The sequence below is a fragment of the Anabrus simplex genome, chromosome 6 (assembly GCF_040414725.1).
Source record: "Anabrus simplex isolate iqAnaSimp1 chromosome 6, ASM4041472v1, whole genome shotgun sequence".
Lineage (NCBI taxonomy): Eukaryota > Metazoa > Arthropoda > Insecta > Orthoptera > Tettigoniidae > Anabrus > Anabrus simplex.
In genome coordinates this window covers 245,029,756-245,273,046 of record NC_090270.1, presented here as the reverse complement: position 1 = coordinate 245,273,046, position 243,291 = coordinate 245,029,756, and the positions used below count along the sequence as shown (strand labels likewise).

The 243,291-nt window shown below is 41.1% G+C and overlaps 1 protein-coding gene across 5 annotated transcripts; it reads left to right on the top strand.

Moving 5' to 3' along the window:
* Positions 1 to 19,557: 19,557 nt before the first annotated feature.
* LOC136875691 (leukocyte elastase inhibitor) lies at positions 19,558 to 242,480 on the top strand. 5 transcript variants are annotated; one of them, XM_067149248.2, is made up of 8 exons: positions 19,558 to 19,623; positions 127,972 to 128,090; positions 132,821 to 133,000; positions 141,512 to 141,725; positions 152,947 to 153,161; positions 169,274 to 169,459; positions 169,726 to 169,861; positions 242,178 to 242,480. In XM_067149248.2, the coding sequence occupies exons 2-8, from the start codon at positions 127,989 to 127,991 to the stop codon at positions 242,315 to 242,317; spliced, it is 1,173 nt and encodes a 390-aa protein (XP_067005349.2). In that variant the 5' UTR covers positions 19,558 to 19,623; positions 127,972 to 127,988; the 3' UTR covers positions 242,318 to 242,480. The 5 variants fall into 5 exon arrangements, with proteins under 5 accessions (XP_067005349.2, XP_068084204.1, XP_068084206.1 ...); XM_068228103.1 differs by lacking the exon at positions 19,558 to 19,623 and adding an exon at positions 110,538 to 110,645; XM_068228105.1 differs by lacking the exons at positions 19,558 to 19,623; positions 242,178 to 242,480 and adding exons at positions 110,538 to 110,645; positions 235,274 to 235,427.
* Positions 242,481 to 243,291: the final 811 nt, after the last annotated feature.

Genomic DNA, 243,291 nt, shown 5'->3' with positions numbered 1-243,291 from the left:
TTTCGAACCCCACTCTCAGCAGTCCCGAAGATGGCTTTCCATGTTTTACATTATGGCCGCGGTAGCTTCCTTCCCCGTCATAGTTCTGCCCTTCCCAATCGTTGCCATAGGACCCGCCTCTGTTGGTGCGACATAAAACTCATAACAAATATCATCATCATCATCATCATCATCATCTGTTTACCCTCCAGGTTCGGCTTTTCCCTCGGACTCAGCGAGGGGTCCCACCTCTACCGCCTCAAGGGCAGTGTCCTGGAGCTTCAGACTCTTGGTCGGGGGATACAACTGGGGAGAATGACCAGTACCTCGCCCAGGCGGCCTCACCTGCTATGCTTGAACAGGGGCCTTGTGGAGGGATGGGAAGATTGGAAGGGATAGATAAGGAAGAGGGAAGGAAGCGGCCGTGGCCTTAAGTTAGGTACCATCCCGTCATTCGCCTGGAGGAGAAGTGGGAAACCACGGAAAACCGCTTCGAGGATGGCTGAGGTGGGAATCGAACCCACCTCTACTCAGTTGACCTCCCGAGGCTGAGTGGACCCCGTTCCAGCCCTCATACCACTTTTCAAATTTTCGTGGCAGAGCCGGGAATCGAACCCGGACCTCCGGGGGTGGCAGCTAATCACGCTAACCACTACACCACAGAGGCGGACATAACAAATATATATATATATATATATATAACTGTTTGCCACGAGAGAGTACTTTAAACACAGAGTCATTTCGCTCCGTGCGACCACGAATGTGGAAGTTGATGATCTTGTCCTCTTCCCCAAAGGAAAATGTACTGATCTAACAATCCTATGTATGGAAGTGATGTTATAAAGGAAAGGATGACACCGATTTGACACTGCTGGAATGCTTGCATTTCCATAATAACAAGGAACCACCCATAGTTGAATCACGCCTAGCAAAAGTCAAAACCTCTGTGTTCTTACACTATGAAACTCAATATGTATTGGAACTTAATAAATAAACCTTATTATAACTACACGGAATTTTGTAATCCTACAACCGGGCGAGTTGAGCGTGCGGTTAGGGGCCCGCAGCTGTGAGCTTGCGTCTGGGAGGAAGTGAGTTCGATCCCAACTTTCGGCACCCCTGAAGATGGTTTCCGTGGTTTCCCATTTTCTTCTTCTTTATCTGTTTACCCTCCAGGGTTGATTTTTCCCTCGGACTCAGCGGGGGATCCCACCTCTACCGCCTCAAGGGCAGTGTCCTAGAGCTTCAGACTCTGGGTCGGGGAATACAACTGGGGAGGATGACCAGTACCTCGTCCAGGCGGCTTCACCTGCTATGCTGAACAGGTGCCTTGCGGGGGGATGGGAAGATTGGAAGGGATAAACAAGGAAGAGGGAAGGAAATGGCCTTGGCCTTAAGTTAGGTACTATCCCATCATTTGCCTGGAGGCGAAGTGGGAAACCACGGAAAACCACTTCCAGGATGGCTGATGTGGAAATCGAACCCACCTCTACTCAGCTGACCTCCCGAGGCTGAGTGGACACCCATTCCAGCCATCGTACCACGTTTCAAATTTCGTGGCAGAGTCGGGAATCAAACCCGGGCCTACGGGGATGGCAGTTAATCACACTAACCACTACACCATAGAGGCGGATGGATTCTCATTTTCACACCAGGCAAATGCTGGGGCTGTACCTTAATTAAGGCCACGGCACGGCCACTTCCTTCCCACTCCTTGGTCTTCCCCACCCCATCGACACCATAAGACCTGTCGGTGTCGGTGTGATGTAAAACAATTGTTAAAAATGTGATCGTACAACTTGTTTAAATAAATAAAGAACTATGTTTTAGAAATTGTAGGAGGTTATTGTGTGACAGTTATTTACAAGCTTTTTGTGCACCAAGTTTTGATTTGTCATGTACCACCGGTGGTACACATTGGAAACAATCCTAATAAAGCCTACTCTATTATTTGCACAAAACGGCGACTGTAATATAAAGCAACAAGTATCTCGAACCACATTCTGTGCCACCGGTGACGCACGTCGGGTTTTATAAATGGATAGCGTTTCCCACTGGTCGGAATTTTTGGAACTTAATGGTTGTTCACCGACGAGCTGAACGTGTTAAACAATGTGTCATTTCGCTCCGAGCGACCACGGGTGTGGAAGATGATGATCTTCCCATGCATCCGAACGCTTATTATCGAGGTTTTTCATACACCATTTGTTCGCTCAGATATTGCCATTTTTATTGACAGGCATTAAGCGACTTTAGCGTTATCTTCACTTTCGCACAGAGCATAGTTAATAGGTCTACTTAACATTTTTGACTAGATCAGGAAGACTCTGGGTGGCCCTCCTCACCCCTTCAGGGTGAGAAATGAAGGCATTAAAATAAAAAAGCTAGGAAGTTCTACTACAAGGACATTTAAAATGTGGAAGATACAGGTGCACCGCGGAGTCACAAGAGCAGAAGAATTGTAAATACGATATATTGAAAAACAAAGGTCGCTTATGTGCGGCCAGTATCCATCGGGAGATAGTAGGTTCGAACCCCACCGACGGCAGCCCTGAAAATGTTTTTCCGTGGTTTCCCATTTTCACACCAGGCAAATGCTGGGGCTGTATCTTAATTAAGGTCACGGCTGCTTCCTTCCCAGTCCTAGCCCTTTCCTGTCCCATCGTTGCCATAAGACATATCTGTATCGGTGCGACGTAAAGCCAATAGCAAGCAGAAGAGAAACAAACGAAACTGAAATGTTATTTATTTGCGGCGGTGCAGTATGTGAGTCGGCCCTGCGGTGTAGGGGTAGCATGCCTGCCTCTTGCTCGGGGGCCCATGGTTCGATTCCCAGCCGGATCATGGGTGTTTACCTCGATCTGAGGACTGGTTCAAGATCCACTCAGCCTATGTAATTACAACTGAATAGCTATCTGGCGGTGAGATAGCAACCCTGGCCTAGAAAGCCAAGAATAACTGCGGACAGGATTCGCCGACCTGACCACATGACACCTCGTAATCTGTAGGTCTTCAGAATGAGTAGCAGTCGCTTGATAGGCCATGGCCCATCGGAGCTGTTACGTCATGGGGTTTGTTTTGGTAAAGTATGTGTTTAAAATATATACCATCACGTAGCGCACATTGTTCATAACACTTCTGAAGATTAAATAAAATATTGATAAACAAAGGACACAATAAATGACGTTACCTTCTCGCTTAATTCGGGAATATTTGTACGTGGGTCATCTGTCTTGAAAACTGATTCTTTCAACATGTCCATATGTAGGTATAATTCTTGCAAATTCCTCGTTAACGACAGGCACGCTTTTGAAGCCTACCTGGTTGGCTGCGGGGTACCAGGATTTCCCCAACTCGAGACCCAGCCATCTTAACTCTCTGTTTCTTCTATTTAGCCTCCAGCGAGACTGGACAGAACTGCGTGCAGTTGTGCAACACTGGAGAGCTGACAAGCGAGCCGGCTTCAGGACCGGCACTTTTTTGAAGTACTCTGTGGACTGTCACTGACAAAGCAAGCATGTTATTGGTCAAGAGCCATCTGCTATTGCTCAACAGAGGCAACTGTAGACAGTCATAACTTTGGTTACTGTCGGGGCGGGGGAGTTACTGCTTAACGTTTGAGTCGCCAGTTGTTAACGAGGAACTTGGGAGAACTATATATGGGACCGTGAGATAATGAGAGAAGAAATGATACGGAAATGGAGTTCTATGAGAAATTACTACATCCACTGTCGTTGGAAGGCAAGGTTTCTGGCGCGACAAGAACGGCACAAATTCCACATCAATGGATTAATAATGTGGTCTCAGTAGACTAGCTTTAAAATCCGCTTAACAGACCTATCGCTCAAACCCAGTTTCGGCGATATTCATCGCAGACAACGTATTGTGGGACTGTAATAACTGTTGGAGAAATCGTCCATGATTTTCGCTCTTGGGCACACTTTATCTCCTTTCGTTAACATATGGCTGATCCTGTATCGATCAAGTTGTCAACGAGAGCTAACATTGTTATTTTATGCCTCCTTACCAAATCGCTCCCCGCACTGTTCTTTAACGCGAAGAAATCACGGTCCTTTCTGACGTCCTTATCCACATGATCGGAAATAATGTTCCAAGATAAACAACTTCTTCTCTGTTGTGAGAAGCATTATTGCCAAATTTAACAGGAAGCTTAATTCAAAATACGTAGTAGAATCATTAAGTTCGTGAATTGGACATTTAGCGTCGCTGTGGTGCACTATAGCCGAGAGTTTGCATCACAGGATGGTGCCGTGATGGTTCTTCGCTGGTCCCAGGAAGAGGGAGTTGTGTGCATACAGTATAATCAGAACTACGGTCTATTTCGTGAAGGGTAGTTGAATATCAGCGGAACTTGACAATCTCGTAGTTTGAGCAATGGACAAATTTCAAGTTCTGCCAAAAATGAGGTAAATCCGCTAGTGAAACCTTTGAGATGATGAGGTCGAAATCGCCCGGATCATCATAACGGGAAATAGACGCGGAAAGGCGGGTCAAATGACGGTGTGGCCTTGAACTGTCAGCGTCAGTCCACGAACATATTAACTGTAGTATGTACACAGGTGTACACTGTGTTGCCTACACTTTAAGGCGCTACTCCACGAACATATTGACTGTAGTGTGTACACAGGGGTACACTGTGTTGCCTGTACTTTAAGGCGCCAGTCCACGAATTTTTGACTGTAGTATGTCAGACTAATCCATACAATTAATTAAATGTCCGTCTGGTGGCTGATGGTTAAACCGTCAAGTCTATATGATCTGACAACAAGTTTGAATTCCTTTGGTGGATAAAACAAGTCACAATTAGAATGTTAGCCAGCAAGGGAGGTCATTTCCAATTCCTAATCACTAGATTGCGTGCCGAATGCCGGTATTAATTCGTAAACTCACCGCAGTGTTCATACGGAGTGAGGGCGTATGACGCGGTTGATGGCGATTCGTCCCTCGAATAGAGACGTTAAGCACTGAACAGACTCCCTGGTGTTATTCGACAGAAGTAGGCTATGCGCCGTCACCGGATTTCACACTCTTCCCCCCTAGATTTACTGGCAAGTGAATTAACTTAAGTGGGATAAAACTCCGGCACCTAGGCGTCTCCGAAAATCATAAAATATAACGTGGTTAGTAGCCGTGCAATGAATAACATTATTATTAAACATAATATCTCATAACATTGTCCCTAATGGTCAGAGAGCGACAGTTGTGGTGTCATCATGTCGGGCTCAGAGCCAGCTTTCTAATGGTAATCCACATTGGGAAGTTTGGAATTGTTATTTCGACGGTCAAATTACAGTTTTGCACTGAAAAGAAAAGGTTCATTTTAGTTATAAAGCCACTATGCATGTTTGTTGGTTTTTTGTGTTAGTTGTGCATTTTACCGAGTGAGCTGGCCGTGCGGTTAGGAGCGCGCAGTTATGCGCTTGCATTCGCGAGGTAGTGGTTTCGTGCCCCACTATCTGCAGCACTAAATATTGTTTTCGGTGGTTTCCCATTTTCACACCAGGCTGTACCTTATTAAGGTCACCGTCGCTTCCTTGCCACTCCCAGCCTTAACCTATCGCATCGTCGCCCTAAGATCTACCTGTGTCTGTGCATCGTTAATCAAATTGACAAAATAATAAATGTAGATACTTTTCTATTTCTGCCTATAGGCTTTCCCCATGATCCTCGCTACCTGATTCCATCGCTATGATATCACATCACCTCATCTGGCCTGGTAGCATGCAGAGCATGTGGACAGACAGACACTTCCTTCAGTATCATTTCTTCCCAATCCCCCCTGCTGCATATTTCTCTTCTTAGAAATAATAGAATGTCGGAGGTAATGTAGCTGGTGTTGATCGCCACGCAGGGGGTGCGTGTCGGGGGTCCCCGAAAAAAGAAAACCCTGCGCAGTGATAAAAAAAAAAGCACCGAGGTAGATCATTTAGGTTCCAGCTTAACGGAAACATCTCCTGTGAGAGCTAGGTGAGCACTGACCTGCGGTCACTAATAGGCAATAGCTGGCAACTTCACTTCTATTAGCTCGTGAATGGACTGGACACTCCACTTTTAAATTCTTGTAATTTCCTCGTTCAACTACCAGCACGCTTTGAAGTCTAGTTCGCCGGATGTGTTTACATTCCTTGTCTGCCACGATTTTCCCATCTCGGTTAACAGCCTTATCAAGTCTCCACCGAACACTGCACGTGCTTCATTATCATGGTCAGGTGACGGAATTCTACTGACCCTATAGCCTTCCCAAGATCTCCACATCGCTAACAATGACACAGACCAACAGAACTCAAATGAAATGAACTGTGGAGGGTACTCACGCAAAGCCAAGTGTTTTGAACTATATAGCCAGTGAGAGTGACCAGAGAGAGTGGACAGAACTGCGTGCAGCTGCGCAACACTGGAGACATCACAAGCGAGCCGGCTCCAGGACCGGCACACTTTTCAAATACTCATCGTGGACTGTCACTGCCAAAGAATCATGCTATTGATCAAGGGCAATTTGCTTTTGGTCACAACAAAGATGACTGTAGACAGTCACAAATTTGGTTACTGTTGGAGGATATTACAGACTGACTTTTGAGCCGCCGGCCGTTAACGAGAAAATCGAATGAACTATTCAGATTAGAAGGCTATTGGTCTTGCATGACTATGGACGGAGCGGCAAGAGTAAGTTATTAGAAGTTCGCATTTCCTGCTGGGTTTCACTTGGAGTTGCCGAGTTCTAATACTAATTTTGCGTGATTATTGCTTGCCCATTCATATTTCTCATTCTTCATAAGACCTTTGCCTCCTTCGTTATAGGAGGCTATCTTTGCTCTTTCACGTCCACTCCGTCAACAACCTGAACTCTGCTGTGACGACCTTACCTATGAAGCCAAGGCGTGATTCCGAGAATTCTGTTTACGAGTCTTTCACTTCTTCTGATAAAGTGCTGGATTTTCCCCGTCTCTTCCTTAACAAATATGTATCCTAAGAATTTATTTTGATTAGATTTCAGTGAAACTCAAATAACCACGTGTCATCATCAGTTACCGCCGTCTGCACTTTGCAGAGATGAAAAGAAGTCTATCTACGCAGTCTGCACAAAATATACGCGAAGACCTCTTCCTTCAAACCACTAATATTTGAGGAATTTCACACGTGAATTTCTCATTCAGTAACAAATATACAATTTCAAATGGCGAACACACAATATTTTCCGTACCATACTTTGTTTATCTATATTTATTTGTTTATTTATTTATTTATTTATTTATTTATTTATTTATTTATTTATTTATTTGTTTATTTATTTTTTATTTATTTATTTACATTTGGTGAATAGCATCTCAGTAATAGTATACATACACAATGCCAATAAACTTTATCAGCTTCATATCACCATACAACGACCAAATATACAATAATAATAATAATAATAATAATAATAATAATAATAATAATAATAATAATAATAATAATAATACACCCACCTCGCGCATTTAAATTAAGTGACTTCTATAAGGCTATCTGTAACGTAAACCTTGAAACTACTAGTACAAGAAGTTCGAACATTTTTCGACAGATGTCTCTACTATCAAATTATGTTGTGCCCTCTGGAGTGAAGATGAACTATTAATTTTCAAATTAATTTTGCATGTGAATGATTCTTAAACTGAATTGTTTATTGATTTAGTGTTCAAAAGTTATCAACACTTCTATCTCATCCCGCAGCTTTATTTTTCAACCAATAGGATATTTTGTATATTTATTTATTCACCAATGACAACATTTTGATATTTATTTGATTATCCAATGAAAATTGCGGGTGTGTCAGGGCCGTGGACCAGAGTTTTCTGGAACCTTCCTCTCCGCTATAAAAGCTGGCACATTTTGGGCCATGTTGCCTTTGTGATCGCTCCTGTCTAGACTGTTTTCGTAACGGAGGCAGGGGCTACCTCGTACATCTTAGGGAGGTCCACCAGCTCAAGGTAATGGCAATTTCGGCTTAACTATGTGATAGACTTATAAAGCTATCTTGAGGGGAAGGTTCCAAATTTTAGAAATGCAATTTTATTTTCACTAAATGTTAATTTCAAACTTTAAATGCAAATTTCAAGCAAGTCTAAATAAATTAGCCGAAATCAGGGAATTAAGAGTGAGGAACCCTCTTGTATTCCCTCTCAAATTGATATTGAGGTGACTATAGTTTTGTAACCCTTAAATCTATTTCTTAATTTTGTAAATTTTCTCTTCATCTAGTGACCTCCGTAGTATAGGCTTAGCCTCTGTAACGTCGGGCCATAAGCCCAAATAGGGGTTTAGGTATTTCATGTAAATTTCAAGGAGTGCAAGGAATAAATTTCTCTGTTCGGCCAGTAATTTTAACCTTTTGTTTTTGCCAAAGCCCACGTACAATGGGTACTTGTTGCCCGTCTTTAAGTCAACTTTATTCATTTCACTGTAAGGCAAATCAGACTGTTGAGCAGTGAATACTGTTTAATTTTGTTAAATGTAGTTTGTGCCTCGATAGGCCTGGAACTTTTAAATTTCGAGAATAGTTTCCTAAAATGTATATTTGTAGAGCAAAGAAGCTCTTCCACTGATGTAAAATTTGGGAAATCCGTCTTCTTGACTGTTGATTGAAAGTAGCAGTAGTGCTCAGGTAACATTTGTAATTCGGGAGCTTCAATCTCATATTGTTAAACTGTTGTTATGTGATTATTCTAGACCTCTGTAAAAGTGTTATTCAAGCTTACGAGCTAAATTTTTGTACCTGATTTTTATTGGCTTGGCAAAGTATAAAGATTTAAAAAGAAGGGTTATGAAACGATATAAAACTACCAATTTTAAAGTTTTAAATTAATCTCACTGAGCTCGATAGCTGCAGTCGCTTAATTGCTGTCAGTATCCAGTATTCGGGAGATAGTAGGTTCAAACCCCACTGTCGGCAACCCTAAAGATGGATTTCCGTAGTTTCCCATTCTCCCACCAGGGAAATGCTGGGCCTGTACGTTAATTAAGGCCACGGCCGCTTCCTTCCCAGCCCTAGCCTTTTCCTGTTCCATCGTCGCCATAAAACCTATCTGTGTCGGTGCGACGTAAAGCCAACAGCAAAAAATAATAATCTTTCGACTTTTCTCTACCCTCCCATTCATGTCCACACCCTCTTTCACCTCTGCAAACCACGGTATCCTCGTAACAATAATAAGTAATAATTATCTTCTATATCTATGTATACAATTGTTCCACATCTCCCCCTAAACCGCTGTAACAATTTCAACCAAACTTCATACACACATGACTTACTATCTGGAGAAACACACTGTGGGGTTAAAATACCCCTAGGGGTTGAGGAGGGATGACATAAAATAACCGGATCGCTGAAATGACACTCCGGATGCCGTTTCAGCCTGAATCGGTTTGGGAGTCAGAAGGGGAGATAATGAATGTCCAAAATGACCGACATTATGGATGAATGTGTGTAACTTCCAGCATATCTCTCAACCAAACTTGGTATGCGTATGACTTACTACCCGTAAAATAATACTGTGGGGGTAAGACAACTCTAGCACCCCTAGACGTAGGAGTGGAAATAACGTGAAATGTACATAATAACCTATATTAGGGCCAAAGGCATAGCTTTTAGGGTCGCTGAGGTGAGCTATGGCATTTTGGATGCCGTTTATGTTCAGGCTTCGTCGGCACGCGGGTTGACAGGCAAATGTTGGAAATGTACCTAACTTACGGAAACGGTTGCTTTATTCTGTCTTCCTTGTCTATCCCATCCAATCTTCTCATCTTCCTGTTAAGCATAGTAGGTGAGGCAGTCTGGGCGAGGTACTGGTCCTTCTTCCCAGTTTTGCCCCCCCCCCACCCAACCCAAAGTGTCATGCAGCAAGACACAGCTCGTGACACGGGAGAGGTGGGATTCCTCGCTGAGTCCGAGGGAAAACCAACCCTGGAGGGTAAACAAATTAAGAAAGAAGGAAAGAAAGTTCTTATAGTGAATCATAAGTATGGTAAATATTGGTAAAATCGTGATATCAGTAATATCATAATTGTTTGAGAGTGTATCACGATATTATTGAGGAAGAGAAGAGCCCAGTTTGTGCAACGATATATTGAGGAAGAATTAGCCATGCACTGAGAAAGATGGCTCTTACTGCGAGTAACAAGTGCGATGCCCAGGGTTAAAAAAAATTGTAACTGTTAAAAATAAGAGGTAAGTGTGTGTCGCAGGCATTATATCAGTTATTTTTATCTCTAGTGGTCATCGGCCAGACGTGCTGCACCAAAGATACTCAACCCAAATATACACTTGTTAATGCTCGACCATCGAGTGGAACACGTTCACGATCTCTCTTTGCCGCGAACATTTCAAAGAATGATTAGTTTTTCTGTGCTCGCATTCCCATATCGCATAGTGTGTCCTAAGAATTGTAAAACCAGAACCCGAGCCCCTTGGGGTGACAGCTAATCACAGTAATTAGAACACTACAGAGGCTTACATAAATACATAAACAATTATGCATACACAATACTTGGTTTTACGATTTTGAAGAAAATTCATATCAAGTAATGAGATGTTGTTTGATTTACCTCTCTAATGTCTAAAAATGTTAGGCACTCTCTTATCGTTAAATTAGAATCAATGGGTTCAGAAGAGATCTAAAATAACAACAAGATTTTTAAAATTAAAATGACTTGATATTGCGTGGATATATCAAGTGGACTTTAAAATTATATAAATAGCAAAATATTATTTAGTCCACCTCTGTGGTGTAGTGGTTAGTCTGATTAGCTGCCACCCCCGGAGGCCCGGGTTCAATTCCCGCTATGCCACGAAATTTGAAAAGTGGTACGAGGACTGAACTCGGTCCACTCACCATAGGGAGGTCAACTGAGTAGAGGAGGGTTCGATTCCCTCCTCAGCCCTCCTAGAAGTGGTTTTTCGTTGTTTCCCACTTCTCGAGTCAAATGCTGGGATGGAACCTAACTTAAGGCCACGGCCGCTTCCTTCCCTCTTCCTTGTATATTCATTCCGATCCTCCTATCCCCTCATCCCACAAGGCCCCTCTTCAGCATATCAGATGAGGCCGCCTGGGCGAGATACTGGCCTTCCTCCCCAGTTGTATCCCCGACCTAACGTCTCACGCCCTAGAACACTACCCTTGAGGCGGCAGAGGTGGGATCGCTCGCTGACTCCGAAGGAAGAACCACCCTGGATGGTAAACGGATTAAGAAATAAAGAAAAGCGTTTATGAAACCTGAGACTTGAACATTTTCCTTCTTGATTTCAGAACGGTCCGCCGTTGTGGTGTAGTGGCTAGTTCGATTAGTTGCCACAAGCTGAGGTCCGGATTCGATTCCGGGCTCTGCCACGAAATTAGAAAAGTGGCAGGACTGGAACTGGGTTCACTAAGCCTCGAGAGGTCAAGTGAATAGATGGGGTTCGATTCCCACCTCAGCCATCCTCGAAGTGGTTTTCCGTGGATTCACACTTCTCCTCCAGGTGAATGCCGGGATGGTACCCAACTTAAGGCCACGGACGCTTCCTTCCCTCTTCCTTGTCTATCCCTTCCGATCCTCCCATCCAACCCCCTACCCCACGAGACACCTGTTCAGCATAGCAGGTGAGGCTGCCTGGGCGAGGTACTGGTCTTCCTCTCCAGTTGTATCCCCGACCCAAGGTCTCACGCCCCCAGGACACTACCCTTGAGGCGGTAGAGGTGGGATCCCTCGCCGAGTCCGAGGGAAAACCAACCCTGGAGATTAAAATGATTAAGAAAGAAAGAAAGAAAGAAAGAAAGAAAGAAAGAAAGAAAGAAAGAAAGATTTCATATCGGCAAAGATACCAACAACTTTACCAACGTTAATCTGTCTTGCCATTTCATTTTCTATTGGTAACAGAGCCAAACCACTAAGGTAGTTTTTGAACAGTTTTAAAATAGAAAATGGTCTTCCATCTTCTGTCGCTGTAACGGTGACAGTTATGTACAGTACTTACAGCAGGTAGTACATACTTGAGGATATCTAGAAGTCAAAGGTCATGGCCGCTTCCTTCCCACTCCTAGCCCTGTCCTATCCCATCGTCGCCAGAAGAACTGTCAGTGTCGATGCGACGTAAAAAAGCAATAGTTCTTGTAACATCAAATTACCTCTGAGGCCGATTCTCTACGACTGATTCTCAAAGTAGTTTAAAGCTACCAGTGAAAATGCTAACATCTCACGATAAACTGCTACTATGAAGTTCGAATTTATTTTAATGTTCGTCTTCGTAGCGTATCGGATAGCGCTGTTAGCGCTCATCCTCAGAGGCTCGGATTCGATCTCCACCACTGCCAGGCATTTAAGAATGGCAAGTGGGCGCTGGTATATAGTTAAAGTGGTACAAGCAGGTCGCGTCCATTGTTCATGTAAATAGCAGCACCCCATCGGGACGGTTGTTTACTTTTTCCAGGCTCCATGGCCAAATGCGCTGACCTTTGGCCCAAGGGGATTCCGGGTTCGATTCCCGGCTGTGTCGGGGATTTTAACCTTAATTGTTTGATTCCGATCGAACCCAGGAACCTCTGATCTCAAGGCTGCTACGCTTACTATTTAGCAAGTAGTTCTTCATCACCATCGGTTTCGGTCATAAGGGTCATATGAGACGAAGGGAGGAAGGTAAGAAGAGCACAGAGGAAGAAAGGCCACGATTTTAAAGCTTTACTTTGAATGAAACAATTTTCGGAGCAACAGTTTTGGACAGGGCCACTGTGTTAGTGTAGAAAGCGCTAATTTTCATATCATACTCACTACAGAAAACATCTTCTTAAGCTGTAAGGTAGCAAACTCCCTTGTGTTATTCGCCTGAAGAAGGTATAAGCCGACACCGAATTTCACACTCTCACCGCCTAGATTTAATGGCAAGTAAATGAACTCTTGCGGAATTAATTTTCGGCACATAGGCGTCTCCGAAAATCATAAAATGTAACGTACTTAGTGAGCGTAGAATCAGTAACCTTATTATTAAACTTAATCTCTTATAACATTGTACCTAATGGTCATAGAGCAACAGTTGTGGTACCATCATGTTGGGCTCAGAGACAGCTTTATTATGGCAACCCACATTGGGAGGTTCGGAATTGATATTTCGACGGTCAAATTACAGATTTGGCCTGCTAAGAAAAGGTTCGTTTTAGTTATAAAGCCACTACAGTGTGTATGTTATTTACGTTTGTTGGTTTTTGTGTTATTTGTGCAATTTACCGAGCAATTTGGCCGTGCGGTTAGGAGCGCACAGCTATGCGCTTGCATTCCCGAGGTAGTGGCTTCAAAGCCCACTCTCTGCAGCCTTGAATATTGTTTTCCGTGGTTTCCCCTTTTCACACCAGGCAAATGATGGGGTTGTACCTTAATTAAGCTCACGTCCGCTTCCTGGCCCTATCCTATCCCATCGTCGCCATACGATCTACATCAGTCTGTGCGTCTTAAAACAAATTGAAAAAGAAGAAAAGTAGGCACCTTTCTGTTTTTGTCTATGTGGTTTACCCCTGACACTCACTACCTGATTCCATCGCTATGATACCACATCACCTCATCTGGCCTGGTAATATGCAGAGCCTGTGAACAGGCAGATAATTCCTTCAGTATCATTTCTTCCCAATCCGCTCGGCTGTATATTTCTCTTCTTATAAATAATAGCATCTCGGAGGTGATGTAGCTGGTGTTGACCGCCACGCAGGAGATTCGTGTCGGGGGTCCCCGAAAAAGAAAACTCTGCGCAGTGGTAGACAAAGCACCGAGGTAGAACATTTCAGTTCCAGCTTAACGGAAACATCTCCTGTGAGAATTGGGTGAGCAATGGCCTGCGGTCACTAATAGGCAATAGCTGGCAACTTCACTTCTATTAGCACGTGAATGGACTGGACACTCCACTTTTAAATTCTTGCGATTTCCTTGTTCAATGACCAGCACGCTTTTGAAACCTAGTTCGCCGGGTGTGTTTACATTCCTTGTCTGCCACGATTTCTCCATCTCGATAAACAGCTTTATCAAGTCTTCACCGAACACTGCACGTGCTTCATTATCGCGGTCAGGTGACGGTATTCAACTGACTCTATAGCATTTCCCAAAGTCTCCACATCGCTAACAACGACACAGACCAACAGAACTCAAATGAAATGATCTGAGGAGGGTAATCACGCAAATCCAAGCGTTTTAAACTATATAGCCAGTGAGAGTGACCAGAGAGAGTGGACAGAACTGCGTGCAGCTGCGCAACACTGGAGACGTCACAAGCGAGCCGGCTCCAGGACCGGCACACTTTTGAAATTCTCCTCGTGGAGCTGCTAAATATGTAAGGCGATTCTGGCATGGAGGAGGTGAACGAAAGGGAACTGTCGGAATGGTGAACACCTCAACCAGGAGTCGAACATAACGTAACATTTGAGTACCCATTTATTGTAAAATATCTTTCTAATCTATGTAATAACGAGATGATCTTTCTTCCCTAGATTGTAGTTCTGTTAGTATTGCTGTAGTTAGATTTATTTCCATTTTCCATTGTTAACGGTGGCGAGGTAGACGAGTTACCTGTGTGATGGAAATTTGCGAACTCTATTAGAGTAGTTTGCTGTAGTTATTCTTCTGAATGGATTCTCAATTGCAGGTTTTATATATGTAAAATAATTGACCTCGCGTTAAACTTTACCTAATTTACATGTGATATTTAAAATATTGTGAGATGGAATCGTACTGACTTTTGAGGAGTAGATTCGAATTGAATGTCATCCATGCCTTACCTAAAATTCTTTAGGATCGTGTCATCAATTTTTATGACAATTTCGAGAGAATTGATAGATTTAATAATCATTGATAATAATAATAATAATTTTGAAGTATGAGACCGGGTTAAAGAGTAATGTAAAGTTCGTGTGCCATAAACAGTGTTAGATTATTCTCGAATAAGATATCTGATGTGCTATGTTAGTAAATGCGCCTGGAATATTGGTGATCCTGAGGAATATATTTAGAATAATTTGTAGCTTGTGTCTTAGGAACACAGTGAGTTAGAATAAATTTTGAGCACGTGTTGAATGCATATCATATGCATAGAGATTAATAATAAATTGATTGAAGCTCACGGAATTTTTATTTTCAACTTGATAACCCACTTGATGGTGATGATTATTTATTTCTAGTTGAACCCTCGAATAATATTCTGAAATCAGGATGGATCGTCGTCGTTGTTAAATGATTGGCTCAATGAAAGTGATAACGCCAATTCTATCACCGGTCACTAAGTCGAGTATGTTAACAGACTTAGGTTCATCTACTTGACCTTACTGACCCGACCATGTGTAAAAATAGTGGACTAACAAAACTAAGTCAGAATTCGATTGTAAGTAACGTATATAAAATTCGTGTTCCCCTTGTGTGAATTAGATGAGTGAATGAAGTAGTTAGAAGTATTTTCAAGTATTCACTTTCACATTGTGCTTTAATCTGGTCATGCTTTCACCGCGATGATTTACATTATTCCAGCGTTGTTTTGCCAAAGCGTTGATTTAGGTCATTCGGTTTACCGTAAACCTACCCATACTAATAGATACCTTCATGGGTCCTCTCATCACCATCCTTGCCAAAAGCGTGCTACGCTTAACACCCTTATCAGCCGAGCAAGGGAGGTTTGTGAGGAGGATAAATTAAACAGTGAACTTGAGTTCCTGACCAGAACATTTCTGAGCAATGGATATTCAAGGAAACAGATTGACGAAGTGCTACATCTAAGCCAAAAGACAGATTGTCACGTGATTCTCGTCCTTTTAATCTGGCCTTCTTGCCATACGTACAATCTGTCACGGATAGGATTGGCAATATTCTCAGAAAGCACAATATCAATACCATGTTTAAGCCTAATATCATCATAGGCAATTGTTTTCGATCTGTCAAAGATCCTATTGGTTTAAAATGCACTGGAATATATATGATTCCTTGCTCCTGTGGATCGGTTTATGTTGGCCAAACATATAGGAAGGTAGTAACAGGGGTTAAAGAACATCGTAGGCACTTACGTCGTTGTCAACCAGAGAAGTCTGCTGTGGCAGAACATGCCATACATAATGACCAACAAATAATTTTTTATGCAACATCTGTCATTTGTTAAGAGAAACATTTTATTCCTAGAATAATTCGTGAGGCGATTGAAATTGCTAAACGCCCGAATAATTTCAACAAAGGTGACGGCTATATACTGAGTAGATCATGGCTACCCTTCATAGTCAACTCGTCAACTTCTTTCTCCGTGACTCTGGAGGCCCTGGAATGAACTATATTTCTAACAGGGTCTCTCTATCTTGAGTCTGGTTGCTATGGAGTGACAGTTGCCATTTTGCATTATTATTGCTCCGCGACCAGGATCGAAACGCGTCAGCTGGTATTTAATATTACACTACCTAATATCCCCGAATAATTATCATTATGTCATTAGTGGTCGTGAAAGTCTACGTATTAAAGATTTAAAAAAAATATTGAGATTAGGACATAGTGAGACTAGAGTTGAGTCTATTTTTCTATGAAAATTGATTTAGTCGAAAGATCACTTAGTTAAAAATCAGCAGACGCAATTGATTTTAATAGGTTTCCAATAGATTTCTAATTGATTTTCAAAAGATTTCAAATGCTGTGCAGATAGAAATTAAATGTCAACAGATGGCATACTTAACTTGTAAACCGAGGAGGTAACAAATAATAATTAAATTAATTTATCAAATGAGTCATGATTAAATTGAGAATTTAACTAATGGAATACGTCGATTTTGTGAACACGATCGTGTGATTATCAGGGGTAAATGTAACAAAATAATTCTGTGGCAATTAACAGTAATAATAATAATTAATTGTGACTTTAAAAATAGACTCATGTTCGATAGTAGGATTTCAACAGATTTCATAAGCTAGCGTTACCTACCTTGAAATAGTGTAAATTATTATTAGTTAAAAATTCCAATTATAGATTTACCACGTGGACGAGTGGGATTTTAAGTTCAACTTTGCTCTTGTAATAATAAAATAAGATAAATGCCAGCTGATTTGTAAATATTATTGTGAGTTAATGGCTCAGTCACATTTATATTTTGATTTTAATTTTCAAAGACGATGAAGGCCTAATTCACGTTTATTATTTTTCCAGAGCCTAACCGTTGCCTGCATCGACGAAGATTATTTTAATTATGTAAATTCACTGCTGGAAGAAACCCGACACAATTAAATTGTAACTGAAATTATATTGCAACAAGAATATTTTTGTTTCCTAAATATGCTTATGTGAATAAATGTCAGAAATGTGGTTTTAAATTTATTCTCTGTGCTTGGTCGTCAATCCTTTTCCTTTAAATGCCTCTAGAAATTCGGACAGCCATGAACGAACGTTCCCCCTTTGGATCTCCCGCTCAGTGGCTGAGTTAGCCAGGTAATAAAAGGGCAATGGAGGACGCCGTTACATGTGGTCACTCGAATTAAAGTTGCAGACAGTCAGAAACACCCACATCCAGAGCCAAGGGAATTAACCGTTTACGATTAACTCTCAACTGGACAAGGAAGTGAACCCGGAACACCGAGAACCGAAGACTAAAACGCTGCATTGACGATCATAATTCCCATTTTCACTGCAATGTCGTACAAATATCCAACTTTTGACCCATCCTCATATTCCCACTTCAACCTGAGGATCACGGAGAGTTAAATTTCTTTCATTGCCCATTCATATTTCTCATTCTCCAGATCTTTTCCTCCTTCCTTGCAGGAGGCTTATCTTTGCTCTTTCACCTACACTCCGTCAACAACTTGGACTCTGTTCTGACGTCCTGACCTATGAAGCTCGGGCGTGATTCCGAGAACTCTGCTTACGAGTCCTTCACTTCTTCTGATTAGCTGCTGGGTTTTCTCCGTCTCTTCCATAACAAATATGTATCCTAAGAATTTCTCTTAATTAGAATTCAGTGAAACTCTAAGAACGACGCGTCATCATTAGTTACCACTGTCCACGCTCTAAGGGCTACAAGTCAAATTGCGATTAGAGACCAAATAGGTCGGGAATCCCAAACAAAACCACAGCAGTCGCTCCGCGAGGCTCAGGCTCAAAACTAATTCTAAGGGTATAGAATAGATTACTCCCATCCCCTAGTTCCGGATCGCTGAAACTGGGAGGAGAGTTATCATTTATTGTAACCCAAATTGATTTTTGATACATACATGATTTTCTTTGTTACAATTAGTTTATCTATTAGTGCATTCAATAAAATGGCATTTGCTTTACGTCCCACTAACTACGTTTACTGTTTTCGGAGACGCCGAGGTTCCGGAATTTAGTCCCGCAGGAGTTCTTTCACGTGCCAGTAAATCTACCGACACGAGGATGACGTATTTCAGCACCTTCAAATACGTCCGGATTGAGCTAGGACCGAACCTACCGAGTTGGGGTCAGAAGGCCAGCGCCTCAACCGTCTGAGCCACTCAGCCCGGCAATAAACATTCTCTTCAAGTAACGGATAACCAAAAACTGGAGCATACATTATGAATGAGTTGTTGATTGAATGAATGAATTAATTGAATGAATGAATTAATTACTTGAGTGATGAATGAATGAATGCTCTCAGTCTTCAGCTACGGAACACCGGGAGCTAAAGATCGAAAATTTCACTATTGATAGATGAATGAATGAAGTCCGCCTCTGTGGTGTAGTGGTTAGTGTGATTAGCTGCCATCCCCGGAGGCCCAGGTTCGATTCCCGGCTCTGCCACGAAATTTTAAAAGTGGTACGAGGACTGGAACGGGGTCCACTCAGTCTCGGGAGGTCAACTGAGTAGAGGGGGTTCGATTCCCCCCTCAGCCATCTTCGAAGTGCTTTTCCGTGGTTTTAAACTTCTCCTCCAGGCAAATGCCGGGATGGTACCTAACTTAAGGCCAAGGCCGTTTCCTTCCCTCTTCCTTGTCTGTCCTTTCCAATCTTCCCATCCCCCTACAAGTACAAGGCCCCTATTCAGCATAGCAGGTGAGGCCGCCTGGGCGAGGTACTGGTCCTCCTCCCCAGATGTATCTCCGACCGAAAGTCTTACGTTCCAGGACACTGCTCGTGAGGTGGTAGAGGTGGAATCCCTACCTGAGTCCGAGGTAAATCCAACACCCTGGAGGGTAAACAGATTAATAAATAAATAAATAAATAAATAAATAAATAAATAAATAAATAAATAAAGAAGAGGAATGAATGAATGAATGAATTCATGCATGCATGGAAAAAAGAACTTCTGTCTCCCAGTCACGGATAACTTCCAACTGGAGAGTGAGCTTTCATTATTGAATGAATGTGGACAGAATGAAGAACATATTTACGCTCTTTTACTGGCTAAGTGGAGATAAATTTCCATGTATTAATCAGCCAAACAATGTATTCAATGTGCCTCTTTCCACGTGCTGAACACGATCAATTTATTTTTCGTGAAGTTCACTCACACCCTCGTCGATTAGAAAAAGCACATTACAGCATGAAGTGCTATTCTTAGTCGCCAGATGGCAGAGAATGTCGGTGTGTGAAAAAGCACATTTATCTCTAGCTGGTTGGGCGTGCCTCTAAACACTGTGTCAGGACGTCGCTGGAACAAGGTATGTACATCTCTCACCTTTGTACAGAGTATTGACAGCAGTTGGTGCCCAGTAACGTGCTCAATCATTTTCACCTGAGAGCGTACAGTTAGTAATTTATATGATCTGCGAGTCATTTAGTCCAAATAACCTCAATTATTCATGTCGCTATTCTAAAAATTTCTTCAACCATTCATAGTGAATCTAATACAGACTTCGGATGTTATTCATATAAGGAATAGCTGTTGAGTAAATGCCGCAGAAAGGTTAATGTTTGTGTGCAATAGTTGTATTCTACCTCTAGCGTAGATGACAAGCAGCAGAAGAGATAAAAGTACAGCTCGTCACTCAGTGTAAAGTTCTGTACTCGACAGCCAAACCAACGTAAGTCACATTTTATGATAAGTCCACTGTCATTTTAATTTTATGACAATGAAATAATAATTAACCATATTAAGTGTAAACTGTATTAGTGAATCTGTTCAGTGACGAAAATTACTGAAGATATATCAAGAACAATGTACATTTATTGCCTAAGTCGTAATGCAGCAAACATGCTCTTCAAATTAGCTTTTTCCTGTAAAATGATTAAATTGTGACACGTCAGTTCGGCTCTCAGCTACAGATCTGTACATGTATATTTAATAATAATAATAATAATAATAATAATAATAATAATAATAATAATAATAATAATAGTCCGCCACTGTGGTGAAGTGGTTAATGTGATTAGGTGCCATTTCTCCCGGGTTCGATTCCTGGCTCTGTCACGAAATATGAAAAGTGGTACGAGGGCTAGAACGGGGTTCACTCAGCCTCAGGAATTCAACTGAGTAGAGGGGGTTCGATTCCCTCCTCAGCCATCCTCGAAGTGGTTTTCCGTGGTTTCCCTTCTTCTCCTCTAGGCGAATGCCGGGATGGTACTTACCTTAAGGTCACGGCCGCTTCCTTCCCTCTTCCTTGTCTATCACTTCCATTCTTCCCATCTCCTCACAAAGTCCCTGTTCAGTATATCAGGCGAGGCTGCCTGGACGAAGTACTGGTCCTCCTCCCCAGTTATATCCCCCGACCCAAAGTGTCACGCTCCTGGATACTGTCCTTGAGGCGGTAGAGGTGGGACCCCTCCCCGAGTCGGAGGAAGAAAACAAATCTTGCAGTGTAAGCGGATTAAGAAAGAAAGAAAGAAAGAAAGAAATAATAATAATAATAATAATAATAATAATAATAATAATAATAATAATAATAATAATAATAATAATAATAATAATAATAATAATAATGTTTAGGTCACGTAGCTGTCAGTTTACATTCGGGAGATAGTGGGTTCAAACGCCACTGTCGGAAACTCTGTACATTGTGTACCTGAGAGTAAAACCAACGTAAGTCACATTTTAGTCATTTTACAGCAGAGAGGATAAACATCAGTTGTAGGGCATTTCTGCTGCATTGTGACTTAGGCAATAAATGTTCATCATTATTCTTGATATGTTTTATGTAATTTTGATCACTGATCACATGCATTAATATGATTACCGAGCTCGATAGCTGCAGTCGCTTAAGTGCGGCCAGTATCCAGTATTCGGGAGATAGTAGGTTCGAACTCCACTGTCGGCAGCCCTGAAAATGGTTTTCCGTGGTTTCCCATTTTCACACCAGGCAAATGCTGGGGCTGTACCTTAATTAAGGCCACGGCCGCTTCCTTCCCACTCCTAGCCCTTTCCTTCCCCATCGTCGCCGTAAGACCTATCTGTGTCGGTGCGACGTAAAACAACCAGCATTAATATGATTAACACTTTAAATGATTAATTATTATTTTAATGCCACAAAAAGGAAATGACAGTGGACTTACGTTGGTTTAGCTCCCAGGTACATACACAGTTATTAACATGGATATGTGTTTGGGCTGGATGTCTATGAAACATTAGTGTGGACAGTTTCACGTGAACAATTTGCCGACATTGCGATAACCATGGCAACCACTGTTCGTCGTCTATGCATACTAGCCCTGTGTAGGACTGTGCCATCTATCTCGAGAGACAGATGGTTTGTGAAGTACCGATACAGGTGTGCTCCTCGCGCTCATCTGTCGTTCTGTATACAATTAAGTTCGTTTGTGGTTTTAATTTAGTTTGCGAGAGTTTTATTAATGGAATGGTGTTTACAGTATGAGGTGTGATTATTTTATGTGTTTTAATGTTAATGTGGTGTGGGGACTTTCTCACACATGATGTAGATTTGTGAAATACCGGTACGGTACGTGGTAGTACGTCAGCGGATGCAGAGTGGGTCTCCGCCATCTGGGATGGCTGGCCCGTGGTCCGAAGGCTCTGAATCCGACTGGCCAACCAAGCAGAGGACGGGAGGCCGCGGTTCTGCTGTGATTCTACGCATCTGCATTCGGGAGATTGAGAAGAGTTCGTCCCCACCGCCGGCTGTCCTCATAATGGTATTTCATGGGTTTCCATTCTCTTGCACTAAGGCGAATACTGGGAGATTTCCTAGTATAGGTCACGGCCTTCAACCCTCTCACCTTTTCCGAACATCTCCCTGGCCTGAGAGACGGCGTCACCGTCTAGGAGGACCGCCGTCCCATTCAGGGGCGGAATGAAAACGTTCTAGTAGTTGTTGTGGTAGTATTTGTTTGGTCTCCATTCCAAGCACTGACATTGCCCAATGTTGCTTTCGGGTTTGCAACTGCCCCGGCCGTATATATTGCAGTTGACCTATAGTTATATGAGTTTGTAGCAGTTGTAAAGATTTCGAATTAAGCAGCGTAAATTTATCGGCATTTAGCAGTGCACCGCGACTCGGCTTTCTGGGAACCAGTGTTTCATCTGGTGTGTTTGATGGATTTTAAAAAATTATCTCTTGAGAAGGCAGTCGGTTAAGATTTAGGGACAGGGCGAGTTGGTTTTAGCTCGCATCCGGGAGATAGTGGGATCGAACCCCACCATCGGCAGCCCTGAAGATGATTTTCCCTGGTTTCCCATCTTCACACCAGACAAATGCTGGGGCTGTACCTGAATTAAGGCCACGGCCGCTTCCTTCCCATTCCTAGGCCTTTCCTCTCCCATCGTCGCCATAAGACATACCTGTGTCGGTGCGGCGTAAAGCCAATAGCAAAAAAAAAAAGAAAAAAATCTTTCGACATTTGTATATCCACCCATTCATGTCCGCACCCTCTTTCACGTCTGCAAACCACAGTATCCCCGTACGGGCAGCCAGGAAAAGAGGCAGCGTGACGACCATAGCAGTTCACGCATCTCGTCACCTGTTGTAGCGGATGTTATTTTTACAGTTAGCTGCGTGCTGATCCAGTTTGAGGCAATTGTAGCGAAGGGTGGGGAAGTCGTGGATGTGAATTTTTTTTCTGTGGGGGGTGGGGCAGGAAAAAATCCATGTTTCTATGCTTCTCCAAGTAGCGGTGGATCGTGAACTTTCATTCTTTTTATGATGTTTATGGGCTTGGAATATTGTAGGCCAACACATATTAACATGGATATGTTTTTGGGCTGGGGGACTACCTGCAATTAGCGTCATTAGTTTCCCGACACCGTTATAACCGTGCAACCAGTGTTCGTGTAGATATACGAGGTCAGTAGTGTCATCTTCACACTGTACGCTTTCTTCCTGTAACTAAGAGTTTGAGAAAATCTGTTATCATTTGAACCTCCGTCTACACTTCAGTCAAAAATGAATATCCTCCAACTCGCCGGAAAACGAACCCAGGGCCTTTGAGTAAGAGACAGGCACATACGCTAGTCATATCGACAAAGATAATGATAATTCACAGACATAGCACTCCCATTCGTCAGTGCAAGCCCTGGACCTCAAGAAAGAAATAAAAGACGGCACGAGCAGCGGAATATAACATAAAGGAGTCCTTTCTACGGTCCGTAAGTACGAATACGTATTTCTCTACATATTTCTCTAGTAACGACGGTATTTCTTAATTTACCGCGGATTTTTCACTTTATTGGTGTAAAAGCAATTATTATGTTCATTTGGGACAAATATTACACCACAGGGCTGGCTAATTATTATTATTATTATTATTATTATTATTATTATTATTATTATTATTATTACGGACTTTTCCGTAGTAGGTAGAGGTGAAAGAAGGTGCGGGTGTGAATGGGTTTCAAGCTACGAAATTATAGTGCAATGTAAAATTAATTTAAAAGTTAACAAGGTTATATTTTCTTTTCGAAAACAAAGAAATAACAAGCATGGCAGGTACAAAGTAGCAATTCAAAAGGGGTTAGTTACAATATTTACAGAATTTGGGCTTCGCGCCCTGACTTCACAATGCTTGGGCAATCAGCTCAGTTTTACCTCAAACACAAGTTTTAACAGAGGGGGAGAAAACCCCATTCATACCTAGGAGCCCTTGCTCCAAATTACACTGGAAAACCTCCATGAGGCATACAACCCAGAATTTTCAAAAGAGCCACTCGCTCTCAAAATTTAAGCCTCTCCCAGGCCACACCAAACTCCACCTTCAAGTTGTCCTCAACGGACATAAACACAGGTGTAAAATACCCAATCTACTGAGGTCTATTAAAAGAAAAGCAGGTTAATTAAATGACCTCTAAAATAACAATTTGAGAGGAGGCGAACTTGCACTCCTAATACACTTTGATTAAGACCTACTTGGCACTAGGCCGTTAATACAAGGGCTAATCCCATGCTAAAGAGGTGACTTAAGAAAAGAACAATTTGTTTTACATTAACGAAAAATAGGTCGAGAAAATAAGTTCACCTCAAGACAATGTGAGTGGGAGCTCGAGAGGGTTAGCACTCTCTATCCCAATATGTCGTTTTTAAAAGAGAATATATGAAAGGAGTAGTTACATTTTAGGAAAAGGTTACATGGCTGAACGCTTAGAACCCGCCCCGAAAGTTAAACTGCTGAGCTAGCAAAGAAAGAAGTTATTAATCGGCCATTACCTTGTGTTGAACGGCTGGAGAAGAAAGAGGCGCTTCCCGCCCCCTGCTATGTACTTAACACACTGAAAGATGGAACAGAAGTGGCCTAGAGACCCAAAAATCAGCAGTTTAAATACTCTCGCGGAAGTTTCTAGGCGTTAGGGGAAAGAAAACACCCTCCCACAAACTCTTTATTGGATAGGACCCCGCAACAGATTAAAGTTGGGGGAAGATACATCTGATTGGATAGAAATTAATTTAAGAAATTCGGGATTGGTTAGGTTCAACACAAGGGGAAGAAAGGGGTAAATATTGCCAACTTAAACAATGATAGAAAGAAATTTAACAAAGAACAAACTCTTGAAATTAAATTTTCTCCAAAAAAATAGTTCTTTGACTCCGCACTAGGTTGCACTATTGTAGATCTTCAGTAGTGTCCTCTAGAAGAGAAAGTTCACACTTCTTACTTCAAGCGAAACAAAAACACATCAAAAATGACACAGTTCAAAAACTCAAAATTTTCCACGTGGTGACATCTTCTGAGAAGGTAAAGAATTAACAGCGTAGATAAAGTTCAGACTTCCTCCAGCAGAGGAGTTTCAACAGGCGCACATTTTAAATTAGCGGAGTGGAGGTGTACCGCCCGGTACAGACCTCCCCCCCCCCAAAAGTTCCTCCAGGGAAGACACATGAAATCAGTTTGAAACAAGGTCCAAGTTATGCTGTGGGTATGAAGATTGATTGCCAAAAAATTTATAAGATTTTCTTAATTTGGGGTTGATTTGGTTTCAAAATTTGTTGTTGCAGATGAAGTAAAGTCTTTATATTTGTAGAAGTTGAATTTCTGAAGATAACTTTTTATACTTGAAAGTGAAGGAAAAAAAAATTTCAAAGTCCACCAAATATTGCAGTTGAATTCCCAAGTGTAGTCATTACTTATGGTATCTGTTCATGTAGTAGATGGTGATGAAGTGAGATTGCCAGACCGGCCGTTGCGGCTTGCGTCCAAAGGAGGCCGCTCGGACCCCTCAAGTACCCTGAGATACCGCTCGCCCGCACTATGAGGGGAGCAGAGGTGTTGAAGCACGCCGCGCCCGCGGTGAACATATACAGGCTGCGGGCAAGTAGCAGGTCGTGCGCCGCACATCAGCCTTGGCCGGGAGGAGAGCTCCGGCTCGCCGTGCACACGTCTTCCTCGCTGGGGCCGAGGGGGCCCGTCCTCAGCTGGACCATAATCTTTTTTGAGGGTACAGGCTTGTGGAGAGGTTGAGGGGCCAGCGGCGTGCAAATATCCATGGCATAAGTCAAGCCACTGTGTGTATTGACGCAGGAGACGGGAGCGTGGTAATGGCCGAGGTAAGGACAGGAAGGCAGTTTAACAATCGGGGAGGTTTACAAGAAATGCTTACATATAAAATAAAATAGAAGGAGCAGAATGCCTTAAGAGTGGAACTCAAAAAATATATAACCTTCATATTCCTATCAAATTATATGAAGCAAGTTGACACAAAATTTACACTGGTTTCACCTGTGACAGGTGAACCCTAAATATCCTCTCGGTGGCTGGATTGCTTACTAACAACATAACCGGGGTGAGGAAATCGAGAATTATACAAGGCCCATGAAATCTGGGGGCAAGCTTGACCGCGGGAACAAAATTTTTGACCATAACCTGGTCACCTACCTTCAAAGGGGTGGGTCTCCGTCCACGATCATACCTTTCCCTAACCTTTTCATGAGACACTTTAAGATTGGCTTTAGCCTTCTTCCAAAGATCTTTAATGTTATCCGGATCTATTGTCTCGGGTAGAATGTCATTCAGAGACCAGAGGTTAGAGAGCGGCGAGTTGGGAACAAACTTGAACATCAAAGAAGCTGGAGTAAACTTGTGAGATTCATGAACCGCCGAATTCAAAGCAAAAGCTATCCAATGCAGGGACGTGTCCCACCTGGAATGATCTTCATGATGATAGGCAATAAGTGCGGACCTGAGATTACGGTTAACCCGTTCAGCCAGAGATGGTTGAGGGTAATAAGCAGAAGTAGTTACATGAGAGATTGATAAGTCAAAACAGAATTTACGAAATAAATTAGATGTAAAAGCCTTAGCATTATCAGATACAATATATTGACACGGACCAAAAGAAGCAAAAATAGAATTTAAGCAGGTAATGGTAGACTGAACGGTAGCCAGCTTAGTCGGAAATAACCAAGAAAATCTGGTAAAACCATCTACGCACACAAAGATGAACTTGTTAGCATTACCCTTTGACTGGGGGAAGGGTCCTACATAATCGATATACAGACGTTCCATGGGGCGCGACGCTTGATGCGAAGACAAAAGGCCTACCTTGGTGGACATGGTGGGTTTACTGAGCAAACAAGATTTACAAGCTTTTACAAGTTCACGGATTTCACCGTCCATACCTTTCCAGATGAACATTTCACGAATCTTCTCACGAGTTTTAAAGATTCCAAGATGCCCTCCTAATGGGGTCTCATGATAATACTTGAAGATCATAGGTACAAGAACAGCTGGAACGACAACTTTCATCATCCTATCATGCCTCGATGGGCAACATAGAACACCATTCCTCAGAACATAAGGGACAACATGTTCCCCAGAAGAAAGGGTTTCCATTATCGGAGCCAGCGTCGGATCTTCACGTTGGTATTTCTCAATATCCCTAAAAAGCATGGGAGCATCTGTTAAGATGGCATTAACACCAGATAGTATGGACTCGGGAGGTGATGAACTGTCAACCGGTTCGTGGGTCTCGACGTCGTTATGAAACATACGGCTGAGTCCATCAGCAACAACATTTTCGGTACCTCTGATATGTCTAACATCAAACTGGAAGGCGGAAATACGAATAGCCCAGCGGGCTATACGACCAGTACGACGCGGCCTACCTAAGACCCAGCTTAATGCTTGATTATCTGTCTCCAGGTCGAATTTAACGTGTTCCAGATAGAGACGGAACTTTTCTAAGGCGAATAAGACTGCCAAACCTTCGAGCTCATAGATGGAATACTTGGCTTCTTGAGCCGACAAGGTCCTAGAGGCATAGGCGATAGGTCGCCTCCCTAGTTCAGTCTCTTGAAGAAGGACTGCAGCTACTGCTGACGACGACGCGTCGGTTTGGACGATGAATTTCTTCGAGAAATCAGGCATAGCAAGTACAGGGGCATTACAAAGTGCTAATTTAAGATCTTCAAAAGCGGCTTGTTGAGAAGGTCCCCACTCGAATTTGATGCCTTTCCTACGAAGAAGGTTTAAGGGCGCCGCTCTATTAGCAAAGTTAGGAATGAACTTCCTGAAGAAATTCACCATACCAATGAACCTGGCGATACCTTTAATGTCCTTGGGAGGTTTAAAATCACGGATGGCCTGTGTTCTAGAATGATCGACTGCTACACCATCGGGTGACACAATATGCCCTAGGAATGACATAGAGGGCTTAGCAAAGGCTACCTTGGATAACTTAACAGTTAACCCAGCCTTACGAAGGCGATCGAGAACTTCTCGCAAATGATCTAGATGTTCTTCAAAAGTCTCTGAAAATACGACGACATCATCTAAATAGTGATATAAGTACTCGAATTTGATGTCGGAGAAGACCCTATTTAGTAGCCTAGTGAGCACAGCTGCCCCCGTGGGGAGCCCGAAAGGCACGCGGTTGTATACGTATAAATTCCAGTCCGTGGCAAACGCTGTAAGGTGTTTAGACTCTTCGGCAAGGGGAATTTGATTATAGGCCTGATTCAAGTCCAAGATAGTGAAGAACTTGGCCTTACGAAACCATGAAAAGCAAGAATGAAGGTCAGGAAGGGGCACAGATTGCAACACCACCTTCCGATTGAGAGCCCTGTAATCAATGACAGGCCTGAAGCCTCCTTGGGGTTTCGGGACTAGAAAAATAGGCGATGAATACGCCGACTTAGAGGGCCTAATAATACCATCCTTCAACATCTGATCGATAATTTCTTTCAGAGCCTTCATTTTAGGTGGAGATAGCCTATAAGGTGGAAAACGGACAGGAATCGAATCCGTGACCTCAATTTTGTATTCAATAAGGTCAGTAACACCAAGAGTATCAGAGAACACCTCGGGAAACGACTGACACAGTTTGCGAATACTATCAGCCTGCTCCTCAGGTAGATGTCTAAGGTCTAACAACATCTCATCCTGGGTAAGCGAAATAGAAGAACATGACACAGAATTACACTTTAATAGTGGTATTTTACAACTAGAAGCAAATTTGAATGTGCACGACCTAGACTGGAGATCGAGCACAAGACCAGTGTGAGAAATAAAGTCAGCTCCCAATATAATGGGGCAAGACAGGTGCTTAGCCACGAACAATTTAATTTTCCAAGTAAACTTAAAAATACGAATTTTGACCAGTACGGAACCTAGAATTTCTAATGGAGATGAATTAGCCGAAACATATTGAATAGAAGATGAGACATAGTCAGGAAGTTTACAAACCGATTTCAATTTAGAATACCATTCAGCCGAAATAATCGAACAAACACTGCCTGAATCTAAGAGAGCTGTTATAGGCTCGTTATTTAACTCAATCTTAAGAAAAGGAACAGGTGCGGGGGTATCCGCCGCAATCCTAAGACACTCTTTGGGGCATTCAAAAGATGTATTCGAAGACTTATCGTTCCCTGAATTCTCGACCTTTTTGCCAGGGGCTGAGCCTTGGGAAGCAGAATTAGTTGACTCAGCCGCAGCCACTAGTCACTTTTGATTGTTGTTGGACGTTACACCAGAAGTTGAGCAGGAGGGGGTTCTATTCGAATTGGGACAATTCTTTGCGATATGTGAGAAAGCCCCACATTTAAAACAGCCTTGTGATGAACCAGCTCCATTATTTGCCCTACTAGTTTTGATCAGAGGACACTTATTGCGCAGATGGTCAGGCGACCCGCAAGCATAACATTTACGGGGGGTGACTGATCGGCGAGGTGGAGGCCGAGTATTACTAATGGAAGGCGGGGGTTCTTTCGCGACACGCAAAGAATCGGCGTATCTAACTCCTTCCGCTGAGACGGCCAATGCTTCAAGTTCCGAGAAAGTTTGCGGGCACGCCGCGAAACACAAATATGACCTATAGGGAGGTGAAATTCCCTCTACAATAGCCTGTACAATCTGATCTTCAGGAAAATGAAGGGCAAACACCCTAGTATAAAACTTAATGTCCTGTATGAAATCAGCCAAGTTTTCATCCAAGCGCTGTACACGATAATAGTACTTCTGAATAAGGGAGGACCTGGCCCTAGCAGGGATGAAGTTAGCTAGCAAATGGGCATGGAAATCCTCAATAGATGATTGCTCGGCAATGGCTCTTACGATTTTATCAGAGAGAATACCAATAGCATACGGATAGATAATTTGCAAGATTTGACATGGAGAAAGAGAAAAAACAAGGGCATGATCCTGAAATTCCACTAGAAATCTTAAAAATGAAATTACGTCACTGGTGGTATTAACGGAAAACTTAGATATACTTCTGAGCAACATTGCCAATGGATGAGGCAAGCTACTAAACCCGGGTGACATAGTAGGTAAAGGTTTCAATGGCAAGGAAGTTAATTCAGAACGGATGTTACTCAGCGATGCACGACGTTCAGACTCGTTGTCCAATGGGGCAGGGATAGTTTGAGCAGCAACGGTTATTCTATTAACTTCTCCCTTGGGAGGCGCTTCCTCACTACCTGCATTTACTATGATGGGTTGATCAGATTTGGGAGGAACTTCCCCAGTTAACAATTGAGTGACCTTACTAGATAATTCGGAAATATTTTCCAGGAGCGTACTAGCTTCCTTCCTCTGAACATCATTCAGTTTTAGAGACAACAGATCGTTAACCCTATTCGAAAAATGATATAGCCTGCCTTGCACACGCTTAATTTGATTAGGAGACGGATCATTTTCATCAAAAAAACTAACTACAGAAGCTAGCCCAGTAATATTCTCCGTGATCGTGGAAAGAGAGTCGTCAATTTCTTTCTCTCCCAAATTGGGGATGGAAATGGGCAAATCAAGGGACTCTCTAAGCTTGTTAGTGTCTATTGCAACCGTGCCTCCAGATTGCACATTTCTGATAGTTAATTCATAGATCAACTCCTCCTTGCGCAAATAGTTAAGAAGGAGAACATCGCGAGGGCCGGGCATGATGACAGACCAATTTTGAAAAACTCAAAAAATTCCAGCAACAGAGAAAATGGTTAGAGTTCGGATCAAAACAATGTGTAGCCGTCAAAAGGGGCTAAATTGAGACCCATTCAACCACGCTCTGCTACCACTTGTTACGGACTTTTCCGTGGTAGGTAGAGGTGAAAGAAGGTGCGGGTGTGAATGGGTTTCAAGCTACGAAATTATAGTGCAATGTAAAATTAATTTAAAAGTTAACAAGGTTATATTTTCTTTTCGAAAACAAAGAAATAACAAGCATGGCAGGTACAAAGTAGCAATTCAAAAGGGGTTAGTTACAATATTTACAGAATTTGGGCTTCGCGCCCTGACTTCACAATGCTTGGGCAATCAGCTCAGTTTTACCTCAAACACAAGTTTTAACAGAGGGGGAGAAAACCCCATTCATACCTAGGAGCCCTTGCTCCAAATTACACTGGAAAACCTCCATGAGGCATACAACCCAGAATTTTCAAAAGAGCCACTCGCTCTCAAAATTTAAGCCTCTCGCAGGCCACACCAAACTCCACCTTCAAGTTGTCCTCAACGGACATAAACACAGGGGTAAAATACCCAATCTACTGAGGTCTATTAAAAGAAAAGCAGGTTAATTAAATGACCTCTAAAATAACAATTTGAGAGGAGGCGAACTTGCACTCCTAATACACTTTGATTAAGACCTACTTGGCACTAGGCCGTTAATACAAGGGCTAATCCCATGCTAAAGAGGTGACTTAAGAAAAGAACAATTTGTTTTACATTAACGAAAAATAGGTCGAGAAAATAAGTTCACCTCAAGACAATGTGAGTGGGAGCTCGAGAGGGTTAGCACTCTCTATCCCAATATGTCGTTTTTAAAAGAGAATATATGAAAGGAGTAGTTACATTTTAGGAAAAGGTTACATGGCTGAACGCTTAGAACCCGCCCCGAAAGTTAAACTGCTGAGCTAGCAAAGAAAGAAGTTATTAATCGGCCATTACCTTGTGTTGAACGGCTGGAGAAGAAAGAGGCGCTTCCCGCCCCCTGCTATGTACTTAACACACTGAAAGATGGAACAGAAGTGGCCTAGAGACCCAAAAATCAGCAGTTTAAATACTCTCGCGGAAGTTTCTAGGCGTTAGGGGAAAGAAAACACCCTCCCACAAACTCTTTATTGGATAGGACCCCGCAACAGATTAAAGTTGGGGGAAGATACATCTGATTGGATAGAAATTAATTTAAGAAATTCGGGATTGGTTAGGTTCAACACAAGGGGAAGAAAGGGGTAAATATTGCCAACTTAAACAATGATAGAAAGAAATTTAACAAAGAACAAACTCTTGAAATTAAATTTTCTCCAAAAAAATAGTTCTTTGACTCCGCACTAGGTTGCACTATTGTAGATCTTCAGTAGTGTCCTCTAGAAGAGAAAGTTCACACTTCTTACTTCAAGCGAAACAAAAACACATCAAAAATGACACAGTTCAAAAACTCAAAATTTTCCACGTGGTGACATCTTCTGAGAAGGTAAAGAATTAACAGCGTAGATAAAGTTCAGACTTCCTCCAGCAGAGGAGTTTCAACAGGCGCACATTTTAAATTAGCGGAGTGGAGGTGTACCGCCCGGTACAATTATTATTATTATTATTATTATTATTATTATTATAATCATCCTCAGTTTGTTTCCAGTCATTCGACCGGGTCAGGAATGGAATGAATGAAGCCCTCATCCAGCGGCGAGGATAGGAATTGTGCCGGCTGCCGAAGCCTGTCGCACTCCTCTGGGACAATGATTAATGACTGACAGATGAAATGGAATGATATTGGAGAGTGCTGCTAAAATAAATTTGGGCGGGGAAAGCCAGAGTGATTATGTAGACGAAAGGTATCCACGAAATGTCTCTGTAATATTTGTCCGAAATGGAATATAATAATTCAGTTTACTCAAATAAGCTGCAAAATCTGCGGTAAATTAAGAAATAGTACGAAATATTTTACTTGCAGGGAATAATATGGATACATACTTTACTACCTTACAACTATTTTTTTCTGCTACGTCGCAGTCCTTCCGTATGTTTAGTTTTGTTTGAATTAATTAGGGGTCGTTTTCTTCCTGCTGCTCATTCGTTTTGTGCCCTAACTCATTCATTAAATGATATATTTATTGGTCCAGGGATCTTGCTATTTTCCTTTCAACAAATAAGTACCGGTAGTATATTTGTTTGTCCAGGGATCATGCTACTTTGCTGTTTGAACTGACAGCGCTACCCATATCGACAAAAATAATGACAATTCACAGACATAGCACTCCCATTCGTCAGTGCAAGCCCTGGACCTCAAGAAAGAAATAAAAGACGGCACGAGCAGCGGAATATAACATAAAAGAGTCCTGTCTACGGCCCGTAAGTACGTATACATATTTCTCTAGATATTTCTCTAGTAACGACGGTATTTCTTAATTTACCGCGGATTTTTCACTTTATTGGTGTAAAAGCAATTATTATGTTCATTTGGAAAAATATTACAGTGACATTTCGGGGATACCTTTGGTCTACATAACCAGCCAGAGTACCTGAAGAAAATCCTGTCCCGCCTCCGCTTCGTCCAGCTCAAATCTCAAATGAAATGATCGGTATTTGAACCATGGAACCCATTGGTGAGAGGCCGGCGCACTGCCGCCTGAGCCAGGAGGGTCTAATAATAATAATAATAATAATAATAATAATAATAATGGGGGAAATCTCAGACCCTTTTCCGATCAAAACAGGAGTAAGACAGGGAGATGGGCTCTCTCCACTACTCTTCAACTGCGTCCTTGAAAAGGTAATACAGGAATGGCGCAAACAGAAGTCTGCCCTCAATATTGACCAACCAATCACTCTTGGTAGGGGCAAATTAGCAATAGACTGCCTGGCATTTGCGGACGATCTGGCAATCTTAACTCGTGACGTTTCAACAGCCATAAACCAGATCGAACTCCTGAAAGAAACAGCGGAAAAAGTCGGTCTCCAAATATCGTTTGAAAAAACTGAATACATGACCTGCAGCAAAGAAGCCCCTAAATTCATGGAGACAAAATATGGCAAAATAAAACGGGTCCAGCAATTCAAATATCTCGGTGAAATAATTCAGGAGAATGGAATGGAAACAAAAGCCAATGAAGTTAGATGCCAAAAAATGGAAACTGCGTATAGACTCACCCAAAATATCTATAACAAAAAGTGTCTCTCCAAGCATGCTAAACTAAGACACTCTAATACAGTTATTAAACCAGAATGCCTCTATGGATCAGAGACACTAATTTTGAACAGGAAAACTGATCTAGAAAATATTCAGAAAAAGGAACGCAAGATCATTAGAAAAATTTTAGGCCCAAAACTCGTAGATGAACAGTACCGCCTTAGAGGGAAACAAGAAATCAAACAATTTTCTAACATTCACAGCGACATCAGAAAACGCAGATTAAGATTCTTTGGACATATAAAAAGGATGAATCCAGATAGACTTACCAAGCAAATAGTTGAATTTTATGAAAACCGAAGTAAAGCTAAAACGGACACAATAAAATGGATTGGCGAAATTAAAACAGATCTCAAACTGGCAGGAATTACACCTGAAGACATCCAAAGCCGGGTTATCTTCAGAACCAAAGTTCATAAGTGGCAAGTTGACCAAGAGGAAAAACCAAAGAAGAAGACCGGAACAAGATGGTCTCAAGAGAGAAAAGAAGCACACAGCAAACGAATGAAGGAAGTGTGGGCACAAAGAAAGGCAAATGCCTGTCTCTAAGTACTTTGCGTAGTCCTAATGGGCTCATTCGCAATATAATAATAATAATAATAATAATAATAATAATAATAATAATAATAATAATAATAATAATAATAATAATAATAATAATAATAATAATAATAATGTATGTCTCTCCACGTTTAAACATTACAATACTGTAATTAAACCTGAGGCTTTATAGGCAGGAGAAACTGTAACGCTTCATAAAAAGGGCGAGCTGGAAAAAATCCTGAAAGAAGAGCGAAAAATTATGAGGAAAATTTTAGGACCAAGACACACTGAAGAAGGGTACCGCCTCCAAACCCCGTAATCGACAGAAAAAGTTATCTAATATTGCGGCAGACCTCAGGAAAAGAAGGCTAAAAATTTATGTACATGTTAAGGTAACCCATGAGTGAATTTTCGTGAAAATTGATGAAAAAATTGAAATTTTGATTTTGACGTTATAAGATACCCCAGGCCTTTTTCTATCGAAATATTGCATCGCCGAACCGCAACCGCCATTTTTAATGTCCCTGCAGCGATTTAAATGTCTCGCGGAGCCCACTTCTTCAGTCCATGCATCACTTAGTTTTCATTTACATTTTCGTTGCATTGTGTTTGAATGCAAGAAGCGAGGATCTACCAGTGGAAAGGACCAGAGAAAGAAGAAGAAGATTGTTAAAGCATCAGGAGAGCAGGAGATAAAGAAATTTGAGGGCCCCACATATGTACCAGGAGGATTTTAGGGTGAGTAGTGCATGCAGATCTTTAATTGCTGTTTTCTCATACTTCAAATTTTCAGTACCTTCCTGCATATAAAATGTCCCTTGCGTTACAGTTTTTGAGATAGGCAGTTCAAACTTGTTACATTAGTTCACAGATGTACGATGAATTAAAATTGCGAACAGTTTTATTCTGGAAAAAAATACTATTATTCTTTTTCAAATTACTATTTTTTTGCTAATATTTAAGGAAAAATTTATGAATGCTAAATTAAAAAAAATTCTAGTGGATTATTTATCATTAGCACATTAAAACCAAAAGCAATTTTAAAGAGTGCAGGTTTGATGAACATGTTGACAAAATATGGAGTTGGAAAAATCAAATTTGCAATACGAGGAACTTTTTCTATGGAATCCCATAAAAATGAAGTAATTTGACCATATCTTCTGAACCATTAAAGCTACAGAACTAAAAACTTATAAACAGTCCTCTGATATCATATTACATCTTTGGTATAAATTTGAAAAATATAGCTTTGATAGTTTAGGACTTTTGAATTTCACTCATGGGTTACCTTAAGAGGCTTCCAGAACCAGACTAACCAACCAAGTTCGTGAAAGAGTTGATAAACTGAAGAATTTCCCTTCGATACAACAAACAAAAGCGGACATGAAGAACGCACAAATTCAACCTGAAGACATTTTGAATCGAAATACACTGACTGACAGAGCAAATGCAACACCAAGGAGGAGTGGTTCGAAAGGGATGAAAGTTGGGGAAAAAACAGAGACGGCACGGACGAATAATTGATGTTTATTTCAAACCGATATGCAGGTTACACAATGCGCACGGCATCGACTCAGTAGGATGTAGGACCACCGCGAGCGGCGATGCACGCAGAAACACGTCGAGGTACAGAGTCAATAAGAGTGCGGATGGTGTCCTGAGGGATGGTTCTCCATTCTCTGTCAACCATTTGCCACAGTTGGTCGTCCGTACGAGGCTGGGGCAGAGTTTGCAAACGGCGTCCAATGAGATCCCACACATGTTCGATTGGTGAGAGATCCGGAGAGTACGCTGGCCACGGAAGCATCTGTACACCTCGTAGAGCCTATTGGGAGATGCGAGCAGTGTGTGGGTGGGCATTATCCTGTTGAAACGGAGCATTGGGCAGCCCCTGAAGGTACGGGAGTGCCACCGGCCGCAGCACATGCAGCACGTAGCGGTGGGCATTTAACGTGCCTTGAATACGCACTAGAGGTGACGTGGAATCATACGCAATAGCGCCCCAAACCATGATGCCGCGTTGTCTAGCGGTAGGGCGCTCCACAGTTACTGCCGGATTTGACCTTTCTCCACGCCGACGCCACACTCGTCTGCGGTGACTATCACTGACAGAACAGAAGCGTGACTCATCGGAGAACACGACGTTCCGCCATTCCCTCATCCAAGTCGCTCTAGCCCGGCACCATGCCAGGCGTGCACGTCTATGCTGTGGAGTCAATGGTAGTCGTCTGAGCGGACGCCGGGAGTGCAGGCCTCCTTCAACCAATCGACGGGAAATTGTTCTGGTCGATATTGGAACAGCCAGGGTGTCTTGCACATGCTGAAGAATGGCGGTTGACGTGGCGTGCGGGGCTGCCACCGCTTGGCGGCGGATGCGCCGATCCTCGCGTGCTGACGTCACTCGGGCTGCGCCTGGACCCCTCGCACGTGCCACATGTCCCTGTGCCAACCATCTTCGCCACAGGCGCTGCACCGTGGACACATCCCTATGGGTATCGGCTGCGATTTGACGAAGCGACCAACCTGCCCTTCTCAGCCCGATCACCATACCCCTCGTAAAGTCGTCTGTCTGCTGGAAATGCCTCCGTTGACGGCGGCCTGGCATTCTTAGCTATACACGTGTCCTGTGGCACACGACAACACGTTCTACAATGACTGTCGGCTGAGAAATCACGGTACGAAGTGGGCCATTCGCCAACGCCGTGTCCCATTTATCGCTCGCTACGTGCGCAGCACAGCGGCGCATTTCACATCATGAGCATACCTCAGTGACGTCAGTCTACCCTGCAATTGGCATTAAGTTCTGACCAGTCCTTCTTGGTGTTGCATTTGCTCTGTCAGTCAGTGTATATACAGAAAGAAAATAGACAAGTGGGAACTTGCTCCAGAGAAGTGAAGTATCAAAAAGAGCAGGTACCAAGTGGACGGAAGAAATGAAGAGAAACTTTAGTCAACAAATGAAAGCATCTTGGATCCTCCGCAAACGAAATCATAAATAAAGCTTCGTGTGTTCCGAAAGGGATCATTCACGCATAATAATAATAATAATAATAATAATAATAATAATAATAATAATAATAATAATAATGAAAAAATGAAATGTTGTATGGCTTTTAGTGCCGGGATATCCCAGGAAGGGTTGCTCGCCAGGTGCAGGTCTTTCTATTTGACAACCGTAGGCGACCTGCGCGTCGTGATGAGGATGAAATGATGATGAAGACAACACATACACCCAGCCCCCGTGCCATTGGAATTAACCAATTAAGGTTAAAATCCCCGACCCGGCCGGGAATCGAACCCTCTGAACCGAAGGCCAGTACGCTGACCGTTCAGCCAACGAGTCGGAGATAATAATAATAATAATAATAATAATAATAATAATAATAATAATAATAATAATAATAATAATAATAATAATAATAATTTTTTAATTTTTTTTAATTTCGTGTGGCTATTTCTAGCCGAGTGCAGCCCTTCCAAGGCAGACCCTCTGATGAGGGTGGGCGGCAGCTGCCATGTGTAGGTAACTGCGTGTTATTGTGGTGGAGGATAGTGTTATGTGTGGTGTGTGAGTTGCAGGGATGTTGGGGACAGCACAAACACCCAGCCCCCGGGCCATTGGAATTAACCAATGAAAGGTTAAAATCCCCGACCCGGCCGGGAATCGAACCCGGGACCCTCTGAACCGAAGACTAGTACGCTGACCATTCAGCCAACGAGTCGGACAATAATAATAATAATAATAATAATAATAATAATAAATTAGAGTGATACCTTTATGCTAATGGCTTTAAGTCACACCGACAGAGGAAGGTCTTATGGCGACGATGGGATAGGAAAGGGATAGGAGTTGGAAGGAAGCGGCCATGGCCTTAATTAAGAAACAACCCCATCATTTGCCTGGTGTGAAAATGGGAAACCACGGAAAAGCATCTTCGGGGCTGCTGACAGTGGGATTCGAACCCACTATCTCCCTAACTGCACGGCCAACTCACTCTGTAAAGTGATATTTAGAAGGTCTACATTGTCTTTGATTTTCTCATAATTTTCCAGTCTTACCATTGTTTTAGTCGCTTAAGTGCGGCCAGTGTCCAGTATTCGGGAGATAGTGGGTTCGAACGCCACTGTCGGCAGCTCTGAAAATGTTTTTTCCTGGTTTCCCATTTTCACACCAGGCAAATGCTAGAGCTGTAGCCTAATTAAGGCCACGGCCGCTTCCTTCCTATTCCTAGCCCGTCCCTCTCCCATCGTCGCGATGAGACCTATCTGTGTCGGTGCGACGTAAAGCAACTTGCAAAAAACATACTTCTTTGAATAAACTCTATTGTTACTTTATCTCCCCTGTGGATGGAATGAAAGGATTCTTTTCTGAACTCCTGGATATCGTAAGAGACTTCTAGGAGGGGAACATCCAAAGAATCTGTACTCGCGCTTTAGTCTTTTAAGCCCAAATACATTTCCATGTAGCGGAAAACTTGGTTGTTATTTAAAATAGGCTAACATATAGATCATCGGACCTAGCGGAGAACCGTACGAATGCAAAGTTTCTATTGTTTTCTTCCGTGTCGATGATGTTTGGGCATTCGAGACCTTTAACCACGCCTTCTTTTATGGTTTCTGATTTGTTATCACACTTCCAGTGATTGTTTCGTCACGTTTTTATAGTCAGCTTCATTACCTTACTCATAAGTAGATCACCCTGTGAGTGGGGGCAGTACAGAATAACCCGATATCCCCTGCCTGTCATAAAAAGAGACTAAAAGTGGCCCCAGGGGCTCTTAATTTGGGACTGCGGGTTGGCTACCACGGATCCCTTAGCTGAATCCTGTCATTGCTTCCACGTACTTGTGTCAGACTTCTCACTTTCATCTATCCTATCCGACGTCACTTGGTCAACTCTTGTTCTTTTCCGACCGCAACGGTATTACGTTTGGAGAACTACGAAGCCCTTAATTTTCACGCCCTTCTTAGTCCTTGACTTTCTTTGACAAATACCTTCATTTTTAGAAGTGTCAGACATGTTCTATGGTGGTAAAACAATTCAGGAAAATGGAATCAAAACAAAGGCCAACGAAGTTAGATGACAAAAGACGGAAACTGCATATCGACTAACCCAAAATATATACAACAGAAAATGTTCCATGCATACAAAACTAAGACATTATAATGCGGTAATTAAACGAACATATATTTATGAATCAGAAATGTTAAGTTTCAACAGAAAAGCAGACACTGAAAATGAGAAAAAGGAACGCCAAGTCATAAGAAACATTGTAGGCCAAAAATGCGTGGACGGACAATACCTACTCAGAGAGAAATCAAACAATGCACAAAAATTCACAGTGACATTGGAAATCACTGGTTAAAATTCTATGGACATATTAAAAGAATGGACTGAGGCAGACTTACAAAACAAATACGATTACTCGAATTCTATGAAAATAAGAGAAAAGACAAAACAAACACAATGAAAAGGATTGGCGAAATCAAAACCTATCTGCAAGAGGCGAGAATTACACCGACAGATATTCACAACCAAGTAATCTTCAGACCCAAAGTTCACAAATGGGAAGTTGGACAAGAGGAAAGACCAAAGAAGAAGACTGGAGGAACCTGGTCTGAAGACAGAAAGGAAGCCCGCAAGAAAAGAATGAAATAAATATGGGCAAAAAGTAAAGTAAGTGCATGCCTCTACGTAGTTTGCGTAGTCCAAATGAGCTTATTTGCAAATATATATCATTTTGTGATTTAACTAGCAAATGTGCCCGTGCTTCGCTACGGTATTCTACATTGTATACGGATATCGAAGTAAATACTGTACGTGCAGTAAATAAGATTGTTTTAAAATTGCATGTCTCGTAGCGTTATCTGAGAAATAGCATGGGGAGATCCCCATACGGTGTTTGCAATGTAAAATGTGGGTTGCGGTGTTGTTATGATAAGGGAAGGCCCACTTGCCTACTGCCATTCACAATCGAGTTGGGATGTTTATATTATAATTGCAGGCCTCATTGCCTACTGCGTAGTCACAATCGATTTGGAGAGTTTTCGTTACAATGGCAGGCCCCCTTTCCTACTTCCAATTAGATTAGCGTTGATGAGTTTTCTTATAATGGCAGGCAACTTCCCTACTACCAGTCAAGATTGAGTTGTGCAGTTATCATTATAATGACAGGCACATTTTCCTTCTGCCAGCCCGCATACTGCCAGTCACACAGTTGGTGAGTTTCCATTATAATAGCAGGCCATTATGCCTAATGCTAGTCACATTTGGATGGTACATTTGTTTTTAATAGCGTAGGGGAATTTTGAACAAAATTGCATGCTCCCTTGCCTTCTGAAAGTCAAATCGAAAAGTGAATTATTCATTACAATTGTAGGCCCTCCTTACTAATGTCAGTTACACAGGAGTTGGAGAAGGACCCCATTCCTACTGCCAGTCAAAGTCGGAGTGGGGAGTACTGATTACAATAGCAGACACACCCTTTCTCGATCGCTACAAATCGACATGAATGAATATATATAGGTCGACATACGAAAGTATATGCATGTTTACAATATTGCAGACCTTCATTTACAGATTAACTGCTGCTAAACGGTACGTCATACTGACAAAGGATTGTACCAAAAGACGTAGTATTTAGTTGCCTAAATGGCTGGCTCTATGATATTTTCTAGCATCTCATCTATTCGTGGGTCAGATTGAGTTAGAAACGTTGAATAGGTTGAAATCTGTGTAAGATTATCTTACATTGCATTACTTTTCGGATAATTATGTGATATAGCATTTGGTTCACATATGGGTACTGGGTGGGCCAATGTTCATGTTGAGTTTGATGATTCTATATTTTCTGTAAATGATTGAAAGTATGAATTATGCATGTAAAAAGTCCAAATTTACTTAAAATCGAGGAAAAGAGACGAATCTAACGTATAAGGGGTAGAGATACGACAAAATGTCATCAGACCAAGGTTGAAAATCACTCTAAATTGAACGGAGATTGTGCCATCCGTTATGTGATAGGCCTTCCCGTTTATCCCTCGAAATAGTTCGAAACGAAGGTCTGCACCACCATTAAAATTGCCTCCCTATTTAGATATTCTTCGGGATAAAAGTGAAAAATTTAAAGATCTTGGAAGTTTTTCGTCCGTTACAGGCTAAAACGTATATTTTTTTCCAAATTTCAATTTTCTTCTTCGTCTGGCTGATTATGACGCAATCTGGATTTTGGGTAAGGGGGTAAAAATTAGAACTTTCAGGAAACTACGCCAAAAAATATGCAGATGGTCATTATTACCCCTTAAACGCGTAGCTGTACCAAAATTTCTGCAAAATAGTCAATGTACAGACATACACAGTCGTTACGATTTTATTTATATACAGTAGATATATAACGAATCTGCTACACGTACAACACCTTTTGGGCTATGTCCGATGGCCTTAACCTGCGAAACCGACCTTCATGATATCTCACTTCTTCTTCTTCTTCTTCTTCTTCTTCTTCTTCGTTTAGGCCTACGAAGGACCACGTTGTTCTTAACTCTGGTGAGCTCTTTTCTTCCTCTTAGCCCAGTATTCCTTCTTATTAATCCTCCTGTCGAAAAAATGACAAGAGAAAAAACTTTAAATGGATTTCCAAAGGAATGTAGGTTTCCATTAATTTCGGATGTGCATATTTTGAGGGAGTGCAAAATCATGGTTTCGGTTTCGGATAAACCCCCAATAAATTTAGGTATTCAGAAATATTATCGGCCCTAAAACCTCCTCAAGGACAGGTGGATTCTAAATATCAATTTTGGTAGAAATATACTGAGTAGTTTTCAACTTGTAAGAAGTCATACAATCGAACATACAAACAGACAGACACCAAAAATTAAGAAATATGCAGATGGTCATTATTACACCTGAAACGGATAACTGTACGGAAATTCCGCTAAAATAGTCAATGTACAGACACACGGTCGTTATATTATATTTATATAGATAACAGATAAGCATGGGTACGTTTGCAAGTGCAAACCTTCATTTGGAGATTTACTGCTCCTAAACGGTAGAACATATCAACAAACGGTTTGCACCCTAAGATGATGAAATTTGGTTCACATACAGCCATTTGTCTTGTCAATGTGCGTGCCAAATTCAATGAGTCCATCTTTCCTATAAGTATGTCAAACTATGTAAAATACTTGTAAAAAGCACAAAATTTACGAACAGTCGAAATATACAGCCAAATCTACCCTATAAGGGAGGGAGAGGTTAGATCACTCTAAATTGAACGGAGATTGTGCCATCCGTTATGTGATAGCCGCGAAATGCCTCAAAACAAAGGTCTGCACCGTCATTAAATTGCCTCCATATTTCGATTTTCTTCGGCATAAAAAATGAAAATTTTAAAGATCTTGGAAGTTTTCCATTGGTTACCGGCTAAAACGTATAATTTTGCTTAATTTCAATTTTTAGCTCGTGTGGCAGATTGTGAGGCAATCTTAAATTTGGGCGAGGGGGGGGGTAAAATTTAGGAATTTCAGGAAACTATAGATAAAAAATATGCAGATGGTCATTATTACCCCTTAAACGGAAAGCTGTACGAAAATTTCGCCAGAACAGTCAATGCACAGACACATGGTCGTTACGATTTGATTTATATAGATAGACTAGCTAATCTACCCGTGCTTTGCTACGGTATACTTAAATGTATACGGATAAGGAAGTAAATTGCTGTACATGAAGTGAATAAAAATGTTTAATTGCATTTCTCTTGGCGTTATCCGAGAAAAAGCATAAGGAGGTCCTCAGACGTTGTTTCCAAAGTGAAGTGCGAGTTGCAGAGTTGTGATGATAACGACAGGTCCACTTATCTGCCGCAATTCTTTATGCGTAACGTCAGTCACATTTTGATGGGTAAATTTGTTTATAATCGGGGGCACCTATATCTAATGATAAAGAGAATCAGGTAAAAGAGTTTTAAAAATGCACGCTCAAGAAGGGAATTATGCATTACAACGGTACACAGGCAATGGAGAACTACCCCATTCCTATTGCTAGTTAAAGTCGATGTGGGGAGTACTGATTACAACAGCAGACGCCCTCCTGCTGAGAGTCACTATTGATTTATAAAGTATTAATTACAGTGTAAGACACACCCGTTTCTAGATCGCTACAAATCGACTAAAATTAATAAATGTAGATCGACGTACGGAAGTATATGCATGTTCACCTTCATTTACAGAATAACTGCTGCTAAACGGTGCATTCATATTGAAAAACGGATTGTATAAAAAGACGACTCTGGCCTCATTTAGCTATCTAAATGGCTCGCATTATGATATTTCCTCGTATCTAATCTATTTAAAGGCAAGATTATTTTAGAAACGTTGAATAGGGTGAAATTTGTGTAATGTTTTCACACAGTGAATTACTTTTCAGATACTTATGCGACATCTTCAAACATAGAATTTGGCTGGGTGGGCCAATATTCGTGCAGAATTTGATGATCCCATCTTTCCTATAAGTGACTCAAACCATCAATTATACGTGTACAAAGTGCAAAATTTAGGTAAATCCATAAATGGAGCCAAATTTATCATAAGGGATAGAGATACGACAAAAAGTCATAGGACCAAAGTTGTAGATCACTCCAAATTGAACTGAGATTGTGCCATCCGTTTTGTGATACGACTTACCGTTTAGCTACCAAATACCTCGAAAGGAAGGTCTGCACCGTCATTAAAATTGCCTCCATATTTCGATATTTTCCGGGAGTAAATAATAAAGTGTTTAAACATCTCGTAAATTTTCCATCGGTTACAGGCAAAAAGCTATAATTTTGCCAATTTCTATTTTCTAACTCGTATGGGAGATTGTGCTGCCATCTTGATATGGGTGAGGGGGGTTAAAAATTAGGACTTTCAGGAAACTTTTAAGCCCATGAAACCTATAGATTATCGTTCTGGATAAATATCACCGACTGTGTTCTGATGCAGATTTGAAACTCCCAACGTGTCCCTCTCAGAGAATTTTGAGAATTTTAGATTTTTCTAGGGATCCTGAAGTCATCAGGTTGTCTGGTACCAAGTTTTAAGTTTCTAGGATGCCTAGAATGGTCTCATTAATTCACGTCTGTTTTCATTTTTATGCCTTAATTTATATATGTATAGTAGAGTATATATAGATCGCGCCAAAATGACTTCTATTTATTAATATGGATTATATATTTCACCCGCTTCCGAAGTGGTTGTAGGGGCGTCTTACTCCTACAGTATGTTTTCCAGGTAGTAAGTCATACTTGAAAGTCATACTGGAACATACACACGTCTATTACCTTGGGCATTCTTGACAATTTATTTTTTCACCCTTTCCCACCCCCTTTGACAAAGGGGGCTGAAGCTGGACTTTAAAAATCCGGAATGTTACTATTGATCTCAGCGACCCGGAAAACTCTGGATTAGGCAGTATTCTCGATTATTATTATTATATCTCAGCCCCTCGCCCAACCCCCGCCCCCCGTCCCTGAGTGTTCCTGGGGTGTCCTACCCCCACGTGGTTTGTCCCTGATACTAAAATTTCGAAGTGTACAATTCACCTCGGCGAAATCGAAAACTACGTATTGGACATTATTTTCGATTACATTTATATATCACTTCCCCCTCCCCCCCCCCGATTCCAAAGGGGGATGAACTTCGACTTATAAAGTAACCGGAGTCTCACTATTCATCTCAGCGACGACGACAACTATGGATTCGACACTACATTCGATGATTTTCATATCTCAGTACCTCGCCCCCCCCGCCACTAATGTTTCCTGGGGTGTATTAACCCCACGTGGTTTGTCTTCTGATACTAAAATTCCGGAGTGTCACTATTCATCTCAGCGACCCCGAAGACTACGTATTCGACAGTATTTTCTATTATTTCTATGTATCACTCCCCCCCCCCCAACGAAGAGGGCTGAACTTGGACATTAAAAAATTCCGGGGTGTTCAGCGAGCCCGAAAAGTATTGATTCGACTCTACTTTCGATGCTATATATGTCTCAACCCCTCGCCCCCTTCCCCCGTAGGCGTTCCTGGGGTGTCCTACCCTCACGTGGTTTGTCTCCTGATACTAAAAATCCGAAGCGTACAATTCACCTCGGCGACCCCGAAAACTATGTATTCGACACTATTTTCGATTAATTTTATATATCACTCCCCCCTCGCCACCCACCCCAAAGGGGAATGAACTTATAAAATATCCGGAGTCTCACTATCCATCTCAGCGACCCCGACAACTATGGATTCAACACTCTTTTCTATTATTTTCATATATAACTCTCCCATCGCCCCCTACCACGAAGGGGGCTGAACTTGGACTTTAAAAAATTCTGGAGTGTGACTATTCATCTCAGCGACCACGAAAAGTACGGATTCAACACTACTTTTGATGATTTTGTATCAGAGACCCCTTGCCCCCCAGCCCCTAAGGTTTCTTGGGGTGTATTACCCCCACGTAGTTTGTCTCCTGATGCTAAAAATCCCGAGTGTCACAATTCATTCCAGAGACAACGAAAAGTATGGATTCGACACTATTTTCTTTAATTTGTATATCTGACCTCCTGACACCCTGCCCCTAAGGTTTCCTATGCTGTCTTACCCCCACGTGGTTTATTTCCTGATACTAAAAATCCAAAGTGTACAGTTCACCTCAGCGACCCCAAAAACTATGTATTCGACACTATTTTCGTTTATTTTTATATATCACTCCCCCTCACCCCCCAAAGGGGGCTGAACTTGGACTTTAAAAAACCCGGAGTGTCACTATTCATCTCAGCGACCCCGAAAAGTATGGATTCGACACTAATTTCGTTAATTTGTATATCTGACCCTCTTGCCCCAGCCCCCGCCCGTAAGGTTTCCTGGGCTGTCTTATCCCCACGTGGTTTGGCTCCTGATACTAAAAATCCGGAGGGTACAATTCATTTCGACGACCCCGAAAACTATGTATTCGACACTATTTTCTTTTAATTTTATATATCAGTCCCCCTCGCCCCCCACCCAAATGGGAGCAGAAATTAGACTTTTAAAAAATCCGGAGTGTCACTATTCACCTCAGCGACCCCAAAATATGGATCGACACTATTTTTGATAATTTTTTACCTGACACCCCTAACCCCCACCCCTAAGGTGGCCAGAGGTAGCTTACTCCCACAGTGCTCGTCTCCAGATAGCAAAGAATAAGTTTCAAATTTTGATTGAAATTGCTCCAGTGGTTTAGGAGGAGATGTGTCATTTACACACATGCATCCATCTTCAGTACCCCCTCGCCCCCTACCGAAATGGGAGCAGAAATTTGACTTTTAAAAAATTGGGAGTGCCACTATACACCTCAGCGTCCCCAAAAACTATGGATTCGACACTATTTTCTATTATGTTTTAAAATGAAACCCCTAAGGGGGCTAGTGGTGGCATACCCCCACAGTGCTCGTCTTCAGATAGCATATAATATGTGTTCAAAATTTAATTGAAATTGCTCCAGTGGTTTAGGAGGAGATGTGTCATTTACACACATACATCCATCATAAGTCCCCCCTCGCCCCAACCCAAATGTGAGAAGAAATTTGACTTAAAAAAATTGGGAGTGTCACTATTCACCTCAGCGACCCCAAAAACTACGGATTCGACACTATTTTCGATTATTTTTACCTGACCCCCTAACCCCCACTCCTAAGGGGCTACAGGTGGCTTACCCCCACAGTTCTCGTCTCCGGACAGCAAATAATAAGTGTTCAAAATTTGATTGAAATTGCTCCAGTGGTTTAGGAGGAGATGTGTCATTTACACACATACATACATACATACATACATACATACATACATACATACATACATACATACATACATACATTTTCGTTTATTTTTATATATATCACTCCTCCCTCACCCCCCAAAAGGGGCTGAACTTGGACTTTAAAAAACCCTGAGTGTCACTATTCATCTCAGCGACCCCGAAAAGTATGGATTCGACACTAATTTCGTTAATTTGTATATCTGACCCCCTTGCCCCCCCCACCCCTAAGGTTTTCTGGGCTGTCTTATCCCCACGTGATTTGTCTCCTGATACTAAAAATCCGGAGTGTACAATTCACCTCGACGACCCCGAAAACTATGTATTCGGCACTATTTTCCTTTACTTTTATATATCAGCCCCCCTCGCCCCCCACCCAAATGGGAGCAGAAATTTGATTCTTAAAAATCGGGAGTGTAACTATTCACCACAGCGACCCCAAGAACTATGAATTCGTCACTAGTTTCGATAATTTTTTACCTGACCCCCCTAACGTCCCACCCCTAAGGGGGCTAGAGGTGGCTTACCCCCACAGTGCTCGTCTCCAGATAGCAAAGAATAAGTTTCAAAATTTGATTGAAATTGCTCCAGTGGTTTAGGAGGAGATGTGTCGTTTACACACATACATCCATCATCAGTCCCCCCTCGCCCCCACCCAAATGGGAGCAGAAATTTGACTTTTAAAAAGTCGGGAGTGTCACTATTCACCTCAGCGACCCCAAAACTACGGATTCGACACTATTTTCGATTATTTTTACCTGACCCCCTAACCCCCCACTCCTAAGGGGCTACAGGTGGCTTACCCCCACAGTGCTCGTCTCCGGATAGCAATAATACGTGTTCAAAATTTGATTGAAATTGCTCCAGTGGTTTAGGAGGAGATGTGTCATTTACATACATACATACATACATACATACATACATACATACATACATACATACATACATACATACATACATACATACATACATACATACATACATACATTTTCGTTTATTTTTATATATCACTCATCCCTCACCCCCCAAAGGGGGCTGAACTTGGACTTTAAAAAACCCGGAGTGTCACTATTCATCTCAGCGACCCCGAAAAGTATGGATTCGACACTAATTCCGTTAATTTGTATATCTGTCCCCCCTTGCCCCCCGCCCCTAAGGTTTCCTGGGCTGTCTTATCCCCACGTGATTTGTCTCCTGATACTAAAAATCCGGAGTGTACAATTCACCTCGACGACCCCGAAAACTATGTATTCTACACTATTTCCCTTTAATTTTATATATCAGCCCCCCTCGCCCCCCACCCAAATGGGAGCATAAATTTGATTCTTAAAAATCGGGAGTGTCACTATTCACCTCAGCGACCCCCAAAACTATGAATTCGTCACTATTTTCGATAATTATTTTACCTGACCCCCCTAATGCCCCACCCCTAAGGGGGCTAGAGGTGGCTTACCCCCACAGTGCTCGTCTCCAGATAGCAAAGAATAAGTTTCAAAATTTGATTGAAATTGCTCCAGTGGTTTAGGAGGAGTTGTGTCATTTACACACCTACATCCATCATCAGTCCCCCCTCGCTCCCCACCCAAACGGGAGCAGAAATTTGACTTTTAAGAAATCTGGAGTGTCACTATTCACCTCAGCGACCCCAAAAACTACGGATTCGACGAAGAGGATTGGGCCGATAAGGAACCCTTGGGCTACACCCGCTCTAATCCTACGCGTACTCGACAGTGTGTTGTGTACGTTTTCTTTGAACTCTCGGATGTCCATGGAGCAGATCTACCACGGCGAAAATAGTGGCGAAAAGTGGAACGAGTAACCATAGAAACTAGAGGACATCATCTGAAGCAAATTGGTGAGCCGACGTTAGATAATGCAAGCGACGATAAATTCCATTGACTTCAAATTAAATTTTTTCAGGCTGAAAAGGAGCTTTTCCAATTCATCCCAATTTTTTGGTTTTAATAAACTCAGTTAAAATTGAGATTGCATTAGTCTCCTTTTAATAGCGATACTTAACGGTTAATATTGAAGGGAGTGTTACACAACTACACATCTTAGAGGTTGCCTCATGATGTTGTCTGGAGCAGATACAACAAATCTATATCTCAAAACGGAAAATTACAACACTAAAACACAGTTGTGAAACCAGAAGCCCTTCATTCAGCAGAAAATCTGATAATTGGTGCAGATCACAAATTAAAAGTCCGGAAAAAAAGAGAAGATAATTCTCAGAAAAATTCTAGGACCTAAATGCGAAAACGGTACTTGGATGAAAAGGAAATCACAGTTAATCTATCAATTAACGGAAAAAATACAGACACCATTAGAAAAATAAGATTAAAATTATATGTTAACCTGTGATTTTCAATCTGAGTCTCTATGTTATTAAAAATAAATGTTAAATTCCTGTTCCTTTTAAACTGCAAAGCTGGCGCCCAATTATTACATAGAGAAGTGGGAAACCATAGTAGAGTGGTAATTAAGATTACACCGTATATTGTGGCTTTTTGCGAGTGAGCCACAGTTATTTATCTTCTTTATTATATGCTATATGCACAGTCACATAAATGCCACTCAACGAGGAGCTGTTGAAGGGAGTGTTACACAACTACACACCTTAGAGGTTGCCTCATGATGTTGTCTGGAGCAGATACAACAAATCTATATCTCAAAACGGAAAATTACGACACTAAAACACAGTTGTGAAACCAGAAGCCCTTCATTCAGCAGAAAATCTGATAATTGGTGCAGATCACAAATTAAAAGTCCGGAAAAAAAGAGAAGATAATTCTCAGAAAAATTCTAGGACCTAAATGCGAAAACGGTACTTGGATGAAAAGGAAATCACAGTTAATCTATCAGTTAACGGAAAAAATACAGACACCATTAGAAAAATAAGATTAAAATTATATGTTCACCTGATCAGGATGGGTAACAATAGGTTAAACAAGAAAATACTAAATCTCGCAGTATTTCTTAAAATCACAACTGGCTTACAAAAATAAACGAAGACATTCAGGAAATTGGTATAAATGAAGAAATCTTGCAAGGCAAATAATATTCAGAAATATCATAAACAAACAGAAATTTGCTGATCAACCTAAAAGGCAAGCTACAGGATGAACGGAAGAACGCAAAAAGAAGCACGGGGAAAGGATGAAGAGATTTTGGGAAGACAATACAAAACGTTGTGCTGAATAAGTTCACACGCGCAACTTAGTTGGACATAATGAATCTAATAATAATAATAATAATAATAATAATAATAATAATAATAATAATAATAATAATAAATTTGTCGTAGCTGTTAGCTTGCATTTGTGATATGGTGGGTCGGAATCCCACTGTAGGCAGGCCTGAAGGCGGTCTTCCGTGGTTTCAAATTTTCACTGGGGCTATACATTAATTAAGGCCACGGCCGCTACCTTCCCAATCCTCGCCCTTTTCCATCCTTGCGTAGCCGTATACCTTCGATACGATTGTGCGACGTCAAAATACTAGTAAAATCAACATCTGTTTACTGTTCCTGCAATGGTTACAGATTTTAAGTTATGTCCTGCGAAAGGGTTTTAATGTGCCAGAAGTCAAAGGTACAGAGTTGTCACATTTGAACAGTCACCTACCTTAGCCGGGATCGAATCTAATACCTTGATGATAGAAGAACAATGATATTTTAATTTGCATATTGAGAAAATTTTGATGAGTCCTATAGACTACTGGGTTTGTTATTAGAAATAGCAAAGATCTAAATGATACTTACTCTATATCAACACTATTTAATTCCTTACTACGGAGTCGACTGGAATATGTTTCGGTAGTCTGCATACCGTTGTAAAATATATAACATATATTAGAAAGCCTATAGAACATATTTTTAAGATGGTTATTTTTCAATAAGTACAATCGCTCATCATATAAAGATGAATAGCATGCAGAAACCTGTTAATGGAATTTAATTAAGTTATGTGTCTTTAAAGGACTGTAGGGATGAATCTAAACAAATGTATCTATATAAACCTGTCAGTGGCTTAATAGATGACAGCATTTTTAGAAACAATTAGACTTCAGTCTCAAAGTGTCTAATTTACGAATACGGCAAACTTTCTATTGTATGCGACGTAAATTATTATATATCAAGAATTCACCGCTAGTGATAATGTGTGAAACACTTCATTTAATAATTTGAAATTACAGGGAATACGCATTGAATTTGAGAATTATTCTAAAAGTTCGTGTTTTATGAAATAGATATTTAATAAGTGATTTATAATTGCATATCTAAATTATGATGTTAAAAAGAACTCTCTAATGTATCATTATTTTATCTCTGTATCTCATTATTATCGTCGTCATTGAAACGACTACTCCCTACAATGTGAAACGAAATTTAGGTTATAATTCTTTATTTGTGATTGTTATTGTAGTGTTAATATGCTGTACATCCTGCATTTAACGCACTTTATCTTCTTGTTTTGGTTAAAATGCATTTGTTACTTTCACTGATCTGTCTCGGTCTCATCCTTGGCTTTGACAACATGAAAGTGACAGGTATGAACGATGCTAGTAATACCATTGCTTATGCAGCCAGCTACTGTTATGAATGATGCGAAAATGTCGCTCATAAGGTTGGTTGATATGTGCATTTCAGTGAGCTTGTCAGACTGATATGTAATAGAAACTTCTCGCTCAGTGAGGAAAGCAACAGGAAACTAACTCACTCTCCTCATTTCCCTAGTATACCTCTTCAGTTTTGCCTAGGCCATTGATGACAGCTGACAGCGGAGCTGTTCAGGGTAAAATCAGCCTTCTGGCTGAGTACTGAACACACATTCAAAAGAAACCGCAATCATATAGGCCTAAGTTATACCACGAACTGCAATTGAAGTTGGTAAACGGAAAAAATGAAGTTGTCTGTGGTTATCATTCGCGGAAAAATAAGGTACTAGTTAATTAACTAAGAATCTTGCCACCTTAGTTGATTTAGCGCAGCTGACATTTACAGTACTTATAAATTTGCGTATAAAGAAATAAAGCAATAAACCTATAAAGGCCCTGGGAGGAGTGGAAGCTAAAGGCTTCCACTATCCGTAACCTCGGCACTTGGTGGGATAGAGTAGTTAGCTTTACACTCTTTGTCACAGGAATTCACCTCGTACTTATTTTTTGGTGTAGGCTGAGTCAACCTCAGGGCAATATGCACCTCCGGAAGTGGAAATACCGCTCCTTAAAATTTTCGACTTCCTAACTGGAAATCGAATCCACGTCCCTCTGTGTGAATCAAACACGCCTTTATCGTCTCGGCTAGGCAGCCCCTTCGCGTGTAAATCATACACATCTGAGGAACAAATGAACGTTCGGCGATAACATTATGAACAATAATTATTTACGCCATATTCACCCATGATATGTACGACTTCTTGAATAAATGGCCACCGTTGAGGCTTTCGGTTCAGAGGGTCGCGGGTTCGATTCCTGGCTGGGTCGGAGATTTAATCGCATGTGATTAATTCTGCTGCCTCTGGGACTGATTGTTTGTGTTTATTCCAAATACACCCGTCTTCGTATTTAGACTTGATACTACACTACCAACCACCACAGAAACACGCAATACTGATTACATCCCTTCACATTGGGTTGGCGTCAGAAAGAGCATCCGGTCTTAAAACAGGGCCAAATTTCTGTCCCGGTGTCCCTTAAGGTAAAATTTAGCACAAGGCAGCCACTGGAGGAGACGCACTTCTACCGGCAATTTACGCCAGCCCTTTAGGAGGAGGTAACATGGGCAATGGGCACACATACCAAAATAGAAAAGTTAAACATAATCGGTCCTCGGACAGACAGGTTTTGAGCGATATATCCCCTAATATGGAAATAGAACTATTTAACAGGTGCCAGTCTCTTGACTCAGCATCTTATTCGAAGGTCATTAACAATGAAGCGAAGACACAGACAACAACAAAGACGAAGTTACTGTTTTAACTCTTCTAGACCTTAGTAAGGCCTTTGACTGCGTTGACACGGACATACTGATAGCAAAATTACGTGCTCTTAATTTCTCACAAAGCACACTATCCTGGATGTATTCCTATCTCTCTGATCGCCGGCAGTGTGTATCTACAGGTGAAAATTTCTCTTCATGTCAATCTGTAGAGACTGGAATACAACAGGGGTCAGTGCTAGCGCCACTCCTATTTTCGATCTTCATTTCAGGACTAACACAAGTAATTAAACATTGTCAATATCATGTGTACGCAGACGACATACAGATATATACACATGCACATCCTCGTGACTTACCGACTGCAATAAATAATATGAATGACGACCTAGGAAGAATATGTAGCTGGACCGATGACCATGCACTAAAAATCAATGCCCAAAAATCGCAGTGTATTCTTTTAGCTACCCAAAAAACCCACGCACGACTTACAGACATCCATACCCACTCAGTAACATTAAGAGGCACTCAGTTACAATTCAAAGACACAGTTAAAAACTTAGGGATGATAATGGATAAAAACCTTAGTTGGAACGATCATGTAACAGGTATATGTCAGTGAGTGTTTTATTCCTTACATTCCCTTAAAAAACTCAGAGATTTACTCCCCCAAAATGTAAGAAAACTGCTTATCCAAAGTATGGTAATGCCAATATTCGACTACTGTGACGTAGTATACAGTAATCTGAATGCCTCACTTTCCATCAAGCTCCAAAAGGCACATAACACATGCGTTCGATTTATTTCACATATACCAAGGATTAGCCATATTTCTCCCGCATTTGCTAGGCTTTCATGGCTACGCTTAAGAGAGCGACGAAATTTACACACTCTTTCCCTGTTACATCGTATACTAAACCTTAACACACCTGAATACCTTGCCACACAATTCCATTACCTAGCATCACCTTCTAGTATTCCTACCAGATCATCGTCCACCGCACTACTAAGCATTCCCATTCACCGCTCAACTGGCTACAGTAGATCATTTATAGTCGCCGCCAGCCGAATTTGGAATTCCCTACCTGCTGAAATTAGGAGCGTGTCAAACCACCTCCGCTTTAAGAAACTCTGTCAAATCTGGTTAATAATGATTTCTTATAACATAGTAGGATTAAATCATAGCTAAGTATTAGATTAATTGAAACATTTAATTGCTACCTTAAGATATTAAACTGTAGATAATTTAGTGTATATTTAACTCTTCATGTAGGTGTATGTATGGTCGGACAGAATAGCAGGCTTCATAGCCTGAGTCCCGTCATATAAAACAAGACAATAAATAAATAAATAAATAAATAAAAAATAAATACCACTCTTCTCTATGCCGTGGTATCATTCCCACGGGCCAGTCTCTTGCCTCAGCATCTTATACGAAGGTCATTAACAATGAAGCGAAGACGAAGGCGGCAACAACGAGTACCTATCGATTTTGTCAGTGTTGAGTTCTTTTTGCACGCAACGGAAGTGGATTTACTTGTGCCCCCTCGCGATGTATCTGTTCAGGTCGTGCGGTACGCCTGAGCATTACTTTCCGAAAACACAGTTCTTTTTCCAGTCTTGGTGCAAGTCTTTCGAGTTGATGCCCTATAGGCGATCTATGTGTTGTGCGGACGGGACCATATCTAAGGTTAATTCTAAAGATGAAGAGGGCACAAACGTCCACCCCTGGCCGGAGGAATAAACTGATTAAAGATAAAATCCCCGGCCCGGTCGCGAATCGAACATGCGACCCTTTGGACCAAAGGCCAGCTTGCTAAACATTTAGCCATGGAGCTGGACAAGATAGGTTAGATCAGATTTGAAACAGATATTAATGAGATGTACCCATTAACAACATAAAGTGCATTAACAATTGACATCAGGGGAATATTTCACAAATCTCTAGCGAAATACTCTATTAGCTTACTGTTTAATAGTGTTCACATCTACTTCATATCCCTTACGGTTCATTGTAGTGTTCCATAAACATATTTCTAATATAAGATTGCTAGGTAATTTTCTAGGAGGCATTGTGGGATGGGTTCGCACGGAAGTTCTAGATTACCAAATAGATAGAGTAGAAGCCGGCCTCTGTGACATCTCTTAGGGGCCCCGCGACAGTGGAACAAGATACCATTGACTGACCTTGAAAGAAAATTATAATGACGCTTTCTTAAATAGTTCACAAAAGATAGGGGGGGGGGGGGAAAGAAACAACTCAATGAAACAAAATATTACATTAATTAATGGCATATCGCCTCCGGAGAGGCCGGTGCAGGTCTTTTTGTTGTAGACGGCTTATAGATGACCCAAAACCCATAGCACTACAGACTTGAAAGGCCTTGGCCTTCCAAGCGACCGCTGCTCAGCCCGAAGGCCTGCAGATTACGAGATGTTGTGTGGTCAGCACGACGAATCCTCTCGGCCGTTATTCTTGGCTTTCTAGACCGGGGCCGCCATCTCACCGTCAGATAGCTCCTCAATTCTAATCACGTAGGCAGAGTGGACCCCGAACCAGCCCTCATGTCTAGGTAAAAATCCCTAACCTGGCCGGGAATCGAACCCGGGGCCACCGGGAAAGAGGTAGGCACGCTACCCCTACACCACGGTTGTAGATAACCTGCATGTCTGCAAGTATGGGACGGGCTGTGTGGCTCAGACGGTTGAGGCACTGGCCTTCTGACCCCAACTGGGCAAGTTCGATCCTGGCTCAGTCCAGTTGTATTTGAAGATGCTCAAGTACGTCAGTCCCGTGTCGGTAGATTTACTGGCACGTAAGAGGACTCCTGCGGGACTAAATTCCGGCACCTCGATGCCTCCAAAAACCGTCAAAAGTAGTTAGTGGAACATAAAAATAAGGATGGGGACATACATCAGATGAATTCTAATGCTGAAGATGGCACAAACACCCTCTCCACCCAAGCCATGAAATTAACTGATGAAATAATCCCCAACCCGGCCGTGCATCGAACTCGGGACCTTCTGGACCAGAGACCAGAACGTTAACCATTTAGTCATGGATTCGCACAACTTTACATTAAAGAGTTTATATAGAAAATATTGCATTAATGAGATGTACCCATTAACAACTTACAGTACATTAACAATAGACATCAGGAGACTGTTTCACAAATCGCTATTAAAACATTATATTAGCTCACTATACTATGGTGTTCACATCTAATTCATTTCGCTTAGAGTTAATTGTAGTGTTCCATAAATATATTTCTACCTTATTTTTTAAAATCCTATTTGATCGGGGCGTCGACCCATGTGGATCTTATGCACCTACTGGCACCATATTGTATAAACCTGCGTTTAAGTGGAATGGCAGTAGTGTGGAATGTTGTGTGTGAGGAAAGAAATATTAAGGACGTCACAAACACCCAGTCCCCAGGCCAGGGATATTAATCGTTATAATTAAAAGCCGCTGACCCGGCCGGGAATCGAACGTGGAGCCGCCGGGTGACAGGCGGACGCGTTGCCCCCTACACAGTGGGGCCGGACATACTTCTAGCTTAGTAAAAATGTTTACTAGATTAGCATATATGATTGCAAGCTTATTTTCTAAGAGGCCATATTCGCATGAACTTAAGAAATGGCTGCCAAGATCTGTAACGTGGTGCCAGTCATTAAGGATTTACGTAGATAGTTCTCTTCCCTGTCCTTTTTATACTGTTATTTCGTTTCGGTGTTCTCCAAATTCGTACGTTCGTCATCACCAGATGGTCCATCTCTAGCTGTGTGTTAAGTGTCATACTTCCATAACTATTATAATACTTTATTATTATTATTATTATTATTATTATTATTATTATTATTATTATTATTATTATTATTATTATTATTATTATTATTATTATTATTATTATTTCTCTCAAGATCACAGTACACAAATACCCAATCGATCCGTTGAATGAGAAAAATATCATCGTTCATCTTAAGCCACACACACACACAAACTACTACTAACTTTAAAACCAAACAGACATAGTTAATATACCTAAAAGAAATAAAAGGACACCACAGTTTACAAACCAAAAAAGAAAACAAAAAGGAAAGAACACCCCATAATAACCTACCGTCCGGCCAAGTCATCACCCCTGGTGAGAAGAAGGCCACCCTCCCAGTGATGACTCGACCGGCCCTTTCCGTGGAGACCTCCTGAAGGCCCCAAGATCTAACCAAATGACAATTTTTCCTTCTCACCATTCCACTCCTAATCGTACTCCTTGGACATGCCGTGAAGTCCTTCGGATACTCCGGATATGTGACCCTCTCAGATAGGGCCACCCAGTAGCCATCCTCAGTGTCTTCATGTCATGTCCAGCATAGGTATATTGGTCTTGGGCCCTTCCCACCCTGACTTCTTACGGGTGAGTCCATCTCACCCTTTCCCCACTTTACTTGCCATTTACACCATCATTTCTCCATACTTCTCCCTCACCACCTTTCAACATACATAATAAAGACATAAATACTTAAAAATAAACATATATTACCACCTATGCAATTCCGGAGCAAGACTACACCATGCATCCACCTGTCCTTGTTGACACATCACATTCCATCACCGCCATTGCTTTTCTGTTTGACCTACTCCGGATTGCTGAGTCCAGACAACCTTGCCTCACCAGCCATGTCTGTGTTTACATTATTCCTCTCCTGTTGCAATTTCATCCTTGCTTCATCCTTGCTTAACCATGCTTGATCTATTTCAATACTAAGCCATACTCTACATTAGATTTGCCCTATCGTCCACAAAACCACAATTTGTCAACTCTCACAATTACATACAGTTAAAAGATATACCTCTACCATCATTTCTCCATCTCCACATTATAGCAATAGCATCCCTCCATCTCCACAATTCCGCCACAAATAGATTTACATATTACAGCAATACATACACCCTCACTTCACCCTACTTTTCTCACACCTCATTTCATCTTACCACACATCTACCATCACCTCTCCGTCAATACTTTACCTTCACTCTTTAATCATTTATTACAACAATAAATACACCACCATTTTTCTATACTTCTCCAGCACCACATTTCAACATATCCCAAACCTAAATATACCAAATGACACCACTTCTCCACACTACATTCCGATATAAATAATCCATCTAGATACTAAGCCATCTTCTCTTTAAAATACCAAACACTCATATACCATCTCTTCAGCAACACCATATTTTAACCTCCACCATCATAACTCTGCTCCCTATCAACACCACTTATTTTAGCATTAAATAAACATCATACCAAACACAAAAGCTATTACAAACTACCATTCAATACATATAACGCTCCACCAGTGTTTTCATTATACTTCCAATTACAATATCACTTCTCCATCACCACATTTCAACCTCCACACACCTAACTCTACTCCCTCACAACACTTACATATTTCATCAATACGTAACACTCCACCAACTACACATTGTACATCCCTTTTCAACTTCTGTCATCACTCTAACTCACCCTCCTTCAATCTGCTCTCACATAACTTTTTTACCCTCTTTCCCACTGCTGAATAATCCATCTCAGAATAGATTGCTCATCCCCCCTTCCCAGTAGTTTCTTCTGCTCAGCACTCAGTAATTTTTGTCTTATCTTACTCGTTTCTTCACAATCACCTAATAAGTGAAAATCATCATTTACTGCCCCGCAGAGTATACACACAGTCTTGTCCCTCCCTTGCAGCCACCCCTTATTCCTATGCAATCCTAAAATCCACCAAATCATCCCATACCTTTTTGACCTATCATGGAATCTAATATTCATCCCTACTATCTCCTCTATTTTCGTCAAAACATTCAACGAATTTCTCAGTCTACTTTCTCCTATTAATTTCTGCCTATTTATATCTCTGATCCTCCTTACAAGGATCTTCACCCCTCTAACTTCTGTCTTCGTCCATACCTCCTCGCACAGGTGCCCTAATCCTATCATCTCCAAATATCCCTTAATTTTATCTAGCCATCCCCCCTTATACAAGTCTTGCTTTGTTGTTCATACGCTGCCTGCAATACCCTCCCACCTTCCTGTCTTTTTAAATTCATCCAGTATCTAACTATTCTTTTCACACCCTCCGATTCTAAATCCTCTCCACACATCAATTCCGCCCCTATATTAGCTGTGCACCTTGGTAAACCCATTATTATCTTTCCAAAACTACTGATAATACATCTTAATTCCCCTCTTCTCTCATCTAACCCCCATACTTCTACGCCATACACTACCCTCCCATAAATAACCGATCTTAACACTAACCTCAAAGTATTATAACTAATGCTCGGGTATTTGGCTATCAAGTTTCTTACTGAGGCTAGGGCTGCCAAACCTCTGTTTTTCATCCTTCTAATCTGGTCTTTCCACGTTCCTTTACTGTTAAAAATAACACCTAAGTATTCCAACTTTTTAACTTGTTCCAATCTTTCTCCCTGTAGTATCCATTTCCCTTCTATCTTTCTTCCTTTGTTTCCCTGAACTACAAATATTTTAGATTTATTGCCATTAATTTTCAAGCCCCATTTCCTCGCAAACAATGACACTGCATTTAGAGCCCTATTCATCCCCCCTGAAGTTAGAGTCATCAATAACACGTCATCAGCAAATATCAGGCCCGGTACCTCCAGGCCATTAATTACCGGCACAGCCCAGTTGTTTGCCCCATGTCCCTCCAAAATATCGTTAACAAATAAAATAAATAATATAGGCGATAACTTGCAACCTTGCTTTAAACCCACCCTGGACTCTAAGGGGCTACTCAGCCTCTCATCTCCCAATTTTACACAAAACCTGACAACCCCATATATACCCTCTATTGCCTTCAACATCTTGTCTGAAATCCCCAACCTGCCTAATTTTTGTATTAGGGCCTCTCTATTCACCTTATCAAACGCTTTCTCAAAATCTATTGCTGCCACATAAACCGTACTTCTAGCTATATTCTTGTACTTTTCTAAGACAGTCATCACTATCATTATATTATCCACTGTTCTCTTCTTTTTCCTAAATCCCCCTTGAAAATCTGTCAATAATTCATTTTCTTCATTTTCTTCATTATCCACTGTTCTCTTCTTTTTCCTAAATCCCCCTTAGAAATCTGTCAATAATTCATTTTCTTCCGCTCACCCGCTTAATCTGTTCGCTAACACCCCAGTGTATATTTTACTTAAGGAGTCTAACAGAGATATTCCTCTATAATTATTCACACTGTTCCTACTACCCTTGCCTTTATATATCGGGCATGCAATTCCTATTTCCCATTCCTTCTGGTACTTACCTCCCTCATAGATCTTGTAAAATAGTTTAACTATACCCTCTATCATAGTCTCATTTTTGCTAATTTCTTTCCAGAACTTGTTATTTATCCCATTACATCCTCCGGCCGATTTTCCTCTAACTCTACTTATTACTCCCAGGATTTCCTCTCTTGTAATTTCCTTGTCCAGTTCATATATTGCCACTCTCCTATATCTCCAGATTACTTCTTCCCCTGCCCTTCTCCATCTTCCTTTCCCCTTCTCCCCAAGTAATTCCTCAAAGTGCCTCACCCATTGAACTTCCTCAATACTCACTCTCTCTATATTCCTTCCACCCTTAATTATTCTATTAATCTTATCCCATACTCTCTCAAGGTTGTTAGACTTACACTCCTTATTTAAGGTTTCATTTTGTTCCTTCAACCACGCCTTTTTTACCTCACAAATTTTCTTTTTATACTCCTTCCTCAAATAGCAGAAAGTCTCCCTTTCCTGGTCCCCACCTTTATTTCCGTATTCTCCTAACGCTCCCATCACCTTTCTCCTCATTTCTTCACACTCTCTATTAAACCATGCTTCTCCTTCTTTCTTCTTTCTCTTTCCACCTAGCACCTTCTGCGCTATCATCATTATCGGATGTAGTAGCAATTCTAAGGTTTTTTCAATCTTATTCTCCTCTAACGCACCTTCCCACACATATTTCAGAAGTGGTACTTCCTCCTTTACTACCCTATCCCAATCCCGTCCAACTTCCTCAGTCCATTTGTACTTATTATATCTACTCCCGTGATTATCCTTCGTCCCAGCTTTCTTCCTTGTACCCTTCTCTTCCCCTCTTTTCAACATAACCCACACTGGGAAATGGTCTGACTCAATCCAGTCTCCTACTTCCATTCTCACAATATCCTCAATCACTCCTTCCGAACTTAAGATCATGTCTATCACACTACCACCCTTATCAGTAACATATGTCAATTTCCCCCCCACTGTCACACTCCATCCATCCATTCAGAATAAACAAATTCCCCACAGCGCACATCTCCAGGACCTTTTCCCCATAACTATTTATAATTTTATCCTCACTCCTTCTACTCTTCCACATACACAATCCATCCTCCCTACTATACACAGGGCTCTGCTCCCCTATTCTCGTATTCCAATCGCCGAATAACAACATATCCTCTTCTCCTGGGAACTTTCCTCTTATTCTACTAATGTCCACCAATAACTCTTCAAAAAAGCCTTTATTTGTATATGCTGAACTACTAGGATGGCAGTAAACGAAAGCTAGATTTATATTCTTTCTTTCTCCCTCAACCCCTCCCATATTCAATCTCAGCCATATAGTTTCTTTCATATCCGTCTCTATATCCTCTACCAAATGACTAATTTCTTCCTTTATTAAAACTATCATCCCTCCTGGGGCGCGGCCCTTATTCTTCTCTATTTATATTTTATCACAAACCCCTTCCATGAAATCTTCCTCCCTGAATCCAGCCACGTCTCCAAGAGTGCCACAATATCGAAACTTTCTATTACTTCCCATACCTTTTTATTCCCTAATTTATTCATTACCCCCTCAATATTCACACATCCTATTTTCCAATATAGTTATAACTTTCCCTCTCTCTCTTCTAAGTCACTCCCTCTGTTCTTGCTCCTTGTATTTATTCCCCAGAAGTCATTTAAGTTCTTATTTCTTCCTCCACTCATGATTGTTTTACCTTCCTTCTGATCAATCTTCTCGGCACCTTTGTTGCTCGCTACGCCACTACACTCAGCTCTCCCAGCTTCTTGTTGCTCACTCTCCTTGGCCCCATCACCCGTTTGTTCTTCAGCCTCTCCACTGCACTGTCCGTCCACTGTTCTTTCCTTGTCGTTGTTCATACACTCACTTCCACTTAGCACCTCTCTCTGACTCTCTTGACACTTTTCAGTAATACTTCCGATAATTACACTTCTACCCTCGTTATCTTTCACTTGCCTATTATATTTCACTCGTTTGTCTTCCCCATTATTCTCTACACTTCTCTTTGCCTCCTCATCTTGTTTCATACTCCGTTCTAGATCTATCAGTCTATTCACCGACCATATTCTCCTCCAGTTGTTGGCTGACACCACTAATTCCTGTCCTCTGATGATTGCATTCAACTCCTGCTGCCTGGCTCGTATCATGTGTTTATTAAGAATTCTTTCATTCCTCCACGCTTCAGTTCCCATGTCCTTCCTTATCCATATTTTTTCCCTCTGCACGTTACCTGCATTACGCACCACTGTATCAGCCATCAATGTAGAAAATAATTGCACTTTGATAGGCCTATTACCTCTAAATCTTCCCATTCTTGTCACATCATCAATGTCCACTTCACTTAAATTTATTTTCATTTTACCCTGAATTATGTCCACTACTTTATAAATTATACTCGTCTTATCTTCCTTCTTCCCCTCTTGCACTCCATATATAAATAGGTATTTATTTCTGCGATTTCGAGTGTTAGCAACTACTTCGGCTTTCAGTTTCGACATCTCCTCTTCCAATCTCCCTATCTCCTCTCTTAATGCTGAAACTTCTGCGCCATTTATTCTCGCCTGTGAAGCTGTGTCTTCTGCCTTTTCTTGAAACCACCCCTTCATTTTCTCAAACTCCCTCGTTTGTTCCTTGATTTTTTTTTGCTATGGGCTTTACGTCGCACCGACACAGATAGGTCTTATGGCGACGATGGGATAGGAAAGGCCTAGGAGTTGGAAGGAAGCGGCCGTGGCCTTTATTAAGGTACAGCCCCAGCATTTGCCTGGTATGAAAATGGGAAACCACGGAAAACCATTTTCAGGGCTGCCGATAGTGGGATTCGAACCTACTATCTCCCGAATGCAAGCTTCACAGCCGCGCGCCTCCACGCGCACGGCCAACTCGCCCGGTGTTTGTTCCTTGATCATGTTTTTGATTTGTTCGAAGGGACATGCCTCCGCGACCACCTCTTTTACGATTTTTGTTATTGTTTCCATGTCCTCCCAGCTCATATTTCCCCTGGAAGTCGGACCTGGATTCAGTTCTACTCCACCGATCCAAAGCAATATCAAAATCACCGCTGCAGAAAGCATTAATTCTCCTATTTTATCCAGTTCTAGTTTACATCCTCTTGTCTTCACTTCTTATTTCTTCTTTCTTCCCTCCTAACCTCCTATGCTCGCCCTGTACTGTTCTACACCAATCATTGCCTGTAAGCACCTCGCTGCCTTCCAACACTCCGCACTTACACTACCTTCTCCCACTCCAGGGACCCTCCACTCCGTACGTCTGCACTCGCCGGTGGCTCAAGGTGAACTGATACTTCCGTAACGTATGTACACCGGTTATGCCTCTCCTCCCTCTTCCACACCGTCTCACATCATTATCATCCTCTGGTTCCTCCCCACCCCCCACCCTACACACACACACACTTTCCCTTCTTTCCATTCTTCAGCTCTGTTCTATTTAACCTGGTGTCTTTCATTGCATTTTATTTTATTAGTTTCTATTTATTTCTCCTACCACATTCCTCCAGTATTCGTCTGATGTCATCTCTGTTACATCTCACGCACACACGGCGTGATGAAACCACCGTCGTCTCAATCCTATTTCGGGTGGTCCATCAGCCCCTTGCAATACAGTTTTATGCATCCCTTCACACTTACTACAATTCTGAAAGACATCGGTCCCTCTCCCTAAACCGGGGTAATATAACGAGATGTGTGTTTACGGGCTAGAAGACAGCAGGAATCGTGAGTGCCATTATTAATTTATTATGGGTATCTCGAATGAACTCGTAAAACGAGTACAGATACGCAGAACACGTAGTTTAAAACAGGAGGTGGACGCACAGACCGGGAGCACGGTACTGTATAGTTTGGGAAGTGAGCGCCGTAGGACAAGTGTCGCAGTAGCTCACATGGCAAGTGGGTGGGGAGATACGTGATATTGGACAATGCTCGATGTAGGAAGTTCGATTCACACATAAGAACTTTTTTAACAGCCAGTTGCCTGGATGTGGTAAGGTAGCATACTTGATAACTTCCAAGGACTGATTTGTTTATTTGACTCTGTAAAAGACCGTATGTATCGTTGCATTGGGTATGGTGGTGGGTTGGACGAGGATGTGGAGATGATAGTCTGTGGCCAGTATAGGCTGGGAAGTGAGTGCCGTAGGTCATATGTCGCAGTATCTCACATGGCTAGCGCGCGCTAGGATGTGTGATAGTTGACAGTGCTCGAAGGTTGGGAAGTGCAATCACTTTTGTAAGCCGGACAAGTTTCATCCTATCCTGCTTCCAGTAGCCACATATCTAATTAAAAAAGGTTTGGCAGCATGTGTCAATTGCATTTTTCTAATTACGTGAAAGCATTATGTGTCTTTAATAATCATTTCTTATGGATTTAAGTTACTATCGCAGCGCGTTCATATTGGTGGCCTGCTGCTACCTCATTTCTTCCCTCGCACGCTATCTTATGATTCGCTAGTTTGAACGTTCTTCCGACTTAATTTAATATCTCTGTCGCATGTTGATTTCACGTTTCTCCCTCTAGAGTGGAAGATTCCATCGCTAGAGGCCTGCGCGGATATATAAAATAATATCCGCATCCGTAAATGGTTATCACCATCCGCAAATGGTTATCCGCTGATATTATACATATTTAACTACAGTATATTATCATCATCATCATCTGTTTACCCCCTCCAGGGTCGGTTTTTCCCTCGGACACAGTGAGGGTTCCCACCTCTACCGCCTCAAGGGCAGTGTCCTGGAGCTTCAGACTCTTGGTCGGGGATACAACTGGGGAGAATGACCAGTACCTCGCCCAGGCGGCCTTACCTCCTATGCTGAACAGGGGCCTTGTGGAGGGATGGGAAGATTGGAAGGGATAGGCAAGGAAGAGGGAAGGAAGCGGCCGTGGCCTTATGTTAGGTACCATCCCGACATTCGCCTGGAGGAGAAGTGGGAAACCACGGAAAACCACTTCGAGGATGGCTGAGGTGGGAATCGAACCCACCTCTACTCAGTTGAACTCCCGAGGCTGAGTGGACCCCGTTCCAGCCCTCATACCACTTTTCAAATTTCGTGGCAGAGGCGGGAATCGAACCCGGGCCTCCGGGGGTGGCAGCTAATCACGCTAACCACTACACCACAGAGGCGGACACAGTATATTATACCCAAGATATTGAAACTGATAGATCTGTTAACATAATATGCGATAGGCCTGACAGCTGGCACCAGACCCCCTAGAGTCACAGGTTTAGGAGGGATTTTCTATTGCGACCACTACCGACGTATTGACCTTTGTTTCTTCCTTTCACTAAATGCAGACAGCAGCCAGTTACGCTTGGGTCAGATTTACGGCTTTATGGTCTCAAGGCTCTTTATATATCACTATTCTCCCATTCAAATGTCAAGGGGCGCCTAACCACAAGCAAAAATAAGAGTATACCTGAGTGAAAATCAATAAACATCATTATTTAGAAATTATCAGCAAAATTATCTGCACTGCCATTCAGTTTGTCCGCCAAGACACTAACTTCGCGGATAAATCCGTGCAGGGCTCTATCCATCGCCTCCTTTCTGATGCATTATCTGATGTTCTTTACACGTGCGCTGACGAAGATATAATTTTAGCAAGCTGGATTACGACATACTTTCTGCTTCACATATATATTCTACCTCATGTAATATTACTTTTGTCCAAGTACAACTATTATATACCAATGATATGAACCAGTTGGGTTCAATACTAACCTGCCATCGCATGTTGTTATCGTTCCGATGAGGCATACTTTGCCCTGCTTGTGGTCTACGAAGATTGGAACATGTACGACGTAGCTAACTGGCCACAGACCATTATTCTCCTCATCCTCGTCCAACCCAGTACCATACCCAATGCAACAATACATACTGTATTTTACAGGATCAAATAAACAAATCAGTCCTTGGAACTATCAAGTATGCAACCTTACCACATCCCAGGCAACTGCTGTTAAAAATTTTCTTATGTGGGATTCGAACCTCCTACCTCGAGCACTGTCCACTATCACATATTTCCCCGCCCGCTTGCCATGTCTGCTGTCTTCCAGCCCGTAAACACACATCTCGTTATATTACCCCGGTTTAGGGAGAGGGACCGATGTCTTTCAGAATTGTAGTAAATGTGAAGGGATGCATAAAACTGGATCGCAAAGGGCTGGTGGACCACCCGATATACTGCCTGCTTTACGCTAGGCGATTGACATGCTGCTCAGCTTGAGCTTTTAGTGTCAATAATCTCCGCTAGGGGCGCCAGATAACGCACCCAGCCTATCTCCGTACCCACGTTGTTGTATTCCCGTGCGTTTGCATTGAGTATTTATGTGTGTATCTGTGGTTGTAAAATGATAAATTATTGTGTTCTTCTCTGTATATCATAGCAAGGAATCCAATTTCTTCAGGTGTGACGTTTCATGAAATCCCCCCAACTTTGGGGAAATGGACTTAACGCTATATCAAGGCAAGGAACTACCAAGGGTAGTGAATGGATTCCATTCGATTATTCTTGTGTTTGTAGCCTGAATTTCAGGGATGGAAATAAAAGATAAAACTAAAAGAAAAATATATTGAAGCTAGAGAGTGTTTCTAGTCGGTTTTTGAATTATCCTCATTATCTTCAAACCAAAGCCGCCTCTGTGGTGTAGTGGTTAGCGTGATTAGCTGCCACCCCCGGAGGTCCGGGTTCGATTCCCGGCTCTGCCACGAAATTTGAAAAGTGGTACGAGGGCTGGAACGGGGTCCACTCAGCCTCGGGAGGTCAACTGAGTAGAGGTGGGTTCGATTCCCACCTCAGCCATCCTGGAAGTGGTTTTCCGTGGTTTCCCACTTCTCCTCCAGGCGAATGCCGGGATGGTACCTAACTTAAGGCCACGGCCGCTTCCTTCCCTCTTCCTTGCCTATCCCTTCCAATCTTCCCATCCCTCCACAAGGCCCCTGTTCAGCATAGCAGGTGAGGCCGCCTGGGCGAGGTACTGGTCATACTCCCCAGTTGTATCCCCTCGACCAAGAGTCTGAAGCTCCAGGACACTGCCCTTGAGGCGGTAGAGGTGGGATCCCTCGCTAAGTCCGAGGGAAAAACCGAACCTGGAGGGTAAACAGATGATGATGATGATGATGATCTTCAAACCAGAAAAATAGCTCCACGAAAGACCAGACAGCGACAAGACATTTCTTCGGAACAAATCAATGATGAAACAATATCTTCTACCGCAGGAAATACATTGGATGGCGAGTACGAAATTCATGTGAACAATGATGTCTCAGTCCAAATCAGCATTCCAACGAGTATGAATGACAGCGTTCATCTGAAAATCATACATTAGAGGCTCCGATCGAGAATTCTGAGACTGCGATTAAGGCTGATGACTAAGCATAATGAATTTAAAAGACTACAGAGGAAATTCGAAGACAAACCAGAAAATGATCGTCTGAATGAACTAAAGGAAGCAGCTAAATATAATTAACAAAATACCGTTTACCTTTGAGATCAAATCCATAATTTTTCCAAGTCGAAATCCGCGCGGTAAGAACAAATCACACGGTACTGTGTGGCGTGGAGAATAATATCCCAAACGATTACGAATATCGGAGGACACCTGGTCTAGTGTCAGCTCCATCCCAAAGTACTCTGGACAGGTAGCCTAAATGGAAAATGTTGAGTCTGGTGACGGGATTTCCCAATTAGTGAAGGAAAGACTTAGAACTCAATGTAAAACTCTCAGACCAACAGAGAGGAGTGTAACAGTGATTGCCGATTAAACGGCTTATTATGTACGGCTCCTCTGCAACCGAACCAGTGACAAGTTCGTATGCGTGGTCAATGCGGCACAGATATTGGAAAATCTCTTGCTCTCGCGAATAAACTACTGCGTTTTGTTTCAAAACGTTCCCTCTTCCTGCTACCTACTTCCTCGCTAAACACTTCGAAGTAGCTGATCTATACCTTTTAGTTCAGAAATGATTAATGCAATTGACTGACAATCATAGAACCAATGATTCTATGTTTAAACACTTTGGAGGGGGAAAAGTGAGAATCTGTGTGACTCATCCATGTGATCCCAGTCGTAAACTTCTTTTCAGTTTTGACTATTACCATTTGATAAAAATGTGAGATCCCAGTTTCTAGACAGAGAAATTACAGCAATGGCATTATCACCTCAAAATATGTTAAAGAAGTTTATCGTCTCCAGAAAGACTTGACATTCAAACCTTTTCGGTGCTGTGAAAAAATACATCGAACAGAGGAATTTGGAAAGATGAATGTTCTGCTGTACTAACATCTCCCCAGTGGTTACTGCTGCTATTCGCTCCATGAAAGAAAGCCATGCACGTTCATAAACACAAGTTTAGAATTTTCATGCGTCCAATCGACGATGCCCTTCATGGAATCAATTTACGAATATTTCACATTCCACAACGTCATTGACAGAACTCAGCACATTCGGCAAAACAATTCAGATTATGTGCATGTCTATTAAAAACAGATAAAATACTACAATGTTGAATGATGATTTGATCGTTTGTATTAGAGTAATTCAGTTGAAATCAAAACATGGTAAACTGAAGTGTCTGACTAATGATACGACGAATGCTGTCTCGCTAACTGTAAAATCTATAGTGGAATGTGTGTCTTATCTGTTGAAAAATGGGTTATTTTATGTTCTCACTAGAGGATTTTCTGGAGACGCAATAGAAGCTCTGTTTAGTACAGTGAGATTGGGTGCTGGGTATAATGACATGCTGGACGCACGCACTGCATTATGTGCTATATAGGATTGGGCACTATGTTCCTGTTTCGGCACACTGTCCCGGTGCACAGTTATGTTCCGCTGTTCCAGAACACCGAGTGTCAATTGTTCCGAAACATTCTCAAGCGAGACGGAGACACTGACTCGCTGTCCCGTCAGAAGCACCACTATGTATTGCCCTTCGCCTACCAGCTGAACTGTGCAGTGGTCGCACGGGACGAGGGACTGTAACTGCGCAGTGTAGAGAGAACTTCGAGAGGCAACATTACATGCTCCGCGCCAGCGGGAATGTGCCTGTACGGAACGTGCTGTGTGGTGTGTGCCTGTGTGTAGTTACGACCATGTCCAGCATAAAGCTGCGCGGAACGTGAACGAACAGTCGGAACACTGAAATTCGCGCCCAATAATCACGTTTAAAGGCTGTTTTTAGGTTAAGATTTTTCCGGTCAATATGAAATATACATAACACGGTTACAATGGCAGCGCTGGTGTTTAAAAGTAACTAATTCAAGAATATTTTCACCAGTTGAATGTATTGGCCTGTATTGTGAGTAATTAGGGCCAGGATAAAATTTCATGCCTAAATTTTCTTTTTAGGCTAAGAATGTTTTCATTCATTCTGAAATACACCTGTAACGATTGCACTGGCAGTACAGGTGTTTACAAATGTCACAATGTTATTTTCACCAATTAAAAGTATACTCGAACAGTTGAAGAAACATTCGTCAGTGCTCTATTCACGTACACAATATAAAGCGGAACACGAAAATAAAAACTGTGGGATGTTTAAGTTTGAAATGTCTCGTCATTGTGGCGGTTGAAGGTCCCTTTGCAGACAAAATAGAACATAAATTGCATTTCACTCTGTCCGGTTTTCTTCTAGTAAAAAAGTCCTGAACAGGACTCCGGTGCGACATTATGCAAAGTTTACCGTCTTTCGTACGGTTTAATTACTTTCGTGCTGTTATGCTCTTTGCACTTCGAATTCCTTCCCCCTCAGCTTCCATTTGCCTTCTTTAATATTTCGAAAATTTCCCTCAACACCTTCTCGGGGATTGACGTTGAAAATTAATCTGGACTATCAGGAAACTTTTAAGCCCAAGAAAAATATAGGTCCTCGCTTTGGAATTAGAAATATAACTGGATGAAAACATTGTTGTTCTTTCGTGCTGTTATGCTCTCTGCACTTCGAATTCCTTCCCTCTCAACTTCCATTTACTTTCTTTAATATCTCGAAAATTTCCCTCAAAACTTTCTCGGGGATTGACGTTAAAATTTAGTTTGGACTTTAAGGAAACTTTTAAGCCCAAGAAAAATATAGATCATCGCTTTGGAATTAAAAATATAACTGGATGAAAACATTGTTGTACTTTCGTGCTGTTATGCTCTCTGCACTTCGAATTCCTTCCCTCTCAACTTCCATTTACTTTCTTTAATATCTCGAAAATTTCCCTCAACACTTTCTCTGGGATTAATGTAAAAAAATAATCTGGACTTTAAGGAAACTTTTAAGCCCAAGAAAAATATAGGTCATCGCTTCGGGATTAAAGATATAACTGAATGAAAACATATTTACACTCCAGCACAGGGCGGCACACAGCCGGTATAGTCAGTCAGACAGAGCCAAGGCCAACTAATCTATCTAGTGCGGCCTTGAGACAGCACGTTCGGTACAGGCACATTCCAGCTGACGCGGAGCATGTCATGTTGCTTCTCGAAGTTCTCTCTACGACGCAGTTACAGTCCTGAGTCCCGTGTCCCGGCACTCTGTACCGAAACATTCCACCTCAAGCTCCTAATGTTGCGGAACAACTGAATGTTCCGGTCTGCCCAACCCTAGTGTTATAAAACGTATCCTCATATCTGGTCATGTACAAAGGGTCAGCGAAATAGTGATAGAAAAATTTGTGCGTCCACTGCTGGTAAATAACAGTAAGAAAAGGACTTGCTTGTTGCTTGTTGTTTTAAGGGGCCTAACATCGAAGGTCATCGGCGCAAGGAAAGGACTAGAAAGGTGCTCCATTACTCGTGTCGAGAAAATTCTGAAATGTTTATGTACCATGCAGGAGTGGAATTATCCTAATATATCTACTGTAAGTGATGAATTTGTTTATATATTTTACGTTTCCATACCTTAAGCCAAGCTCAAACGTGAAATGTTAGTTTCTGTATGTGCGTTATATTCTCAATTTGCAACATGTTAATGATTATTTTTCACTTATATTGGTGTTACGGGCGAACTTTCATTTGAGCTATATGTTCTCTAGGTGCGGTAAGTGCTGCCATCTGCAATGTCGCTGTAAACGTAATTCTCGCGACACAGAGCAGGCAGTGTATAGAGATTGAGACGGCGGTGGATGAAATATCTTAATTGGAGCCACGGCCGACCTGATGCGTCGCTCTAGCTAGCTCCTTGGAGCGCAGCGAGGGATCCAGTCGGCCGTGATTGGAGCTTTAAAGTTGTCGACAGCTCCCGCTTGGAGCGCTGTATCAGCATGTTTATCAAGATTAGTAACTTTTTAATCAAACAAGCTTCTTACAAAACTTGCTTGAAAATAGGAATTTTGCTTCTCTGAATGGAAATAGCAAGCAAGAAAAATAGGAAGAAATGAGAGATTTAGCTGTATCAATTGGGATCACAATTGAAGAAAAGCGATATCATAATAGCTGCTGTCTACTCGTCGTTGACAGAATTATCACTTAGCATGTTCATTATTAACCTACATTGTTGCTGACATTCTGAGGCACGCAAGTGTTTAACGTTTCCTTGTCTGCGTTTCCTGGCTGTCTGTGGCCCTGTGCAGTTTCCTTTTAATTTTATATTTATATTTGATTCCTTCCTTCTGGTAAGAAAGCAAGTATGAGAGTAATATTAAAACGTACGGAGATGTACAAAGAAAGGTTTGGTAGAAATTTACAACGTACGGTGCGATTGTAGTTAATCGAAGTGAGTTGTAAAGTTCCATATCTTTTGGTTCTAACATTATGCTTTATCATTGCGGGTGGGAACGAAGCGGCCTTAGCCTTACTTAAGGTACACTTTCTTGTTGTGAAAATAGGAAACCACGGAAAACCATCTTCAGGGGTGCCGACAATGGGGTTCGAATCCACTATTTCCCGAATGCAATCTCATCTTTTCGCGCTATCATTATAGAATTATAATTTCTTCAACTTATTTTAATCTAAATGTTTTCTTAATATTAAGTTCTGGAATCTTGTACATTTAATCCGAGCGTACAGTCAAAAAATATCATTTTATTTATATAGGTCAAAGTAGGCTGAGTGGCCGCGCGTTTTAACGCGCTACGGCTATGGAGCCAAGCTCTGCATTCGGGAAACGTGTGGGCTCAAACCTCACCGTCGGCTGTTCTCAGAATGGTTTTGTGTGGTTTAATATTTTTACTTCCAGGAAAATGCCGGGACAGTTCCTATCAACAGGCCAGAGTTGAGTCCTCCCACCCCTTACCCAATTTGATTCACCATAACACATTTCAACTTCATTAGCTCCTCAACTGAGTTGTCAGGAAGGGCATCCGGCCGTAGAAACATGCCGTATAAATTAATCTCATCTGATCCCCGACCCGGTATCAAGAAACGAGACTGAGGGGCAGACAGATACAGCTAAATGAAAGCAGGCAAATTATATTTTGAGCAGCTGTTTACTTAACGTGTCAGTATGAATATTTGAACAGTTTGAGCATTATTTAAGCAGTAATTTACCAGGCGAGTTGGCCGTGCGGTTAGGAGCGCGCAGCTGTGAGCTCGCATCCGGGGGATAGTGGGTTCGAACCCCACTGTCGGCAGCCCTGAAGATGGTTTTCCGTGGTTTCCCATTTTCACACCAGGCAAATGCTGGGGCTGTACGTTAATTAAGGCCACGGATGTTTCCTTCCCATTCCCAGGCCTTTCCTGTCCCATCGTCGCCATAAGACCTCTGTGTCGGTGCGACGTAAAACAAATAGCAAAAAGTAAATGAAAGCCGTAATGTAATAGTGTCCCCTACTGTATAAGAAAGTGTAAGTTAACTGCCTGCTAAGTTTGAAATGAGCTATAATTTCTTTAAAAAAAGGGTAGCACTCTCGACGAAGCAAAGTGTTACAGCAAAATCCTTTGTTTTGAAATTGGAAAAATAAAAATTAAACGGTTTTAATATGCCCATCTTTTGACCTACTTCTTAAAACTCATTTAACCGCCTTTAACCCACAACCATCTGGTAACTCTTAATAAAATGTTCATTGGAGTCCTTTTCATCCTCTGTCAGTCCCGGTATTAACGCATCAGTCTCAAACGGTAAATATAAGCTTCTTCTTTTTTTTTTTTTGCTTTACGTCGCTCCGACACAGATATGTCTTATGGCGACGATGGGATGGGAAAGGCCTAGGCTTGGGAAGGAAGCGGCCGTGGCCTTAATTAAGGTACAGCCCCAGCATTTGCCTGGTGTGAAAATGGGAAACCATGGAAAATCATCTTCAGGGCTGCCGACAGTGGGGTTCGAACCCACTATCTCCCGATTACTGGATACTGGCCACACTTAAGCGACTGCAGCTGTAAATATAAGTAATTTAATGAGTTTCAACATACGATTCGTAAAAATCCTAGAATGTAGTTTCGCCAGTTATTTGAGGGATATCTTCCTGAACCAGTCCTTCAGCAGGGAATTCCCTCACAACAACCTGACTGTACTATATGTCACTGATAAGAGTGATCGCAAATGGGACAATGCTTCACCCGTCAAAAATAAACTAGTCTTGTATTCTACCTGAGTGATCGCAAATGAGACTGATCGCAAATGGGATGACACCAACTAGACCAGATCTCTGGCATGAACCTTTTACAACCTTAGGTCTCAAAATCAGCAAAACGAAGATAGTTGGCTTGGTGATGAGTAGAAACTCTCCAACTATTCATCTAAGAATTGGAGATGAGGAGATGGATATTGTAGACAACTTCTAGTATTTAGGTAGTGTTCTCTCATCAGACAATACCATACATCAAGAGATTAGCAACAGAATACAGAAAGCTTCCAAATTCTCTCACGCTGTACGTCAAATACTTTGGGATGAAACATTTCCGTTAGTTTCCAAGATCAGCTTGTACAAAATATATCTAGTACCTATACTGAAATATGACCTGGAAGCAGCAACACTTACTGGACCAACAAAGAGTCGTCTTCAGGCAACAGAAATGAAGTTCCTCCATTCTTGTCTACAAAAAACAAAAGTGGATAAAATAAGGAATGTGAATATCCGGCAACAGCTTGGATTGGAAAGAAGCTTGCTGGAGACTCTAGAAGTGAAGATATTGCAATGGTATGGTCACATGAAAAGAATGGACCCTCACAGGACTCCTCGAACATACTTTGACCACAATGTTCCTGGGAAGAGACCAAGAGGAAGACCTCGTGATGTTTGGGAAAAACAGACATTGAAGGACCTTGAAATTAGAGATGTGAACTGGTGTCGCATATATGAGCAGCATCTGTGGATGGATAGGACAAACTGGAGGAGGCTCGTACACAACTACACCCGGCTTGCTCATTGACGAAAGAGCAAGATTGGATGGACCGGACGAATGTGTTTGAATACGGTTAGGTTGTGTTTGATATTTTTAAAATTAAGTTTGTTTTCCAGTTACGAACTGTACTCTATATCGTACACCGATGTAATGTATACAGATTCCACCAGTGATGGAATTTCACTTAGGCATGCGTGGTTTATTTAGTAAGGACGTTAATATAGCAAGTTAAATGATTGTACAACTTCTCTTTCAGATGTGGAAATGATAACAATCCTGTTTATTGTTAACACAATTGCACTACTGACTTGTTGCCAAAAGAACATTTTTCTTCAGCAATTATGCCCTTAATGAAGCAGCTTTCATGTAATTATTTTCTTTCATCGGAGTTAAACTAAAATTGTATTCATTATACTTATTTAATCAAACTCTTTTATATTGAGGTAAATATTTTCGTACTTGTTTACTTGTTCAGTCTGAACACATTTCGTTCATGAGCTTGTTGAAGCCTTCTTTATTAATTCATTTCATTAATTTTCATCTAAGCGATTAAATTACAGCTTTTATATCTGAGTTATTGAGACTGAAGTTGGAGCCTTATGCTGATTGAGAGGCGCATTTGGCTTCACCAATGATAGCTCAGTAATTTCATGATAATTTCAAGTATATTGGAGGTAATTGCGTAATAAGATCAAGAGTACATTCGACGTGTATGTTATTCTGTGAGATATTGCTTCGGTGGACAAACTTATATAGAGGAAATTCTGGATATCGTTGGTGACAAACCAAGTTTTCCCAAGTAAACTATTTGACCTACGATTTCACTTGAAATGCGTCTTTCGGGCTTTCCAGGTTACAGTTCATGTAACGTTATTTCAAAGACGAGACTGTCGTAGATAAACCTCGAAGGCAAGGGCACTACAGAAAAAATGTTTCATTTTTCATTTTCGGTAATATTTAATTTCCTATTTGTTTTTTTATGCTGTTATTTAACGTAAAAATTCAGAGTAAAATTATTGTAAATTCATTATAACTTCACTGTAATTTCTTTTCGTTTACTTTTGCTAAATCTTTTATAACATTCAAAACTTTCATAATTAAATTAATTAATGGGTGGGGCCGCCGAAGAAACCTGGTGCAGGTCTTTCGAGTTGACGCCCTATAGCGACCTGTGCGTCTAGGAGGATGGGCCTTACATATGGTGATTTCTGATTATGAAGACGGCACATACACCCTGCCCCCGAACCATCGGAATTAACCAATGAAGATTAAAATGTCCGATCCGGCCGGGAATCGAGCCTGGGAACCTCTAGACCAAAAGCCAGCACGCTAACAATTTATCCGTAAAGCTGGACGCTTTTATAATGAACCAGCAATCACCCGCGGCTTCGCTCGCGTGGATTTCGTATTTTGATCAAAGTAATCGTTCCTCGGCATTGTACTAAGACATTATCTGAAAATTCCTAAAGTATAAAAACTTACCCAAAAACTGAGTTTCATTTATCCCAGAAATTCTTTGTAAACCATGTTTGTGGTATTACCTTTTGGGGCTAAGACGACCATGCGACATAGAACTGTACATGTGAGAAACAGTTTTCTCTCAAGTCGAAAAAATAAATACATGTTTCTTTATTTTTAAAGGAGATTAGAAATACCAATTCCCACATCTGTAAAATCTTTCGTTTTTGATATATACAAAAGTATCCCCATAACAAGAATTCAACCCCATGATCAGTCCTTCCCCCACTCTCACCCCCATCTAAGTGCATTTTCCGAAAACAAAGATACATTTTTCTCTGCATTCAAAGGAGATTCCAAATACCAATTTTCATGCCTGTAACATCTTCAGTTTTTAAGATATAAGTATCATCATAAAAAATAATGAAACTATTTTTCACTTTTTTTCACCCCCTGTTAAATGCCTTCTCCGAAAACAAAAAGGTAAAGGATCCTGTATTTTTAAAGGAATTTCCAAATACGAAGTTTCTTGTCTCTAACATGTTAAGTGTTTGACCTATAATGCAGATATACCGGTACTCATTTTAAAAATTCACCCGCTTTTCCAATTCTTTTCAGCCCCTTAACTGGATTTTCCGAAAAAATACGTGTTTCATTATTTTAAAGGAAATTCCAATTACCAGTTTTCATGCCAGTACGTCTGTAACACCTTCAGTTTTTCAGATATACATAAGTATCCCCGTAAATAGAATTCAACCCCGTGATCATTTCTTCCCCCACCCCCATCTACAGTAAATCTATTTTCCGAAAACAAAAATATATGTTTCTTTATTTTTAAAGGAGGTTCCAAATACCAATTTTTCACGTGTCTAACATCTTCATCTTTTAAGATATAAGTATCCTCATAAAAATAATTCAAATATTTTTCACTTCCTTTCACTCTCCGTTAAGTAACTACTCCGAAAAACAAAAAGGTACATGTTCCTGTATTTTTATAGGACTTTCCAAATACCAAGTTTCTTGTCTCTAACATGTTAAGTTTTTGAAATATAATGTAGATATACCCGTACTAATTTTAAAAATTCACCCGCTTTTCCAATTCTTTTCAGCCCCTTAACTGGATTTTCCGAAGAAAGTACGTGTTTTATTACTTTTAAGGAGATTCCAAATACCAGTTTTCATGTCTGTACGTCTGTAACACCTTCAGGTTTTGAGATAACTGTATACTCATAAAAATAATTCAACTTCTTCTTCTTCACTTCTTTACACCCTTCTCCCGCCTTAAGGGGACTTTACGAAAACAAAAATACGTGTTTCTTTATTTTGAAAGGAAATTCAAATGACCAACTTTCACGTCTGTAAAGGCTTATGTTTTTAAGATAAAGTATCTTTATAGACATATTTCAACTCCTCATTTACTTATTTTAAACCCCACACCCCTTACGTCGATTTTCCGAAGAAAACAAATGCGTGCTTCTTTATTTTTAAAGGTGATTCCAAATACTAATTTTCACGTCTGTAACATCTTCAGTTTTGAGATATAAGTATCCTGATAAAATTAATTCAACACCTTTTTCACCCCCCTTCCTAACCGTTAAGTTTATTCCCACCTCCCCAAAGTTCGTGTTTCTTTATTTTTAAAGGAAATTCAAAATACCAATTTTCACGTCTTTAATATCTTTAGTTTTTGAAATACAAGTATCCTCATACAAAGCAACTAAGTTTTCAATTCAGTCACTCCCCCCCCCCCCCTAAAGTGGATTTTCCGAAGAAAAAAGAACACGTGTTTCTTTACTTTGAAAGAAGATTCCAAAGACAAATGTTCATGCCTCTAACATCTTCAGTTTTCAAGATATAAGTCTCCTCATAAAAATAATTCAACTCCTACTTCACCCCAGCCCGTTAAGTTGATTTCCCTCCTCCAAAATATACGTGTTTCTTTATTTTTAAGGGGATTCCAAATACAAATGTTCACGTGTGTAACCTTAAGTTATTAAAATATGAGTTTTTCCATAAAAAGGATTAAAATTTTTCACTTCCTTTCACCCTCCCCCTTAAGTGAATTTCCGAAAAACAAAAATACTTGTTTCTTTATTTATAAAGGAGCTTCCAAATGTCAATCATCACGACTGTAACATGTTCAGTTTTAAGATATATGTATCCTCATAAAAAGGAATTAAATTCCTTTTTCACCACCCCCGCCCGCAAGTTGATTTCCTCCCCCCCCTCCCCGCTCCCAAATGCGTATTTTTTGATTTTTAAAGGAGATTCCAAATATTAATTTTCACGTCTGTAACATCTTTATTTTTTGAGATATAAGTATCCTCATACAATGTATTCAACTCATTTTTCAATTAATTCACCCCCGTAAGTGGATTTTCCAAAGACAAAAGATTACTTGTTTCTTTGAAAGAAAATTCCAAATACAAATTTTCATATCTGTAACATCTTCAGTTTTTAAGATATAAGTATCCTCAAGAAAATAATTTAACTCCTTTTTCACTCCCACCCACCCATGTCTCTTTGTTTGCAAAGGAGATTCCAAATGCCAATTTCCACGTCTCTAACCTTCCGTTTTGAGATATAAGTTTCTACAGGAAAAGAATTCAGTTTATTTAACTTCCTTCCACACTCTCCACTCAAGTGAATTTTTCAAAAACAAACAGTACCCGTTTAAAACAAGAGTTTCCAAATACCAATTATCACGACTGTAATATCTTCAGTTTTTGAGATATATGTATCCTCGTAAAAAGAATTCATCTCCGTTTACATTACCCCCCCCCCACCTTCCAAGTTGATTACCCCACTAAATGCGTGTTTATTTTTTTAAAGGAGATTCCAGATATCAGTTTTCACGTTTGTAACATCTTTAATTTTGTATATATATATATATATATATATATATATATGTGTGTGTGTGTGTATATTCGCAAGCAAATAATTCAACTAATTTTTAATTCTTCCCCCCCCTTAAGGGGTTTGCCGAAAACCAAAGAATGCGTGTTTCCTTATTTTTAAAAGAGATTACAGATACCAATTTTCACATCTGATACATGTTAAGTTTTTGAGATATACTGTAGATATGCTAATTTTAAAATTTCATTCCCTTTTTCAGTTCCCCTTAAGTGGATTTTCAAAAAAAATATTTATGTTTCTTTACTTTTACAGGAAATTCCAAATACCAGTTTTCAAATCTGTAATATGTTACATGTCTGAGATAATTTGCAGATATAGCCTTTCTAAAAATTCACCCCGTTTGTCACTCCTGTTCACCTCCTATTCATTGGATAATCCAAAAACAAAAAAAAATACGTGTTCCTTTATTTTCAAAGTAGATTCCAAATTTCAATTTTCATGTCAGTAACATCTTCAATTTTTAAGATATAAGACTCCTCATAAAAGGTGTTTAACCTTTTTTCCCCCTTTTCACCCCCCTTAATGAGATTTTCCGAAAACAAAAACATACGTGTTTCTTTATTTTTAAAGGAGATTCCAAATACAAAATTTTACATCTGTAAACTTTTGAGTTTTTGAGATATAGATATCCCCATTTTAAAAATTTACGCCCTTTTCATCCCCTTAGCGACGGAATATCCAAAAATACTTCCTTAGCGAGCACCTACATGTTAATATGAATGTGTGCCCGTCCTAGTCAGTCATCGAACACGAGACACCCCAGGGGTGCTCAGTTCGGTGGCTGTAGGCTTATAAAATAAATGAATGTGGCAGGATGATCATAGGGTTCATCAAATGAGTGCGTTCCAAGTAGAAAACAAATATGACACTTTTATTCAATTAAATGCAGCATTGGCCATCCTGAAAGCTATGATTATGATTATGATCGTTACGTTAAGGAATTTTATCTGGCTCTTGATGTAACAAACCTAGGCACACACAAATGGGATGGTACACGGCAGTTGTTTCCCTGACATTCTAACAGAGTATTTACATTGTAAAAATTTTTTTTATCGTCTTCAAAGTTATTAAGTAATTTGTTTAAAGTTGAATTAAAAATTTTCATTCAGAAAAATGAGGTCTGGGCCAAGCCTTCATCGATAATCTGGAAAAAATGCAGTAATTGTAAGAACGAATTTAATAAAGAAATAACCAAGATTCAAAAAAGTTAACACTTATGACAAAATAATAAAATTTACAGTCGTTATCTTAACGATAAAATGAAAAGTTGAATTTGCCTTGGTTTTCTCTAAGTTAATCCGAGACGTCGGATATACCTGTTCACGTCGTCTCACATCTCCTTTCGTGAGAATTTGTATTGAACGTTAAGTATTTGACCAATGATTAAACCAAATAAAACGCCTCTTGGGCTTGCAAACGTAAATAAATGGGGATAATACCATCCATGTGGAGATCCTGTCCACTGTCAATCGATAATATCAGTGTCACATGTTTCAGAATAGAACACATAAAAAAATAACCCTCTAAATACTAATAAATCACTACTTCTACAGCTAACTACGGAAATTGGTAAGAAGACTGTGAGTACTAAGAAGAAAATATCTACACTATGTACATGTCGACGAGTGTCGATCAACCGTTTTACTCTCCTATTAACAAATTTATTGAGTTACAGCAAGATTGAGTTATCACATGAGAGTAAAATTTACATCAACGAGTGAGCTGGTATAATCACGAATCAGACATTATTCAGATATTTCGTCGAAGACTTGTTCTTTAGACCTAAGGCCTTCTCGAACATTCATCTGTACCTTGAGATTGAAATTACTGGATTACTTGAGAAAACTTGGGATATTCCCACGAATTAAAAGTACATCGATAAACATGGACTTTCATTTTCTTCATCTGAAGACACTAATATTAGGCTACACTGCATTTATCGCGAATAATCCATAAACATGTGAAAAGCTCAGTTTCGCGAAGATTCATGCCAATTATTCCATAAACTCTATACGTACAATATACCACAATGACGACTTTGACTTGTCGCATCTTAATCTCAAATATATAGCCGTGAAATATCAGGACCTACCATCGTCCTACAAATACATAATATCCACTTAAAAGTGTCTCGATGATTAATTACATCCAATTAATTATCACATGCTTCCAATGCACATGTTCACATTAAATTCTCACATAGAATTCGGACTCAATATCCCGATGACACGTTGTCTCAGACACGAGGTACAAGTAGAAGTTCAAAATACAAGGAAAATATAGAAAGTACGGACGAAATATCCTGCCATTAAATCCATCAAACATAAACTAATTCATATTCGTGACGAAATTGACTCAATAAGCAAAGATGGTGTCGATAACACATGGATAACTCTATCAGAACCCTCACTGTCAAATTCATGGCCACATGGTCATTAAATAATCACATGTGTCAGTTTTATGACGTATTCGAGCAAATAAACTGCCATAAAAAAGTGTCAAAATAGCTTACGAAGAAAAAGAAAGGATAGAACAAAACTACATAGAACAGATATAAATGAGACGTAATCGACTTAACTTATAGGTGAATCTTCATGTCTGGAAGTCTGGGTTCTCAATCAGCCATGCCAGGAAGAAAGAATCTGCATCCCGGCGCCGCCAACGATGGTCAGAGGTTTAGAACCTCATGGTGAAGCACTGGTAATCCATGATGTGAGATTCCGTCCTCTTCTGGAATTTATTCACGTCCACGTCTTCCGCGTCCACTCGTAAGAAAGCTGAAACTTACACAAAATGTTTTAGGGTAGGCTCCAAGCACACACGTAACAGTATTTTAGAAATGACACGTACTTTAAGGAATTAATGTCTGCACATTCGACGTCTGATCACAGCACTGTTCTAAATTATATCCAATTTTCAGACGTGTAGAGCACAGGAGTGAAGCGACGTTCCACGCTGAGCGACTGAAAGTGATAGTCCAAGACACGCCAGAGGGTGTGTGAGAACGAGTCTTCGTATCACATGACTTAAATATCATGTCTGGTGCACATGTACGGAAGTAAAGTCAATTGAGGGGCTAAATTCTTCTCCTGTACGAATCTACAACTTCATCACCATCTTAGCCACAAGGTCGTGCAAATTATTCCAAAATTTCAGTTTTTAATTTATATCCTCCAAATGTGCTATTCTTTTATCCAGTTTATTTTACTTTAGTCCTTGAGCCTTCCGTAAATTATGCACGTCGCCACCAAAGATATTACAAATATTTCATTCATATCATTCCTCACAATTATAGGTGACACGCGCTGGCCTCCTTCTTCCAGTCACCAACCTTCATTTTTTTATTTTTATCCCGTTAGCCAGTCGGCCGCTCTCCGCACAAAAAAACTCGTTCGCGCCCCTGTCCAAGGTCGCGCGCACCCCATCTCGCCGACAAGCAGACACAAGCCGCACCAACACCTGTTCTTTCATTTGTGGCCTCACGGTCACATCCACCTCTTACTGGGACAAAAATTTTTAAGCAAGGTTAAAAATTTTTACAATCGTGTTCATTCCTTAAAATGTGGTCCGTATGCTGTCCACTTCACTGTTTAATTTTCTATTGTATCTATAATTTCAGGCATCTGTCAGTTGTCTGAACGGTAATCATTCTGCACGGCACAAACTGGTATTTCTTCGATAGCCGACCTGGGTCTTTTCTTTTTTTTCTTTCTTCACTCTTCTGCTTTACGGTAGAGTCTTAGGTTCGAGGCATTGAATATAAATTCCTGTCGTCCATCGAGACTTTGGACTCGGTAGGCGTTGTTGTTATACGACCTTATAACCTTAAATGGTCCAGTATACAAGTCAGCAAACTTGCCGTAAAATCGTTCTGTAGGGCTGGAGACCATCGGTTTTCTCACTAAGACCAGTTCGTTCACTTGTAAAGGTCTGTGAAATCTTTTCCTCGCAACTCTGCGTAACCTGCGGTCAGCCTGTTTACGCAGGTGCTCTGCTGTTATTTCAATGCGCCTTGCTGGAGTCGGTTGTACGTCAGGCGGACATTGTACGATGTTTTCCCAAGGTCGAGAGGGAAACTGCCCGTGTTGAATAAGAACGGGTATCTGGCCTGTAGATTCATGAATGGTATTGTTATGGCAATCCATAAGAATAGGCAATACTTTTATCCAGTTCCAGTGACATTGTCCAGAGTATATTCTGCAAAACTTAGCGATTTCGGGCATGACCCGCTCGGCTGGGTTACCGGCTGGATATCTGATTGAATTTAAGACGTGTTTGATATCAAGCTGTCTCATGGCTTGTTGGAACTCCTGAGATGTAAACTGAGGACCATGGTCCGATAATAAGAACTCTGGTTTGCCCATCGTAGGTATCACGTTACGTGTAATGCGTCTCAGAATTGACTTGGTATTACTCTTCTGTATGGCGAAAAGTGACAAGAATTTAGAAAAGACATCTATGGTCACTACTACATGTTTGTTTCCATGGGTAGACCTGGGAAGTGGTCCGAATAGGTCGATTGCGAATACCTTCCTGGGCTGTTCAGGCAATAACGGAATGGGATATTGTTTTAGCAGGCGATTGTTCGGCTTTACACGTTGGCACGTGTCGCAGGTTCCGATTGTTACTCGTACCATCTCTCTCATCTTTGCCCATGTGAATGTTTCTTGTATAGCAGCCACCACCTTATCTGTCCCAGCATGACCTGTAGTTCGGTGTGTTAACCAAATAATTCCCTTCTGCAATTTTGCAGGAACCACAATTCTTAATTTTGTGTGGTCCGCGTCCACATATTTATGTAACAGTTTATTGAACATCAGGTAGTGAGATGCCAACTTGTGGATAGCTTCATAGTCTAGATCACCAGCTACCAGCTTCCTTTCAAAGTAATCAATTAGTTTACGAGTAAAGGTATCTCGTCTCTGCGCCTGTCGAAGATATCCGAGTCTTCTTAGTATTTCTTGATCCTCGTTTATTAGGTCTACATATTGTACAGAAGCGCTATTTTCTTCCGGATTCCGGCTCAGGGCGTCAGCTATGACATTATTTCGTCCATGACAGTGTTCGAATTCAATGTCGAATTGTTGAACAAAGAGAGACCACCGTGAAACACGTTCGTTTGCAATTGTGGTTTTCAACATGAACGTTAAAGCCTTATGGTCAGTTCTCAATATCACAGGGTATCCGAAAACAATTTTCTGCCAGTGTCGCAGAGCACAAACTATGGACAGCATCTCTAGCTCAGTAGTGTTATAGTGCAGTTCATGGCTCCGTAGTTTTCTACTATAAAAAGCTAAGTACACTTTATTCGTAGGATTAGTAACATCTTCTTGGAAAAGAACAGCTCCTATTCCTATTGTGGATGCATCCGTCTGGATTATGAATTTAGAATTAAAATCTGGGTAACCCAACTTTATGCTTTCATTGAGTAAAGATTTTATTTTTCTAAAGGCCTCTTCACATTCGTGGTTCCAGCACCACCTGTTGTTTTTATGTAGCAGTTTTTGTAGTGGCGCTACTGTACCAGTATAGTTAGGACAATGTTCCGAAAAAAATCCACATAAGCCCAGGAATTGCCTTACATGTTTGACCCGTCGCGGCCGCGGAAAATTACTAATGGCCTGAATCTTCGCAGGGTTAGGTCTTATCCCTGTACCGTCCACAACGTGACCTAAAAATAAGATCTCAGGTTGGCAAAAGTTAGACTTTTCCAAGTTGATTTTAAAACCAGCGTCTTGCAAGTTGACCAACAGTTTCTCCAACTGTTCCAGATGTTCTTCAATACTTTTACTTGGGAGAATGATATCATCCATGTACCTCACGGTCTGTTCTTTCACCTCATCTGTGAGATTTCTATCTAAGGCCCTCAGCAAAACACATCCTGATGTCTTGATTCCGAATGGAAGTCTGACGAAGACGTAGGTTTGCTGGTCAAAGAGGAAACCTGTTAATAGTTGTGATTTATCGTCCAACACTATGTGATGGTATGAAGAAACTATATCAACTCCGGTCAGGTACGAACTACCCTTAAATCGTCGGATCAGGTCTTTCAGGGGCGTAACTTGATTGTGTTCCGGTATGATACGCCCATTTAATAGACGCGCGTCGAGGCACAATCTCAAGGACCCGTTCGGTTTACGAACCACGGCCAGTGGATTGACGAATGGAGTGGTAGCCTTTCGAATAATTCCATTAGCTTCCATTTCTTGAATAATTTTCTTCACTTCCGTGAAGTACTTCTCAGCGATAGGATAAGGTTTACGTTTGTACGGTGTCCAGTCATTGACTAGGAGTGAGCACTTGAAATTTGGGATCTTTCCCGGCTTGTCACTGAAAACACTCTCATATTTTGTCAATAATTCGAGTAATTTTCCCTGATTCTCCTTGGAACATTTGGCTTCGCTGACCTTTCTCCTTACTAGGCTAACGAAGTCCTCCTTCGTTTCATCCTCTGCCATTTTCTCCGGTGAGGTAAAAAACCCTTGTTCTATTTCAGTGTTTTCCTCCTGAATTACCTCAGCAACTGAGCTAGCCGGGCTATCTTCGTCTTGATCCGCCTCTATCTCCCTGGCTTTCAGTACCTCATGATGATCAGACAGAAGTGACGTTCGTTCCACTGTATTTGCGTTATATAGATAAATTTCATTTTTTTGCATGTTGATAACGGCATTGTACTCTTTCATAAAGTCAGCTCCCAATATAAGATTAAAATTAATTTTGTTCATGACAACAAATATGTGTGGAAATACAGTGTCACCTAGCTGGAGATCAATGTACACCTGTTCTTTGCATGTAGTGGTTTTGTCCGGAATTATTCCCTTTACTTTAACATTTGAGACCGGTATAGTGTGTATGGCATGTTTGTTTTTCAGTTCCTCACACAAAGCTTTAGAAATGATACTAATGGATGCGCCTGTGTCTACGAGAGAGTACACCCTAAGACCATATAATCGGGTGACTATAATTGGTAGCCCCTTAGACTTATCAAGTTGACATGGTCGTTTTTCCTCGATTAGGTCTTCCGGTTTCACGAACCATGAATCTATTTGAGCAACTGTCCATTCCTTCATATAAAATAAATCGTTAAAGGAGAGTGAAAAAGTTGGTCTTAAATTGACGTTTTTTTTTTTCTTTGACCCTCCGGCGCGTATTGTGGCGCGGAAGGATTTAGCTCCCTAGCCTCCAGCTGTTGATTCCTATGTCGTTGTAACTCTAAGCTTTCGGCTCCTGTCACATCTGGATCGGTGTCTTGATTATGAATGGCGTCCTTCCATTTTGAGCCTTTTTCAGTTTCCTTCCTTAATTCTTCAATGTACCTCATGCTTTCTCGATGACGGTTCTCCATTTCATCTCTGAAATTCCGGTAGTTACGATCTGAATAATATCTAGGTCTATCATAGGGCCTATTCCGTCTATAGTCCTGTGGTCGATCCCGTGTCCTGTAATTTCCCCTTCTTCGGACGTTCTTCGGATCTTCCATCCTGTCCTCTCTGGGTCTCATTCTTCTCTCTTCCCATCGACGATCGTACGCTCTGGGATAGTTTTTGTACTCTTTAGGTCCACTCTGATTTCCGTTTTCAGGCATTGGAGGCGAATTTCGGTTTTTCGGAGAGTCTATTACGTTGACCTGATAAGTATTGCTCCTTTGAGTTTTCGGTACTGTTGAGACATTCATGGTGTGGTCGAGCTGTCTGAGAATAACCTCAGCCTGCACGGCGGTCTGAACATTAGCAGCAATGAGTAAGCGCTGTACTTCCACAGGAAACTGCTTTGTTATCGCCTGGACCAACTCATTTTCAGATGGTGGAGTGTCGAGGTCTTTCATTCGTCGTACTTGATTACAGAAGTAATTAGCGTACTGTGTTTGCCCATCTGTGGAATATTTTCGTGAATACAAATCCAACCGTAGTGCTTGTTGCAGATCCGCTCCCCAGTATCTCTGTAGGAATAAGCGCTTGAAACTTTCATAGTCTTCAAACGTATAACGGAAAGCATGGTACCAGTTGAGCACGTCTCCCTCTAAAAATTTCTCCGCTGTTCGCAGATGTTTTTCAGTAGGGATCTTCTGTTCACGAATATATTCATCAAGGTCCCTAATGAAATTTTTAGGCGTAACCCCGTTTAAGTTGTTGAATTTTCTAGGCCTGTCCTCGCTCATTCGGATAAAATTAATGATTTGAGGTACGCTTTGTGCCGGTGTAGTACTGGGATTTACTGTGGGTTGTTCAATGTGGGTAGTATTCTGAGACGATTCAGCTATGGGCGATATTCCTTCTGTTACAGTAGATTTAGCCTGTACGACCTCTTCGACATTACTCTGTCGGTCCATTAATGATGTCACTAAGACCCTAGTGCTCCTATCCTGCAACTTCAAGAATCCTACTTCTTTTTCTAATTTTTGGAGGGCGTCCATATTTTCCTCCATCTTCTGTTTCCCGGACTTGACATCTCCGGCAAGATTAATAATTTGTTCGAGTATTTCCGACTTGTCTTTGTCAATCATGCTCTTGATATCATCGAACTGGAGTGAAATATCTTGTATCTCCATTTGGTTGACTGAGATACTGTCCTTTACGGAACGGAGATCATCGTCGACCTTCTCTTTTATTTTCTTCAAGTCTTCGGTGACCTCTCCTCTAAGATTTTTCACTTGTTCTGACATCTCTTCTTGTGCCGTGGAAATCTCTACCTTTATAACATCTATCTCCTTCCTCACAGATTCGATGTTATTTCTGACTAGGACTACGTCACTCTGAAGAGCGGTGACCTTCCCGGTGATAACCTTATTATCCTCTTTAATCTGGCTCGTCAAAGTAACAACTTGTTCCAGGGTTTTTTTCTGATTTTCCCTGCACTCTAACACGATATTGTCAATCCGACAACTAGTTTCCTCCAGTTTTGCATATAGTTCGTCACGACCTTTTTTCGCCTCTTCCTGTATCGCAGCACCCATAATGTTCATTTTTTGACTCAACCGTTCATTACTATCTTCCTGAATTTTCCTATTCTCTTCCTGTATTTTTCTGAATTCCTCCTTATTCTCGTCTTGTGCTCTCCTACTCTCTTCCTGTGCTCTCCTACTCTCTTCCTGTATTTTTCTGAATTCCTCTTTATTCTCCTCCTGTGCTCTTCTACTCTCTTCCTGCATTTTTCTGAATTCCTCCTTACTCTCTTCCTGCATTTTTCTGAATTCCTCTTTATTCTCCTCCTGTGCTCTCCTACTCTCTACTGTCATAGTCTCTAATAACTTCCTAATCTCCTCGAGATCCATTCTATTATTCATAAAGTGACCTGTGTCAGCAAACGCCGAAATGCAGAAACTTTCCCCCCAGACATGTTGATTGTGATAAGGCAAATTCAAGTTTCATGAAGAAAATTCCTAACCCTCATTTTTCCATGTGAAACACATAATCTTAAGTAAAATACTCTGAAAATTCCGCGTACTCTGTTAGAATTCTACCTAACTGGGATGGCATTAAATCTGAAATGAACCTGCCGAACCGTGAATAATTAATAATTTGAGCAAGTCAATTTAAACCACGTGGAGAAGCAATTAATCAAGTTCCACGATGGATTAAGCCACATTTTTAAGCCCCAAATCGAGCCCCACGGATGGGAAAAGCCACTAAGATGTGCCCGTCCTAGTCAGTCATCGAACACGAGACACCCCAGGGGTGCTCAGTTCGGTGGCTGTAGGCTTATAAAATAAATGAATGTGGCAGGATGATCATAGGGTTCATCAAATGAGTGCGTTCCAAGTAGAAAACAAATATGACACTTTTATTCAATTAAATGCAGCATTGGCCATCCTGAAAGCTATGATTATGATTATGATCGTTACGTTAAGGAATTTTATCTGGCTCTTGATGTAACAAACCTAGGCACACACAAATGGGATGGTACACGGCAGTTGTTTCCCTGACATTCTAACAGAGTATTTACATTGTAAAAATTTTTTTTATCGTCTTCAAAGTTATTAAGTAATTTGTTTAAAGTTGAATTAAAAATTTTCATTCAGAAAAATGAGGTCTGGGCCAAGCCTTCATCGATAATCTGGAAAAAATGCAGTAATTGTAAGAACGAATTTAATAAAGAAATAACCAAGATTCAAAAAAGTTAACACTTATGACAAAATAATAAAATTTACAGTCGTTATCTTAACGATAAAATGAAAAGTTGAATTTGCCTTGGTTTTCTCTAAGTTAATCCGAGACGTCGGATATACCTGTTCACGTCGTCTCACATCTCCTTTCGTGAGAATTTGTATTGAACGTTAAGTATTTGACCAATGATTAAACCAAATAAAACGCCTCTTGGGCTTGCAAACGTAAATAAATGGGGATAATACCATCCATGTGGAGATCCTGTCCACTGTCAATCGATAATATCAGTGTCACATGTTTCAGAATAGAACACATAAAAAAATAACCCTCTAAATACTAATAAATCACTACTTCTACAGCTAACTACGGAAATTGGTAAGAAGACTGTGAGTACTAAGAAGAAAATATCTACACTATGTACATGTCGACGAGTGTCGATCAACCGTTTTACTCTCCTATTAACAAATTTATTGAGTTACAGCAAGATTGAGTTATCACATGAGAGTAAAATTTACATCAACGAGTGAGCTGGTATAATCACGAATCAGACATTATTCAGATATTTCGTCGAAGACTTGTTCTTTAGACCTAAGGCCTTCTCGAACATTCATCTGTACCTTGAGATTGAAATTACTGGATTACTTGAGAAAACTTGGGATATTCCCACGAATTAAAAGTACATCGATAAACATGGACTTTCATTTTCTTCATCTGAAGACACTAATATTAGGCTACACTGCATTTATCGCGAATAATCCATAAACATGTGAAAAGCTCAGTTTCGCGAAGATTCATGCCAATTATTCCATAAACTCTATACGTACAATATACCACAATGACGACTTTGACTTGTCGCATCTTAATCTCAAATATATAGCCGTGAAATATCAGGACCTACCATCGTCCTACAAATACATAATATCCACTTAAAAGTGTCTCGATGATTAATTACATCCAATTAATTATCACATGCTTCCAATGCACATGTTCACATTAAATTCTCACATAGAATTCGGACTCAATATCCCGATGACACGTTGTCTCAGACACGAGGTACAAGTAGAAGTTCAAAATACAAGGAAAATATAGAAAGTACGGACGAAATATCCTGCCATTAAATCCATCAAACATAAACTAATTCATATTCGTGACGAAATTGACTCAATAAGCAAAGATGGTGTCGATAACACATGGATAACTCTATCAGAACCCTCACTGTCAAATTCATGGCCACATGGTCATTAAATAATCACATGTGTCAGTTTTATGACGTATTCGAGCAAATAAACTGCCATAAAAAAGTGTCAAAATAGCTTACGAAGAAAAAGAAAGGATAGAACAAAACTACATAGAACAGATATAAATGAGACGTAATCGACTTAACTTATAGGTGAATCTTCATGTCTGGAAGTCTGGGTTCTCAATCAGCCATGCCAGGAAGAAAGAATCTGCATCCCGGCGCCGCCAACGATGGTCAGAGGTTTAGAACCTCATGGTGAAGCACTGGTAATCCATGATGTGAGATTCCGTCCTCTTCTGGAATTTATTCACGTCCACGTCTTCCGCGTCCACTCGTAAGAAAGCTGAAACTTACACAAAATGTTTTAGGGTAGGCTCCAAGCACACACGTAACAGTATTTTAGAAATGACACGTACTTTAAGGAATTAATGTCTGCACATTCGACGTCTGATCACAGCACTGTTCTAAATTATATCCAATTTTCAGACGTGTAGAGCACAGGAGTGAAGCGACGTTCCACGCTGAGCGACTGAAAGTGATAGTCCAAGACACGCCAGAGGGTGTGTGAGAACGAGTCTTCGTATCACATGACTTAAATATCATGTCTGGTGCACATGTACGGAAGTAAAGTCAATTGAGGGGCTAAATTCTTCTCCTGTACGAATCTACAACTTCATCACCATCTTAGCCACAAGGTCGTGCAAATTATTCCAAAATTTCAGTTTTTAATTTATATCCTCCAAATGTGCTATTCTTTTATCCAGTTTATTTTACTTTAGTCCTTGAGCCTTCCGTAAATTATGCACGTCGCCACCAAAGATATTACAAATATTTCATTCATATCATTCCTCACAATTATAGGTGACACGCGCTGGCCTCCTTCTTCCAGTCACCAACCTTCATTTTTTTATTTTTATCCCGTTAGCCAGTCGGCCGCTCTCCGCACAAAAAAACTCGTTCGCGCCCCTGTCCAAGGTCGCGCGCACCCCATCTCGCCGACAAGCAGACACAAGCCGCACCAACACCTGTTCTTTCATTTGTGGCCTCACGGTCACAAATGTATCCCCAAAATTTCATTTCTTTATGTCTAGCAGTTTTGGCTCGGCGATGATGAATCAGTCAGTCAGTCAGGACATGTTCTTTTATATATATAGATATGAGTTGTTAACGCCGTATTATTTTATGTAAGTAGTTATGATGTATTTCGTACCCTATCGATTATTTGATGAAGTGACTATAACGAACGCAACACTCCTCAAAAGAAGAACTAGCGAGTACCTATTCCCGGTGCCAAGGTCAAGGCTAAAGATCGACGATTAAGGTGTAATGTGAGGATTTACAGAAGGCAGAAGTATTCAGTCAGCAGTATGTAAATGGTAAAATGATGCTGGTGGTGATTATTGTTTTAAGAGGAAGTACAACTAGGCAACCATCCTCTATATAATACTAATCAGACGGAAAAATGGAAGGGATCCGACACTTCGTAAAATGAAGATATCGGCCAAAGGAAGACAAAAGCCACGAAGGGCGTGAAAATGAAAGACTCCCTAGCCCTCGCAAACCTAATAGCGTCGAGGCCGGAAAAGAACAAGAGTTGACCAAGACAGGTCGGATAGGATAGATGAAAGTGAGGAGCCTGACACAAGTAAGTGGAAGCAATGCCAGGACTCAGCTGAGGGCCCCGCGGTCGCCAACCCACGCTCCAACGTTCTGAGCTCCTGAGGCCCCTTTTAGTCGCCTCTTACGACAGGCAGGGAATACCGTGGGTGTTATTCTACCATCCCCACCAACAGGGGAATAAATGGTAAAGCATGATGTTCAGGTAGAGGAGGCGACTAATACTGAAGAATGACCGAAATTTACCTATGATAATACATTTACGAAATGATACAAAATTTGAAAGCTAGAAAAGCAGCTGGGATGGATAGAATTTCTGGAGATATATTAAAGCAATTTGTTAGGATATAGTGACACACCTGAAATACTTATTTCATTACTATTTTCATAGAGGAGCAATACCAAATGAATGGAGAGTTGCTATAATAGCCCCTGTGTACAAAGGAAGGGGTGATAAAAATAAAGCGAATAAATACATGCCATTCACATTGACACGTGTTGTTCGCAAGCTCTGTGAAAGCATTCTCTTTGTTTATATTAGACACGTTTGCAAAATGACTAACTGGTTTGACAGAAGCAGTTCGGATTTAGGAAATATTATTCCAGTGAGTTTCAACTTGTAGGAGTTCAGCAAGATACAGGAAATATATTAGATTCGAGAGGTAAAATGGATTGTATCGCTATTGACTTATCCAAGGCTTTTGATAGGGTAGATCATGGCAGATTACTGATGAAAATGAAAGTTAGTGGACTAGATAAAAGAGTGGTTAAATGGGTGGCTACATTTCTAGAAGATAGAAATAAAATTATACTAGGTGAAGCGTTATCTGATCCTGTAACGATTAGGAGGGCGTCCCACAGCACTGTATTATTGGACGTTTATGATTTCTTATATCTATAAATAAAATGAATAAAGACCTGGAATCATAGATATGTCGTATCCTAATGATAGATCAGGTTGACTCTACAATAATAACACCAAGTTAGGTGGCCTTAGGCCGAACTAAATATATTGAAAACTCACTGAAATTTACAGTGGAAAATATATGTACAATTACGTACGAATAGGAGCGATTAGAATTCTTTTCTTCTTCTAGGGAACTTCCTAACCTACATACAATATAGTTACAGAAGAAGTTCGTGGTTCCCTATTATCCTTCTAGAAATAGTTCTGGTTAATACTTATCTTCCGAGATGGAGGAGTCTTCTGTGACGTCTTCTTTCTTCAGTCTACGATATCCACTAACACTTATTGACGCTCGTTAGGCTTTAACACTTCACACGTTACAACCAGTAAGAGAATGCAGCTATAAGTCTTTCAGCCTGGATGTCCCTTATATTGGACTCTGTTACCGTCTGTGTCTAATCCTTCCGTGGTTTCTTCTTCCCAACTGTCCTCCCTGCCGTGAGTATTTTTCCCTTGCTCGAGTCTGCGACCTAAGGATTTTATGTTTTCTACTTGAACAGTCTTCGTAGTGTCTTTTACTTTATTCTGCGGTCTCCTCCATGGACCATCAACCGATCAGCTGAGGAAAGCGATCGACGTTCGGTTGCAGTCTGTGGCTAACTACCTGGGATTGTCTGTATGCTGCCGCGGTGTAATTGTGATGATCAGCTCCCTGCTTAATTACTGTATGATTGCCTGATCATTCACTGCTGCCCATATGGCTTCCCCTTTTGACTCTGCAGACTTTACTTGACCCGTTTAAGCGCCGCTTCCAACCCTTACTTCCCGGTCTGACTTCATGTGATTTCCCGGAAAACTGGTCGACTCTTGACCGTGGCTTTCTGAATATCGCTCCTTGACTGCTAGGTCCTGACTCCGAGCCCTCACTCACATCTCCTCAATACTAGCTGCCGACCCACGGCCTGACCGACTTACTGTTGCTGACTTACCGACTGTTACTGACTGACTTCGACCGACAAACTGCCCCCTTAAGTTACCTCTTGTGTTTCTCGAACCTACGATTCAGCGTCGACTTTGTCCTCTCGTGATCCTAAGTTGTCGTTTTCCTGTTGGTCGGCGCTGTCCCTTCCCCAGTGAAATTGCCGTCATCCGTTCTTTCTCGAAGCTTGGGGAAACATGTGATTTTCCGTGGCTATGTGCGTCCTTTCGAGTTCTCATCTAATGCCCTTTGAATATGTACACTGATAATGATGGTATAAACATCCTGTAGTGTGTTCTAACATTTCACCATGCCCTGGTTAGTTTCAACTTCTCAAGAATTGCATTTTCGTATGGTAATTCATTTATGAATTAAACTTACTCTCAGATATTTTATTACACTGAATTCTGAGCACTTTCTTAATTCGGTATTTCACTATGCCATTGTCCGACTCGTTGGCTGATCGGTCAGCGACCTGGCCTTCGGTTCATAGGGTCCCCGGTTCGATTCACGGTCGGGTCGGGGATTTTAACCTTAATTGGTTAATTCCAATGGCACGGGGGCTGGGTGTATGTGTTGTCTTCATCATCATTTCATCCTCATTACGACTGGCAGGTCGCCTACGGGAGTCAAATAGAAAGACCTGCACCTGGCGAGCCGAACCCGTCCTGGGATATCCCGGCACTAAAAAAGCCATACGACATTTCATTTACTATGCCATTAAAATGGATCTTGGAGTTGAGTTTCCTTTTTGCTTAAGTCTATAAATCTTATTTTACCTTACTTGTCATAGTGAGAGGTCGCAGTTCGATTATTGTTCAAACCGTTTGCCCTCTCATACGCGGCTTATGGGACGCGCCGTGTCAGCGACACGACAGAGAAGGACTTTTTGTGGATGATGTTATACTGCATAGAGTAGTGGATGAGTTGCAGGATTGTGAGCGATGCTTGAAGACCTGGACAATGTTATGAGATGGACAGCGGACAATGGAATGACGGTAAACTGGATAAAAATCAGGTTGTAAGATTCTTCTTCTTAACAGGTCGTCTCCAAATGGAGGTAGACTATCCACACGGCCAGCTCTGATCTTGGCGTTGCAGGCATGCCATGTGAATTTATTGGAATATCTCTCAGGATCTTTAATGCAGTGGTTTCCCGTTGCCTTCTGCATCCTAATGACGTTGAACAAACTGGTTTCTCCGCCTTTGGGAACAATTTCTTGTCCCCAGGACAATAGAGTGCCCTTACCCATACCCGCTCACCCACTCTCAAAGAGACTGTTGGCACTTGGTATAGGGGATCTCCTTATACCGGGAGATAATCGATCCCTGCATTCATTAGCCGCCTGCATATAAAATATTATTTTTATATGCAGTCGTTGCCCCCTCTCTACCGCGGGGAGGTGAATGTCAGGATTTCACCGTCATTGAAACAAGGACCAAATCGCATTTTCTTGCTTCTCTGGTTCTTTAGAGAGGTTCTAAAATTCACCAGGAAGAAGAAAAAAAGACAAAAACAAAGTCACCTCCGTACAGACCACGAAGGCCCTTGGAGGAGTGGAAGGTAACGGCTTCCACCATTCTTAACCGCGGCACGTGATGGGGTAGAGTGGTTAGCGCTACGTCCGGCCGCCTTTGCCCCCAGGAATTAACCTGGTACTCATTTTTGGTGCAAGCTCAGTGAACCTCAGGGCCATATGGTTTCTTAAATTTTACGACTTCCTGACCGGGATTCGAACCCACGTCCTTCCGGGCGAACCGAGCACGCCTTTACCGCCTCGGCCAGGTAGCCCCTACCAGGAGGAAAATCCCTCTCGGTTTTCATTAATGTGTTGACGAGGTGACAGTAGCTCACGGGCTATGTAAGTGTTAATATACGGCTTTTTTCACATGGTAATAAGGGTAATTAGGGGTTGTAGTAAAGATATGAAGGAGAGGGCGTATAAGTCACTGATAATACCCCAGTTAGAGGGTGCTTCCCGTGTATGGGACCCACACCAGGATTAGAGATACGAGAACTGGAAATGTTCGAAAAGAAAGCTGCACTATTTGCTCCTGGTGATTTCCGACAAAAGAGTAACGTTTACGAAAATATTGCAAACTTTGGGTGTTAGGAGACGAGCTACTCAACTATGCGGTATGTTCCGAGCTGTCAGTGGATATGTGGCGTGAAATGACATTACTAGACGAATACGCTTGGGTGAAGGTAGTATCAAGATACAGGACATTTTGGGGTAAATATTCATGTACAAGATGAGGACTAAGGGACTGGAAAAATTAGTCAAGGGAAATGTTCGATCCGCCCGTCAGATTCAAGACTGGTGCGACACGGCCAGTAGAAGTCTACAATGGAAGAAATAACTGATGCAGTATATCGCAATGCGTATACTTATAATTTAAGGTATTTTATTTTCTTTGTATATACATGAATTTTAACAGAAACCCTTTATATCAAAGAGCTGGCCAACGACATCTAAGTCACTGAAGACGTACTCGTATATGATTTCGATAGTCACGTATGTATTTCTTCGCCTCTGCATTACGCTCATGCCAGTAACTAAGTTTGGCCTAGTCATCGAAGTAGTCAATTTAATTATTATAGGCTACAAAATGAACAAAACTCAGCTGGAAAACACTAGACCAGGGCCTCTCAAACGCCCAAAATCTCACGCGTGCAAATCGAGGTGCAAGAGCTCCGTGCACTGTGCATCGGTCCCGCTCAGCGCTGTTCGGACCAACGCTTCGTCTCTGGGCTACTCGGCTAAGCTCGGCTCAACTCGGCTCGGATATGGAGCGCTACGGAGAAAGTGAAGAAGAGGGAGACAGTAGGAGCGAGCGATACAGGCGTGGGAAAGAGAGAAAGAGCGCTATTGCTCCAAATCGAGAAGTGGGGGTCTTTTGCACCAAGCACAGTGTCTTAAGCTGATACAAAATCGATCCCGTGAGATACGAGAGTGTTGCGACATAGCCAGTTGAAGTCGACAGTGCAAGTAATAACAAATACAATTCATGTATCGGTTAATAAATATCATATCAAGAACCTTGAAGTTGCAGGACATATGATCAGAGCCATAGGCAGGATTACGTCCTCCTTTGTCGACTTCTATAACATATACAATAAATTTAATAAGTTGCAAGATTGTGAGCAACTGCAAAAAGATTTCGACAGTGTTGTGAGATGGACAGCGGGCAATGGTATGATGATAAACGAAATTTAAAGCCAGGTTGTGAGTTTCACTAATAGAAACAGTCCTCTCAGTTTTAATTACTGCGTTGATGAGATGATAGTTCCTTATGGAGATCACTATAATTACCTAGGTGTTAATATAAGAAAATATATTTTTGGTAGTAACCACATAAACGGGATTGTATATAAAGGGTACAGATCTCTGCACATGGTTATGAGGGTATTTAGGAGTTGTAGTAAGGATGTAAAGGTGAAGGCATATAAGTCTCTGGTAAGACCCCAAGTAGAGTATAGTGCCAGTGTATGCGACCGTCACCACGAATACTTGATTTGGGAATTGGAAGAAATCCAAAGAAAAGTAGCTTGATTTGTTCTGGGTGACTTGCAACAAAAGAATGCTGCAAAATGTAGCCCTGGAAGATTTGGAAGAAAGGAGACGAGCTGCTCGACTAAGTGGTACGTTCCAAGCTGTCAGTGGAGAAATGGCGTGGAATGACATTAGTAAACTAATAAGTTTGAGTGGTGTTTTTAAAATTAGGAAATATCATAATATGAAGATACAGTAAATTACGAATTCCAAACGAAAAATGGGGGCTAATATTCGTTTATAGGAAGAGGAGTTAGGTGTTGGAATAATTTACCAAAGGAGATGTTCAATAAATTCATAAATTCTTTGCAATTATTTAAGAAAAGACTAGATGAACAGGTAATGAATCTGTCACCTGGGCGACTGCCCTAAATGCAGATCAGTGGTGACTGATTGATGATATTGTCATGATCATTCAAACGTCAACGTCTGATACTGTCGTGAGCTAGTACCTTTGGTGGGATGAACTTTCATAATCGGACTGTTGGCCGGCAGGGTAGAAGAGGTTGTGGTATACAAATTTGTAATCACTAGAATGTGTGCCAAAAACCTGAGTTCATTTCAAAACCTCGCCGCAATATACACTGGTAGTGAAGGCTTATGACACAGCTGATGCTGATTTGTTCGTCGGATGGGGATATTAATCCTTCAGCAGAGCCATTAATATTATTATACAGGAGTAGGTTATGTCCTGACACCGCGTTTCAACCCCTTTCCACCTCATTAGTGTCATTATCACTCACCCAGACTGCCCATGGACATGAAATATCAGGTCTCCCTGGAGGCCATATCATTTCACATCAGATTTCCTTTATTCATAAATGCTGTGGGATCGTCGTTGTCACCCAAAATTTCAGGCAGATATAAAACATTAGACTCCCAAAGCTAGTGTCATTTACAATTATGACCTTTTGAAAAAATTGTATTAGTAAATTCGAGCGTTGAGATCACATATCATTAAAATAAATGTTCTGAAGGAGAGTTATTAATAATAAAAATGTCCCTGTTTAACATCAGATGACCGAACGAGGTGGCCATGCCGTTAGGGTTGCGTAACTGTGAGCTTGCATTCTGGAGATGGTGGGCTCGAAACCCACCGTCGGCAACTTTAAAGATGGTTTTCCATGGTTTCCTCATTTTTACACCAGGCAAATGCTGTGTTTGTACCTTAAATAAGGCCATGACCGCAGCCTTTTCAATCCTAGCCCATTCCTATCCTTTCGTAGCCAAAGACCTTCGATGTGTTAATGCGCAGTTAAAGACGTAGCAAATAATAATAAAAATAATAATAATAATAATAATAATAATAATAATAATAATAATAATAATATCAGATGCATCAACATATCAGTAGGTACATCTCTGTACAGTGTGTAGTACTGCTGGGAATTGCTCAGTGGCTGAAACAGCAGTGTGAAGGCTACGATTCTTGTGGTGAACAGAAAGGGGGAGTTTAGAAGGTTAAAGTTATAGCGATGAAGTGTTCTGAGAAGTGACTACTAATAGACTCCGTGACGAATACAGAACGTGTCCGTTACATAACATGAATAACACCATATGTTAAGCAGGTGTTCGGGTAACAACTGTATTAAATAAATTAAAGAGGCTTGTTTAAGCACTCGAACAAAGGTTTGGAGTCCTCCATAATGGTACAAAAGTCAGAGTACTGGTCAAAAGTTTGTACTTAATACCAGTGCTTTTTCTTGTAAGAGAAAAGGTGGCGATATTCACCCGAACTTTATAAACTGCCGCCTCTGTGGTGTAGTGGTTAGCGTGATTAGCTGCCACCCCCGGAGGCCCGGGTTCGATTCCCGGCTCTGCCACGAAATTTGAAAAGTGGTACGAGGGCTGGAACAGGGTCCACTCAGCCTCGGTAGGTCAACTGAGTAGAGGTGGGTTCGATTCCCACCTCAGCCATCCTGGAAGTGGTTTTCCGTGGTTTCCCACTTCTCCTCCAGGCGAATGCCGGGATGGTACCTCACTTAAGGCCACGGCCGCTTCCTTCCATCTTCCTTGCCTACCCCTTCCAATCTTCCCATCCCTCCACAAGGCCCCTGTTCAGCATAGCAGGTGAGGCCGCCTGGGCGAGGTACTGGTCATACTCCCCAGTTGTATCCCCCGACCAAGAGTCTGAAGCTCCAGGACACTGCCCTTGCGGCGGTAGAGGTGGGATCCCTCGCTAAGTCCGAGGGAAAAACCGAACCTGGAGGGTAAGCAGATGATGATGATGATGATGATGACTTTATAAACTGAATCTTACACTTTGTTCATATCTCCAGATGTACCGTGATGCACCCCTTCCAAACGTACTGATTTTCACTTCCAACCGTCTTTTCTGGTTCTAAACTTGTAAAATATTGGCACACCTTATAACCTAGCATTTATTTTTCGTATAAAGTTAGTCATATCTCTGAAAGAAATCATTTTTCTGAGTTAATGTCTAACACTCGGCCTCATCATGGTCAGAAGCGTTTCCCTCTTGAACTGCAGTAAATCTACCGGTACTTACGAAGTTTTCTTCACATTCGCTTTATTTACTTTTCGCAGTTCAGGAGATACTTCAAAAGATTTGTCATGCTGTCCTTTATTGCATTCCGGTACAAAATAATTAGTTACCGGTATTTTATTCAATTCACTTCTCTAACTTGTGAACCACTTGCACCCATCGCTGCTACTAAATACCTATGAACTCGTTTGCCTCGGCAACACAAAAGCAAGTGTTTCATGTTTTCCAAATTATTTAAAAGCAACGAATATTTAAACTTACATTAAACCCAGATTAACTACGATGGTTAGCTATTTACTAATTATTTGCTGAGCGGGCGAATTGGCCGTGCGGTTAGGAGCGCGCAGCGGTGAGTTCGCATCCGGGAGATAGTGGGTTCGAACCCCACTGTCGGCAGCCCTGAAGATGTCTTTCCGTGGTTTCCGATTTTCACACCAGGCAAATGCTAGGGTTGTACCTTAATTAAGGCCACGGCCGCTACCTTCTCATTCCTAAGCCTTCCCTGTCCCATCGTAGCCATAAGACCAATCTGTGTCGGTGCGACGTAAAGCAACTGGGAAAAACAAATTGCTGCTACGTTGGTTTTAACGACATTTGGTGCAGTACGCATACCGTTAGATCGTCCTTGAGAAGAACAGTCTATTTGTTTGTTTGTTTGTTTGTTTGTTTGTTCAAGAGCGAGAAAACCATCGTCCTATTCTATTGTATTCCAGTGGGCAAAAATGAGGAAGGATAAGAAAGTGCAGGACAAAGATTCTCTCTTCCTTAACTCCGAACTGACGATACGAAATAATTGATAGGACGAGTACGACGATTTTAGAACGGCAGTTTCTAGCACAGCCTCTGTGGTGTAGTGGTTAGTATAATTAGCTGTCATTCCCGGCTGCCCGGTTCAATTCCAGGCTCTGGCACTTAATTTTAGAACAGGTACGAGGGCTGAAACGGGGTACACTCAGCCTCGAGAGGTCAACTGAGTAGAGGTGGGTTCGATTCCCATCTCAGCCATCCTCGAAGTGGCTTTCCGTGGTTTCCTCACTTCAGCTCCAGGCAAATGCTGGGACGGTACCTAACTTAAGGCCACGGCCGCTTCCTTCCCTCCGATCTTCTCACCCCTTCATAAAGGCCTCTATTCAGCATAGCAAGTGTGGCTGCCTGGGCGAGGTACTTGTCTTCCTATCCAGTTGTATCTCCCGATCCAAAGTCTCACGCTCTAGGACACTGCCCTTGAGGCGGTAGGGGTGGGATCCCTCACTGAGTCCGAGGGAAAAACGAACCCTGGAGGCTAAGCAGATTAATAAAAAAAAGTTTACAGGAACAATCTTGTGCTCGTACGCACTATATCTATAGAAACATCACAAAAGTGGAGAAACAGGCTGGTTTTTAAGCCATACGCTAACACTACATAGGAAATGTGATAGGAATATTCTGAAAAACATCCACAAATATCCACCGCCACAAGAATACTGCTTAATACTGTAATTTCCCAACAATTTAAGTCGATAAATAAATAAATAAATAAATAAATAAATAAATAAATAAATAAATAAATAAATAAATAAATAAATAAATAAATAAATATCACCTTTCCTGATACAGGGTCGGGGATGCGGTGAAATGAAATTACACGGTATGTTCTTTTACAGCCGAATGCCCTTCCTGACAAGATGACAGCACACACTAGTTATACGTGTCCGCTGCTTTCGCACTCGAGTAAAAGAAAACTGTCTTGATGCTCGATCGCTAGCACAGAATGTGCTGATCTCACCCTCTGATCACTTCTATTTGAACTGGGGCTGAATGGTCTAGGGAGAAACCTCGCGCCAGGGCAAGCCTGTAAAGGTGGGTGACTACGAACAGCTTACACGTCTACCTTCACTCCGTCAGTCCGTCATGTCTCGATCCGGAGAGGGACTATTCAATAAATTATGGCCACCTTTATATGCGAACGGCCGGTCCCGCGGTGTAGGGCTAGCGTACCTGCCTCTTACCCGGAGGCCCCGGGTTCGATTCCAGGCCAGGTCAGAAATGTTTACCTGCATCTGAGGGCTGGTTTGAGGTCCATTCAGCCTACGTGATTACAATAGACCAGCTATCTGACGGTGAGATAGCGGCCCCGGTCTAGAAAGCCAAGAATAAGCGCCGAGAGGATCCGTCGTGCTGACCACACATCTCATAATCTCTAAGCCTTCGGGATGAGGAGCGGTCGCTTGGAAGGTCATGGCCCTTCGGGGCTGTTGCGCCATGGGGTTTGGTTTGTTTTGTGTGTGAACGATTCTTCTTAGTATTAAAATTACCGGGTGAGTTGGCCGTGAGCGTAGAGGCGCGCGGCTGTGAGCTTGCATCCGGGAGATAGTAGGTTCGAATCCCACTATCGGCAGCCCTGAAGATGGTTTTCCGTGGTTTCCCATTTTCACACCAGGCAAATGCTGGGGCTGTACCTCAATTAAGGCCACGGCCGCTTCCTTCCAACTCCTAGGCCTTTCCTATCCCATCGTCGCCATAAGACCTATCTGTGTCGGTGCGACGTAAAGCCCCTAGCAAAAAAAAAAAAAGTATTAAAATTAAATAAACCAAGGTTGCGGAAGCCATATCTAATGAAACTATGAAAAGTTCTTTACACTTGTCTGTAACGGCGCATGTTATTGTTGTGTAAAAGAAGAGTACGTTCGTCAGCGTAGAAGCATACGAATATCCATTGTGTATAGTCTATTAGTCGATTTGTTTCTGTATGGTAGGCCTACATGTTACAATACTATGTTTCTCCTTTTCTGACAAAGAAGAACTATGAGCTTACGGTATCAAAATGTTTTCAGTTATAACAACCATAATTTCAACGTCAAATTATTCGTTGTCCTTTCGTAGCTCCTTTCTTCAGGTCACTCACATTGTTTTCTTTTTCTATTTGATTTACGTCGCACTGACAAAGGTTTTATGGCGAGGAAGGGAGAGAAAACGGCTGAGTGGAAAGAAAGTGACCGTGGCCTTGATAAAGATATACAGAACCAGCATTTTCCTGGTGTGAAAGTGTAAAATCCACGGAAAACCATCTTTAGGGCTGCCTACAGTGGGATTCGAACCCATTATCTCCAAAATGCAAGCTCACTGCTGCGCTCCCCTAACCGCAAGGCCAACTCACTCGGTACTCGCAGTTTAATTGATAACTAAACAGTTATATTTTATGAACAATAATTTTAGTTTTCTCGTCATTTCAACAGAACAATGATATGCACTAGTCCTCTAAACTTGTGATGGGCTGCAACGCCGCGCGTAGAGATGGAGAAAAGAAGACAGACGGGAATGGAGGAAGAATTGTGTTGGTCAGTGATTCTGAGTCGCGCACTGTGCGGGCAACTTCATACCGTGCGAAATTCTGGACTCCACTACTCTAGAACTTCATTATCAGATATACAGGGTGGGGAAAATAAAACTGTCCTGGAAGATATTTGTAAGAAGACTGACGCGGAGCTGACACTTATTAATGAACAGGAGCACTCCCCATCGCAGGAAATGCTGTAAACCGTGATTTCAATGCACCAATTGCTTGCTGTCGCATCTCTGCGCATGCGCATCCTCCGTATCTCCTGAGTATATCGCTGCGCCATTACGTGTGAGGGAGTGAAAGGAGCAAACGTGTTTAGGGACCAGTTCTATGCAACACGATAAAACAACGCGTGTCATTGTCGAGTGTTATGCGAAACACGATTCGTGGGAAACCTGTGAAGAACTGTTTGCGGAAGAGTTTAAGACTGGAAGTGTTTTGGGAAAACCTCCAGCAAAGTCTACAATGCAAAACGTAATGGAAGAATGGCGTGAAAGGGCTCCGTCGGGAATAAAAGCCGCAACGTTCCGAAAAGAATTCGAATGCCAGAAAACATTGCTTGAGTGAAGGAAAGCTCGGTACGAAGTCCAACTATATCTCAACGCCGTTTATGTGTGCAAGTGGTAATTAAGAGATCGTCGTGTAGGAACATTATCAAAAAGTACCTGCATCTGTATCCTTTCAAATTTAGTGTTGCGCTTGCTTTAAAGCGTCCAGACGAACTTTAGCGAGTTGATTCCTGCCTGTTGTTTCTGAGTGAAGTATAGTCAGAACTTTTGGATCATTCGCTTTTCATTTCTTCAGATGAGGCCTGGTTCAGCCTGTCAGGATATGTGGACTCACAGAACACGTGCCATTATGTACCAGAAAATCCCCTCCAGTACATCGAAAAACAGTTGCATCATCTCAAGATTGATATGCAGTGACCAATGTCTGGTGTCCGCATCGTAACACGATTCTTTCACCACACTGTTAATGCCAGCCGGTAGGTCAAGACACTGTTTAATCCATATGTGGATCAACTCACTGAAGATCACAGCACTCACAACTTGACAACCAGTGGCGGTGGACTCTCAGGAGCACATGAGCACGTGAACACCCAATTCTAATGCACATTCACGCATTCATGGATAATTCAAAATTGTATCCTTTGTTTCGACCTGATTTCGTCAATCGATCACAAGCATTCGACTTATATCGAAGCTCCGTTACACTGGCAGTGTTGTTCGTTTCAACTGACGATGCAGGAAGCACAATGGAGGTTGTGCTACGAGCCTGAAGACTATACGCATGCACATGCAGATGACGCTACGGTGTATGCACAGATAACCCCCACGAGCGAGGAGTACGGTAAGGTATGTGCCTTTTCGTCTGCAATCACCCTCAAACCAGAGATAGTATTATTACAGTTGACACCAATGATCCACCCCCTCCCTTGTTACTGCTGACCACAGCTCCCAGAAGTTACTATTGCATTACATCGCCGGAAGATGTCGCCAGTAGATAATTCTGAACAGGTATTCGTAATCGCGGAAGAAGTGGTTGCTTTGCATCGTGGGTAGAGAATCGTTTCCAATGAAATTACAGTAATTTGAATACAGGAAAATGTGGTACTCATTATTTTTCTGCTTGTTGTCATACCAAGGTGAACTTCATTCTATTTAAAACCAAGAATAGTGTTCGCAGCTTTAATATTCGCTACAACACAGCACTGTAACAAAATCGCCGAGAACTTTACTTTCATCGAGATGAGTAGCTTCGGCTAACAAGGGCCACGGCTTTACTGTAGTTTTTCAGATCTGCATTTGAGAGGCGGTGTGGTTGGTCTCCTGTTCGCTGTCCTGAGAATGGTTTTCCATGGTTTTATATTCTCACAAATGATGAAATACATCTACAGTTCCTTTTACAGGCCTCATTCGCTCCTCTCTCACGTTTTTCTCACCTCAAATCACAGCAACACACCTCCTACAGGACGTCGCACAGTGGTGTAAGCACCTATTCTAACCGGCAATAAATCATATCATCTTTCCGGGTTCATAAAAGCCGACAAAAATTCATATTCGGGGGTTCTCGAGGTCGCTGATTACAAATCCGTTAACGGATTTTCGATTAACGGAGTAGCGGATCCACTACACGTCCGCTAACTCGCAAAACTTAAGGTAGACGGAGAAAATTTAGTATTCCGCGAATAGATTCATGGTTAATGGCGCGCTACGCTCCCGTTAACTCTTTAATCAAATTATGAACAGGGCCTAGAAAGAAAAACATATGGAATCCTTGATAAATGTCATGATTTTATTTTCGTAAGAATCGGTCAACTAAATCCATGATCTAAAACATATCAACATATCAACGATTGTAAAAATTTGGCCAGTTTGGCGAGGAAAGTGACCTGAAAAAGGAATAAGAATATATTAGGTTATATTTGAAATGTTTCAATTTTTAGCGCCATGTTACTTATTAGTAAGACTACTTATGATTCATGCCTTGGGTTCACTATCTGTATTTGACATTTCAACGTCCTCTTCTTCTGCTTTCGAAGTCTCTTCTTCGGAAGTCAATTCAACCGAAGCCTCCTCTCCATCTGTGTCCTCATCCAACAGGAGCAAAGCGTGTAGACCTACTTCAGGGGGCAGTTCATTCCAGTGAATTTCGGTTTTGATGAGGTGCCTTGAAACTACTGGGTCCGACGAAAACAGGAGACCGTGTATTAGATCAGTTGTTGTGTTCCTTCTGGGTTTGGTGCACCCAGAAGAACCTGTAATCCTTGTTTCGGGATTCTTGGGCCTCCTCGAACAGCTTTCCGATTAGCAGAAGGACGTATCTGGTCGCCTGAGCACTATGAATTAAGACTTTGTGGACGGTCCGAGGCGGCATAGGATACCAATTATATAAGGACACGTGCACTTTTGTAGTGTCCAAAGTGTACGCGCTGAAAGCCTCATCGTTCACCAGATGACCACTGGACAAAACCTAAACCCCAGAGAAGAGTATAAATATCGTGAAGCGAAGGAACTAAGTCCAAATATAGATGAATTGGGTTTTGTTGTTGTACCTGCAATATAACAGCAAATCTGCTGATTAATTATTCGCTGACTCTGGTTGCTTCCGCTGCCTTATTCGGATTGCGAAATAACTTTCTTGATGTCCCATTCCTTTGAACAACCCTGTCAACTTTCAGGCCCAGCTCTTTGCACAAAGCCTCCCGAATAGTGTATTTTCGATCTTTTACATCTTGCTTTTGTTCATTAGTGGCGTTTCGTAAACTACCTTTAAACAACAAATTTCAATGTAAAGAAATACCGTCAGATCCATGGTATTTTTTTAAGTTTACAGCTTAAATTACCTTTATTTAATTCCAGTTTGTAAGCTATGTGGAGAATGCATTCCAAAAACTTGATCCATGCGTGGGATCTGAAACTCCGTATTTTAGGTTTTCTTCCCTAATACAAACACTGGAATTTAATTACAGATCATTCGTTTGAGATGGTAAGCATCCGCAGATATAGCAGGTGGCACTCCTAGTATACGTCCGTGTTGAAATAACTGTTGTGTCTAACATGGTCTAAAAGTTGCAAGAAGTGGCAATTAATTTTTGGTAGAGAATCTTTAGTATAGTATATAATATCAATTAAATCAATCAGTAACTCATAAATACCTATAACTTGGTCTCCGGCCCTGAAATCGCTGTAAAATAGGAGTACAGTGAAGTCTAAACTATGGAGAAGTTAACTGGTTGATACGGTCTTTTTAGCGCGTGCAGAAGGACTTATTCTGGTGAATTTCCTCAACAAATACCCTCCAGAAAGGGGTTCTTCAATATCCTGGTTGGTCCAAATAAGACATAAATGTTTAATTTTTTTCCAATTTTTTAAAAATTGTCATGTTTGTGCTTCATTCCCCGCCACTTATACACTCGAAGCACATCATGTAGGGCAGATAAGAGGTACCTGGGGGTGTCTAGAATGAGTTCCCAAACTTTTTACAGCATTTTCGTGACTTCGATTTTATCAATCTTTTGTCGGCAAGAATCGGTGTTAGACCACTGTGCGTCGCCCTCTAGGACGCCAACCATCGGGGTACGAAGTGAAAACATTTCAGTAGTACATGGTCGTAATTTTAATAATGATAATAGCAGAGTTGGACGAAGTCTTAGGTAAGGAGTACAAGATGAAAATAAATAAGTCCAAAACAAAAGTAATGGAGAGCAGTCGAACGAAGGCAGGTGATGCAGGAAATATTATATTAGGAAATGAAGTCCTAAAGGAAGTAGATTAATATTGTTACTTGGGTCGTAAAATAACTTACGATGGCAGAAGTAAGGAGGACATAAAATGCAGATTAGCACAAGCAAGGAAGAGCTTTCTTAAGAAAAGAAATTTGCTTACTTCAAACATTGATACAGGAATTAGAAAGATGTTTTTGGAGACATTCGTGTGGAACGTGGCATTGTATGGAAGTGAAACATGGACGATAACTAGCTCAGAAAGAAAGAGAATGGAAGCTTTTGAAAGGTGGTGTTACAGAAGAATGCTGAAGGTGAGATGGATGGATCGAATCACGAATGAAGAGATACTGAATCGAATTAGTGAGAGGAGATCGATTTGGCTAAATTTGACAAGAATAAGAGATAGAATGATAGGTCACATCTTAAGACACCCAGGACTTGTGCAGTTGGTTTTTGAAGGAAGTGTAGGTGGTAAGAACAGTAGAGGTAGACCAAGGTTTGAATATGGCAAGCAGATTAGAGCAGATGTAGGATGCAGTAGTTACGTAGAAATGAAAAGGCTAGCACAAGATGGGGTGGCATGGAGGGCTGCATCAAACCAGTCTATGGACTGATGATCAAACACACACAATAGCAATGTTATTGTTTTACGTCCCACTAACTACTTTTACGATTTTCGGAGACGCCGAGATGTCGGAATTTAGTCACGCAGTGCCAATATACCAAACAAGGCATCTTCAAATACCACCGAGCTGAGCCAGTATCGAACCTGCCAAGTTGGGGTCAGAAGGCCAGCGCTTCAACCGTCTGATCCACTCAACCCGGCAGTCGTAATTTTAGTTTACTTGTGCGCTCACTGATTAGTGTCGGGAAAATGCATCCTCGGTTGTAGGGGTTCTACCATATTATGAGTGGACAAGGAACCGTAAAAGGAATTTTTAGTAAAATGACTGAAGCAAGTTATTGTCACGATTGCATGACGAGTTCGGTGAGGAGAGGACAATCAGCAGAAGCAGTGCAGTCGAATGGCCACCTCGATCACCTAATCTCTCTCCCTGTTATTTTCACCTGTGGGGCAAATTGAAGGGTCGAATGTACTCCAATAATCCTCACACACTGGAAGAGCTACAGCAGAACATTGAAAATGCTATTGCTGCTATCACTTACGCAGAGCTGCTACTCGTGTCTCACAGTTTGACGAATCGAGCACAGCGTTGCATCGACGTCAAAGGTGGCCATTTCCAGCATCTTCTATGATTTTCGTCAAAAAGGGTCAATTCCGCGTCACTCCTATCGTAAACATTTTCCGGGCCAGGTTGATTTCGCCCATCCGGTCTAAGGGCAGGTTCGCCGTTGACCAGAGTGTCATGTTATGTTGTGTTGTGTGGAGAATTGAGTAGCCAGTTACGAGTAGTGACCGAGCGAGTTGGCCGTGCGGTTATAGCCGCGCAGCTCTGAGCTTCAATCCGGGAGATAGTGGGTTCCAATCCCACTGTCGGCAGACCTGAAAATGGATTTCCGTGATTTCCCATATTCACACCAGGCAAATGCTGGGGTTGTACCATAATTAAGGCCACGGTCGCTTCCTTCCCGCTCCTAGGCCTTTCCTATTCCTTCGTCGCCAAAAGATCTATCTGTGTCGGTGCGACGTAATGCAAATATTTAAAAAACCACGAGTAGTGAGCTGAGACTTCAATGTTTGGAGCGATCACGTGAGTTGATTTTGCGAGTTGTCGGTTTTGTTTGTAGTTGACCCAAGTATACAGTCATTGTGCGTTAACTTATGTTAGCCAGTGGACGTATGTTCGAACCTGACTAAATGGAGCTACTGTGTGAAGCAATTGTGGTGCGAGTGCAGAGAAGTGAAAGTCGAAAGTGAAACTTGTCAGTCAAGATAATGGAAGTTCGCCCGTTCCAGGTAAAGACTGCAAGCCCATGACCCGCTGTGAGGACAAGTGACTTTTGTGAATAGCCAGTATTTAGTGAAGAGTTGTCATTCATTGTCGAGTATAACTGTGTATGCGTGCGCGCGCGCATGTGTGTATCTGTATATGTGTGTAGCAACTGGGGTCATCGTAGATAACATAAGTTCAATAGAACAGTCAATGACGGGCTGAGTAGCTCAGACGGTAGAGCGCTGGCCTTCTGAGCCCAACTTGGCAGGTTCGATCCAGGCTCAGTCCGGTGGTATTTAAAGGTGTTCAAATACGTCAGCCTCGTATCGGTAGCATTATATCGTAGTATTATATAGGTTCTTTGAACTGTTGAGCATGTGTTCCTTTTATGAAGCTCGTTAAGCGTAGAAATTCCAATGAGTAAAGGAAGATCTAAGGGTCAATAATGGAAGGAGAACTGCAGGATAAGGTATAAAGTAGAAAAAGTAATTTGTCTCCATGATTTACAGTAGTTTCATTTGTGAAGCCATAGAGGATGCTGCAGTTACAAGAGACGGCAAACGAAAGTTTATATGTATCGATGACGTCATGGAAGTTCACGGTTCATGAGAATTAGCTGATAATGAGACGTGCCTCTCACCAAGAAATTGGTAAGCTGGTCATGAAAAAGGTCAGAAACAGAAACTGCGGTAGAACAAGACAAGAAGAGAAGCAAGGAATAAGACGCGCCAGTGGAGAAGAAAGCCGTAGGATACTTTCTGAAAGGTCACCGTGAGATAATTTGAACCAGCATTGTTCGCTTGTTGATCGTAGAGCGAGATTACCTACACTCCGCTAAGGAGTTGAGGGGTTCGGGAAGGAAATCTCCTTCGTGTTAGGCTCTTAATAACACAATTTCAAGGTTCCAGTGACGTAATCTTGCGCTGTTGTGCTTATAAGTTGTGGACCTTCGCTACCCAAGCAACACAACGCGTCATACGAATAGAAGACATGAAGATCTGCCGGCCACTGCTATCAGCCGGTATGTAATCTAAGTAGCAACAACTGGAATATCACATTTAGAGTAGTGAATTCGTATAAACATGTTTATTTACATTTTTTTTTTTTGGTTAGTGATCAACATTAGAAACACAGTGGTCAATATGCTAGCTTCTTCTGCTCAATTACACATGTTCGACCACATGGTTCGCAGGGGAGGAAGAAAGTATAGATACATTTAAAAAAAGTATAGATTAATTTATCTGGTCCGTAAAAATTTCACAGACTTCTGATTATCTATCTAGAATTCTCTGTTTAAACACTTTCCATATTGATACAAACTGGTAGCGAGAGGAATGATGACATCGGAGTGAAAATCTCCTAGATAGCGTCAACACTGACATTATTATTATGATTATGATTATGATTATTATTATTATTATTATTATTATTATTATTATTATTATTATTATTATTATTATTATTATTATTTGTTTTGGGTCGTCTCACCGACTCAAAAACGTGTTAATTAATTCAATTTATAGGTTTTAGAGACGTCGGGGTACCGGAGTTTTGTCCCGCAAGAATTCTTTTATGTACCAGCATAACTACCGACACGAGACTGACGTATTGGAGCACCTTCAAATACCGTACCGCCGGACTGAGCCAGGATCGAATCTGCCAAGTTGTGGTCAGAAGGCCAACACTTCAACCTTCTTATGGAAAGAATAAGGCTAGGATTATGAAAGAAGCGATCATGGTATTAATTAAGGTATAACCCCTAAATTTGCTCGTTTTTAATTTTATATTTGACATTCGGCAAGTAGCCCCGCTGACAGCAAACAATGAGGTAAAAATACATAAAATACATGTGTGTCCAATTCTTGTCCTGTTTCCGTACGGGTTCGGATATGAAATGAGATTAAATTTCGTAGCGAGTTTTTACGATCGGATGGATGCCCTTCCTGACAACCTCATCAGAGATGTTAATGAGATGATATGAATGACGTGATTATGATAGTAGGAAGGGCGAGGGTAATAATAATAAATAATTTCGTGTGGCTATTTCTAGCCGGGTGCAGCCCTTGTAAGGCAGACTCTCCGACGAGGGTGGGCGGCATCTGCCATGTGAAGGTAACTGCGTGTTATTGTGGTGGAGGATAGTGTTATGTGTGGTGTGTGAGTTGCAGGGATGTTGGGGACAGCACAAACACCCAGCCCTCGAGCCATTGGAATTAACCAATGAAGGTTAAAATCCCCGGCCCGGCCGGGAATCGGACCCGGGACCGTCTGAACCGAAGGCCAGTACGCTGACCATTCAGCCAACGAGTCGGACAGGGCGAGGGTAAAACGTGGGGACGGTACATAGCCTACACTAGTCGGATGGCACCAAGGCTCAAGTCTTAACGTCCCCATCCAACGGACGAATTACCAACAGCAGCGCCACACGCCCCCACTCCATATGAACACTGAGGAGGGGATTAGAATTTAACCCAGGCTTTTGGTACGCAATCTAGTGACTGTAAATTTTATACCACCATCTCTCCTACCCTGTCGGGCAACATTCTTCACCAACGGCACTCGTACTGGCTAACGTCGTTGTCAGACCTGATGCCTTAATGATTATAGGCACCATTGTAAAAATGCATATAATTCATAAAAGTATCATACATAAATTAATACTCTACATAAAATACGTATAATAAATGAAGTATCTCAATACAGAAGGAAAGAAAATCAACTAATTTTAGTCACTTCGCAACACACGCAAAAGGATCTCCACCAGCAAATATCTTATTTAATTCTTCATATCACTCACGTGTCAAAACTGGGCAAATGCAAAGTAAATGTTGGTGTTAGATCTTCCTAAAAACATAGTACTTAAAGCAAACGAACATATTGTTATTATTATTGTTACATTTATTCTTTCTTTCTTTCTTTCTTTTCTTAATCCGTTTATCCTCCAGGGTTGGTTTTTCGCTCGGACTCAGCGAGGGATCCCACCTCTGTAGCCTTACGGGCAGTTTTCTAGAGCGTCAGATTTTGGGTCGGGTTATACAACTGGGAAGGAGGATGAGGACTGAGCGAGGGATCCCACCTCTGCCGCCTTAAGGCCAGTTTTCTGGAGCGTCAGACTTTGTATCCGGGTATACAACTGGGAAGGAGGACCAGTACCTAGCTCAAGCGGCCTCACCTGCTATGCTGAATAGGGGCCTTGTTGGGGGAGGGAAGATTGGAAGGGATAGACAAGGAAGAGAGGAAGAAGCTGTCGTGGCCTTAAGTTAGGTACCATCACTGCATTTGCCTGGAGGAGAAGTGGGAAACGACGGAAAACAACTTCGAGGATGGCTGAGGACGGAATCGAACCCCCCTGTTGACCTCCCGAGGCTCAATCGACCTCGTTCCAATCCTCGTATCACTTTACAAATTTCATGGCAGAGCCGGAAATCGAATCCGTGACCCTCTGAACTGAAAGCCTCAACGTTCACCATTCAGCCAAGGATTCGGACTTATTCTTCTTCTTCTTATACTTATGATTATTATAACTACTATCATCATCATCATCATCGAATGGACGTGCCAAAAAACAGAAAAGTAATTCTTCCTGAAAAATTAATAGAAATAGAAAAATACCATCTTTTAATTTAAAAATAACTAAAGTACGTTTGGTGGCCTTCATTTCCGTTATACTAATAATAATGATAAGTCCGACTCCTTGGCTGAATGGTGAACGTTGAGGTCTTCTGTTCAGAGGGTCTGGGTTCTATTTCCGGCCAGATCGGGGATTTTAATCGCGTCTGATTAATTCTTCTGGCTCGGGAATTGAGTGTTTGTGTTTCTGCGAACTCTCTCTTCTTCATATTCTGGCATACACCACAGAAACACGCAATATTGTGATTACATCCCTACACATAGGTTTGGCACCAGGAAGGGCATCCAGCCGTAAAACAGGGCCTAATTCACAAACACGTATGTATATGTGTGACAAAATCACACGCGTGACACCACAGATATGAAAAAAAGAGTTATAATGATCATTTCAATTCTCACTAAACACTGTACTTTCAGTCCCGGTTTCTTCAACGAATTTTAAGTGTTAACATTGCTGTTAAGGAGACTTAACACATAATTTAACAAATTTAACAAATTGTTAACTCTAACAAATTTTTAATACTTGTGCTAAATTAACATGGCAGTAGCCCTGTGTTATACCTCTCAACAGCTTCTAAAATTTCAAAATTGAGGCATGTAGAAGACGTAATTTTTAAACTTTATTGCTGTATTATAAACTATTTATAAACTGGAGAAGACAAAGAACGATCCATACTAAGAAGAAACTAGTTTTTTGAGTTGTCAGAAGAAATATTTCTACAAAGAAATCTAATTATTAAAGCCATAATGAACAAGGTACTCGAAGAAATTGAAAATAGGTTAGAGTTTCTAACAGATTGAAACTTATCAGTGTCTCCAGTGCAGCAGTAGCTTATAGTTTTTACAAGGAGTGGTCAGACCCTGCGTCCAACCGATTTCAATGAGCTTAATACCTGCTGGGGGACACTCAACAGTAACTCGTGTATAAGACTTTAGGTCAATACGCTTTCGTTTTCGAAAAAATTGAGGACAAATGTCATGAGGCAGGATCCACTTCGGACCAAGTGGAGGTGACTGAACAGGCGAACACAATTTACTTAAACATGTCAGGTCCGCAACCTAAGAATTTCCGAAAATTTTATGAATCCCCGATTCCAAGGCAACGGGTATATACTAGATAGTTGCAACACATACAAGCGGAGTGGTGGCCGACTGGTCACCGTACATGGCTACAAACCGCGACGACCGTAGCTATATTTTTTCATACAAATTAACATTTTATTTGAGGAAAGGTGAAGGTGAAAATGCGAGTAAAAATATTAAACTAACTGTAGTGAACTTTGTTTTCTACTTCAAATTAAAATATATACAGGCCCCACACACAGAGTAACAGTAACTGTGAGAAGTTTTAGGCCAATATTCATTTCAGGTATAAAATAAAGTGTAATGCAATTCGCGTAATATTTTTGACCCCATTTTTATCTCCACGCTCCCTCAAATATTAATTTTATTGTACAAGAACTATAACTGCGACGAGACTCGAACTCACGTCTAGGAGGTTCGCAGACAGACCACTACGCCACCACTCCGTTTGACTGTGATGCAACTCCAAGTTTATGTGGGGGATATGGGTATTCGTCATTTCTTCATAAATTATTAGGTTGTTGACCTGACATGTTGAAGTAATATTTCTTCGCCTTTTAGTGTTCTATCACCTCTACTTTGTCGGAAGCGGATACTGTGTCATGATATCTGACCTCATTTCTTTTCGAAAACGAAAGCATATTGAATTAAACCCTTACACACGAGTTACTGTTGAGTGTCTCCCCACAGGTACATTGAAGCTCGGTGAAATCGGTTGACCGCAAGGGTCTGGCCTCTCCTTGTTAGATATTACGCTTGAGACACTTTTCATGTAATTGTAGGAGCCTATATTCCCGAGTGCAAGACAAGAGTGTATAGAGTTCAGCAAAGAATTCCTGGTGCCATTGCAGCATTAACAAGGCATTACATTATTTTCCTCTCAATAAAACAATAGCCGAAAATCATTCAAGACATATCAATTATTATCACATTTTATCGGTGATGTAGGAGCCTTAGATTGCACTCATAGAAGAACAGGCCATATCGAATGTTGTGATATAACAGTCCGTTCTTTTATTTTTAAGCACATTAGCATACTTTCAAATTTAAACTATAACAACATTTGACTCGCATTCATCATAATAACGCTTTTGTTGCCTCTTACTTGACATTTTTGCATCTTAGCGGTCTCCGCTAACCATAACCTATAATAATGTCAACCATATAAAATACTATTTCAACACACCACTAGGAGCGCTTTATATAAAGAAACAAAAGACGCTCACTGCCAAACGCGTTCAGAAAACTTACGGAAATTTTTTAATTTGCCTTTAACAATTGTTTCGTAACAAATGTTAAATTAATAACACTTGTTAGTTAACATTTGTTAAATAATATTTAACACAGAGTTGAAGAAACTGGGCCCAAAGGTTTTTGGAAACTGCGAGGTGCCGGAATTTTGCCCCGCACGAGTTCTTTTACGTGCCAGTAAATCTTCCGACAGATGGTTGACACATTTTGTCGATGGTCCTTTATTAACATAGGTATAGTTTACCTACCTGACATACTTGAGCACCTTCAAATATCACCAAACTGAGTCAGGAGGGAACCTGCCAACTTGAGGCCAGTGCTCTACAAACTGACCTACTTAATGGAGACGCAGCCCATAGAAACTACGAACGCGTTATTTCATTGCTGCTGACGGAGCTCGGAGAATCTTCGGGTGCATGTTTGAACTCTAGCTAAAAATAGTAGCCGCCATTTCAGCGAGCTGTGACTTCACCAGAATACTGTTGGATGTTTGTATTAGCATAAAATGGGCTTCATGTGAGCAGAAGTCGAGAGCTCTTCTCTCAAGGCACTGACAACAAAGCCACTTTCCTACATAACCTAAGGCTGCTTCATCGTTCACTCTTAGCATGTTTAATTCAAGTGTGCCAAATTTAGACGATGAATCCATACTGGATGGTCTTTTGGAAGACTCGGGTCCTGAAACTGAGGACAAGGATAACATTTACACACCAAGCGAACTTGATGATTCTGACGCTTCAGGCAAGTAAACGTAGATAATGAGCTTATATCAAATTGGTGTGAAGTGGTTTATGTAACACAGTATTATAACGGTCCCTAAAAATTTGGGTTGTTGCCCGTATTCTAAATGATAACCTGCACAAACTCGATGCAAGTACGTCCTCAAGCGACGAAAGACGGAAAGGCAAGTTACTTGTTTTAAACAACGATAACCGTGCCAGTTGACTAATTAGGTTAACATCTGTTTAGTATATAGTAGATGGGTCATCAATCAAATTTCAAAGTATTAATCTAACTGGTATCCATAGCTCCGTCAGAAGTTTTATTGTGTGTAGAACTTATTATCTTCATATATTTCAGAAATGCTGCACTATTATGATGATTAAAACTCATTTTCATGTGGAAGAAAGTGTGATCATTCTAACCTATCTAAATGTTATTACCTAGCATTGAAAAAATTCAAAAAACCATTAAAAATCCTGCGATTTCTGGAGGGTAGCACATTTAAATATGACCGTCTCCAATGTGTTAAGGGTCTCAACTTGATCTACTTTTTTCGAAATACCTACTCTCTTGATAAGTTATACTAGTATGGCAATGTATTGCCTGTGACAATCTTGAAGATATCAGCTCTCTACTGATAAAAGAATCGCTAGAGTGGTTTCGAAGATAGTCTCGACGCACGAATGAACTCACTAGCAATCTATCTTCACGAAGTTACTAATTATAGGTTAGGGCTACCATATTTGAAAGTGAACAAAAGCTGGGGATTACCAAATTGTAAAGTTAAAAAACTGAGGGAATTCATTTCTAGTGGCTTATTTCATATATTTTTCACTGGCTTAGACTTTTCCTTAAATCCGTTTTAGAGACAATGCTCTCTTATTACTATACACGTGCCCGATTCCATGGCGTAGTGGTTAGGATGCTGGCCTTTGGTTCAAGGGATCCCGTGTTCGATTCCCGCTCGGGTCGGGGAATTTCATTAGTTAATTCCTATGGCTCGGGGGCGGGTGTTTGAGACGTCTTCAGCATTAGATTTAACCTTAGAGAGGGCCCCATCTTCACAGATGAGTAGGTCGCCTATATTCTTCTTCTACCGCTTTTCTCACATCGGTGGAGTCGCGGGTGGGAACTGTGTCGTACAGATGGATTTGACCCTATTTTAAGGCCGGATGCCCTTCCTGATGCCAACACTACGTGGAGGGATGTAATCACTATTGGGCGTTTCTGTGCTGGTCGGTAGTGTAGTGCGTTGTTAGAATATGAAGAGGAAAGTGTTAGGACAAACACAAACAGCCACTCCCAGAGCCAGAATAATTAATCAGACGCGACCCGGCCCAAAACTGAAACCGGGACCCTCTGAACCGAAGGTCTCAAACGAGCAGGTCGCCTATACGGCGTCAAATCGGAAGACCATCACCAGGCCTCTCCGGAGGCCACAGGCCATTATTACGGTACACATGTTGCATTTTTCAAATTGTACAGTACAATTAACAACAATTGTACATTTACAACTGTGAGCTTATTTCGCTCGTCCGTCCACTAAAACATTACATACAAACATACATATTATCGGCACACTTTATCTTGGTGTATTTGTGTACGGGGGTTAGGAGTAAGGAGGGAGCTGTCCCGCTCCCGGTAGTGCTGCCAACTGACTGAAAATGAAATCTGAATTGAATCGAGAATATGATCGATCGATATAAAGTTTCTAAACCGTTATTATCTTAAGCCAACAACTGTGTCACATACACATTATATGACATTATATAACACTATGTAACATTTCTCGATGCGAATCTTGTTCCTAGCATAAATTCTACTTTTTGGCTTTGCTGTGTAAACAACAACAGTACTATGTACGCCAGATGTCGCACAACGATGCTTAAGCGAATCATAGTTTTTGTTTCAAACGTTGCCAGTACGAATCTCGAAGATTGCCGAGGTCGACCGATTCAGCACTAGGGTGTAAATGCACCAAGATAAAGTGTGCCGATAATACATACATCATTATAGACCGTCATGCCTTTCAGCGTTCAGTCTGCAAGCCTCTGTGAATTTAATAAACGTCGCCACAATCCTCTGTTTGCAACTAGTGCTGTGGCCCCATTTAGTTCTATACCTCTTATCTTTAAGTCGTTAGAAACTGAGTCTAACCATCGTCGTCTTGGTCCCCCTCCACTTCTCTTACCCTCCATAACAGAGTCCATTATTCTCCTAGGTAACCTATCCTCCTTCATTCGCCTTACATGACCCCACCATCGAAGCCGGTTTTTGAGTACAGCTTCATCCATCGAGCTCATTCCTAACAACCTTTATCTCCTCATTCCGAGTACTCTCCTGCCCTTGTTCCCACCTGTTTATACCAGCAATCATTCTCACTACTTCATGTCTGTTACATCTAACTTATGAATAAGATACCCTGAATCCACCCACCTTTCGCTCCGGTAAAGCAAAGTTGGTCTGAAAACAGACCGATGTAAAGATAGTTTCATCCAGGAGCTGTCTTCTTTATTACAAAATACTGCTGATAGCTACTGCGAGTTCACTGCATTAACTTTACTACACCTTGATTCAATCTTGGTCCACCTCTCAGGTGTAGTGATTAATGTGATTAGCTGACACCCCCGGAGCCCCGGGTTCGCTTCCCGGCTCTGCCACCGAATTTGAAAGGTGGTATGAGGGCTGGAACGGGGTCCACTCAGCCTCGGGAGGTCAACTGAGTAGTGGTGGGTTCGAGTCCCACCTCAGTCATCCTGGAAGTGGTTTTCCGTGGTTTCCCACTTCTCCTCCAGGTAAATGCCGGGATGGTAACTAACTTTAGGCCACGGCCGCTTCCTTCCCTCTTCCTTGTCTATCCCTTCCAATCTTCCCATCCCTCGCAAGACCCCTGTTCAGCATAGCAGGTGTCCGCCTCTGTAGCGTAACGGTTAGTGTGATTAGCTGCCGTCCTCGGGGGCCCGGGTTCGATTCCCGGTACTGCCAGAAATTTAAGAATGGCAGGAGGGCTGGTATGTGATTGAAATGGTACATGCAGCTCACCTCCAATGGGGGTGTGCCTGAAAAGAGCTGCACCACCTCGGGATGAGGACACGAGTTTATTAGCATAGCAGGTGAGGCCGCCTGGGCGAGGTACTGGTCACCTTCCCTAGTTGTATCTCCCGACCCAAAGTCTGAAGCTCCAGGACACTTACCATGAGGCGGTAGTGGTGGGATCCCTCGCTGAGTCCGAGGGATAAACCGACCCTGGAGGTTAACCAGATAAAGAAGAAGAAAATGATTCGATCTCACTTACTATATTACCATCCTGGGAGCACACACAACCTAAATACATGAAATTATCTACCTCTTCCAGCTTTGTATCACCAATCTATCACCACTGAAAATTTAGAAGAGGAAGATATTCTGTCTACAGTTGCGTTATCCGCAGGTATGATGAAGTACGGTAGTACTGTACCACTCTTTTAACAGTTGCGTTATCCGCAGGTATGATAAAGTACGGTAGTACTGTACCACTCTTTTAACAGTTCAGCGCCCCAACAAATACGTACTTCACATCACAGTCTGTAAGATAAGCCTCTTTGGGACAGGCGGCAGAGCGCCGGCCCCTCACCGCTGGCTTCAGTGGTTCAAATCCCGGTCATTCCATTTTAAGATTTGTGATGGACAAAGCTGAGCCAGGGCAGGTTTTTCTCCGGGAATTCCGGTTTTCCCTATCATCTATCTTCCCAGCAACACTGCCCAATATCATTTCATTCCATCTGTCAGTCATTAATCATTGCCTCAGTGGAGTGAGACAGGCTTCGGCAGCCGGCACAATTCCTCTCCTCGCCGCTAGAAGTGGGCTTCATAAATTCCATACCTAACCCTGTCGAATGACTGGAAACAGTCTGTGTGGATTATCACTTTTTTTATATTCACATCACAGCCTGTAAGATCACATCAGCCATCTGTACTCTAAAGCCCCTCTTTGATAACATATCTGTCAGTTATGGCCATCCATCAATACTTCACGTTACAGGCTGCACGGTTACTAAGTAACATCACTAAACATCACAACCTGCAAAATCACATCGACCATCTGTACTCTAACGCCCTTCTTTAATAATATGTCTCTCAGTCATGGCCATCCATCAATACTTCACATCACAGCTTGTACGGTCGCTAGGGATCATTGCGTCATACGTTTTTTTCTTCTTCTCCTTCTTCTTCTACCGCTTTTCCCATACCTGTGGGGTCGCGGGTGCGCACTGTGTAGCACATGTGGATTTGGCCCTGTTTACGGCCGGATGCCCTTCCTGACGCCAACCCTATCTGGAGGGATGTAATCACTATTGCATGTTTCTGTGGTGGTTGGTAGTGTAGTGTTTTGGGACAAACACAAACACCCAGTCCCCGGGCCTGAAGAATTAATCAGAGGCGATTAAAATCCCCGACAACGTACGTAAAACAGGTAATACAAGTCAAGGAGCCAGTTTAAGTCCATGGTGTAGGAAGCCATTTTCTGTCCCAGACACAAGGAGCCATATTCAGTCCGTCCGTGATATCCAGAAGTAGTCGTTTGTATGAGTGCGATGCGCGGCCAAATCCACGGAACGGAGGGATCTAAAGATGTATTTTCACAACGATATGAAACATATAGATAAACAATAATCATCCTTAATAGAAAGAACTAGGAGAATATCAAGGAGGTTTCAGACCCTGGAGGAGCTGTCCTGATCAGATCATGAGTCTTAAGTTGATAATGGACTATAACAGGAGAAGAAACAGAGATATGGTGATAACATTTGTAGATTTCAAGAAAGCTTATGATTGCATCCATAGAGAATCTCTGTTTAAAATTTTAAGACACCTTGGACTACACCCCAAATTAATAAACATGATAAAATTGACTCTCACCAATACCAAGTCAAAAATGAAGTTTAGGGGTGAAACATCAGAGACATTTGAAATTAAAACTGGACTACGGCAGGGAGATGGGCTCTCACCACTATTATTTAACTGTGCTCTAGAAATGGTAATGAGGGAATGGTTTAGAAAATGTCCCCCCAAAATAAAGATTGGCCGAAAAATCAAAACAAATTGCCTGGGTTTTGCTGACGATTTAGCATTACTAGCAGTGGACATAAAAGAAGCAAAAACCCAGATATCAGAACTTCAAAACATTGCAAATAAAATTGGCCTCAAAATATCATTTGAAAAAACAGAAATTATGCCCCAAAAACCAACACAGCTAAAAGAAGTCACCATAAATGGTAATAAAATCAAAATAGTAACTCAGTTTAAATATCTTGGAGAAGTAATAACACATAACTTAAATGAAAAAATCTCAATCCAAGTAAGAACAAATAGATTAGCTAAAGCACAAAAATTAACATGGGATATCTACAAAAAGAAATGTCTATCAATAAATACAAAAATAAAACACTACAACACAGTTATAAAACCGGAAGCTACATATGCAGCAGAAACACTCTTTTACCTGAATAAACAATCAAAGACTGACAGACTTCAGAAAATTGAAAGGAGGATTGGAAGAACCTGTATCAACAAAAAATATCAGAAAGATGGACAGTGGCGGTTAATACCTAACAAAGTCGTGTACAAAGAGCTAGAACCCATTACAGATACTATGCGTAAGAGGAGACTGGGATTCTTTGGACATATCATGAGGATGCAGGACTCAAGACTTCTGAAACAACTAGTACAACACAATCTCGTCTCAAAAAATACCACAACAGGATGTAAATGGATCAGAGAAGTAAGAGAGGATCTGAAGGAAATAGGCCTTACAACAGAAGACACCAAAAATAAGATAAAATTGAATACAAAACTCAAGAATACAAACCTCCGCTTTACCCTTACACAAAATAAACCAACAACACGCACATTTTCAACTGAGGAAAGGGCACGAAGATCGGAGCGTCTGAAGAAGTACTGGGAGGACCGCAAAGCCCGAACAATCCCTTCAAAGAGACCTGAACGACGGACTGACTAAAGTGATCCTATGCGGTCATAAAAGAAGAAGAAGAAGAAGAAGAAGATAAACAAACGCTTATTTTCTCTGAATCTAGCGTAGACAGGACCTGGAGAAGTTGCTTTCTTTGAGAAAGCGTAAATAGTGAAAATGCATAAATAACGCTATGGTAAATAAATAAATAAATAAATAAGGCGATTCGTGATGCGGCGCATTAAAAGGACGTGTTAAGGGATTACTATAGAATAGAAAGGCCAAGAAACCAGCAGTGCAAAACAGATCAAATAATAATAATTGTACCAGGCGGTACACCTCCACGCCGCGAATTCAAATATTGCGCCAGTTGAAATCCCTCTACAGGAGGAAGCCTGAACTTTAACAATCTGTATGAAATCAAAAGTTTCTCGGAAGATGTCTCTACTGTAAATTCTGAAGTGTTCTGAACTACGTCTGTTTCGATTTGTATTTGTTTGCTCTGTAGTAAGAAGTGTGAACATTCTCTTCTAGATGGCACTACTTAAGAACTACAATTGTGCACCCTAGTGCGAAGTGAAGGAACTTTTTTTTTGAAGAAATTTGGTATTCATAAGTTTGTTCTTTGTTAAATTTCTTTCAGTCATTGTTTGGGTTGGCAGTATAACCCTTCTCTTTCCGCCAGTTTTGAATTTGACCAATGGGTAATTTCTGTAATTAATTTTCCTCCAATCATAGCTTTCTTCCTCAGGTTTCCATGTGTAATTCCTTGTCTACCAATAAAGTTGAAGGGGTGTGTCTTTTTCATTCTTGAAAGGTCTCGAATTTTCCACGAGGGTAAAAAAACTGCTGATTTTTTGGTCTCGGGGCCACTTCAGTAACATCTTTCGCAGTGTGTGAACATATATAGCAGGGGGCGGGAAGCGCCTCTTTCTCCAAGCAGCAGGTCATCCACAAGGTAATGGCCGTTTAATAACGTTATTTCTTGCTAGCTCAGCAGTTTAACCCTCGGGGCAGGTTCGAAACTTTTCTCATGTAACCTATTTTTAAAATGTAATAGACATTTGGTAAAATTTCGTCTCTTTGACTACAAATTGGGGTAGAGAGTGCCTAACCCTCTCGAGCTCCCACTCATATTGTTTTGAGGTGACTACGTTTTCATAACCGTTTTTCTTCTCTTCGTAATGTAATAAAGTTTTCTTATCGTGTCACCTCCATAGTATGGGATTAGCCCCTGTATAACTGGCCGAGTACCACCTAGGTTTTAAGAAGTTTCATGTAGGAGTGCAAGCTACGCCTCCAGTCAAGTTGGTTTGTTGGGCCATTTAATTAACCCTGTGCTTGTTTTCTTCATGTGAAGGCCCTGTAGGTTGGGTACAAGATACCCCCGTTTCACTGTATGTGTGCCTTAAGGGCAGTTAGAAATGAAGGTTGTTGTAGCCTTTGACAGGCTGGTAAAATTGAGAGCGGGTCTGCTCTTTTCATCTCAACATTGTAATTAGGAGCAAGTGCTCCTTGTACTTAGGGGTTTTCTGCCCTGTAACTATTGTGGTGGTGAGCTGAGAGCTCATAAATTAATCTTGGGGCTCTGTAAATTCTTAAATTGTTAATCTGCTACTTGGTACCTGTTACATCTTTGTTATTTGTTGTCATTTGTTGATTTTGAAAAGAAAATATAACCTTTGTTAAAGTTTTAAATTAACTTTAATTTCGTAAGTTGAGACCTATTCCCGCCCGCACCTTCTTTCGCCTCTAACTACCACGGATAACTCCGTAACAATAATAATAATAAATACATGTAATTCAGAAATACCGTTGAGATGAGCAGTTTATGACTGAGTAACCAGCGCAACGGCCTTTAGCCGTGTGTCGAGCTGATTATCCCAAACAGTAAAAGTGATATGTCAATGTGCTCAGGTACGAAGCCTTAAGGTGGTAGATTTACCGGCACCGAAAACAACTACTGCGGGACAAAATTACGCCACCTCGGTGTCTCCGAAAACTTTAAAAGTAGTTATTGGGGTTCTGTTTCAGATCTTCAAACCCCACACACAGCACAGCACACTATCAGCCATTGCAGAAACACATAATTATTCAATATATTTTTCTTCACAGTGTTGGTGTCATGAAGGGCATTCGGTCGTAAAACTAGACCAAGTCCACTCCCTAAGTCTCACAAACCTAATAACATTAGGGTCAGATCACAGTAAGAAATGGGCATATGTAACCTAGTGTGTTTAGGGAGCTATGAAAATTAAAAGTTTGACTAGGTCTCGCAAACTAAATACTGTCTGGATTGGAAGAGTACAAGGGTTGACTAAGTGAGATCCGACAGAATGAGGATTATGGTGAAGCTCGTAGAAGTACATGGAAGCAGTATTAGATATGGATAGGGACCCTGCGGTCTCTAGTTTAGAGCCTAGGGTTAACCCTTTTAGTGGTCTCTCACAACAGGCAAGGAATACCGTAGACATATCGTACGCCGCAACCAACGGGCACAGGTTGTTGCACAGGTACTCTCAGAAGGTAACAAATATTACAGCCATAAGTAATGAAAAGCGTAACATCTAAGAAACTACAGCAAGAAGAAAATTTGCAAATTAAAGCACAATTTAAAAGGCTGTGGTACATTTCTCTACACGTGTGTGAATTTCTCATTGAATTGCTCTACGTGTTATTGCCAAACCACAACAATGAGCTACTTGGAGACAAGCAAAATGGCGGGTAATCCCTCTCTCACAAACTGGAAGTGGGAATGAAATGAAATATGTCTTCCTGTAGTGATTGCAACGAGCTAGAATAATATAGAGAGGCGGAAGCTCAACCTGAATGTACGAACGACCACCATGTTTCCAGTGGTCAAGTAAGCAAGGGGACGTGGTTCTCGAATGACGGAAAATGTTGAAAATACGCATTATAAAACCACAGGTGCAAAATTAAAGATCGTTAGCCTAAAGCTTAGAGCATCAATAATAATAGATTGCGAATTGCCACCTCAACCATGTTGCGGCGTGAGGCCAACATCACGATCATCTGATTGTAGGGTAATTCCAGAGGTACCTATCTAAGAAAAATCGTCGTACAGTGACATATGAACTAACCGCGAAATAGAATCATGAGCGTTAACCTGTTCGGCTGTTGTGGTTTAGTGTAAATTACAATTTAAAAGACCGTAGACATAAATTAGTATTTAGGACGGAAATTCTTAAAACGAAAGGAACCTACGATAGGTTACAACCTCATTCCTCCACCAAGCCAGTTGGCCGTGCGGTTACGGTCGCGCTACCTGCCAGCTTGCATTCGAGAGATAGTCGATTCGAATCCCACCGACGGCAACTCTCAAGATGGTTTCCCGTAGTTTTCTATTTTCACACCAGGTAAATACTGGGGCTGTAATTTAATTAAGATCACGACGGCTACCTTCCCATTCCTCCCTGGTTGAAATCTTCGAAGTGTTAGTGCGGCATTAAAAAAAACACTTCACTCTGATCATATTTTTAAACGTATTGCATTTCCATGAGTACCACTGTAATTGTTTAAAGTTATGATTTATTACAATTTAGGGGACATAACATGTTGTCCAATTACATTAACATATTGGGATTACTAGCTGAAATATAACCTTGAAAGTTGTCCATTATGACGTGCAACCTTATTTTAAATATTAATGTGACTGACGTCTACAATACACACTTTATAAATTTCAAAAACAGCAGTAAAATACTGCATTTAGCACACTTGAAGGACGTTTGACTGAAATACACCTACTTCAAAACCTTGTACAAGTACAAGGCACTCCGATTAGTGTAGTCATACGCTGAGCATACGCCTGGAATTTTTGAAGGTGAGAATCTAACTTTTCACTTCTTCACAAATTTATGACGTTCAATCGCAACGTACAATCTACCTGTCGCCTGATCATTTGCTCTCACGTCAACTCCGCTTTCTTTTGACAACTCAAAATATGGCTGCCCTTTATGAACTTGCTGATGTCAGATATACAGTCCCGTGTGTGTGTTTTCTTTAATTTCGGAAAACATGTGATGGGTATGGCAATCCAACGTGTTGCCACCAGCATAGATTCACCATCGCTAGGCAACGTACATTCGATAGGTAATACAAGACAAAGAGCCTTTTTAAGTCCATGGCGTAGGAAGACATTTTCGTTCCCTGACATGAGGAGCCAAATTCAGTCCGTAATATCCGGAAGTGTTTGTGTGTTTTTTGTGCGATGCCCAGCCAAATCTACGGCATGCAGAGATCTGAAAATTTTGTTATAGGTCGATACAGCATTTCACCGAACATGCATGGCTGTGTCAAAGAGAAATTCTTGCTCCAAGATGTGAAGTTGTCAACGTCATCAACAAGCGACTTTTACAAAAATTACCCGGTGTTCTACAAATTTCCCTTTTTATTGACACAGCATGTAATACAGATGAGGCTGTCAACTACACTACAGAGCTTCTGAACAACTTGAAGTCACTATGAGTACCACGAACATCTTGGAGTGAACGATTGTGGCACCGATTATCCTTCTCAGAAATATGAATCCTACTTCCCTCAACAAAGGAATATGACTCTCATCCAAGAAACTGATGGCGAATATATTGAAGCCAACATCATGACTGGTTATGCCGCGGGTGTAGTAGTCATTCCTCGGATTCAAATGATCTCTTCGGATATACCGTTTCAATTTAAGTTAGACATCTACAGTTTCCCCATTTGTTTGAGTTTCAATTTGCACATCAACAAGGCACAAGGGCAATCGCTCAAAATTGTAGGACTGGATCATCGGAAACTGTGCTTCTCTTATGGTCAACTGTATGTGGGCTGTACAAGAGTTCGAATGGCAAATATACTATGCATCTTAGCTCCAAACGGTAAGGTAAGGTAAGGGTTATTCTGCCCGAAGGCAGGTCCGAGCCTCCACAGAGGTTTGCCTGACCCGGAGTTTACGTACGGTAGAGTGACCAGTTCCTTTCCGCTCCTCCATTCCCTTACCCCCACCAACAGCGCGTGGCAACCCATCCAAATCTTGACCACTCCCAATGTTGCTTAATTCGGAGATCTCACGGGATCCGGTGTTTCAACACGGCTACGGCCGTTGGCGCTCCAAATGGAAGAGCAATTAATATCGTTTATCCGGAAGCTCTGTCATATTGTTTTAATATTATTTATACCATCCACCAACCCGGTAAGTATTAAGAAGTGGAGTTACAATATTTTTAAAAATAAAATAATGTAATCAGTGCAATTTATGTAAAAACTATCTGTGTTAACAAATATTTTTAATCTGCTTTTAAATTAATGGTTTTAAAAACATCTAGCTGTTGAATTAATAAACGTGGGTGAAGCCGCGGGTACATGCTAGTACAAAATAAAAGTGAATAAAATACAATGTATGAAGAATTGGGTAGATGGTAGAAGGTAGTTGCCTTCCCGTTTATTGACTGCCAGTCATCGAAATTAATTAAAATGATAGATATGTTAAATAATTGGATGATAGACGAAAAAAGGGGTATCTAGCAAAACTGAACGGGGGATGGGGAAAAGATCTTATAAATGGGTAGTCTCTGGTGAAAACGGGTAATATGTTAACCCTAGTATAGGTGTAAAAATTGAGAAGTATGTTGCCTTATTCATTTTTTCGCCCTCGTAGTAGTTAGTATGTGCAGTCTAGAGGATAATATGCTTCGTTCTCTTCTTCCAGTTGTGCTCTGCTTACACATGCTGGGGATGAACGGAGATGAAGCTGCTACTGTGCAGAGTGAACAGTCTCTTAACGCTGCAGTGGCAGCAGTCAACACTTTCAGCAAGTCTCTGTATAAGGTAGGTGCTATATGCCACTGTTCTTGGGAACAATATACAAGGTCTCTCATATAAAACCAGACCGAGCGCACGGTGTTTGTACACTGCGCAATGGCAGCTGTCTCAGCCGAACTTATGTAGCGTGCGGCCACCCCGCTTTAACCCTGTACCGATATACAATCTTATATGAAATATTACCTTATAAAACATGCTGGACGCGTCGTCCTCCCTGGGTTATACAGGGACTGCATCTGGCAACTGCATTCTGGCTGACACGAGTGAGTTCTGCCACTGTAATATTTCTGATTTCATACGTAATATTTTCTTTCAGTTTACCCCACAAGTAGAAAAATCATACACTGCATTTACTGTCGTCTCGAAAAAATATAGGCCCAATTATTCATCTTGCACTAACAGCAAACCAAACATCAATCTTCCTATCATAACGAAGGACTTCATAAACACCATTAGGATTTTTTGCACATTAGTAACGAGAGTTATGACAGTTCACACGACCATTAAGATGAAACGAGGTCTCACCCGAAAAAAACACAATCTGTGGGTCGAAAAATGATACAATGATGCAAGATACCAGTCACAATACAGTATCTTACCCTTGCGGCTGGATCAGCTGGTTTTAAACAATGTTAAAACTGTTCGTGTGGGTGCATGTTCTTTATTGAGCACTGAGCCAGTAGTTTCAAATTTCCTTATTTACAATTACGTGAATATGAGCTCGTAAAGGCGGCACTTTACCAGGAAATTGCTGAACAAATGCATCGCGTACCCGTCGAGCCGACTCGTACTTAAAATAACTTCTACATACGAAAATAACTGTCTCTCCATGCTATCAGGTGAGATTCAGACTGTCGACTGCTAGATCGCACATGTACACGCTCCTTGCAAGGTTAAGTACTATGCGAGAGCTTCCCGCACTGGTGCTTAAGTCTCGGAGAGTAGAAACGCCGCTGGGCGGTCTCGGTGTATATCAAAAACCCTGTGATTATACAAGGTGAGTCACGCCCACCTCCAATATATCCACATCCGTTAAAAATACAAACAGCTTGTTTAGATATTCGTAAAAGATATTAAGGAGCTCCTCAACACTTTGCCCTTCGAAGTATATGGTAGCGTTTTATGTTTTCGGTGTCCTAATTTGTTTGCTCGAAATCTGGTGGTCTGTCACAATAAAGGTAGCCTCGTGGAAGGATTTCTCCACCAGAGCTGCAGTGGTGGTCGACCCTCCTCGCGGTCTCTTCCTAAGGTCGTAATGTTGAAAGAAGCATTCTGATATTTCTTAGCGGGAGGTCTGTTCACTCCCTGCCTGAGGGGGAGCAAAGGAGTAGGGAGTATGGTTACCATGGAAACATGAGCGGGTCCACTGCGGTTGCCGTGGAGATAAGCCTGCTGGCCGGCTCGTGTTGTTTGGAGTTGCCAAATCTCTGACTTCTGAGTTGTGTACTACAGAACAGAGCGCTATGAACGAACAGGTGAGCCGTAAGCGAGGGGAAGGGGAAAAGAATACAGTAAAATGGCAACACCGTGCTATGACACGTGCAATGCTAATCCCTCCAGCCCTATCTGTTAGAATGCTTCTCCCAAACTTTCCCTCAAGCGCAAGCTTCTCCAAGGTGCCTGTGCCTCTGGTAATTTGTCCGATGTATCGATGGTAAGCCTGGTTGATCCACTATAGATTCATTGTCCAGCACACGCATACTGATACGGTGTTCGCCCCAAGAAATTTGGAGAATACGTCAGCAATTCCACACCTCTATTTTCACACTATTTCCCTGTTTGATTGATCAGGTCTCAGCTGTATATGTGACAATGCAGAATATTAGGGAATTAGCCAGTTCTTCTTCTCCTTAATCTGTTTAACCTCCAGGGTCGGTTTTTCCCTCGGACTCAGCGAGGGATCCCACCTCTACCGCCTCAAGGGCAGTGTCCTGGAGCTTCAGACTTTGGGTCGGTGGATACAACTGGGGAAAATGACCAGTACCTCGCCCAGGAGGCCTCACCTGCTATGCTGAACTGGGGCCTTGTGGAGGGATGGGAAGATTGGATGGGACAGGCAAGGAAGAGGGAAGGAAGCGGCCGTGGCCTGAAGTTAGGTACCATCCTGGCATTTGCCCAGAGGAGAAGTGGGAAACCACGGAAAGCCACTTCCAGGATGGCTGAGGTGGGAGTAGAACCCGAGTGGACCCCGTTCCAGCCCTCATACCACTTTTTAAATTTCGTGGCAGAGCCGGAAATCGAACCCGGACCTCCGGGGGTGGCAGCTAATCACACTAACCACTACACCACAGAGGTGTACAAAGTCAGCTGCAGTTTTATATTGTTTTCAAATGTGCGGCCCATCCATACACTCCTCAGTTTTGGGGTGGCTGCCCTGGCCATAGCCGTTCTTAACTTGATTTCATAAGAGAAATATATGTTCTCCTTTTCCCTGGAATTATTAATAACAGAGTCATTTATAACAACTCTATTTATAAATGGTAGAATACCGGTTTCAACTACCAACACAGCAGTGTTAAATTGGACACATTCTACATTGTACCTGTTTCCAAAAGAACAGTCATCCCTTAGGGAGAATTCACTGCTGCCATCTACCAACCAATAATAATAATACCAAACAAGTTGACCTTACGATTAGGGACGCGCAGAAGTTAGCTCCCTTTCGGGAGACAGTGGGTTCGAACCATACTGTCGGCTAACACGCTAATTCAATTTTTGAAACATCCAAAAACTTGATCACTCAATTCAAATTGAATGGGAGAATTACGAGGGTAACCACTCGTGCTCCCTTACCTTCATCCAAATTGCCATAAGGGGATAATTATTTAAGTCCGAAGACCAACCTATATTACGATGAGAAAAGAAAAGCTCTAACGGTTACATTTAAAATGAACACAGAGAAAAACTTCCCTACACTTTACACGCAGTTAAATACACTTAGATAAGTTTAATCCGCCATACTTTATTATCTGAAACTTATTACAGACTGTAAAAGGCCTCCAAGATATCAAGGAGAGGGACCCCTCTCTCCTCAGTCGATACGCGCACACAATCACACATACTGTACATGCAAAACAATTTGGGTGGAAATGCCTCAGCCGGAAAGATCTAGATGTTTACAATCCAAGGAGCTTTCATCACTGCCTTCGTGATATACAGTCCGTACTGTACCTCCGATGACATCACAAAAAGAGCCGAACTGTTTCCTCAGTCCGACCCGTGTAATGCAAGGACATGGTGCGCCTGTACCTTGTAATTATGAAATATTTACAAATGTTGTATTAATTTTACAGGTGAGATCACTGAAACCTGTAATCGCATCATAACTTGTAAGTCAGGTCTATGTAATTTTAGTAGAAGTAGGTTCGAAGTGCGATCTACGCGGTCATAGTTTCAGTGTTTTACTCGTCAATGAACCCAACAAATAATTATTATGCACTAATACAAATATAGAGACAACAAACCTGCACTTCCATACCTCTAGATGGCCATAAATACAGTCTGTTGTTGTTGAGACTTCTGGCACTATCCTTCGAAGACTTTCTTGAGACCCTTTCTTCTATACAAACATTTGTATCATTTTTTGTTTAGAAATAGCCCATGTTTTCCCAAATATTAATGCACTGATCAGCCAGATCTAGTAGTTACTTCCCATATTCACGAAAACTGTCGAGGAATGGTTTTTACTCGCATTAATTTGGGGGAGAAAAGGCATCGCGTACTCAACATTACGAACTCAAGAAATAGCCATATGTAGGTTCCATTGGTTACTGTCCACTTTTATACTTGTTCTGTATCAACAATAAAACGCTCTGCTGTAAATGTGTGTAACAAGAAAGTCAAAAGCAGAACTCATCATCAACTCTGGAAAATGAGTGAAACATACACCTTTATTCTTCGTAAAAGGTATTTTTTCGGTTGGGATTTTCGTTTTATATAAAGGTAACCTGCCCCCATACGAAGAAAATTAAAATATTAATGTCTATTTACTTGTATAGTTGTATTTTCGCCGTGGTACGCACAAGTTTTTAGCATTGTGGCAAATACTTACTTTCACACACTGCATTTAAATTTGTAGCACATTATATTTCCACAAAAACGTATTATACGATAACACCGACTCGTTGGCTGAACGGTCAGCGTCCTGGCCTTCAGTTCAGAGGGTCCCGGGTTCGATTCCCGGCCGGGTCGGGGATTTTAACCTTAATTGGTTAATTCCAATGGCACGGGGGCTGGGTGTCTGTGTTGTCTTCATCATCATTTCATCCTCACCACGACGCGCAGGTTGCCTACGGGAGTCAAATAGAAAGACCTGCATCTGGCGAGCCGAACCCGTCCTGGGATATCCCGGCACTGTGTGTGCCACTACCTGTCGTACACGATCAAAATCTCCAGGCGTGAGCTGTAGAGAATAAGCAGTCTCAAGCACCCGAGTGACGAGTTCTTCCTCCATTAAACTGAAGTCTCATACAATAGGCTCTTCAAAAATGACAAATGGGGGTGAGGTCAGGAGAATGAGCAGGCCATTCAGACGGAAACCACGCTTTTGAAAATTATTGTCAAGGATTACAGTTAAAATTTAGTAGTTTTATTGTCAATCACATAAAAAGTATCTCAAATTTATCCATTGTCAACTTAAAATTATTTTCTATTATCTCTCAAATTTGAGTATTGAATTTCTTTACACCTGGTATATATTATATAGATGAGGGAGTATATTCTAATTTTTGTTGCAGGAGTTGAGTACAACACCTGGAAACTTGGTCGTGTCGCCCTTCAGTGTAGAAGCAGTAGTTGCCATGTTGTACCTTGGGCTACGAGGAGAAACAGCAAGTCGCGTGTCTGCGGCATTACATCTTCCTAACAACCACTCCTTAGTCCAGCAAGGGTTCCAGTCGTTGTTCGGCACATTACAGGTAACAATTGTTTATTACAGTAGATCTATAGTCTATTCAGACCACGGGTACACAAATGTGGACCTCTGTCTCTCTGTTAGGTCATCAGCCCAGAGGACCGAGCTCCATAGCTGTAGTCGCTTAAGTGCGGCCAGTATCCAGTAATCGGGAGATAGTGGGTTCGAGCCCCACTTTCGGCAGCCCTGAAGATGGTTTTCCATGGTTTCCCATTTTCACACCAGGCAAATGCCGGGGCTGTACCTTAATTAAGGCCACAGCTACTCCCTTCCACTTCCTAGGCCTTTCCTATCCCATCGTCGCCATAAGACATATCTGTGTCGGTGCGACGTAAAGCAAAAAAAAAAGCAGCCCAGAGTCTGGCTGGATCCTCAAATAGCACCACCAAAGGCTGTGCAATTATAGGAAAACCGCAAAAACCAATGGCAGCACCAAAATGAGGCGTACTAGGCAAGATGAGGAGTGAGGTAGTTTGCCATTGCGTTCCTCACTGGGTCAAACAGTGCTCTTGCAGCATGGCCGACCCTATGAGCAACACCGAACATAACGCTCTGACACATTGGCTGTGCTCTAAATGTCATTACTCGGCACCACCCATACCCCAGCAGCTTCCATATTGTCACAGCCATGGATGAGACTGGGACTTTGGTGGAAGTTACACTTTGCTCTGGCCTGTGCCGAAAGATGGATGCAAAAGTACTGCATCCAACAAGAAATTACAGCAGACAGGTGGAGCTCCATCTCTCAGTTATTCGACCGGTGGGTCAGTGGGTGTCTATGTAACGTAAATTGTGACCAGATAAATTTGACGAGAAGAAGAGATAGAATGATACGGTAAATCTTAAAACGCCCAGGACTTATTCAATTAGATTTTGAGGTAAATATAGGAGGTAAGAACAGTAGGGGTAGATCAAGACATGAATATGACATGCAGATTAGAGTAGACGTAGGGTGTAGTAGTTATGTAGAAAGGTTAGGACAGGGTAGGGTGGCATGGAGAGCTGCATGGTATGATGTCCCAAATAACAACAACAACAACAACTAATGAACACACTATTTTTGTAAGGATTTCTCAGTTAATCTCAAAATATGGCTTTTAATCTTGAATTTGATCTTTTATAGCCAACTGGAACGGCTCTAAGTCGCACCGACACAGATAGGTCTTATCGCGGCGATGGGACAGGAAAGGCCTAGGAATGGAAAGGAAGCGACCGTGGCCTTAATCAAGGTACAGCCCCACCATTTGCATGGTGTGAAAATGGGGAAACCACAGAAAACCATCTTCAGAGCTGCCGACAGTGGGGTTCGAACCCACTATCTCCCGGGTGCGAGCTCACAGCTGCGCGTTCCTAAACGCACGGCCAACTCGCCAGTGCTGGAACATTGAAAACACTTACTGAACGTTATATTTTACAGAGAGTTATACTGGTTTACCGTCGGGGACTTTCTTCTTAGAGCTTTTATACTCACTATTTATTCCACACAATCTTGCGATATATCGTTGCTGATCTAAGCGGCGTAAACCAAGAAAACTCCCGGTTGACCCATTTCTCATTGACTTCCTTTACCAAAATTGCCGCTGTTCGGCGTCCTCTTGTCATTGATTTATGTTTTGCATACATAAATCTTCTGCAAAAAACTATATATATATATCATACTAAAATAATTAAATACTTTAATATTTCTTTATTACTCAAATAATACCTATAAATTGATTAATTTTATTCTTTATATTTTCATCCACTCTTATCTTATTCGCCATTATAAATTATTATATTTTTTAAATATAATAGCCCGCCTGGTGGCCATGATCGTTAAGGCGCTGAAGTCTAAAAACGGTCTAACATCGAGGTTAGCCGGTTCGAGTCCCGTTGGTCGAAAAAATTTTCTCCATCAGAATGTTGGCCGGCAGGGTAGGGGAGGTGGTGGTATACAATTTCTAATCACTAGATTGCGTGCCAAAAGCCTGGATTAAATTCCAAACCTCTCCGCAGTGCTCATATGGAGTGAGGGCATATGACGCTGTTGATGGTGATTCGTCCGTCGGATGGGGACGTTAAGCCTTGAGCAGACCCCTTGGTGCTATTCGACAGGAGTAGGCTATGTGCCGGCACCGGGTTTCACCCTCTCCCTACTATCATATATCACGTCATTCATTTCATCTCTCATTAACTCCTCTGATGAGGTTGACGTCAGGAAGGGCATCCGGTCATAAAAAACCGCCACGACAAATTCATCTCACCTCATACCCCGTAGGGAAACGGGACAAGGGTTGGACAAACAAACATTTTTTAAATATAATATTCCCTCACCAACAAATAAGCCTTCATTGACTTCAAATTCCATAAATTGAAAATGATAAATAACCTCTTCTCAATTTTTGATCCCTCATCTAGTATTATAAACTTATCCCTCAATTGATTAAGAACATTCCTTGGAATTTTAATATTACCCTTCATCTACTGATTAGCGGTAATATCCACATCAGCTTTCGTTCACAAGCACAGAGACATACACCTACCGAGGACATTACTCTACAACTAGCTGTAGGATCCAATGCTGCCAGGGTACTTTTTAATTCTTATTTTAAGGATTTTTATTACCTGTTAGTTATGTATTATTTTTGTAGATTTCTTTATTGTCAGGTTGATTGACATTTTAGGAAGTATCTTGTAGTTTTAGAGTTATTACCATGTGTTTAACTTTACGTTTCAGATTATTCCTTTTCGCCTTTGGCATTGTGGCAGCCGAAATGTTCAGGGAATTAGTTGATACTTCCAAAATAAAAGTGATAACTGTATGTATTTACACTTCGCGCTATAGATATGATGTAAACGATTCCAGCTGCCATTGAGATTGTCACAAGTGAGCCCTGCGACCCCCATGACTGTGAATTCAACATAAATCTCGGTCAATCAATCAATCAATCAATCAATCAATCAATCAATCAATCAATCAATCAATCAATCAATCAATCAATCAATCAATCAATCAATCAATCAATCGATTCATTATTAATTATCTGTATTAGGGCTCTCACCCAGATGGCAGATTATCTTTCAGTTGTTTATCTAGCTTTCTTTTTTAACATTTTCAAAGAACTTATAAATTTATCGAACATTGCCCTTGATAATTTATTCCAATCCCTTACTCCTCGTCCTATGAATGAATTAAGTCCTCTTGAATTCCAACATTATCTTCATACTATGATGTTTCCTACTTTCTAAAGTTCCACTCTAGCTTATTCGTCTACTTGTCATTCAACGCCATCTCTCCACTGACAACTCAAAACATACCACAAAGTCGAGCATCTCTTCTCCTTACTGTCAACTCTTCCCAGCCCAAAGTTTGCAACGTTCTCGTAACACTACTCCTTTGTCGGGTATCACCAGGACAAACCGTGCTGATTTTCTTCGAACTTTCTCCATACACTGGAGCGGTCTTACCAGAGACATATCCGCCCTCTCCTTTACATCCTTACTATAACCCCTAAATACTCGCACAACCATTTGAACCTGTAACCTTTCTTAAAAACCCCGTTAATATGATTTCCCCAATGAAGATCATTCCTTATATTAACACCTAGGTACTTACAGTGCTCCCCATGAAATACTATCATACCATCAACACAATAATTAATACTGAGAGGACTTTTCCTATGGGTCAATTGGGACATTTCTTTTTTCACACCTTCTCACCGCCCCATGCCGATGGTGGCTGAATTTTGACTTAAAACGTATCAAGAATGTTGCATTTCAGATTAGCGACCCCAAAAAGTACTGATTCGACACTAATATTGGTCGTTTTTGTTTATTTTTACCTGACACCCCTCCTTATCCCCGGCCCTAGGGGTGTCTTACGCCCTTAGTAGTTTTTCCAGGTAGTGCGCCAAGTATGTACCATGAGAGACACATCGAGATTTATGCTTTAGGCCCCGTCTCAAGTACCTCTTCCTGGTGAAATATTTGGACAACTTATAACTAAGATCTTACTCGATCTTATTATAAAGTGAACTACGAAGTTTCATTAAAAGCCAGCCATCCATTTCCCGTGATGCTCTGACAGACATAGAAAAGTATGAAATTTAATTCGACGTAAGTCATTACAAGGACGTTTAATATTCCTATCAGAATACAATTTTAACCGAATGGAATAGCTCGGTTAAAAGTGAGGCTGACATATCAAATGCTCAATGAAATCAAAAAAGGCAACAGTGTCTCACTTCTCACGAACAGTACTACTGTGGCCTCCAAACAAAGCCAAATTTCAGAGCTGGAATGAACCGGCCACAGACAGCAGTGAATACTGCTCTGCTTTCCACACACCCCCAATGCTATCAACGCTTCAAAGCTGAGATCGAACAGCTGAAATACTATGGTGAATCAGGATGTCACGTATCAGTAGCTTTCAGAACATGTTTAAACTAGAGGAATGGCATGCTAAAACAGTAAGTTACCTAATTTCCTAGCTACTTTCTGCCAATAATCAGGGAGGGTATACTATTCGGATAGGTAACTCCCTTAGTTCACACATCAGTAATGCCATCTATCGGAGATGAGTGGCAGCAGACGAGACAAAACACATTGCAACAAACAACAATCAATGTAACGTTATTGTTGATCAATTCTAAGGGCTTCCGATACTGTAGATCTTCATATTTAGTTTTCTCCCGACTCTATGACACTAGGGCAGGCAACGTAAAGAAAGTCGTCCTTTCATGACTTCCCCTTGTCTTATTCCTCAAGCGATTGTTCCTTCATAGCTTCTTTCTCATATTTAAATCATCTTCACTATTTTCCTTGTCGATATGGGCTGATGACTACCCGGTCTTTCACCTTGCTAATCACGACAAAAAGCACTATCACCATTTAAAACGACTGAATAATATTTCCATGAAAGCGATGCTCGCCATTGATATCGACTAAGCAACAAAACTCTAAATTCATCCTTTCTAAGTACTGACCACACTCAAGGTTGCTTAGCTTTGTTAGGTGAATTCAACATGGGATGGCCGTTGAAAAGTCTAAATTCATGCTCTGTTATCATAGTCGGTACCTTAAACTGTATAAGATATAATTAATTAAATTTTTTTATTGCATTCTATACAAAAAAAATTTAGGTAGCAGCCCTATTTATCGATAGGATCCCTAATATCATATATATTTAAATTAAACATGCAGTCCTGCCCCTAAACTACCAGTTCACCCACCGTGAATAAAATTAGTTATAGCCCATACCGCAGTGCCTTTTCCTCCGACTTTATATGCCGATTTTCACCATCATCTAAACCATTTTCTCGTGGCTTGGCGTTGAATTGGACTAAGCAATAACAGTGTAAATTCATGAATATCTCTGTTATATCCGGTACGGTAAAACTGTATAAGTCATACGTGATAGGAAATTGTATTTTATATAACTTTTGTTACGAGGTATTTATCGATAGAACCACTAAGACATAGATACTTATATTAATTTAAATTTTAGGCCTTCGCCTACACTACCATTTCACCCAAGGTGAGTATAATTCTTTTTAGCCTAGACTGTAGTTCTTTATTCCCTAACTTTACATACCAATTTTCATCAAATTCTGTTCACCCATTTTGTCGTGATTCGAGTTAATACTGTGCATGCATACATACATACTTACATACATCCACACATACACACAGGCAGATAGAGATAACGGAAAATTAAAAATTGCATTTCCTTCTTACTGTGTATGTACCGATACAGGAACATCATTCTTTTTAAAGATTTACGAATTATTTTCGACAGCAAATTTACTTTTAATAGCCATATTGCAAAATTAATGAGTCTGTCTAACAAGATGCTTGTTTTTATTATTAGAAACTCCAAATTATTTACTCAGCCGGAAGGAATTGTTAAGTTGTATATAAGTTAAGAAAGAAGCAAGTTTAGAATATTTATCGATAATCTGCCACCCCCTTTACAAGGACCAAACACGTCACTCTCAGACAGTACAAAATAAATTTCTCAGATATTTGTATCATAAAACTTTTAATGTATTTTTTGCATTTGACATTCCAATCCAATTTTTAAGAAACTTGTTCGATTTCACGTCTTTGAAAAACAGAACATTAATTTCGTTGCAGATATTGGGGAAACTTTTTAATGCAAATTGACTGTCAAGAATTACTTACTTTCATCCCTTTTCATGTATCACATTTAAAATCACGACAGCAAGTACAATTTCATATCCCAAGTTCTAGAAGAGTTAATCCCTCTAATTCAACAACAGTTAAAATATTATCTTTTTATAAATCGATTGGTGCTCAAGTTGATTTATTCGCTGGTACTAGGTTGTTCAATAAGCAAATAAAGGCTATTTTTTACTAAATCATAATCATTATAAAATTTCTTTTCTCTGGAATGATAGGTACTGATATTTTTTTCTTTTTTGTTTCTTTATTGTTTATATAATGTTTTTAACTTGTTAAGTGGCTGATTTACAGCCTATATTATATTAATTTTTAGTATTAATGTTAAATTGTGTTCTGTTTATTAGTTCTCTTCTTTTCCTTCTTCTTACTATTATTGTTACTATTGTTATTATTTTCGTTTGAACGTATTTAAAGTGTAAATCCCATATGCCATGAAGGAATGTAATTGGACTCGGCTTGTGTACCTTGGTACTATCAAATAAATAAATTCTGAGCAATGACAGACCAAACTCATATTATAATATGCACTAGGTGGCCCTCCAGCCCCGTACTTTCTACTTAAAAGTGTCCAGTATGCACTAATGACGAATGGGTTGTCTAATCGCTGGTTTACAAAGGAGCGCTATAACATGCTGTATTTTAAATGTAAAACAAATAGCAGATGTCATACACGTTCCGTAACACAATGCATTTGCAAATACGTCAAAGAAGCAGGAAATAAAGTTTAATAACTCATTAATTTGTACAGACATTTCATTCCACCAAAACGTTGCTTGTGTGTGATATGTGCCTTGAAAGATCTATTAGCTTTTCATTGCAACTCTATTCGGCGAAATACGGTATAGAAGACAAGCGGTTATTTGGAAACTCTTGCACATACCGTCCGCGTCCTTCTGTTGCATTCCGACCAGATTCTGCATAGATTAAATTATATCTGTGCATTCGTCGTTGTTGAAGACACCAGCCATTGTCGATATGTTTACAGGAACTGTAGTGATGCTGTACCAAATGCCAGCTTACTATCGAGCGTTCGAAAACGAAGCTTGCTAATAAAAGAAGGCGCATTTGACGGGTAGCGCTGAGGAACATGCAACGAACGGCCGTCGGTTGTTATCTCTTAACTAAAACTGCAGACAGTAATATCCTGTGAAAATCAGATGTTAGACATCACATTCAGCGGAAGTGCGTGCGGGACACTTAAACATATATAGTACGGCACTCGAGGGCCACTTGGTACATAGATAGATAGATACGTAGATAGGTGTACTCTGCCAGGAAAGTAATGAAGAAAATTCAGCTCTTGGAATCGAGTCGAGGGATAGAAACCTGACAGTGAAATTATACAGACTTTGAAAAATCCTGGAAAAAAGGAATGTAAAGGATTTCATTTTCGATAACCTCGGCATTATATGGGGTAAAGGGTCAATTCCACTTCTTGCCGTCTATGTCGTCAGCAATTAGCCTACTCCAGAAATGAGTAAAAATCCACAGTTCTAGTCCTTCAGGCAAGCAACTGAATTTTGAAAACATCCTCGGGATATGAGTAACGAATTTTAGGTAAATAAAATTATTTAAGTATGAGAATATACTCTTTAGTTATTCCTAAACATTAAAATCATTTCCTAACCACCGTTATCCGGTCTATTAGATCAGCAGATTGCCTTTTTCTACCCCTACGAGCGCTAATATGAGTCAATGCATTGTTTCACTTAAGTACCACTACGAGCGCTAATGCAAGTCAATGCCGAGCTTTGCTCAAGTCCTTATAACTACATTCGGTGTCTACATATTTCAAAATATCAAAATTTGCCTGAAGGTACTGAACCAAGAAAAAAATTAGAGAAATAATGATGTAAATAAATTTTGTTAGAATTTGAGTTAAAAAAATTACGAGTAAAGAAAGCGACTTTAGGCTGTTTTACCGAAACTGTATTTAGGCGGAAGTGACTTTCGATTTTTTTTTAGTTTGATAGAGTTATCGAAGACTCAAATTTGAAATCTTCCCGGGCCCTTTAGCCCTTCAGCTTTCTGTTCAATTGAGAAAAGTGCTTATTTTAATGTTTTGTGCAGTATGGAGACCCCTACTTTGCCTGCGAAGAATTGTTTTCAACATTTAAAATTGAGTGAGACCCAGGGCCAAATATCTTTTAAAAAATGAAAGTGCAGCTTCAAAAAATTTCAATATCGTGGCGGTGAAGTCAACACACGTCATTCCGAGAGATGCAAGCTCACCTCGCTTAGGTTGCTCCAGTATTAATTAACGTGCTTCTTTGATTAATATGATTTCTAACTTTGTCACGAATTAATACAAATATTGTATACATATTTGCAGAATTCCGATAACGTCACACTGGAAATTGCAAACAAGATATACATTGAAAAAACGTTCAATGTCAAAGACGAGTTTCGTCAGTCCACTGCAACTTATTTCCAGTCCGATGCCGAGGCAGTAGATATCAAGACTGACGCCGAAAACGTGAGGATCGCCGTCAATGATTGGGCAGCTGGGAAAACTCATGATAAAATAAAAGATCTCCTGGCCCCAGGTGAGTGAGGTAAGCTTTTTTATTTGTGTACTTACGTTATGCGTCACGAAATAAGCGATAGAAAATGTGCGACGCGATGTTACCTGGCATCTGCAATCTGTGTATAGCCAGGATTGAGAGACAAGAAGATTCTTTTATCAAGGAGGTCTCATCCTATCATAATCTAGATCAGGGCCTCTCAGGGTGCATGCGCTTGGTGCATGCACTGTGCACGGTGCAAAAGACGACTTCGCTTGGTTGACCAGAGTGCAGATCCCCCACTCCTCGATTTGGAGCAATAGGGCTGTCTCTCTCTTTCCTCACGCCTGTGTTGCTCGCTCCCCCTGTCTCCCTCTTCCACACTTGCCCCGTAGCCCTCCAAATCCGAGCTGAGTTGCGCCGAGTAGAGCCGAGCTTAGCCGAGTAGCTCAGAGACGTAGCGTTGGTCCGTGACAAGCCGAGCGCGACCGATGCACAGTGCACGGAGCTCTTGCGCCTCAATTTGCACGCGTGAGATTTTGCGCGTTTGAGAGGCCCTGCTCTAAATAACTTAAATTATTGATTCATTCGAGGTAGTTTCATTGGTCCTGAGTCAATTTGCCCCTTCGATGTACGGAATCCTACACTTGCCGACTCCGAACTCCGTATAGATGTTTCTCAAAAACGATTCGTTAGATGCAAATAAATTCATCATTATTAGTTTGAGTTTCATTCGTTCTTAATCCGTTTACAGTTCAGGGTTGGTTTTTCCATCGGAGTCAGTGCGGGATCGCACCTCTACCGCCTCAAGGACAGTGTCCTGAAGCGTTAGAGTTTGGGTCGGGGATACAGCTGGGAAGGAGGACCAGTACCTCGCCAGGTGGCCTCACCTATTATGCTGAACAGTGGAACAGGGGGAAGATGGGAAGATTGGAAACGATAGGCAACGAAGAGGGAAGGAAGTGGCCTTGGACTTAAGTTAGGAACCATCCCGGTATTTGCCTGCAGAAGAATTGGGAAACCACTTGGAGGATGGCTGAAATGGGAATAGAACCCCCTCTACTCGGTTGACCTCCCGAGGCTGAGTGGACCCCGTTCCAGTCCTCGTACCACGTTTCAAAAATTTCGCGGCAGAGCCGGGAATCGAACCCGTGCCTCGGAGGTGGCAGTTAATCACACTAACCACTACACCACAGAGGTATACTTCATTTATTGAAAGACATATCATTTTATTTTTCCGACGAGAAATTTGACATTTTATGGTTTTCCTTACCTTCTGCCGCAGCAGTTGTGATATTAGGACAGAGTTGGCCCAGAGTCTAATGGGCAAGATGGCCGCTATACATGGACTCTTATGGGACTAACCCCCCGAGAGCTGGGGCAAGGCCTAATGGGTATGGGGTAGGGTGTTCGATCGGTTTAACATGACCTCTCATGATTAACTCACGAGAGCTGGTCCAGGGCTAATGGGCAGGGTGGTTTTTGGGCTCTAATAGAGCTCTAGGTGATGATCTAGGGGCTAATGCAGTGGTTAAAAACTATGAGGCTCTGCGCTGAGTCTTGGTAACCCTGGCGCAGGGGCTAATGGGCAAGATGGCGACCGATAGCTTATAAGAGCTCCTCCTCTTCCTCATGAGGACTGAGGTAGGTTCTTATTGTCTCCTTCCTCCTCCTCCTCCTTCTCTTCAGGGTATTATGGTTATATAGTACTCTTCAAGCCAATCACGACACCAGAAGGTGGAAACCGCCGTTAACACAGCAGCGGGTTTTTTGTTAGCCCGTCTTACAGAATTGTAGCCAGTACTCTACTCCCTCTGCGAGAACTCAAGCATCGACCGATCAAATTTAGGGAGGTATGCTGGTGTTGAAAGGGTGTAGGGTTACATAGTGTGCTTCAAGCCAATCAGGACGCTACTCTGAGGGAGTAGAGGACGTCTGCTTGTTGCTTTACGTCACACCGACACAGATAGGTCTTATGGCGACGATGGGACAGGAAAGGGCTAGGAGTGGGAAGGAAGCGGCCGTGGCCTTAATTAAGGTACAGCCCCAGCATTTGCCTCGTGTGAAAATGGGAAACCACGGAAAACTATTTTCAGGGCTGCCGACAGTGGGGTTCGAACCTACTATCTCCCGAATACTGGATACTGGCCGCACTTAAGCGACTGCAGCTCGGTTAGAGGACTTCTACTCTTCTGTGAGATGGACTTACAAAAACCCGCTGCTGTGTTAATGGCAGTTTCTACCTTCTAGCGTCCTGATTGGCTTGAAGCACAGTATGTAACCCTCGTACTCATACATACATAGTGTCGGAAATTAAGTTACGGAAATTGAAGAGGATATAGTGCTTTGAAACACACACCGATCTTTAGCGTTTTGTATTTCCTTCTAGTGAAAGATCACCGGGAAATCGACAAAGAAATGTAAGTTCAATGGTGAGCAACTTCTGTGTCAGTCTGTGCAGCGTGTAGCCGGCTTAGCTGTCTTGCTTGATAACCTACCGTAGTATACTGACCTGTCGGCCGCTCACATTGAACCTTGCTAGTAACGATGGCGTATCACTGAGCAACATCTGATCATTATGCTTGGATAATGTAGCGTCCTTATTCTCATTATCATGCGCTAAGGTATCCTGAATCGGCTGGCGTTCAAAACTGAAACCGAGTAGTAAGACTCCTCACGATTTTGGACGAGTACAGTGAATTTGCATTTTTTTTGCCAGGGGCTTTACGTCGCGCCGACACAGATAGGTCTTACGGCGACGATGGGATAGGAAAGGCATAGGAGTTGGAAGGAAGCGGCCGTGGCCTTAATTAAGGTGCCCCAGCATTTGCCTGGTGTGAAAATGGGAAACCACGGAAAACCATTTTCAGGGCTTCCGATAGTGGGATTCGAACCTACTATCTCCCGCATGCAAGCTCACAGCCGCGCGCCTCTACGCGCACGGCCAGCTCGCCCGGTAATGCTTTATATAGCATATCGCTAAACACAGTACATTTCGTGCATATACAAGTTCGCCACACTACAAAATAATTACTGAAATGACATTCTCACATAATAAATGCAGTGAAAGTAAATATTGCAAACACGTCCTGTAGTACTGACAGATATTAAAGGCTAAGTTTATAACAGAGTATCCCAGGATATTGAACCCATGACTTTTGTGCCCTAAGAACATTATGCATAATGTAACAATTAAACTAAAAGTTGGATTCTTGACAGCATGGATTTGACACGTGACGAGGGGGTGATTACCTTCGGTCCCACGCTCCGGGGTACGTGACGTCAACCACACGTGTCGACGGCGGAAGAATCTCAAGTCATTTTTATGAACTATTTCAAAGCGCGTGTACATGGCGTGACCACGCCAAGTCAAAAAGATATAGTGCCTATCAAAGGAGGTCAATCATCTCACAAATCGAACCCGTAAAATTTTTAAATGTCCATGAACACTACCGCCAGAAATGTAGCAAGCATGTAGTCACTTTCAAAACTCTTGAAATTACAGTTTAGGTAAGTCAGAAAATTTATAGAAATTTTCTTGGCGGCAAAGGGAGAGATCCGAAGAGAGGGGGTAACTGCTATAAATATGAAGGGACGCCATGACGAACCTTCCTTCTCCGGCATTTGTGATACAAAGCGGACGAAAAATTGTTGAGCTGCTCTGCGAAAGCAAACCAACGAAAGTAGACTGAGTTCAACTGCAGAATTTAGCCATTGCGGCTAAATCTTGACTCCATGAGGAGATAGTTTTCTTGAGTGAAATAATTATACCAGATAGGACGGTCAAAGTACTGAATAAATTCTAATGTGATTAAGTAATTCGTGTGCGGAAATAATTATAGTCCTTCGTGTGCGTTCAAGCAAACAAGTGAAGGGTATTTTCTTTTTTTTATGCTTTATTCCAGGAAACCTGAAGAAATAATAATAAATTGTGAAGCCATGAATGTAAAAATGGCTAAATAAAATGCCAGGGTCGCAGGTGAGCCCTAAGACGAATACTGGCATGAAGACATGAGGTAGGTGACTTTCCATCTTACTACCTCTTATATCCTGTCTCGTGATTTCTTAAAGTGTATTTGAATGGGGATATACGACGCAGTGGTCACCCTACTAAGTTTTGTAAATGTGAGAGTACGACTAAAAGAGTCATGTGTTTTATTTTCCACTTGGATAAATTTTTGAAGTCTTGCGAGTGCCGTATAGTGTTGTAAAAAGTTATTGAATAGGGTTCCGAAGTGATATCACGTCCAATGTAGATCGTCATCCGTGTGAGTGTACTGCCTATATTTTGTGATGTCAAATTAAGATGTTCATTCGACGTAAAATTCTTCTGTCTGCAATTTGACGTTAATAATAATAATCCATGGTCACTCATTTTCAATCGAGTGGAAGCGCGCTGTCGGGTGAGAGCCTAGGGTGATGAATTTGGTCACGGAGAGAAACGTTTTTTTTAATGCCAATTTTAAACTGTGTCTGACTGACAATAGAAGATCTAGTAGAATGTTTCAGTCATTTCTCGTAAAAATCAAGTTATTAAATACGATATCATTTATGCGAAGTTATTCATGATAAATGCATTGTGCGATATTAGACGTCGGGATTTCTAGTGAGGATTTTATTCCAGTTCTTTGTCGATGATAATTGTGGAGCTGGGAAACAGAGGTTAGTTTTGTGAATCAGGTTGGACCTGTCATTGAAGCCGGGACACGGAAGCCCGAGGAATGTTTTATATGAGTTGAGATGAGATGTGTGAATCAGGTTAGAGTCCTGTCATTTGAAGCCGGGACATGATAGCCCGAGGAATATTTTATAATGTTGGGAATGGAAAGAAATTCATAGAAATCCATAGCGGTATCAATTGGCGACGCGTATAATTAGTGTGGGCATCTTGAACCATAATCTGTGCATTTTGTTGGTTAGAATATCGTATTTGTTTAATTATGTCGGCAGAGTTTAAAGGGAGCATTTTGAGAAGTCAGTCAGGTAGAACGAACCGGGTGTTTTATGTAACTGCGAAGCGAGCATGAGGTGAGAGGCCTCAGCGGACAGCGGGGATAGTAACGGGAAAGAAGTGGAGTTGAGATTGTACTGTAATTCTCGGCCAGGGGAAACGTTAAAATGCTGGATTTAGTTGAAATTCATAGCCGGTAATGATCTGAGTATTGTGAAATACTGTAATTGGGGACGTAATGAACATTTGAAATCACGAACTTTGAGTATAAGGAACAGAGTAAGCCAATTTCAGGGTTGTCCAAAATATAGAGCGATGGTCGTGATGATCGGTTTGTCTGTGAGGGGTGTGCAAAATTCATAATGGTAATGACGAGATATGACATCGTAATTATATGGCGAGTTGTTTGGTTTGTGCGTAGATTATTAGGATATCCAAGTGTTAATAACGGTTAGGACTAGATTAGATTTTAAGCATGATATCACGAGATAGGATATATGTAGCTGGACATGAATTATGTAAAATTCTTTTCCAGCCAGATAAACATCGCAATATTGAACTCACATCACAGCTGCGTAGAAATTTGTGAAGAAACCAGAGTCCGCGGAGATAAAATTTGTTGTTCGTTAATATTTCGTTAAATCATTTAAATTTATTTAATTATTAAATTCAGTGAAACCGCATTTGAAATAACTTTAATCAAGCGAATAACTTGGAGATGCATTCTGGAAATTTTAGTTTGTTTTCTGGGGAATATTAACATGTAAAGTAACGATTAAGGGGACATATCCGAAGGAAATGGATTTTTTTCTGCCACAAAGTTTGTGAGCATTGCTATTGTTGTAATTATTGAACTTTGATTGATTGAGCAGTGAATGTGCTGGGGATAGTAAAGTGGAACTTTGGTCATCAACCGATGTAACTTAATTGTGTTTAGCCTTCAGCCTAGAAACTTGGATGGTCAGGGGGTCATCAACCTCAGTGACTTAGATTAGGGCCATATGCCATCGTAGCATCATTTCCTTGCGGTCATCATCCACAATGACTTTAAAGTAACTTAGAAGATTAGATGTCGGTCCATGACATAGACGCAGGTCACATCGATTCAATTAAGGGTCCATGCCGTAGAACCACTGTGTGGCACACACCGATTGGACGGCCTTAATTATACTCAGAGTCCAGAGTTCGTGTTACGAGGGCTGGACCATAACGAATCACGATGATGGTACATGTGGTCTCACGTGGAAGCCGAATTTAAGGATTTCCAGACTTTCCTTTCTTAAATGATTAATAATTGAGACAATGGTTTCTAGTAAGAATGCCCATCAGGCAATTACGTTAAAGTCTCACACCAGTGTTCTGACATTTATGTAAAAATGATTGTGGTGTCCAGTGGACACAATTGACTTCTATGATACCATTGACATGCTTCAGAATTTTCCTGAATAAATAGGAATATTTTAAACAGACCTTTCATTCCGGTAGATAGATTAGAATTAATGAACCCTACCTTTACCTCAGCAAGTGTCGAAGAACCCGAAACGACCCAAGAGACAGATCTCATGAACTTTGCTGATAGGTAAGGAAGGTAGGTACCCCTCAATATGACCTAAAGGGTTCAATATAGGCTAGTAAAACTAAGCCCAAAGTAGATCCGTGTGTCATTTTTGTGTTTGATAGGTGTTAAGTAGAAATGTACACCACTATTAATGCCAAATATCTTCTTTATGTTATTTAGATTTCCTGACGTAACAAACGGCGCCTTTCCAGTTCGACTTGAAGAGTCCTTAGGCCTTTGAGGAGATATGTTTAGTGATAATTGATTTCTGTGGGGTGGTGTGGGTCAGTGGGTGTGATTGCGCCATAGATGTGGACATGGTCGTGTTTTACGGCTGGATGCCCTTCATGATGGCAACACTATGCGGAACGATGTATTCATTACAGTGCGTTCTTGAGATGGTTTGTGGAGTGGTGCGTTATGTGTGAAGAGGTGTGAATTGGAACACTCTGTCCCCTAGTCCGAGGAGTTAACCAGAGGCGGTTAAAATCCCCGACCCGGGTCAGAATCTAACCCGGGACGCTATGAACCGAAGAGTGCTAGACTGGCCATTCATCTAATAAATCACCGGGCGAGCTGGGCGTGCGGTTAGGGGCTCACAACTGTGAGCTTGCATCCAGGAGATAGTGGGTTCGAACCCCACTGTCGACAGCCCTGAAGATGGTTTTCCGTGGTTTCCCATTTTCATACCAAGCAAATGCTGAGTTTGTACATTAATTAACGTCACGGCCGCTTCCTTCCAACTCCTAGGCCTTTCCTATCCCATCATCGCCATGAAACCTATCTGTGTCGATGCGACGTAAAAACAAATAGCATCTAATCATTCAATCAATCAATCAATCAATGATCTGCATTTAGGGCCGTCGGGGTAAGTTCCATAAATTGTTTACCTAGCCTTTTCTTAAATGTTTTCAAAGAACTTCAATATTTATCGAACATTTCCCTTGATAAATTCCATTACATGTTCCTTGTCACAATACTAGGCAAAGATATATTTTCCATCTGGTTAAAGTGAGAACTGTGGCTCGGACAGACTCATGGCTGCTGAGGACACTAGAATCACTTATGAGGTGGGTGAATCAATGGACCTTATTCACTCACCCCTGTCTAAAATTAGATGTGCCCTAACGACTCCATGAATATAAGGTACCGATAGTTATTTGCTGGCGGGACCTAGTGTTTACAGTGCACTATGTCTTCTGGTATGGGCTAGAACAATTTTGTTACTTTCATTGATCTGTCTCAGCTTTATCCTTGGCTTTGACAAAATGAAAGTGACTGAGGTATCAGTGATACTAGTAATGCCATTCCTTCTGCAGCCAGTCCCTGCTATGAATGGTGTGAAAATATTGCTCATAGGGCCGGTTGCTGCATGCATTTCAGTGGGATTGGCAGACTGATATGTAATAGCAACTTCTCGCTCGGTGAGGAAAGCAACGGGAAACTACCTCACTCCTCATTTCCCTAGTACGCCTCTTCAGTGATGCCTAGGCCATCTATGATAGCTGATGGCAGAGCTGTTGAGGATCCCACCAGCGGAATCGCTGACGGACTGAACATACATACATACATACATACATAGTTCTGTAAAATATATAAATATATGTGTGTGTAAATATCTCTAGATATAGTTTAATCATGATAATTGTTAAGGAGATTCATTTTTATTTATTTATTTATTTATTTACTTATTTATTTATTTATTTATTTATTTATTTATTTATTTATTTATTTATTTATTTATTTATTTATTTATTTATTTATTTATTTATTTATTTATTTATTTAATGTGTAATTGTTTTAATGTATTGTTTTATTGAAGCATCTATAATTGGGCAAATGACCTGTTGATGATAAATAAATTTATCTACAAATTATTCCAATGACTTATTCCTTGTTCTATACATATTTGAGCCAATTTGTCCTCTTGAATTCTAACTTTATCTTCATACTACGATATTTTAGAAGCTACAGTTAAGCTACTAGTGTCATTATACGCCATCTCTCCACTGGCTGCTCGGAACATAATACCTAGCTGAGCAGCTTGTCTCCTTACTCTGAAGTCTTATTGTTTATATACAATTGACTTCACGCCGCACCTACACAGATAGGTCTTATAGCAACGATGGGGCGGGAAAGGCCTAGGAGTGGGAAGGAATCGACTATGGCCTCAATTAAGGTACAGCCCCAGTATTTGCTTGGTGTGGAAATGGGAAACCATGGAAGACCATCTTCAGGGCTGCCAACAGTGGGGTTCGAAACCATTATCTGCCGAATGCAAGCTCACAGCTGCGCGCCCCTAACCGCACGGCCAACTTGCTCGATACTCTCAAGTCTTCCGAGCCCAATTTTTTTCAGGAACTAAACTCATAGTTACAGTGTTACTAGTTTTTAAACAAAACTAAAAATACAACCATACCCCAAAACAAAATCCTCGAAGAACCTTGGACTACCAAGCGACGCTGGACCGCCCGAAGACCTGCAGATTACGAGGTGTTTTGTGGTCGGCACGACGAATTCTCCGGGCCATTATTCTTTGCTTTCTAGATCGGGTTTGCTACCTCAAAACCAGAAAACTCCTCAATTGGGGCTGAGTGGACCTCGAACCAGTCCTCATATCCAGGTAAAATTCCCTGACATAGCCGAAAATCGATTTCGGTACCTTCGGGTAAGAGGCAGGCACGCTACCCCTACAGCTCGGAGACAGCTTATTAAAGATCACTATGGTAAATTAAACTCGTGACCTCGTCCCGAGGTGGTGCAGCTATTTTCGGGCATACCCCCAACTGAGGTGAACTGCACGTACCATTTTAACGATACACAAGCCCCCCTGCCAATCTTACATTTCTGAAAGTGCCGGGAAACTAACCCGGACCACCGAGAACGGCAACTAACAGTGCTAACCGAACAATATGGTAATACATTTGCATTTCACATTTGTGTTCGAAGAAATTATTTCATTGCTCCAGTACGTGCGGTGGTGGTCGTGGTGGTGAAGATTTCTATTTTAAGAGGAAGTACTGAAGAAGAGAAGAAGGAAGAGGCAAAAGAAAGGGATAAACCATGAACGACACCCCAGGCCTCGCAAAACTAATACCGTTCGGGTTGGAAAAGAAAGAGACTGGCCAAGGAAGTTCAGATAGGAAGGATGATAGAGAGTGTATTCTGACGCAAGTAAGTGGTACCAATGCCAGGCTCAGCTAGGGGGACCGTGGTCACCAATACTAAATCTTAAGCTTGTACCGAGCTCGATAGTTGCAGTCGCTTAAGTGCAGCCAGTACCCAGTATTTGGGAGATAGTGGATTCAAATCCCACTGTCGGCAGCCCTGGAGATGGTTCTCCGTGGTTTCCTATTTTCACACCAAGGAAATGCTGTACCTTAATTAACCCTTTGGCACTCAGCCTATATGCAGGTGTTTGCTCGAAGACACTCAGACTAATTCTTGTGATTTTCCAAAGAAAATTACAAAAATTCAACACGTAAAGAGTTTAACACACATTAAAATAAAATTAATCACACTAATACAGGAAACTATGAGCATTTCAGAAATGAGTATACCTTGGACGTATTGTTTTGGTTAAGCCCAAAACAATTATTCAATTTCGAAAATAAATTTAAAAAAATAAATTATTGTTTTCAATGACAGAAGAATTAGACATTGTTGCGCCTTCCTTCTTTACTCTTAGACGTGAATGAAAGAACATTTCATTCTGAATAATTTGATATCAATATGATGTGTGTGCTGCAATTCACTCATGAAGCATTGCACAAAGTTATTCAGTGTACATGTAACGGTCATCGACGTCAGGTCCTCGCGGTCCGATGCACGGTGAGCAGTTACGACCGTGTCACTTCCCACATAACGGGAATCACTTTCGGCAAAAGAAGGTTATTATTACTGTCTAAATCATCTGAAAATTCAAGGATATCGGCCTCATTCGTCCTTGAATATGGCCTAGCCATTACGATAAAAAGATGACGCAAGCACGTGCGGAGTTATGAAAAGGAGTAAAATTGTAGTTTACGAAGTACATCGAACACACGATATAACAAAGAAACGAAATAAACTATAAACAAAACTCATAGCAAGATCAACTTGTTGTATTCATAAGCCAATCAAAACAGATCCACGCAATAACAACTTCAAATAACCCCACAACATTAACATTCACGGTCAACAGATTTCATTTGTCGAAAATAAAAATATTCTGTAGGGCTGGTGGATATATCTGTTGAGTTAAACGCAAATTCAACGCTTTAATGTAGCGTCACGATCAACTGTTATGATTTAACAGCTACGCAAATGACCAAAATCCGTAAATAAGACAGAGCCGATGTATCGGCGCCGTGAGCGTTTTCGCCATAACCTCTCGCGCCGATAGATCGGCGCGTTGAGTGCGAAAGGGTTAAGGACACGGCAGCTTACTTACCCACTCCAGACCTCTTCCTGTCCCAATCATTGATATAAGACCTATCTCTGTCGGTGCGACGTAAAGCAACTTGTAAAAAAAAAAAAAAAAAATCACTGGACCACTTTCTAGTCGCGTTTTACGTCAGGCAGCGGATAGCATGGATCCACTGCGGGTTCATCGCTGTGAGTAGCTGTTCTTATTCAGTGATAAACATTTCTTTATTCGTGAATATCTACCGTTATTGTTTAAGGATGATGCTCCTAGAAGGGACATAGTACAGTACTCGCCCTCCGCGTGGAATATGTTCCTGTTGCAAATTTGTTCAAACTTCTGCCTGCAGGTACTTTGACCGCAGATGTCGTCATGGTTCTTCTCAATGCCATTTACTTCAAAGGGTTATGGAAAACGCCATTTGATAAAGACTTTACCTATAACAGAAACTTCTATTTGGACAATGGTTCCAGTAAAAGTGTACCTATGATGAACCTCAACAAGTATTTTCCGTATGCCGAGCTTTACGAGGAGAATTTGCGGGCCTTGAAGTTGCCATATCAGGTGAGTAATTAATCGTTATTTGTCTGTAGTGTTGCTTTCAGTGGTTTTCCTACTAAATGTACTGGTTTTGAAAGCCAGACTGTTGGAGAAGTTTTGTATTTAGTGACCAGAGGGAAATTTTGGTGGATTTCAAGAATATTTTGGTGGTAATTTGGTGGTTTTGTAATTAATGTTTCAAAAAAGTAACTTATTAAATGTAAAAGAATGTTTAATTTGATAATATCTAATAAAGTACTTTTAATTTTAATCATTTTGAAAAGGGTCTTGAACATGAACCATATCTCGGATATGAATTCAAGAGAAAAGTTTAAAATTTGAGGAAATATCAATTACAACGAAAGGCATAAAATGTCTTATGGAGTTGTATCCAATTTGTCTATCAGAAAATGAAGAATTTGCTGCTAAAGCTTCCCGATAACACTAACACTTCGATGGAAGTCTTAATTCTTACAGTATCAAGTGGTCTTAAGATTGTTAAAATTTCTATTCAGAGTTCAATTCCTCTTTCCAATGATATCAAAACATTTTTTTTAGCGGATGACGTTAAGGGATCAGGGAAGTGTGCTAGACACAAAATTGTCAATTTTCGTTTTCGAGCTTTTAAAAATCTCCACTTTCCTGAAGAATTCGGTGTATCATTTATTGTGCTGAAGTTATATTTGTAGCATAGGTTTAAATATTAATCTGCGCGCTGAATATCATTAGATGCCAGCTACCAGTCAAATATTGTTTCTGGATTTTCCGTAAGTCATAATTTTTGAAACTTTCTGTACCTTCCTCTCAGAAACTATCACATGAATGTATTTGTAACCTGGTAGTTTCTTAGACACTATACATATCTGGTTGTGGATTTAAAGTTAATCAAATATCTTGATTAATTCATGGAGGCCAGCTTAAGGAGCACTGAAAATTTTACAGAAAATTTCAGTTTTTAACTAGGATATACAAAACTAATAATTTCTCAACTCCTGCAAACAATAGGCTAATAATTTTACTTCAGCAGATTAAAAATGGTTTAAATTTTATGCATGCAACGTTTCTTGGGTCTGGTTTGAGCATTTTCTCAGAAAAAGGTACCTCAGTTAAGGAAAGTTTTAACAATATTGTTAAAAATATTATTTTATATGTTCTTTCTAACAAAAATATTAAATAGAGAAGCTTCATATTCCATCCAAATAGTTATGAATGTATTCTGAATACCTATATCAAAAGAACCTTGAAGGAAATACCTCTTATATGTAACTAAACATCGAAAGTTATATATTTTCCTATCGTTTCACACTTCCCCGTTCCCATAGGTACCAGAGAGTGTCCGCGGACATGCTGAGCTCGCCTGGAGCAAGTCTTTCTATTTCACGTCAACGGTTGACCTGCGCGTCTACTGTGAGGCGTTGATGATAATGAGGTAGGGAGAGGGTGAAACCCTGTGTCGATACATAGTCTACTCTCGTCCAGTAAGAATCAGGGGTCCGCTCACCCATATGTGAGGGACAAATCACCATCAACAGCAGGTTTGGAATTGGAAATCCAGGCTTTCGGAACGCAATCTAGTGATTAGGAATTTTACACAACGACCAAGGATACCTTGCCTGTTATAAGAGGCGTCTAAATGGAGGACGAGGGACTGTGAACTTTGGAGCGTGGGCTAGCGAGCACGGATCCTCTAGCTGAGTCTGGCATTGTTTCCACTTATTTGTGTAAGGCTTCTCGCTTTTCTCTCTCCTATCCGATCTCCTTTGGTCAAATATGGTTCTTTTCTGACCCCGACGGTGTTCGGTTTTCAAGGTTTAGGAAATCTTTCATATTCACACCCTTCAAGGCCCTTTCTTTTATTTCGACGACACCTTCATTTTCCGAAGAGTCGGACCTCTCTCCTTAACCTTCTACTTAGTGTTAATAGAGGATGGTTTCCTAGTTGTAATTCCTCTTAAAACACCTATCACCACCACCACCTGCCAGCCAATAAGGTGAAAATTCTTTTTACCTACGGGACTCGAACGGGCTAACCACGGTGTCAGGCGAAAACAACCATGGCTACTTGGTAATTTCCTAAATATCATACACTATGGTTATGTAACATTTGCTCTAACTGTCCGAAGTCTACGACAATGGTATCGCTGTGTCCAATAAACGATGGGTCGAAATTTACATTAAGAAGTCGTTATGCCGGGCTGAGTTGCTCTGGCGGTGAATAAAAGAAGATTATAAGAGAGTTCTTTTTGGAATATAAATTCTTATAACTTCTTCTTTCTTTCTTTCTTCCTTTCTTTCTTTCTTTGTTTCTTTCTTTCTCAATCAGTTTACCCTCCAGGGTTTTTTTTTCTCGGACTCAGCGAGGGCTCCCATCTCTACTGCCTCAAGGGCATTGTTCTGGAGCCTGTTACTTTCGGTCGGAGGTTACAACTGGGGAGGAGGACCAGTACCTCTCCCAGGTGACTTCACCTGCTATGCTGAACAGGGGCCTTGTGGGGAGATGGGGAGTAAGGAGGGATAGACAAGGAAGAGGGAAGGAAGCGGCCATGGCCTTAAGTTAGGTACCATCCCGGCATTTGCCTGGAGGAGAAGTAGGAAACCACGGAAAACCACTTCGAGGAGGGCTGAGAAGATGATCGAACTCCCCTCTACTCAGTTGACTTACCGAGGCTGAGTAGACGCCGTGCCAGCCCTCGTACCACTTTTCAAATTTCGTGGCAGACCCGGGAATCGAACCCGGACCTCAGGGGATGACAGCTAATCGCACTAATCACTACACCACAGAGGCGGACATTCTTATAACTTCTGCTCAGAAACTCTTCCCACTGAATAAAATGTCTCGCTCACAGCCTACATCAACAAAGCGTTCTTGGTTTCAGTTTTCAATGACTCGGTGCCAAGCATTGTGTCCTTTGTATTTTGAGTGTGTATTTTCAAGTCCATTTTCTTGTGACATTCCAGAAAAGAATCCTCTTACTGGAAAGATTATATGGATTCAGTCAAGTCGTTCTTTTTTGCATGCACCAAATTGTGGCAGGTCTGAAACTCACTTAAGTTCGTTTTCAATTTTAATATATCGGTTGACTCTGATCGCTCTTTCAAACGAACAATATAACTTGGATCATGCTTTCACATTACACAAAAATTTCGAGCCTGAATTATTTAACGTCGTTGATAAGCCCAAAATTTACGTTTTACAGTCTGAAAATTCTTCATACACACTGCAGTATGGTAGAGAAAGCTAAGTTACTACCTACGTTCTAATTTTACAGTTATTCTTGTGTGACGTCATTATATCCTGCATTTTCTAAACATTCGTCTACATAGTAGATTGATCGGTTTTGTGTGGCCTTCAGATCAGCAGGACCGGGTGATTTGGCCGTGCGGTTAGGGGCGCGCAGCTGTGAGCTCGCATCCGGGAGATAGTGGGTTCGAATCCCACTGTCGGCAGTCCTAAAGATTGTTTTCCGTGGTTTCCCATTTTCACACCAGGCAAATGCTGAGGCTGTACCTTAATTAAGACCACGGCCGCTTCCTTCCTATTCCTAGGCCTTCCTGTCCTATCGTCGTTATAAGACCTATCTGTGTCGGTGCGACCTAAAGCAAATAGTAGATCAGCAGGAGCAATACGGGAGTAATGATAGCGGATAGTGCGAGCAGCTACCAGTGCAAGGTAGCAAATCAAGAACCAGTACATACCCAGATTAAGGAGAAAATGTGGCGGTGGATCTGCCACTCATTAGGAAAGCCACACGGTGCTACTGAAAGGTGTATACTGGATTCGAATCGGTGACGTGGTCACCCGAGAAAGATTTGGAGAAAAACTTTTGAGGGAGAAGCTTTGGAAGCTGGAAAAAACTGAAGTGAAGTAAAGCGGCTGGCTGCCAATAAAACCGATTAGAGGATCATCACTCCTGCCCTATACGGCTCCATGGCTAAATGGTTAGCGTGTTGGCCTTTGGTCACAGAAAACCCGGGTTCGATTCCCGGTAGGATCGGGAATTTGAACCATAATTGGTTAATTCCACTGGCTCGGGGACTGGATCTATGTGTCGTCTTCATCGTCATTCCGTCCTCATCACGACACGAGGGTCGCCTACGGGCGTCAAATGTAAAGACCTACATCTGGCGAGCTGAACTTGTCCTCGAACACTCCCGGTACTAAAAGCCATCTGCCGTTTTTTATTTCTTTTGTACTGTTTCCGTATGGACCGCTGGTGCAACAGGAAATAATTCAAAGCAAGTCAAAGTCAAGAGGTAATGTGGAGAGTAATATACCTGGGGACTCTAATCTCGAACAACGATGTTAGGCCCCTTTAAACAACAAGCATCATCATCATCATCATCATCAATCTCGAACAATGGAGTAGTTCGGATAAAGAGACACCCTGACGCAGGCTAAAAGGTAACAGTGTTGAATTATTTGTTTGTTAAACTGGGTTTTTACACAATTGGATTACGACGCATCGACAAAGACAGATCTAATGGCTATGATGGGATAGGAAGGAGCTAGGAGTGGGAAGCAAGCGACCGTGGCCTTATTTAAGGTACATCCCCAGCATTTACCTGGTGTGAAAACAGGAAACCACGTAAAACCATCTTCAGGGCTGCTGAAAGTGGGGTTCGAACCCACTATCTCCCGAATACAAGCTGATAGCTACATGATCCAAACCACAAGGACACTTGCTCTGTTTGTTAAACTTTTAGTGAGTGCTTTAAATGGTTCGACGTGGGGGTTAGAACTGCACTGTCGGCAGCCCTGAAGATTGTTTTCTGTGGTATCCCATTTTCATACCAGGAAAATGCTGGGTTTGTACGTTAATCAAGGCCACGGTCGCTCTTGCATTGTCGACTCAGATACGTTTTTCAGTCTGTCGAGACATATGAAATGTTCAAAATGACCTTCGTTAGCACTGATGCAATGATCAAGCAACTTTAGAATCTGCATTGAATGATTTAATCTGGTGAGTTTATGAAGTACAGTATCTCTTCCACGCGGTCCAGCACAAGAGCACATATTGTTGGTCAGCTGTTATTCTTGATCCAGTCATCCGATTTGAAAGAGTCCTATCTCAGGACAAGGAAGCTGACCAGGAAAAGAAAGCATTTATGAAGCATACATCTGAGTGAGAGACGTAACATTCGCCCAGAAAATTAGTGCGTGATGGGTCTGCTATGTGAAAGCAGAAGCAGTGTACCCACGCATGCGTGGAAAATCCTGCAAAAGTTTGGAATCCAGCACATGATACTGATTTTGATAACGGTAATGATTTTAAGAAATGCAGCGACTATATTAAATCATCACTTATACCATTTCTATAAATCATAATCGTTAAGTGTTTTCCTTCTTTTGAATATTTTTCACATTTTAGGTTTTCATCGTCTAAATTTTGAAAAAATTCAGGACCTTTGTGGTCATTCGTAGTTTGTGAACTGATTCCGTTTGAATGTATATAGCAATGAGTTTGGTTAAGTGTAAGAGAGGGCTAAGAGTCTCAACTTCGCCACTTGAGGCAGTGAGTGAGAGAGTGAACTATGCTAGAGTTAGATCGAACTGAGATATTTTGAGTTTTTTGTTTGCCCTAAAGAAAAATGTTCTTGTTGACATATACTTTATTGTTTACAGTCTCAAAGTGTACATTTCAAACTCTTAAGGAAAACTATTTACAAGATGTAATTCCATCATTTAACCGTCTACTTAGGCTCTTTTCACCTGAAAACAAACAACATAACCCTGCATTACAATAGATTCATCTGCTCTATAATGTTAGCTCCTGTTCCTTCTCTTCTTTGGTCACAAAGTTTTCTTTTCTCCATCTATTTACGATATCCCATGGGGAAAAACATCATTTCATCTTTCTGTTTGTCTATCCACTTCCCTATCAGTCTAACTCACTACTCACCCAAAAACCACCTCCATTATCCGACTGCGATAGATTCCTTGTTTCTTCACAAGAAGTATCTTCAATTAAATCAAATAGTACAACTAAAATGTAATTAAATGGCGTATGGTAGTGCCGGGAGTGTCCGAGGACAAGTTTGGCTCGCCAGATGCAGGTCTTTTTGATTTGACTCCCGTAGGCGACCTGCGCGTCGTGATGAGAATGAAATGATGATGAAGACGACACATACACCCAGCCCCGTGACAGCGAAATTAACCAATTATGGTTGAAATGTCCAACTCTGCCGGGAATCGAACCCGGGACCCTTTGAACCGAAGGCCAGTACTCTAACCATTCATCCAACGAGTCGGACAACATACAACGCTGATGGTAATAAATTGTTGGCATATGAATAATTAATACAATGCTAACGGAATGAAGACCTCTTGTGTGAATATTACGAGCACTGACAGACAGCCGGATCAACCGCTGGGGCTTGACATTCCTTTCTGTAGAGGGCCATAGGTCTCTTTCTAAGAAGCAGCTATTTCCGCCAGCTGGGAGAACTTTCACTTTGCCCCTAAACATACGTACGTAATTCTCCTTTTCAATTCTTTCGCCCTTTCCCATGGCTACCAAATATCCTTTTATCAATGTTTCGAATATATTCAGCCCTATTCATTCCATGATTAATATTCTCATTTTTCAATCTGTCATCTTAAACATTGTCACACAAATCGTCTCACCCTTCCTTTATACACGTGTATCTCAAACCAAAATTATTTATGCATTAAGAAGACTCTAAGTCGGCAGGTAATTTAATTAGCACAACATTATCCGCGTAATTATATTAATCATGGTTGGCACCTCGAGTCATTATCTCCTTCGTCGAATGGTCAGCACTCTTGAGATCTAAGGGGCAGTACTTGGACACATGCATTAAGTCGTGAAGCATTGAAATGAGATATATTTGGGAGAAATTGTGAAGACCCATATCGGCTACTTAAACTTGGAATGAATTATGAATCCAGTTGAAGTATCAATTCCGCCCTTAAAAATGCTTCACCCCAACATAAAACACTAGGAAGACTTACATACTAATTCTTGCACAAAAGAAATAATCCACGGAATAATTCTTGATTATTCCCAATCAATGAAGACACCCAAAATAAAAATCAAATTAATAAAAAGAAAACTTTACCCCATTGAAACACGCATATTGCGTTCACCTACACATTATAAACTGACATGCTGGAAAATTTTATATGTACAAAATTTACATTTAATGCGACCTTGTGATTCTCATGCTTAGAAAAATGGAGTGTACTCAATATTGCTGTGTGTAGTCGTGATGTCATCCGGGGTTATACCTATGGGTTAAAGCCCCCATCATTGAAGCCTCGTTAGCTAAGAGTCTTTGGTTCATCTCCTTTGAGGTCGCAGACATGATATCATGATCGGCAATCTCCGGCGGTCGGAAGTTCTGGATGTTCGCTGAAGATTTGCAGGCACAATGGCGCGTTATGGTCGATTCAGTCCATAAATTCTGGCACAATGGCGCGTTACGTTCGATTCCAATCCACAAATGCTGGCACAATGGCGCGTTCTGGTCGACTCAGGGATTCAATGAGCACTCACACACATATGGACAAATAGGAAACTGGTTAATGAAGTACTGTTTATATGCCTTCAAATAACGTACTATGACTAGACCCAATCCTGAGCTCAACTGGACTACCCGAGTAGCCGTTACAGTCTCTGGAGGTCGCTACTCATTTCCCTTCGCTGTAACATGACACAATTAATGACTGTCGTTATTCTTATGTGAGCGTCACTGCTTCAATCCTACATCACTCCCTGGCTAATCTAGCACTTTCTACTGGTTAGAATGACGTATCCTATCACTGCACATGCCTTAATTTCGACAAAGCAATTATCACTAGAATATAGTCAACATCTCACTACGTCTTAGCGATTTCGGAAGTTTTTACCCGTTCCTTGAATATTATTAATTTAAGCCGTTACTGATTTCACTAGTCTGCATTCCCTATATATCTCTATAGGGGAATCAGAAGCACATATATTCGCACACCACACTTATTATTTCACACCAGAAGATATGATTATATTATACCCGTGTCGGTCTGAACTGGAACAAACCTATGTTTCACAGTTATTCAACACTTAATAACACACAATATTATTCAGTGGCACTGAATCACAATGACTGAGCAACACTGGTTCACAGTGACTGACGAAGTTTCAGCAACGAATGAGCAAATAGAATGTATACTAGGGGCTAGTTGGCGTTTCTTTTATAGAGAACCCGGCTTGTCGGCTGGAGAGACAGTAGACTCCGCTAACATGTGACAGATCACGCCGTTAGAAATGATCTTTCAGAGTGGTATGAATAATCATTTTGTAGCCCTTGAATTATTCTGTCCAGTGATCTAATTTCATGTAGATCGCATCGGTGAATCTCTAGTAATCTTACAAGGTTTCTATTGAAAATTTGCGCTCGGACCATTATCCAACTGGGACTCCCTCACTTCTGTCAGGCCAAGTGTTCCCGACATCTGGCTCCTATTAAGTACATCTGTCACAGGTGTGTCATTAAAAATACGTTAATTATGTAGTAAATCTTCCGATATCTTTGAATAGGGTAAATTACGCTGATTCCAATGAGTACTTACTCGTAAATGTCTAAAGCTCGTACCAAAATGATATTATTATTATTATTATTATTATTATTATTATTATTATTATTATTATTATTATTATTATTAATCGATACGGCCACCTTTGGGCCACGTTTACACAATTTTCCTTCTGTCACGCAGACTGATACCCTTCTCTTTACCCTCTCGCCAAAGATTCTTGAGTCTTTGACTTCTTCTTGCTCGTTCTTCCACCGAGATGTTCCGTGGCTTCGCATGTTGCTTTGCAGATGCATCCCTCAATCCCGCAAACTTCTTCCTAAATGATGTCCTTTCTTTTATATCCTCCTGCTTGATACCTATTTCTGCCAAGTCATTGTGCACGTGTGTAAGCCATCCCGGTTGCTTTTTCCACCTTTCCTGCAGAAGAAGTATCCTGTTGGCCAATCTCTCGGGGTTCATTCTTTTGATATGTCCATAAAAGGTCAGTCTCCTTTTTCTCATCACAGTCGTGTTCCTTTCTACTGTCTTGTAGAGCTCCAAATTCGATTTTAACCGCTTATGCAACACAGGACGCAATGACTGCTGCTAATAAATTATGTTGGTGTTCGAAAGGGAAAGCTAAATTATGGAGGGGACACGTACTGGCTGTTATAATTAATATAAAGTCAGAAGAGAGTTCATTGAAATTATTATTATTATTATTATCGAAGCGCTAAAATTATGAGTTGGCACCCATGAATATACAGGAAAATCGCTGAGAATCTCCAGTTCTTGAGTTAAAACCTTGTAAACAGCCTCCGCCTACTAACATGGATGGTTTCTGCGCGTGGCTTGCGATGTCCTTCTCGCTCTGCGAAACGAGAGTGCTATTTCAAGGTCCCGCTGTACTAGAAGCGTTCTCTCTCTGTACGCGTAATTAGAGCTTCACCCTCCGAGCTAGTGCAACGCCGCTCGTATCCCGGGCTGGGCGTAAAATGCTCATTTCGACCAAATATGTCGTAGAATGATGCAGAAAACGGCCTATATTACTTGTCGGGCCTCATGGCATGCCTATTAGCATTGGTTGTAACTTGCTTACCGCTTATGCAACACAGGACACAATGACTGCTGCTAATAAATTAGGTTGGTGTTCGAAAAGGAAAGCTAAATTATGGAGGGGACACGTACTGGCTGTTGTAATAAATATAAAGTCAGAAGAGAGTTAATTGAAATTAAATTTGTTTGGTAATGCAATGCTGTACTTTAAAGTTTAACCCTTTCCTGATTCCTATCCGCTCCTGACTGACCAGGCTTACCTGGGAGGTCCAATGGCCCTTTTAAGGGCCCCAAAAAGGGCGCAGCTGGCCGCAATGGCCGCACTCAGAACCACAGACTAGTCTTGAGCGCTGTGACGTCGCTGATAAGGCACCCGTCTATAATAAGACTATGACGGATGCCGCTGTAAGACTTGTCGGCGAGTTCCTAAGTCCCTTATCAGTGCTACTGCGCATGCGTGGCTAGCGGGGTATATAAGCGCGTGCAAGTGGGTGCTTGTTCATTCTGAGCGGAGCAATGCCACGTTATAGACGTGCACGTACTTGGCCAGAGAGAGGGCGACACCCTCTAGGTGGCCCGCCCCACCCCTTCAGGGTGGGGAATGAAAGCATTTAAGCAGCAGCGTGCACGTTATCCTATGTATAGGTCTCCTCGACCTATAGTTAAGAAAATTGTAATTCATATTGATAGTTATGCTAATGGCGATGGCTATCATGCATTTATGTTGTATAAACCAGAAGAATCTGGTGTATTACTTGGTTGGAAGCTGAACATGTGTGTTTACAACTTACGTGACAAAGGTGAAGCACGACTCCTCCAGCTTATCACTGATAGGGTCCGTATTAAATGATCTTCGTTTCACAAATAGGAAAAGTCCTCTCAGTTCTAATTACTGCGTTGATGGGGTGAAAGTTCCCTTTGGGGATCATTATAAATACCTAGGTATAAATATAAGGAAAAATCTTCATTGGGGTAATCACATAAATATGATTGTAAATAAAGGGTACAGATCTCTGCACATGGTTATGAGAGTATTTAGGGGTTGTAGTAAGGATGTAAAGGAGAGAGCATATTTCTCTGGTGAGACCTCAACTTGAGTATGGTCCAGTGTATGGGACCCTTACCAGGATTACTTGATTCAGGAACTGGAAAAAATCCAAAGAAAATCAGCTCGATTTGTTCTGGGTGATTTCCGACAAAAGAGTAGCGTTACAAAAAGTTGCAAAGTTTGGGCTGGGAAGACTTGGGAGAAAGGAGACGAGCTGCTCGACTAAGTGGTATGTTCCGAGCTGTCAGTGGAGAGATGGCGTGGGAGGACATCAGTAGACGAATACGTTTGGATGGTGTCTTTAAAAGTAGGGAAGATCACAATATGAAGATAAAGTTGGAATTCAAGAGGACGAATTGGGGCAAATATTCGTTTATAGGAAGGGGAGTTAGGGTTTGGAATAACTTACCAAGGGAGATGTTCAATAAATTTCCCATTTCTTTGCGATCATTTAAGAAAAGGCTAGGAAGACAACAGATAGGGAATCTGCCACCTGGGCGACTGCCCTAAATGCAGATCAGTAGTGATTGATTGATAGTGCTTGTACCGTAAATTATCACTGGCAAACCTTGAGAAGGTGCGGCCCCCATAGGATCTGGACTTTGCGAGGATAGAGTACAACCCAGAGGGCAAGATCACTAATACCCGAGGAAATCAGGTTAACAGAGTTTATTAAACAAAATAGGTAAACACCGAGAAAAATAAAAAAGATTAAAATATTTAAACACCAACATCACTCAGGTTCCTCCGACACGTGCCCTATTGTAATTTACAGGGATCCAGCCCTGTTCACAGTTCATCACCAAAGAACAGTGTAAAAATATAATTCTAGATAAGGCTTATTGACAATACGCCACCTCAGGTGGCTCAAGGAGGAGCGCAAATTTCCCCTAACATGACATACCATGGTACCATATACTTTCATTAAGGGACGCTTCTAAGCGCCTAAACTCCTAGGGGAGTTGAATACATCATTCAACATATACGTATATATACTTTCAACTACTAAGGGCGCAAACTCCCAATAACTTAAGTTGCAGTAAAGCTGCAGTAAACAGTCCCAAGAGGTTCACACATACTTCACAGTTTCTAGGCAACTCGGCTTTTATAATACCTTGAAATAACTTCAGCGCCTATTCAGTGTTTTACAATCAAATAATGTCCTCCCATCGTCTGTAAATGTTAAGCAAGTTTTAGGTACTTACCTCCCATACCCCTAGCGGTCCAGGGTTCGAAGGCGGGTGCGTGAAATGCTCAAGTCAGAGAGCCAGGCAAGAATAACACTTGCTCCCAGCCAGGCCGCACGGCCTCGCCAAGAGTAGCCGTGACGCGGGACCACGTGACGCAAAGCGACACGGACAGGCTGCGTGAAAAGAGCTCGGCGCACCCGCAGGGGTACGGGAGGGAAAGCAAAGGGGAGGCAGTACAGACCGGACCGTTCCCAGGGCGGAAAAAGCTCCTTTACCCTGGGACCATCATTTAGGAATAATTTATTATTATTATTTGCCCAAAGGGACAACTCAACGGGCGAAGAACACAATAATGGATAAAAGTTGAAAAACATTCAAACAGACACAATAAATAGTATAAGAGGGGAGGAAAAATCAAATACATGGCTCGGTGCTCATTGTGCACTTGGTCCAAGAGAGTGATACCCGCTGACCATCGCAGCATATTCATTTTCGTTATATGCATATACTGATCATGCTCCGTTTGCTTTGTCCAACACTCGGAGCCGTAAGCGAGTGCAGGTCTAGCAACCGTCTTGTATGTCTTGCTTTTGAGCTTTATTGGCATCCACTTGTCACATAAGACGCCTGTCAGCAAACGCCATTTGGTCCATCCAACGTTGATGCGATTTTTCACGTCATCATTAATCGTCGTATCGGTGGTAATAATTAAGTCCAGGTATTTGAATTTATTCACCATTATCAGTGGTTCTCCCGCTAAGAAAATTGTACTGAGTGGACCTTATAATTTCCGGCTTGGCGAAGTTACAGAATATTACTCCGTCTTCTGGCGGCTTATTCTGAGTCCATGCGTCTCCAAAGCTTTTCTCCGAAGTTGTAAGGCTGCCTCGACCTATTCACGTCTTTCACCAATTAGGACGATATCGTCTGCGTATAAAAGTGTCCATGATAGTTGTGTCATCAGTTTTTCTGTGAGATAATTAACAACTATATTGAATAAGATTGGGCTCAAAGCTGAACCTTGGTGAACACCGACCTCAACACGAAAACTCTCATAAATACCAGAAATAGACTTTACTTTTGTAGAAGGATGTCGTACATATCCTGGATCAGTATCACGTACTTCTCCGGAACATTTTGGTGTCGCAGTGCAGTACGAACGATTTTCCTCCAAACGGGGTCGAATCCTTTCTCTAAATCAATGAAAACCATGTGGAGATCTTTGTGAAACGCACAATGTTTCTCCGTCAGTATTCGGAGACTCTGAATCGCATCAGTAATTGAGACTCCACTTGTGAAGCCACACTGGTTCCTATGGATCTTTATCATTTTCTTGATGCGATTTTCAGTCACACGTTCCCAAATTTTTATTGTGTATGAGGTGAGCTTAATGCCTCCATAGCTCCCGCATTCTCTAATATCTCCGTTGTTATATTCATGTTTATTAATTTTTCTTCCTATAGAACGGAAAGCTTTCACATGATATGTGAAAGATACGTAATTCTTCTATGTCACTAATTCTTTTATTTGAGTAAATGACTACTGCATTCTTGCCGATATATCAATTCAAATAAAAAACATTCTGTGCATTATTTTACCAGTTTTACAGAACACACAGCATATGCCATCTTTTTCAGTCTATATACGTTTGAGGTATTGACACAAGCTCACATTAGCTGTCACTGTACTTGGATCCTACACCTTGCTGCTTTTCAGGAACCACCTTGTTCGTTTTATCACTGATATCCTTTAATCCTAAGTTTCGACACACTCAAGCCCTTATTCTTTTCCATTTATCATAATCTCCAACCTTTTCTTTCTTTTCTTCACAACTACTTACTGTTACTTCTCTTTCACCGTCGTGTTATACACAACTAACACGTGCTTCAGAACAGGCGTAACTATTGGCCAATTTGCGTAAGGGACAGGCAGCGTACATCATCTGCTTATTATAGCTCGCTGTCTCGCAGTATAAACGTGAGATGAGAAATTCGCGTCATGTAAGTTCTTTTAAAAAAGGGGGAAAGAAGCCTATAGATATGTTGGATATTTTGCAGACTAAAAGATGGCCTACACAAGGGTATCAATAACACTCTCACTGACTGCCTCGCTTGTAAAGCTATAAATCATTAATTAACTATCCAAATAAATAAAGAAATAAGTAATTAAATATGTCATAAAACCAAGATACGATGGAGACTTCGTAATGTTTACGCATGCACCTCATCTAGAACACTTTTTCCTGGTTTTGTTAAACTTTCCTTGTTGTATGTAGTTTACAACTATTCCTCTTGAATTTCTTGCATTGAACCTTGGTGTAATCATATTATTTGGCCATTTTCTGCTCTTATATACAGATAATCATTGAGAAACAGGTAGTAAGCATAAGTCTATGTTAGCATTTTAATGTATACTAACGTTTGTGAAAATTCCAACACCGTGAAAGAATGGCCCGAATGAATCCAAACTCGGTGGATGTGTAGAGCAGTGTGCGGCAATAAGTGATTAGGATTGCAGGGCCCTTCTTATTTGATACACACGTTCAGAGTTTCACCAAGTGTAGTCAGTGAAGAGACTTAATGCGGAAACATGAATGTAAGTATCTATATATGTAGGAAATCATGTAAGTTTCAAGTTTTAACTACCAACTTACCTAACGCCTGTAAATTATCTTCTTCAACCCCTTTAGTTTTTAGTACCTACTGTTGTTAGACACCTGCTTGCGGGGATACGATATTTATCTCATACAGGGCATGATGCGTGGGGTTTTGGACCACGCAATATGACCACAGCACGGGATGACCACCATCTTGTACGCATAGCCATAACGGATCGTACAGCTTCATCAACAGTGTTTGCTCGACGCGAGAGCATTGCACGGTTCGACGTTATCTGCTGCGGATTGGACTGGCTGCACATATGCCATTGCGTCGACTTCCATTGTCCAGAAACCACAAACGCCTCAGACTGCAATGGGCACGTGAACACCGTCGCTGGTTTGCTGAGTGGCAAAAATGTAGTGTTTTAAGACGAACCCCACTTCAATCTGTCCTATAGTAATAGCATCGTACGTGTTCGACAATACCGTGATGAGCGCAGTCTAGCAGTCTGCATTGTTTAGCGATGTAGTGGACAAACTCCAAATGTGACGGTTTGGGGCACCATTGGGTACAACAACTGATTTCAGCTTCTACGTACTTAGTAAAAGCAAAGCAAAGCAAAGCAAAGCAAAGCAAAGTCACCTCCGTACAGTCCATGAAGGCCCTTGGAGCAGTGGAAGGTAAAGGCTTCCACCATTGTTAACCTCGGCTCGTGATGGGGTAGAGTAGTTTGCTCTACCCTCGGCCTTTTGCCCCCAGGAATTAACCTGGTACTCATTTTTGGTGTAGGCTGATCGAACCTCAGGGCCATATGCACTTCCGGAAGTGAAAATCTCGTTTCTTAAATTTTACGACTTCCTGACGGGGATTCGAGCCCACGTCCTTCCGGGCGAACCGAGCACGCCTTTACCGCCTCGGCCAGGCAGCCCCTACGTACTTAGGGTAACCTCAACAGGAACCGATACATCGGGGAGGTTTTAGAGCCCGAAGTACTCCTTCTCATTCAGGCAACTCCACATGCCGCATTTCGACAGGACAATGCCCGGCCACGTGTGGTGAGGAATGTGCAAGAACGATGGGTAACATTGCTTACATGGCTTGCACGTTCGCCTGACATGTCGTCCATCGAACATGTCTTGGATGTGGTTAGTCGGTGACTTGTTCGTCACGGTCCTTCAGTAACCAGTGTCGATGATTTGTGGACTCGCATGCAAACTGCATGGAGAAAGATTCCCGAGGAACATATCCAGAATCTTATTAATTCCATACCACGTTTAGAAGCTCTGGCTGCAGCGCGTGGAGGCTACACAAAATACTGAATTCTCAAGCTCAACTGTCATGCACAGATCTTAATCATTTGTGTATTTTCATGTAACTACTTCGTGGTATAAAGTTCATTTCTATCGCGTGTTTCCTTCTTGGTTTTACGAAATTTTAGTGTATATGCAATGTTCTTCCACGGAGAATGAATTTCATGGATTGGTGGCATAAATTATAAACACAGTGGGAGAAAATTTCATCCTTGATATCCAGTGTTACTCGACCTATAACTCACTTTTGGAAAAATGGATCATACAATGTTTTCCGGAGGAGTCTCTCAATTATAAAGAATTTAATTAATTTTATATGTGATATAAAAGAGAAATATTTGATAATTACAATTGTTTACATAAATTACGTATTACTGTTCTTAAACTTATATTTTATTTTCACTCTGTCCCCAGGGAGGAAAGTTCAGCATGCTGCTCCTGCTACCAGAGCGTAAAAATGGACTAGAACAACTGGAGTCCAACATTGAAAACTTGGATGTACCTCGGATTATGAGTAGATTGAGCGAAATAAAGACGACAGTGGTGCTACCACGATTCAAGATCTTAAACACCATTGATTTAAAAGCTCCTCTACAAAATGTAAGTATGACGATAACTGTACGTTGATTTACGTACTTTACATAATTCATCTTGTTACCTCTTCATCACTGCGAAATTTTCGTCCCCCTAAGGTTTCTTCCTCCATTGAATGGTTATCTTCTATCTCCACAACAACCAATAAGAAGTGATAACATTCAATAGATATTAATGAGAAGTGAGTATCTAGAAAAACAGAAATGCAGGGTTATAACACTCCATTACTCCATTATTTCAAACAACCTTCCCTGCATTTTCTATTTTTTCAGCTTGGTATGGGGGAACTCTTCACATTCGAAGCAGACTTTACCGGCATAACTGATGAGAAAATTGCCATTAGCAAAGCTCTACAGAAGGCTTATATAGAAGTCAATGAAGAAGGTACAGAGGCTGCAGCAGTGACAGGTAATCTTGTTTTTTTCATGAGATTAGAGGTATTAAAATGGCTATAACTAGAGGTGTGACTTTATAACATTAATTTTGTTTATTTGTAGCAAAATTATCTATACTAAAAATAGAATTTTATAGCATTAATTCATTGAAGAAATAGCGTTTATTAACTAATGACCTTGTTTTGTTATTTTGTTATGCTTATATGATAGGGGTAAATGAAAGTAAAATATGATACCTATCTCTCATAGTGCCAGGCATCGATCTATCGGTCATGCGAGCTGCTGCTAAAAGTGTCGGGGGACAATCTGTCGCCTACATCTTCAATTCCTGCTGCACGATGGCAGCATAAGTAACATGGCCGGCAATATTGAAGCTTTAACTCTCTGTAAATATCGATAACATGCGATATCGATATCAATGAAGTTTTATAAAAGCTTTCTTTCGACGCATTGTATGTTTCGCGCATAGTAGCCCTGCATTCTGCCGCTTCGTGTCGCTTGTTATCTCGCTTGTGTATAGGCTTGTTTATTTACATCCAATGGTGTAAATATAGACAAGTATATGAAAGATGAATAAAACACGCAATAAATTTCAACACTAAGTGATTCATTAGAGAGTAATTTATCGATTGACAAGTGTTCGAAGAAAGGAAGAAGTTATTGTAGATTTAATCTGTGTATGCATAATTTTGTACACATTTTTTATTCTCGAAATGTAATATCAAGAATTGCGTAAACGTCTAGGTTTTTATTGCAGATTAGCTGAATATTCTCACAAAGGTATCATACGCATGATAAAAAAATATAATATGAATGTTAAAATTAGGTTAAATTTTGAAACTTAAGTTTTTAAAGACATAATAAAATCGTACACTTTTAAATGAAGAAAATGAAATTCTATTGCAGTTATTGTCACACAGACATGTTCTCTATTCATCTACTGCATGTGCTATGGTAAAAAGGAACAAGGATTTGCCTTCAGAAACGTAAGTAGGATAATGTATTTCCTTAGTGTGTGCATTTTCATAAAACTTGACTTGGCATTCTTAGCGTATCCATTAAGTTGTATGTATGTTCAATCTTCAGCCCTAAGGCTGGTTGGATCCTCAACAGCTCCGCCATCAGCTGTCATAGATGACCTAGGTATCACTGAAGAGGCGTACTAGGCAAATGAGGAGTGAGATAGTTTGCCGTTGCTTTCCTCACCGAGCCAGAAGCTGCTATTACATATCAGTCTGCCAAACATACTGAAATGCATGCACCAACCGAGCAACCTATGAGCAACATTTTCATACCATTCATAGCAGGGACTGGCTGCACAAGGAATGGCATTATTAGCATCGCTCATACCTCAGTCACTTTCATATTGTCAAAGCCAAGGATAAGACAGAGCCAGATCAATGAAAGTAACAGAGTCACTCTAGCCCATACAAGAAGACAAAGTGACTGTAAACACTAGGTCTTGCCAGCAAAGGCATACAGTCTAATATTTTGTTGTCCCACTCAAGCCGAATTTCGTACACAACGCACATGGAACTTTTACTATCACATGCATAAAAGGTATGATCCTTATATGCATTTCAGCTGATATGTGCAGTTATAAATTGAAAACAACCCATTTTGCTTTCCAGTGCAACACCGATTGAACGTTCTTGTTTAAATTATACGGCTGTTATTGTAATTAAAAATCTGAATATTAGAAGTTACAAACAGTATGCGCCTTATTAGTGCACAACCCTTCAACCTTCCCAGGGAATTAATTATATGTCAGAGAGTAGTAAAGTTATATAGGTACTCTCTAGTCTATGCGCTCTGTAGTGGATGAAAACAAAGATCAATATCGTGCATGCCCTGTGTGTTGTTTATTAGCTGACAAGTTCACAGACATGTCTTTCGTAAAGAACGAAACTAAATCTGAAAAGAGATATATTAATTTAAATAAAAACAAGATGAATGAATCCATCCGAATGGGATTTATAAAGGAGCAAACAAAGGATGGGTCAGAAGGATGGTGCTTACCTATAGATTAGTGCAGAATACGAGGGATAATCAGAAACTAAGGCTACGAGGTCGATAGTCCTGGAGTTACGTCAGTTACAGAGAAATGAGTAGTGTGCGGTAATTCTAATGCATATGATTGGCAACTATACAGAGTTTCAGCCACCCACCACTTACAGCGCTAGTTGTAGGTAAATACAAACGGCTACTCGTTTGGAAAACTGATCTCTCCAAGAAATCCGCTCAGTTGTTTGATTTCTGTGGGCAAAACATGTAACCTCGGCTCAAATTTACCGGCAGCTGGTAGAGGTTTGCGAAGATACTATAATGACTCGTCAGCATGTCGCAGAATAATGTCAAAAGTTTGCGACTGGTAGAGGAAGGGGTCACCGACGAGGATCGCAGCCTCCAACCCTGCACGACATCAACAGATTTGAACACAGCTCGCGTGAAGGAGTTGATTCAGGATAATAGGAGGATCATATTCGGGCATATGTCGGTAGAATTGAGAATGTCGCTCGGAAGCGTTATTCATATTGTTTGTGATATTCTGCAGTACTGAAAAGTGTATTCCCGATCGGTTCCACGAAATCTGTCCTACCAACACAAGGATAAATGCATAGGGGCAAGTCTGCAACTTTCGCAACGTTTCTCCCCTGAAAGGAACACTTTTCTTCACCGCATGGTCACGGGTGATGAAACATGGATGCACCACTACAACCCTGCAGTAAGCGGTCGTCAGTGGAGTGGAAACACACCTCCTTTCCAAAAACAAAAAAGATTAAGATGCCGGGAAGGTGATGGCCACAGTGTTCTGGAACATCGCGGATGTCATACTTGTGGAGGTTTTGGAAAAGTGCACACAGTGACCGCTGACCGATACTGCGAGACTTTGACACGACTGCGGGAAGAAATCAGGAGGAAATGGCCAGGACTTCTCACCGAGGGTGTCATCTTCCTTCACAACAACGCGCGACCTGATATAGCGCAGCAGACCACCATGCTGTTGAAGGAGTTTCTCTGGGAAATCATCGCCCAAACTTCCTACAGCTCGGACGTCGCTCCAAATGACTTTCACCTCGTTGATACAACAACAGAACAATATCTTACAGGGAAAACATTAGACAATATACCACTCTGTCAATCCAGGGACGCTCTACAGTTCAGAATGTCTGATACAGAACAAGAAAGAGGAAAAGCTAGAGAAGAAAGAAGAATCTTGAGAAAGATCTTAGGACGCGAAGAAAGAAAATGATGATAGTACGTGGAGAAGGAGTACAAATGAAGATCTATACGGTCAGAGACATTAGATATACCATACGAAAGAAGAGTCTGAAATTTTACAGGCACCTCACGAAAATGAACGGGGGTCGACTAAAATCTCTAACTACGTCACTAACATAAATGCAATTACAAAATGGGTAAGAGAAATGATAAATTACATGAAGGAAGTTGGCATCAATCCTAAAGAGATGTAGAACAGTTATATATTTCGATATACGATTGACATATTCAAAGGGTTCCAGGAAAGCAAAATAAAAAGGCCAAGAACATCTGCTCATAGGAGAGGAAGAGAAAAAACAGCGAAATGATGAAGATGTTCTGAGATAAAAGAAAGTTATTAACCACTTAATCAATAGTTTCCTATGGTACAAAGTAGGCCAAAATCGAAGAAAGAAGAAGAAAAAAAAGAATACATATTCCTCTAAATCACTCCTATATTGCTCTCCTCTCATAGCATTCATTCACATTAATGGAACCGTCGGCGGATGCAGAGTGCGTCTCGGCCCACAAGTGGCCACGGCTGGTCCGTGGTCCAACAGCTCACCACTACGACTGGCCAACCGAGCAGAGGATGGATGGTCACGGCTCCACCGTGGCTTTACTCCTCTTTATTTGGAAGACGGACTGGGGCTGGTCCCCACCATCGGCTATCCTGAAAATGGTTTTCCGTGGTTTTCCATTCTCCTGCACTAAGGCGAATACCGGGACAGTTCTTAGTATAGGCCACAGCCGCCAACCCTATTTCCTTCTCCGCACATCTCCTTCTGCGATACAAATCTCCTGGCCTGAGAGACGGCGTCACCGTCTAGAAGGCCCGCCTCCCCCTTCAGAAGAGGAATGAAACGATTTAGTAGTACCTGTAGTAGTAATGGAACCGGTCCTAAAGATTTGGAGATATGACGAGATGTAAGCAAAGTGAAAGGAGGTAAAAATAGCACGCCTTGTATTATCATCTCGTTTATTGCAGTTGTAATATTTTCATACCTCTAGCTATAACGAATAATATTATACAGAGTGTTCGGAATTTTTCAGTACACAATTCGTGTGTTTGGCAGATGTTTTCAATTGGAACCCATGTTTGGAGACGTAAAATGTCCATGCTATAAACACAAACATTTCGAATTTGTTTTTCAAATCTCTCACGTTTGCTAGGTGAATTGAATTGAATTGACCACCAACGGTTCCATTAATGTGAACTGAATTGAATTGAATTGAATTGAATTGAATTGAATTGAATTGAATTAGTTGAATTAATTGCAACAAAATTATATAAGGGCCAGTCGAATGAAAAGCGAACAACAGCTACAACGTGACCATGGGATGGTTTTATTGAAAAGTACTTACCAAAAGCGTTAATACATTTATACCACTGGGAGACGAGACGATCAATTCCAGTTTTGCACTTTCTCGTCCAAATGAAACCGACGCCCACGAACGTCTTTCTTCAAGTCGCCTAAATGCGAACATTTTAAGGAGGATGATCCGGGCTCTACGGAGGATGATGAAATGTTTCCCAACCAAATCGCTAAAGCGTAGCCTTCGTCAGATTGGAAGTATGGTGGCGAATGATCCCGTCTGACAGCATTCCAGGGCGTTTTGACTTATGGCGCTTCACATTTTCTGCAAAGTGTCTTCATAGCGCTACGCTACCAGACAACGAGCCACACTTCTCTGCTCTTCTTTACTTGTCCCCATTTCTACAGCTGGACGAACACACCAGACCTGTCCGGATACCAACAAAGACATAGCCCAACACGTGCGTGCAGTTGTGAGTTCTCACTATGGAGTTCTCCTACCACAGCGGAAGCAGTATCGATACGCAACAACAGTGTTGGTACCTTTCGCGCGCAATGTGTGTTATGACGGGTGTTCGTTTTCAATTTGACTGCCCCTTATATTTCTAACAAACCAACATCCACTAGTTTGTTACAATGTCCAATGCCAATGGAAAAATAAATAAAGTTTTCCATTCTGTCACATCAACAACATTTTTGTATGTAAACTCAACAATATGTTGTTCTTTTATTCAAATGATGGTAAGCACCCTGGTCTACTAAAACAACGGTTCCTACGAATTGTGTTCTCGTACTGTTGCTGTCCATCCTGGTGTCTGTCGAATTGTTCCTCCACCCAGAAGAAGATTTAAACAATCTAGTATGAATATTAATATTTCTCCAGAATAGGGAAAGATGAGTGGAATAATTATAATTTCGTGTGGCTATTTCTAGCCGAGTGCAGCTCTTGTAATGGCAGACCCTCCGATGAGGGTGGGCGACATCTGCCACGTGTAGGTAACTGCGTGTTATTGTGGTGGAGGATAGTGTTACGTGTGGTGTGTGAGTTGGATTAACCAGTAAAGGTTAATATCCCTGGCCCGACCGGGTATCGAACCCGGGACTCTCTCAACCGAAGGCCAGTACGCTGACCATTCAGCCAACGAGTCGGATATGAGTAGAATATGCCACAGTTATTAATTAGAAAATTCCGGACACGTGTTCTGAGTTCATCCATTAGCATAAACGTTCGAGAATATTTGTCACGCACCCGTCAGCTTGCACTCGGGAGATAATGGCTATGAAGATACCAGTTTCGAGTTGGGTCATGCGTGGCGAATAGAGGAGTATAGGTTACCTAGGAGAATAATGGACTCCGTCATCGAGGATAAGTGAAGTATAGGGAGTCTAAGACGACGATAGCTGGACTCAGTTTCTAGTGATTTAAATTTTAAAAATAAGGAGTACGAAACTAAACGAGACCACAGAGCTGGTTTCAAATGGATGATAGTGGAGGCGTTTAGAAAAGTCGCAGTGGCTTGCAGGCAGAACTCTGAAAGGCATAAGAGGATATAATGAAGACATGTGTATATTGTGACTTTATTGTGTTAGGGATTGGCATGAGAAAGAATTCAAGGCGTGCCGGGTTATGGTTGCACGACAATCAGGCATTAACAACGCAGAGAGTTCAATTTTATTAAAAAAATTGCGTTTATTAATATCTGATGCTGATAACACTCATTCACACACCTGCAAATCATTCCTATATATCCTATACAATAACTTTATGAGTCAAGTAATAATTGTTAATTAGCAATTACTTCGCTTAATTACACAATGTTCCCATCCCTTGAAAAAGATTTATGTAGAAATGGTATTTGAATAATTATTTACTTAACGTCGATCATTACTAAATAAATTATAAAAATGATTTCAGAATTGATTAGTAAATTCAACAATTTATTATTACTTATTATTGCATCAGGTTAAACGATTTTAATACCAATAAATCTTACTATTACTCTATGATACCTTAATGCTATTACATCCATTTTGCACTCATAATTAATCTTAACTTTCAGTTCATAATAAATTTATTCAGTTCTTCAACCACCTTACTGGCCAAAATTTAACAAGAGTAAATCTCATACTCTTTACATTTTCACTCCTAAAGTTATAAAATGTACTGTCAATTGTCTTTATCAGATATCCTGTCAATGTAATTAGCATAATAAAACTTCAACCGGAATTAGTAAACGTTATTAATACTTTTACTGAGACTCAAAAGTAGTTCTGATTTTCATTTCTTAAATTCATTAATTAAATCTGATATCATAAATTCATGAAATAATACAGTTATAATTAAGTACACGCCTCTTGTTACCATAACAAATTATAATGTGAAAGTAAACCATTGCAGTCAATTCTGTCCCTCCTGAACGGTCATTGTAATTACTGTTGTTGTATAGATTGACCTTATTCCATGCGACTGACACTTATAATCCACTATAACTGCTTGTATCTTTAGATCTGAACTAATATCATTGAGCGAAAGAATAACTTTCATAAAAGCTTGACTATAGTCCTTTCAGATAACTAGATCATCAGATTTAATTCTTACATCATTTAACGCTTAATTGATAAAAATACAATAGCAGAAACACACATTTACTTCCAGCATAACACAAAAGTATTATTTTTATTAAGTTTCAAAATATACACAGAGAATATACATAGAACAAGGAAATGTGGAGTTAAGTCCAGCGCCACTGTATGAAGTTGACGTAGTCAAAGATGGCGGCTACTTTTGACATCTAGGAGAAGCGTTTCCTTCATCATTCTTGCTGACGCAGATTCAAAGATTCAGTACTCCGAGAAACCTAATTCTTCCAAAAACCAATTGAACTGCTTGCGTTGTAACGGTGTCGTAAATAAATCCGCCAACATCATATTAGAAAGACAGTATTGAACATTTATAATTCCCTTTTCATGCAGATTTCTCAACATATGATGGCATACATCGATATGTTTAGTTCGAGCTCCAGAAATACTCGATTCAATCATCCGAGTGCAACCCTGGTTATCTTCGAACATGTTGACTGGTTCAACAGTCTGTATACTGAAATATTTGACTAACAGCTTGAGCCACAATAACTCCCGACTAGCTAGAGACGCTGTAACATACTCTGCATCTGTTGATGACATTGCAACGGATGTTTGCTTGCGTCTATACCGGCAATTGTCCCCTTTCCGGGTAGGAATACATACCCAATTGTCGATTTTCGATTCATCCTGTCACTCGCCCAGTCATCACCCATATAAAATTTCAATTATCAATTTCCGCGTAAAGATAAATGCAAAATTCATATCGATTGTTGTAGCAAGGTAACGCATTATCCACTTCATATCATTCCAATCACTTTGCTTTGATCTTTCAACACGACGACTAAGAATTCCAACTGCCGTACTGATGCCAGGTCTTGATACTGTACTTAAATACATTAAAGATCTTACTGCCTTTCTGTATGCTGCATTGTTTTTCTAAGTCTGGACTATCAGTTTTTTCTGCAGATAGGATGCTCGTTTGTTCTGGGGTAACTACTGACTTTGTTTCTGATAATCCGAAGTCTTCGAGTAGTTTCACAATTTTTGACCTCTGGTTTAACAAAAACGATCCATCTGGTTTTCGTTCGATCTGGATTCCAAATAATATTTTACATCGGCTAAATTCTTCAAGTCGAAATAACGGAGTAGTTCTCGACCAAATCTTGCCGTTAATTCTGAAGAGCTACCAACAAGTCGTCCACGTATAACACAATATACCTAATAGAACCATCTTCTTCTCTTCCGTAATACAGACATTGATCAGCCTTGCTCGTTGAAACATTAGCTTCAATATTACTTCTTGAGCCTTTTTATTACACACATGTGAAGACTGTTTCAATCCATAAAATCTTTATCGCAATTTTAATTCTCTGTTTTCCTGGCCCGGTTCTTCAAAACCTTGTGGCTGCTCCATGTATATAATTTCTGTTAATTTGCCATTCAAATATGCAGATTTGACATCCGAATGTCAAACAAGGATACATTTCTGTGCAGCTACAGCGAACAAAACTCTAATAGTCTCATGTTTAACAACGTTTTATGTTTAACAAATGGTGCAAATATTCCGTCGAAATCTTCTCCAAATTTTTGCGAGAAACCTCAAGATACCAAATGGGCCTTATACGTGTAAACGTTTCGAACACCATCTCGCTTTGCTTTTAAAACCCATTTGCATGAAATCGCTTTCTTTCCAGATGGAATATCTGCATATTCCCAAACTTTACGTTCCTTTAGAACACGTATTTCCCCTTCAGCAGCAGTCGACCATAACATTCGCCCACGGTGTTCCATTTTCAGCAGTTTATACCATGTGCTAGGCTCTCTCACGTAATATGTTTGCACTTTGTAGGTCAATCTTGATGGTGGTACTTCTTTGTTTCTTCGTTTTGACGGACGTCTTTGGGATTCCTCTTCAATTTCAGTTGTGCTGTCAAATTAGATTTCCAAGTCGTCTTTTTCTTCATAAGAATCGTGTGTATTGTCGTTAGGTGAACATATTTCAATAGGAATTCCTTTTGTCTTTGAGTTGGTCTTCGAGGTGAGATTGGTTTCACCTTCTGGCATTATACTGCTAACAAGATTCGTGTGATTGGTATCATATTCTACTATTTTCACAGACCTGCTGACCCAAATCTTGGCTGTCATAGGGTCCATAATCCTTTAACACACTCATCATACCCAATAATAACACCATCTGCTGCTTTGTCATCCCATTTCTTGCGTTTATGCTTGGGAATCAAGGAATGAATCTTCGATTCAAAACTCTTAGATGACTAAGACCAGGTTTCACTCCCGTGAATAACTCGATTGAAGTTTTATTGGTACTCCGACTCGCTGACCGATTTTGTAAGTATGCTGCAGTTTATACAGCTTCTCTGTAACGGTCATCCAGTCCAGCATCTAACAGCATACACTTCGCTGCTTCAGTTAATGACCTGTTTTTCCTCTCTGCGACGCCATTCTGGTGAAGAGTATAGGGGACAGTAAGATGATGTTGTATACCATCTTTCTGAAGAAAATTTCGAGTTCTTCACAAACGTATTCTTTTCTATTGTCACCGCGCGAGTGGAAATTGGTTTTCTCTCTAATCTCGTTGACATTTGGTGATATATTCGCGTATGACACCAGGTAATTAATCCTTGTATTTGAATAATCTCACTACAGTAAATCTCGAGTAGTCGTCGATTAGAGTCAGAAAATATCTGCTGCCACTAGGCGTCGCCATTTGCATAGGCCCACAAAGGTCGGAATGGATAAGTCTCATCGGTTCTGTTTCCCTTGACATACCATATGAAAACTTCGACTGAGCTAGTTTTCCTTTAATACAATTATTGCATATTAACTCCTACGAAAATGAAAATACTAGAATCTTTGTGGCAAATTGCTCATTAATTAATCGCTTAACCGTAGCCAGATCCCTGTAGCTCAAACGACTATGCCATAGGTGCAGACATCCTTCTTCTCTTGCCGACTTAGCTACCTGCCTTGGAGTAACAGTCTGAAGTCGGAATAAATTACAAGCGCTTCTTGCCTCAGCAACGATCCTGTGTCCATTATAGATTCCACATGTATTCCCCAAAATTATACGATGACCTTGTTCTGTTATCCCCTTGACCGAAATCAAATTATCGTCCAGTTTTGGAATATAAAGAAAGTTTTACAGTTCTATTTCGTGGACTTTTCCTTCTGGTAGTTCACAATACAATGGTCCTTTTCCCACTCGAGCTGCCTGTATTGTCGAACCATTAGCGAGATAAACAGCAGACATTACATCACGCATACTTGAGAAAAATTATTGGTTGCTAGTGATGTGACTTGTTGCATCGGAATCAATGCACTGTTCCTCATGTCGAGTGTTATTTTGCTGATCTTGTATCTTGAATTACACATAACTCTGTTTACTCTCTACCTCGACCGACGATTTGGCAGATTCTTTACCACTTGAATTTGTTTGTTGGCTTTTCTTGAACCAATGACAATCCTTCTTTAAATTCCCGGATTTTTAACAAAAATAACGTATTCGTGTCTCTTTATAATTTTTATTTAAGTTTTCCTTCCTCGCATCTATGTGCGATTCTGTTTTATTATGATGACTAACCTTACTTGAGCCTGTTGCGGTTGACTGTAGTGCTGTCTCCCAGTCATCATTTCCCGGCACGCCTGCTTCGACACGTCTTTGATACTCGTTGAGTATTTTTCCTGTTTCGTACTCCACAGTTAAATCTGCTCCGTCACGATCTTCGAGCGCCGTAACGAGTCCCGAGTATGTTTCTGGAAGACTCACCAATAACACCGCGACGATCTCGTCATTCTTGAGAGGCATACCTGACGAGCGCAGCAATAAGACCACTTCCATGATGGCATCAATATGCTTTGTTCACTGAGCCGCCACGAGAAAGTATTCCATACAACTTACGACGTAAATATAGCCTGCTGCAAACGTGGATCTCTCGAATTTCTTTGACAATTTTTTCCATGCATCGTACGCGTTTTTCAGATGAGCAAAATGAATTAGTTGGCTGTCCTCGACACCCAACGCAATGTACGCTATAGCCTTGTTATTCTTCTTTTTCCAGTCATCATTTTCATCCTCCCATAAATCGTCATGTAAAAAAATAGCTTGCATCTTTGTTTTCCAAAATACGTAATTCAGTAATGAGACATTTAACCTTATACTGTCTTGAATCATATTGCATAATTAAGGCCTGTTTTCACATGTAAGACTGTGCTGTGACTGTGCTTCGACCGTGCTGTGTCTTCCGCAATCGCCAAACAGTATAAACCATTCCATTTACATTGAACAGCAGTTGAGTATTTTCATATGTAGGACTGTGTCCCTACCGTGTTGGTACGGTGCTGTCATGGATCGCCAAGCAGAGCGATTACGGCCCACACAGTCGTCGCCTGGTCTCACCACAGTACCACATGTGAAAATTAGAAACGGTCGCCCTAGTGTCGCCAAGCCGGACTTCCGTCTTATTTCGGTGGTAATCGGAAGCACTCGGTCGTACGTGATCCAGTGACCAACGAGCACAGAATAACATAGAGTGCGCAATGCGCTGTCTGAGTACTGTGCTCGTTGGTTGAGATACATTGTGTGATAGTTTGCAGTAGTAGGGTGGCGCAGTTGTCTTCCTTAAAGATGGACGAACAAATGATAATTTTAGTTCAACAACATGAATGCCTTTATAATTTTTATTTTTCTTCTTCTTTTGTTGTAAAACAATGTACGCTGCGCAGGCAATAACTACGGTACGTCTTCTTCGTTCGGATCCATGTCTCCAACCTGTGAGCACAGATGCAATGAACAAGGACCACATGACCACAGCACAGTCGCAGCACAGTCCTACATGTGAAAACAGGCCTTTACGGTACGATTTTATAGAGAAGTCGTAATATACTCACGCAGTTCACGATCCTGGGCCCATAACATGATGAAAATGAAATAGCGGAAACACACATTTACTTCTAGCATAAAAGAAACACCTATTATTTTTAGGAAGTTTAAAAACATACACAGAGAATATGCATAGAACAAATGAAATCGGAGTTATGTCCAGCGCTACTGTATGACGACTATTTTTGACATCTAAGAGAAGCGTTTCGTTCAAGAATTAATGCAATTAGTAATATATCATTAATGAATTGTATCTGTTTATTAATGTGACGTAGTAACCACTTTAAATAAATAAGTGCTTACCATATAAATTATTTAAACGTGACTTCGTTCATCCAACTGATTGGGAAAAGTTATTAGACAATTCAATAGCTTTCACATCAAGTTTCTTGGCATAATCATACCTTTCATTACGCTATATTTTAAAATATTTACAATTATAAAGCTATAAAAATCTAAATGTAATAGATTTACATACTGATATCCTTGGTCACATGTTCGTTTTAGATCAGTGTAGTTGCCATCGTCATCGGATCCTCTCCACATGGGGTTTAATGATTCATGACGAAGTGTAGTTCAGAAACTCGTGTGATGGCTTCCAATTCTTCAGACCGTGGGTGTTGGTTGATTGGTCCATTCTCTCGAACATGATGAGTAGGAATCTTCGTTCCGTTGTAATTCAAAATGATCTCTTGAAGCATTCAACCATTTCACGAAAACGTTGCTTCAGCTCCACGTTGTTAATCACCTAGCGATTTAGCAGCCCCAATATTTTTTGTTCCAGAATATGGAAAGACGAGTCGATGATGTCGCAGTCATTAATTAGATAATTCAGGACACATGTTCTGAGTTCATCTATTAGCATAAACGTTCGAGAATTTTGGTGAATGTTCTGCTGGTACAAATTTCTATTCGTCCTATCAATGCAGCTAATAATTCGCTTACATATTTAGACGCGCCACGGAGAAAATCTCTGCACATTTATTTTGTTTCTACAAGAATGCAACTTTGACCAACTCGTACGTGTGCCTATCTTATTGTTCTCGTGGATTTTCGAAACCACTCGTCTCAAGGTTAGTTTATTACTATTTGTAACTACGTTGCTGTGGCGATTGTTACTGCTGGGTATTTTCTTCGATGAGGAAGTATTCTCCGCGCGCGACTCTTGCTGGCAGAATACATTTTTGTGTTTCCGTGTGAGTGTGACTGTGTTAGATTAAGTATATTATATTATTTATTCATTGTGCTTTTTCATTTACTAGAACGCTCAGAAACTGATAAATAACTTCAGTTTTTCAGTTACCAAGTCGCCATGTGCTTACCATCAAAGTCTCCGTATTCAAACTTGCGTACCGTTCTCGTGGCGAAATTCACTACGACGAACTTTACATTCCGTTTACTTCCGAACAATTGAAAAATCTTTCTAACGCTGTGTACGAGTTGTCTGTTGCATCCCTTTTTATAGTACAGGTTGTCAAATCGTATTGTTTTCGTAGAAAGGTTACTTGTAATTTCTCGCCGTGATAACTTGAGTTTTAGAGATAATTCACTCATCTCATGTTTGGGTATGAGCTCGCAATGAAGGATGCTGCGTTTGAGCCATGCCTTATTTATTCGACTTTAAGTAAAATAACACGTTTTTGGTAATATTTAGCCACATCTGCGCACGCATTAAGGTACAGTTTGCGAATTATTTGTAGATGATCTAGACAAAGAAAATTTCACCATATTTGCTGTTAAAAACATCTCATGTTCTATCATTGTAGGCTACGCTACATTAACCGGGTCGTTATTGAAATATATCAAGTAAGTTTCCAGTCATATTGCTTATAACTGTATCTTCTACCTGTTTAAGAACCTCGTATTTCGAAACAGCTTGATTCCAGTTCCATCTGTGCTCCATAAATCAAAAAGGTTGACGTGCTTTGCCATGTACACTCACAAAAGTGTAATCATGGCTTTAATTTCTGCATCACGGTGATTTTGAAATTTATCACGTTTCTTCTCAAGCCATATATTGGTGTACGTTGCTATGTCATCCATTACGTTATTCATAAAAAATACCTCCGACGCTTGTAAAGGGCTATGAACATTTCTAGCCTTCCGTTTAGGGCCCGGTAAATGAATTACAATGTTTCGTCCCCTCATCGACCGCGTTTTCATAGCACAGTAAGTATTCCAAACAGTTTCGCCATCTTTGCCAGTGTATTGTGGGGTAGCTTCAGTGTTGTGTGGTGGAATATTCTCTCCATATTCCGAGTCTACCGATACTTCACTATTCGTCTCATGAGCACTTTCTTCAGTTTTATATTCTTCTGACTCACATTATTCTTCTGAATCTACAGTCAGTTCAGTATCTTTATCAAGTTCAACTTCACTTCCGTCAAAATGAGGCCGACGAGCCGACAGCTCCGTCCGTAAAAGTGAGTCATTCCGATCGAATTCTTTTTCCACACTCATAAGTAGTTTATGAATCATTTCCTCCTTGGTGACATCCATCATTCTAGTAAATGAAAAAGCACAATGATTAAATAATATAATATACTGAATCTAACACAGTCACACTCACACGGAAACACAAAAATGTATTCTGCCAGCAAGAGTCGCGCGCGGAGAATACTTCCTCATTGAAGAAAATACCCAGCAGTAACTATCGCCACAGCAACGTAGTTACAAATAGTAATAAACTAACCTTGAGACGAGTGGTTTCGAAAATCCACGAGAACAATAAGACAGGCACACGTACGAGTTAGTCAAAGTTGCATTCTTGTAGAAACAAAATAAATGTGCAGAGATTTTCTCCGTGGCGCGTCCTATCCCGGGTTAATGCACGGAAATAACGGTACCACATCACTCCTCTTACTGCCGATTCAAAATATGAATAAACGTCAATTTTTTAATCTCAATACCGTACTGGTAAATAAAATCTCAAGATATTTTCATTGTAGATTCCTTCTTGTCCATTCATCTTAGTTAAATTATAGGCTTCATTGTTCAGGTTCTCGATGATACTGAAAGGTCCAATGTACAACCTTCCACACTTTCCATATACACATTTGTCTGGTTTAGACATTGCAGGTTTTATAATTAGTACGGTATATGTTCAGCCATTAGCAAAGATCTATGCTATATCTTCTCAATCCCTTGTCCTTATGTTGTAGTACTTCATCTCTAGTCCTTTGAACCCTAAGTTCAATAGATGGTTCAGCGTCTGGTTGATTATCTACAATGTCGTCCCATGATCTTGTAGGTTCCTGTTGAAAATGTAATATGACTGGTATCTGTGCAGTAAATTCATAAGTAAAGAGTTAATGAAATCCAGGATAATTGGTAAAACATTTACCCGTTTCCAGTGCTAATTTGGACAAATTATACGACAGTATTTGACTAGTTCTTACATTAATCTCACGGAAATATTTGTGGATGTATGTTTTATGGAATTCATAAGGTGTCTGCTGTTCATCCTCACAATAGCATTTCTGAATTCTCTAGCTGTAAATTGACTTCGATGATCAGTTAATAGTTATCCTTGCCGACTTATAACTTGAATAACATTTCCTTCTAATCTCTTCAGAATCTGCCTAGATTTAGCTTTATGGATTGTAAACTTCATGCAGTATTTAGTAAAGAAACACATGTTAAATATCACGTATCTGTTACTTCTTTTGGCTTTAAGCTAAGTACCTCATAAATCCAATGCAAACATCTCCTTGTTCGGGACGGAATAATTTTCATTGATTTCTGCATCAAATAGTTGTTTTATTTAGGCCGTTGCCATATATCGCATGTTCAGAGAATGTCTACAATATCTTGCGTCATGGATTTCCAAATTAATTTCTCCTTATCAGATTATAACTCTTGACAGTACCACAGCGTAAAATGATTCTCATCGCTTACCAATGGAGTTCGATCCTTAAATTGTGAGGAAGTACTATTCGCAATTTGCTATGATTTCGGTCTGAAAATCTGTACAGTATCCTGTCTCGTATGAGATATGTCCTTGAAATGCTGTCCATGTTTAACATTCCAGCGTCCTGTCTTAATATTCTTACTTCCAGATATCGAATGGTGTCTCTAAGTTCAGGATCTCTCCTGTGTGTCTGAGGTATATACTGCAATCTTCGTAAAACTTCTTGACATTCTGGTATCAAATTAACTAGATTAATTTGTTTGACATCTACAGCTGGATTCCTGCTTAAAGTGTTCGCAAGAATGTTCTTTTTACCAGGACCGTGCTCTACTTTAATCTGTAATTGCTGGATAAAGAAAGCCCATCTAGTTACTCTTCCACTGTCAAAGTTGAAATCATGATAAATGAAAGTGCTTTGTAATCAATTCTAAAAATGATCTTCAATACTCCAATACTCTAAAGCTTGTACTACGGCTAATGCTTCCAATTCAATTGTCATATAATTCCACTCGAGTGGTCTTAGCTTTCTGCACATGAATGCTAAGTAGTATTTAGTTAGATTAGATGTATCTTCTTGGTATAAAATCGCGCCAATTCCTATTCTAGATGCATCCGTCTGGATATAGGAACTCAACGTAATGTATTCAATCAGCATTTTCTTAGTTTTCCTAAAGGATCCTTTGCATTTAGGTGAAGATTTTCAACTGTTGTTCTTGCATAGAAGTTCTGGAAGCGGTACTACAGTCTCTGTAACATTTAGGCAATGCTGTGAAAGGAAGATACATAGGTCAAAATATTGTCTCACATGTTTGAAATTCTGTGGCGAAGGAAAATTAGATATGGCTTATATCTGCACTGCATTCGGTTTACTACCTTTTACGGGTATTTTACAGCTATGTTATACTGTTCTAAGTGTTTCATTTAGTTTTTTCTTCAAAAGACTGAGAATTTGTAAGTCCTGTTAACTGTGTCGACATTCTAAACATCAGCTTCCTTCTTAACAAACTGTAAGTGAGTCATATATTTAAAATTTTAATAATAAAATATTCGTCAGTTCAAAAGGTATTGTGATTCGACTACACTTAGCATAGCAGTGTCCGGCTCCATGGCTAAATGGTTAGCATTCTGGCCTTTGGTCACAGGGGTCCGGAGTTTGATTCCCTGCAGGGTCGGTAATTTTAACCATCAGTGGTTAATTTCTCTGGCACAGGCGCTGGGTGTATGTGTCGTCTTCATCATCATTTCATATTCATGATGAAGCGCAGGTCGCCCAAGGGAGTCAAATAGAAAGATATGCATCTGGTGAGCCGAACATGTCCTCGGACACTCCCGGCACTAAAAGCCATACCCCATTTCATTTCAGCATAGCAGTAATTTTTGTACATTTCTTTGCAAGTAGTAAATTTATGCCAGTATAATTTTTATTTTTGTTAATTATCGAGTTGTCCTGACATAGTGAGTTTTCACTGGTGGCTGACCCCGCAGCACTGTTATGAAACTGTGACTTAATGAGATTCACTTATGGTAATTATCAGGATCAATGATTTTTTTAATGTCATAATAAGGCCACAATTAGGCTACTCAAAAGAAATGGTATAAAGGTAACACACAACTGAACATAAAGAGTTGACGTTGATGATGATGATGATGATGATGATGATGATGATATTGGCTTTACATCCCACTAACTACTTTTACGATTTTCGGAAAAGCCGAGGTGACGAAATTTTGTCCCGCATGAGTCCATTTACGTGCCAGTAAATCTACCGACACGAGGCTGACGAATTTCAGCACCTTCAAATACCACCGGACTGAGCCAGGATCGAACCTGCCAAGCTGGGGTAAGAATGGCTGCGCCTCAACCGTCTGAGCCACTCAGCCCGATAATCCCCAAAATAATCATATCTTTAACCAATGATATAGGGTAGTCTTTTAAAAACCGAAATCCTTTTACTATAAGCCAACAAACTTTTCTGTAGCAGTGTCCGTGGATATATTCCCTATTGTTTTGATGACAAATCCTTGAGGTCAATGAAGTCACTGAACGTCAGTTCCTTGACTTCACACGGCCCACTCTCTTTGTTTCTGTTTCATAGTTATCTTGTAGTTCTAAATATAGTCAGCCAGTCCTGAATGCAATGTACTGGCACATGCCTTGGCTTTCTTTATTGCACTATGAATATAATCTACTTCCATGTATGAGGGGCCATTCTCCATAAGTTTGTGTTTGTAACTGTTTAAGTCCTACATAATTGCATGTTACACCATAAAATAGCAGAAAAAGTCAATTCCAGGTGACTCAGTGGATTTTCCTTTATAAAATCTTTTAATTATCAGACCAAAGACTAGCAACAAATACACACTAAGTCAATGGAAATGACTTAGTGACTTCTTCTTCTCACATTAAAAATAATTATTGACTTGCTGAGATTCATAAAAGCGGCATTCACTGGTTCCCATGCAACCAAATCACATAATGAGCTATTCCAATCTGTAGAGTGGACCTTCACTTTGACAATGACCGAGCTCGATAGCTGCAGTAACTTAAGTGCGACCAGTATCCAGTAATCGAGAGATAGTGGGTTCGAGCCCCACTGGCGGCAGCCCTGAAGATGGTTTTCCGTGGTTTCCCATTTTCACACCAGGCAAATGCCGGAGCTGTACCTTAATTAAGGCCACGGCCGCTTCCTTCCACTTGCTAGGCCTTTCCTATCCCATCGTCGCAAAAACACCTATCTGTGTCAGTGTGACGTAGCTCAAATAGCACTTTGACAATGAAGTCATTAAGCTGTGCTGTGGTACCCCGGACTTACCTTGTATACCCCCGGCACTTCATATTACACTACCTTCTGCCGACTTGTTTTTCACTTACTGACCGGCATCTTGGACAATCATCTTACTCTCCCGTCCCCTGATTCCAACTCTATGCCTCGCAACTTCTAGAATGAAGTCATATAAATACAGTAATTGTCACCCGGCCAAACTAACCAGGTTGAACGAGAGGCCGTGCGAGCGCATAATATAGGCCAGAGCTGGTTCTCTGTTCCCTTTGACCGCTGGTGTTCTTCAGGTGAGACATAGAGATCAAATTATGTAACATTTTTCACATCATCGCTTTCCAGATGGTGAGGGAGTTGGGAGAGTCACCAAGTTACAGAACACTAAATCCAATTCTTTGTCTATGGGCTACGGACCTTTGAAGCACGCTAGGACATACACTTTTCAGTGCATTCCATTTGGGGCGTGTTTCTCTGTCAACCTACACCATTCCCCGTCTCCCTCCCTACCCCATACCTCGCTCAAATTTTGTACAATTCACTATACAGAGATTTAAGACACATTTGTGTAAGGATTTAGCCACCTTTGTCTAACAATGCTGATGAATGTCGTGGTTGATCTTATTGAATAGGGTTATTCTGCTTGCCTAAACTAACATGCCATTTATTCTTTTGCTCTATACATTATCCTGGGAGTTACTTCTTCTTCTTCTCCCTCTTTACCTATTTACCCTCCAGGGTCACATTTTCCCTCGGACTCAGCGAGGAATCCCATCTCTACCGCCTCAAGGGCGCTGCCGTGGAGCTTCAGACTCTGAGTCGGGGATACAACTGGGGAGGATGACCAGTAAATCGCCCAGGCGGCCTCACCTGCTATGCTGAACAGGGAGCTGAAAAGGGGCCTTGCGGGTGTATGGGAATATTGGAAGGGATAGACAAGGAAGAGGGAAGGAAGGGCCGTGGCCTTAAATTAGGTACCATCCCGGCATTTGCCTGGAGAAGTGTGAAACCACGGAAAACCACTTCCAGGATGGCCGAGGTGGGAATCGAACCCACCTCTACTCAGTTGACCTCCCGAGGCTGAGTGGACCCCGTTCTAGCCCTCTTACCACTTTTCAAATTTCGTGGCAGAGCCTGGAATCGAACCCGGGCCTTCGGGAGTGGCAACTAATCACGCTAACCCCTACACCACAGAGGCGGACTGGGAGATTACTCTTTGAAAATAATTTTGGCACTAGACTCTGTACATGTAGCGATCTAGATCAACTGTTTAGACTAAAAGTTGTTTCCATCACCCTTTGTTATCTACTCACCAAATATCTTGCCTCAACATCAGTTGTGAATTTTATCTCAAATTCCCATTCGAAATTATTTATGTGATTCTTTCTTGAACCTCGCTGGGCGGTAATGTACACACTATATATATTGAAGTAAAGGTTGTTGTTACTATTGTAACTATTTTTCCTTTAATTACACACATTGTTACCACTCTTTACATTCCAGGTCCCTCTGGACTTGTTATCAACTGCGTACCCCTGTTATAATAAGTGTTTTATATTATTATTATTATTATTATTATTTATCTTATTCTTTCTTCTTTTCCTACCGCTTTTCCCACATGTGTGGGGTCGCGGGTGCGAACTGCGTTGCAGACGTGGATTTATCCCTGTTTTACGACCAGATGCCCTTCCTGTCGCCAACCCTATATGAAGGGATGTAATCACTATTGCGTGTTTCTGTGGTGGTTTATAGTGTAGTGTGCTGCGCGAATATGAAGAGGGGAGTGTTGGGACGGACACAAACACCCAGTCCCCGAGCCAGAAGAATTAATCAGAAGCGATTAAAATCCACGACCCGGGCGGGAATCGAAGCTGGGACCTCTGAACCGAAGTCAAGCACGCTGACCATTCAGCCAGTGAGTCGGGCATTAATAATAATAATAATAATAATAATAATAATAATAATAATCATCTTAAACCTGCTGTCAGTTATCGAACTCAGACTTAGCTCAAAAGACTGTAAAAAGTCAAAACAGCCAAAATTTGACTTAGTGATTTTCTCTAACAAGCCCATGATATGTATGTCCACCGCTTAACCTCGTTTTCTGATACGGGGTGGGAATGAGATGTTGAAATTTCTGGCATGCTCTTCCTGATGGCAACTTCAGTTGTGGAGGTAATTAAGGTGAAATGAATGAGAGTGAATGAAACTGGGGAATGACTCGGCTGTGATCTGGAAAACCAGAGAGCAAAATCCTCTAGACAGCTCGTAGTAGCTTCACTCCTTAGCCGTAGCGCGCTAACACGCACGGCCATTCTACCCGATAGAACTGTGACGGCAATGAATTCTAAAAATGTGTTCCGCACATGTTAATAAAAATGTGATTATTTAAAACAGTTCGAGTCTTCAGGAAATAAATATTTATAGCACGCTAATGTTCTCCCTAGCCCACAGTGAGGGCAACACCATTCACTTTGCCTGAAGAGGGTTTATGCCATAATCTAAATTCTGGCCGACAGCCATGAGACTCTCGAGTCACAAGAACTCTTATCCCTAATGAACACCTGCGTAGAGCTGCATTTCAGCCTGTTTCGCGACGCGAATAGTGAGGGTTCAAATATCGCGAAATATTCTTCGATACGCCTAGCACCTCGGCAACTCTCCACTCCTATTTAATCCCTCTAGTTTATTGACTCTTTCACTCATTCATTCATTCATCCACACTGGGGTGTTCGCACCTTATCTGCTGAGGCTACGTAGATATAGGCTGAGAATATTCAATTCATTCAATCACTCATTTAATTATAAGTGCTCTCTGCCCAGTTGGTGGCTATTCGTGATTGGGAGAGAGGAGTGCTTATTAATTCATGGATGCATGAATACAAGCCAAGCATGAAACTCATCCAGGCATGCCGTTATCTATCCAATCATTTATTCGTACAGTCATTCAATTAATTCACAATGTATATTGTAAGCTATAAAAAAATATTTTCGGATTCGTAACAAAAACAAATATATGTTGTTGTAGAGCAGGGCTGGCAAACCTTTACCGATCAGCGTGTCAATTATGGTCCTCTGTATTATCCTTTACTGTCTAGTGTTCCATCGGTTATTTTTTAAATCATCACGAAACCACTCATCTGACTTTAGTTAGGCATTAGACTGCATAACATATAAATCCATTCGACTGAATTTTTCATGATAATATTTTGCAAACATCACTGACAATTGCATTTTAAAAACAGTTACATTTTAAGAATAAGATACATTTTCTCTTTAACCTAATGAAAATTGCAAAAAAAATATGGGAATGTAATTTATTGAGGCATACTTCTTTATTAAAACATGCTATGTTGCTAGATGGCCGGCCCGAGGTGTAGGGGTAGCGTGCCTGCCTCTTACACGGAGGCCCCGGGTTCGATTCCCGGCTAGTTCAGGGATTTTTACCTGCATCTGAGGGCTTGTTCGAGGTCCACTCAGCCTACGTGAATGCAATTGAGGAGCTACCTGACGGTGAGATGGCGGCCCCGGTCTAGAAAGCCAAGAATACTGGCCGAGAGGATCCGTCATGCTGACCATACGACACCTCGTAATCTACAGGCCTTCGGGCCGAGCAGCGGTCGCTTGGTAGGCCATGGTCCTTCGGGGCTGTTGCGGCATGGAGTTTGGTTTGGTTTTATGTTGCTAGATTTTCGACCTATTTATTTCATTTTAAAAACATTGAAATATATTGTATAGGCCTATTGGCTGACGTAGCACAGAAGTCGTGCTCGAGTGTGGCAGGCGTGTCATAGATTCGCCATCCTTGTCCGAGAGAGTATAACACTGTTAATGTCTGGGACAAAAATAAATAAAATTCTAAACACTACAATTTAAAGATTAGGTGTAATTGTAAGTTTTAAGGTAGTTTATACTAATATTATAAAGAGGAAAAAATTTGTATATTTGTTTGTAACGGATAGACTCAAAAACTACTGAATCGTTTTCAAAAATTACTTCACCTATAGAAAGGTACATTGCCAGTGTGTAACATGGGCTGTATTTAATTTCCAAAACAATTCGAGGGTGGGGGCGACGGGGGGGAGGTATAAAAATATATAAATAATAGGCTAATATAGGCGAAATCGAATTTGTCGTACAAGGACGAGACAAAGCTCATTTTAAGCCCATTTGACGCAAAGAACAAAACTCGGTAAGCCCTACGGGCCCGAAAACCATGTTTTAAGGCCCTAGAACCAACCGTTATGGAGATATTGGCACCATACTACCCCTGCTCTGGGAATCGGATAAAGAAATGAACTGCCATAACCATGGCAACGTTAGCTCCAGGATTCTCAAAGCAGCGAGATTATCTACAATATATCACAAAAACCTAACATGTTACAGACATAAAAATTGGTATTTGGAATCTCCTTTAAAAATAAATGAACACCCTTTTTTTGTAAAATCCACTGAAGGGAGTAAAATAATAAAAAAACGGGTGAATTTTTAAAATCATTATCTTTTTCTTCTTCTACCGTTTTTCCCACACCTCTGAGGTCGCGGGTGCAAACTGTATCCACCATGTGGATTTGACCCTGTTTTACGGCTGAATGCCCTTCCTTACGCCAACCCTATGTGTAGGGATGCAATTACTATTGCGTGTTCTTGATGTGGTTGGCAATGTGGTGTGTCGAGTGAATATGAAGATGAGAGTGTTGGGACAAACACAAACAACCTGTCCCCGAACCAGAAGAATTGATCACACTTGATTAAAATCCCCGACCCAGCTCGGAATCGAACCTGGCACCCTGTGAACCGAAGGCTTCAAACGCTGACCACTAAGCCAAGGAGTGGGGCAGTTTTTAAAATGAATATATCTACAGTACATCTCATAAACTGAACATGTTACAGACGTGAACACTGGTATTTGCAAGACCGTTTAAAAATAAGGAAATACGTCCTTTTTGTTTTCGGAAAATCAACTTGAGCTGGAGATAGAAAATAACTGAAGAAGGAGTTGAATTCTCCTTATTAGGATACTTATATCTCAAAAAATTAAGATGTTAAAGACGTAAAAATTGGTATTTGGAATCTCCTTTAGAAATAAAGAAACTCTTTTTGTTACGACTTAAAGGAGGACTGTTTCTCACATGTAGAGTTCCATGTCGCATGTTCCAGATTTAGCTCTGCCAGTAGCTTGGTCATCTTAGCCCCAGAAGGCAATGCCACAAACGTGGTTTACAAAGAGGTTCTGGAGCAAATGAAACACAATTTTTCGGTGAGTTTTTATACTTTATACGGATTTTCAGATACCGGTAATGTCTTAGTGCAGTACCGAAGAACAAGTACTTTTATCAACCTACGAAATCCTCGCGAGCGAAGCCGTGGGTAACAGCTGTCTATAATATATTTCAAAAACTTAACATGTTACGGAAGTGAAAATTGGTATTTTTAATCTCTTTTAAAAATAAAGTAACACGTACTTTTTGTTTTCGAAAAAAATAACACTTAAGGAAGGCGGGTGGGTAAAATGACTGGAAAGTGTTGATTTAGTTTTATTAGGATGCTGGTATCTCCAAAACTGAATATATTAGAGGCGTGAAAATTGGTATTTGGAATCTCCTTTAAAAATGAAGACACATGCATTTCTTGTTTTCATAAAAACACTGACGGCTTGGGGGGGGGGGATAAAATGGTGAGAATGGTGTTGAAATATTTTTATTAGGATACAGGTATTTCCAAGAATTACAGACGTTAAATTTGGTATCTGGAATCTCCTTTAAAAGTAAAGAAACACGTATTTTTTTTTTTCGGAAAATTCAATTAAGGGGGTTGAAAAGGGACTGAAAAAGGCGTTGAACTCTTTTTATGAAGATACTTATATCTCAAAAACTGAAGATGATGCAGACATGAATTTGTATTTGGAATCTCCTTTAAAAATAAACAAACAAGTATTCTTTTATGTTCACAAAATCCCATTAAGGGAGGATAACTGAAATTAAACATTTCTTGAATTCTTTGTATGAGGATACTTATATTTCGAAAACGAAGAATGTTAAGGGCGAGAAAATTGGTATTTGTAATCTCCTTAAAAAAGACACACATATTTTGTGGCAGGGAAGGGAGGGTGGAATCAACTTAAGGGGCTGTAAAAGGAGTTGAATTATGTTTATGAGGATACAAGTAAGAAGTGGAATTAAAACAATACACCCCTAAGGGGGTTTTGACTGGGGGAGGGGGGTGATGAATAATGACATAAACATCATTTACACGAAACCGTTTGAATTCTGAAGTTAAACATTTCAAATGATATCCTAGATGTTAAATAACGCTAGGTTTGAAACAAATTTAGCCGTACAGAGAGTTAAAGGGGGTTAAGATCCGAAACAAATATATTCATTCCTTTCTCCGAAATGGTTTAACATACGAAGACAAAATTCCAATTCCAAATCCTAGGTGTGAAATAGGAAATATTGTTAACGTTCCTACCCTGATGTATTAAATAAGGTTAGCTCCTTAAACGAAATTATTCTTCCCTCCAGAACCATTTGACGTACACAGTCATAATTTTTGCGAGAAGCGTGTTCTTTTATGTCCAAGATGTAAAATATTTTATAATTCAAAATATTTCTCCCCTAGAGAGTTTACCTGGTGGTTGACTCTCAAAAACACAATATCCATTCTTCCTAAACCCTTTCAGGCACTAACTTATATTTTTTTATGAAGGTTGGTCTTCTACATCTCAGATGTTAATAAACATTTAAAAACATTGACGCCTTAAAAATCGTTCATTCCTCCATTGCTGTTCGACGTACAAAATCAAAATTTCACAGGTTGGTCATTTTTACATCCCCGATTTTAAAATAAGATAGGGTTTAAAACATTGAAATTCTTCTGTATGGGGTTCAAATGAGTGTTAGATCAGGAATTAAATAATCATTCCCCCAAAACTGTTTGACGTACGAACTGAGGGCATATTTTACAGGGTTAGCTGACAGTGGACCGAGCTCGATAGCTGCAGTCGCTTAAGTGCGGCCAGTATCCAGTATTCGAGAGATAGCAGGTTCGAACCCCATTGTCGGCAGCCATGAAGATGGTTTTCCGTGATTTCCCATTTTCACACCAGGCAAATGCTGGGGCTGTACCTTAATTAAGGCCATGGCCGCTTCCTTCCCACTCCTAGCCCTTCACTGTCCCATCGTCGCCATAAGACCTATCTGTGTCGGTGCGACGTAAAGCAACTAGCTGACAGTGGACTCTCCAAAATGTAAAATAATAATCATTTTCAGTTTATGATGATGATGATGCTTGTTGTTTTAAGGGGCCTAACATCGAAGGTCATCGGCCCCTAATGGTACGAAATGAAAGAACAAAAATTTCAAAGACATCCACTGACCAAAATAAAAATAAAATATGTCATGAAGAATGAATGGATGGACAGGAACCCAAAAAACACACACACAAAAACCAGTGGATCAGACTCAAAACAGATCGAAAATAACATTATTACCGACCAAGGAACTACTTATAAAGCACAATGATGCTTGGTCTCTAAAGGGGTGCAAAATCCACGTCTAAGGCCCCACAGAATGGTACATGTCGCGAGTAAAATAGAACCATGGTATGTGTCATGTTGGGGTATTAATCAGAAGTAGCGAAGACTCACGGTGTTCCACAAAAGGTGGTACTACTCACAAGTATTGCAATACGTAAAAGTAACGCAGACCTATGGTGTGTCTCACACAATGGCCCAACTCAGAGTCAACGCAAACCGAGAAGGTTCCCCACCTAGGTGTACTAAACACGGGCGCCGGTATTCCCGTGGTGTTCCTCACATAGTGGGTACCAATCACAGGCAACGCAGACCCACGGTGCTGCTCATATAGCGGTACAACTCACAGGCTACGCCCAGACCCGCGGTGTTGCTCACATGGGTACGACGCACGGGTACTGGAAACCACCAGGCCAGGCTTTTACTGCTACTAATCACAGACCTATTTCGTACGGAATTTAGTGGTACTACTCGCAAGTACAGGCAATCTATGGTGTTCCCCGCGTGATGGTACGATTCAAAATTAGTTTCATTGTTCTAATTCAGTCAGCCCTTGGTCGCCCCTTTTAGTCGCCTCTTACGACAGGCAGGGGATACCGCGGGTGTATTCTACATGTGCGTCCCCCACCCGCAGGGGGTCATGTTCAGTTTAAAACCGTATCCAAGCACTGGTATCTTGCTAGTAGTAGATAAATTAATTGCAACAAGAAACGTATGCCTGTATCAAAAATAATATGAACAGCAACAAATGATTACTCTGTCCTCAGTTCCAGGCGATGCGGAACTGGAGGATCGGAGTTCTATTCTAATATGTCCAGTAAGAAATTCTCGTTGAATTACAAAGCTTAGTGTTCGTTGAAGATAACATGTTGAAACGCTGGTCAATAAAGTAGACGTTGACGTAAACACTAAATTGAAACTAGCAAGTACCAATACAAAAATTAAAACTGTGTGCTGATGATCAGCATTTGACGAGTATGGTCGCTGTTATAAAGGAGATCAAAAAGAAAATGCATACGAAATACGCAGAACATATAAATACTGTGTGTTTTAAAATTGTAGGTATAAACAAAAGAGGTGCGTACAGGGCAATGGAGCGAGGAAAATTTCCTAAAAAGCATTTTCCAGAAACCGTCATTTGCAACTGTTACAACCTTGCTCACGCTTCATTTTCCAGATACCAGGCTCCACATTACCCGTCAACAGCGTCCTTTATTTCTATTATTTATTTATTTATTTATTTATTTATTTATTTATTTATTTATTTATTTATTTATTTATTTATTTATTTATTTATTTATTTATTTATTTATTTACCTTGTTTTACTTGGTGCAGTTAATGCTATGAAGCCTTCTTGTACACTAAACCAAGATCAACAAATACATAAAACTTATAAAATAATTGAAGCGTTTAGTGGAATAAGGGGGTATCCATCTAAAGTAAATTTTTAAGATATTAGGATTTTATTATATTGCCTGTAACTTTATCAAAACAATAAGAATCAGAAAGAAAAGTTTTAAGAATTGCAAATCCCTGCGAATGTGGGACAAAATACGTAGGTTACTATTGTAAAAACTTTCACTTGACTAAAGACATACAGATGTCAAAGCACACATTTCCTAATACAATAGAGAAAAAACAACTCCAAACAACATAATTTACATGAAATACTCTCTCAGGCGGGATGAGTGGCTCAGACGGTTGAGGCGCTGGCCTTCTGACCCTAACTTGCCAGGTTTGACCCTGGCTCAGTCCGGTGGTATTTGAAGGTGCTCAAATACGTCAGCCTCGTGTCGGTAGATTTAATGGCTCGTAAAAGGACTGCTGGACTAAATTCCGGCACCTCAGTGTCTCCTAAAATCGTAAAAGTAGTTAGTAGGACGTAAAGTAAATAACATTAATTAACTTAATTATTAAACACTATAAAAACATCACACTCATTATTCCCTTCTATTTCATTTCCATTGTCTAAAAGAACGCTTATCAGAAATGGCTCCAAACAAGGGCTGATGCAGACAGGGAACTGTACAGAGATATAAGAAACAGAGCAAAACAAATAGTTGCTGAATCCAAAAAGAAGTCATGGGAAGATTTTGGTAATAACCAGGAATGGCTAGGTCAAGCAGCAGGGAAACCTTCCTGGGCAGTATAAAGAATCTTATTAAGGGAAGAAGAAAGGAAACCAACAATGTTCTGAGTAATTTAGGTGAACTCATAATAGATCCCAGGGAATCAGTGGACAGGTGGAGGGAATATTTTGAAAATCTTCTCAATGTAAAGGGAAATCTTCATGGTGGTGTCACGAAAAACGGAACTCATGCTGGGGAGGAAAATGATGTAGGTGAAATTACGTTTGAGGAAGTGGAAAGGATGGTAAATAAACTCCAGTGTCATAAAGCAGCAGGAATAGATGAAATTACACCTGAAATGGTGAAGTATAGTGAGAAGACAGGGAAGAAATGGCTTCATAGAATAATATTCGCATGGAGTGTTGGTAAGGTACCTTTCGACTTGACAAAAGCAGTAATTGCACCTGTCTATAAGCAAGGGAACAGGAAGGATTGCAACAACTATCGAGGTATCTCGGTGATTAGTTTACCACGCGAAGTATTCACCGGCATCTTGGAAGAGAGGGTGCGATCAGTGGTTGAGAGGAAGTTGGATGAAAACCAGTGTGGTTTCAGACCACACAGAGGCTGTCAGGATCAGATTTTCAGTCTGGTCCAGGTAATTGAAAAATGCTACGAGAGGAATAGATAGTTGTGTTTATGTATCGTAGATTTAGAGAAAGCATACGACAAGGTACCGAGGGAAAATATGTTCACCATACTGGGGGACTGTGGGATTAAAGGTAGTGTGACCGTTCACAACGTCACCTATGGTATGTCATGATATCCAGGAGATGGAATATGCCGTTTTCCGCGTCATTTTACGATAAAAACTGCCCAAGTTAGATTTTTTCTGCCCGCTCCAGGACTCGATTTGCAGTATCCAGAGTCACGCGACCCAGCTCTAGTTGCTGGTAATTAGCAGCAAGGCGGTGCAAGAGCGCTTGTACTCGAAGTTTTCTCACTCCAACCGCGAGCGAGATGAAAAGATACGCGTTATCACGTGACAAAGAATCTAGGTTACTATCTGAGCCCAGAGAGTATATCCAACGTGAAAACTAACATTATACCCTGTTTTCCTCGCTCATCCACCACTGCCAACTTATCGCATCCAGCTGTTTTATTTCTGTTAATTTTTATAAATCGCAAAATACCCAATGGATAATTAAGCGCAAACATTCATTTGAATCAGGGAATTTTAGGCATAATTATGAGACCGAGAAGTGCTTTACTTAACTGACAGAGCGGTAACCACGCTGTAAACAAGGGCGCGTCTTAATGACTAACAGATGTTGGACCCTAACCGTGACAGCGAACACAAGGAATCCCCTGTGCTCGTCATCATTCACCGCCAGAGACAAAAGGACGCTTTTGAGATTGCTTGAGAATCTACGAAGCTATTTCAAAAACATTCACTCAGTGGAAATAAGAATGCAAGAGCTACAATTTGATATCCTGTTCGTCACGCTACGTTGCGTATTAACGGACCTTCGTGTGAGAAAGGGTTGCATTATCCCCCTCTCTCAGCATCCCGACAGCTCGCCTATATAGAAACGAGCTGAAGAACAGTCACCACCCAGTTCATTTTCAGTGTAACGCCAGTACGGTAGTATTTCGTCGTGGTTTGTGTGTGAGTCATTTGTGAAGAAATAATCTTGTAATTTGAGCAGTGTAATGCAGTGATTCATAAAAGTCTGTGAGTATGTGGAAATAATCACAATCTGAGTGAGATGTCAGCGCGTACAGTGTGCCGCTAATTAAGAAAATAGGAACGGTACGAAACCGTAAAAACCGATGTCCGTGTGTAGAAGAGGTCGTACATCGAGCCTCCTATGTGTCTAAGCTAATACGGCTCAGTTAACATATATAGGGACGTACTTAGCGAAGTGTGTGGAGCGAACGTGCTCGATATAAAATGTGAATTACCAAGAAAGTCAGTGAACGGCTCACTGTCGACCTAATTGAGGACAGTGCCACGTTAAAGTAATCCGTAGTGCAGTTGAGAGCTCGACTCACGGCTAAGTGCATTAGAACAGGCCTGAACTAGCATCATGAAATACGAGAATGCTAATACATTAGTGGCCTAACCACTGTCGTTTCTAGGGAAACTAGTGAAATTTCTGGGCCTATAATAGCTGCCTACAAGGAGATTAGATAAATGAGAAGGGATTAATGTCGGGTTTCTGCGACATTACCGACATCGTGTTGGAATGCTCGTGCTAATGAGTGTATCCAACCATATATTCAAATTGTGACGTGTAATAAACTAACGCATTCACATGAGATAACTTCCCCTCATTTACATGTCTGTGAGAACGTCGACATCCAGCTGAATGCCAGAGTTTTGCCTGTGTACCGGAGAGAACGAGACATCTAGCTGCGTGCCGGAATTTCGCCTGGTAGCCGAGAACGTCTGGAACGTCGCTGTCATGTGTGTGACCTGCCAGGAAGTCATCATGGGTCTTCACACCGCCAATGACGTGATGCAAGCAGCTTAAGCCCATGGTGTGCCCTCCTGTAAAGCTGTGAACGTGGTATCCAGAAGGCTGAGTACATTTCCAAGTATTTATATCTTTGAAGGTCGTGTCCCATTGTAAATATGTAGATTTTCCACATAGATGTAACGTAGACTGCAAGCACGCCATTTCAGAGGGATAATAATAATAATTTCATTTTTATTTGGGTCTTTTATAGAATACTTTCATCATGGTTTTGGGACGACCATATTTTACTTCCATCCTTGTATAAGGGTTCGATAATGCATGACGTATTTATAAGGACCTTGGCTTAATTAAGTGTGAAGCGTTGTCAAGTAGAGAGGGCTTAAATATTCTGTAAAAGTGACTCCAGTTATCATCTTTCCATAGCATATACGAGTCATCAAGATTTTTCAGTAATTCATTTTTTTGGTGCGCTTCACCTGGTAGAGATCCCTCCTAATTAGTAACTAAGGCACGTGGAACAAGGCATCGAGACAGTGGGTATCTTACATCGCTAATTAATTAGTTCGCGAATGCGCAAGTTAATTTGGACCCGTGTGGCAGGAGTTCATCAATAAATAGCACGGTATTCGAGGTATCGAGAGGAGAAACGAAACGAGTGAGTAGGACATAGCCGTGATATACACTGTGAGATAAAAATGTGAAGTTCCCTTGGAACTCTTTAGTAATGTACACGAAGTGGATCTCGTGTTGTGAATATGTTAATTACGGCCGGACATAGCCGATATTGAATGTGAGACCATTGTGGCTCGAGAAAAAGAAAGCAAGGTCGTTTACCGCGAAGTCATTGTATGAAGGCGGCCCAGTGGCCGCCCTTTAGAAATGGGTCTTGGAAGGCCATCAGCTGAATAGATTTACGAGCCTGGCTGTAGGGACGAAGAAAAGTGTTTTCTACACTGAAAGTAAACAGATACAAGTAGCTATTTCGTGCCTCTCGGTGCAACGATTACGTGCATCGATTTAAGTATTATCAACGTCGCGGTGATTCCAGATGAGCATTAAATGAAGGACCCCTCCAATTTATTTCTTTAATTATTCACAGCGTGTAGGGAATTCCAGGCCAGATATACCGTCTCAGAAGGTCCTGAGTTCATTGCAGGAGACAGTAAAGCTTACTGTCACAAGCGGCAGGTGACTAAGGCCACCTGTGATTCATTGTGTGTATGTGAAATGTATTTGTTCTTGCCCCTTTTCTTGCAGGAAGTGTTATAATGTTTTGGTATTGAAGTCGCTAAGTGCTTGTCCATAGGTAGCAACGTTGTGTGAATACTGTCGTGTCATGTGTATTGATAAAAATCCTAATGAAATGAGCGTGTTTATTATATTGCCTATTCGGCAATGATTAACATAGGGAGGTGTTGTAACACGACTTTCAAAGGCTTGGGAGTGTACACACAAGCAACCATCGTATATTTCAGTTCATATGTGTTCGTAGGCCTATATCACAACCTGATATAGTTTGAATATATTAATTCTCGGCAAACAAACAGAATTACAGCGGGATGCCTATGTTGAATAGATTTGTGTATAAAGTGATCAGTGTAAGTGTAAAGTGAAATAATTAGAGAGAAAACGCCTCTCTAAATCTGAGGTAGTGTAATAGTTCGAGAGGGAACGCCTTCTTAAGTTTGAATATTTAAACGTATAATGAAGTGTAGAAAAAGACTACCGAACATTTAAACGTCAAGATCACCCAAATTACTGTATGTAAGGTGTTTGTATGGCATACCCATGTAAATAATGTGTTTCACTAGTATAAGTAAAAATTTGTTATACAAGATATTGTCTCTCTTCTCATTAGTAATGAAATGGTATTCCTCTCATAATTAACTTTTCCCCCTACTATAGAGACTATTACTAAAGAACTTACCGCCCCATCGGACAGTCTACAGACCCGAAAATGCAATACCGACTCGGCTAGCGAATTATTCTAGTAGGGGAGGGTGAGGCTTCGACAAACCGGGCTGAGTTCGAGGCTCACCGATGGTGCTCCATTCTAACGTCATATTTATGAACAATGGTAACTGGTTCATGTACTGATGCCTTGGAAAGGTACAGTAGATTATTAAAATCAATCAAAGGCGTTTATGTTGACAATTGGGCTTCCATGAACATTGATGGTAGAATGAGTTCTTGGTTCAGGGTACTTACAGGCGTTACACAAGGCTGCAATCTTTCACTTTCTCTGTTCGTAGTTTACATGAATCATCTGCTGGAAGGTATAAAATGGCAGGGAGGGATTCAGTTAGGTTGAAATGTAGTAGGAAGTCTGGCCTATGCTGACGATTTGGTCTTAATGGCAGATAGTACCGAAAGCCTGCAGTCTAATATCTTGCAACTTGAAAGTAGGTGCAATGAGTATGGTATGAAAATTAGCCTTTCGAAGACTAAATTGATGTCGGCAGGTAAGACATTCAAAAGAATCGAATATCAGATTGGTGATACATATCTGGAACAAGTAGATAATTTCAAGTATTATGATGTGTATTCTCCCAGGATGCTAATATGGTAAGTGAGATTGAATCAAGGTGGGTAAAGCTAATGCAGTGAGCTCACAGTTGCAATCAACAGTATTCTGTAAGAAGGAAGTCAGCTCCCAAACCAAATTATCTTTACATCAGTCTGTTTTCAGACCAACTTTGCTTTACGGGAGCAAACGCTGAGTGGACTCAGGAGATCTTATTCACAAGTTAGAAGTAACAGACATGAAAGTAGCGAGAATGATTGCTGGTACAAACAGGTGGGAACAATGGCAGGAGGGTACTAGGAACGAGGAGATAAAGGCTAAGTTAGGAAAGAACATGATGGATGAAGCTGTACGCATAAACCGGCTTCGGTGGTGGTGTCATGTAAGGCGAGTGGAGGAAGATAGGTTACCTAGGAGAATAATAGACTCTGTTGTGGAGAGTAAGAGAAGTAGAGGGAGACGAGGACAACGAGACTCAGTTTCTAACGATTTAAAGATAAAAGGTATAGAACCAAATTAGGCCACAGCAGTAGTTGCAAATAGAGGATTGTGGCGACGTTTAGTAATTTCGCAGAGGCTTGCAGACTGAACGCTGAAAGGCATAACGCTCTATAATGATTATGTATGTATGTCTAATTTCAAATTTTGATAAAATTGCATGGTGAACGGGGGGTACAAACTTCAATTTCGGCATTGTATCACACAGTTTAGCAGGTATGATGGGCCTACCATAAAAGTATTTTGGTTCCAGAACTGTCATTTGTTTTCTTTGGCTAACCTTTGTTTGCCCTCCTGCAGAGTTATGGTAGAATAGAGAGATGTGGGATACCCACACTTATTCCACTCAGAAGTTTGAGCCTACTTTCTAAGGCCTGTTACCTTAGCCTTGTTAGTATTGACATGGAGATATCCCGCACTCTGTTAGTTCAATATTCTGATGCCAGGAGGACCCAGCTCACATACCGTAATATGCACCTAGTTCAATTTTCACCAAACTGAGGGATACCCAGTTATTTCACTAAGCACTTGAATTAGAACTTACCGTACAACACTCTAGGAATGTGTTTGCATGACGTATTTACGCTCTGCTACTGTATAATGTACTTAAGGTTCATTTACTTCTACACGCTCGCATACGAAAATGAACACAACGAAAATTGTTCTGATGGACTGCATATCCACATGTGGCTGGGAGGCGTGTGGATAGGAAGAGCATTGGGAGATATGACCTTTCGCCGGAACAGTGACGAATTGTAACAATAATTTAATAGTAATAAAACCAACTAAACAGGTAAGTTAATATTTATTGTACTGAATTTTAAACGAGGAGCCAGAAGTCAGGCTCTGCAACTCGTCCATTATGAAGTTCCATACCCGCGCTGCGCCTACCTTGAACGAGTGAGCACACCGTTTGATGGCGTGTGTGGAGGATGATGAGGATGTTCTTGTTGTGAGAGTGGGTATTTAGTTGATGAGAGAGCTTGGTATATATGGATGCTAGATACTGAGGTGCAGGCTAGTACTTGAGAGTTTTGCGCAGCAGACATAGAATGTTTAGCACAAGGCCTCTCAAAAGCCCAAAACCTCACGCGTGCAAATTGAGGCGCAGAGTTCCTGTCCACAGTGCATCGGTCCCATTCGGCTCGGCTCGGACCAACGCTACATCTCTGGACTACTCGGCTAAGCCCGGCTCAACTTGACTCAACTCGGCTCGGATTTGGAGCGTTACGGAGCAAGTGAGGAAGAGGGAGACAGGTGGAGCGAGCAAGACAGGCGTGAGGAAAGAGAGAGACAGCGCTATTACTCCAAATCGAGAAGTGGGATTCTGCACTCTGGTCAACCAAGCGAAGTCGTCTTTTGCACCGTGCACAGTGCATGCACTCTGAGAGGCCCTGGTTTAGCATATGCGATTTGTTAAATTACGGAGAGGCGTATTCACACGGTTTCACTCTGAAGATGAAAGAAATTCAAGAATGTTGAGATGTTTTCAGCTCATTTAAATTCTCACACCGTTTTACACACACGTCTAAAAGATAAACAGTTTAGAAATTCTAGAAATTTATCGTCGAAGAGGAGAAAGGAACGACCTTCTTCATTTGATGTGTTTGAATTTAGCCCTCAAGAAGCAACATATTTTCATCGTCTTCTTAATCATAAGCGACTTAGATCAGATTCTACCACATAGCAAGTACGGCGAGTTTGTCAATTCGAATCGCGCACCTGGAAGTAACAAACTAATCTCAGTTTTTCGAAAATAAAAGCTTTTCCCGCCAATCCGATAGCACCATCGTTCTCAACATAACACAAAGAGCATCCCTGATTTTTTTTTGTCGGTATAGTTATGATATATCCTGTATTTAAATTTCTGCACCAGGGCCTCTCAGGGTGCATGCACTGTGCACGGTGCAAAGGACGACTTCGCTTGTTTGACCAGAGTGCAGACCCCCACTCCTCGATTTAGAGCAATAGCGCCGTCTCTCTCTTTCCCCACGCCTGTCTCGCTCGCTCCCCCTGTCTCCCTCTTCCTCACTCGCTCCGTAGCCTCCAAATCCGAACCGAGTTGAGCGGAGTTCAGCCGAGCTTAGTCGAGTAGCCCAGAGACGAAGCGTTGGTCCGAGCCGAGCCGAATGGGACCGATGCAATGTGCACAGGAACTCTGCTCCTCAATTTGCGCGCGTGAGATTCTGGACGTTTGAGAGGTCCTGTTCTAGACAGTCAAGACCCTCATTTCATGATTCATTTTCTGTTTAAGGTAGGTCCTGTTGCGTACCACTTTTCAAAGCACGGGAATGTAATTTGATGGTATAGAACTTTCCGGAAAATGTTTGCAACACTTGTACACTCATCTATCATACGATTTCATTTTTAAAATACATGTTTCAATAATAAACACTCGTTTCTCTTTAGTGTACTAATCCATAATGGATAATATTGTTACTGTGCACTTTATAATCACCATCCCGTGCGGTTAGAGGCGCGCGGCCGTGAGCTTGCATCCGGGAGATAGTGGGTTCGAATGCTACTGTCGGCAGCCCTGAAGATGGTTTTCCATGGTTTCCCATTTTCACACCAGGCAAATGCTGGGGCTGTACCTTAATTAAGGCCACGGCCGCTTCCTTCCAACTCCTAGGCCTTTTCTATTCCATCGTCACCATAAGACCTATCTGTGTCGGTGCGACGTAAAACCACTAGCAAAATAAAATAATCACCATCACTGAGCGTGCCAAGTAAATCTTGTGTCTCACTAGCACAAGTACAGAGCTCTACTTACAACCTAGCCTTACAGGACAGAGGATGGGACAAGAAAGCTGTTATCTCCCGCCAATTAGCTCCTTGCTCGTCCCTTGAGTGGAAGAACACAGCCTGTCCTTCATGTCACCTGGCTATGAGCACCTCGCTTTAGTTTACCGTAAACTCTTACTTGGTAGCCATGGTATATTGACTCAATCTGAATTTTCTGTGTTTCTTTCCAGTTCTAACGGCATCCATCACGTCAGTGGGAGGATCACCTCATGGAATATTTATTGCCGATCATCCCTTCATGTACATGATCATCGAAGAAGGGAAAGGAACGATCTTATTTATTGGACGTGTAACGGAACCGATGGAATGAAATAAGTTTGTAGGCATTGAAGAACAACTAAAGACTTCACTGATTGTCTAATTATTTCAAATATCTGAATGGTTTAATAAAAAATAATTATTTATTTCAATTCACACACGAAAATATTTTAATTATATTCCAGCATGAAATTTGAGTAACATATCGTCGGATTGGACAAAAGCAGTAATAATTACACCTATGTCATAACGAGAGAAGGGGGAGGGTTTTAACAGCAATCAAGGTATTTCAATAAACATTATAATAGGTAAAATTGTTCACTGGTATTTAAGGAGAGTAAGTTGGATGGAAACTAGTGCGGTTGCTAGAGCAGGAATTTTTATGCTGTAATAGGTTAGGACGAAAATTAATTTGACTATTAGGACGTGTCGTCTACCCCGTTCTTCCGTAATGTAGCTAAACTAACATAAATTCTAGGTGTACTAATAAGCAAAATCGAATCTCATAGCAGAACCGTTTTGCGGGTTAGAGTTACTCTCTTCTGTATGATTGCATGCTAACTTATCACACCTAAAAATACGGACTATAGTGATTTCATACCACAGAGGGGCTGTCAGGACCAGATTTTAACTTTGCGTCAAATAATCGAAAAATAATATAAGGGAAGTGGACAGTTGTACTAATGTTCCTACGATATTGAGAAGACGTAGACAGACTATTAAAGGAAAAGATTTTGAACATGCTGAGGATTTATGGGATCAGGGGTAGGCTTTTACAGAGAACCAATGACAATTATATTGAAAATTGGCTGTAATGATAATTGATCGTAGAATGACTTCTTTGTTCTACCTAGACCAACTATAATTCTCAGACCCCAAGGCAGGTTACGATTAGTGGCAATATGGCCATATGTGCGGGCCAGACGTACGTTAATAACGTGATCGTGGATACGAGTTTAAAACAATAATTTTGAAATAGGTATTTCGAGTCCGCATCTAATCGTACTTAGGGATTTTCAATACTGATAAGGAAGTATTTGTGTCGCAAGTTGTTTTAAGGTGGAAGCGTAAAATACATGTACGTTAATTATTTAGTGTCTGAGCATGGTACCGTATAGGTCATGTGTTTGTTTACCATTTTAAGTGTTGGTGTTATAATTATTAGTGATTTCTTAGAATGCAGTGTGTATATTTTAGGCTAACATGGATCGATCGTCTTGTGTACCTCTCTGTAGGTCAAATTACGGAAAATCTTCGGGTATTTGCCAACAAATTTCGTGCACAGATAGCGAAAATTTTGCTGTAAATAATGAAATTGTCGTATGAATCAAACATTTTAAGATATATTTCCCGTTGAGAATAGTAAACCATCCCTAGAAAATATCTTAAATTGTCACCTAAAACCAATCTAACTGGATTCTACAGTGAGCTTTCGCATAACATTATTTATTTATCTCTAGGAATACTGTGCCCTCTAGAGCCTAAACAGTAACTGCCAGTGAGAGATGAAGATGCGTTTAAACGTTGGTGTGAAGAAGATAAGACAGATAATTTTCACTCTATTACGACAAAAATATGAGGTCATTCAACATGATTGCGAAAGGCGATATTGTTTCCAAGACCTACCGTAGATATTCCATCTATACTAAAGTGACGAGTGACCTAGAAATGCAAGTGCATTTTAAAATTATTGCTTTACTGGCAGAAACATTAAGGTTGATATTAGCATGATAAGAACAAGACGACCTGAAGTGTGACAGAGAAAACGTGAAACTCTGCTATGTTGTCTAGATGAGAGTAGTATTGAAATGAGTGAAAGAGTATTTATTTTGCGGAATATGAAAAACTAGCAATTACCCACGTCTTCGCTCGTGTGGATTTCGTAATTTGATCAAAGTAATCGTTCCTCGGCATTATACCAAGGGACTATCTGAAAATTCCTAAAGTATAAAAACTCACCCAAAAATTTAGTATCATTTACCGCAGAAATTCTTTGTAAACCATGTTTGTTGTATTACCTTTTGGGGCTAAGACGGCCATGCGACATAGAACTGTACATGTGAGAAACAGTCTTCTCTCAAGTCGAAAAAATAAATACATGTTTCCATATTTTTAAAGGAGATTCCAAATACCTATTCCCACATCTGTAACATCTTCAGTTTTTGAGATGTACATAAGTATCCCCATAAAAATGATTCAACCCCTTGATCAGTCCTTCCCCCACCCCCACCCCATTTAAGTGTATTTTCCGAAATCAAAAATACAATACCAATTTTCACGTCTGTAACAGCTTCAGTTTTAAGATAAAGTATACTCATAAACGTATTTCATCTCCTTATTTACTTATTTTCAACCTCACATCCCTTACGTCGATTTTCCGAAAGAAACAAATGCATGTTTCTTTATTTTTAAAGGAGATTACAAATACTAATTTTCACATCTGTAACATCTTCAGTTTTGAGATGTAAGTATCCTCAGAAAAGTAATTCACCGCCACCCCCTATTCACCACTCCCCCCCTCCTCCCCGTTAAGTTGAATCCCCCTTCCCCAAACGCGCGTGTTTCTTTATTTTTAAAGGAGATTCCAAATACCAAATGTCATGTCTTTAACATCTTTTTTATTTTGAGATATAAGTATCCTCATTCAAAGAAGTAACTAATTTTTTAGTTCGTTCACTCCCTTAATTAGATTTTCTGAAGACAAAAGAACACGCGTTTCTTTACTTTGAAAGAAGATTCCAAATACAAATGTACAATGTCTCTAACACCTTTAGTTTTTTATATATAAGTCTCCTCATAAAAAGAATTCAAATCCTTTTTCATCCCAGCCCGTTAAGTTGATTCCCCCCACTCCAAATAATGCGTGGGAGATTCCAAATACAAATTTTCACGATCTTTTAGTTATGGAGATATAAGTATCTTCATACAAAGAATTCAACTAATTTTTCAATTAATTCACTCCCCTTAAGTGGATTTTCCAAAGACAAAAGATTACGTGTTCCCTTACTTTGAAAGAAAATTCCAAATAAAAGTGTTCATGTCTTTAACTTCTTCAGTTTTTGAGATATGAGTATCCTCATGAAAAGAATTCAACTCCTTTTTCACCCCATCCCCGCCCGTAAGTTGGTTTCACCCCACACAAAAAATACGTGGTTCTTTATTTTACAGCGCGATTCCAAATACCAATTTCCAAGTCTGTAACCTTCAGTTTTGAGATATAAGTTTCTCCAGAAAAGGAATTCAATTTTTTCACTTCTTTTCACACTCCCCACTTACAGTAAGTGAATTTACCAAAAATAAACAGTACCCGTTTCTTTAAAAGAGCTTCCAAATACGAATTATCACGACTGTAACATCTTCAGTTTTTGAGATAAATGTATCCTCGTAAAATAAATTCATCTCCGTTTTCATCCCCTCCCCCTACCAAGTTGATTCCCCCCAAAATGCGTATTTCTTTCCTTTTAAAAGAGATTTCAAGCACCAGTTTTCACGTTTGTAACATATATATATATATATATACACTGACTGACAGTGACAATGCAACACCAAGGAAGAGTGGTTCGAAAGGGATGAAAGTTGGGGAAAAAACAGAGACGGCACGGATGAATAATTGATGTTTATTTCAAACCGATATGCAGGTTACAAAATGCGCACGGCATCGACTCAGTAGGATGTAGGACCACCACGAGCGGCGATGCACGCAGAAACACGTCGAGGTACAGAATCAATAAGAGTGCGGATGGTGTCCTGAGGGATGGTTCTCCATTCTCTGTCAACCATTTGCCACAGTTGGTCGTCCGTACGAGGCTGAGGCAGAGTTTGCAAACGGCGTCCAATGAGATCCCACACGTGTTCGATTGGTGAGAGATCCGGAGAGTACGCTGGCCACGGAAGCATATGTACACCTCGTAGAGCCTGTTGGGAGATGCGAGCAGTGTGTGGGCGGGCATTACCCTGCTGAAACAGAGCATTGGGCAGCCCCTGAAGGTACGGGAGTGCCACCGGCCGCAGCACATGCTGCACGTAGCGGTGGGCATTTAACGTGCCTTGAATACGCACTAGAGGTGACGTGGAATCATACGCAATAGCGCCCCAAACCATGATGCCGCGTAGTCTAGCGGTAGGACGCTCCACAGTTACTGCCGGATTTGACCTTTCTCCACGCCGACGCCACACTCGTCTGCGGTGACTATCACTGACAGAACAGAAGCGTGACTCATCGGAGAACACGACGTTCCGCCATTCCCTCATCCAAGTCGCTCTAGCCCGGCACCATGCCAGGCGTGCACGTCTATGCTGTGGAGTCAATGGTAGTCTTCTGAGCGGACGCCGGGAGTGCAGGCCTCCTTCAACCAATCGACGGGAAAATGTTCTGGTCGATATTGGAACAACCAGGGTGTCTTGCACATGCTGAAGAATGGCGGTTGACGTGGCGTGCGGGGCTGCCACCGCTTGGCGGCGGATGCGCCGATCCTCGCGTGCTGACGTCACTCGGGCTGCGCCTGGACCCCTCGCACGTGCCACATGTCCCTGCGCCAACCATCTTCACCACAGGCGCTGCACCGTGGACACATCCCTATGGGTATCGGCTGCGATTTGACGAAGCGACCAACCTGCCCTTCTCAGCCCGATCCCCATACCCCTCGTAAAGTCGTCTGTCTGCTGGAAATGCCTCCGTTGACGGCGGCCTGGCATTCTTAGCTATACACGTGTCCTGTGGCACACGACAACACGTTCTACAATGACTGTCGGCTGCGAAATCACGGTACGAAGTGGGCCATTCGCCAACGCCGTGTCCCATTTATCGTTCGCTACGTGCGCAGCACAGCGGCGCATTTCACATCATGAGCATACCTCAGTGACGTGAGTCTACCCTGCAATTGGCATAAAGTTCTGACCACTCCTTCTTGGTGTTGCATTTGCTCTGTCAGTCAGTGTGTATGTATATATATATATATATATATATATACGAATAATTCAATTAATTTTTAAATTTTTAACCCCCTCCCCGGTTAAATTTTTTTCCGAAAACAAAAGAATGCGTGTTTCCTTATTTCTAAAGGAGATCCCAAATACCAATTTTGACGTCTGCAATATGTTACTGTTTTGAGATATACTGTAGATGTTATGATTTTAAAAATTCACCCCACTTTTTAGTTCCCCTTATGTGGAGTTTCCGAAAACAAACCACTTACGTATCTGTACTTTTAGAGGAGGTTCCACATACCAATTTTCAAATCTGTAATATGTTACGTGCCTGGGATAATTTGAAAATATAGTCTTTTTAAAAATTCACCCATTTTGTCACTCCTGTTCACCCCCTATTTATCGGATTATCCAAAAACACAAAAATACGTGTTTCTTCATTTTCAAAGGAGATTCCAAATACCAATTTTCACGTCTGTAACATCTTTAGTTTTTGAGATATATGTCTCTTCATAAAAGGTGTTCAACACCTTTTCCTCCATTTTTCGCCCGCCCCCCCCCCCTCCCCACCCTAATGGGATTTTCCGAAAAAATACATATTTCTTTAATTTAAAGGAGATTCCTGATACGAATTTTTACGTCTGCAACATGTTACATTTTTGAGATATACTGTAGATATTTTAATTTTAAAAATTCGCCCCCTTTTTAGTTCCCCATAAGTGGATTTTCCAAAAACAAATCACCTATGTTTATTTACTTTTAGAGGAGATTCCAAATACCAGTTTTCAAATCTGTAATATGTTACGTGTCTGAGATAATTTGCAGATATAGGTTTTTTAAAAATTCACCCCGTTTGTCACTCCTGTTCACCCCCTGTTCATCGGATTATCCAAAATGATAAAAATACGTGTTTCTTTATTTTCTAAGGAGATTCCAAATACCAATTTTCATGTCTGTAACATCTTCAGTTTTTGAGATATAAGTCTCCTCATAAAAGGTTTTCAACCTCTTTTCCCCCATTTTTCACCCCCCTTAATGGGATTTTCCGAAAAAATTCGTGTTTCATTATTTTTAAAGGAAATTCCAAGAACCAGTTTTTACGTCTGTAAACTTTTAAGTTTTTGAGATATATATATCCCCATTTCAAAAATTCACCCCCTTTTCACTCCTTTAGCGAAGGAATATCCAAAAATCGTCCCTTAGTGAGCATCTACACCTTAATATAAATGTATCCCCAAAATTTAATTTCTTTATGTCCAGTAGTTTTGGTTCGGCGATGATGAATCATTCAGTTAGTCAGTCAGGACAAGCATATATATATTTGCTACGTATTTTAACGTCGCACTAACACATCGAAGGTTTTCAGTGAAGGAAGAATGGGAACGGGCTAGGATTGGAAAGGTAGTGGGCGTGACCATAATTAAAGTACAGTCCCAGCATTTGCCTGGTTTGAAAATTGGGAACCACGGAAAAACATATTGAGGTTTTCCGACAGTGGAATTTGAACCCTCTATCTTATGAATACAAGTTCATAGCTGGGTGCCGCTAACTGCACGGCCAACTCACTCGGTAGCCAAGTAATAGAAAATATAGGTAAATACATATCGAATAAGTAGACTGCGTAAACAAATAAATAAAATTATCACGAAACTGACTTTACTCTTGTAGGCCCATGTATTTTGCTTCGAGTGTTTCCACTTCAAAATCGAAGTGCTCAAAATAAAAACGGCAAATACAAACTGCCAAGGATTTTCAGATGATAATTATTTTTAATTTCGTGTGTCATTTTCAGCCTAAAAGACAGACTCTCTGACGAGGGGGGGCGGCATCTGTCGTGTATATTTATCTGCGTGTTATCGTAGTGGAGGATAGTGATGTGTGTGGTGTGTGGAATGAAAAGATGTTGGGGACAGTACAAACTCCCAGACCCCAGGCAATGGAATTCAAGTTCAAAGTCTCCGACCCAGCCAGGAATCAAACCAGTGGCTCTCTAAACCGAAGAGCACTACGCTGATCATTCAACGAAGGAGCCGAACAGATAAGAGTTTAATTGTATACTTTTTAAACCTATCTTTCATATGTTAAAGTACCAAATGAATTAGGTTATGTCAAGCTCTCACATTTTACATTAAAAATTATGACCGTAGTTGCAAAGAAAACGTTCTCTCTTCTAAATGTCATACTGTGTGAATTGCATTAAAATGTTAATTGGCGTAAATTTGCATTCATGGCTGGAGTTTCATCAGAAAATTTGCGTCGCGAAATTAGCGATGCAAACTATCTGACGCGATGTTTCCTAGCAACCGTGCAGGCTATGATGTGAAGTATTGATAGATGACCATGACTGAGACACTGAATAGAAGACTCTGTTATCAAAGAAGCCTCATCTCACCATACTCTAGAGAAATTATAATTTCATTCGCAGTAGTTTCATAGGCCTTGAATCAATTTTCCCATTTCGATGCACTGACTCGTACACTCGTCGACTCCAAAGTTCATACGATTTGTTAGATGCAAATACATTAATTATTATCAATTTGACTTTCATTTTTTGAAAGACATGTTAATGATTATTTGGTTTTTCCAATGGGAAATTTTACACCATGTCTTTTTTTTTTTGCTACTTGCTTTACGTCGCACCGATACAGATAGGTCTTATGGCGACGATGGGACAGGAAAGGACTAGGAGAGGGAAGGAAGCGGCCGTGGCCTGGTGTGAAAATGGGAAACCACGGAAAACCATTTTCAGGGATGCCGACAGTGGGATTCGAACCTACTATCTCCCGAATACTGGATACTGGCCGCACTTAAGCGACTGCAGCTATCGAGCTCGGTACACCATGTTTTTAGGAATCGAGATAAAACTTTCGATGTTTAAGTATTTTAGTTACAGCATAAGTGCAATGAATAAAGGAAGATAATAAAACGCATAATTCAATGATATGAACTTCCGGGGCCGATGACCTAGATGTTAGGCCCTTTCAAACAACAGGCATCATCATCATAACAATCTTGAAATGTACAGTATACCACCTACCTATGATGATGTTTTCGTAAATATTGTTTATGATGATGTCGATGCTGCAGAAGAGTTTTAAGATATGGAGATTTGGTATATTATTCTTTCGAATTAAACAGCACAATAAAATACAAATTGCATAGGGTGAGGGATCAAAATATACTGGTACACTTTTAAACACTATATCTTACAAACCTTGAAGAATGAAGTCTTATTAAAAATTAGCTGAGCTACGAAAAGAAAATTAAAGTGTCAGTTTACTAAAAATGAATGTTGGTTTGGATCTACCATAATTATTCTGAGCACCTCAGTTCTTTGAATGACCGGGCGAGTTGGCCGTGCGGTTACAGGCGCTCGGCTGTGAGCTTGCATCCGGGAGGTAGTGGGTTCGAATCCCACTGTCGGCAGCCCTGGAGATGGTTTTCCGTGGTTTCCCATTTTACACAAGGCAAATGCTGGGGCAGTACCTTAATTAAGGCCACGGCTGCTTCCTTCCAACTCCTAGGCCTTTCCTATACCATAAACGCCATAAGGCCTACCTGTGTGGGTGCGACGTAAAACCACTAGTAAAAAAAAATTCTTTGAATGTTGGGTCTTCTACACATTTGAACCTAACCATCACTTCATGGGGCGTTCTTATCGCCCCTTTCAGCACGTTTTGCCGCTTGCTGAGGCCTGCCTATCATACACACAAGCTAGAAAAATCTGATCATGACCATCTTCAAAGCCAGGAATAGCTCAGTTTACCATGCGTGACATAAGCAGTGCATGGCAAAAGTTCTACGTTTATGCTACTTCCCTACGGCAAAAAAAAACCTTAGATGTAAAGAACGTATTATAGAGTACCATGGGAAGAGATGTTGGTCAAAATACGGAATTATTGGCCTACAAATAGATTACTACTGGTGATCAATGGCATTCATTTTGACATTAGGGCCGTAGTGAGAATTGATGGTAGTGCAAGTTATTTGTTCAAATTACCCACAGGGATCAAAAAAGGCTTGTAACCAGATGCATATCTGACATCTTTGTCTATCCATAATTCCTCGTCGCGGCAATGCATTGAAAGAATAGAATACCGAGGAAGTGGCCGTGCGGCTACGGTTTTCCGTGGCTTCCCATTTTCACACCAGGCAAACGCTGGAACTGTATCTTAATGAAGGCCACGGCCGCTACCTTCCCAGTCTTCCACCCTTCCGTCGCCGAAGACCTTCGATGTGTTAGAGCGACGTTGAACAAACAGCAAAAAAGAATAGAATGGGTCAAACTGGTATGAAATTATCATCAAACACCTTACAAAGAAGTTTCTTCACATCCCTTCTCATTCCCACACAGCGCAAACAAAGACATGGTAGGACATATTGTATCTTAATAAACAAAATATCGAGTAGTCAGAATATATGAAGTCAATAATTATTTCTGATATCACCTGAGAAACTGATGGCTGATAGAATTATTTTGTTGAACATTGAACTGTGGTCCACGACCTCTGGGGGGCCGCGACGATATTCCAAGGGGTCCGCAATAAGAATGTCACTTTCATATTGTCATCCCAAGCTTTAACAATGTGAAAGTGACTTAAGTATGAGTAGAATGTTCCTAGAATGTGTGTAATTACGCAACATTACATACACTACCCTCCGTTGAGGAAGAAGTGATGATGATGATGATGATGATGTTTGTTGTGTAAATGGGCCTAACATCGAAGGTCATCGGCCCTGAGGAAGAAGTAGGTATCTTGCGAATATCCTTTGAAGACCCTGTATCACAACTCCACGGCTCTGATCGACTTTTGGATCCATGACATCCTCTATACCCGACATTTTCTAGATACCAAATACTGTTTTTAATGCCCTTCATGGCAACATACTTGTGTGAGTGTACATTTTCTGCTCTCACACGAATGAAAACGAAGTACAGGAATAGAGCCAATCCAGAGTTCGAGTAACTACGCTTGTAAAACGCTTGGTCTTCGAAAAAAAACCCACCACCATCCGCCCATTGATCAAACAACTGCACCAAGTGACTTTCCTCAAGTCAGTTTCCAGATCGAGACTGGTGTAATTGTTAGCCAAGTGTCACACCCTTTTTTTAATTCCTATGCATATATAAAGTATATTAAACTTTAAAGGAAAGTAGATGTTAGTCATAAATTATAAGAATACATTTAAACATGGTATCATTACAAAATCCTGTTTTTTGTTTACTGAATTCAGTGTTATATTCTGTGGCTAGGGTCCTTAGACGTGAATGTGATATAGTAAGGGGGCCTCAGACACAAAACCTTTCGGAATGGCTGTTGTAGAGGTATCTCGTATACCCATCTCTTCCTGTATAGTGTGATCTAAACTTACTTCTTGCTTGACTCATTACAAATTTTCTCTGTTCCTCTTCAGCTATACGCGTTTCCATCGACTTAACCACCTCAAGGGGTAACTTGAACAAAGAACTTATTCTACCATCAATTCCCACCGGATTCCAATTGTCAATATAAATACATTTGACTGATTTTAATCATCTACTCTTAATCCTGGTAACTTGAACAAAGAACTTATTCTACCATCAATTCCCACCGGATTCCAATTGTCAACGTAAATGCATTTGATTGATTTTAATCATCTACTCTTAATCCTATAGTCCCAAAGTATGGGGAACATCTTTCCTCTCGGTAATCTGTCATATGCCTTCCCTAGATAAATATATATTCCTCTCACAGCATTTTTAATTACCTGGCCATTCCTGACACTCTCATCCTGACAGTCCTCTGTGGCCTGAATCCACACTAGTTTTCATCCAACTTACTCTCCTCCCTTCTACGAGGCCAGTGAACACTTTACCTGGTACAAAGGTGCCCATGCCCGGGGTCAGGGCTACCCTAACACTCAAAGAAGGGAAGAATCTAATATAGTCAAGTGTTTTTCTTTCAAGAATATGATAAAAACGTCGGTATTACGTAGAAGTGGTAGTACCAACAGGCAGGAGATACCGTGGGTTTTATTCTGCCACGTAATACAAGTCGTCATTCATCTTCCAAAATACTAAAAGTACTACATACCGCCAGGTCTATGCCCCCCTCCCCAAACAAACTGTCATATGGTTGCCCATGGTGTGGTATACTGTTCAATGATATCCCGCGGTGGTTGTTGCAGTCCCTCTTGTTCCCTTACTTTTAGATATGTGCCATTACTGCTTTTGTCCAATCATAAGGTATCTTACTAAGATTCCATGTTAACCTTATTACCCTATTAAGCCATTTCATCCCAGGCTTCCCAATGTATTTCACCATTTCAGGTCTAATGTTCACTATTCCTGCTGCTTTATAACAATGGAGTTCATACACCATCACTTCCACTTCATCGAGCGTAATGTCATCAAGATCATGGTTCTCCTCCCCATGAGCTTGGTTCTTAGTGGGTTCATTTTACACTGAGAAGGTTAAAAAAATATTGTTTCCACTTGTCCAGTGATACCCTGCGATGTACTATGACTTTATGTGATTTACCAAAAATACTATTCATTTTTTATTTCCCTTCCCTTCCCTTCCCTTCCCTTCCCTTCCCTCCTCATCCTAAGGTTCATTATTACTGTCGAGAAATGTTTTCCTTCTGTTTGACCAGTCTTTCTAGGTTATTAACAACATTTCCCTTCACTTCTTCTTGTCTCGCTCTATTTATTTCAACCACGCACAATTCCTGTCTTCATCAGTCCTTGTTTGGGAACGTTTCTGATATGTATCTCTTTTACTATTACAACCTGTCCTTACTTCATCATTCCACCATGATGTTCGATTTTTCCCACTTTTACCAAAGTTGTTCCTAGGTATTCCCTTGCTCTTTCTTCTGAAGCATCTCACTTTCTATATCCTGAATCTGCTTGCTGTGTATTATTAGGAAATTTTCACTTTGAATAACCATCTAGTTCTGTCAATCATTTTAACACCCTTCGTGGCACTTGTCTTATTTTCCGATACCTTCATTTTGGTAAGTGTCGCACTCCTTCAGTATGCTCCCCCTGATTAATGTTAACATAGGATGGTTGCCCAGTCGTACATCCTCTTAAAAGAATAATCACCACCACCACCAACACTGAATTTCCATTTAATTTTATTGTCGTGGAGATTTTCTGCCCTTATTCGTTTGCAGACACATTTTTCTTTCGCTATTCCATGGTCTGCAAATACATGGGTCACTACATATCCGAGAGTAGTTTTTACCAGCAAAAAATCACCAGAATACCCGTACATTCCTAACAGATTGCCTGAATTCGAAGTCGGTTAAGATATAATCTATTATGGGTGTGGTGCCCTTACCCTGCCATATGAAGCGGAGAACTAGTACAAAAGTCCAGTAAACCCTTTACATTACCCTTAGCTTCCAATCGTCCTTCAGTTCTATACCAACTGTCGCATTGGAATCGCCCATTCGCGCTATCCTACCTTTGCCATTGACCCTGCATCGATTTCACTTATTCCTTCATAAAACTTGCCAACTTCATGGTCATCTGCATTTTCATACGGTGATTACGCTGATAAATTCTCGTCCTGATTTCTCCAAGTGCTAAATCTACTCACATCGTTAGCTCATTTACGTGCCTAACAGAATCGAAGTTTTGTGCAATATTATTCCTAATGAGCAGTTTTACCACATACTCTGCCCGTCCTTTTTAACACCTGTTAAGGACACTCTATAAAGTACTATATCTTCTTCGTTATTTCCCCTTACACGAATATCGTCAACTAACCCATCCAAACGCATCTTCTTCGCTGACTCAGCCAGTTCTACGTTTTACTACGTATGCCCGCATGGCGATTTCCATTTCGTTCGCCAACTTGTCTCCAAGAAGTCCATCGCGGCGTCCACTACGGCGCTCGACGTGTTAGCTGTATCCACCAAGGATCATAAGCTGTATCAGCGGGCATAAATTACATATCTCGAACTCTTCGAGAAAAATTTATCTCATCTTCGTACAGTGAAAAAGGGAGCCTTGAGTTGTCTTTTTTCTTTTCCTGCAAGTTGCTTTACGTCGCACCGACACAGTTAGGTCTTATGACGGCGATGGGACAGGAAAGGACTAGGAGTTGGAAGGAAGCGGCAGTGGCCTTAATTAGGGTAGAACCCCAGCATTTGCCTGGTGTGAAATAAGGAAACCACGGAAAACCATATTCAGGGCTGCGGACAGTGGGGTTCGAACCTACTATTTTCCGAATACTGGATACTGGCCGCACTTAAACGACTGCAGCTATCGAGCTCGGAGTTGATATTTCGAAAATGATCAGGAGTTTAACAAGACAGTTTCAGTAATCTACTCAACAGAGTATGCAAGAAGGGCTTTCGGGAAGTTTTGAACAATGGACTGAACACGGAACCGTTGAATTGTGTCCGAGGGTGATTACCTTGAAGGTCTATAAGTGTTCTCAATAATGACAGCCAGTATTCACCTTCTTCTTCTTTATCTATTTACACGCCAGGGTCGGTTTTTCCCTAGGACTCAGCGATGCATCCCACCTCTACTGCCTCAAGGGCAGTGTCCTGCAGCTTCAGACTCTGGGTCGGGGATACAACTGGGGAGGATGACCAGTAACTAGCCCAGCCGGCCTCACCTGCAATGCTGAACAGGGGCCTTGTGGGGGGATGGGAGGATTGGAAGGGATAGACAAGAAAGAGGAAAGGAAGCGGCCGTGGCCTTAAATTAAGTACCATCCCGGCATTTTCCTGGAGTAGAAGTGGGAAACCACGGAAAACCACTTCGAGGATGGCTGAGGTGGGAATCGAACCCGGACCTCGGGAGGTGGCAGGTAATCACACTAACCACTACACCACACAGGCGGACCATTAATGATCTGTATATAAAATAAGAATGTTGTCTGTACATTCCATAGAATTTAGAAAGAACTCTATTTCTGTATCGGTCGTGTCCACAGTAACAAGGAAATGCATTTTTTTAATTTTCCGTAATTTCTGTTTTTCTGTCTGTATGTATGTACTCGCATCACAAGAAAACTGCTGAAGAGAATTTAATGAAACTCTGTTTGCAAAGTCGCCGAATAAGTGGCTACAATCTAGGCCATAAATAATTTTATTCTCGCTCAGTGAAATGGCAGTTTAGGGAAAGGCCTTAAATTTAATGATCAAATATTTATGTTATTAGTGGACTTATCGATAAATATTACATAACTAAAGTTATATAGTATCATTTATGTCATACATTTTTACCTTACAGGTTATGATAACAGAGATAGCCTATTCATTAATTTGGATTTTGGCTGCTAAGTCCATATCAGCGCCGAGTCACGAGAAAATGGGCAAACCGATGTAATTCTAATCGGTATATAGATTCGGGGAATAAGGAACCACAGTCTACGATATAAATGATTTTATAAGATTCCCTAACATCACAGAGTCGGAAAGAAACTTAATGTGAAGGCCTGCAATATGGAAAGCTCATCAAATTTTTCAAAAATAACATCACATTGATCATTGTTTGTTGTTGTGTGCTTTATGCCTTCTGCTGCCACTCATTTCAGATAGATGGGATTATTGCTGCGAACCGAGTATAACAGCCTGCCTGAATATTGGCAGGAAATGGCTGGAGATTTAAATAACTTTCCTCTTTAGCATGCCATTCCTCTGATTCATGCATTTTCTGATACTGCTGGTAAGTAACACATGGGTTCATCATAGCATTCCAGCTATTCAGTTCCTACTCTGAGGCACTGATCAGAATGTGCAGTATGCGCATTTAATGGAATAATGACAGAGGAGTGTTCGCGGCTGTCCGCGGCCTGGTCCTTGCAGGACTAGGTCTTTGGACTGTTAGCAGGCAGCATAAAAGTTAAAAGTGAGAAGATGTGCAGTTTTTCTTTTGATCGAGTATTTTATATATAACATTGCTTTTAATCGGCACAATCCTACTGACGTCATTGTAACGATCAATGTTGACTTCAGTTGGGAAAGCATCAAAGACAGTCTTCCTGAGAATTTCGTAGTGTAGCACGAGTACATCAGCCAGTCAGTAATAAAATAATTACGGCTATTTTTTTACCCCATCGTATTTGAATATTATGTTGCTGAAACTAGAAAAAGCAGCCTGTCATGTTGACGCGCTAAGAGGATACTTATTATTTTAAACACGTGCAGGAGACGCCGCGTTAGCTTACGTTCTAATAAATTCACCGCAAGTGGGCTCAGAGTGAAAAATCGTTTCGTCACCAGCTTTCTCCAAGTTAACAGAAGCTAATGTCTAACGTAATTTCTATATTTCTAAGTAATGAAAGAGATATTTGTTATTGAAGATAATGATTTGCAATGAATTAATGTATGACTCATTCCGAATGTCCTCTGTATCTCTCCAGCTCTAACCACGACCTTTGGATCAGCCTTAGGAGCTCGTCATGGGATGTTTATCGCCGATTATCCTTTCATGTATATGATCATCGAAGAGGGCAAGGGAGCAATTCTATTCATTGGACGCGTAACAGAACCAGTGGAATAAGAAACAAGTTTTGGGGACACCGAATACTAACTGAATGATTCCATAGATTCTCCTTTTGTTTAAAATGCCTGAAAGTGTCAATAAAAGATTTTAGTGTATATTATTAGTTTCTTTTCATTCATGTAAATATTTTAAGTACATTATCACCTGGAATTTTTGTAAGATACCGTGGGATTGAACGAAAGCAGTTAAGAGTTCCACTTATCTATAAGGAAAAGATAAATACGGATTTCAACAACTATTGAGCTGTGTCCTTGTCCAGTACAACAGACAGGGTGTTCACAGTTATCTTAGAAATGTAGGTGATATCAATTTGTGGAATGAAAAACAGTGCACTTTCGGAGCGCAGAGCTGGTGTAAGGACCAGAGAATACGGATGACCAAGTACCAAATAAAGTGATTTGATCAAACTAAGGAATTATGGGACTATGAGGAGGTTACTACATGTGGTCAATGGCATTCATCTTGACAATAGGGCCACAACGGGACTTTTTTTTTTTTTACAATTTGCTTTCCCAGACTCAAACAGGCGTTATAAAGACGATAGTACAGGAAAGGGCCGGAATGGGTAGGAAGCGACCGTGGAATTAATAAAGTTACAGACTCATCATTTGCCTAGTGTGAAAATGGGAAAACATGGAAAACCATCTACAGGGCTGCTGACAGTGGGGTTCCAAACCACTATCTCCCGAATATATGCTGATAGCTACGTGACCCAAGCCGCCCCAAACCACGCGACCACTTGCTCAGTGCAGTGAAAATTGATCGTGTTACAACTTATTTGTTTAAGCAGTCGCAGGGGTTTAAAAGGATTGTAATCAGACATAATCTCGGTCCATCCCTGAATCCTCACCGCGGAAGTGCACTGAAAGAACAGAATGCGTGCACAAGTATGAAATTAGCAGCAAACATCTTAAAAAGGAGCCCTTTTCACATCCTTCCTCTCTCTCACACAGCACAAACAATCGCATGATAGGACAAATCACCTATTATTATTATTATTATTATTATTATTATTATTATTATTATTATTATTATTATTATTATTATTATTATTATTATTGTACCGGGAGTACACCTTCTCCGGCTACTTAAACCGCGCGCCTTATCGATGGCCATCTACGTCAGCGAACACGAACTTTTGAACATCTAAAAGCTTTCTTCTTCGATGGTGGGATGACTCCGCCATCTATTTTCTAATGATATCTGGTGGACTAAAAACAAACTAATTGCCGGGTAAATTTTGTTTTGGTAGTTGGTAAACCTTTTTTAGAATTGTATTTTTAATGTACCGAAGTTGTAAACACTTCACCTTGTGCCTCGTCTATTGTAATCTGACTATCGCGTGCTCGTAACTATGTTTTCTAGCCAATCAAACACGGGGGTATGTATGGAAGTTCAGCCAATCAGCGTACTGTATTTTAATACAGACTGGAACCAGGTAACCAGTACACCGGACAAGATGTTGACTTTCATCTTAAAGATGGGGCAGATTTATCAATTTGTGGAATGAATAACCAGTGCAATTTCAGAGCACAGAACGGGTGTAAGGACCAGATTTTTCATCGAGCATCAAGTACGGTAATTAAACATAATTTACCTGAACTTGGACAGATGTCTTATTATTTGTTGGATGTAGAGAACGTATATAGAGTACCAATGAAAGAGATGTTAGTCAAAATTCTGAATTATGGGCCTACGAATAGATTACTACAGGTGATCAATGGCATTCATTTTGACATTAGGGCCGTAGTGGGAATTGATCGTAATACAACTTACTTGTTCAAATTAGCTACAGAGATTAAGTAGGCGTGTAATGACATGCATGTCTAACATAATATTTGCCTATCCATTATTCCTCATCGTGGTAATGCATTGAAAGAATAGAATAAGTCAAACTGACATAATATTTGCACCAAACATGTCTTTTTCACATCCCTCATCTCTACCACACAGCGCAAACAACCACATGGTAGGACATACTGACTCTTACTAAAAAAACTTCGACCAGTCAGAATATATGAAGTCAAGAATAATTTACGATATCACCCAAACTGTGGGTCGCGGACACTGGGGAGCCGCGACGATAATCCAACGGGTCCACAATTATAATGTCACTTTCATATTTACATCCCAAGCCTTAACAATGTGAAAGTGACTGAAGTATGAGTAGAATGTTCCTAGAATGTGTGTAATTACGCAACATGGCTTACACTACCCTCCGTTGAGGAAGAAGTAGGTATCTTGCGAATCTCCTTTGAAGACTCTCTATCACAACTCCACGTCTTTGATCGACTTTTGGATCCATGATATCGCCTATATCCGAAAATTTCTAGATATCGAATATTGTGTTTAATGCCCTCCAGGGCAACATACCTGTGTGAGTGTAAATTTTCTGGTCCCACACCAATGAAAAGAAAGTACAGGAATAGAGCCACTGCAAAGTTCGAGTGCCTACGCCTGTGAAACGCTTGGTCATTGAAAAAACCCGCACCATCCGTCCTATTGATCCAGTTTTCGCACCAAGTGAACTTCCTCACGTAAGTTTCCAGATCCAGACTCGTGTAATTGTTAGCCAAGTGTCACATTGTTTCATAAATCCTAAGCATATACAAAGTATCTTTACGTATATTAACATAAACTTCAAAGGAATGTAAATTTTAGTCATAAATCATACGAATAAAAAATGGTAACATAATTTTTTTCTTACTGAATTCAGTATTATATTCTGTGGCTAAGGTCCTTAGACGTGAATGCGATATGCTAAGGGGCCTCAGACACAAAACATTTCGAAATGGCTGGTGCAGAGGTATCTTGTATACCCATCTCATACTGTAACTATCTTGGATGGAAAAGAAGCCACAAGTTAAGAGCAACAGTCCTCTAAATCAAGTTCTAGGTTTCACAATATGAAAGTGGTACTTTTTCTGGAGGGATGCGATCTAAACTATTTCCTGCATGACTCATTACTAATTTTCTCTGTTCCCCTACTACTACACGGGTTTCCATAGACCCAATACGGCAATCACCTCAAGCGGTACCATAAGCAAAGAACTCATTCTACCATCTATTCCCACCGGATCCCAATTTTCAACATAAATGCATTTAACTGATTTTAATAATCTACTGTTAATCCTATAGTCCCCCAGTACAGCGAACATCTTTCCTCTCGGTACTCTGCCATATGCCTTCCGTAGATAAATATATATTCATCTCACAGTATTTTTATTACCTGGACATTACTGGCACTCTCATCTTGACAACCCTGTGTGGTCTGAAACCACACTAGCTTTCTTATACCGAGCTCGATAGCTGCAGGCGCTTAAGTGCGGGCAGTATCCAGTAATCGGGAGATAGCGGGTTCGAGCCCCACTGCCGGCAGTCCTGAAGATGGGTTTCCATGGTTTCCCATTTTCACACCAGGAAAATGCCGGGGCTGTGCCTTAATTAAGGCCACGGCCAATTCCTTCCACTTCCTAGGCCTTTCCTATCCCACCGTCGCCATAAGACGTATCAATGTCGGTGCGACGTAAAGCAAATAGAAAAAAAAAAAGCTTTCTTACAACTTACTCTTAACCACTGATCACACCATCCCTTCCACGATGCCACTAAACACTTTGCCTCGTATACTGATCAACGATATACCTCGATAGTTCTTGCAATTCTTCCTGTTCCGTTACTTTTAGATATGTGCCATTACTGCCTTTGTCCAATCGAAAGGTATCTTACTAAGATTCCATGTTAACCTTATTACCCTATGAAGCCATTTCATCGCAGCCTTCCCAATATATTTCACCATTTCAGGTCTAATGTTTACTATTCCTGTTGCTTTATAACAATGGAGTTCATTTACCATCATGTCCACTTCATTGAGTGCTATTTCATCAAGATCATTGTTCTTCTCCCCATGAGCTTGGTTTTTAGTTACTTCGTTTTACGCTGAGAAGGTTTAAAAAATATTGTTTCCACTTGCCCAGTGATCCCCTGGGATGTACTAGACTTTCCGTGGTTTACCAAAAATACTTCTCATTTTCTATTTCCCTTCTCTTCTCTTCTCTTCTCTTCTCTTCTCTTCTCTTCTCTTCTCATCTCTTCTCTTCTCTTGTCATCTCTTCTCTTGCCTTCCCTTCCTAACATACTTTCTTACTGTCGAAAAAGGTTTTCCTTCCGCTCGACCTGCTTTTCCAGGTTAATAACAACATTTCCCTCGACTTCTCCCTGTCTCGCTTTGTCTCGCTCTATTTCCTTCAACCACGCACAGTTCCCTGTCTTCATCAGTCCTCGTTTGGAAAAGTTTCTGATATGCCTCTCTTTTACGTTTACAAGCTGTCCTTACTTCATCATTCCAACATGATCTTCGATTTTTCCCAACTTTGCCAGAGTTGTTCCTAGATATTCCCTTGTCTTTCTTCTGCAACATCTCGGTATGCCACCCATTCACTTTCTATGTCCTGAACCTGCTTACTGTGTGTTATTTGGAACGTTTCACCTAGCGTAACCATGTAGTTCTCTCATTCACTATAACACCCTTCGTGGCACTTTTCTTTCTTTTCCGATACTTTCGTTTTTGGATGTGTCGCACTCTTTCAATATGTTCCTACTGGTTAACGTTAACAGAGGATCGTTGCCCAGTTGTACATCCTCTTAATATAATAAAAACCACCACCACCACCACCACTCAAATACTATTTAATTTCCTCGTCATGGAGATTATCTGCCCTTATTCCTTTGCAGACAGATTTTACTTTCGCTGTTCAGTGGTCTACAAATAAATAGGTTACTACATATCCGATAGTAGTTTGTACCAGCAGAAATAAACCAGAATACCCGAACATCCCTAACAGATTGCCTGAATTCAAAGTCGGTTAAGACACACTGAAGAAAATGGAAATTGCAACACCCAGGATTGGTGCTACATTGCTGTAGTTGAACATGCAGGACGAGTGTTCGGTTGTGCGTCGATGATTACACTTTCAGATCCCTCTGACCGCAAGTTTGGACAACAATCAATACAGGATGTGCCCACCACGAGCTGCAATACATTGATGAATTCGTCGAGGCATGAAGTCGATAAGGCCCTGGATCGCTTCCTCAGGAATTGTGACGTATGCTTGCTGCACTGCACGGGTCAGTTGTTCCAGAGTTGTGGGTGGCTGAGGACGGTTGGCCAGTTGTCGACCCATCATGTCCCACACATGCTCAATAGGACTGAGCTCCGGGGATCTGGCGGGCCATTCTAAGGTTGTCATGTCGTGGAGAGCTTCTCTGGAGATGCGTGCAGTGTGAACCCGGGCATTGTCCTGCTAAAACATCCCATTAGCAAAGTTCGCCATCATAGGGACAACCACTGGATTGAGTACCCTATCAACTTACTGTCGAGCAGTCACGGTGCCCTCAACAAGCACTAATTGTGATTTCACATTAAAGCCAATAGCTCCCCAGACCATAATGTTTGGTGTTGGCCCTGTGTACCTCTCGACAATAAGATCTGGGAGGCCCCTCTCCCCGGTACGTCGGCGCACACGATTCCGGCGATCACTGCGGGCAAGACAGAAGCGCGATTTATCACTAAAGACGACCCTATGCCATTCGTCGACCCACGTCGATCTTTCTCGATACCAGGCCAGCCTTACACGTCGCTGTTGTGGGGTCAATGGAACACCTTCTGCAGGGACACGGGCTCGTAAGCCAGCTGCACGCAGGCGATTATCAACTGTTTGTTGTGTAACGTGGGATGCCACAACTGCTCGAATTTGCGCTGCTGTTGCATGGGGTTCCATCCGGGCCATCCGAATGATGCGGCGATCCTCTCTCACAGTTGTCTGTCGCGCTGGGCCTGTGCCAGGTCTACGAGTGTGGGTACCTTCATTTGATCACTGCTGCCATACACGTTGTACCGTAGATGCCTGTCGGCCAACACGTGCAGCGACAGTCCTTAGCGATAATCCAGCCTCACACAGCCCAATTATCCGAGCCCTCTCAAACGGCGACAGTTGTTGATAGCGTGCTCTTCTCTGTCGTCGAGGCATGTTTGACGGGGAACACTTCACTGCACAGACTGCAAGTCAACTACGCTACACCAGAGTCCGTATACTGGAGTTGATTCCTCCGCGACCAATCACGTGGGGAGACCTGTAGCAACAATCTAATGGGTCTGAAACTTTGATCGTTTACACACCTACATGGCATCGTTCCATATCTTGAAAATCAACACAAATGACCAATGCTTTCATGGTGTTGCAATTTCCATTTTCTTAAGTGTATGATCAATTATGGATCTGGTGCCCTTACCCTGCCATGTGGAGTGGAAAACTAGCTCTAAAGTTCAGTAAACTATTTACATTACTCTTAGCTTCCAATCTTCCCCACTATCATATCATTCAGTTCTATTCCAACTGTCGCATTGCAATCGCCCCCTGTCTTTGCCGTTGACCCTGCTTTGGCTGTCACTTAGTGCTTCATAAAACTGCAAGCTTCATGTTCATCTGCATTTTCATATGGCGACTACGCTGATACAATTCTAGCCCTCATTCCTCCAAGTGCTAAATCTATTCACACCATTAGCTCATTTACGTGCCTAACAGAATCTATGTTTTGTGCAGTATTATCCCTAATGAGCAGTTTTTACCACATACTCTGCCGATTCTTTTTAACAACTGTTAAGGACACACTATAACGTACTATATCTTCTTCTTTATTTCCCCTTACCCGAATATCGTCAACTAACCCATGCGGACGCATACTCTTAGCTGACTCAGCCAGTTCTACCTTTTACTTCCGTATGTCCGAATGGCGATTTCAATTTCGTTCACCAAATTGTTTAAAAGAAGTCCCTCGCGGCGTCCACTGTGGCGCTCAACGTGTTACCTGTATCCACCAAGGATCATATGCTACATCAGCGCGCATAAATTATATTTCGCGTTCTCTTCGAGAAAAATTCATCTTATCCATTTCGTACAGTGAAGAGGAGGGCCTTGAATTGTCATTTTCAAAGTGATCAGGAGTTTAACAAGACAGTTTAGGATAATGTACTCAACAGTTTATGCAAGAAGGGCTTTCGGGAATTTTGAACAGTGGATTGAAAACGGAACCGTTGAATTGTGTCCGAGGGGCAATATTTTGAAGGTCTATAATTGTTGTCAATAATGACAGCCCGTATTTATCTTCTTGTACTTCTTTATCGATATACCTTCCATGGTCGGTTTTTTCCTCGGACTCAGCTAGGGATCAAACCTCTACCGCCTCAAGGGCAGTGTCCTGCAGCTTCAGACTCTGGGTCGAGGATACAACTGGGGAGGGTGATCATTAACTCGTCCAGGCGGCCTCACCTGCTATGCTGAACATCGGCCTTGCGGGTGGATGGGAAGATTGGAAAGGATAAACAAGAAAGAGGGAAGGAAGCGGCCGTGGCCTTAAGTTAGGTACCATTCCGGCATTTGCCTGCAGGAGAAGTGGGAAACCACGGAAAAACACTTCCAGGATGGCTGAGGTGGGAATCGAACCCACCTCTACTCAGTTGACCTCCCGAGGCCTAGTGGACCCCGTTCCAGTCGTCGTACCACATTTCTAATATCGTGGCAGAGCCGGGAATCCAACCCGGGCTTCCGGGGGTGGCAGCTAATCACACTAACCACTACACCACAGAGGCGGTCGTGTACACAGTAACAAGGAAATGCACTTTTTAATTTTCCTTAATGTCTGTCTGTCTGTCTGTCTGTCTGTCTGTCTGTCTGCGCATCACGAGATAGCAGCTGAAGAGAATTTAATGAAAATCAGTATGCAAGGTCACGGAATACTGTAAGTGGCTACAATATAGGCCATAAATAATTTTATTACGCTGAGTGAAATGGCAGTTTAGGGAAAGACCTAAAATTTTATTATCAAATAGTTTTGTTATTAGCGGGCTTATCGATAAATATTACATAACTAAAGTTATATAGTATTAAATTACCGATCAATTACGTCAGACATTTTACCTTACCGGCTATGATAACAGAGATAGCCTATTCAATAATTTGTCCATATCAGCGCCGAGTCACAAGAAAATCGGTAAACCGATGTAATTGTAATCAGTGTATAAACTCGCGGAATAAGGAACCACAGTCCACGGTATAAATTATTTTATAAGATGCCCCAACATCACAGAGTCGGAAGGAAACTTAATGTGAAGGCCTGCAATATGGAAAGCTCATAATTTTGATAAAAAATAACATCACATCGACCATTGTTTGTCGGGATGTGCCTTATGTCTTCTGCTGCCACTCATCTCAAATAGTTGGGATCATTGCTGCGAACCGAGTATAACAGCCTGCCTGAATATTGGCGGGAAATAGCTGGAGATTTAAATAACTTTTTTTCTTTAGCACGCCATTCCTCTGGTTCATACATTTTCTGATACTGCTGGTACGTAACACACTGGTTCTTCATAGCATTCCAGCTATTCAGTTCCTACTCTGAGGCACTGATTAGAATGAGCAGTATACACATTTAATGGAATAGTGGCAGAGCAGTGTTTGCGGCTGTCTGCAGCCTGGTCGTCCCAGCACTAGATCTTTGGACTGTTAGATCGGCAGCGTTCGTTAAAAGTGAGAAGATGTGCGGTTTTTCATTTGATCGAGTATTTTATATGATAACATTGCTTTTAATATTTGCATTCCTGCTGATATCATTGTAACGATCAATGTTGACTTCAGTTGGGAAAGCATCAAAAACAGTCTTTCTGAGAATTTCGTAGCGAAGCACGGGTACATCAGCTAGTCAGTAAAATAATAATTCCGGCTATTTGTTTACCCCATCGTATTTGAATATTATGTTGCTGAAACTAGAAAGAGCTGCTTCCCATTTTGACGCACTAATAGGATATTTATTCTTTTAAACACGTGCAGGAGACGACTGGTTATCTAACATTCTAATAAAATCACCGTAACGGCGTTCAGAGTGAAAAATCGTTTCGTCACCAGCTTTCTCCAAGTTAACAGAAGCTAATGTCTAACATATCAAAGTAATGACAGAGATATTTGTTATTGAACATAATGATTTCCAATGAATTAATGTATGACTCATTCCGAATATCCTCTGTTTCTCTCCAGTTCTTCTCGCTGTCGGATCATCCTTAGGAGCTCCTCATGGGATGTTTATCGCCGACCATCCTTTCATGTACATGATCGTCGAAGAGGGCAAGGGAACAATTTTATTCATTGGACGTGTAACGGAACCAATGGAATGAGAAACCAGTTTGGTGGCACCAAATAGTAACTGAATGATTCCGTAGATTCTCTTTTTGTTTAAAATGCATAAATGTGTCAATAGAAGCTTTTACTGTATATTATTGGTTTTCTTTTCACTCGTGTAAATATTTTAACTACATTATCACCTGGAATTTTTGTAAGATACCGTTGAAATGAAATGGCGAAGGGCTTTTAGTGCCGGGAGTGTCCGAAGACATGTTCGGCTCGCCAGGTGCAAGTCTTTCGATTTGACTTCCGTAGGCGACCTGCGCGTCGTGATGAGCATGAAATGATGATGAAGACGACATATACACCCAGCCCCCGTGCTAGAGAAATTAACCAATGATGGTTAAAATTCCCGACCCTGCCGGGAAACGAACACGGGCCCCTGTGACCAAAGAACAGCACGCTAACCATTTAGCCATGGAGCCGGACTGTATGATACCATTGCATTGAACGAAAACAGTAACAGTTCCACCTACAGTATCTATAAGAAAAGGAAAAGTACGGATTTCAACAACTATTGAACTACTGTCCTTGACCAGTACAACAGGCAAGGTGTTCGCAATAATCTTAGAAATGTGGGTGATATCAATTTGTGGTATGAAAAACTCTCCAATTTTGGAGCACAGAGAGGGTGTAAAGGACCAGTAATTTCAAAATACTACGATAGGTTGTACATTTGTCCCACTATTTCCTAGATGTAGAGAATACGTATGACAAAGTACCTAGGGAAGATATTTGATCAAACTAAGGAATTATGAGGCTATGGGTAGGTTACTACAGGTGGTCAATGGCATTCATCTTGATAATAGGACCGCAGTGGGACTTTTTACTTCTTCTTCTTTTTTACAATTTGCTTCACGTCGTACAGACTCAGATAAGCGTTATAAAGACGACAGTACAGGAAAGGGCCGGAATGTGAAGGAAGCGACCGTGGAATTAATAATGGTACAGACCCATCATTTGCCTGGTGTGAAAATTGGAAAACATGGAAAACCATCTACATGGCTGCTGACAGTGGGGTTCCAAGTCACTATCTCCCGAATACATACTGACAGCTACGTAACCCAAGCCGCCCCAAACCGCGCGACCACTTGCTCAGTGCAGTGAAAATTGATCGTGTTACAACTTACTTTTCAAGCAGTCGCAGGGTTTTAAAAGGATTGTAATCTGACATAATCTTGGTCTATCCGTGAATCCTCATCGTCGAAGTTCATTGAGAGAACAGAATTGAGGGTGAACAAGTATGAAATTAGCAGCAAACATCTTACAAAGGCTTTTTCACATCCTTCCTCCCTCCCACACTGCACAAACAATCACATGATAAGACAACTCGTCTCGTATTATCATTATTATTATTATTATTGTACCGGGCGGTACACCTCCACGCCGCTAATTCAAACCTTGCGCCAGTTGAAAATCCTCTGCTGGAGGAAGTCCGAACTTTATCTAATGTATTAATTTTCAAGTTACCCAGAAGATGTCACTACTTGGAAATTTTGAAGTTTCTGAACTGGGTCGTTTTCGACGTATTTTTGTTTTGCTTGTAGTAAGAAGTGTGAACTTTCTCTTCTAGAGGACACTACTGAAGAACTACTATAGTGCACCCTAGTGCAAGGTGAAAGAACTGTTTTTTTTTTTTTTTTTTTGAGAAATTTTTATTTCAAAAACTTGTTTCTTGTTAAATTTCTTTCTGGTATTGTTTAAGTTGGCTGTATACCCCTTTCTTTCCCCTTGTTTTGAATTTAGCCAATCCCGAATTTCTTTAATTTATGACCAATAAGGTGTTTCTTCTTCAAATTGGATATGCTGCTTAACCCTAACCAATAAATGATTGTGGGCGGGTGTTTTCTTTCCTGAAACGCCTCGAACTTTCCGCGAGAGTATATAAACTGCTGATTTTCGGGTCTCCACGCCACTTCTGTACCATCTTTCAGTGTGTAAAGTACATAGCAGGGGGCGGGAAGCGCCTCTTTCTTCGGACAGCAGTTCAACAACCAGGTAATGGCCGTATAATAACTTCTTTTCTTGCTAGCTCAGCAGTTTAACTCTCGGGGCGGGTCCGAAGCTTTTCCACCATGTAACTTTTCCCTAAAATGTAAAGACTCTTAGTATCTATCCTCTTTTATGCTACATATTGGGATAGAGAGTGCTTAACCCTCTCGAGCTCCCACTCATATTGTTTTGAGGTGAACTTACTTTTTCACAACCAATTCTTCTTTAACGTAATGTAAATTGTTTCCTTCTAAAGTCACCTCGTTAGTATGGGATTAGCCCTTGCATTTGTGGCCTAGAGCCAGATTAGGTTTTAAAACAAAATGTATTAGGAGTGCAGTTCGCCTCCTCTCACATTGGTATTTTAGAGGCCATGTAATTATCCTTTTCTCGCTTAATAGGCCTCAGTAGGTTGGGTATTTTACCCCTGTGTTTACGTCCTTAGAGGACAGCTTGAAGGTCGAGTTAGGTGTGGCCTTTTGATAGGCTTAAAACTTTGAGAGCGGATCGCTCTTTTGAAATTTGTTTCTGCGTGCCTCTAGGAGGTCTTACTGTGTAATTTGGAGCAAGTGCTCCTGGGCATGATTGGGGTTTTCTGCCCCTTTGTTAAACCTTATGTACATGTAAGCTTGGGCTAACTGCTCAAGAATTGTGAGTTCGGGGCTCGAAGCCCAAAGCCTGTAAATACTGTTGTTGCTCTTTTGTTGCCTTGCTACTCTGTACCTTCCATGCTTGTTATTTCCTGATTTTGAAAAGAGAATATAACCTTGTTAAATTTTACATTAACTTTAATTTCGTAGTTTGAGACCCGTTCACCCCCGCACCTTCTTTCACCTCTACCTACCACAAAAATACGGTAACAATTATTATTATTATTATTATTATTATTATTATTATTATTATTATTATTATTATTATTATTATTATTGTTGTTGTACTCGGCTACATAAACTGCGCGCCTTATCTATGGCCATCTACGTCAGTGAACACGAAGTTTTAAACTTCCAAAAGCTTTCTTCTTCGATGGTAGGAGGCTCCACCATCTATTTTCTAATGATATCTGGTGGACTAAAAACAAACTAATTGCCGGGTAAATTTTGTTTTGGTAGTTGGTAAACCTTCTTTAGGATTGTACTTTTAATGTACCGAAATTGTAAACACTTCACCTGGTGCCTCCTCTATTGTAATCTGACTATCGCGTGCTCGTAACTATGTTCTCTAGCCAATCGAACACAGGGGTATGTATGGAAGTTCAGCCAATTAGCGTACTGTATTTTAATATAGTCTGGAACCAGGTAACCAGTACACCGGACAAGGTGTTCATTTTCATCTCAAAGATTCGGCAGATATCAATTTCTGGAATGAAAACCAGTGCAATTTCAGAGCACAGAACTGGTGTAAGACCCAGATTTTCTCGAGCATCAAGCGATTAAAAAATATTACCTGAACTTTTTTTTTTTTTTGCAAGTTGCTTTACGTCGCACCGACACAGATAGGTCTTGTGGCGACGATGAGACAGGAAATGGCTAGGAGTGGGAAGGAAGCGGCCGTGGCCTTAATTAAGGTACAGTCCCAGCATTTGCCTGGTGTGAAAATGGGAAACCACGGAGAACCATCTTCAGGGCTGCTGACAGTGGGGTTCGAACCTACTATCTCCCGAATACTGGATACTGGCCGCACTTAAGCGACTGCAGATATCGAGCTCGGTTTACCTGAACTTGGACAGAAGTTAATGTCTAACGTGATTTCTACATATCAAAGTAATGAAAGAGATATTTGTTAATGAACATAATGATTTGTAATGAATTAATGTGTGACTCATTTCGAATGTCCTCTCTTTCTCTTCAGCTCTAATTGCGGTCGTCGGATCATCCTTAGGAGCTCCTCATGGGATGTTTATCGCCGACCATCCTTTCATGTACATGATCGTCGAAGAGGGCAAGGGAACAATTTTATTCATTGGACGTGTAACGGAACCAATGGAATGAGAAACATCTTTGGGGACACGGAATAGTAACTGAATGATTCCATAGAATCTCTTTTTGTTTAAACTAAATGTGTCAATAAAATCTTTTACTTATATTACTGGTTTCTTTCACTCATTTAAATATTTTAACTATGTCATCGCCTGGAATTTTTGTAAGATGCCATTGAATTGAACGAAAGCATTAACAGTTCCACTTATCTATAAGGAAGGAAAAAGAACGAATTTCAACAAGTATTGAATTGTGTCCTTGCCCAGTGCAACAGGCAAGGTGTTCGCAATAATCTTTGAATTGTGGGTGATATAAATTTGTGGGTTGAAAAACAATGCAATTTCGGAGCACAAAACGGGTATAAGAACCAGAATTTCATATCAAATAATTTCAAAATACTACAAGAGGTTGGACATTTGCTCCACCATTTCTTAGATGTAGAGAATACGTATGACAGAGTACCAAGGGAAGAGATTTGATCAAACTAAGGAATTATGGGACTAGTGGTACGTTACTACAGGTGGTCAATGGCATTCATCTTGCCACTAGGACCACAGTGGGACTTTTTTCTTCCTTTTTTTATAATTTGCTTTCCATCGCACAGACTCAGATAGGCGTTATAAAGACGATAGTATAGGAAAGGCTGAAGTGGGAAGGAACCGACACTGGAATTAATAAAGGTACAGAACCATCATTTGCCTGGTGTGAAAATGGGAAAACATGGAAAAACATCTACAGGACTGCTGACACTGCGGTTTCAAGCCACTACCTCCCTAATATAAGCTGATAGCTACGTCACCCAAGCCTCCCCAAACCACTTGCTCAGTGCAGTAAAAATTGATCGTATTACAACTTATTTTTAAGCAGTCGCAAGGGTTTAAAAGGATTTTAATCTGACATAATCTCTGTCTATCCCTGAATCCTACCGCGGAAGTGCATTGAAAGAACAGTATGGGTGAACAGGTATGAAATTAGCAGTAAACATCTTACAAAGGAGCATTTTTCACACCCCTCCTTTCTCCCACACAGCACAAACATCACATGATAAGACAACTCGTCTCGTATTATTATTATTATTATTATTATTATTATTATTATTATTATTATTATTATTATTATTATTATTATTGTACCGGGAGTACACCTTCTCCGGCTACTTAAACCGCGCGCCTTATCTATGGCCATCTACGTCAGTGAACACAAACTTTTGAACATCCAAAAGCTTTCTTCTTTGATGGTAGGATGGTTCCGCCATCTATTTTCTAATGATATCTGGTGGACTAAAAACAAACTAATTGCCGGGTAAATTTTGTTTTCGTAGTTGGTAAACCTGTCTCAGGATTGTATTTTTAATGTACCGAAGTTGTAAACACTTCACCTGGTTCTTCTTCTATTGTAATCTGACTATCACATGCTCGTAAGTATGTTCTGTAGCCAATCAAACACGGGGGTATGTATGGAAGTTCAGCCAATCAGCGTACTGTATTTTAATATAGTCTGGAATCAAGTATTCAGTACACCGGGCAAGGTGTTCACTTTCATCTTAAAGATGTGGCAGATATCAATTTGTGGAATTAAAAACCAGTGCAATTTCAGAGCACAGAAGGGGTGTAAGGACCAGATAATCCAAGGGGTCCGCAATATGAATGCCTAGGTGGTACTCCCACGTGGCACGTCCCAGGTGGCGGATAGGGGTGGGGGGTCCTAACCGGCTTGCCGGCGGACTTGAGCGAAATAAGATTGTTCTCACGGACCAAACACACAATCCCCCTGTGGTTGGGGAACGCAGACGAAGAATTCACCCACGGTATCCCCTGCCTGTCGTAAGAGGCTAATAAAAGGAGCGATCAAGGGGTGATGAAATAGAACAATGAGACTACTTGTAATTAGTACCATCACGCGGGGAACACTATGGGTCACCTTTACTTGCGAGTAGTACCACTATGTTAGGTACACAACAGGTTTGTGATTAGTAGCAACAGAGTGTGAATCAGGGTGGGATTTAGAGTACCTGTGATTAGTACCTATCATGTGACAAACACCACGGGTCTGGGCGTTGCCTGTGGTTAGTACCACTGTATGAGCGATACCGTGGGTGAAAACGAAATAGCGTATGGCATTTAGCGCCGGGAGTGTCCAAGGACAAGTTCGGCTCGCCAGAGGCAGGTCTTTTGATTTGCCTCCCGTAGGCGACCTGCGCTTCGTGATGAGGATGAAGTGATGATGAAGACGACACATACACCCAGCCCCCGTGCCAGCGAAATTAACTAATTATGGTTAAAATTCCTGACCCTGCCCGGAATCGAACCCGGGACTCCTGTGACCAAAGGCCAGCACGCTAACCATTTAGCCATGGAGCAGGGCACCGTGCGTCTGCGTTGCCTATGATTAGTACCAAGTATGTGAGGAACACCACGGAATAGTAGGAGTCCCTGTGATTAGTACACTTACCTGAGGAACACCATAGGCCTGCGTTACATGCGCGTATTATATTACCTCGGAGTAGTGCCATAATGTGTGGAATACCGCGAGTCTGCGCTACTTTTGATTAGTACCGCAACATGACATATGCCATGGTTCTACTTTCCTAGCGATAAGTACCATTATGAGGGGCTGATGGCCAGAAGTGTGGACCCCTTTAGACAACAAGCATCATCGATTCACGATTGTTTTAGAAGCAGTCCCTTGGTCAGTAATACTAATATTTTACCATACTTTCTGGGAATGTGAGACATTGCGTGACGGATCCCAAAGCAAGGCAAAGCAAACTCACCTCCGTACAGGCCATGAAGGCCCTTGGAGGAGTGGAAGGTAAAGGCTTCCACCATTAATAATAATGCTATTTGTTTTACGTCCCACTAACTACTTTTTGAAGGTCTTCGGAGACGCCGAGGTGCCGGAATTTAGTCCTGCAGGAGTTCTTTTACGTGCCAGTAAATCTACCGACACGGGGCTGTCATATTTGAGCACCTTCAAATACCACTGGACTGAGCCAGGATCGAACCTGCCAAGTTGGGGTTAGAAAGCCAGCGCCTTAACCGTCTGAGCCACTCAGAGTGGTTAGTTCTACGCCCGGCCGCCTTTGCCTCCAGGAATTAACCTGGTACTCATTTTTGGTGTAGGCTGAGCGAACCTCAGGGCCATATGCACCTCCGGAAGTGGAAATTTCGTTTCTTAAATTTTACGATTTCCTGACGGGGATTCGAACCCACGTCCTTCCGGGCGAACCGAGCACGCGCGTGACGGATCCACTGATTGTTTTAATTTCACATTCACTCATTCATTCTTCGTCATCATGTTTTGAATTCTAGTCAGTGGATGATTTTGGAATTTTAAATTGTCATTACATTTCGTGCCAGTAGGGGCCGATGACCTGGATGTTAGGCCCCGTTTAAACAACAAGCACCATCATCATGTTATTTACTAAAAGACTTATATTCCCTGTTAAAATGATTGTGAAAATAGAGTTTGTTTCTACAGTGTTTTATATCCCAACTGATTTGTATTTCTAATGCGTCTTATATCCGCCTGGCTAATCCACTGACTCCTACAATTCAAGTGAATTATCATGGCTGCTCCTATGGCGGACAGTAACAGTTGATTGTAAGATTGTGTAGTATTTTTCTCTTAATGTGTTAATTATAAGTCAATGATCAGTTTTGAAGAATAAATAGAGCGCCACTCAGACCGCACAAAGAGGGAACTACAGAATGGACTAAAATAAAGAAAACCTTCGTAAATATGCCAGTGATGGTATCGAACCGAAAGCGCTGCACTTAGTGATGGACTTTGTAAGGTTTCTGAACTCCCTTCCGAGGACTGTAAGCGTTTCCACACAAAATTTTATTATAACAATACTAAAGTGAAACAAGACTCATTTTTAACAAGTGCTAAAGAGGTGAAAAAAACGTGTTCCGGGGAAGCTGAACTTATTCGCGAATAACAATGTGCATTCACACATTATTAAAAAAGGAAAATGAGGTCATCCAGCATAAGGGGATAAATTGAATTTCATTTACTTTTAAATAAGTTCGGCTTAGCCTACTCACCAGGACAACTTGAAGAGCAGTAATTCATACAATCGCCGATGGTCGGATTCGACTGAACGGATGACATCATCATGGCATTTTGGAAGAGTTTTGTTCATGTATGGATGTGAGAGCTGGACGCTGAAACAAGCAGACAAGAGGAAGATCGATGCCTTTGAGCTCTGGTGTTGGCGAAGACTCTTACGAATACCATGGACTGCGAAAATCTCCAATATATCAGTTTTAGAGCTCATCAAGCCCTCTATGTCATTGGTTGGTATGATTATGAAGTTGAGACTAGCTTACTTTCGCCAGGTTATGCGATCAGATGCATTGAATAAAGTAGTCAGACTAGGAATGATCAACGGTACAAGAAGACCAGGTCGCTAGAGGACTAGTTCGAAAGACACCATTAAAATATACACCACCCTCACCCTGGAACAACTAAAGTAGGTAGTGTGGAACAGGACAACTTGGAGGGCGGTAATTCATACAATCGCCAATGGTCGGATTCGACTGAACGGATGACATCCTCATCATTGTTAGAAACTGCAAACAATGAACAAATAGATGACTCTTCTGATAATAAAGGCGTATTGGCCTCCGAAGAGTACCGGTGTGGGTCTTTTTCTCGTAGACGGCCTCTTAGGTGACCTGCATGTCTGTGAAGATGAGGGCCCTACCTAGGATGATTTCTAATGCTGAATACGCCACACACACCCAGCCCCCGAGTCACTGGAATTAACCACTTAAGGTTAAAATCCCCGACCCGGCCGGGAATCGAACCCGGGGCACTCTGAACCGAAGGGCAGTACGCTGACCATTCAGCCAACGAGTCGGACGACTCTTCTGATGATGAAGTCTGAATGACACGCTGTTTTACCTATAAGTAAGCAACATTAATGAAAAATAATATAATTCACAACTTATTATATACCAGATCCGCCTTTGTGGTGTAGTGATTAGTGTGATTAGCTGCCACCCCCGAAGGCCAGGGTTCAATTCCCGGCTCTGCCACGAAATTTGAAAAGTGGTCCACTTAGCCTTGGGTGGTCAACTGAGTAGAGGGGGTTCGGTTCCCGCCTCAGCCATCCTCGAAGTGGTTTTCGGTCGTTTCCCACTTCTCCTCCAGGGATATGCAGGTACCTAACTTAAGGCCACAGTCCCTTAATTCCCTATCTCTTCCATTACCCCCATCCCCCACAAGGACCCTGTTCTGCATAGCAGGTGAGGCCGCCTGGGCGAGGTACTGGCCCTTCTCCACAGTTGTATCCCCGACTCAAACTCTCACGCTTCAGGACACTGCCCTTGAGGCGGTAGAGGAGGCATCCCTCCCTGAGTCCGAGAAAAATCAATTCTGGGGGGTAAACCGATTAAGAAAGAAAGAAAGAAAGAAAGAAAGAAAGAAAGAAAGAAAGAAAGAAAGAAGATTATAATGTATAAGACTTCATTCTTGTCTTACATAAAACATATTAAAATAATTGTTTACCTCTTAAGTGTTTTAACTCCCTGTCATGTGGTACTGTTACTAATACTAATGGTCAGGGAATTTGTTAAGTGAGTGCTAATGCTGAAAATAAAAAGAACGTGATTTCGTTTGTCGCTTCATGGATTTGACTGGAAATAATCTCTTGAATTAGGGAAGTCATAAAATTAAAATAAATAAAGCTATGCATATAAACCGACTTCTGTGGTGGGATATTACGAGGTGAATGGAGGAAGATTGATACAATTTATTTTTACAGTTTTTTTACGACGCACCGACACAGATAGGTTTTATGGCGACGATGGTACAGGAAAAGGCTAGAAGTGGAAAGGAAGCGGCCATGGCCTTAATTAAGGTACAGTCCGAGCATTTGCCTGGTGTGAAAATAGGAACCATGGAAAACCATCTTCAGGGCTGCCTGGCAGTTGGGTTCGAACCCACTATCTCCCGAATACTGGATGCTGGCCGCACTTAGGCGACTGGAGCTATCGAGCTCGGTTGATTGATAATATAGGAGAATAACAGACTCGGCATAGAAGTAAAGAGAGAGGCCCCAAGGCGACGAGTGTGGACTCAGTTTTTAATTATTTGCAGACAAGAGGCGTGGGACTATTCCACAGGAGCTAACAGACTGTGCGCTGAAAAGCATGTATTCACATGTAACGTAATAGCATTTATCAAACCCATTTCCAACTAAACCTATCCTGGTTGTATACCTGCCAGACATATGGTAGCCAATTATGCAAACATTGATGCTTCGAAACTCACGTCTCGAAAGTAGAGCCGTGCAGTGAGCGAGTCTGAGCTCAATCCACATGTATTCAGCTCGTTTGATCAGCGAACGACCCTACTGCTAGAAGTGACGAAGACAGACATATAAATGAATGAGTCTGAAAAGACTCGAACCAGACTCCTTGCTGCTTAGTTGAAATGTGCGACATTTGAAGAGTTAGCATTATGAGACAACCTAAACTCTGAACGAGCCTAGACTGAGCGGTATCCATTTCTTGTAAATGAGTTTGAGAGGATCTAGACGTAGTTTTGCACACCCACTTAAATACACTGAACAGAGTACGGAAAAATCTTTCACAGGGATAATACGTTCTCATGGGAGACATTTCCCTTGTTAGGATCATGAGTACTTTAACAAAAGCTATCCTCTCACATAATTTCCTGTTTCAAAATTATGAAAATGGTATTTTTAATGAATGTTTTGTTTGTAAACCATATCCTCCTTGACTTGTTTCTTTGCTTCTTTCCAGCTCTATTATTAGAAGCCACATCAGTGGGAGGACCACCTCGTGGGGTGTTCATCGCTGATCATCCCTTCATGTACATGATCATCGAAGAGGAGAAAGGCACTATCTTATTCATCGGCCGTGTAACGGAACCAGTGGAATGAAAAAAAATAAGTTTGGAAATATTGAATAGGAACTAAATGTGGCTGATGATTACTTTATTGGTACAAATATCAGAATGCCTTTTTAAATTATTGGACTCTATTCACTCTTGTCAATATTATACATTATCGCCTGTAATTTGAATAAAGTTCATTCTAAATTGGACTTAATCAGTAATTTCATCTACCTATAACAAGGGAGGTTTGTATCCACTATCGAGGTATTTCATTCACCAGTACAGACGGCAAGGTGTGCACAGGAATTTTAAGAAAGAGGATGCAATCAGTGATGGAGTAGGCCTACTTAAGGAGTATTATTGCAAACTGTGTTATGTTGAAATAACAGAATATCATACGAACATCAAAAAAGAAATTCTTATTGCGAGCAAACAATGCAAGTTATCTCTAAACACTCAAACGAACGTGTAACTACGTTAGGCGTGTATCATTTCAAAATTTTATTTTACAAAAATTGGAAGAACGTTCTGTACATAACACAGTTTGATCCACACAAAGGGTATCGAATTGTAACAGTAATAAGGAGACACGTAATTTGTCAAATTCCTATGTAATTAAAAATAAAACTATTGTTATTACATGCATTTCATAACGAAAGTTGTTTAAATTTGCAAAGTCATTGTTAACAGTAGCTTGAGGGTACACTTTTTCCTTTGAAAGTATGGATAAATAAAGCTAGAATTTTGTCTAAACACAAAAAATAAAATTTCCCTCATAATTACTACCATTTTTAGAGCATTTCAGAAAACCCGCTGATAAAGAAATCAGGGCATAATATTTCACGTCGCAGCTCCAAAACTATCGTTCACGTCGAAAATCAAATGATGCCACATCATAGGTATAAATCAAAGGATTTATTTCATTTAGTGGGGATTGTGATGTCACGCAAGACTGAGTAGGGCGCGTCGCCTTTTTCCTATGGATTTGTGGCGTCTGGAATTTTCTTCTTTCCTTCTTTC

Coding starts and splice junctions, on each gene's coding strand:
- LOC136875691 (XM_068228103.1), top strand. CDS start 110,615: ATGAAGATCTGCCGGCCACTGCTATCAGCCG. Junction 141,726..152,946: donor AAAAGATCTCCTGGCCCCAG/GTGAGTGAGGTA, acceptor TTCTGCCTGCAG/GTACTTTGACCGCAGATGTC. Junction 153,162..169,273: donor CCTTGAAGTTGCCATATCAG/GTGAGTAATTAA, acceptor CTCTGTCCCCAG/GGAGGAAAGTTCAGCATGCT.